The sequence below is a fragment of the Apostichopus japonicus genome, chromosome 12 (genome assembly GCF_037975245.1).
Source record: "Apostichopus japonicus isolate 1M-3 chromosome 12, ASM3797524v1, whole genome shotgun sequence".
In the NCBI taxonomy this organism is placed as follows: Eukaryota; Metazoa; Echinodermata; class Holothuroidea; order Aspidochirotida; family Stichopodidae; genus Apostichopus; species Apostichopus japonicus.
Genome location: NC_092572.1, coordinates 31,083,517 through 31,371,874, shown reverse-complemented (window position 1 = coordinate 31,371,874; position 288,358 = coordinate 31,083,517). Strand labels below are relative to the sequence as shown.

At 37.5% G+C, this 288,358-nt stretch overlaps 4 protein-coding genes and 2 long non-coding RNA genes across 36 annotated transcripts; 2 read left to right on the top strand and 4 right to left on the bottom strand.

Annotated features, from left to right (window-relative positions):
• Positions 1–23,921: 23,921 nt before the first annotated feature.
• LOC139977642 (uncharacterized) lies at positions 23,922–28,571 on the bottom strand. 5 transcript variants are annotated; one of them, XM_071987100.1, is made up of 4 exons: positions 28,140–28,571; positions 27,064–27,228; positions 25,694–25,812; positions 23,922–25,181 (listed from the first exon to the last, which is right to left on the bottom strand). In XM_071987100.1, exons 1-4 carry the CDS (start codon positions 28,173–28,175, stop codon positions 25,097–25,099), a joined length of 405 nt encoding a protein of 134 aa, XP_071843201.1. In that variant the 5' UTR covers positions 28,176–28,571; the 3' UTR covers positions 23,922–25,096. The 5 variants fall into 5 exon arrangements, with proteins under 5 accessions (XP_071843201.1, XP_071843202.1, XP_071843204.1 ...); XM_071987101.1 differs by having other exon boundaries at positions 28,173–28,568; XM_071987103.1 differs by having other exon boundaries at positions 28,308–28,565.
• Positions 28,572–58,289: 29,718 nt separating this feature from the next.
• LOC139977775 (uncharacterized) lies at positions 58,290–63,974 on the bottom strand. The gene is made up of 2 exons (XR_011796685.1): positions 60,239–63,974; positions 58,290–60,135 (listed from the first exon to the last, which is right to left on the bottom strand). It is a non-coding gene; the product is annotated as an uncharacterized lncRNA (long non-coding RNA).
• A 1,514-nt stretch (positions 63,975–65,488) lies between these two features.
• Positions 65,489–285,637, bottom strand: LOC139977740 (uncharacterized). Of its 6 annotated transcripts, none has more exons than XM_071987311.1 (12): positions 285,438–285,636; positions 278,220–278,286; positions 276,513–276,809; positions 274,163–274,459; positions 271,583–272,758; positions 268,054–268,370; positions 219,726–219,934; positions 213,850–213,944; positions 203,081–203,142; positions 187,901–187,936; positions 185,030–185,094; positions 65,489–65,713 (listed from the first exon to the last, which is right to left on the bottom strand). In XM_071987311.1, the coding sequence occupies exons 2-11, from the start codon at positions 278,278–278,280 to the stop codon at positions 185,032–185,034; spliced, it is 2,613 nt and encodes an 870-aa protein (XP_071843412.1). In that variant the 5' UTR covers positions 278,281–278,286; positions 285,438–285,636; the 3' UTR covers positions 65,489–65,713; positions 185,030–185,031. The 6 variants fall into 6 exon arrangements, with proteins under 6 accessions (XP_071843412.1, XP_071843413.1, XP_071843411.1 ...); XM_071987312.1 differs by lacking the exon at positions 185,030–185,094 and adding an exon at positions 66,212–66,276; XM_071987310.1 differs by lacking the exon at positions 65,489–65,713 and adding an exon at positions 180,849–184,532.
• Positions 77,756–82,029, top strand: LOC139977423 (uncharacterized). Its single transcript, XR_011796533.1, has 2 exons — positions 77,756–78,276; positions 79,655–82,029. It is a non-coding gene; the product is annotated as an uncharacterized lncRNA (long non-coding RNA).
• On the bottom strand, positions 92,979–168,776 carry LOC139977750 (NLR family CARD domain-containing protein 4-like). 3 transcript variants are annotated; one of them, XM_071987341.1, is made up of 5 exons: positions 168,411–168,776; positions 167,918–168,024; positions 140,987–141,108; positions 138,763–140,285; positions 92,979–93,208 (listed from the first exon to the last, which is right to left on the bottom strand). In XM_071987341.1, exons 3-5 carry the CDS (start codon positions 141,006–141,008, stop codon positions 92,996–92,998), a joined length of 1,758 nt encoding a protein of 585 aa, XP_071843442.1. In that variant the 5' UTR covers positions 141,009–141,108; positions 167,918–168,024; positions 168,411–168,776; the 3' UTR covers positions 92,979–92,995. The 3 variants fall into 3 exon arrangements, with proteins under 3 accessions (XP_071843442.1, XP_071843441.1, XP_071843443.1); XM_071987340.1 differs by lacking the exons at positions 167,918–168,024; positions 168,411–168,776 and adding an exon at positions 142,551–142,733; XM_071987342.1 differs by lacking the exons at positions 92,979–93,208; positions 167,918–168,024; positions 168,411–168,776 and adding exons at positions 101,691–101,726; positions 142,551–142,733.
• Positions 101,726–270,856, top strand: LOC139977767 (uncharacterized). 20 transcript variants are annotated; one of them, XR_011796666.1, is made up of 15 exons: positions 236,666–237,171; positions 237,764–237,828; positions 238,221–238,389; positions 239,743–239,848; positions 241,190–241,274; positions 242,345–242,455; positions 244,512–244,565; positions 247,611–257,862; positions 258,879–259,049; positions 260,591–260,744; positions 262,605–262,709; positions 263,976–264,067; positions 265,865–265,989; positions 266,663–266,748; positions 268,240–270,856. XR_011796666.1 is itself a non-coding variant. In XM_071987409.1 (15 exons), exons 9-12 carry the CDS (start codon positions 260,696–260,698, stop codon positions 265,363–265,365), a joined length of 261 nt encoding a protein of 86 aa, XP_071843510.1. In that variant the 5' UTR covers positions 236,984–237,219; positions 238,221–238,389; positions 239,743–239,848; positions 241,190–241,274; positions 242,345–242,455; positions 244,512–244,565; positions 247,611–257,862; positions 258,879–259,049; positions 260,591–260,695; the 3' UTR covers positions 265,366–265,416; positions 265,865–265,989; positions 266,663–266,748; positions 268,240–270,856. The 20 variants fall into 20 exon arrangements, 5 of the variants coding, with proteins under 5 accessions (XP_071843509.1, XP_071843508.1, XP_071843510.1 ...); XR_011796664.1 differs by having other exon boundaries at positions 236,666–237,197; XR_011796661.1 differs by having other exon boundaries at positions 236,666–237,219.
• Positions 285,638–288,358: the final 2,721 nt, after the last annotated feature.

Sequence of the window (288,358 nt, the reverse complement as noted above, 5' to 3'; positions counted from 1 at the left end):
ACAGATTAATCGAATGTGAGGTACCGATAAATTGAATGTGCGATACCAATAAATCGAATGTGCGTTACCGATAAATCGAATGTGCGGTACCGATAAATCGATAGTGCGTTACCGATAAATCGAATGTAAGGTACCGATAAATCGATCATGCGATACCGATAAATCGAATGTGCGATACCCATTAATAGAATGTGCGGTACCGATGAATCGAACGTGCGATACCAATCAATCGAATGTGCGATACCGATAAATCGAATTTACGAAACCGATTAATCGAATGTGCGGTACCGATAAATCGAATGTGCGATACCGATAAATCGAATGTGCGGTACCGATAAATCGAAATTGCAATACCTATATATCGAATGTTCGGTACCGATAAATCGAGTGTGCGTTACATTTAAATCGAATGTGCGATACAGATAAATCGAATTTACGAAGCCGATTAATCGAATGTGCGATACCGATAAATCAAATGTGCGATATCGATAAATCAAATGTGCTGTACCGATAAATCGAATGTGCGGTACCGATAAATCGATTGTGCGGTACCGATCAATCGATTGTGCGGTACCGATCAATCGAAAATGTGGTACCGATAAATCGAATCGAATACCAATAAATCGAATGTGCGGTACCGATAAATGGAATGTGCGATAACGATCATTCGAAAGTGCATACCGATAAATCGAATTTACGATACCGATAAATCGAATGTGCGGTACCGATAAATGGATTGTGCGGTACCGATCAATCGAATGTGCGGTACCGCATTTTCGATTGGTCGGTACCGATCAATCGAATCGAATACCAATAAATCGAATGTGCGGTACTAATAAATCGATAGTGCGGTACCGATGAATCGAATGTGCGGTACCGATAAATCGATTGTGCTGTACCAATAAAACAAATGTACGATACCGATAAATCGAATTTACGAAACCGATTAATCGAATGTGCGGTACCGATAAATCGATTATGCGGTACCGACCAATCGAAAATGCGGTACCGATAAATCGACCGTGCCGTACCGACTAATCGAATGTGCAGTACCGATAAATCGAAAAAGCGGTACTGATAAATTAAACGTCCTATACCGATTAATCGAATGTGCTGTACCGATAAATCGAATTTGCGATACCGATAAATCAAATGTGCGATACAAATTAATCGAATGTGCGGTACCAATAAATCGAATGTGCAATACCGATAAATCGAATGTGCGATACCGATAAATGGAATTTACGAAACTGATAAATCGATTGTGCGGTGCCAATAAATCGATTATGCGATACCGATCAATCGAAAATGCGGTACCGATAAATCGACCGTGCGATACCGATAAATCGAATGTGCAGTACCGATCAATCGAAAGAGCGGTACCGATAAATTAAACGTCCGATACCGATTAATCGAATGTGCTGTACCGATAAATCGAATTTGCCGTACCGATAAATCGAATGTAAGGTACCGAAAAATCGAATGTGCGATACCAATAAATCGAAAGTGCGTTACCGATAAATCGAATGTGCGGTACCGATAAATCGAACGTGCGATACCTATTAATCGAATGTGCGATACCGATAAATCGAATTTACGAAACCGATCAATCGAATGTGCGGTACCGATAAATCGAATGTGCGATACCGATCAATCGAATGTGCGGTACCGATGAATCGAAATTGCAATACCGATAAATCGAATGTGCGATACCGATAAATCGAATGTGTGATACCGATAAATCGAATTTACGAAACCGATAAATCGAATGTGCGGTACCGATAAATCGAATGTGCGCTACGGATTAGTCGAATGTGCGTGACCGATAAATCGAATGTGCTGTACCGATAAATCAAATGTGCGGTACCGATAAATCAAATGTGCGATACCGATAAATCGAATGTGCTGTACCGATAAATCGAATGTGCGCTACCGATAAATCGAAAGTGCGATGCCGATAAGTAGAATGTGCGATACCGATAAATCGAATTTACGAAACCGATCAATCGAATGTGCGGTACCAATAAATCGACCGTGCGATACCGACTAATCGAATGTGCGGTACCGATATATCGAAAGAGCGGTACCGATAAATTAAACGTCCGATACCGATTAATCGAATGTGCTGTACCGATAAATCTAATGTGCGGTACCGATCAATCGAATGTGAGGTACCGATAAATCGAATGTGCGATACCAATAAATCGAAAATGCGTTACCGATAAATCGAATGTGCGATACCGATCAATCGAATGTGCGGTACCGATGAATCGAAATTGCAATACCGATAAATCGATTGTGCGATACCGATAAATCGAATGTGTGATACCGATAAATCGAATTTACGAAACCGATAAATCGAATGTGCGGTACCGATAAATCGAATGTGCGCTACGGATTAGTCGAATGTGCGTGACCGATAAATCGAATGTGCTGTACCGATAAATCAAATGTGCGGTACCGATAAATCAAATGTGCGATACCGATAAATCGAATGTGCTGTACCGATAAATCGAATGTGCGCTACCGATAAATCGAAAGTGCGATGCCGATAAGTAGAATGTGCGATACCGATAAATCGAATTTACGAAACCGATCAATCGAATGTGCGGTACCAATAAATCGACCGTGCGATACCGACTAATCGAATGTGCGGTACCGATATATCGAAAGAGCGGTACCGATAAATTAAACGTCCGATACCGATTAATCGAATGTGCTGTACCGATAAATCTAATGTGCGGTACCGATCAATCGAATGTGAGGTACCGATAAATCGAATGTGCGATACCAATAAATCGAAAATGCGTTACCGATAAATCGAATGTGCGATACCGATAAATCGAATGTGCGAGATCTATTAATCGATATTGCGGTACCGATAAATCGATTGTGCTGTACCGATAAATCGAGTGTGCGATACCGATAAATCGAATGTGAGGTACCGATAATTCGAATGTGCGGTACCGATAAGTCGAATGTGCGATACCGATAAATCGAACGTGCGATACCGATAAATCGAATTTACGATACCGATTAATCGAATGTGCTGTACCGATAAATCTAATGTGCGGTACCGATCAATCGAATGTGCGGTACCGATGAATCGAAATTGCAATACCGATAAATCGAATGTGCGATACCGATAAATCGAATGTGTGATACCGATAAATCGAATTTACGAAACCGATAAATCGAATGTGCGGTACCGATAAATCGAATGTGCGCTACGGATTAGTCGAATGTGCGTGACCGATTAATCGAATGTGCTGTACCGATAAATCAAATGTGCGGTACCGATAAATCAAATGTGCGATACCGATAAATCGAATGTGCTGTACCGATAAATCGAATGTGCGCTACCGATAAATCGAAAGTGCGATGCCGATAAGTAGAATGTGCGATACCGATAAATCGAATTTACGAAACCGATCAATCGAATGTGCGGTACCAATAAATCGACCGTGCGATACCGACTAATCGAATGTGCGGTACCGATATATCGAAAGAGCGGTACCGATAAATTAAACGTCCGATAAATCTAATGTGCGGTACCGATCAATCGAATATGAGGTACCGATAAATCGAATGTGCGATACCAATAAATCGAAAATGCGTTACCGATAAATCGAATGTGCGATACCGATAAATCGAATGTGCGAGATCTATTAATCGATATTGCGGTACCGATAAATCGATTGTGCTGTACCGATAAATCGAGTGTGCGATACCGATAAATCGAATGTGAGGTACCGATAATTCGAATATGCGGTACCGATAAGTCGAATGTGCGATACCGATAAATCGAACGTGCGGGACCGATAAATCGAATGTGCGATAACGACAAATCGAAAGTGTGATAACGATAAATAGATAGTGCAGTACCGATAAATCAATTTACGATACCGATAAATCAAATGCGGTAACGATAAATCGATTGTGCGGTACCGATCAATCGAAAATGCGGTACCGATAAATAGAACGTGCGATACCGATTAATCGAATCTGCGGTACCGATAAATAGAATTTACGATACCGATAAATCGAACGTGCAATACCGATAAATCGATTGTGCGGTACCAATTAATCAAATGTTCGATACCGATAAATCGAATGTGCTGTACCGATTAATCGAATGTGCGGTAAAGATAAATCGAATGTGCGGTACCGATCAATCGATTGTGCGGTACCGATAAATCGAAAGTGCGGTACCGATAAATCGAACCTGCGAAACCGATTAATCGAATTGCAATACCGATTAATCGAATGTGCGATACCGATTAATCGAATCTGCGGTACCGATAAATCGAATGTGCGATAGCGATAAATCGATTGTGCGGTACCGATAAATCGAATGTGCGATACCGATTAGTCGAATGTGCGATACCGATAAATCGAATGTGCGATACCGATAAATCGAATGTGCGTTACCGATTAGTCGAATGTGCGGTACTGATAAATGGAACCTGCGATACCGATTAATCGAATTGCAATACCGATAAATCGAATGTGCGATACCGATTAATCGAATCTGCGGTACCGATAAATCGAATGTGCGATAGCGATAAATCGATTGTGCGGTACCGATAAATCGAATGTGCGATACCGAGTAGTCGAATGTGCGATACCGATAAATGAAATGTGCGATACCGATAAATCGAATGTGCGATACCGATAGTCGAATGCGCGTGACCGATAAATCGAATGTGCGATACCGATAAATCGATTATGCGATACCGATAAATCGAATGTGCGGTACCGAAATATCGATTGTGCGGTACCGATAATTCGAATGTGCGATACCGACAATTCGAATGTGCGGTACCGATAAATCGAAATTGCAATACCGATAAAGCGAATGTGCGGTACAGATGAATCGATTGTGCGGTACCGATAGATCGATATTGCGGTACCGATAAATCAATGTGCGGTACCGATAAATTCATTGTGCGGGAACGATAAATCGAATGTGCGTTAACGATATATCGAATGTGCGGTACCGATAAATCAAATGTTTGATACCGATTTTTCGAATTGCGATGAAGATCGAATGTGCTTTACCGATAAATCGAATGTGCGGTTCCGATAAATCGAACGTGCGATATCGATAAATCGTACGAGCGGTATAGATAAATCGAATGTGCGGTACCGATAAATCGAACTTACGATACCGATAAATCGAATGAGATTTACCGATAATTCGATTGTGCGGTACCGATTAATCAAATCTGCGGTACCGATAAATCAAACGTGCGATACCGATAAATTGAATGAGCGGTACCGAAAAATCGATTGTGCGGGACCGATAAATCGAATGAGCGGTACCGATAAATCGAACGTCCGATACAGATTAATCGAATGTGCGATACCGATAAAACTAATGTTCGGTACCGATAAATCGAAAGTGAGGTACCGATAAATCGAATGTGCGATACCGATAAATCGAATTTACGAAACCGATAAATCGAATGTGCGGTACCGATAATCGAATGTGCGGGACCGATAAATCGAATGAGTAAGACCGATAAGTCGAATTGCGATACCGATAAATCGAATGTGCGGTACCGATAAATCGAATTTACGATCCCAATGAATCGAATGTACGGTACCGATAAATCGATTGTGCGGTACCGATAAATCAAAAGTGCGATACCGATAAATCGAATTTACGATACAAATAAATCAAATGTGCGATACCGATAAATCGAATGTGCGGTACCGAAAAATAGATTGTGCGGTCCGATAAATCGGACGTGCGATAAAGATAAATCGAATGAGTTTAAGGTAATCGAATATACGATACCGAATAATTGAATGTGCGGTACCGTTAAATCGAAAGTGCGGTACCGATAAATCGAACGTGCGATACCGGTTAATCGAATGTGCGGTACTGATAAATCGATTGTGCGGTACCGATAAATCTAATGTGCGATGTCGATAAATCGAAAGTGCAATACCGATAAATCGAATTTACGATACCGATAAATCAAATGCGGTACCGATAAATCGATATGCGGTACCGATAAATCGAAAGTGCTATACCGAGAAATCGAATGTGCGGTACCGTAAAATCGAATGTGCGTTACCGATAAATCGAACGTCCGATACCGATTAATCGAATGTGCGTTACCGATAAATCGAACGTCCGATACCGATTAATAGAATGTGGCGTACCGATAAATCGATGGTGCGGTACCGATCAATCGAAAGTGCGGTACCGATCAATCTAACGTGTATTACCGATAAATCGATTGTGCGGTACCGATAAATCAAATGTGCGATACCAATAAATCGATTGTGCGGGACCGATAAATCAAACGTGCGATACCGATTAATCGAATGAGCGGTACCGATAGATCGATTGTGCGGGACCGATAAATCGATTGAGCGGTACCAATAAATCGAACGTCCCATAACGATTAATCGAATGTACGATACCGATAAATCGAATGTGCGATACCGATAAATCGAATGTGCGATACTGATAAATCGAATGTGCGGTACCAATTAGTCGAATGCGCGTGACCGATAAATCGAATGTGCGATACAGATAAATTGATTATGCGATACTGATAAATCGAATGTGCGATAACCATTAATCGAATGTGCGGTACCGATAAATCGAATGTGCGCTACCGATAAGTCGATTGTGCGATACCGATAAATCGAATGTGCGACACCGATAAATCGAATTTACGAAACTGATTAATCGAATGTGCGCTACCGATTAGTCGAATGTGCGCTACCGATAAGTCGAATGTGCGATACCGATAAACAGAATGTGCGATACCGATAAATGAAATGTGCGATACCGATAAATCGAATGTGCGATACCGATAGTCGAATGCGCGTGACCGATAAATCGAATGTGCGATACCGATAAATCGATTATGCGATACCGATAAATCGAATGTGCGGTACCGAAATATTGATTGTGCGGTACCGATAAATCGAATGTGCGATACCGACAATTCGAATGTGCGGTACCGATAAATCGAAATTGCAATACCGATAAAGCGAATGTGCGGTACAGATGAATCGATTGTGCGGTACCGATCAATCGAAAATGCGGTACCGATAAATAGAACGTGCGATACCGATTAATCGAATCTGCGGTACCGATAAATAGAATTTACGAAACTGATTAATCAAAACTGCGGTACCGATTAGTCGATTGTGCGGTACCAATTAATCAAATGTTCGATACCGATAAATCGATTGTGCGATACCGATTAGTCGAATGTGCGATACCGATAAATCGAATGTGCGATACCGATAAATCGAATGTACGAAACCGATCAATCGAATGTGCGGTACCAATAAATCGACCGTGCGATACCGACTAATCGAATGTGCGGTACCGATATATCGAAAGAGCGGTACCGATAAATTAAACGTCCGATACCGATTAATCGAATGTGCTGTACCGATAAATCTAATGTGCGGTACCGATCAATCGAATGTGAGGTACCGATAAATCGAATGTGCGATACCAATAAATCGAAAATGCGTTACCGATAAATCGAATGTGCGATACCGATAAATCGAATGTGCGGGATCTATTAATCGATATTGCGGTACCGATAAATCGATTGTGCTGTACCGATAAATCGATTGTGCGATACCGATAAATCGAATGTGAGGTACCGATAATTCGAATGTGCGGTACCGATAAGTCGAATGTGCGATACCGATAAATCGAACGTGCGATACCGATAAATCGAATTTACGATACCGATTAATCGAATGTACGGTACCGATGAATCGATTGTGCGGTACCGATAAATCGATTGTGCGGTACCGATAAATCGAACGAGCGAAACCGATTAATCGAATCTGCGGTACCGATAAATCGATTGTGCGGTACCGATAAATCGAACGAGCGATACCGATAAATCGAATTGCGATACCGATAAATCGAACGTGCGGTACCGAAAAATCGATTTTGCGGGACCGATAAATCGAACGTGCCATACCGATACGATTTATCGAATGTGCGATACCGAAATATCGAATTTACGATACCGATTAATCAAATGTGCGATACCGATCAATAGAAAGTGCGGTACCGATAAATCTAACGTGCGATACCGATTAATCAAATGTGCGGTACTAATAAATCGATAGTGTGGTACCGATAAATCGAATGTGCGAGACCGATTAATCGAACCTGCGATACCGATAAATCGATTGTGCGGGACCGATAAATCGAATGTGCGATAACGACAAATCGAAAGTGTGATAACGATAAATAGATAGTGCAGTACCGATAAATCAATTTACGATACCGATAAATCAAATGCGGTAACGATAAATCGATTGTGCGGTACCGATCAATCGAAAATGCGGTACCGATAAATAGAACGTGCGATACCGATTAATCGAATCTGCGGTACCGATAAATAGAATTTACGATACCGATAAATCGAACGTGCAATACCGATAAATCGATTGTGCGGTACCAATTAATCAAATGATCGATACCGATAAATCGAATGTGCTGTACCGATTAATCGAATGTGCGGTAAAGATAAATCGAATGTGCGGTACCGATCAATCGATTGTGCGGTACCGATAAATCGAAAGTGCCGTACCGATAAATCGAACCTGCGAAACCGATTAATCGAATTGCAATACCGATTAATCGAATGTGCGATACCGATTAATCGAATCTGCGGTACCGATAAATCGAATGTGCGATAGCGATAAATCGATTGTGCGGTACCGATAAATCGAATGTGCGATACCGATTAGTCGAATGTGCGATACCGATAAATCGAATGTGCGATACCGATAAATCGAATGTGCGTTACCGATTAGTCGAATGTGCGGTACTGATAAATCGAATGTGCGATACCGATAAATCGATTATGCGATACCGATAAATCGAATGTGCGGTACCGAAATATCGATTGTGCGGTACCGATAATTCGAATGTGCGATACCGACAATTCGAATGTGCGGTACCGATAAATCGAAATTGCAATACCGATAAAGCGAATGTGCGGTACAGATGAATCGATTGTGCGGTACCGATATATCGATATTGCGGTACCGATAAATCGAATGTGCGGTACCGATAAATTGATTGTGCGGGAACGATAAATCGAATGTGCGTTAACGATATATCGAATGTGCGGTACCGATAAATCAAATGTTTGATACCGATTTTTCGAATTGCGATGAAGATAAATCGAATGTGCTTTACCGATAAATCGAATGTGCGGTTCCGATAAATCGAACGTGCGATATCGATATATCGTACGAGCGGTATAGATAAATCGAATGTGCGGTACCGATAAATCGAACATACGATACCGATAAATCGAATGAGATTTACCGATAAATCGATTGTGCGGTACCGATTAATCAAATCTGCGGTACCGATAAATCAAACGTGCGATACCGATAAATTGAATGAGCGGTACCGAAAAATCGATTGTGCGGGACCGATAAATCGAATGAGCGGTACCGATAAATCAAACGTCCGATACAGATTAATCGAATGTGCGATACCGATAAAACTAATGTTCGGTACCGATAAATCGAAAGTGAGGTACCGATAAATCGGACGTGCGATAAAGATAAATCGAATGAGTTTAAGGTAATCGAATATACGATACCGAATAATTGAATGTGCGGTACCGTTAAATCGAAAGTGCGGTACCGATAAATCGAACGTGCGATACCGGTTAATCGAATGTGCGGTACTGATAAATCGATTGTGCGGTACCGATAAATCTAATGTGCGATGTCGATAAATCGAAAGTGCAATACCGATAAATCGAATTTACGATACCGATAAATCAAATGCGGTACCGATAAATCGATATGCGGTACCGATAAATCGAAAGTGCTATACCGATAAATCGAATGTGCGGTACCGTAAAATCGAATGTGCGTTACCGATAAATCGAACGTCCGATACCGATTAATCGAATGTGCGTTACCGATAAATCGAACGTCCGATACCGATTAATAGAATGTGGCCACCGATAAATCGATGGTGCGGTACCGATCAATCGAAAGTGCGGTACCGATCAATCTAACGTGCAATACCGATAAATCGATTGTGCGGTACCGATAAATCGAATGTGCGATACCAATAAATCGATTGTGCGGGACCGATAAATCAAACGTGCGATACCGATTAATCGAATGAGCGGTACCGATAGATCGATTGTGCGGGACCGATAAATCGATTGAGCGGTACCAATAAATCGAACGTCCCATAACGATTAATCGAATGTACGATACCAATAAATCGAATGTGCGGTACCGATAAATCGAATGTTCGCTACCGATAAATTGAATGTGCGATACCGATAAATCAAATGTGCGATACCGATAAATCGAATGTGCGATACCGAAAAATCGATTGTGCGGTCCGATAAATCGGACTTGCGATAACGATAAATCGAATGAGTTTAGATTAATCGAATATACGATACCGATTAATGGAATGTGCGGTACCGTTAAATCGAAAGTGCGGTACCGATAAATCGAACGTGCGATACCGATTAATCAAATGTGCGGTACTAATAAATCGATAGTGTGGTACCGATAAATCGAATGTGCGAGACCGATTAATCGAACCTGCGATACCGATAAATCGATTGTGCGGGACCGATAAATCGAATGTGCGATACCGATAAATCGAATGTGCGATAACGACAAATCAAAAGTGTGATAACGATAAATAGTTAGTGCAGTACCGATAAATCAATTTACGATACCGATAAATCAAATGCGGTAACGATAAATCGAATGTGCGGTACCGATAAATAGAATTTACGAAACTGATTAATCAAATCTGCGGTACCGATTAGTCGATTGTGCGGTACCAATTAATCAAATGTTCGATACCGATAAATCGATTGTGCGATACCGATTAGTCGAATGTGCGATACCGATAAATCGAATGTGCGATACCGATAAATCGAATGTGCGATACCAATTAGTCGAATGCGCGTGACCGATAAATCGAATGTGCGATACAGATAAATTGATTATGCGATACTGATAAATCGAATGTGCGATAACCATTAATCGAATGTGCGGTACCGATAAATCGAATGTGCGCTACCGATAAGTCGATTGTGCGATACCGATAAATCGAATGTGCGACACCGATAAATCGAATTTACGAAACTGATTAATCGAATGTGCGCTACCGATTAGTCGAATGTGCGCTACCGATAAGTCGAATGTGCGATACCGATAAACAGAATGTGCGATACCGATAAACTGAATTTACGAAACCGATTAATCGAATGTGCGGTACTGATCAATCGATTTTGCGGTACCGATAAATCGATTATTCGGTACCGATCAATCGAAAATGCTGTACCAATAAATCGACCGTGCGATACCGACTAATCGAATGTGCGGTACCGATATATCGAAAGAGCGGTACCGATAAATCGAACGTCCGATACCGATTAATCGAATGTGCTGTACCGATAAATCTAATGTGCGGTACAGATTAATCGAATGTGAGGTACCGATAAATCGAATGTGCGATACCAATAAATCGAATGTGCGTTACCGATAAATCGAATGTGCGGTACCGATAAATCGATAGTGCGTTACCGATAAATCGAATGTAAGGTACCGATAAATCGATCATGCGATACCGATAAATCGAATGTACGATACCCATTAATAGAATGTGCGGTACCGATGAATCGAACGTGCGATACCAATCAATCGAATGTGCGATACCGATAAATCGAATTTACGAAACCGATTAATCGAATGTGCGGTACCGATAAATCGAATGTGCGATACCGATAAATCGAATGTGCGGTACCGATAAATCGAAATTGCAATACCTATATATCGAATGTTCGGTACCGATAAATCGAATGTGCGTTACCTTTAAATCGAATGTGCGATACCGATAAATGGAATTTACGAAACTGATAAATCGATTGTGCGGTACCGATAAATCGATTATGCGATACCGATCAATCGAAAATGCGGTACCGATAAATTAAACGTCCGATACCGATTAATCGAATGTGCTTTACCGATAAATCGAATTTGCGGTACCGATAAATCGAATGTAAGGTACCGAAAAATCGAATGTGCGATACCAATAAATCGAAAGTGCGTTACCGATAAATCGAATGTGCGGTACCGATAAATCGAACGTGCGATACCTATTAATCGAATGTGCGATACCGATAAATCGAATTTACGAAACCGATCAATCGAATGTGCGGTACCGATAAATCGAATGTGCGATACTGATAAATCGAATGTGCGGTACCGATGAATCGAAATTGCAATACCGATAAATCGAATGTGCGATACCGATAAATCGAATGTGTGATACCGATAAATCGAATTTACGAAACCGATAAATCAAATGTGCGGTACTGATAAATCGAATGTGCGCTACGGATTAGTCGAATGTGCGTGACCGATAAATCGAATGTGCTGTACCGATAAATCAAATGTGCGGTACCGATAAATCAAATGTGCGATACCGATAAATCGAACGTGCTGTACCGATAAATCGAATGTGCGCTACCGATAAATCGAAAGTGCGATGCCGATAAGTAGAATGTGCGATACCGATAAATCGAATGTACGAAACCGATCAATCGAATGTGCGGTACCAATAAATCGACCGTGCGATACCGACTAATCGAATGTGCGATACCGATATATCGAAAGAGCGGTACCGATAAATTAAACGTCCGATACCGATTAATCGAATGTGCTGTACCGATAAATCTAATGTGCGGTACCGATCAATCGAATGTGAGGTACCGATAAATCGAATGTGCGATACCAATAAATCGAAAATGCGTTACCGATAAATCGAATGTGCGATACCGATAAATCGAATGTGCGAGATCTATTAATCGATATTGCGGTACCGATAAATCGATTGTGCTGTACCGATAAATCGAGTGTGCGATACCGATAAATGGAATGTGAGGTACCGATAATTCGAATGTGCGGTACCGATAAGTCGAATGTGCGATACCGATAAATCGAACGTGCGATACCGATAAATCGAATTTACGATACCGATTAATCGAATGTACGGTACCGATGAATCGATTGTGCGGTACCGATAAATCGATTGTGCGGTACCGATAAATCGAACGAGCGAAACCGATTAATCGAATCTGCGGTACCGATAAATCGATTGTGCGGTACCGATAAATCGAACGAGCGATACCGATAAATCGAATTGCGATACCGATAAATCGAACGTGCGGTACCGAAAAATCGATTTTGCGGGACCGATAAATCGAACGTGCCATACCGATACGATTTATCGAATGTGCGATACCGAAATATCGAATTTACGATACCGATTAATCAAATGTGCGATACCGATCAATAGAAAGTGCGGTACCGATAGATCGAACGTGCGATACCGATTAATCAAATGTGCGGTACTAATAAATCGATAGAGTGGTACCGATAAATCGAATGTGCGAGACCGATTAATCGAACCTGCGATACCGATAAATCGATTGTGCGGGACCGATAAATCGAATGTGCGATAACGACAAATCGAAAGTGTGATAACGATAAATAGATAGTGCAGTACCGATAAATCAATTTACGATACCGATAAATCAAATGCGGTAACGATAAATCGATTGTGCGGTACCTATCAATCGAAAATGCGGTACCGATAAATAGAACGTGCGATACCGATTAATCGAATCTGCGGTACCGATAAATAGAATTTACGATACCGATAAATCGAATGTGCGATACCAATAAATCGAAAGTGCGTTACCGATAAATCGAATGTGCGGTACCGATAAATCGAACGTGCGATACCTATTAATCGAATGTGCGATACCGATAAATCGAATTTACGAAACCGATAAATCGAATGTGCGGTACCGATAAATCGAATGTGCGATACTGATAAATCGAATGTGCGGTACCAATTAGTCGAATGCGCGTGACCGATAAATCGAATGTGCGATACAGATAAATTGATTATGCGATACTGATAAATCGAATGTGCGATAACCATTAATCGAATGTGCGGTACCGATAAATCGAATGTGCGCTACCGATAAGTCGATTGTGCGATACCGATAAATCGAATGTGCGACACCGATAAATCGAATTTACGAAACTGATTAATCGAATGTGCGCTACCGATTAGTCGAATGTGCGCTACCGATAAGTCGAATGTGCGATACCGATAAACAGAATGTGCGATACCGATAAACTGAATTTACGAAACCGATTAATCGAATGTGCGGTACTGATCAATCGATTGTGCGGTACCGATAAATCGATTATGCGGTACCGATCAATCGAAAATGCTGTACCAATAAATCGACCGTGCGATACCGACTAATCGAATGTGCGGTACCGATATATCGAAAGAGCGGTACCGATAAATCGAACGTCCGATACCGATTAATCGAATGTGCTGTACCGATAAATCTAATGTGCGGTACAGATTAATCGAATGTGAGGTACCGATAAATCGAATGTGCGATACCAATAAATCGAATGTGCGTTACCGATAAATCGAATGTGCGGTACCGATAAATCGATAGTGCGTTACCGATAATTCGAATGTAAGGTACCGATAAATCGATCATGCGATACCGATAAATCGAATGTACGATACCCATTAATAGAATGTGCGGTACCGATGAATCGAACGTGCGATACCAATCAATCGAATGTGCGATACCGATAAATCGAATTTACGAAACCGATTAATCGAATGTGCGGTACCGATAAATCGAATGTGCGATACCGATAAATCGAATGTGCGGTACCGATAAATCGAAATTGCAATACCTATATATCGAATGTTCGGTACCGATAAATCGAATGTGCGTTACCTTTAAATCGAATGTGCGATACCGATAAATGGAATTTAAGGAAACTGATAAATCGATTGTGCGGTACCGATAAATCGATTATGCGATACCGATCAATCGAAAATGCGGTACCGATAAATTAAACGTCCGATACCGATTAATCGAATGTGCGATACCGATAAATCGAATTTGCGGTACCGATAAATCGAATGTAAGGTACCGAAAAATCGAATGTGCGATACCAATAAATCGAAAGTGCGTTACCGATAAATCGAATGTGCGGTACCGATAAATCGAACGTGCGATACCTATTAATCGAATGTGCGATACCGATAAATCGAATTTACGAAACCGATCAATCGAATGTGCGGTACCGATAAATCGAATGTGCGATACTGATAAATCGAATGTGCGGTACCAATTAGTCGAATGCGCGTGACCGATAAATCGAATGTGCGATACAGATAAATTGATTATGCGATACTGATAAATCGAATGTGCGATAACCATTAATCGAATGTGCGGTACCGATAAATCGAATGTGCGCTACCGATTAGTCGATTGTGCGATACCGATAAATCGAATGTGCGACACCGATAAATCGAATTTACGAAACTGATTAATCGAATGTGCGCTACCGATTAGTCGAATGTGCGCTACCGATAAGTCGAATGTGCGATACCGATAAACAGAATGTGCGATACCGATAAACTGAATTTACGAAACCGATTAATCGAATGTGCGGTACTGATCAATCGATTGTGCGGTACCGATAAATCGAATGTGCGATACCGATAAATCGAATGTGCGGTACCGATAAATCGAAATTGCAATACCTATATATCGAATGTTCGGTACCGATAAATCGAATGTGCGTTACCTTTAAATCGAATGTGCGATACCGATAAATGGAATTTAAGGAAACTGATAAATCGATTGTGCGGTACCGATAAATCGATTATGCAATACCGATCAATCGAAAATGCGGTACCGATAAATTAAACGTCCGATACCGATTAATCGAATGTGCGATACCGATAAATCGAATTTGCGGTACCGATAAATCGAATGTAAGGTACCGAAAAATCGAATGTGCGATACCAATAAATCGAAAGTGCGTTACCGATAAATCGAATGTGCGGTACCGATAAATCGAACGTGCGATACCTATTAATCGAATGTGCGATACCGATAAATCGAATTTACGAAACCGATCAATCGAATGTGCGGTACCGATAAATCGAATGTGCGATACTGATAAATCGAATGTGCGGTACCAATTAGTCGAATGCGCGTGACCGATAAATCGAATGTGCGATACAGATAAATTGATTATGCGATACTGATAAATCGAATGTGCGATAACCATTAATCGAATGTGCGGTACCGATAAATCGAATGTGCGCTACCGATTAGTCGATTGTGCGATACCGATAAATCGAATGTGCGACACCGATAAATCGAATTTACGAAACTGATTAATCGAATGTGCGCTACCGATTAGTCGAATGTGCGCTACCGATAAGTCGAATGTGCGATACCGATAAACAGAATGTGCGATACCGATAAACTGAATTTACGAAACCGATTAATCGAATGTGCGGTACTGATCAATCGATTGTGCGGTACCGATAAATCGATTATGCGGTACCGATCAATCGAAAATGCTGTACCAATAAATCGACCGTGCGATACCGACTAATCGAATGTGCGGTACCGATATATCGAAAGAGCGGTACCGATAAATCGAACGTCCGATACCGATTAATCGAATGTGCTGTACCGATAAATCTAATGTGCGGTACAGATTAATCGAATGTGAGGTACCGATAAATCGAATGTGCGATACCAATAAATCGAATGTGCGTTACCGATAAATCGAATGTGCGGTACCGATAAATCGATAGTGCGTTACCGATAAATCGAATGTAAGGTACCGATAAATCGATCATGCGATACCGATAAATCGAATGTACGATACCCATTAATAGAATGTGCGGTACCGATGAATCGAACGTGCGATACCAATCAATCGAATGTGCGATACCGATAAATCGAATTTACGAAACCGATTAATCGAATGTGCGGTACCAATAAATCGAATGTGCGATACCGATAAATCGAATGTGCGGTACCGATAAATCGAATGTGTGATACCGATAAATCGAATTTACGAAACCGATAAATCGAATGTGCGGTACCGATAAATCGAATGTGCGATACCGATAAATGGAATTTACGAAACTGATAAATCGATTGTGCGGTACCGATAAATCGATTATGCGATACCGATCAATCGAAAATGCGGTACCGAAAAATTAAACGTCCGATACCGATTAATCGAATGTGCTTTACCGATAAATCGAATTTGCGGTACCGATAAATCGAATGTAAGGTACCGAAAAATCGAATGTGCGATACCAATAAATCGAAAGTGCGTTACCGATAAATCGAATGTGCGGTACCGATAAATCGAACGTGCGATACCTATTAATCGAATGTGCGATACCGATAAATCGAATTTACGAAACCGATCAATCGAATGTGCGGTACCGATAAATCGAATGTGCGATACTGATAAATCGAATGTGCGGTACCGATGAATCGAAATTGCAATACCGATAAATCGAATGTGCGATACCGATAAATCGAATGTGTGATACCGATAAATCGAATTTACGAAACCGATAAATCGAATGTGCGGTACCGATAAATCGAATGTGCGCTACGGATTAGTCGAATGTGCGTGACCGATAAATCGAATGTGCTGTACCGATAAATCAAATGTGCGGTACCGATAAATCAAATGTGCGATACCGATAAATCGAACGTGCTGTACCGATAAATCGAATGTGCGGTACCGATAAATCGAAAGTGCGATGCCGATAAGTAGAATGTGCGATACCGATAAATCGAATGTACGAAACCGATCAATCGAATGTGCGGTACCAATAAATCGACCGTGCGATACCGACTAATCGAATGTGCGGTACCGATATATCGAAAGAGCGGTACCGATAAATTAAACGTCCGCTACCGATTAATCGAATGTGCTGTACCGATAAATCGAATGTGCGGTACCGATCAATCGAATGTGAGGTACCGATAAATCGAATGTGCGATACCAATAAATCGAAAATGCGTTACCGATAAATCGAATGTGCGATACCGATAAATCGAATGTGCGAGATCTATTAATCGATATTGCGGTACCGATAAATCGATTGTGCTGTACCGATAAATCGAGTGTGCGATACCGATAAATCGAATGTGAGGTACCGATAATTCGAATGTGCGGTACCGATAAGTCGAATGTGCGATACCGATAAATCGAACGTGCGATACCGATAAATCGAATTTACGATACCGATTAATCGAATGTACGGTACCGATGAATCGATTGTGCGGTACCGATAAATCGATTGTGCGGTACCGATAAATCGAACGAGCGAAACCGATTAATCGAATGTGCGGTACCAATAAATCGACCGTGCGATACCGACTAATCGAATGTGCGGTACCGATATATCGAAAGAGCGGTACCGATAAATTAAACGTCCGATACCGATTAATCGAATGTGCTGTACCGATAAATCTAATGTGCGGTACCGATCAATCGAATGTGAGGTACCGATAAATCGAATGTGCGATACCAATAAATCGAAAATGCGTTACCGATAAATCGAATGTGCGATACCGATAAATCGAATGTGCGAGATCTATTAATCGATATTGCGGTACCGATAAATCGATTGTGCTGTACCGATAAATCGAGTGTGCGATACCGATAAATCGAATGTGAGGTACCGATAATTCGAATGTGCGGTACCGATAAGTCGAATGTGCGATACCAATAAATCGAACGTGCGATACCGATAAATCGAATTTACGATACCGATTAATCGAATGTACGGTACCGATGAATCGATTGTGCGGTACCGATAAATCGATTGTGCGGTACCGATAAATCGAACGAGCGAAACCGATTAATCGAATCTGCGGTACCGATAAATCGATTGTGCGGTACCGATAAATCGAACGAGCGATACCGATAAATCGAATTGCGATACCGATAAATCGAACGTGCGGTACCGAAAAATCGATTTTGCGGGACCGATAAATCGAACGTGCCATACCGATACGATTTATCGAATGTGCGATACCGAAATATCGAATTTACGATACCGATTAATCAAATGTGCGATACCGATCAATAGAAAGTGCGGTACCGATAAATCGAACGTGCGATACCGATTAATCAAATGTGCGGTACTAATAAATCGATAGTGTGGTACCGATAAATCGAATGTGCGAGACCGATTAATCGAACCTGCGATACCGATAAATCGATTGTGCGGGACCGATAAATCGAATGTGCGATAACGACAAATCGAAAGTGTGATACCGATAAATCGAACGTCCGATACCGATTAATAGAATGTGCGTTACCGATAAATTGAACGTCCGATACCGATTAATCGAATGTGCGATACCGATTAATCGAATGTGCCGTAACGATAAATCGAAAGTGGGAGACCGATTAATCGATATTGCGGTATCGATAAATCGAAAGTGCGATACCGATAAACCGAATGTGCGGTACCGATTAATCGAATGTGTAGTACTGATAAATCGAATGTGCGATACCAATAAATCGAATGTGCGTTTCCGATAAATCGAATGTGAGATACCGATAAATCGAATGTGAGATACCGATAAATCGAATGTTCGATACCGATAAATCGAACGTGCGGTACCGATGAATCGAATGTGCGATACCGATTAATCGAATGTGCTGTACCGATAAATCGAATGTGCGGTACCGATAAATCGAATGTGCGGTACCGATAAATCGAATGTGCGATACCGATAAATCGAATTGCGATACCGATAAATCGAATGTGCGGTACCGATAAATCGATTGTGCGGGACCGATAAATCGAACATGCGATACCGATTAATCGAATGTGCGATACCGATAAATCGAATGTGCGGTACCGATAAATTTAGCGTCCGATACCAATAAGTCCAATTGCGATACCGATAAATCGAATGTGCGATACCGATAATTTGAATTTACGAAACCGATTAATTGAATGTGCGGTACTGATAAATCGATTGTGCTGTACCGATAAATCGATTGTGCTGTACTGATAAATCGAATGTGTGATACCCATTAATTGATATGCGGTACCGATAAATCGAATGTGCGATACCGATAAATAATATGTGCGATACCGATAAAGCGAATGTGCGATACCGATAAATCGATTGTGCGGGACCGATAAATCGAATGTGTGTTAACGATATATCGAATGTGCGGTACCGATAAATCAAATGTGCGATATCGATTAATCGATATGCGTTACCGATAAATCGAAAGGGCGGTACCGATAAATCGAACGTGCAATACCGATTAATCAAATCTGCGGTACCGATAAATCGAATGTGCGGTACCTATAAATCGATTATGCGGTACCGATAAATCGAACGTGCGATACCGAGAAATCGAATGAGCGGAACCGATAAATCGATTGTGCGGGACCGATAAATCGAATGTGCGGTACCGATAATTCGAACGTCCGATACCCATTAATGGAATGTACGATACCGATAAATCAAATGTGCGATACCGATCAATCGAATGTTTGGTACCGATAAATCGAATGTGCGGTACCGATAAATCAAATGTGCGGTACCGATAAATCGAATGCGCGATACCGATAAATCGAATTGCGATACCGATAAATCGAATGTGCGGTACCGATAAATCGATTGTGCGGGACCGATAAATCGAACGTGCGATACCGATTAATCCAATGTGCGATACCGATAAATCGAATGTGCGATACCGATAATTCGAATTTACGAAACCGATTAATTGAATGTGCGGCACTAATAAATAGATTGTGCTGTACCGATAAATCGATTATGCGGTACCGATCAATCGATTGTGCGATACCGATTAATCGATATGCGGTACCGATAATTCGAATGTGCGATACCGACAAATCGAACGTGCGATACCGATAAATTGAATTTACGATACCGATTAATTGAATGTGCGGTACTGATAAATCGATTGTGCTGTACCGATAAATCGAGTATGCGGAAGCGATCAATCGAAAGTGCGATACCGATAAATCGAACGTGCGATACCGATCAATCAAAAGTGCGGTACCGATAAATCGAAAGTGCGGTACCGATAAATCGAACCTGCGATACCGATTAATCGAATTGCAATACCGATAAATGGAATGTGCGATACCGATTAAACGATTGTGCGGTACCGATAAATCGAATGAGTAAGACCGATAAGTCCAATGTGCGATACCGATAAATCGAATGTGCGATACCGATAATTCGATTTTACGAAACCGATTAATTGAATGTGCGGTACTGATAAATCGATTGTGCTGTACCGATAAATCGATTATGCGGAAGCGATCAATCGAAAGTGCGATACCGATAAATCGAATGTGCGATACCGATCAGTCAAAAGTGCGGTACCGATAAATCGAAAGTGCGATACCGATAAATCGAACTTGCGATACCGATTAATCGATTGTGCGGTACCGATAAATCGAATGAGCAAGACCGATAAATCGAATTGCGATACCGATAAATCGAATGTGCGGGACCGATAAATGGAATGTGCGATACCGATAAATCGAATGTGCCATACCGATAAATCGAATTTACGATCCCGATGAATCGAAGGTACGGTACCGATAAATCGATTGTGCGGTACCGATAAATCAAAAGTGCGATACCGATAAATCGAATTTACGATACAAATAAATCAAATGTGCGATACCGATAAATCGAATGTGCGGTACCGAAAAATAGATTGTGCGGTCCGATAAATCGGACGTGCGATAAAGATAAATCGAATGAGTTTAAGGTAATCGAATATACGATACCGAATAATTGAATGTGCGGTACCGTTAAATCGAAAGTGCGGTACCGATAAATCGAACGTGCGATACCGGTTAATCGAATGTGCGGTACTGATAAATCGATTGTGCGGTACCGATAAATCTAATGTGCGATGTCGATAAATCGAAAGTGCAATACCGATAAATCGAATTTACGATACCGATAAATCAAATGCGGTACCGATAAATCGATTGTGCGGGACCGATAAATCGATATGCGGTACCGATGAATCGAAAGTGCTATACCGATAAATCGAATGTGCGGTACCGTAAAATCGAATGTGCGTTACCGATAAATCGAACGTCCGATACCGATAAATCGAATGTGCGTTACCGATAAATCGAACGTCCGATACCGATTAATAGAATGTGGCGTACCGATAAATCGAAAGTGCGGTACCGATAAATCGAAAGTGCGGTACCGATCAATCTAACGAACAATACCGATAAATCGATTGTGCGGGACCGATAAATCGAATGTGCGATACCAATAAATCGATTGTGCGGGACCGATAAATCAAACGTGCGATACCGATTAATCGAATGAGCGGTACCGATAGATCGATTGTGCGGGACCGATAAATCGAATGAGCGGTACCGATAAATCGAACGTCCCATACCGATTAATCGAATGTACGATACCGATAAATCGAATGTGCGGTACCGATAAATCGAATGTTCGCTACCGATAAATTGAATGTGCGATACCGATAAATCGAATGTGCGTTACCGATAAATCGAATGTGCGGTACCGATAAATCGATTGTGCGGTACCGATAAATCGAATGTGCGAGACCGATAAATCGAATGTGCGATACCGATAAATCGAATGTGCGATACCGATAAATCGAATGTGCGATACCGAAAAATCGATTGTGCGGTCCGATAAATCGGACGTGCGATAACGATAAATAGAATGAGTTTAGATTAATCGAATATACGATACCGAATAATTGAATGTGCGGTACCGTTAAATCGAAAGTGCGGTACCGATAAATCGAACGTGCGACACCGATTTATCGAATGTGCGGTACTGATAAATCGATTGTGCGGTACCGATAAATCTAATGTGCGATGTCGATAAATCGAAAGTGCAATACCGATAAATCGAATTTACGATACCGATAAATCAAATGCGGTACCGATAAATCGATTGTGAGGGACCGATAAATCGAATGTGCGTTACCGATAAATCGAACGTCTGATACCAATTAATCGAATGTGCGTTAACGATAATTCGAACGTCCGATACCGATTAATCGAATGTGCGATACCGATTAATCGAATGTGTGGTACCGATAAATCGAATGTGCGATACCGATAAATCGAATGTGCGCTACCGATAAATCGAATGTGCGGTACCGATATATCGATTTTGCGGTACCGATGAATCGAATGTGCGATACCGATTAATCGAATATGAGGTACCGATAAATCGAATGTGCGGTACCGATAAGTCGAATGTGCGGTACCGATAATTCGAAATTGCAATACCGATAAAGGGAATGTGAGGTACCAATAAATCGAATGTGCGATACCGATAAATGGAATGTGCGGTACCGAAATATCGATTGTGCGGTACCAATAAATCGAATGTGTACACTCTAAAAACCAAAGTGCTGAAAACAGCACATAGAGTGCTATTTTACAGCACTTTCCAAGAGCCCTGCGAGGGACAGCACCCTAAGTGCTATAAATAACACTCTCAATGGTGCTAACTATACCAGCACCTGAAAAGTGCTGCAACAGTCCCGCACTTTAAGTGCTACCACCAGCACTGGAAAGAGCAAAGTAGGCACCTGTAAGTGCAAGTCCTTAGGTCAGTATTAGGGTGTACAGAGCACCACTAACTGTAGACTCAGAATCTGTATCACTTGCAAAATATGGAATGTAAAGGGTAGGTCAAAACACAGCATCTCCTGCTGAAATAAAAGGGAACACATTTCTTTTCTTTCTTTCTTTTATTGCTTCCTGTACTTGAGAAATAAAAAATCATGAGTTAGACTTAAACCATATAGTGTAGACAGATTAACTTAAGTATGTCAGCTAAGCCCTTTGTTTACTATAAAAATTTAAGGCTGTTGACCAGAAGTGCTAGAGTATATCCATGCATAGTGTTCTAGCCTAACTTTATGTTTACATTTAGCCATGGATGTTACTAAGTTAAAACATGATATTAATTTACTGTATTAGTACTGAGTGATATTGACAGTAGATGGGACTATGCACCCCTAAAATCCAGTAAAATCCAGATTCCAACTGGATAAGATCTCAGATTGTACAAAAATTAAATAAATAAACAAACCATTTTTTACCACCCAATGAGGTTGAGTTTCCATGGTCTCATATTTGAACAACATCTTCAAACTTATTCACTCCACTATTTTCATGAAGTCAAATGAAAATAACACCAACTTGATCCCCAAATGGGTCAAAAATAAACTGAAACACTGAATATCCTCTAACAGTCTGAATGAATGTTTTAAAACAAGATAAAAGTAACAGTGACAACACCCAATCAAGACTAAGTTAGATAAACCTACGCTCCCAAGGGCGAGCAAGTGCCTGACATATTGTGAGTCATTAATTATTAATGAGTAATTCATATGAGTGGCTGTGGCTGAGATCTGGTGCAAGCAGTATCCCTCCCATGTTTATAAGCAACTTAAATTATCAACTGTACAACCTGAATAACTGGTCAAAACTTGATTTATCCATCACAACCAGGTTCATCTGGAGATGATTTTAGAGATATATGTGGGTCTAAGTTGTGTAGTGGTCAGTTTTGTATTTGTTTACCCTGTGTTGTAGGCCTTATAATTCTGTTAATGTCAAAAATCCAACTACACTTTATATAATAGCTACATACTAAGCTCTAAAGGATTACAAGAATTGAAACACTGATCCCAAAGATAAAACATACGGCATGTTTTTCTACTACAAAATGGCCATTGCAACTTACTTAAGAAACGTTATGAGAAATCATGAAAGAGATTAATGCTTGTAATTAAAACGAATAAATTTTCAGACATGCTTTCAAAAAACTTTCCTTTATGCTTTTAAACTAAACTGTGAACAGTCTCTACTCCACATTTTGCAAAGCAATCCTTATCTCCTTAACACGATTACTTATCTTTTGACCTGATGGAGGTATGCCATACACCACAGTTTGGATAAAGGTGTAGAAATCTGTGAGCTGCACCGCATATGCTACAATAAAAACATAATGAACTTTCATTAGAATATCTGTAGCTGCTACAATTCCACATGCTTGCCTGGAAACAGGTAGGGCAACTCCATCCAGAACTACAAAAAACTGCTGCAAGTCAGTCACATTGCTTCCAATGGCCAAGAGGTGTGGCTGTTTTCTGCTGAGTTGGCTTTTCTTTGCATATTCTTCCACATTTGTTCCGATCTAAGAAGAAAGGAAATTAATTCATGCATTAATTTCCAAAATAGTGCCGATTTCTCTAGTAACCTCTGAAAACTTCAACTAGTCCAGCTGACAATTACTTCACATCCTGCTTGCATCACTAACCGTACTATTATGTATCTTGCCTGAACTGCTGCCTGGCTTGTGCCATATTTTAACCAAATATAAAATCCATATTAATAACTAACCAGCTACAAAAATATGCAAATATAACTTGATATATAATACAGGATTATCTGGCTCAGGTACAGAATAGTCTACAATAACCCACATCTGGATCAGATAGTTTTATGTGGTTGACTCTTATCTCCTGAAGGAAAGACACATTTAATAAGAGCACCTACCTGGACCGCCCAGCACAGATTGAGCCAAGGGGCTGAGGCCTAGAGGACAGAATGTCAGTACCAATATCCCCTAGGCTCAAATGGTTAAAGATTGATCACTCTGCATGAATTTTGGCAGATCTTTCCCACTCAACACACAAAACAACTTACTGGTTGCCAGGCGATGAAGTAACGGACATTGTCATCTCGACTGCATTTTCTACTTTTCCTTGTGTTGAAAGATGGCAATAGGTGAACCAATGCAAAGAGACCGTACCTGGATGCATGTTCTAAAGAAGAAAATGAAAAGTTTCTTAATAATGAAAAACATAAAAACAGATTACATATCTCAACAAAACAGATGTATATGTCAACAAAATAGTGTGACGTGTCAGTTAGTAATTGTTTGTTCCTACTACTTGCTCTAGAAATTGCAATATACAAATTACACATAGGCACTGCATGCCAAAAAAAAAAAAAAACATTCTGATATACTTTTATGTCCACTGAACCCAATTACATAGGCCTATGTCAATTTCACAGTTATAGGTCTTTTCAAAGTCACTAAAATAAATATGGTGGAAGACTGAAGGATTTCTGGGATTCTTCTATAATTGAAATTGGTTAGGCCAGGAAATTAATACTTTTGCTTATTGAATACACTGTTGGATGGAGGAAACTAAGGCATCAAGTGGTACAGTAACTTGTATCAATGAATGAACCAAGCAAGTGGCTATACAGGTACAACCCTACACCACCAGACTTACAACATTGGTTCTAGAATGTTTCTAGAATAATAACACACCCCTCCACCCACAGCGCTTTAACAGTACGTGGCTCAAGAAACAAATTTCCTTCAGTTTACCCTTACTCCACAGCTGGAATTAAAGCAAAAGTGAACAGGATTGCCAGCTTAATCAATTTTAGTGAATGGGCCTAAGAACTGGCTACAAATTTAGACCCAATAGTTATAACCTTTGATCTGAAATCTGGATACAAGTTTTAATCCACTGATTTCAACAATTTGCGAGCAATCTGATAATGATCTGGCTATTTTTGATTCACACGCTGCAGCCTGAATTGACACTTAAATGATCTTTGACCTCAATTTTTGGATACATTCGTGATGGGTCCCCTCCCATGGATCAGTTTAGCCAAGTTAGCTCCAGTACTTGAAAATTCACATAAGACTGCAGGAGATAATACCACTTAATGAACTATTGTTAGACAGGTAGATGCCCACCAATCACATAAGCACCCACCAGCTTCTATGGTGTCAGAACTTAAGTCTTCTCAAAATCTAGATTGGAATGTAATTCAGTTTTAGTTTAATCACTTTCATTCATTTCTTCCATGTATGTTTAAAGAAAGTTGGGTACCAGACAAACTGTTAACAGCATTGCCACTTTTCTGTACATGATTTCACCTATAGCAGTCTTTTAAAGAGCTAACACACCAAATATTCACTACAGAAAACTTGACTGAACTTGCACAATGAGAGTCACATGACTACAAAATGTTAGCACTTTTTTGAAACATACCCTCAGACTTTTCTGTTTCTTCAAATTCAAACCGAAGGTCCCGCAGAGCTGAGTTGGTGAGTACATGCTATGTACTTCCAAATGAAGCGGGAATGTACCCTCCCATTTCATCAAAAAGTTATTGGCGACCTGATCTCCATACATCTGCTCAAAGTCTTGCAAAATCTACAAGTAAAAGAATAGAACAAGAAAACATGCAATGAATCCCAAAACATGTCAGGTTTCTTTCATTTTTCTGCAAAAGCTTGAGTCTATAAACAGTATAAAAAAAAGCATGTTTAAAGTTTCACCTAAATTTGTTTCAAATTAATTGGAAAATTAAGCCTACCTATAGTCTTTCACTTTCCATGACAGAACATCTTAAGTGAAGCATATTTACATTGGGAGTCATCATTTCAAAAGAAAAGATACTTATAGTAGGCCTTCCTTGTTAGGTGCAAACAATTAGGGTACACAACATTAAGCGATGCATGAAATATGGGAAACACTATGAAGGTCAAATAAGAATAGGATGTATACAATTACTCTGATCATTATTTTATTTTTACATTTACTTTAATTTTTCTTTAAACCTGAATAATGTATGACTGTGAAGTATGGTTTGTACTTGTACTTTGTAGGCTACTTCATTTTGTAGTTGGCAATCACACACAGACCTTACACTGCAAAGTAACATTAACAACACAACGTTAGCCCTGTTACCACAATAATGTTAGACCTAGGCTAGGCTACCACAAATTCAAAGCGTAATATGGAGTGACAGGCCGTCCAAAACGTTCTCTTGTGGTCGTCTAGCGGCCATCGGCTCATATTCTTTAGGCATTGGCATATAAACCAATACCAATACTTATTGCATTGGGCCTGCCTCTCTTATACGTTAAGACTCTGTGATGGCCACTTGTGCAAACGCAGTAGACTGTAGGACCAGTAGTACACCTCAATCGAATCGCCATTTGCGGCCATAAAGTTAGGCCTTATAAATGTTACAATAAGGAGGTCGGCTAGGCCTATATACGCCCAATCATAAACTTGGCATAGCCTAATGTTATATCAGAGTGCATTTGGCATTTACATACGTGAATAGACCTATGAAATAAGTGGTAGGCTACCATCACTAAGACGTCGACAGAGGTATTATTTGAAGGAAATTCCCGACGTCATCAGCAAAGCTAGGTTATTGAAAACATGAATGATCACTCAAATTTCATGAAAGGTCGCCATATCAGCTTTCAAATATTCCTTACTCTGGAGAATATTCACAGATTTCAATTCAGAAACTTACGTCTGCCGGTGGAACGTTCGTCACTTGTCACGTCTAGCGATGCGATATGCAACTATTTGGTTATAACCAATAGCGTTGTTGCATGTTACTGACGTCACCGCCTTCAGCCAATCAAAAGTTAATACGAAACTTTCAGCACTTAACAAGTGCAGTGCGACACAACTGCGGCGATAGCACTTTGGTATGGTGCAAGTTATTTAACACTTGAAGGTTGAGATACTAGCTCTTAAAGTGCTAATTGATGACTAGCACCGTGTTGGAGCTACTAAATTAGCACTTCAGTTTTTAGAGTGTAGTACCGATAAATCGATTGTGCGGTACCGATAAATCAAAAGTGCGGTACCGATAAATCGATTGTGCGGTACCGATAAATCGAATATGCGATACCGATAAATCGAATGTGCGATACAGATTAGTCGAATGCGCGTGACCGATAAATCGAATGTGCGATACCGATACATCGATTATGCTATACCTTTAAATCGAATGTGCGATAACCATTAATCGAATGTGCGGTACCGAGAAATCGAATGTTCGCTACCGATAAGTCGAATGTGCGATACCGATAAATCGAATGTGCGATACCGATAAATCGAATTTACGAAACTGATTAATCGAATGTGCGGTACCGATAAATCGAATGTGCTGTACCGATAAATCAAATGTGCGGTACCGATAAATCAAATGTGCGATACCGATAAATCGAATGTGCTGTACCGATAAATCGAATGTGCGCTACCGATAAGTCGAATGTGCGATACCGATAAATAGAATGTGCGATACCGATAAATCGAATTTACGAAACCGATTAATCGAATGTGCGGTACTGATAAATCGATTGTGCGGTACCGATAAATCGATTACTCTCTTAAAATGAGAGACTGAAATTTCAGTCTAATCGACTGAAATTTCAGTCTAATGATGGATGGGATAAGGGATCAGACTACTTAGACTGAATTCCAGTCTGAAATGTAAAGACTGAAGGTCAGTCCTAATTAGACTAAATACTCTTCAGTCTAATAGACTGAAAATCAAACCACTTTAGACTGAACAGTCAGCAGTTTAGACTGATTTATTGCAGCACCTGTCTTAATTAGGTTGAATACTTTCAGTCTATTAAACTGATATCAGACTGAGCAGTCGGTCCTTTAGACTGAATTATTACACATCACAGCTATACTGTCAATTTTATAAACTGCAAATTCTGGATTGAACAAGCTTTTCTATTGATCCTCCGTGTTGGCTAAGTGCTGGAATTCTTCAATATAGATGCATTTAAGGTCATCAAAGACAACATTCAATGATCTGTTAATGCAGGGGAATTTACTGAAAGGTGCTTCTTCATGGAATGACTTCGCCTTCACATCCAATCATGTTAGGCTATAAAGACCAGAAAATCATTGTGACAGTCACACACAAAGTACATTAAAAATGGTATTCAATCAAGAAATATAATTGTCAATATCCACCGAACAGTAAGTTTATTTCCACTAACCCACTTATATATTCTTATATAATTTTCGTTATCATATTAAACAAACAAAAAAAACAGAAATCAAAACTACAATATTCTCAGGAATGTTCAACAAAACATGTTATCTTTCCAACAAACGTTCAAATTATAAAGATACTTTACATAACAGTGACATATTTTCAGTTCAATATTAATCTGTCAAATTTCTGCTTGAAATGGGCCATCTAAAATGTTCTTTAATTTTTTTTGAAAAGGATTAGGTGAGCTGAGAACAGATCAGTGGTGTCGCCAATGGGTGGCCTGGGGAACCCCCCCCCCCCAAGAGGGAATTCACAAATAGACATATCACCAACCAAAATTCAAATGTCTGGCAACACCACTGCAACAGAAAGCACTTTAAATTCTTTGTATGTCACCACCAGGTGGTAATACCCTGGAATTCATTGACAACACAGCTGTAAATTGAGTCGTTATATACCCAGCTGATCCCATCTCCCGATCTCACTGAACTTTAAATTTTCCACTGTAAAGGATATAGTAACCTTTACGATCCTGCCTTTACAAAAGGGATAGGATGGAAACACGACGATAGTACAATGGATCTGGTACATTGCCTTTTTTCCAGTTGTGAATCATTAATGTATAGTAGCAACAATTTCTTTGAATGATTTCAAAATGGGAAAACATATGACAAATTTTCAGCAGGTTATTTATAAAATATTAGGAATGGTCAAACTATATCAGTGCCGTCAACATTTAATACTTTGTGTTTCAATGATATAGATTGGCGATTGCTGAAAGTCATTATCCAGCACACACAAAACAAAATATTACAAGCAAGCAGTTGACAGAATGGTACAAACTTCATAATGGCTATTAGATAAACATGAATTATTATATACTGCATTCACGATTTCATGATATGGCTTTCATATAAAGCAAATTTGTATGCAAAAACAGTACATGTGACTATTATACCACCCTCAATTATTTCTTAACTTTCTGATAGTAATCATATATAGTGATTTTGATTGGGATTTCAATCAAATTTTGAAGTTTTATAAATTATCTGACGTGAATCATTTAATGTCGGCCTCTAGCTGAAAAAGAAATGTCACTTGAGAGTCGACTAAAAATTTGAAAACAGTTTTGACTCATTACATCACTAAAATTTTAAAGAAAATGGGGGGGGGGGGAATAATGAGGAAAGGATATTCTCAAATGGAATTTTCTACAGTTACTGACTTTATAATAATCAGGTTACTTGCTTTTCATGGAACAATTTATGGAATATTGTGCACAATAAATAATATTAGCCTAATTAATTGCTTAATTAAATAAACCTTCAACATAGTGAGTGCAGTGAAATGTGGGAACATTAAAGTAAACATTAAAATAACATGCTCGAAAAATCATACAACAAAGTTGTTTTGGCAACTAGGTGTTTGTTTAATTACATTCATAATTAGATCAGTATCATTAAAAAACATTTTTAAAAATCAAAAATCAATTAAATAATTTCTGGAGCCCTCCCTATTCATATAAACTGTTGGTAAACACCGGGTAATCAATTTACGTTTTAGGGTATGTGTTAGTTACTCCTTAAAGGCATTGAAGACTTGTCCCAAACAGCATGCAGCCAACTGAAAAAGTTAACTTTCTGTTGCTTGCAAGTGATGTTTGTTCGTGTCGCTAAAAAAGACAGACAGTAATGAAACGTGATACCTTAATATCTTTAGCTGGACCTGAGATGTTCATCGCTGTATCGTTTATACACTGTAATTTGGGTATTGATGGCAGCTGCATGTACTGACTGTACACTAGTGTCTAATTACCGACGGTAGCAAGCTGTGTTTGTATTTTCTGGGATCGATGGTGGTGTCTAACACTTCTGTTACACCTCATTCGAAACTAGGTCAGATTACCGGCATTAGACGTTCTTTTTGCGCGAGTCTTCACACCCTTTTAAAGCTACACACGTGGTTCCGGACTACAGAGCAATAAAAAGGTAACATTCACTCCTTGAAGTTACTCCATGCTGGCTGCCCTTACAGATGTGGCAAGGATTCGGACGAGAGACTTCACTTCTGTTGGTTGCAAAATTCCATACACCATGGAAGCATGGAACTCACAAAACTAGTGTTGTAGAGGGGGAGCATAGTCTATGTTAAATGTATGCTCTACGCCTCTGTCCCTGCTGGAATGGCCAGTTTATCTGCCACAATGAAGAATTGTTTGGGGTTCAATTCTGTTCCGAGAGATATGATGAAAGGCTGCCAATATTTTACTTGTCTGCCCTGTGCTGTGCCCTCAATATCTGTGCCCTCCTGTTTGGTGAAGATAAAATAAATGTGATAAAGGACAAGCAATATGGTATAAATCAAAACATTCTTAAAAAAAGAGATGTTGAGAGGTAGAGTTCGATGTGGACTAGACTAGAATAATATTTAGGAGAGAATGGAGAAACAAGAACATGACTGGCATTGTACGAAGGAGATATATCAATTCACGATAGGCAGTAATATGTCATCCATGGCGGGTGAGATGTGTTATGTGAAGGTGGATTCAAATTCAACCTAACATTTATGGGTTATCATGTTGATTTTGGTAGGTACATGGTTACCAAGCAAGGTTTGTTGTTAGTTGTTTTCAGAAATTTCTCTTTTTAAGGATAAATTGTTCATGACATCTCCTGATTCCATTACATGAGCATAGAAAACCAGTGAACAAGGAATATGATTTACATTTTAGCCTACTGATTTCACTAATATGTCTATCTGATTGTAAAAGAAACTGATTTCATAAGATTAGTGAATGGTAATATTACTGTAAAATCTTATAATAAAGACTGATGGCCCACTATATGTTTAATAAAATAACAAAAGCATACCAATTCTTTTCCAGTTTCCACATGATTTAAATAAAATGGTAATGGTTTAACAGAATCGTGTTAGCTTCATGCTGTAATGGCTGTAGCAGTAACTACATTTTTTTCAAATAATTAAGGATGCTTACAATCTATGCATAATAGTACTGTGTTTTGCAATTTCTTGAGCATTATTATGTTCAAGTATTTGTTATGAGGTTAACCTAGCCTAGATTCATTTGGTACGATCGAGTACATATTGCAGTCCTGACAAGCGTGCTTATTCGCCCGACGATTGGGTACATATGCAGGACAGACGGGCTAATTTGCCCGACGATCTGGTACCGTGATAGCTTGAACATGCTGTAATGGCTGTAGCAGTAACTACATTTTTCAAATAATTAAGGGTGCTTACAATCTATGCATAATAGTACTGTGTTTTGCAATTTCTTCAGCACTATTATGTTCAACTAAAGTATTTGTTATGAGGCTCACCTAGCCTAGGCCTAGGCTAGATTCATTTGGGACGATCGAGTACATATTGCAGGACAAGCGTGCTTATTCGCCCGACGATCGGGTACATATGCAGGACAGGCGGGCTGATTTGCCCGACGATCGGGTACATATGCAGGACCGGCGTGCTTATTCGCCCGACGATCGTGTTACCAATTTTAACAATAGCCTAGGCCCTATTTGCTATAGTACAGCCTAGCTAGGCCTACCTCGCGCACAAGCCTAGTAGAATAACTAACGTTACGAACTGCCAAGCTTTTATTCTGTATTCATTGGAAAACAACAAAAAACTTACACACATACCCTCGAACACTGTTATCACTTCTTCGTGGAAACCTTTATTTGTAAGAGTTCTTAAAGACTCAGCCATTGCTAATTTATAACCTCTACTCTAGCTTAGACATACGGTCGTCTGTCTCGTTCATGCCTAACTGTGTGTACGACGTGCGTACGTACAGTACAGCGAGTACCTGGCTAAGCGAAGAATATAGTAGTATATATGTACACAAATTGTAGCGCTCGTTGTCACTTATTTTTGTGCGGCGTATTTGCAAGTTTTCGGATGACGTAGGCGCATTTCTATTCTCTGATTGGATACATTTTTCAGTGGAATACAGAGACTGAAAATGGTAAGACGCCATGCTACATGTGATTAGCTGATTGGTTAATACGGTCAGTCCAAAACAGCGACTGAACGGTGTAACTGATAATATAGTCTAATAGAGTGTTTCTCAGTCTAAGCTCAGTGTATAACACTGAAAAAAAATTCAGTCTCAAAGAAGACTGAATTCTTTCAGTCTATCATTTTAAGAGAGTAGACAGTCGGATATAGTAATATCATGTACACGTTAACTGGTGAAGACGTGGTTGTGCTTGAACTCCCGTTATGATGGTATATCATTGTTGAACTAAACAAGATAATTCATATAACAATCTGATTGATGTTCTCCGCGAGGTTTAATAAGATATCAACATTGTTATTACAATTGTTAGTACATATCTAAAATGTTCCATGAATTTACAACATTACAACCAGCAAAGTCCCTTTCTGTTATATGATCTAATAAACAACTGAGTATGACTAGAGAAGTAACAATTCTGGTGAAACTTTCACTCAATTCCGACGGATGTACCGAACAGTTGTAATATTATTGCTGCACACTAACAACAAATTGTTTTGTTTTTTCTTTATATTCCAGTCAATTGTTTTCACCTTGACAATAGACAAGTGGCTAGTTTACCTAACGGGGTTGCAAGTGCACACAAGGTCAATGTCGCATTTAACATTGTAAATGAAACACATTTTAGAGCAGAAAAGTAAATGCAAATATTTAAGAAATATAAAACATCATCAGCAAGTGTGCAACAATGGCATCACACCTGTTTGCTTCAAGTTCACTTTAACTATGAAATGTGACAATTTTAATATTCAAATCCCTTTTTTTCTTCCCTTTCTTTCTTTGAGAGGGAGGGGGGGGGGGGGAGGTGCCAGAAGCAAATACCACCGCAAGAAATATTTAAGGTAGATTAAAATAGGGAGAGTGTACAATCTTTCCTTGTCGACGTAACAGCTCGCCTAGACTTTTCACTTATTTTGTCGTATTTTTCCTCACACATTCGGACCAACTCTCGACATCTCTAAGTACGCATAAAGAGATTGAAAAGTGCAGCTCGTGAAATGACGGGACATGAATATTCATATGCCACTCAAGTAACACATGTCGCTGGTAATTACAATAAATATAGTAACGTACGCAAACTAATGTTAATGATTTTTGACGGAACGTCTCAAAATAATGTGTATCACCTTTTTCTTTGGAAGCGGGGTTGAGTTGATGATTGATATCAAGGTACGTGTGCAATAGCTGGAAATAGTTGAAATGGGAAATTCCCTTCCAAGCTGTTTACTAGACATATTCACGTACCGTTGAGTCAATTCATTTGTACCTCGTCTAGATATCTTTGATATCAAGTGGACGTATTAAAGGTGCCAAAAACCCATTCCCGTCCAAGGTCACATGTACTTTTTTTTTTCATTTTCATTTTAATCATTTCCATTTGAACTATATAACATTTCTGTCAACAATGTTGATGGATGATAATAAATTAAATTTCCTGCCTTAACAAAGGCGACAAAAACGGTAGTATATATTACTTCATATTTAATTATAAATGCACCTGTGGTTCTTGTTTTAGTTTTCCCCTCTCTTCAAGACAACTATTGGTATATATGTCTGTTATATATTATTTTTGGTAATTATCCACACATGTTATTATTAGATTGTTATTACAATGGTACAATAACTCATTCATTTAAAATGTATGCAAATTTATTATAATATTTAACGTTGAAAGTGAGAATTCTGTTCAAAGAAAATACTCTACGGGTGAAGGCAACGCGAGAATAATAATACGTCATAACCACTGTAGTGCACTTTTTGCAAACATTGTTACCGAACACATTTTAAGATATCCGTACACATATATGAATTTAAACCGTACTCAGTATTTGCTACGATTGTGTGTAGACCAACAATCCTGAAGGAGTATTCTAATAACCGTGTGTGCTGTCGAAATGTAACCTCGTCAATGTCTGGGAACTTTAGATGCAGATTTCACAGAAACACAAAACAAAACATTATCTAAACGTATCCAACAATTCCACGTCACCTGTTTGTTTCAAGTTCATTTTGGTATGACAGGTGGCACCTTCCACTGTCCAGTTTTTAAAGACTGGAGAAGATATTTGTATGTAATTTACACCAGAAAATGTAATGTTCTCTATCAAATTGTATCTTTTAGCCTGGACTACCTATTTTGTTTTAAACATTCGGGAAACCCGTCAGGGGATTGCTTCACGAGACACACATTCTTGGCTGACCACGTCCTGAAATAACGAAATGACACGCAAACGGACATTCACAAAATTATGTGTTAGAAAAAATAAAATGTATTTTCCAACACATATCCCTCACCGCCACCAAACCCTGCTAGCCGATTACAATCCAAACAATGCCCAAATATGCTGTCGTCTGCAATGAAAATTTTGCAAACGTTATGTTGGGAATAATGTCAGTGCATAATGATAGCATTGATTGTTGTTAACAATTTTCCATGTGGAGTGCAAGTCCCCTGATCTTTCCTTGCCCCCTACAGGTGCTCATAAATAAGAGCAATATGTCAATAATCATATAAAAAAACAAGATTTGTTACAACGAACACCTCTAGTGTCGAAGGCGTTAAATAAATGATAACTTTATAGTCTAGTGTAACTCTATCGGTAGTAAACGTAAGAACTCAAGATAATTAACTTCAGCAAATAATATGTTGTTAGTTTGGTTACCTATACTGTGTACAAGAATCTTATCGACAGCAATATGCATGGTAAATGAGTGTAGTATGTGTTAAAGACTTACACAATTTTGGAGCAGATCAAAACTCATTTAAGGTTAGCAGAGTTGTTGTGTAGTTATTTCTATTTAGCTTATGCATCGTAAATTATTATTGTAACGGGAACATTTTGTAAAAACAATCCGTTAATAACAGCAAGAAAAAGTCATTCACATGAAAGCATTGATTATTAATGCCGTGATTCAAACTATAGTATTCTGAATTCTTGGGTAATGCTCTTGGCGTGATAAATTCTACCAAGAAACATAACGTTACTTCAGTAATCCGACCTTTGATGATACTTTTATTGTATCCTGATTAGAATTTAAATATGTCTCTCATCAACAATGTTAACACACATCTTTGTATGTTACTCCAAATACAAGGCTAATATTAGTCCACAACTTCTAAAAGAAAAAAAAAAACACTTCCTAAATTGACTGAGAAACTTGCCAACAAACCCTCCCCACCCCCCCCCCCCCCAAGTAAACCAATCCCAAGCGAGATTTCACTTGTCAATTTCCTCTCAAGGAGCAATGTATTGCCAAGAAATACCTCCTGCTGTCAGTGTAATACATATATGATATTATTTCAATACAAGTAACCGCATGAGAGTAATCCTTTTGTATTATAGTTTCATTATAAGTATCATATTTTCTTATTATCCAATCTACTTTGGAATATTAGCTTGCTAAATTTTGGGCCAATACAACAAATCTTTTACTGCCACACTAATATGCTTGAAGTTGATTTGTCAAATGTTTTGGAAGTTTATTCAGCAGCGATATATATATATATATATATATATATATATATATATTTATATATACATATATATACATATATATATATATATATATATATATATATATATATATATATATATATATATGTATATATATATATATATATATATATATATATATATATATATATATATATATATATATATATATATATATATATATATATATACTTGAAAGTCAATACACATAGATTGATCTAGTGTATTACCTTCTATGGGCTCAAGTAATACGCCATTGTGTGCATTACATCGTGTAACTTGAAACAACTACATAGGATGTTCACACCGTTTCCTGAGTATATTTAATTACCTTTATTCATCCGGTATCCCAATATTATCACTATTAGTTTCAAATATAGAAACCAGACAATCCCGACCATGTTGAGGTCAGTTCTGAACAAGCATACGAGTAGCTAACATTCTGTTTACCAAATTATATTACCTGTAAAATAGACAATCAAAGACGTGGAATTGAACAAACAGTATAGTGATAAGAATTTAGAAAGTTGTGTATGCAGTATGATGTACAATAGGTATGGTATGATATGGAAGGCTAGACTTAACGAGAATATCATTTGCGATAGTTACAGCCTTTGGTAATGACTGGAAAGTTCTATAATTCCAACGTCTTAATCTGAATATTTTCTTTGCAGATGATTTGAAGTCGACCAGTAATTATATATCAAGATGATTCACTTCCAAACTCTCTGTATTCGTAGTAACATTACACAAGGCTGAATAAACGATAACATGCTCTTGTACGAACTGAATTCGTAACATGTTTATGTTAGGTCCCTCTTTATAATGATCAAGTATATTTTGTTGCAAGTGTAAATCAGTAAAGCGACCGAAGAGATTTACTATTATGTAGCCTGGAGTCTGCAGTCATAACTGACCTCTGGTCTTACTAAAAACCACGTGATATGAATAGCTGTGGTAGCAACTTACAAGTCGACTTTTAACACAATCAAAGTAATATAGCAACCAAGAAAACTTAGTAAACGTACATCTACTAATAAGTCGAGCTCATTGGTACAGTCGTAGAATCCCCGGATCTAACAACAATTGTAGCAAATGTGTTGATTTTGTGGGTTCGTTGATTTCAAAATTTTCTGATTGTGGTACCATTTACGATATTTTGCAAACATTTTAAGGGGATAAATTTCATCTAAAGTTGGTCCCTTAAACCCAGTCTTGCAATTACGGGCTGACGAAGTTTTCAAACGTACTGAAAATTTGCTTTGCCTTACGACTAATACTCGCTGTGTGATAAACAATTTTTCAACGGTTCAGGATTTATGTTTGCCTGCAACTAAGGACGTCGCTGGGTTTATATTTCAACGCAGACGATCATTTTCTATAACAAAAATATCTAGCTTTCTGATATCAAAATATAAATGAGAATCATATTAGTTAAACAAACAACAATTTAACAGATTAAAAAAAAATAAACTTAAGGTAAATTATCCAAATGCAAAATCTGAAAGTAACATCTGTCGCTATTATAACGCCAGTGAGCATTTCTTTGTGAAACCCGTGATATTATTTGATAAACGTAATGGAACTGTATTTAATAGATACTTTCATTATGAGGTCAATCTGAACGCTTCCCTTCTTGCCTTATCACATTGTTTAGGTACTCTCGATAAGGAAGTAATTTAGCTACGTAAGTGCTGTCTGAACGCGATATCAAAGAAAAGGCGGAAATTTAAGGTCAATCGATATAAAGGTTACATTCGTAGTCATATACAGATCGTGCGCTTCTATCCAACCAATTCACTTATATTTTGCATCGACTAAATATTACGTTATTTTCTGCGTGTATAATAAGCCATGTGGATGATAGCATTATTACCATTCTCGGATGGAGTATGGCGTGGATACCGGAAGTGTTAAACACGGAAAGTGACATTCTTGTGGGGGTATGACGTGCTTACCGAGATTGACAACTAGTATTGTTCGATACAGGTGGCAGTTACCAACAGTGAAATTAAGACCTTTACCGGTTTCGAACTTCTTGCCTTAGAAGCGTAGCTTTACCTACCATCCAGGCGGTTTATTGAACCTGGTATCCAGTACTAATAAGTACTGGATACCGCCTGTATTGTAGGTAAAGCTACGCTTCTAAGGCAAGAGGTTCGAAACCGGTTAAGAAGGTCTTAATTCCACTTTTGGCAACTTCCACCTGTATCGAACAATACAAGTTGTCACTCTCGGTCCGAGAATGGTAATAATGCTATCATCCACTCGGCTTATTATATACGCAGAACATAACGTAATATTTAGTCGATGCAAAATATAAGTGAATTGGTTGGATAGAAGCGCACGATCTGTATATGACTACGAATGTAACCTTTATATCGATTGACCTTAAATTTCCGCCTTTTCTTTGATATCGCGTTCAGACAGCACTTACGTAGCTAAATTACTTCCTTATCGAGAGTACTTTGATTGCTTTGTTTTTCCTTATAGTCCAGTCTATTGTTTAGACCTTGAAAGAGACATATGGCTAGTATACCTCACGGGGTTGCAAGTGCATATAAGGTCAATGTCCGTGGTGCATTAAAAATTGTGAATGGAACACATCTTAGGGCAGAAAAGTAAATGCAAATATTTAAGAAATACACAACATCATCTGCACGTGTGCAACAATGACATCACACCTGTTTGCTTCAAGTTCACTTTAACTATGAAATGTGACAATTTTAATTTTTAAATCTCTTCTTTTTTTTTCTTCGGTATTTGTATTCAATAAAAATGTAGCCAACGTGATTTATTGTTTTTAAAACGATTCCCGGTTTATAACACACCAACTTCCAACCGTTTTGATCACCGGAAATGCAAACTGATTGGCTCCAATTTTGGCGAAGTTTCAAAGCATGTTATGACAACATGAGGAAATCATACGAATTACATTTAACATACTGCTTTAATCCAACGTTATTGTTTCTAACACTCACGTTTCTTTTAATCATTTCCCTTTGAACAATATGACATTTCTGTCAAAATGTTGATGGATGATAATAAATTTAATGTCCTGTCTTAACAGAGGCGACAAAACGGTAATATTATTTCATATTTAATTATAAATGCACCAGTGGTTCTTTTTTTCAGTTTTCCCCTCTCTTCAAGACAATTATTGATATAAATGTGTATTATATATTATTTTTGGTAATTATCCACTTATGTTATACTTAGATTGTTATTACAATGTTACAATCAGTCATTCATTAAAATGTCTGCAGTTTTATTATAATATTTAAATTAACGTTGAAAGTGAGTATTCTGTGAATTAAAAATACTCTACGGGTGAAGGCAACATGAGAATAATGATACGTCATAACCACTGTTTTTTTTTTAACAGAGGGGGAAAAGATCAGGGGATTGCTTCACGGGACACACATTCTTGGCTGAACACGTCATGAAATAACGAAATGACACGCCAACGGTCATTCACAAAATTATGTGTTAGAAAAAATCAAATGTATTTTCCAACACTGCCACCAACCCCCGCTAGCTACCCTGAAATATTATACATGTGGCAAAGAGTAGGGTTACTTAACGCTTTGGTAACTAACATTTGTCCGTCTTGGTAAGATGCATGATGATTTTGGTTCATGAATAAGGTTTCAGACAATTCCGACTGACAAGTTTACTTATTCATATATAAAAGTATGTTGAAGTAACATTTGATGAGCTAAAATTAGAATCCAAACAATGCCCAAATATGCTGTCGTCTGCAATGAAAATTTTGCAGATGTAAACGTTATGTTGGGAATAATGCCAGTGCATAATAATAGCAAACCGCAAACAACGCTACGCAGAAATGTACGGCTGGGGAAGCCCCAGCAATGTTTTAAGAATTAAATGACCACCCCTGCTATTCTGAGCCCTTATAGCGAGCTGGAATGTGGTTAATTTGTATGTATCATTAGTTTTGTCCCTGATTGTTATTAACACATTTGTTTTCCATGTGGAGTACAAGTCCCCTGATCTTTCCTTGCCCCCTACAGGTGCTCATAAATAAGAGCAATATGTCAATAATCATATAAAAAACAAGATTTGTTACAACGAACACCTCTAGTGTCGAAGGCGTTAAATAAATGATAACTTTATAGTCTAGTGTAACTCTATCGGTAGTAAACGTAAGAACTCAAGATAATTAACTTCAGCAAATCATATGTTGTTAATTTGGTTACCTATACTGTATACAAAAATCTTATCGATAGCTATATGCTTGGTAAATGAGTGTAGCATGTGTTAAGAACTTATATATATATATATATATATATATATATATATATATATATATATATATATATATATATATATATATATATAACAGGCAATACACAATAGACTCATAAGCAGTGTGATTACAATTATAGTAACTGACTGCATTTATAGTTTTTATAGATAACTGTTATGGCACCTGTAGAGTTTGTCAAATTGTATTTGCTTCAAATAAGGTTAGGTTGTACTGTTTACGCGACCTGCCACGCTAGGGCTACAACGCAACTGTCAAAAGGCGCTTAACTAAGAAACGATAACCTCAGCGCAAACTGCATACATACTACATAAATTGGAACAAACTTCAAAACAAATTTAGGATACGGAATGTTTTAAATCATGATATACTCATGTCAGTTTCCAACTTGTTAACGGTGTTATTTTATAAGCCGCTAGTATATGCCAGTTAGCCCGCCTCTGCTCTGCACTTTCTTGTCTGAGTCAATTTGTAAAAAAAATAAGTTTACTAGCATGATTGCTTGAGCTTGCTGTATAGCTTGTGAAGACTTGGTGTGTTGGTTGATAGGGAGCATGTCAGATCAGTGTGTCATTGAGCAGTACCTTTTTAGTGTTAGTGTGCTAAATTTGGGACCAATACAGCAGACCGTCACGCTCCAGCATTCATTACCTTCAAATCCCATCGCTGGCTTCATCCGTGTATGAGTGTACTCACAGACTCTAACGTTGATTTACGAAATCACGTCATTCACATCTTTCCTCGAATTCCTCGAAATATTTTTTTATCCGGATTTCAGAGGGTACAAGAGCGTTACGTGTCTTTTTTCATTTCAAAGTACGAGTGAATATTCCTAGCTTATGTGTGTGTTGGTGCATGGTTTGTGATAATTGGTGTCTATGAAACAGCTTCATAAGAGGAAACCTCTATACTTCAATCTGAGTATAATGAAACCTTCGGTTGCGAGTATACGTCTGTTTTGTATATCAATGTATATCACTTAAAATCTGATTTTATCATCCAAAGCGTTCAATTGTTGAATTACTTTTTATTAGCTGATGATATTTGATATTTGTGTCATACGCAAAACCTCTATCAAAGTGAGCTCTCTACAGTTACGCAGCTACGATTGAGACATTTCAGATCATGTAACTGAACCGGCTTGGTCGCAATATGGCTAAGGACTAGTCTGTACTGAGTGACACACACTCCTCAAATAACGTTTTGTGAATTAGAATTGCAGATATCTTGAATTCAATTTCAGATATCTCGAAATCAATTTCAGATATCCGAATTAGAATTTCAGATATCTAAAATAAGAAACAAATTAAGATATCTCAAATTCCCGATTAAATGTTAAAATGGCTTTCCATACGCGCGGTGCATTTCAAGCTTTTATGTGCTTTGGTGAAGTACTAACACATCACGTAATAACATGCACATTAGTGAATATTGCTTCTTAAATATGAGATTTCATTTCGCATATGCAACAATAATATTTTGGAACAAAGAATATCATATGGTATGGTAATTCGTTTTACCCGACTAAACAATACAGTAAATTAACTAAATTTAAGGATCTAATTTTATTATGAATATGTAAATTGGAGTTGAAAAAATTGAAAAAATATATATAAGAAATACGCTAAAATTTAAAATGGACAAATCACTATAAATGCACGTATGTACAACCCATACAGGTACTATACAGTACCTGTACAGTACCTGTACAGTCTACTATACAGTACCTGTACAGTCTTCTATACAGTACCTGTACAGTCTACTATACAGTACCTGTACAGTCTACTATACAGTACCTGTACAGTCTACTATACAGTACCTGTACAGTCTACTATACAGTACCTGTACAGTCTACTATACAGTACCTGTACAGTCTTCTATACAGTACCTGTACAGTCTACTATACAGTACCTGTACAGTCTACTATACAGTATCTCTACAGTCTACTATGCAGTACCTGTACAGTCTACTATACAGTATCTCTACAGTCTACTATACAGTACCTGTACAGTCTACTATACAGTACCTGTACAGTCTACTATACAGTACCTGTACAGTCTACTATACAGTACCTGTACAGTCTACTATACAGTACCTGTACAGTCTACTATACAGTACCTGTACAGTCTTCTATACAGTACCTGTACAGTCTACTATACAGTACCTGTACAGTCTACTATACAGTATCTCTACAGTCTACTATGCAGTACCTGTACAGTCTACTATACAGTATCTCTACAGTCTACTATACAGTACCTGTACAGTCTACTATACAGTACCTGTACAGTCTACTATACAGTACCTGTACAGTCTACTATACAGTACCTGTACAGTCTACTATACAGTACCTGTACAGTCTACTATACAGTACCTGTACAGTCTGCTATAAACAGAACCTGTACAGCCTACTATATACAGAACCTGTACAGTCTATTATATACAGTACCTGTACAGTCTATTATATTACCTGTACAGTCTACTATACAGTACCTGTACAGTCTACTTTATACAGTACCTGTACAGTCTACTATGCAGTACCTGTACAGTCTACTATATACAGTACCTGTACAGTCTACTATACAGTACCTGTACAGTCTACTATACAGTACCTGTACAGTCTGCTATAAACAGAACCTGTACAGCCTACTATATACAGAACCTGTACAGTCTACTACATACAGTACCTGTACAGTCTTCTATACAGTACCTGTACAGTCTACTATACAGTACCTGTACAGTCTACTATACAGTACCTCTACAGTCTACTATACAGTACCTGTACAGTCTACTATACAGTACCTGTACAGTCTACTATACAGTACCTGTACAGTCTACTATACAGTACCTGTACAGTCTACTATACAGTACCTGTACAGTCTACTATACAGTACCTGTACAGTCTACTATACAGTACCTGTACAGTCTGCTATAAACAGAACCTGTACAGCCTACTATATACAGAACCTGTACAGTCTATTATATACAGTACCTGTACAGTCTACTATATTACCTGTACAGTCTACTATACAGTACCTGTACAGTCTACTTTATACAGTACCTGTACAGTCTACTATGCAGTACCTGTACAGTCTACTATAAACAGTACCTGTACAGTCTACTATACAGTACCTGTACAGTCTACTATACAGTACCTGTACAGTCTGCTATAAACAGAACCTGTACAGCCTACTATATACAGAACCTGTACAGTCTACTATATACAGTACCTGTACAGTCTACTATATTACCTGTACAGTCTACTATACAGTACCTGTACAGTCTACTTTATACAGTACCTGTACAGTCTACTATGCAGTACCTGTACAGTCTACTATATACAGTACCTGTACAGTCTACTATGCAGTTCCTATACAGTCTACTATATACAGAACCCTGTACAGTCTACTATATACAGTACCTATACAGTCTCCTATATACAGAACCTGTACAGTCTACTATACAGTACCTGTACAGTCTTCTATACAGTACCTGTACAGTCTACTATACAGTACCTGCACAGTCTACTATACAGTACCTGTACAGTCTACTATACAGTATCTCTACAGTCTACTATACAGTACCTCTACAGTCTACTATACAGTACCTCTACAGTCTACTATACAGTACCTCTACAGTCTACTATATACAGTACCTGTACAGTCTACTATGCAGTACCTGTACAGTCTACTAAACAGTACCTGTACAGTCTACTATATACAGAACCTGTACAGTCTACTATACAGTACCTGTACAGTCTACTATACAGTACCTGTACAGTCTACTATACAGTGCCTTTACAGTCTACTACACAGTACCTGTACAGTCTACTATACAGTACCTGTACAGTCTACTATACAGTACCTGTACAGTCTACTATACAGTACCTGTACAGTCTGCTATAAACAGAACCTGTACAGCCTACTATATACAGAACCTGTACAGTCTATTATATACAGTACCTGTACAGTCTACTATATTACCTGTACAGTCTACTATACAGTACCTGTACAGTCTACTTTATACAGTACCTGTACAGTCTACTATACAGTACCTGTACAGTCTATTATATACAGTACCTGTACAGTCTACTATACAGTACCTGTACAGTCTACTATACAGTACCTGTACAGTCTGCTATAAACAGAACCTGTACAGCCTACTATATACAGAACCTGTACAGTCTACTATATACAGTACCTGTACAGTCTACTATATTACCTGTACAGTCTACTATACAGTACCTGTACAGTCTACTTTATACAGTACCTGTACAGTCTACTATGCAGTACCTGTACAGTCTACTATATACAGTACCTGTACAGTCTACTATACAGTACCTGTACAGTCTACTATACAGTACCTGTACAGTCTACTATACAGTACCTGTACAGTCTACTATACAGTACCTGTACAGTCTACTATACAGTACCTGTACAGTCTACTATATACAGAACCTGTACAGTCTACTATACTATACCTGTACAGTCTACTATACAGTACCTGTACAGTCTACTATATACAGAACCTGTACAGTCTTCTATACAGTACCTGTACAGTCTACTATACAGTACCTGTACAGTCTACTATATACAGAACCTGTACAGTCTACTATACAGTACCTGTACAGTCTACTATACAGTACCTCTACAGTCTACTATACAGTACCTGTACAGTCTTCTATACAGTACCTGTACAGTCTACTATACAGTACCTGTACAGTCTACTATACAGTATCTCTACAGTCTACTATGCAGTACCTGTACAGTCTACTATACAGTATCTCTACAGTCTACTATACAGTACCTGTACAGTCTACTATACAGTACCTGTACAGTCTACTATACAGTACCTGTACAGTCTACTATACAGTACCTGTACAGTCTACTATACAGTACCTGTACAGTCTACTATACAGTACCTGTACAGTCTGCTATAAACAGAACCTGTACAGCCTACTATATACAGAACCTGTACAGTCTATTATATACAGTACCTGTACAGTCTATTATATTACCTGTACAGTCTACTATACAGTACCTGTACAGTCTACTTTATACAGTACCTGTACAGTCTACTATGCAGTACCTGTACAGTCTACTATATACAGTACCTGTACAGTCTACTATACAGTACCTGTACAGTCTACTATACAGTACCTGTACAGTCTGCTATAAACAGAACCTGTACAGCCTACTATATACAGAACCTGTACAGTCTACTACATACAGTACCTGTACAGTCTTCTATACAGTACCTGTACAGTCTACTATACAGTACCTGTACAGTCTACTATACAGTACCTCTACAGTCTACTATACAGTACCTGTACAGTCTACTATACAGTACCTGTACAGTCTACTATACAGTACCTGTACAGTCTACTATACAGTACCTGTACAGTCTACTATACAGTACCTGTACAGTCTACTATACAGTACCTGTACAGTCTACTATACAGTACCTGTACAGTCTGCTATAAACAGAACCTGTACAGCCTACTATATACAGAACCTGTACAGTCTATTATATACAGTACCTGTACAGTCTACTATATTACCTGTACAGTCTACTATACAGTACCTGTACAGTCTACTTTATACAGTACCTGTACAGTCTACTATGCAGTACCTGTACAGTCTACTATAAACAGTACCTGTACAGTCTACTATACAGTACCTGTACAGTCTACTATACAGTACCTGTACAGTCTGCTATAAACAGAACCTGTACAGCCTACTATATACAGAACCTGTACAGTCTACTATATACAGTACCTGTACAGTCTACTATATTACCTGTACAGTCTACTATACAGTACCTGTACAGTCTACTTTATACAGTACCTGTACAGTCTACTATGCAGTACCTGTACAGTCTACTATATACAGTACCTGTACAGTCTACTATGCAGTTCCTATACAGTCTACTATATACAGAACCTGTACAGTCTACTATATACAGTACCTATACAGTCTCCTATATACAGAACCTGTACAGTCTACTATACAGTACCTGTACAGTCTTCTATACAGTACCTGTACAGTCTACTATACAGTACCTGCACAGTCTACTATACAGTACCTGTACAGTCTACTATACAGTATCTCTACAGTCTACTATACAGTACCTCTACAGTCTACTATACAGTACCTCTACAGTCTACTATACAGTACCTCTACAGTCTACTATATACAGTACCTGTACAGTCTACTATGCAGTACCTGTACAGTCTACTAAACAGTACCTGTACAGTCTACTATATACAGAACCTGTACAGTCTACTATACAGTACCTGTACAGTCTACTATACAGTACCTGTACAGTCTACTATACAGTGCCTTTACAGTCTACTACACAGTACCTGTACAGTCTACTATACAGTACCTGTACAGTCTACTATACAGTACCTGTACAGTCTACTATACAGTACCTGTACAGTCTGCTATAAACAGAACCTGTACAGCCTACTATATACAGAACCTGTACAGTCTATTATATACAGTACCTGTACAGTCTACTATATTACCTGTACAGTCTACTATACAGTACCTGTACAGTCTACTTTATACAGTACCTGTACAGTCTACTATACAGTACCTGTACAGTCTATTATATACAGTACCTGTACAGTCTACTATACAGTACCTGTACAGTCTACTATACAGTACCTGTACAGTCTGCTATAAACAGAACCTGTACAGCCTACTATATACAGAACCTGTACAGTCTACTATATACAGTACCTGTACAGTCTACTATATTACCTGTACAGTCTACTATACAGTACCTGTACAGTCTACTTTATACAGTACCTGTACAGTCTACTATGCAGTACCTGTACAGTCTACTATATACAGTACCTGTACAGTCTACTATACAGTACCTGTACAGTCTACTATACAGTACCTGTACAGTCTACTATACAGTACCTGTACAGTCTACTATACAGTACCTGTACAGTCTACTATACAGTACCTGTACAGTCTACTATATACAGAACCTGTACAGTCTACTATACTATACCTGTACAGTCTACTATACAGTACCTGTACAGTCTACTATATACAGAACCTGTACAGTCTTCTATACAGTACCTGTACAGTCTACTATACAGTACCTGTACAGTCTACTATATACAGAACCTGTACAGTCTACTATACAGTACCTGTACAGTCTACTATACAGTACCTCTACAGTCTACTATACAGTACCTGTACAGTCTACTATACAGTACCTGTACAGTCTACTATACAGTACCTCTACAGTCTACTATACAGTACCTGTACAGTCTACTATACAGTACCTGTACAGTCTACTATACAGTACCTGTACAGTCTACTATACAGTACCTGTACAGTCTGCTATAAACAGAACCTGTACAGCCTACTATATACAGAACCTGTACAGTCTATTATATACAGTACCTGTACAGTCTACTATATTACCTGTACAGTCTACTATACAGTACCTGTACAGTCTACTTTATACAGTACCTGTACAGTCTACTATACAGTACCTGTACAGTCTGCTATAAACAGAACCTGTACAGCCTACTATATACAGAACCTGTACAGTCTACTATATACAGTACCTGTACAGTCTACTATATTACCTGTACAGTCTACTATACAGTACCTGTACAGTCTACTTTATACAGTACCTGTACAGTCTACTATGCAGTACCTGTACAGTCTACTATATACAGTACCTGTACAGTCTACTATACAGTACCTGTACAGTCTACTATACAGTACCTGTACAGTCTACTATACAGTACCTGTACAGTCTACTATACAGTACCTGTACAGTCTACTATACAGTACCTGTACAGTCTACTATATACAGAACCTGTACAGTCTACTATACTATACCTGTACAGTCTACTATACAGTACCTGTACAGTCTACTATATACAGAACCTGTACAGTCTTCTATACAGTACCTGTACAGTCTACTATACAGTACCTGTACAGTCTTCTATACAGTACCTGTACAGTCTTCTATACAGTACCTGTACAGTCTACTATACAGTACCTGTACAGTCTACTATATACAGAACCTGTACAGTCTACTATACAGTACCTGTACAGTCTACTATACAGTACCTCTACAGTCTACTATACAGTACCTCTACAGTCTACTATACAGTACCTGTACAGTCTACTATACAGTACCTCTACAGTCTACTATACAGTACCTGTACAGTCTACTATACAGTACCTGTACAGTCTACTATACAGTACCTGTACAGTCTACTATACAGTACCTGTACAGTCTGCTATAAACAGAACCTGTACAGCCTACTATATACAGAACCTGTACAGTCTATTATATACAGTACCTGTACAGTCTACTATATTACCTGTACAGTCTACTATACAGTACCTGTACAGTCTACTTTATACAGTACCTGTACAGTCTACTATACAGTACCTGTACAGTCTGCTATAAACAGAACCTGTACAGCCTACTATATACAGAACCTGTACAGTCTACTATATACAGTACCTGTACAGTCTACTATATTACCTGTACAGTCTACTATACAGTACCTGTACAGTCTACTATGCAGTACCTGTACAGTCTACTATATACAGTACCTGTACAGTCTACTATACAGTACCTGTACAGTCTACTATACAGTACCTGTACAGTCTACTATACAGTACCTGTACAGTCTACTATAAACAGTACATGTACAGTCTACTATGCAGTTCCTATACAGTCTACTATATACAGAACCTGTACAGTCTACTATATACAGTACCTATACAGTCTCCTATATACAGAACCTGTACAGTCTACTGTACAGTACCTGTACAGTCTTCTATACAGTACCTGTACAGTCTACTATACAGTACCTGCACAGTCTACTATACAGTACCTGTACAGTCTACTATACAGTACCTCTACAGTCTACTATACAGTACCTCTACAGTCTACTATACAGTACCTCTACAGTCTACTATACAGTACCTCTACAGTCTACTATATACAGTACCTGTACAGTCTACTATATACAGTACCTGTACAGTCTACTATACAGTACCTGTACAGTCTACTATACAGTATCTGTACAGTCTACTATAAACAGTACATGTACAGTCTACTATGCAGTTCCTATACAGTCTACTATATACAGAACCTGTACAGTCTACTATACAGTACCTGTACAGTCTACTATACAGTACCTGTACAGTCTCCTATATACAGAACCTGTACAGTCTACTGTACAGTACCTGTACAGTCTACTATACAGCACCTGTACAGTCTACTATACAGTAACCACCTATTGTAGTAAGCCATGTCTTAAAAGGATTGTCTGGTGGCTCAAAGAAGTTACCTTAAAAAATAGTAAATAATTTTCCAAACATGTTGTCAAAGTATGAGAACGCTAATGTTGCGTTTGACAGAGAAACGATTTTTTAATCGTTATGGATAGACACTTCAAATATGATTTGAACAGTACAATACGTGACGTCAGCTCTGCCATAGCAGAGTGCGTCATAACCCACCCTCCGCACAGTACCTATACGGTAATCACAACAAAAACAGCGTGTGTATACAGATAAATTTCTTCCTTAATTTCCGGTGAAATTTCTTAAAAATTAGATATGTTTTCAAAAACTCCTTAAGCCACCATGTACTTGAGCGGTGGTTCCGTGGTCTTTGTGTAACACAAGGTAAATTTTAACAGCAGACTCTGAGTTGTTCAGGCTATGCATCGCGCTATCCAGCTCCAACGCGAAAAATGTTCGCATGTAGGCTGTACTCAAACGTTGACAATCGGACAGTTCTGCGAAGCCTAAGCTTTTCAGCGCTATATTCTGCTCTGACAACGATTCGATCAATTTCTTCGATAATTTCCGGTGAAATTTCTTATAAATTAGATATGATTTAAAAAACTCCTTAAGCCGCAATATATTTAGTAGATCGGTGGTTTCGTGGTCTTTGTGTAACACAAGATAAGTTTTAACAGCAGGCTCTTCGTTGTTTATACATCGCGGTATCCAGCTCCAGCGCGAAGAATGTTCGCGTGTATAGGCTACTGTAACGTTTACAATCGGACAGTTCTGCGATGACATCGATCCCGCCAAGTTTCATCTTTCGGTTTAACGAATACTTTATAAGTTTCCTTTTACTGTTAATTTGATCCGTGAATTTTATTTCAGCGAGTTCGAAGAACAGTTAATGAACTGTGGTTTGAGTGTGAGTGTACTATGTGTAACGCTATACAAGTACACCAACTGAGCATCGTAGTATATACGTTCGCGAGTATGTACGTTATATATATGAGGCAATTCAATGTGCTTACACGTGAGTTAATTTGCTGCGGAATTGGGAGTGCTAACTTCAAGTCGCCTGTTTTGCCTATCTGCAAGCACTACGTCAAACACCATATTGAAGCGTTCGAACAAACGGTACTTTTGGTGAGAAACTGGTGAATTTGAAAACCAGATTTCTACAAGAAGAAAATGTCGAATGGGGACAATTTTTACATGGTTAGAAAGAGAAAAATAATAACTACAAGGACAATGTATCAAAATCTTCCACCAGACAATTCCTTTAAGATTTAAACCAAACAAGGTTAGAAACCATTATTTTTAGTTGCTGATATTAGTCATGAAAATAATAAACAATGGCATACTAATGCAGTACTGAGAATTAAATCTAATTTTCCAAGACATTTCGAGAACAAAAGAAGGAAAGGTAGTATAGGTATTTCTAAGTTAGGCTACAGTGGTGCTTTCATCTCCATGAATGGAAAATTAACATCACATACACACACGCGCGAGCACCCTCAAATGCAGGCACACCATCGGAACTCTTATGAAAAACGTAAATTTGTTCTTGCCTACATGAACAAAATATTCTCATGACGGAAGTGTGTTATTACATTAGTAAAGGAATTATTTTTACCGACATTTTGACAGTAGGTATAGACCAGTTTTACTTTACGCCCACTGATGAATTTGGCGAACAATGATTGGAGATTGATAGATGAATTAACAGTACATAATTCGACTTGATATACTTACTTGATATTGTATTGATATTGTAATGATATTGTATTGATATTTATTTACATGAATTATGAAAAGGAATGACTAACAGGTGTCTGTGTGGGTGTTTAATTTGTTTATGCAATACAATTGATGGAACATGAGTGCGCTAAATAATACCGTCTCTATCAAGAAAGTGAAGGACTTCTGTCTTACATAATTCACCTGATCTAATTTTTCAGTTTGGGCTGGGTAGTGATTAATCATTGGAGGACGTTCAATACTTTGTTTTAAACATAAAACAATTTAGGCTGTTAGTTGGTAAGCCGCTATTTTACTTTTCGACCGGTATCAGCGGTAGCCTATAGATGTTTGTTTCCTATCCGATCGAAATTTCAGGAAAGACTATTGAAATTTACCCTCTATCCTTTAAGACTTAAACAATCTACCTCAGGCATAGTTTGCAAATATTTGAGTGTAACGTTATTGTTTACATTAGAGGATGCGTATATATTCTCGTATTTGATTTATTAAACTTAATTACAATAAAGGACATAAATAAGTTGCTTATTTTTTGAAGAAAATCATGGGTAGTTAATTAATTGTGGGTTGTGCTATACTGGTCTTTGAGGAGCAAATTGTTGTTCCGGTGTTTAACCTAGTACCATTTATTCCAGTTTATTAATATTCAAAAAGAATTTCATTGGAATGTGTACTCACATGAGATGACGAAAGGTCAATGGGACAATACTTTGAAATCCAATATCTGTTGATCTCCAAAAAGTTTCAACAAGTCGGGCAGGTAAAATTTCGTAGGAACTTTATTCTGTCGGAAAATTTGGATTATCCCTCGATACCGGTCTTGTTTTTACCGGTTTTAGATTTTCAACTGAAAGTGAACCTACCGGCAGTAAAATTGGATTATCGGTTATAAATCAGTCGAAAATCCGGTTAATAATCAAAGTTTTTCATTGTCAAGAGTTTCTTCGACCGATAATGCAGGTCTATCGTTCAATATGCTTGATTAAGGACCGATTAACCTAGATAATCGTTTGTATTCATATATGATAAATCTGGATCGTCGTCCTGTTTTCAAATTCTGTAAATAAACACACAAGTTTGTCCTTTAGCTCCTCCCATAACTATAACATTCAAACTAATATACAGTTAGTCTGTTAATATTAATCAAACCAAATCGGTTATAAAAACGAGCTTTTACGGTAGAAAGCTGTATATTACTCTGATTCCACCTTTGTTTCTCTTGATGTTTATATCTATATCATTATGTTCTTTGATAATTCATTTATTGTGAACTTCAACAATGAACGAACTTCAGTGCGGCCCTTCTATTCTCAAATAAACATGTATATTCTAAATAATCCTGCAACCTCACTCTGACTATCCTGACCGTAATCCACAGTCTTCATCTTACGATACCGTTGTTATAATCAGAAGATAGTTGTGTCCTTCTCCTGGGTGTTGCAAACTTTATTATCTTTAGAGGGCGCTCGTACGCTTTATTCACAGAGAAATGAGAACTACGCTGCCACATATGCTGATATTATTAAAGCCAGTGCAGAGAAATGGTTTCACTTTGAAAGCAATATTTTTTAGATTGAATGCTAGTCTGTAACGTTTGACTCTTTCGTTTTAGGCTAAGTAGATTATTATTTGTATATTTAAAACAAATAGTTCGATTGATTTGATAAATATGTTATTCGCTTCAGGACTACCGTAGCAAAGTTGTTCGTTAAAATTGTTATGCTTAATTCAAACAAACAGTAAATTAAAGTTTGGAGGTTTCCAATTCATATTTAGTTCTTCAAAGGTTTTAATCTAGAAAAAATAGCTGGGTGACGACGGGTTACAAGCTTTATGTACTTTATTATTTACTCTCATTAACGACTTAAAACAAGATACCATAATTTGATTAATTGCAATCTAATTTTGCATATTTTAAAGATTTTGGTAACATTCTTGGTTATTCGTAATACGGCTGTTTTATGGTTTACAAAAAGAGGAACACTTTCTTTTCATCACATATGTGTTAAGTAAGGCTTCTTAAGAATTAGTTCAGGTTAATTATGATATCATTACACGACGTAATATGCAGGCTGATTGAAGGATTGTATATCAGGCGCGTATCCAGGATTTTCTAACCCGGGGGGCGCGAATTACTATCTAAGCGGAGCGCCACCATCGGTTGGCGCGGAGCGTACAAGAAAATTTCTGGTTTTGATACCCCCCAGATCACCGGAAATGGCACTTCTCGGGCTTGAAAATGAGCAACCAGATGTACACTTTTGCCTGAGAACCAAGTATTTCCCAAAAGTTTTTTTTTTCCATCCATAACCTTTTTGAAGATTGTCACCAGTCACACATCATGTTCGACCTCATTGCATGTCCTATGGATCATTGCTTTTGTAGGTTATTCTACGTCACGGCCCACAATATCCGAAAGCCCCACTTTTCAAGGTTTTAAGCCCATTACTTGTTGAGAATTTGAAAATTCACTTTTCTCGTGAATAAAATCACTTGAAAACATACCCATAATGTTGCAGAAAATTCAATCTATAGACAACCAATATAGAAAAACCTCCTTGAACCCCTAACAGACAGGTCAAAATTGAACGAGTAGAGGAAAGTATGATGAAGAATGTTGGTGAGGAAATTTTGGAAAATTCCGACACAGTTAATTTATTGGTGTAGAAATATTGCAACCTCTTATAATGGCTTTCACAAAACTTGGTTGAAGGAACAGAAAAATAGCAGATATTTCCGATATCAGGTATATCGAAACCGAACACTTCACTCATAGGCGTATGTCCCGTAGGAGGCGGGGGCTGCAGCCCCCCCCCCCCAATTGTTTTCCCATTTTTTTTGGGCACCTACTGAAAGAAAAATAAGTAGCAATGAATAGCTTAAAATGATCTCCTTGGTAATTGAAATAAAGTTCTAAGTTTGCCCGACATTACTACTGTAAAAGAGAGTTTTGACATAAATGGATCTGTATGCTTTTTCTCCATCTACATAAGACATTTGGTTGTTTACATTAGCATCCGGCGGTATACTGTGCAACTTTGACGGACCGTGCGGTACACGATGCCATACAATGTAATGACCGTTCTTGCCTATATGATATTGGCATCGAGATGTTGAATGCGCGCTCCGCGCGCGAAAAATTTTGGCTTTTTTTTCGGGCAAGTCATTACAGCCCCCAAATCCAATCTGGCTCCTACGCCTTTGACTACACACATTGACAGTTTTTGAGGCTGTACATCGTGGAACATGCATTTCAATGCTCATTGATATGATGTTATATCTGCTCTTTGCTTTACAAATTCGAACAGGAGTGTAGCGAGTAATTGCCAAGGGAGCGCGAAGCCTGTAGGCAAACTATCTAAGCGAAGCGCCACCATGAGTTGGCGCGAAGCGTACAAGAAAAATTTTGGCCGAAAATGCCTCCCAGATCGCTGGAAATGACACTTCCCAGGCCTTGTAAGTTGCATCTAAGCATTGTCTATTTTGAAATTACTAGCGATGTCATAAAGAAAATTTGCTCGGGGGGGGGGGGCGGTCGCCCCCTTCCCGAAATGCGTTATGTTCCCCGACGACTCGGTCGAGTTCAAGTACATTAGTGAGAGAGGAAAAACGGAAACGTCAAAAATGGAGTTGTCGGGGTAAGGGGTAGGGTGAGGCGCACACCCCCTCCGTAATCCTTGATCTGTCACTGGCTACCCTGTGTATATAATAGGGATCTGCGCTGTAATATTGTCACTGTTCCTCTTTCTCTTCCCGAGGTCTTGGCTATCTTCTACTCCCTCCTTTTCTCCTTTTTCTCTTTTTTCTTTTCTTTTCCCTTCCTTCCTCTCCTCCTTTTCCCTTTTTTCTTCTCTTTTTTTTCTCTCCTCTTTTCCTTACCCGGGGGGCGCGCGCCCCCAACGCCCCCCCCCCCTGGATACGCACCTGTATATGAAGCAGTAAACACTAACAATAAATTTGTGTCAGATAACACAAATGTATTTTATCCTGTATTATTAGTTCAAACAGTTTATTTATTATCAGTAGGTGTACGGCCACAGCCACACGGTTACATAGGTTGATAATATTATCATAGGAGTTAACCTTACATGGCTTGGCTATGAAAACAAAAAACATGTTACAAATAAACACAAAAGTACAATTTAAAGCGTCGTTAAACGTTAAATTATTTTCACCCATAACCTAACCAAACATGATCAGGTTAAGCATCTTTCCGGTCACAGAAGCCTTTCACATCCATGCCGTTGCTGCCTCACCCTCGAAATGGATCAGCTAACTTTTTGCGTTACAATTTCTTCTTGTTAAACAATGTTTCCCGCCAACTCACAAAAGAGGGGTACAAATATACTTCACATAGGTCAACATTGTTTTATTTTTATTTATATAATAAGATATTGAACCGAACGGAGCCCACTACTACAGGTAAATAATGGAACTTAACCACACCAATACATTCATCCCTCCCCTTCCATTCCCCCTTCCTTCCACTTTACTCTTCCCGTGAATGATATGTGGTGCTACATATCTTAAATTACACACCAATAGCTGATCATGACGTCATATATGCTAATGATTCAAAATTCCCAACACCCACCCACTTCCCAGCCAATCAACTAAATTTCACTTGTGCTTAACTTGAACTTAATTTCGTGTTTTTCATTTACGTGTTTATTATCAGTAGGTGGTCTTATTAAACACTGACGTACAAATAAGATCAGCCAGTTTCCCAGTCAAATTCTTTCGTTTTACAACCAAATATTCCTTATCGTCGTGCAAATAGAAAAAGCCTTTCGTTTTGTCAATCTTGAACTTTGATGTGCGTTCGATTGTATTTGTTTATTAATTTAATGATTATTATCAGTACGTTGACTAATTAAACACATAAACTATTAACTATGGGAACAGTCATTACCCCATCACTGAACTTTGTATCAATCTGATACTATCGTTTGCTTATAGAATGAACCGCTGCAATATGTCAGCTTGCGGTATACTATAAACTGCGATACTAACGAGAAAGATATATACATATATCTCTTGCACTGCAGACCACAAAGTCGCACCATGAAGGATACAATAAGCCAATTACTCAGTCATAGAAATGAAACGATACATACATTAAGTTGTGAGACACTAAATATTCTGCCTTTGAATTACAAATAAAAAACATGTCTTTGGAGCAGCTAAACAGTTCTAAACAGATTCTAGTTTGGTTTGAATGACATCAAATGATATTCGAACTTACGAAACTGTAGGTTATAGATATAGTTTATACATACTATCTACCGGTTTCACTTAATTTTTGTCGAAGGTCATCTGAGGTCAGGCGGGACCACACATGTTTCTAGAAAAGATTGGGATTAACTTGAAGAGAAAGTTTAAATTTAAGGCTCGCAGAACGATAGCGACAGTTTTTTCCTAAACTCAACCGCAACTATACCAGCCTCACCTGTTTTACCGGAGAGTTACTGCAGTATAGCCATAACCTTCTGTGTGACCTTGACGCAGGACAGGAAAAGAGTAAGAGGTTGAAATAACAAGTTAGTACATAGACTACATGTTACACAGAGATAACACTATTGACAATATTTATCTGATTAGTTTTCTTTTATTGCTTCCATTGACATTACAATATCAATACATATCAATAATTTCATTATACGATTCTACGATATGAACTTATGATATATTAACATATAGATGGGATAAATTGATTGTAATTGTATCACAATGAGAGATCTGGATCGCCTCAAAGGGAACAAGTGTGTTTGGTTGCAAAACTTATATATTTGTACAAACATGCAGAATAAGGAAGATACCAAGTACAATTAAAAGGAAAGGAATAATTATTTTTTGGGGAATATCTAATATCATAAACAGACACTGCAACGCAATGATTTCTTCCATATTTATCTGTTAGTCGGTATTGGTATAGTAAATGTACCTATATTCAGTTATGCGGGACGGGGCTTGAGGAATATTGGTAAACTTTATGGTTTCATAACATCTAATTGCGTTAATGCAAATACGACAAAAAACTGAATTACAATGAATAGATCATGGATATTCATTAATCATCAACCAGTCCCATTAATAAGAAGAAGCAAAATAATGATACAAGAAGAATGAAAGATATGTATGGAGAGCCGATCATTGCATTTAAGGTTAATGTTAAATATACAGAACATTATCTTCGTTACTATTATGTTAAAGTCTTACTATAATACGTCAAAGTCACATGTTCCTATTGTCTTTAAAGCAACATCATTAGAGAACAAAATTATGGAACAAAAACTGGATTAAAAACAAAACATGTCACTGTTATCAATTAGTGTCATCTCTAAGACAATGTTTTAGTATGATTTTGAGTAACACAATCAGTGGTTTAACGGTAGACAGACAGTCATTGTTATTATGATAACATTTAACAATAAGGGGTTAATCAAAGGTCTAGCGTGCGTTACTCACAGGATTAAAGCACGATCGGGGGATAATGCAAGCGATGCACGAGGGCGGAGCCCGAGTGCATCCAGCGATAGCATTAACACCCGGATTTATTAAAGTGATGCCCCGTAATTTTACCGTGCGTTAATCACAGGATTAACCACGGTCTGCTGACCTGAATGGACCAATAGGATTTAGAAATCTTTACTAAGTATGAATGAATATTCTTTTAATATTCACTATATTACGCGTGAGTAATATCAAAGATTGATTCATAAAATAGAAAAAGGAGTAACGAAAGGAAGCAACTAAATCTTAAAAGAAAGTAAAATTAATAAATGGATGAAGTAGAATGCAATCTAATAATTAATTACTAAATATAACAATAATTAGAGTAAGTATTAGATGCAGTCTTACGTTATAAATCGAAGGAAAATATTGGCATATAAAGAAATAAAAAAAACATCTAAAATAAAATGAAGCCAGTAGAATCATTTATACAGTGCATTAAAATAACAATGAAAGAATAACATGAAGAGTATATACTATACACAGAGCCGATCTTTGTATTTAAGGATTACTTGATATATACATAATATTATCAGCTTTACTACGACGAAATTATGTAATGCTAAAAGAATAACTTGTTAATGTTCTGCTCATATACCTTATTAAAGTAGACTGTTAATGAAGCAATTAATGAAGACAAAATGTAAAATTTCAAAACTTATTCAAATCTACGAGTTTTGTATCTTTACAAATATGCAAGAAAACGGTATCTCCAAAATTAAAATAAAATTTTTGTCAAATGCGTACGTGACCTAATGTGACTTGCTCATCGATAGTTTACCTCTCACATAATATTACAATGATCAATAGCTTACCTATCACATAATATTACAATGATCGCTAGCTTACCTATCACATAATATTACAATGATCGATAGCTTACCTATCACATAATATCACAATGATCGATAGCTTACCTATCACATAATATCACAATGATCGATAGCTTACCTATCACATAATATCACAATGATCGATAGCTTACCTATCACATAATGTTAAGTATGATCGATAGCTTACCTATCACATAATATTACAATGATCGATAGCTTACCTATCACATAATATCACAATGATCGATAGCTTACCTATCACATAATATTAAATATGATCAATAGCTTACCTATCACATAATATTACAATGATCGATTGCTTACCGATCACATAATATTACAATGATCGATAGCTTACCTATCACATAATATTACAATGATCGATAGCTTACCTATCACATAATATCACAATGATCGATAGCTTACCTATCACATAATATTAAATATGATCAATAGCTTACCTATCACATAATATTACAATGATCGATAGCTTACCGATCACATAATATTACAATGATCGATAGCTTACCTATCACATAATATTACAATGATCGATAGCTTACCTATCACATAATATTAAATATGATCAATAGCTTACCTATCACATAATATTACAATGATCGATAGCTTACCGATCACATAATATTACAATGATCGATAGCTTACCTATCACATAATATTACAATGATCGATAGCTTACCTATCACATAATATTACAATGATCGATAGCTTACCTATCACATAATATTACAATGATCGATAGCTTACCTATCACATAATATTACAATGATCGATAGCTTACCTATCATATCATATTCAAATGATCGATAGTTTACCTATCACATAATATTAATATGATCAATAGCTTACCTTTCATATAATATCACAATGATCGATAGCTAACCTATCACATAATATCACAATGATTGATATCTTACCTATCACATAATATCACAATGATCGATATCTTACCTATGACATAATATCACAATGATCGATATCTTACCTATCACATAATATCACAATGATCGATATCTTACCTATCACATAATATCACAATGATCGATATCTTACCTATCATATAATATCACAATGATCGATATCTTACCTATCATATAATATCACAATAATCGTTGCTTTGATTCCCCTTTAGTCTCACAAACAAGTTGAAACTTTAAAAGATGCAGTAAACTAAAACACTTTAAGGAAAAATTGAAATGAAAAGTGAAACACAGAGAGCATACCATTGCATATAAGGCTTACTTAATGTACAGAACATTATCAGCATTAATTATCATAATCAATCTTGTTAAATTATGTAAGCTCACGTGATCATATTGTCTTAAAAAGCTAAGGCTTTACTTAGGACTATAATAACAACGTAGGGTAAATGAAACCGATAAAATATTAACAAGAGCCCAACGGTCATTATGGTTCCTTGGTAAGTGGAATATTAAAGTGTTTTATGCCATCATTCATTATCATCATATTTATGCCTACATGTACCAGTTACTAACAAACAACTGTATTCCAAGTTTGGATACAATCAGATATACTTAAAGGTTGTAGAGTTCTTGCAATAAAAAATGTTGGCCCTTCCCGAAAATTGGGCCCAATAAAATTTTCCCCTCAAATGGTCCCAAAAATATTGCGCCCACAAATTCGGGCCCAAAGAACTTGTCCCAAAATACATTTGAGTTGAAAATAATAGTTAAACCCTGCCGGCAAAAGAAAATGGGCCCGGAATTATTGGGGTCCAGATGGCCTACATGTACCAGCTATTAACCAGCGTTTACCAAGTTTAGCTTCAACCCGACTGACGGTTGCGGTGTTGTTGCAATGGAGAAAAAATGTGGGCTCAGATGGTCCCAAAATATAAGGGCCCAAAAATTCGGGCCCAGAGAAGCTGCCTCAAAATGCATTTTAGTTGGAAATAAAATTTGGTTCCACCAGCTCAAAAATGGGTCCGAATTTTTTGGGAGCCCAGACATTAACCAGCAACTGTATACCAAGTTTGGCTGCAATCCGACTTCGGGTTGCGGAGTTATTGCAATGTAAAACGTTTTACGTTTGACACCATAACCTTATTAATATTCATAAGGTCAGCGCTACAAAAATCGGGCACACCTTCTTACTATAATACATCTACGTAACAAGTATGACAAATATGCATCACTCCATTGTTGAGTTATCACGGACTCAAGCAAGTGTCACAGACGCACACATACACGCACACGCCATCACCATCGCATATATTCCTTTTGTCTTCGATAAGGAATCAAAGTTGGTATGCACTAAACTATGTGTATTTTGCAATTAATGGATATTGTCATCATCACATACCCTAAAGCAAAGTTGGGATCCTTTCTAATCCAAAGTCAAATTACGGAAGTAAAAACATAAGAAAAATGGAACATTTTGCCGTCAGTGTGCGACTAAGACATCACACTTGTTTGCTTCACGTTCACTTTTGGTACAATCTGTTACAATCTCAGCTATCGATATCTCCAAAACGTAATGTAGGAATTGGATACACATTTCACCAGTATGCTTAGTATATGATTCTCTTTAATAAGTCTAATGTAAATGTTCCTCTCTCCTCTTTAAGATAATCAACGTTACAGTCTCATTTGAGTCAAACATAACCAACACTTCAACTGACTGTTTTTCAAAATGTAGCAAAATTTAAGAGTAAACAAATGAAAAATAAGAATATGATATCCATTAAAAGCCCTAAAAATAATAGGAACCTCTATCTCATTCATTTCTTGTTATCATACCTGGAGAGATTAAACTAATTGCGCATGATCAAAGCATCCTTAACTTGACTGTTACTAATGAAATGTTAGTGTTAACAACTAATAGAAACTTTATTATGTTTCTTTGTCGGTGAACTATTTTGAGCGTTCATGTTATATTCTTCGTACGCTGATGGGACCAGTCAATACAACAAATAGGATATGACTTAAAGTTAATAACAATAAACTTAATTATTAAGATGATGATTTTAAAACGGACAGATTATAAATCAATAAAAAAAATTATAAAGAAAAAATTAAAATAATAATTAAAGAATACAATGAAAAGTATTGATCGATTAATTTAAGTCTCAGTTACTTCCATACAGAATATACATTTGTTATTTAAATCATATGATATGACGTCACAGTCATGTCATCTAATTGTCTTCAAGTTAAGAACGATCATACATTGGAACCGACAAACATGAAGAAATGCTGTCTTAGAAAAAAAAAACATATCACATATATTAATTAATATCACCTCTAACTTCTTGTAGTTCAATTTAATAACACAATGGTATTGTAGATAACCAGTGAATGTCATTTAGTCTTTGCATTGACACAATTAAGCTGACTCTACTCTTGTTAGACATTACGTAGCCGAAACGTCACAGTTTACATCAATAGTAAAGGATGAACAAAGATAAAGTGTAATCATTCACTCCTAGTTACCGAGTGTTTGTGGATACATTATGTACAGATTTAAACCAAAGCATTCCAAACATGTCTGCGTAAAAATAGTATAGAAATATTAACAGAATCAGGCTTGTAATTAATTTTCTGAGTAGTAAGGTGTTTGTCGGGGGGAGGGGGAGGGGGGGGTTGGAAGGTGGAGATAGGGGTCTGGAATTGGGATGAATCATAACATTACATAAAATTGGACCAATAAAGGATGTTACACCATGCACACGGGAAGTGCGTGGAACAACCTTTTCTCTTTACTTCCGCAATTAACGAAGACTTTGTAACATATTGGGGTGTAAAATACTGTACATAACCATTTAATTCCCATTCTAAAGATTAGCGTTTTGGTGTTGGTGCAAATGAATACAATTACATCTACTTGATCACCAATGTGGTGGGTCAGTCATCTAACACCTCCAACACCCCATGCCCCCCCCCACCCCCCACGCCCGCCCCTCCACATACACACAGAGAGTAAGATAGGGATTGTACTCTCTCTCTTCCCTCTCTCAATAGTTAACATCCACGAGATAAATAGTCTCCTATACTGATGACGTAGTAGGTGATGGATGACGTCATTAATAGTTTATTTGGTTCTTAGTAAATTGAATTTGGCTTGAAGAGCAAATGAATTATGAGTTAGAAAAGAAAGTATTTGTGAGCAGTAATGTGGGTAATAAAACGTAAGATCTACTTGTTTTACACTTTACAATAACATACTAAGTAGCCTGTGTGATCATGTAAGATATCGAATCTTTGTTTGGAGTTCTTTGTAGTATTTGGAGTTACTAACAGTTTACAACGTTAACTCAGTCTCTTGATAGGATGGAGACAATGTACTAGACACCCCATCCCTTTCTTCGAAAAAGAAAGAAAACGCTTGCAATAAATTCAAATTATGCATATTATCTGGGGTTAAACCCGCCTAATAGGTGGGTAATATATCTTAATTAATAGTGGACGAGTCTTTCATAATTACTCATTCTTTCTAACATGTAGGCTACTTTCCTGTCATCGTTTAGTTTTAAACTTCATAAAGCTGAATTCAAGAGAGAAAAATAGTAGTTATCGGTGTGCACCATACTATTTCAGTTGGTGGTGTAGATGAAGTCGCTGCCTCTCAATAGGAGATAGATAGTGGACAGTGTACTCATAAAAATCTTTAGCAGCATATTCATCAGATTTAGAAATGGTCACATGATAACATTTATCTCCCCATTACCCACCCATCTAGTCTCCCGAACGACAGCAATGTGACTAACAAAACCTAACAAATTACATTTTAGCACTTTAGCGCACAAAACTGAGTAGTTGAATATATAGCATATTAAAGTATGACTTTAAGCACAACATCAATGTTGTTATGTTGTAGACCAATCTAGGCTGCTTTTACTATAACATTTTGTTTAATTTTGAGACATGTTACTTTAAACAGCTGAGTTCATCAGTAAGTTAACTGGACAGTTAAATCAGTTCATCAAATACAACACAACACTCAATGGGATGAGAATACTTTTATGGCCTCAAATAACATGTTAACATTGAAGTACACATTCGACATGGACAAATGTAGTTGAAAATCATCTAACTATGCTATGGTTTAAGAACGAAGTTACAAAACTTGATTTTGTTGAGCTATTCAAATGTATAAATCCCATTTTTAACATGAATATTTAGGCCTGTAGTAAGGGGCTGACGTCATCAGCAATGTAACATGAAAGGAGTATTCCAGACATTTATCTTACCAAACCAGAAAAGTTGAAGAAATATTAACAACACGCCTTTTTAGATACTAACATTTAAAGACTGAAATTCCGCTTAAAGTAAGCCTTTAAAACAAAATGTAAATTGAACAGTTATCTTTCAAATTTCACTTCTTTATTGGATAAGTGTTTATTAATATTATTGTACAAACTTATCTCTCTACAAGATCCAGTTACAGTCTTCACCAAGTCACCATTTCATTGTCTTGAGAATATAGTCACAATAATACAAGACTAGTTGCATGTGTATTATACTGAAGCTCTATCTGGAACTGTTTGTAGTATTTGGGAGATATTAACAGTTTACAACCTAATCTCTTTATTAGATCCTTCCAACTGAAATTACTGCCATCAATTTGAGGATTGAGTTAATGACGTCACAGTCCTGCTGATGAACATGCATTTTGCATTGAGCTGTAATATAAAGATAATAAAATGATAAATATTAGGTTATATTGTATTATAATCAACGGGTCGAACAACGTGTACTACTTATTAGTAAAATAATGGGGAAGTGATACCTATAAGCAACCTCCTACTCCGGCAAAAGCGCCAGCAGTACCATGAGCCAACCAGTAATTAAACTAACCAGTTAAACAAAACACCCCGACACGGGAAACAAGCCAACGATGTTTCTGTTAATGGAAGGAACTTATCACTCCTTTCCATACATTAATCAGGAATTTGCTTTGTGAAGGAAAAACTATGATAAAAACCAATTATAGTTGAAGCAAATGATATTAGTGACCAGATAAAATTAGATAATCACAGATATAGGAATACAAATTCTGGTGTTCGATGGCGATAAATTTTAACATATTAAGATTTAACAACTAAATCTAGCAGACAATCACTGTTAACAAATACAATGTTAAATAATAAGGTAGAGAGTAGTCAGCTGTATTGACTTACAGTTACTTGAACATTGCCCACTAGAAATTCTTCAAGTTCGACTGATAACTCCTCTCATTGAATCCCTAAACAAAAGGAAAATTATAAGTAATGAATAAGATAATACAGAAACAAAGATAATGCAGTATAGTTAAATGTTGTAAATATTCATCATATGCACCCTTGTTAAAAGTGTTATTTCAGATAAATCGATTCATGTCACATTAAACTTTGCATGTTTTCAAATATCTTGAAAATTGTTGTCCTGTTTATTATTATTAATTCTGTTTTTATTTTAGGACATCTAACGAGTACGTCCTGCGAATATTTTAGTACTGAACATGATATACACATGAAGGCTAAATCCATGAAACCATGGTCACTAATGCTGTAGTCGCTTTGATTCCATGCTTGAAAGGACTGATTTGCGAAGGTTGGATTCTATAGAAAAGTTTTACTGTTTGCTTGAAATATTAAAACTAACAACACAATTGAATAGTTTACGTCAACTTCAACAATTATTGACTCATAACTCAAGGATCCAATCCTCTCCCAATCTATACAAGTGATTTCTGTGTAAAACAGGATTACTGTACAAGAATCAGTTCACTTATCTCCACACCTCATCCTCTTCCCTACCGGTAACCATCAAATGATCTATGCAGGGGATTTCCCTTGATATCACGATGACTCAATCAATGCAACCCAATGTACTATCACACATTGGTGCTATGCAGGGAAATGTTCCGTCCTGTTTATAAGCTGATCCTGTCAAGCTGAGTAACCATTTTCAATTGAGCTACAGAGTTTACCATTCTCATCATTATGAAAGTTCGACAATTCCTTCAAACATTAATGTAATGGTTACAGAAACATATCCAGGTCACTCATCTCTCATTATGTGCTTTTCCAAAGAATTCACAAATGTAGGAGACAAATCAAACTGGACATTGACTCACGTGATTATGCATTACAAAGATCAATAGTTGGTGAAGGGAGCAGCATTCTTAGGGTGTTAAAATGACCAGTATACTTCATTCTAAAGGTAACCTGAGTTCGATCCATAAATGTGGTTTATTTATTTCCAGCTGGACCCACCCCTCCCCCTTCTTCCTCTAGAACTTTGAAACCAATTTGATTAAACTTTGTTTAAAGGTTAAGTACAATGTTGGGTAGGCCGTGTCACTATCTGACGTTTATAATGTTGTTCCTTTAATAAGGAAATTTCATGACGTCACCATTCGTGACATATAACGGGATCGTTATTTTAGTTGGTTCTCTTGACCATTCTAGATCGTGTTCTGCTCTTATGTTTTGTTATGGCGGAACTTGTGTTATTTGTTAGCAACATTTGTTTTCAGTGGAGGAATATTTAGGCGTTAATTTTATATGCACATTGTAGTGCGCAAGACAGAGTCTTGTTTGCTAGTGTTACCTTGTTCACGAAAACTATATAATTTAATTAACGATAAATCATTCAGATTTTAGGTCTATGGTGATTTATGAACTAATCCCAATAACACAGGTTAGAAATGAACAGGGGGACGGGGTGGGGGGGGGGGGGGGCAGGCGGACTCAGACCAATGTTCAGTGGGTCTGAAGCCGTTGCCCTGTGAATGTTCCAACGGTCAAGTGCCCGCTAAATACCCATGGTCAGTGGTCTAGTTGGACCCGGAGGCAGAGTACCTACGAAGTCTAAACAACTCCTGATATCATGTTTTTTAAAGTATTTTGTATGGCGTCCCGGGACCCCAATGAGAAAATATACACAACTATGGTTGAAAATCACTGTTCCTCTCAAAATTATTCGCGATCATAATACACTGCCATCCCATTCCCACAGCATCCGGGCATCTGTGGTTACCATAGTACCAATGTCTGGGAACCTGTTACTTTGCAGCTACAAGACATATAGTAACATCCAAAATAAGAAATTGTGAGCCAGATTACTTTTCTACAAGTTTCTTTCTAGATTGTTAGTTTCTCTGTACAGTATCAGTATAGCGATTCTAAATTAAAAAACGAAGGCAATACGGACGTTCAAAGCGAAATATGGCAGCTGTATATGAAAATATTGTAACATTTGTTAGCGGTTTAAAGACGTTTAATATGCGTCCATGTTGGTGGTGGTGGGGGGGGGGGGGAGGGGATGATATACATCTTCATCAAAGTTTGGATAACAAATTTTAGATTTAAATACTTTAGTCGGATGAATCCTTCCTCCCTCGGCCCTCAAACAATTGAACTAAAAGCCGCTATTTTTCTGCCTTTCAACAGAAATACTTCATCACGTCAACTCATCCATCTTCTGCATGGTGACTATACAACCAAATATTCGTTATTACCACTACGCCCAAACAATCCTAGCTGTACGTGTAAGCTAACTAAACATTAATAGGGCCTCAGTCATTTAGATCATACATGTTATGAAAACAGCTCTTGTGTTAATTCTAGAAAAGGAAGACATAGTTCGATGCCAAAAAAAAAAAATAAGAACATTGTTTGTTAGCTGGACTAGTCAGGTGTCTTTACATATAATGAAACAAATTTAAATAAAAAGAAAGAAAAAAGAACCTTCTGATTTGGTGCTTGCGGAAGGAAGATTATTTAGGCCGCATCTAAACTTGACATTGAGAACAGTGTTATTATCATTACGAGATATAAACTTGTAACTGGCCTACCTAAATTCCCTGTTCCAGTTCGATACACGACAATTATAAATCTTTCCCCCTGATGAGACACAAAGTATAATACTCTTTTGTCTGTTTTTCTATGTTTCACATTACCGTAATTAATACCTCTTTGTCTGTTATTAACATTATCGTTACTAATTAACAGGAACATGAATCTATGTCTCTCTTACCTTTTCTCCTGGTAGATTGCCCCTATTGTCACAGGCCTGAAAGGAAGAAAAATATAATATTCATGAGATTTTGAAAATGAATTTCAGGAATATATAATATGGCGAAGCAAAAAATGTATAAGATAGAATGATATATCTTCACAGATATCGCAATAAACTATTCCTGGCAGTTAAATCATATCTGTATTGAACACACTAAAGTCAATGTAGGAGACAGACTCGTCACTGTAAGATGCACGGACTAAATAACAAGAATATAAACATTAGTTTTACAGGGAAGACATACTTAGTTTTAAACCCGTCATCAAACACTGAGTGACTTCATCAAACACTGAGTGACGTCATCAAACACTGAGTGACGTCATCAAACACTGAGTGACGTCATAATGATGAACTTCTCACTGAGATGATCAGATGGATACAATGGACGACAGAGAAGATGACGAGAGTAGGGAAAGAGGGCAGTATTCAAAGATAGAACTCAGAACATCGTGGTTGGATCGACGTAATGCCCAAAATAAAGCAAAATATTGTTAAGCCCACAAAGCAGCATATTGGTTACCTCCCCCCCCCTCCCCACACCCCGTCTTAGATGGAATATTTCTATTGTGTTGTTGATCGTGTAGAGATATCCATGAAAGTTTTGGAAATGCAGTTGTATGATGAACTCATAAAATAAGAGACACAAAGGGGAGAATTAAATATAGTCTGGTAGAGATCTGTTAACAATGAAAAAATAATGAAATGTAATAAACCCTGCACAGATGTTTTTCTTTCTAAGTTTACCATGTGTGTGTTTGTTTATTGAAAGTTTTTACATGTGCAAATAATCAGTTTCGCAATAGTTGACTCTCTCTGTCCAACTTAGGCTGGGAAAATTTAGACCATCAAACGACGGCTTGTAAGTTATGAATGACTATAGTCTGTGTATTTAACCGAAACGCCCTGTGTGTCTATTAGACTAGTATAGGCAGAAACCCGTATGAGCTCGTCATTGCTTAGTCTCTATATATTAGCTGGACTCAGACCTGGTTTGGGTTGCTCATATCTCTCTAGAACTCTGTTCAGACTCGAGACTACCATATACTCGAACCAAGTGGTTGTCGGACTCGGCTTGGAATCAGGAATAAATTGACTCAACTACATCAGAGCGTTTATTATACTATAACATACAAACGTATTGAATTGTTCTGGTGGAAAGAGTACTAAAAACAATAGGAACCATGTGAGGGTACAAGGCCAGGATGTTGCATTTTGCTACTGTCAGCGCTTGAATATAATTATTAATTTGCCGGGTGGTAATTGTTTATAACTCAACCACATTACCAGTTACTTTGAACACCCCACCTCTTCTCCCAATCTGGCCCAGGCTCCTTCAATAACCTATTTTATATACACATTATTAGTTATTCAAAAGACGAAAGAAATAATGCAAATATTTTAAACCATTTTTAGTTCAGATTCACCGTTGCCATTTTTGTATCATAATGCTTCTGCTTATTCATAGTACTGTACATACAGAGGGTGGTACAAAACGACGTTTCTTGAAAGTTAAATAAAAACCTTAAATTTAACACCTTTAAGTTGACCTATAATGTAGTCATCTCTACTTTAACTTTCAAAGTAAGTTAAAGTACATCTAATTGATGAAATCTACCTTAAAAATACACTTGTTTCTTTGTTTCAAGTTAAAAACAGATCTGCCGTTTCATATGCTGGACCCACACATTCATATCAGTCACTTATATATACATTAATCTAAAAAATAATGAAATATAATCAATATGGATCCCTCATTACAACTGAAACTATTAGAACCGATTAAATTTACTGACTGTTGTATTACTGCGTACAGTGACGTCACAACGTAAAGATTCTAGAGATGAAATGTATGCATCGATATTTTCACCAATAAAACTTTTTTGACTGAAACGGTGTGAAAGAGAGACATTGCAAGCCCGATAGATTCATTTTGTTTTATAAGGATTTATCTGTCTGAATATTCTCTACTTTAAAATAGAGAATTTGTCTTGATTCACAAGACAATTACTTCTACAATGAGAGCACATGTTAGGGGTCTTCATGCGGAGAAAGAAGGACAAGAATAATTAGGAAATAGGACGAAAGGGCTGGAGTACGAGCATGGCAGGGATATTTCATTTAGTTTCATTCATTTGTACCAAACCTCCTATTATGTGTACCATACCTCATGTTATTTGTACCATACCTCATGTTATTTGTACCATACCTCATGTTATTTGTACCATACCTCGTGTTATTTGTAACATACCTCATGTTATTTGTACCATACCTCGTGTTATTTGTAGCATACCTCATGTTATTTGTACCATACCATATGTTATTTGTACCATACCTCATGTTATTTGTATTATACCTCATGTTATGTGTAACATACCTCATGTTATTTGTACCATACCTCATATTATTTGTACCGTACCTCATGTTATTTGTACCATACCAAATGTTTTTTGTACTATACCTCATGATATTTGTAACATGCCTCATGTTATTTGTACCATACCTCATGTTATTTGTAACATACCTCATGTTATTTGTACCATACCTTATGTTATTTGTACCATACCTCATGTTATTTGTATTATACCTCATGTTATGTGTACCATACCTCATGTTATTTGTACCATACCTCATATTATTTGTACCGTACCCCATGTTATTTGTACCATACCAAATGTTTTTTGTACTATACCTCATGTTATTTGTAACATGCCTCATGTTATTTGTACCATACCTCATGTTATTTGTATTATACCTCATGTTATTTGTACCATGCCTTATGTTATTTGTACCATACCTCATGTTATTTGTACCATACCTCATGTTATGTGTAACATACCTCATGTTATTTGTACCATACCTCATATTATTTGTACCGTACCTCATGTTATTTGTACCATACCTAATGTTTTTGTACCATACCTCATGTTATTTGTAACATACCTCATGTTATTTGTAACATACCTCATGTTATTTGTACTATACCTCATGTTATTTGTACCGTACCTCATATTATTTGTACCGTACCTCGTGTTATTTGTACCGTACCTCATGCTATTTGTACCGTACCTCATGTTATTTGTACCATACCTTATGCTATTTGTACCATACCTCATAATAGTTGTACCATACCTTATGTTATTTGTACTATACCTCATGATATATGTAACATACCTCATGTTTTTTGTACCATACCTCATGTTATTTTTACCATACCTCATGTTATTTGTAACATACCTCATGTTATTTGCACTATACCTCATGTTATTTGTACTATACCTCATGTTATTTGTAACATACCTCATATTATTTGTAACATACCTCATATTATGTGTAACATACCTCGTTTTATTTGTACCATACCTCATGTTATTTGTACCATACCTCATATTATTTGTACCGTACCTCATGTTATCTGTACCTAACTCATGTTATTTGCACCGTACCTCATGTTATTTGTACCATAACTTATGTTTTTTTTGTACTATACCTCATGTTATTTGTAACATACCTCATGTTTTTTGTAACATACCTCATGTTATTTGCACTATACCTTATGTTATTTGTTCCATACCTCATGCTATTTGTAACATACCTCATGTTATTTGACCTATACCTAGTCACAAGGGTTTCTTGTATTGTACGATACAAATATCCTGGACAAATAACTCCTCGTCGTTGACAAATGAACGTTTTTTAAAATAATTATCGTTACTTCAGTATAGAAACCTAGCCTCTCCCCCCCCCCCCACCCCTCCATTAGAATATTTAAGGAAGTTGTTTGCATGTTTGTTATGTTCATTTATTAATAACAAATCAAACCAGAGAAAGATTACGATAATTAGGCAATACATGGCATTTTATGACAGATTGTGTTTAATTGGGTTCAAATTTACTATATTAGAATAATGTCCTACAGTGCGCCGTGTGATTGCATTAGTTACCACTTCATTAATGCGCACACATCTGTCTAAACATTTACGATTATATAAGAGAGATTGAAAAAAAAGCTTAGGATCATGATAAAATAGTGATGAAAACTTCGTAATATTCTCGAAGGGATTTTCTAACGAATATGATGAGATTGACAGGTAGTAGACATTTGACAACATGTAACACTGCGCCCATTTCAAGAGTGTCGGGGAAATGAAGATCATATCATAGATTAACGCTCTGTCTTCTGTGACTTATATTACATACTAATGTATCATAGCTCTCTAGTCTGTCAGTTTGAAACAAATGCATTAAAAAAAAATCAACTGAATATTTATGTCAATATCTTAAAGTTAGAATATCAACTAGTTGAGTCTCTACAGCTATTCATACTGTAGCACTTTCATACATGTAAACAAACATGTCTTAGTCCGTAGCGACTGCAATGGAATACCTATAACAATATACTATATGACTATGTGCTATGTCTGTTATACCACACCATCTGTAAATCAGCTTAGTCTGTATTTCAGACAAATCCCTCTTATGAAATCGTCAAAAGTGATATGTCAGTGATAGCATTACTTATACCATTTTGATCTCGAGGGAAAATTGGATCATCGTTAACGGTGTATCAGAAAGATAAAATCAGATCATAAAATTCTCAAAATTATTATCTGTAATATTTACAGATCTTCCGTTAACTAATTCTTCCTTTAAGCGTCTTGATTGGACAATTCCTATTGTATTGAGTATACATGATTTATTCATATGGAACACGCACTGCATCCATCACTTAAGGGTATTTTAGTTAAAGCCAATAGAAATTTATACAATCCTAATATCTTGCCAAAGAATGGAATAAAGCCACTCAGAATTGTTTGCTTTGCTTTTCTGTTAAGTTTATTCAAACAGAATCACTTTTTTTTCAGAAACACAAGTTTTCAAGTATTATTAACCTTTTACTTTCTTATCTTTACGTTTATACTTATGTACATATTTTTGTATTTCTTAGTCTTTGGTTCCCTTGTTTAAATATTTTATAATTATACTGGTAATAACGGAAATGAAATGAACAGTATATTCGGCTTTTCTAATAGATCCTGTGGTTAGATATTTTTTACGGAAGCTCTAAGTGTACATGTTATTTATACAACGATATAGCAATATTATACTAAGAATTAATAAACACTAGGCGATTAGGATTAAAGCAACTTCAGCCCAAAGTCTTACATGTATAAGAAGGTGAAGCTACTTATGAAATATGTAATAGGTCTGATTTAAGTTCCGATGCTGGTTTCCCATGAGTTCAATCATCTCTCCAATTTATAATTATTCATGAAACAGATGAAAGCTTTTGAGCGCTATTTAATGACGATTAAGTTGATACTGTAAACGAAACCAGATACATTAATGCTACATTCGTTAAGTTAGTCTTGTCATCCAATCATTGCTGTACACAGATCATCCAGCTTCTCCAAAGGAAAATCTACTGCACATTTAAGATCTTTTAACAAAAAGCAGAAGCAATATACGGCACGGGCTTAGTATATACATATCCGTGACACAGTATCTTGAAGAATAAAAAAAACAGATTGATGTGCATTATCTTCCGTTAAAAGAATGAGAAGGACTTGAAAACATAATGTTGCTTCGGTCCACCAGGGAAGATTAAAGTAAGTTTTGTAACAACAAATATCTACGGCACTAAATATTTGGGACACAAGATTATCTAAATCTGGTTAAAAGACAAATAATTCTCTGATTAGGAGCAGTCACGTGATTGTTCTAGATATCTTAGTTGCAGGGTATCCAATAATTCTGCAAGTATTGCACGGTTTGGTCAAAGTTACAACCAATGACGTACTAGGTAGCTTTATTTAATGGAAGATCAACTTCTCCTAACACCAGAGAAAACGAAAAATTGAACATAACCAGTGTAAACCGGGGAGCTATACAAATACAAATATGCAAGAGCAGCCACAGTAAGCTACAGGGTCGGCTAAATGGACTGTTTATACGACAACTGTATGTATGTGCTATGATCAGGGACGTAGCTAAGGTCTGGTGATTGGAGGGGTGTAGTGGCTGAAATTCAAACTGGATGCATGGGTTTTTAAGCCAGAAAATTCCGACTGCTGCCTTGCAAACCCACACCCACCCCCGGCTTATCGTTAACGGTACGGTCAGTGTCAGTCAGACACCCCATCTTTGGTGACTGCACTTTTGTTCCGAACTTTTTTCGACACTTTTAAGAAGCATTTGAAAACTTATCTTTTTAGGCTTGAGTATGGGCATAAATCTAATTCATTGTTTTATTCACATTACTGTGCCCAGTTTTTATATTCTTTATTGTGGTTTATAACCCTGTCTTATTTCATGTTTTACTTTCATTGCTGTTGTTATTACATTTAGGTTTTCATACATTTCGTAATTTTACATTCCAGGTATTGGTTCTTTGTACAGTGCTCTTGTGCATGTTTTATTTTATGATAACAGCACTTTAATATAAGGTATTTATATTATTTATTATGATTATACATTTGTACCACTGGCCCTCACTTCACAAACTTATTAATCACTCTGGTTTAGCAAGTAAGCAACTGAGCATAAGTTATCTGCTTGAAGGCTACATAGGATACTAACTACAAAAGCTATTTTAATGTAACAAAGGGGGAAAACTGTTTTTTTCCAACAAATTATATTCGACAAAATAGTGAATTACCAAAAAATCATGTGTTTTTTCCTAGCTCGCTTAATATATATTTTTTTGAGAGGGGGGGAGGGGGTGGGTCGGCCGGGCTGTTTATCACTAATATGAACAATCTGTCTACCATCTTCGTCAAGGACCAATAGAGCGCTTAGAAATAAGTATAAAAACATACTGTAAAAACATACAATTTTCAGTGGTTGTGGCTCTCACGTAGGCCTATTGATATAAATTCGATATGGACAAATTCGGAGGCGATATACGCCAACCTGTATTAACTAATAACCTGATAGTTAAATCTGCTCTAAGATGAATAGACAAAGTTCGCAGATAAAACAACTACAACCGTGACTAAAACTAGTACTATTTTCGTGGCATCCATACGCATATAGAACAGCTGTAAACGGCTCCAACATTCAATTTTCGTTAGTCTAACTCTGCCAATGGGAAACCGTAGCCGGGAAATATCCCTAGGGCGGGGAGGATGCAGTTAAGGAACATACTAAGTATCGCCCACATGTTAAATATACCAAATTATTTACCCAATAATTTTTAAAGATAGTGCAACCTTGAAAAATGCAGGAAATCATCAAGAAGTTAAATTTTAGGCCAATTCCCGAATACCTTTTTTCACTGCTCCTTGATGTAAATCTCATGCTTTTTAAAAAATAAAATAAAATAATGGTCATTACTTCTGAGGAAGATGATTGTCTACTCCTATAGGCCTACAATATTATGTGGCCCGATTCCGCGAACAAAAATAACCACTGAGCTATTTCTATAAAATATTTTCTAGTCTAAATTCGGCCAAAATAGTCTTACACCTATCGTCTACATTAATTGTATACCATGGAGACAATATATATACTGAACTTACTTGAAGCTATCGAACTTTTCATATTTAGCAGTGTAATAATTATTTATAGGAAGCGTGTATCACGTACGATTGCTAGCTTAGCTTCGTGACATGCTGTTCGTGACGAATCATAAAGGATGAGAACGCACGTTGTTGTTCTCGTCGTTGTGCATACGATTCGTGACTCTCCATCGAGTAAGGTTAGGTAGACTCAGAGCCGTATACGGCTCTGGGTAGACTATATGCATTTTATTACGCAGTGGCCAACTGTAGGCTGGTAATAGGCTATAGGCTACATTTACCTAACTGCATCTGCCAAACTAAGTAGCTGAATCAGTAGGCCCTACTGTTGCTACGATTACAATCGAGTTAACGGAGCTGACGAGTGTTCAAGATCAAAAGAGCACTGACAAAATACCATGCAAGAACTCAACAGTTTCTTAACATTTTTTTCGACACTGAAATGGGGGGTGGGGGGACAGTTACTTCCACTGCTCCCCACGGCTACGTCCCTGATATATACTGAATTTACTTGCAGCAAGCGAACAGGGTCAACCCACCCAATAGCAATATTAGTACATAAATAAACCGAATTGAAGCTGGCAAGGTTTTTTTTTTTAGAGTATTCAAAATCATACTAAGTTTTGTATTGTGGAGTATAAGGATCGCGAGATCCAATTTCTCAAAGTGGCAAAGAAATTGTAGTAAATATGACAGATTTAAGGTCAATTTTGACAGAAATTTTTCAATTATTAGGTCATTCACAATCACAGGAATAAATGAATATAGGCCTAGGTAAATTCAGAATGCGACAGTCGAAAATTCCGACTGTCGCACTCCAATTTTTCATCGTCAGTTTTACCAAGTTGGCGGGGGAGGTGAGACACTCCACACCCCCATCTAGCGACGTCCCTGGCTATGATGAGCATTAGCCCCGAAATTAAATGAACATAAACAAGAACGGTGCAACATGATTGACAACATTCTACGGTCTCATATTTAATGTACACCGAGACGGCGAAGTAAAAGCGGGATATTTTCAGTACATTCCTTAAAGCAGTTTAGGTGAACAAATTATTTGATTAAGATATTTGTTAATGTCATTCATTTCTACTACAGCTAAGTTTTGTTTCAGAAGAATAATACCAATGTTTCACGAGGATGTATACTCTCTTAAAATGTTAGACTGAAGAATTCAGTCTTCTTTGAGACTGAAATTTTTTTCAGTGTTATACACTGAGTTTAGACTGAGAAACACTCTACTTAGACTGTATTATCAGTTACACCGTTCAGTCGCTGTTTTGGACTGACTTTATTAACCAATCAGCTAATCACATGTGGCATGTCATCTTACCATTTTCAGTCTCTGTATTCCACTGAAAAATGTATCCAATCAGAGAACAGAAATGCGCCTACGTCATCCGAAAACTTGCAAATACGCCGCATAAAAATAAGTGTGACAACGAGCGCTACAACTTGTGTACATATATACTACTATATTCTTCGCTTAGCCAGGTACTCGCTGTACTGTACGTACGCACGCCGTACACACAGCTAGGCATGAACGAGACAGACGACCGTATGTCTAAGCTAGAGTAAAGGTTATAAATTAGCAATGGCTGAGTCTTTAAGAACTTTTCTTACAAATAAAGGTTTCCACGAAGAAGTGATAACAGTGTTCGAGGGTATGTATGTATGTTTTTTGTTGTTTTCCAATTAATACAGAATAAAAGCTTGGCAGTTCGTAACGTTAGTTATTCTAGGCTTGTGCGCGAGGTAGGCCTAGCTAGGCTGTACTATAGCAAATAGGGCCTAGGCTGTTGTTATAATTGGTGGGGCCTATTAACACGATCGTCGGGCGAATAAGCACGCCGGTCCTGCATATGTACCCGATCGTCGGGCAAATCAGCCCGCCTGTCCTGCGTATGTACCCGATCGTCGGGCAAATCAGCCCGCCTGTCCTGCATATGTACCCGATCGTCGGCCGAATAAGCACGCTTGTCCTGCAGTATGTACTCGATCGTCCCAAAATGAATCTAGGCTAGGTTAACCTCATAACAAATACTTGGACATAATAATGCTCAAGAAATTGCAAAACACAGTACTATTATGCATAGATTGTAAGCACCCTTAATTATTTGAAAAATGTAGTGACTGCTACAGCCATTACAGCATGAAGCTATCACGGTACCAGATCGTTGGGCAAATTAGCCCGCCTGTCCTGCATATGAACCCAATCGTCGGGCGAATAAGCACGCTTGTCAGGACTGCAATATGTACTTGATCGTCCCAAATGAATCTAGGCTAGGTTAACCTCATAACAAATACTTGAACATAATAATGCTCAAGAAATTGCAAAACACAGTACTATTATGCATAGATTGTAAGCACCCTTAATTATTTGAAAAAATGTAGTGACTTCTACAGCCATTACAGCATGAAGCTAACACGATTCTGTTAAACCATTACCATTGTATTTAAATCATGTGGAAACTGGAAAAGAATTGGTATGCTTTTGTTATTTTATTAAACATATAGTGGGCCATCAGTCTTTATTATAAGATTTTACAGTAATATTACCATTCACTAATGTTATGAAATCAGTTTCTTTTACAAGCAGATAGACATATTAGTGAAATCAGTAGGCTATAATGTAAATCATATTCCTTGTTCACTGGTTTTCTATGCTGATGTAATGGAATCAGGAGATGTCATGAACAATTTATCCTTAAAAAGAGAAATTTCTGAAAACAACTAACAACAAACCTTGCTTGGTAACCATGTACCTGCCAAAATCAACATGATAACCCATAAATGTTAGGTTGAATTTGAATCCACCTTCACATAACACATCTCACCCGCCATGGATGACATATTGCTGCCTATCGTGAATTGATATATCTCCTTTGTACAATGCCAGTCATGTTCTTGTTTCTCCATTCTCTCCTAAATATTATTCTAGTCTAGTCTCTCTACCTCTCAACATATCTTTTTTTAAGAATGTTTTGATTTATACCATATTGCTTGTCCTTTATCACATTTATTTTTATCTTCACCAAACAGGAGGGCACAGATATTGAGAGTGCAGCACAGGGCAGACAAGGACAATATTGACAGCCTTTCATCCTATCTCTCGGACCAGAATTGAACCCCAAACAATTCTTCATTGTGGCAGATAAACTGGCCATTCCAGCTGGGACAGAGGCGTAGAACATACATTTAACATAGACTATGCTCCCCCTCTACAACACTAGTTTTGTGAGTTCCATGCTTCCATGGTGTATGGAATTTTGCAACCAACAGAAGTGAAGTCTCTCGTCCGTATCCATGCCACATCTATAAGGGCAGCCAGCATGGAGTTACTTCAAGGAGTGAATGTTACTTTTTTATTGCTCTGTAGTCCGGAACCACGTGTGTCAGCATGGAGTAGCTTTAAAAGGGTGTGAAGACTCGCGCAAAAAGAACGTCTAATGCCGGTAATCTGACCTAGTTTCGAATGAGGTGTAACAGAAGTGTTAGACACTGCCATCGATCCCAGAAAATACAAACACAGCTTGCTACCATCGGTAATTAGACACTAGTGTACAGTCAGTACATACAGCTACGGTCAATACCCACATTACAGTGTATAAACGATACAGCGATGAACATCTCAGGTCCAGCTAAAGATATCAAGGTATCACGTTTCATTACTGTCTGTCTTTTTTAGCGACACGAACAAACATCACTTGCAAGCAACAGAAAGTTAACTTTTTCAGATGGCTGCATGCTGTTTGGGACAAATCTTCAATGCCTTTAAGGAGTAACTAACACATACCCTAAAACGTTAAATTGATTACCCGGAGTTTACAAACAGTTTTATATGAATAGGGAGGGCTCCAGAAATAAATATTTAATTGATTTTTGGTTTTTAAAAATGTTTTTTAATGATACTGATCTAATTATGAATGTAATTAAACAAACACCTAGTTGCCAAAAAAACTTTGTTGTATGATTTTTCGAGCATGTTATTTTAATGTTTACTTTAATGTTCCTACATTTCACTGCACTCACTATGTTGAAGGTTTATTTAATTAAGCAATTAATTAAGCTAATATTATTTATTGTGCACAATATTCCATAATTTGTTCCATGAAAAGCAAGTAACCTGATTATTATAAAGTCAGTAACTGTAGAAAATTCCATTTGAGAATATCCTTTCCTCATTATTCCCCCCCCCCCCCCATTTTTTTTAAATTTTAGTGATGTAATGAGTCAAAACTGTTTTCAATTTTTTAGTCCACTCTCGAGTGACATTTCTTTTTCAGCTAGAGGCCGACATTAAAGGATTCACGTGAGATAATTTATAAAACTTTAAAATTTGATTGAAATCCCAATCAAAATCACTATATATGATTACTATCAGAAAGTTAAGAAATAATTGAGGGTGGTATAATAGTCACATGTACTGTTTTTGCATACAAATTTGCTTTATATGAATGCCATATCATGAAATCGTGAATGCAGTATATAATAGTTCATGTTTATCTAATAGCCATTATGAAGTTTGTGCCATTCTGTCAACTGCTTGCTTGTAACATTTTGTTTTGTGTGTGCTGGATAATGACTTTCAGCAATCGCCAATCTATATCATTGAAACACAAAGTATTAAATGTTCACCGCACTGATATATAGTTTGACCATTCCTAATATTTTATAAATAACCTGCTGAAAATTTGTCATATGTTTTCCCCATTTTGAAATCATTCTAAGAAAATTGTTGCTACTATACATTAATGATTTACAACTGGAAAAAAGGCAATGTACCAGATCCATTGTACTATCGTCGTGTTTCCATCCTATCCCTTTTGTAAAGGCAGGATCGTATAGTTACTATATCCTTTACAGTGGAAAATTTAAAGTTCAGTGAGATCGGGAGATGGGATCAGCTGGGTATATAACCACTCAATTTACAGCTGTGTTGTCAATGAATTCCAGGGTATTACCACCTGGTGGTGACATACAAAGAATTTAAAGTGCTTTCTGTTACAGTGGTGTTGCCAGACATTTGAATCTTGGTTGGTGATATGTCTATTTGTGAATTCCTTCTCGGGGGAGGGGTTCCCCAGGCCACCCATTGGCGACACCACTGATCTGTTCTCAGCTCACCTAATCCTTTCCAAAAAAATTAAAGAACATTTTAGATCCAGGCCCAATTCAAGCAGAAATTTGACAGATTAATATTGAACTGAAAATATGTCACTGTTATGTAAAGTATCTTTATAATTTGAACGTTTGTTGCAAAGATAACATGTTTTGTTGAACATCCCTCAGAATATTGTAGTTTTGATTTCTGTTTTTTTTTTAATATATTAAAAATTATATAAGAATATATAAGTGGGTTAGTGGGAATAAAATTACTGTTCGGTGGATATTGACAATTATATTTCTTGATGGAATACCATTTTTAATGTACTTTGTGTGTGACTGTCACAATGATTTTCTGGTCTTTATAGCCTAACATGATTGGATGTGAAGGTGAAGTCACTCCATGAAGTAGCACCTTTCAGTAAATTCCCCTGCATTAACAGATCATTGAATGTTGTCTTGATGACCTTAACTGCATCTTTACTGAAGAATTCCAGCACTTAGCCAACACGGAGGATCTATAGAAAAGCTTGTTCAATCCAGAATTTGCAATTTATAAAATTGACAGTATAGCTGTGATGTGTAATAATTCAGTCTAAAGGACCGACTGTTCAGTCTGATATCAGTCTTATAGACTGAAAGTATTCAATCTTATTAAGACTGGTGCTGCAATAAATCAGTCTAAACTGCTGACTGTTCAGTCTAAAGTGGTTTGATTTTCAGTCTATTAGACTGAAGAGTATTTAGTCTAATTAAGACTGACCTTCAGTCTTTACATTTCAGACTGGAATTCAGTCTAAGTAGTCTGATCCCTTATCCCATCCATCATTAGACTGAAATTTCAGTCGATTAGACTGAAATTTCAGTCTCTCATTTTAAGAGAGTAGTGGTATGTTGGGAACGTTTAGCTACGACGGTTATGTCAATTATGTTGTTTCAAAATCATACAAGCTATTAGTGTTCTACTAAATATTGAAATGATATCCTCGGTTGTTAATTATCATACCGATGCTCGTAAATTACTTACAGAATTTTATCTCAAAAATTATATTTTAAAGATATGTATTTCTGTACACTTCCAGATTTTTAAAAGTTTGTTTCTACGTTTGGAATAAACGTGATGCAAAAGTTAATGTGAGTTGTTCCTCTATTATTTGGCGCCCTCAACTCTCCACCCCATCCTAGACACTAATGATCAGGAATGATTGAGGCTGGAATGTCCAAGTGTCGCAACAGCATATCTTTAACTCTTTTAAGATAATTATTAAAATACAATTACCGGATGACAAATTAGAAATATTTAAAACAGATTACCGGTTACCGACTATATCGTAGTTGGAGCAACTCCATGCACTCCACCCCCCCCCCCCTTCGGATCCTGACTGCTTCAAAATCGTCTAATGTATGTATTTTTGTGTCTATTCAATACACGCTGGAAATAATATGAATATTTGTCTTATATTCATATTTTATCAAATGATTGCATATGTTTTGGTTACCATGGTATCCGTACAACAAAACAACGAAGCGGATTGAAGTATATGCATACTACTACAGAGTTTCTTTCTATTTCCTTATTTTAATTTATTAGCAAGGTATAGTGCTATCATGGATATTTCTAGCTTCTGCACTTTGTGTTGTTTTTGCTACAATCTGCTGGTAGCAAACTTAACCGCAAAAGGGGAGATAAGGACCTTGAAAACATGATACTTTATTTTACCAAAATCACGCCAGGAAAGATGAGAGTTGGCTCTCTACACCCCCCCCCCCACCCCATGGAAGTAGGAGCGGGAAGATTTATGACAGTTCTTTCTTTACAGCAAAACTTCTAATATTACCGGCAACACGTAAACTGCACAGATAATGTACCACTATATTGATTTATTTACATTTATTGGGGACTGAAAACAGAGCTAGGGCAGCATAACGCAAACAAGCTGACCAGACTTGCATTATGAGAAATAGCTGTAAGAAAGGTGAACAATCTCTTACCTGCCATTGACCGGTTTGTAGATTCAGACGACGATACCTGTGACGGCCGAGATTATTCCAAACTGATGAAAAACATAAAAGAGAGATATGTAAATGATAAGTGCATACTTAATCTTTATTGGTCTCGAATGAAATCATTAATATATTCACCGAATTTATGTTGGTTCTCGATGATAACTTCATATCAGCGGAGTAATCAATTTGGTTGATTCCTTAATTTTGATCTTATCAGTTTACTACCATTATCATTTCAGTACAGTGTAGCTGATCAGTTTACATCATGATATCTCAGTAAGATTACCGATCAGTTTACTATCAATAATCCTTCATGAAACATGTGAAACAACTAAAATAGGAACGAATATTGGACTAAATTAAGAAATCAATTCATGATAGTCGAGTTTTCGATGCTCAGATCAAGAATAGTAGTCCATGAGATAATGAACTGATCAGAGAACATCCAACATCAGTGACGTCATCACAGATCAAGAGAGCCATAATTAAACACTGCTTAAAAACAATTGGAAAAAAAACGGGATTTTGTTTGAATAGCTAAGTTAAGTTAAATAATATATTTAAAAAGATAAACAAAACAATTTCATAACCACGTAGCCAGTCTCCATGTAAGAGGACTGCTGGATCTAACAGCATTCCAGTTCGGTAAAGGAAGGTTTATTGTTTTACAGACAGGGTTCCTTTGTTTCATGTTATTTTAACTCTACTAAGAATAAATCATAGTTGTAGGAACACGGTACAGGTGACAACTGATACCTCGCTTTGCTAAGTAGAGAGTGATGGGGTTGTGGGGAGGGGGCGGGGAGGAGGAATAAGTTATGAGAGTGCCCGAAAATGAAATTATAAATTCAAGTTTTATACACTTAGTTACTCGTCTAAATATCAACGTTTTCGAAAATAAATAATGCACGACTAATGTGACTTTGACTACATCTCTGAATCTCTCGCTAAGCTGTTCCTCACGAGATAATTTAGTAAACACACATCTGTCAACAGTAGTCAAATGTTTACTGGTTCGGGCAAATGTGTTGTTTACACTAACTACTTCTGTCTTTGAGATTGATCAATGATGACATCATCAGCAGTGACGTCACTCCACCATTAACAATGGGAATCTCGATGTGTCCTTTAAACACAGAACAATGAAAGAGCGTACAATGAGTACGAGTCTGAGAAATAATGTTGAGAGGTGGAGATAGAGAGGTTTGTATGTATGTACATTAATCTTAATTAATTTAAATAATGCATTTAGGTAGAATATTAGTATATAGATATGTTATTGTACAGGGAAATGAAACATTTGATTGCTCGTAATGTTTGTGAAACTATCCCGGTTATCTAGATATTCAGTTTTACAATATGCTAAATCTATGTTTTTTCGCGCACAAAGAAACGTCTCATGCCGGTAATCTGACCTAGTTTCGAATGAGGTGTAACAGAAGTGTTAGACACCACCATCGAACCCAGAAAATACACACACAGCTTGCTACCGTCGGTAATTAGACACTAGTGTACAGTTAATTACATACAGCTACGGTTAATACCCACAGCACAGTGTACATAGCAGCGTGGACATCTCAGGTCTAGATCAAAGATAACAGTGTATCACGTTTCATTACTGTCTGCATTGAGTAGCGAAAAGAAGAAAACGTCATTTGCAAGCAACGGAAACTTAACTTGTCAGAGCGCGGCACGCGGTTTCGGGCGAGTCTTCAATGCCTTTAAGGTAAATCAAATGATGACGTAGGCTTCTCAGCGCAGGCATAAATGTTAAATGTTATCCACAGTTTTAAAAATTATTATGACTCGACTTTAATATGAATATTTTTAATAGCTGACATACAACATCTAAATTTGTCAATGACAAATTTGTGAAAGTTTGATATGTCATTCGACGTCATAGGTATTGTTTTATTTATTATTGTATATTCTGTGGTGCATCTGTATGAGCTGACCTAATAACCTGTGTGTCAGACTAAGTAGTCCAGTAAGTTTACGAGCATCCAGTAATTAAATGAGAATTTATTGAATTTAACATTGTATAAAAATACAACCTGGACTTATAGCAGTGACTTTATCGATCTAATAAAATATATCAAAATTAAACTTCTACTTTTATTTACACAAACAATCGAGCTATTTGTGACATGCGTGAAAGTACTTGACAACCTATCTTATAGTAAATAATCAGAGATAAAATATTAAGATAAAAAATTAAGTGACGTACTTAGTGAAATATTTTAGGAATCTGATATCAGAAGATAACCCTCAACAAAGTTTTCACAGGTCTCTGTTTAAAGTACATTGATAATAAGGTAGCACTTATGATGACTCGAAATAATCATACAAAGATTGACATACATCCAAACTGTCCTGAGAATTTGTGTTTTACAATGTTTGCAGACTTTCACCTCTGCTGATCTCAAATGACAGTTAACCTTGAAATAATTTTTTAAAGAATATCTTCGGTGCTCAGTTTCCCTACTAATTTATTTCGAGTCAGATGTAAGATTTCCCCTAAAGTTCCATTAATTAATCTACAACAGCAGTATTACAAACCAATCTGAGAGTTGATGTGGATGTGTAGCCTATATATGCTACCTCAGTATGAATATATTTGCCTTGGTGGTACAGCTTGTTGTGCGCATGTCTGCTCGAGTACTTACTACGACGCTTATTATGTGTTTATTTGTTCAGGTATTGGTGACGCAAGACATGAACCAATAAAATGTCACTATATCGATTAATTTGAAATTAATGAAAACCTTCGATATATGTAGCTTAATTAGCATATCAGCACATACTTAATTTGTTGTTGAATAATCATGGTAAGACTTCCAACTAGTATTGTACCTTTGATGTAAACAGACGTACTTTATAGCATTCATATACAAATCACTGCACCAGTTACTTGATCCTATTTCGCTGGTAATAAATAAACCACAAACATGGATGCCTTAACTATCCCTAGCATGTTACGTTAATTAAATGCGATATATACAAATGGAATATGCTTAGAATATTTGAAGGTTTTCTTAAATAACTTGTTCAATTCTTCAACGCGTGTTATGTATACACTGTCATATACAGTATCTGGAATATTATTATGTTCATTAACTCTTACACACCACATACGGAGTAATTTCCAGTCCTGATTGCCTACATACTTTGTGATATTTTATGATAGCTGACTCCTTAATGCATTATTCGGAAATGTAGGACTATAATAATTTGAATAATTTAGAAGAGAGTATATTCCAGATATGCTCCACATAATGTACATTTATTTTATTGATAACAACCTACTCTCAAAGCGTCCGTGTATACATTAATATTATATGACCATACTTTTAATGTACTGACGTCATTTCTTTTACCTTTGACATTTCTTGATTTCAATGATGACGGGATCGATGTGACCGGAATAGTCTCTGGTAGAGTGTATCCTCCAAACAAAGGGTCACCAAACCTGTGAAGTAATGAAAGAATCACATCATGGGTAACGATTCTAAGGAGACTGGTGTGTTATTCATCTAATATAATGAAGAATTGAAAATGCCTCATATGTTCAAAATAAGATATGAATGATATCGTGGATCAGATTAAGACGGATTAACAAAATTGGAAGTCAAATTTTAGTAAACATAGACACATGAAAACAAACTAACAAATTTAATTTGAAGTGTAACAAAATTGCTGCTTACGAAGCACTGGAATGTATCAAATATAACAATTACATTTTCATCGGAACCGCAATCCTTGATTTCTAGGTCTGTAAAAATACAGTTTAGTTCAAACACAATTACCGTAGTTCATGTTATAAGTACATGAAAGGAAAATTTAATTATAATTTGGGAAGAGGGAGTCAAAAGCATTGGACTTTTTAATTAGCTTAACGACAATAGGTAAAGGTGATATAAAAAAAAGCGTTAATGCTTGAAGTCAGATTGATTAACAGTGAAGTGTTTACACTTGCTTAAATTTACAGACCAAACACTCTTCACCTTGGTTATATTTATAAAACTTTTCAATAAGTATCACCGAGTTTGTCGTCCTGTATAACGTGTATTACGTCATTTGGCTGGGGTTAAAACAATGAGTAGTGTGGATACAATTGTGCGTGTATATATATATATAAAATGGATCAACAAAGTTGAGAGGAGATAGTGACTCTCCTTAATTAAGTATGCAAAATTTGGGTCTATCACAGTGGCGGCGGAACCGTGGGGGGGGGGGGGCTTGGGGGGTCTCAGCCCCCAATGAAAAAGTTGAGGGGTCAAATGCACGATAAGCCCCCCCCCCCCAATATTTACCAAGGCTCCGAAACGTGCATCTGCCCATTTTTCAATGCATACTTGTCGATCTGTCCGATGCACACGTATACTATATAGGTGTATTATATATAATAATTTTAGTAAATGCTGGGGACCCTCGGCCCGTCCCCTGGCTATAGACCACATTGTCAACCCAACCGCGTCTTCACGCCCCGTGGAAAGTGGAAGCAGTGAGTGTGAGTAACGGTATGCGCAACACAACTTCGTCTTAGGCCAATGACTTGCCTCATTTCAGCCAGTTCTCCAACATACCCTTACTACACTCAAAAACGTCTTTGCGAGTACTCTACGGGTAATAGCTACTCTCTTAAAACACCATCGAATATACAAATTACAATGTTTTTACAAATTTTTACGTGCATTCTGAGAAATTGCAGGCTTGAGACCCATATTTTAGGGCTAGGTATTCGCAGCATAAGACACTCGGGAAGTTCCGGCCATCTGGGGGTTAATTTTCCCGTTCCGCCGCGCCTGGTCTATCATCAGTACTTCATCAGTTCAAACCTTAGATCATATCTCACGTAATCGTTGATTCATTGAGAGCAAACAACATAAAGCGTTAAAAACTTGACTGCGCGATATGTAAATGCTGATTTACCTATAGCCCACCCGTCACGAAGTGTACACAACTGAATCTTGCATTCTTATAATGCCTAGCGGTCAATGCGATGAACATTCGTCTTTCTCTTTATGGGTTCTGAAAGCGTAGATTCGCGATATTTAGGTACAATTACTTGACATGTTTTCACTCTATTCGCTGCGAATTGACGTAACGAAAACCCTGGATGTGCGACCGAGGGAATACAATAACCCACAGATCTCTACTAACTGTATTTCCAGGAACATAACACCTCTCCTTTGGTTTCTTTTCTGTTTTATTTACCTTTACTTTTCTTGTTACTTGACGAACATGTTACCATCACAGTATATATAGTTTTAATCAGCATACCACCATGATTCATGTAAAACATCGCAAATCATGACACAATGAGTTAATTTAAAGTAGTTAATAACTGTCTTGTTTTTATTTCAGCAACAAATAATATATGTACAGGGCAATCATGAACCGTATCATATTTACTTTTGAGGGGGCAGGGATGAGGGGGGGGGGAGGAGGATCGACTTCGGTATCAAGTAGCTTTGCTGAGACGGATATCAAGGTGTCTTTGGAAGCAGAGCATGCGGTAATTGTATTATAACTGTACATTCAAAGGCACATTGGTAGGTATTCATGGTTACTTTTATTTGATGGGTCATGCAGTCACCAAGAGCCCGCTTGTTTCCTTATTTATTTTCTTAGCATGGTTGTGAAGAGAAAGTGGGGAGGGGGGGGGGATTGACTGGTTTTTTATACCTTCTTGTTCTATAATTCTTACGTCAATAGGTGAACCAGGCTTATCTCGGTTCTGATTTGATACTGACTTGATATAGACTTCTGACCTTAACTTACACTGGCCATATGTACGACCTACAATCTTCGACAAAAATGATGGGACAGTATGAGCAACAACGAGCGATATTGGCTTAAGCGCACCCCCTTCCCCCCGTTCAATGTTGTAGCCAAAAGCGCTCAGAAACTGCAACATTGATACGGGGAGTGGGGTGTCCCATCTATTTTTGTCGAAGATTGTAGATATAACCCTGGCAGTTGTATTAGTGTTTATACCGATAGTTAAATTGTTTGGTTCATTCATTGTGTACCGGGGATAGAAATCTGTTCTTCATTTTGTTAGCATATGTTATTACAATAAGGTAAAACCAATTGGAAGAAAGTCAGAAGGTTATGATGAAAGCCTTCTAAGCCTTTCTATTTCCGCTAAAAACAGTTAAGTTGCAAATTTGAAATCGATTTCTATTTTTCGTTATCTATTATTCATTTTAATCTTCGAGGGAATAATTTCATCCACTTTCACCTGTTCTGTGCCGCTTAAAACAACTAGTGCAGTATAAAAATTGATATTGAAAGGGATATAAGATCTCATAAAACGAATCTTAAAGTATCTCCTATGCTTTGCTTTCTTGTTCGTGTTGTTGTTTGCTTGTTAATGGTTGGTTTATGGCTCAGAAATGTTTCGAAATATATTAACTTAGTAGAGTTCTTGGTTATTATGACTATATTTCAGATTTGGCAAGGCGGCATGAACCTTCGAATTACTTATTCCTTGTTAAACACGAACAATATCTCATCTCGCATATTCAGTACGATTTAACCAAACTATGATTGGTTGTAATGGCAAACACTATTAATGAATATTTGATTATAAAGATGCCACTATAAACACCTGCAGGGTGCTTACACTTTTCATCATAAGTGTCGAAGACGTTTAACAGTCACTTGATATTATTTGATAAGAACAAAACAGTAGACAGGGCTGGCTAACTTTAAAGAAATCGAAACGTTCGATTTTCATATTAATAAATGGTTTATCAATTAAAAGAGTAACCTCCCCCTTTTTTTACAGCTTAAATGAAAGACAAATTATATGGATTATAGTTAATTTATGTTTTTATGTAATTAATGTTAGCTTGATAAGTCGTAATGGGATTATGAACATATCAACTTTACAGAACAAAAATGTTCTCCATAAAACTCGGCGATTAAGAACCCGCAATGTTCGTAGTCACATATTAGATATATGTGAGTGACATTAAGGCTATTCAATTATGTGTTAAATAGGCAGACTTCCAGAATACCAACGAGAAGTACATACAGAACAAAAACGAAGAAAGGGAAATAAAACAATCCTTCTATCAAATTAGTGAGAGGAGCAAGTGAGGGATGTATTGAACAACCAAGGAAATCAAGTTTACTAATTTAAAATATATAAACAAAGAATAATAATGAGAACACGTTGTAATATCACGGCATATGACATACAGTATCACTGAATGGCTGTTAGATATATACCTAACCCGTATTGAAAAAAAAAAACGTATTCCCAGCCACTGCTAGACACGGACTGACCTACTTATCGTCGGTTTCCATAGTTACGTTGTATGACACGTATGCCAGAACTTACAACATTCCAGGTGTGCAATAGACACGTGGCTCGTTTATCTTTCTATTCATAGCTTAACCTGGCTCGTGTCATCTATTATTATGCTAATTAGGTATTTACGGGAGTTCCAGGTGTGTCAGCTTACTTTAGAAATAAATTGTTTGAATCAATCGTCTGTGCAGAAAACTATTGTATAAGCAGAGTAGGCCTACTGTGTGTATTAAAACATGGAATGGATTTGAAGGGCCCTAAAAATCGATTATGTACGACGGGGAGGAGGGGGGTGGCAAAGGGAGAGTGGTGGCGGGTCCAGGTAATGCGTGTGAAGGGGAGTGGGGCAGTCTAAACTTACTGAAGAGCACACTGGGATTGGGGTAAGGTACTTAGTCTAGATAGGGAATAAACATTCTGTGTTTTATATTTTTTTATAGCCAGACCAAATAGTAACAGTGTATTATTTCCAGTGATATTTTTCTCCGCGGTTACAGTTATTCCCGGAATGGCGGTATTTACATATAACATAATTAAGCAGCATTTTTTTCACATGTATATTATTTATGTAACTACTAAATAGATTTGCTATTTTCTTTCGAGATTTTGGGATGGCATGGTGGGGGAAGGGGGGCAGCGGGTGCCGCTTTCTTATTTTAGTAACACGTCAGCTATAAGTTGAAGATGTCACTGATTATTTTGTGAATAGTAAGGACGGAAAGGAACATTTTTTACGAGGTTTGATCTGTGGGACCAATGAAGGCTAGATGAGGCGAGAGGTTGGGTTGGGTGGGGGGGGGGGAGGTGGTCTTGGAAGATTAATTTACACTACATTGTAAAGGACCAAGAAGTGACGTCATGATCGAATCAAGTATGAAGTAACAATAACACGAGGAATATTAAAATAGTAAACAGCGTTTGTTTAAAGTTATGAATTATACAAAGCTGAAGCTCTCGGTTAAATTTTTAATTATTGTTAAAAATGATGTTAAAATATAAACATAAATATTAATTAAGCCTATTTTGTACAACATCGTATTTAAAACTATAAAGAAGAAATTGGTCTAGTTTTAAATGGATTAAATTTGAACCTCTGAAAATACAGATTTGCCTTGAATGATATTTACGGCAATAATCTTATTTTGTTTTAACTTGATAGGTAACTCAATTGCAATTATTTATATCCTTTTTGTTAACTTTTATATTGTTTTAATTCGTTAACCTATATTGAGTAGCTATTTTGGAAATTCCGACAACTAAAACTGTTTTATTGGTTGCTTGTTTGGTATTTGCTAGAGTATCATAATCTGATCACAATTTTGAGGAGTTTATAACAACAAAGTTATTAGTTTTTGCTATTTTTATTGCCATCATTTTACTACTTTAATATTAAAAACGATTTTCAATCTCTTCCGTTGAAAAATTCTAAAATTAATTGTTCATAATTGAAAATCAAATATTTTGGAGTTTTCAGTCAAAAATAACAGTTATTCCTTATAAATAGTACATTAGAATAATTATTGTACTCTCTAGAATTATTAACATCCAACTGCTTTGTGTATATATCTCTCATTTTATCATAATAAAGGTTCCTGTCATTCTAAAACCCAATTCTTAGTTAAATTTTACCATTAACTAAACAAAGAACATTTTTAACAACCCCCACCCACCCTTCCACCCCTCTCTTACCAACACTCTCTTAAAATATTCCCTATTTTAATCCATGATTATATTTTGTTTTATTTATCAAAACATCCTACAGAATTCTTTCGTCGATGACCTAATTATTAAAATAAATCCAACTAAACTTATTAAATCCAATCTTTGACATTAAAATACAGCAGACTTTACATTCTCTATTGTTAGTTTAATATAGATTACTTTTATTAATTAAATTAATTCCCTGTTTAACGGTTATGATGATTCTAACATCTACACCGGAATACTTACTTCAGCTCCTTCAAGCTTGTACACTGTGAGGAGTAAGACAAGATGGCCGCAAACTCTTCATTAGTTAGTCTCCTGTCGTAGTCATAGATCTCCAGCTTCTGGAGAGAACTCAGGATAGAGAGAGAGAGACCAGACTCAAGGATAAGGTTCAGACCAGACTCATCAACTCTAGGAGAGCAGTATCTTAGCCACACACAGGAGATAGGAATCTAGAATAAAAGAATAGAGTTACTGATAATAGAGTAGATAGAGATAAATAGATTGGATTTGGTTAGGATTAGAATAGTTATTATGATATTATAAATAAATAAAATAACGAAATAAAAATAAAGGAAAGTAAAGCGATAAACTAGGACATTTAGGTCGTGTTTATTTGTTAAAAGGAAAAAATTAATGGAAAGGAAATAAGGGATTGATTTTACGGGGAGACAAATATTAAGAGGAATAATTAGATTAGATAAGAGGAAAATAAAGTGGTAATGTAGTATTAAAGGGTTAGTTTCATTGTTTTACAATTAAATGATTAACTAACGGTTTTATAGCTAGTAAGGCTTAATAAAGCAGAATGTGAGGCTACATATTTTAATTGATTAGGTAATAGAAACAAATTTCAATGACGGGTTGAGAATTTGATAAAAACTTGGTAATCAAGAACTGAGATAATTCTATCTTTTGAAGAAAAATATTGATGAAATTTATTTGGGTTTTAATTTAGAACTTTCAGAAGGAAAATGCAATTTAAATGTAACTATTAGTCACTAGTGTAATAGGAATCATGAAAAGGAAACGTCTACTTCAACTAATACCATATTTTTATGAAGTTTAAGGAGATTTGGAAGAATTATGTTTAATAAATAGGTTGTTTCTTATAATTAATATGCAATTTAGAGAAGCAGATTTAGATCAAATTTAAGTTTCAAGAGAGAAAGGTTATGAGGCTTAAACACAAATTTTAATATTCAAATTATTTAATTATTGATCCAAATCCTACTATTCTGCTTAAATTATAATTATTTCAAATTAATACGATTTGTTTAAAAGATGATGTCTATCTGTGTTTAGTTATCAAATTAATTCCTAAGTTACGGTTGTGTGTGACATAACTTCTAGTGGAATTTTTTTCAAATGTAGCATTTTTATTTCTTTGTGTTTGTAGATATTCCTAAATTGGGTATTGCTTATGATCTTAACTTTCTAAACTTTATCGTAACTTCCAATTAAATAGTACCATGCGCTTGTTTTACAAATAATATTGTTATCTGGAAACACTTCATATCCTTAAGGGTTTAATTATACTAATTAAGTATTACTACTTTTCAGTTTAATCAGATCGATAGGGTCTTCGTTGTAATATTTTCTGTTATTATGGAGTTCAGAGGGTGTGAACAGTTAGCGGTCAAATGTAAATTAACAAACACGAGGGATTAATCAGTTAATTATAAGTTTAATGAGAGTATGGCGCCCTTTTAAAACTAACGTTAGAGCTAAATTGGAAAACTGTTTTATAGAGGCTCAAAGCAGTAGGCCCTATACAAACTATATTTCCCATCTTATCAAGTGTCAGGTATATCGGCAAGAGTTAGGTCATTCAACTAATAATCAGTTATATTAACATTGTTTCAGTTAGCCTGCTCGGTAAATAGCTGCAGGTTTATTACACAATTTGCTCAAATGTCTGAACTGATAGATTAATAGTAAGTTAGGTGATTACAATTATAATTGTGGGATGTTATAGAGTTGTATTAATGCCTAGTATAAGGTTTTGTTATGTACGATTAAAATCGAGTTAAACAATTGTCTGTGATTTAAGATTTTTGAAGGGATAACAAAGTTTCTACAGCTTGTCTATGGATAATTTTTCATAGCTAGAATGGAGTTATTGTTTTCGAAGTAAAGGATAGGCATCAGCTCACCTAGAATGTTAATCGCTGGTTTTATTCTTCGCTTAATTTAAGATCCCTAAAGAAAACTCAGTGTCTCGATTGCATTTCATTCAATTCCTTTATATTTAAGATATGCTTTAACTTGGAATTTTTTGATAATCAGTCAACAACTAGGCAAAGATTTTATTTTTTATGTGTTAGATTTGCTAAGCATGTCCTCTTGCTAAAAGTGGTAATTCTAACTTTTCGCGGGTGATGTTTGAGATTTCTAACATAACCTAACTGTATTACTAGTCTAGCCTATATAGCCTATACCTAAGTTTGGCCTGGCCTTTGTGCACATCCTAGCATGCCTTCATACCTTACCGTCAAATTATCTCTCTGATCAATAATTACTGTTTTAACTATATTACCAGCGATTCCTCTCCATTAAACAATCCATCTTAATAACCACTCAACAAGTCAATGGTAACAAACAACGTCCACGAATATACTACGTACTCTGCAACTCCAATAATATAACACTAAACCATTCAGTGATACATACTATAGATGTGAACAGGTATTCAATAGCATGAGTCACCGATATTCATATACAGGTGTTTCCCAGCTGTTCGCGGGTGATTTTTGAAATTTGTAACAGACATTTTGGCGCCAACAGAAGTAAATGTACGACGGACGTAACGTTATACATGCCCGGTGGAACAGACAGTTTGAAACCTGACGTCGATTGGGTATGTAGTAAGGAAGGGGTCTAGGAAGTAAATAATACAACACAACTTATATCAAGTAGATCAAGCAATCACTGACATTTCTCCCTAAGCGGTAGGGTGTTAGTCCCCCACCCCCTCCTCCCCCACCACCGGTTAAAATTTGGGCAAAAAGCATTTGATGTATACACTCCCCCACCCTATTATCTGCTAGTGGATGCATAAACAATCAATAAACACAAAACAAAAGTTTGAATACCGTCTCTTTCAAGTGGTTTAAGGAGAACATGTTTAATGAATATTAAAACCTACATGGAATAACATAAAATGAACATCTTTCGGTTTAGTCATGCACATCTTGCAGACACATCGTGCAGACAAAACGTGTCTGTGTCAAGTTACATTTTTTTTTTACAAATAATCACTTGATCATCATGAAATTATTGGAATAAATGTAACTACAACAACTTTTTTACATCCCCCCTCCCACCCGACCACCTTTGTAATTATTTCCACTCTATGTCAGTGCTGGATTATTCAGCTGAATCATTGCACCAGCAAAGAGAGTGTCAAGCAAGCAAACGGTGTTTTGTCTTTTTCACGTACCTCGTGATTGCTCAAATCAAAATACTATGTCGACATTTCCCCAATACTGTTAATAGTCAATTCATGTAGCCCCCCCCCCCCTTTTTTGTGTCGCTTTTTACTTAGTATCATCCTCAGCAAGAAAAGTTTACTATTTGGGATAAATAGTTGAAATTTAAATTAGAAAGAAATCTTGATTTCGAGAAATGCAATGGCAATTTCGAGAGAAACGTACAAGTTTGAGATAAAACGCCAATATTTTTAGATAATAAGTCCACATTTTAAAAGTTTAAGTTTTAAACAAAAAGAAATCGACATTTTACATGGAGGGAACTAAAGAGGTCGAAATAAATCGAAGAGGTTTAATATTTAGAAAAACTAGTTAAATGTTGAGAATTACGGTTAAATTACAGGTGGCAATTTTAGGACAATCTTGATTTTCAAGAAAAGGGTTTCAATATTGAAAGAGGGTTGAATTTCCCAGAAATATTCGAAACTGTCGGGATAAAATAATTAACATCTTGATATGAACATTTTGAATTTTTCAGTGTTCCATGTGAGTCACAGTAATGACAAAATGTGTATTGTTTGCTTAATTGGGATGCCTCCCGACTCCCTCCCCAACCCATTCAAATTTTGATCCCTTGCTACGCCAATCAAATTATTTGTCACATGTCTACATAGATATGTGAAAGGGTGTAAAACATAGAGGAGGAGGTACATCTTGTGGCTAAAATTTGTGTATATTTCTGATCAAGTATATGTGTATTCATGGAGGGGCTGTATCGGTAAGTTTGCTTCTCCAATCCTGAAAACGGATCGACTCTCCTGTATGGTTTAGTACCCAGTAACGTGGGTTCACATTCCAAAATTCTCCCGACAAATTTAGGAAGGGGAATGACCCTTTATAGTCAGACTATAGGTGGATTCGAAAGTTGTGATGGTTTTGCTGTGGAGTCGTTGTTCTAAAGAATACTAGTGTGAAGTTTGAAAACTGAACTGACCGATGTTAAAACCACTATTCAGGTGCGTATCCAGGGGGGGGCGTTGGGGGCGCGCGCCCCCCGGGTAAGAAAAAGAGGAGAGAAAAAAAAAGAGAAGAAAAAAGGAAAAAAGAGGGGAAAAAGAGGAGGAGAGGGAGGAAGGGAAAAGAAAAAGAAGAAAGAGAGAAGAAGGAGAAAAGGAGGGAGTAAAAGAAAAACGCGAAGACACCGGGAAGAGAAAGAGGAACAGTGACATCATTACAGCGCTGAAGGGTAGCCAGTGAAGGATCAATGATTTCGTAAAAGTGTGCCTCACCCTACCTCCTTACACCGACAACTCCATTTTTTTGACGTTTCCATTTTCCTCTCTCACTAATGATCTATATATATACTATATATGGTCTATCATAACGCGTGTGTAGAATTGTGCTATGAAACCAACTGTGGCTGGTCTCGAACTCGACCGTGTCGTCGGGGAACATGACGCATTTTGGGATGGGGGCGACGCCCGCCCCCCCCCCCCATTCAGCATTTTTTTAAAAGATATCGCTAAGTAATTTCAAAATAGAAAGTGCTTAGATGCAACTTACAAGGCCTGGGAAGTGTCATTTCCAGCGATCTGGGAGACATTTTCGGCCAAAATTTGCTTGTACGCTTCGCTCTAACAAATGGTCCTGGGTAGTGCCATTTCCAGCGATCTGGGAGGCATTTTCGGCCAACATTTTCTTGTACGCTTCGCGCCAACCTATATATGGTGGCGCTACGCTTAGATAATTTGCCTACAGGCTTCGGCCCTCCCTTGGCAAATTCCTCGCTACGCGCCTGTTCGAATTTGTAACGCAAACAGCAGATATCACATCATATCAGTGAGCATGAAATGGCGTTCCAGGATGAAAATCCTCAAAACTGTCCGACTTGCCTGAAAAAATAACCAAAAATTTTCGCGCCCTTCGCGCGCGTTCAACGTGTCAATGTCAATATCATATAAGCAAGCATCGGTTATTACATCGCATGCCATCATGTACCGTACGGTCCGTTAAAATTGCGCAGTTTACCGCGGGATGCTAATGTAAACAACGACATGTCTCATGTAGATGTATAAAAAGCATGGAGGTCCAATTATGTCAAAAGTTTCTTTTACATTAGTAATGGCGAATTAGGGGCTGCACCCCCGCCGCGCAGTGGCGGAGCGTCCATACGGTCAGGGGGGCGGATGCCCCCCCCCCCTGACGGACTCAAATGGACTGCTGGCGCCTTTTTCAGCTCTTTACCACTTTTTACTTATTCGCGATTATTGACTTTTTTATTGCGCTCTCATCTACTTATTGACATTTGTCACATTTTGTTGGTGTAATTTGGAGATGACACCCTATTCTTCGTTTATCTGCAAATTAGCCAGGCCCTGAAAGGGTCATTTCCGGCGATCTAGGGAGTATCTTTACTCAAAAATTGTCTGTGCGCTACGCGCCAACCAGTGGTGGCGCTCCGCTTAGATAGTGTCGAAAGCGCCCCTACAGACCATTCTCGCCCCTCCTGACCAATACCCCTAGCTCCGCCACTGCCGCCGCGCCTCCTACGCCTATGTGTGTAGTGTTCGGTTTCGGAAATATCTGCTATTTTTTCATTTCCTTCAACCAAATTTTATAATAGCCGTTATAAGAGGTTTTAATATTTGTACACCAATAAATTAACTGTGTCTGGATTTTAGAAAATTTCTGACCAACATTCTGCATCACACTTCCCTCTACTCGTGCAATCTTGACCGGTCTGTTAGGGGTTGAAGGAAGTTTTTCTATACTGGTTGTCCATAGATGAAATTTTGTACAACATTATGGGTATGTTTTGAAGTGAGTTTATTCAAGAGAAATGTGAATTTTCAAATTCTGAACAAATATGGGGCTTAAAACCGTGAAAAGTGGGGCTGACGGGTATTGTGGGCCGCGGCGTTCAATCACCTACAAAAGCAAAGACCCAAAGGAGATGCGATCAGGTCGAACATGTGTGCCGGGTTGACAATCTTCAAAAAGGTTATGGATGGAAAAAAAAACTATTAGGAAATACTTGGTTCTCAGGCAAAAAGGGTATATCTGGTTGGTCATTTCAAGCCCGAGAAGTGCCGTTTCCGGTGATCTGGGGGGTTTCAAAACAAGAAATTTTCTTGTACGCTGCGCGCCAACCGATGGTGGCGCTCCGCTTAGATAGTAATTCGCGCCCCCCGGGTTTGAAATCCTGGATACGCGCCTGCTATTGTATAATTGCATGGAAAATCAGAAAATACAGTCTTGCCCGTCCAGTTATGCTGTATACATAGCCGTTAGGTGGACATGTTGCCCAACCAGTTATCATTCTTATACACAATAATGTCTGACAAAGAGGTACACATTATAGCATGTTACCTTCATGCAGTCATGTACCACATTTTAATAGCAGATGATTTCAAGGGGGGGGGGGGGGATCCCAACTGACTTAGGTAGGGCCTACACTATTATGGAAAGGCCAGAGTGGAAGAAGAATTTAAAAGCGGAGGAGGTGTGGTCGTTGGCTTGTTGAAGGCAAATCACAGTAGCCCCGTCCCCTGAAATTGTTTTGAAAATTGATGTTACATGGTGCACTTCGAGGCATAATTACACTACCAATTAGGTCTAAAATTGGCTCCATACACCTTGCAGTTTTGCTTATGAATACTATTTTTGTAAAGTCGTTAGGGGGCGGGTAGGGTGTACACTCGTTGAAGTGGCCTTCTTCTAAGCTGAATGTAACATTGCCCACCCCTACCCCCGACTTCTTTCCAAGTGTATAATTTGGAAATTTTCTGATTAATGTTGAGAAACCAAAATACTTTCATCTCGTCATTTCAAAAGGTTTAAGAAATGATAAAATATTGACTTTTTTCCAAGCTTGTAGTCAAACAATATCCTGATAAAAGTCACTTGTAGTTGTAAGGGTTATTTTGATAGTTCCAGGTGACGGTAAGCCGGGCCTTACACTAATAACGTTGAACCGAGCGTGAACAGGAAAGTCTTCATAAGTAATCTCCAAAAGCGGATATTTGATAATAAGTTCCTTTTTATTAACTCTGAATATAACTATAACTTTGCTTTGTCACTCACACATACTCACGCACGCACGCACAATCGCACAAACACGCACACGCGCAGTAGCACTACAACTTTACCTGACTCACACTTCGTAACAATACACAAACAACACATCGTGTGAGTTCGTTTACTGATAACTTGGGATAATTAAAATGCACAGGCATAAATGCTGATCATAAAGATATACTACGGAACCCTCTGTTATACGTCTGTAGGCTTCGGGAGATAAACTTAAACTCCCCGATACGTCTTTAGGAGACACTTAAACCCCCGATTCTACAAAAACAAATTACGACGCGATGCATAGGGCACACGCTCTGCCCTTGAACCTGATTGGTCCAAACTTATAGCTAACCCCTCACCCAACTCTTGATTGGTTGAGTACCAAGCTGATATGCAGATGAGCACATGCAAATGGGCACTCAACCAATTTGTACCAGTTTGGGTGTCTTCTACCCCACAAACCGAATCATTTAAAACAAAACATCTGTATACGCTTCTAATAACGCGTGATTCATAGCCCCCCACACCACAGAGCAAACCACCAAAACGCGAGCCATGTGTGACGTCATAATAATAATAATAATAATAATAATAATAATAATAATAATAATAATAATAAGTAAACAATATGTTAACACAAACTATAGAATACGCTTCACATAGTGTTTACTCATAGTGACGCAATACTATCACGATAGATTTAATACGCGATAGTACGAGGTTAATCACTGAGCATGTCGGATAGACGAGACTCAACTTACTACTACTACTATTATCGTACGCGTTTTCATTGGAACTTACATGGCCTCTTATCTTTGCTTTACTCATTTGAAAGTCACGACCATCATATTTGTTTTCATTATTTGCATATTGCGTTTTTGTTATATATTTTGTGCCGGACCCTTTTTATGTTTGGACTTCGGAAGATCTGTTGCGAATAGTTGAAAGGCCGTCTTAATTGTAATTTGATGAATTGCAGTTTACTAACTAAGTATTTTTTTTATATATTCCACAAGACCTATGTGACCCATAACACGTAAACACTTTCAAGCTGCTGTACAGGATTCTATGAACGCATCATTACCGGAAAATTGTCGAGGTGTAAATGATGAATTTACTTTTTGCAGCATATTGTTGAAGTCCTCACTTTTAGATCTAATGAATTTGCCAATTTTTTTTTTGTTTTTTTTTTGTAAATTGCTATTATTTGAATTGGAAGATTGATCATTTATCTGAAAGAAGGGGAATTTCCCTAGTGGCCAATGGAAACGACTTGAACAAGTCTCATTTTCAAAATCCAAACAAACCATGAACGACACGGTGTAAAGCAGCGTTTGAAGAACAGTTGTATGGTTGTAGTACTTCCCGGTTTGTTTGGTGTGATTTCCCGAAGCCGGCGAAGCTTCTAGAACTGGCTTACTAAATATGAAGATATTGCAGCATATTACAGATGGTGAACATGATACTGAAAGAAAAAAAGTATATTGCAATTTTCAAAGACGTATGTCTTGTGTTCCTTTCATAATATTAGGCTATGTACCTACAACGACAGGGATATCACATGTAACGTTGAAGTTATGGCTTAGGTCTTTTCTAGTCATATAAGAAAAGTGCAGCCTAACTTAGGCCTAGTCCAATGGTTTTAGTTACAATATTCAATACTACCGCAAAATCCAGCATAACGCGTGACCTATAGGCTCAGCACAATGTAGGAATAGCTGAAATATGGTGATGCTAGCCTGTAGGGTTCCAGCCTACACAGCATGCATCTATTGCCTATTGTTACTTACCTTTACCTATTGTGCACCTGCTATTATAGTATTTACTTGCATGTGTCTCTATGCCCAGATGTTATTATGTAATCATCTGCTGACTCTGGTCTCATTGTATTATGTTATGGTAAACTGTTATTCTTCCTGTATGTTTGTGATTGGGCAACTAGGTTGCTTGGGTGTGGTTATAACCTTGTGAGTATTAGTTAACTGTTAGTGTAGCCTACTGTGGTATAGTACTATATTGTGATTGTGTGTCAATAAACAGAACTGCACCAGACCCTGGAGTGTACACATGTCATCTCTCTCGCTCTCTCTCTCACTCGGTCCCTACAATGGCGTAGTCGGCAGGATATTAGGCATGTGGAAGTCCATTGCCGCATATTTTACACAGTGAGTGCCTACCGTATATAACCTGGTGGTCCATTGCCAGTGTTTTGACTGTTAATTTTCAATCATTTATTGCAAGTTTTGCCCTTAGCCTGTGACAAGTCATGGAGCAGTATCCACATCTTAAGTATCTGATGTCAGATTATATTAAAGAACTTTGTGAGGACAATGGGCTTGACCTGGCCCTTCTAAGAACCAAAGAAGAAAGAATTAAAGCCTTGCAGACCGTCCCAAATTTGCAGGATATCACTGTTAGAGCACACAAAGCTAAATCAGTTTTTAAGTTGGATGGTTTTCACCCTCTTGGTGCAGCTGATGATGTGGAGTGTTACCTCTCTACGTTCGAGAGACTATGTGATAGTCAACAAATTCCGGCAACAAGATGGCCAATTCTTTTAGAGTCCTGCTTGACCGGTAAAGCCCAAAGAGCCTTTTATGTACTTACTGAAAGCCAGAAGCAATCTTATACAGTTGTAAAGGAAGCAGTTCTAGCTGCATATAAGCTAACACCAGATGCATACAGGGAGAAGTTCCGGTTGGCTAGTAAACTCTCAACTGAAACATTTCGACAATATGGCAGTCGACTTAACCTGTACTTGAGGCGTTGGTTAGGTCCCACAGATAGCTTATTATCAATGCCAGACTTTATCACCATTACAGATAAACTAGTGGTGGATCAGTTAATTAATTCACTGAGAGACGAATCATTTCGTATGAAGCTGTTAGAACAAAGATGGTCAAGCCTAGAAGACCTTACTAGTATCGCAGACAACCTTATTATTGTACGAGCGTCATGTAGAAGTAGACAACAAATGGAGAGTAGATCGGCTGCACCGAGTAACCTGTCACAGGGAACTTATCGCCCCCAAGGTGAGCCTCATACCTACTTGCCACCTGGATCTTCAAGACCGACAAATTTTTCGAGAGCACGTAGACCATCCAGTGATATGTCAGATGTTCGATGTTATGCTTGTAATGGATTTGGTCATCTAAGCTACGCATGTCCAAACCCTCCAAGTGTGAACCTTGTCAGGATGTCCAGTAAAACTCAACATGAAGAACTATGTCCGGTCAAACTACGTGAGCGATACCCCTCAGAGTTGTGTAAGTTAGATGGTGCTTATTTCGAAGCGACCTTAAATGCAGAGAAAATTTTTGCCTATGCAGACAGTGGGGCGGCGAGATCATTTATTCATCCCTCACTGGTGGATCCACAGGAAATTGTATATTTAGAACAACCACTTAGTTTTTCGCTTTTGGACAATACACCTCTAATTGTCACAGGTAAAGTGTCCTTTAATATGTCTGTTGCAGGTGAAACTGAGCAGGTAGAGCTTTTTGTAACAGAGATACCATGTCAAGTGCTTTTGGGTAGGGATCTTCTTAAAGTATTTGCCCTAGTTTTTGATATAAGTGGGAACTCATATTGGTCAGAAAGGCAGGACCCCAAGATTAAGTTTCCTTTGGTATTGGTAGAGTGCTATGGTGGTGGCCTGGTGAAGGGGTTGAAGGTGAGAAATAAGGAGCATGGGATGAGAGAGCCCAGTAGTACAGAGCATGTGCACACTCCAGGGGGTGTGGTCTCTGGGAAGATAGAAGGTTTTCAGGACCAGGTTAGGCAGTTGTTAGGTGACTATGGAGATGTTTTTGTGGATAGGCCAGGGTATTGTGGTTGGCTACAGCACAGAATTGAAACAGGGGATGCCAAACCTGTGAAACAACGCCCGTATAAATTATCCCCAAAGAAACGGGATAGCTTAAGACAGCAGATAAGGGAAATGTTAGAAATTGATATTATTATTCCATCTAATTCACAATGGTCTAGCCCTGTAGTAATGGTTGAGAAAAAAGATGGTACATATAGACTGGCCATCGATTATCGAGCTCTCAATGCAGTCACCACACCATGTAATTATCCTATACCAGTGATTGATAGTATATTGCATTCAATGCATAACTCGAAGGTATTCTCAACCATAGATTTGAAGGCTGGGTTTTGGCAGTCTGCAATACACCCTGATGATCAAGCAAAGACTGCCTTTGTGTGTGAGGAGGGTGTGTTTCAATTTAAAAGATTACCATTCGGGTTGCGTAATGCAAGTCAGCATTTCCAAAACCTTGTAGATGTAGTTCTTCAACCTCTTAATGATGTTTCAGAGCGTCGTTTCTACCCGTACATTGACGATATTGTTGTGCACTCTCCCACAGTTGGTGATCATTTTCAGGATCTTCAAGGGGTACTGCAGTGTCTAAGAGAGGCAGGTTTGACAGTTAATCCTGATAAGTGTCATATACTTTATCGACAGATTAAGTTTTTGGGGTTTATTGTTGATGGTAATGGTATCAAAGTGGATCCCTCAAAGTGTGATGCAGTTAGAGATTATCAGCCTCCAACAAGTAGAAAGGCTCTTGAAAGATTTTTAGGCTTAACAGGATGGTGTGCAAAGTTTGTGGAGAATTATGCTACTGTGGTGGAACCCCTTAACAGATTGAGGCGAAAAGGGGTGAAGTGGGAATGGTCTGAGGAGTGTCAAAAGGCTTTTACCAGGGTAAAGAAAGAGGTAACAAAGGCCATATCACTGACTATTCCAGACTTTGGTAGGCCATTTGAACTTCACACAGATGCCAGTGGGGTAGGTTTGGGTGCTGCTCTTCTCCAGCGCTCTAGTTCAGGGGAGCAGAAGGTTGTATCCTTTGCATCTCGAGCTTTGAGCTCTGCTGAGCGGAATTACTCTGTGACAGAATTGGAGTGCTTAGCAGTTGTATGGGCGTTTGAAAAATGGCGACCCTACCTGGAATGTTCGCACACTACAGTGTTTACAGATCACCAGGCATTAGTATGGTTGTTGCGAAACTCTGCACTGAAAGGGAAATTGGCTAGGTGGGCTTTAAAACTTCAAGAGTTCGTTTACACAGTTCATTATAGACCAGGTTCCCAGAATCTTGTTCCAGATGCTCTTTCTAGATCTACCATTTCTACAGTACAGTATGACCAGAATGTTTGTTTCCACTCTGAATGTAAAGGGGATCCATCGGAAAAGGTGTTTTGGATTCAATGTGAGATTTGTGAAAAATGGTACCACTGGTTATGCCTAGGGCTTAGTAAGAAAGATGTTGAAGGAATTGATCATTATAATTGCGAGGGTTGTGCAGGATTGGGTAATGTCGTGAGTACCGATCAGGGACAAGCAGAGGTAGCCCACATTCTTTCAGATGTTAATCAGTTTATTATAAGACAACAGAGTGATCCAGTGATTTCTGGCATCAAAAAGCAGTTATTAGATAATGATTTATCTCACCCAAAGTATGTGATGGCAGAGGGTTTGGTTAAGTATGTTGATAATAATTCGCATAGCAATAAGGTAGTGGTGCCTGGTGAGTTAGTTATGGAGGTTATTGCACATCATCACTGTACCCCCACCTCTCCCCATCTGGGTATGAGAAAGACCATTTCAAAAATCCGGGAAAAGTTTTGGTGGAAAAACTTGAAAAGTGATGTAGAAACTTTTGTGAAAAAGTGTAGACAGTGTCAACTGTCAAAGCCTATGTATTGTAAGCCTTCAGGTTACATGGAATCCACTACAAGTCAATATCCCTGGGATGTGATGGCCATGGACCTGCTAGGCCCTTTTCCTGAAAGTAATGCAGGGAATTTGTATATTTTGGTAATCACTGACCATTTCTCAAGATTTTCTTTCTTAATGACCTTAAAGAGATCCACGGGTAAAGTACTGAGAGCAGTTTTACGACAATTGTTTTGTACATGGGGTGCATGTAATAAGTTGGTTTCTGACAATGGACCCCAAATGGTGTCAAAAGATGTCGCAGAGCTTTGCATACTGTGGGGTGTCAAGAGGATTTTTACGACCCCTTATCATCCTCAGGCAAATTGGGTTGAAAGGGTGAACAGAAATATTGTCTCAATGTTGTGTTGTTTTGTGAATGCTGATGTTCACACCGATTGGGATGTGCACGTCCCCGAGTTCATGTTTGCTTTGAACTCTTTCGTACATGATGCGACTGGGTTTTCCCCTGCAGAGTTATTTTTACATAGGAAGATTGTGGGACCAGGAGAGTGGGTAGATGGAGACCGAATGGGACCCATAGGAAAGAGTTCATTCAGAGGCATGCTTAAATCTGCTAATGATAATATGCAACGTCAGGCAAGAAGAAATAAGCTTCAGTATAATAAGACAAGGTCTGAGGTAAAGGTTCATGTTGGTTGTAAGGTGCTATTGAAGTCACATGCACTGTCTAATTTGAGGAAGAAGTTCTCCGCCAAACTTGCCCCAAAGTGGCGAGGACCTTATCTTATTGTTAATCAGTCATCGTCTGTGACTTTTGTGCTAGAAGACATCAAGACAAAGGAGAAAAGAATCGCACATGTTGATCAACTTCGACTCGTGCAGTAGTAAATTCATATTTTGGAAAAAGCTTTTTCTAAAGGGGGGGAGATTGTAGGGTTCCAGCCTACACAGCATGCATCTATTGCCTATTGTTACTTACCTTTACCTATTGTGCACCTGCTATTATAGTATTTACTTGCATGTGTCTCTATGCCCAGATGTTATTATGTAATCATCTGCTGACTCTGGTCTCATTGTATTATGTTATGGTAAACTGTTATTCTTCCTGTATGTTTGTGATTGGGCAACTAGGTTGCTTGGGTGTGGTTATAACCTTGTGAGTATTAGTTAACTGTTAGTGTAGCCTACTGTGGTATAGTACTATATTGTGATTGTGTGTCAATAAACAGAACTGCACCAGACCCTGGAGTGTACACATGTCATCTCTCTCGCTCTCTCTCTCACTCGGTCCCTACAATAGTTGGTAACAAGTTGAAGGGGAGGTTTCCTCCTTCAAATACTTTGATAATATTATTAATTTGTTGAAGAAGTGTTCTACATTTGCGAGATCATCCAACTGTCTGAGGTTTTAGCCAAATATAGTCATAAAAAGCTACTCGTAAAGTACTCTGGATTTGTTTCCTTTCCTGGGATATTGTGGATTTAAGTGCTAACCTGCCAGTGAATAAAGGTCAAATGAAATGCAAGGTTTTCAAAAGATTGAGATTCAATATTCCATATCATATACAAGCATTATTTTAGTTTGTGTCACCCAAACTACTGCAGTGCTTTACACCACCCTTACTGGTCCAAGACAACCCATTGTTGGGAACATATCCAGAATTAACAAGGTTTGTGCTGGTTATGCTCATTTCCTAAGTATTGACGTTTCTACAGTTTCAATATCACAAATCAAATATGCACTTTTACATAATTTACTTACTAAAAGTGTTGGGGTCTTTTACAGCTAACATGTGAAGTTGATTGCCCACAAAAACAGCTGTGGTGGTCACTTTGCTATCTGAATCCAAAAGCTCCTAAGAACTTTCAGAAAGCTTCAGAATCCAAACACTGTATTCTGTAATACTGTATAATCACTAAATTGAAATGATCAATGATTGGATCAATGTGGAACTGCTACAATTGGGTCTTCTTTGTTGTGAGTATCCTTTTGTTTCTGAAGTCTTCTGAAATTTCTGAATAACTAATTTGATTTCATGATAGTGTTTCACTTTGATTTAGAAGTCACTGAGGCTCCAACGGCTCCATGATGTAATAATTCAACTGTAGGAAGAAACCCTCTAGTGAAGATGATGACAGAGACTGTACTGGATAGAGGAGATCAGGACCTATACTGTAAACCTATCAAGCCTCTTTCAGTATCCTACTGTACACTTCTTGACCCACAGAATGTATAGGAACGGTAAGAATGAAGTACTGTATACATCTTGTTTGTTGTGACTTGATTCACCAAACTGCTGGCTAGCAAGCATAGTTAAGGAAGTAAAAATCCTCTGCCACTCGTTATCAATATCATATCATGACAACATTTCTTGCATATATTTGAGAGCTAAATACTGTTTAAAATAAACACATTTAGAGGGCATTCAAAGATATACGTATACAAGCACTGGCATCCATTAGGGTGGTGAGCACTGCCACCTCCCCCCCCCCCCCATGGGCTCCACTAGGGCTGCAAAATCACTATCAGAGAACATTAAATATCATATTCTATATAAAAATATATAAATATATATTCTATATATTATATATATTCTATCATATTCTATATATATCCTTTTAAACGTGTTAACTTCTATTCTTCATATGGCATTCTTTCCTTATTATGGTCCTAGTTTTGTTCGTTGATGGTTCTGTCAACGTGTATGGTTATTACAAATGAATATTCCTTAATTCTTCCTATACGAGCGTCGGCCTTTTCCTTTTCTTAGTTTCACGTTCTCTTGCTTTTCCTCCTCGTTCAAGCTTTAATTTAGCTTCTTCCCTGCCTCTTTTGCCATGGTTTTGCTTTCGGTTCAAGACCGAGATTGAAAAGAGAGAGCACGTGGCTTTGCTGTTCTATTTATACCAGATGCCGACGGAATTCCGATACTCGTTAACAAAGAAATGATTACGTAATGCTTAAGGATACACAAAACCATGTCTAAATAATTAGCATCCAATTAACTAAACACGTAAAGCAATCAATATAATACTTGAGCGGTTATCCCAGAACGGGTTGTGACACAGAGAACACAATTGGAAATACTTCCTACTCATCTGAGTATATACAGCTGTTAATACAGAATTGTCACTTGTGCTTGTTTAATTTTAAACATTGCTCAGCCAGTCACTGCAATTGGTTTTGCAAAATATGTTCGTCTCAAAATTGATCTAACTTCAACGACTTGAGTAAGGTGGCTTAATAGGGACATAGGTAAAAAAAAATAACTTGTGTCACCAAATTTCAAAATTCTGACCTTTTTTTACCTCACAAGTCCAAATTTTACTTAATCATCTCAAAACTTGTTTAACTCAAAATTTTGAGGTTACAAGTGCTTCATTTGCCAAATATGTGGAAAGAAATGACCATATTGGATAGCTATTGACCAGCTGAACAGGGTACTCTATAAACATTTGGTGATCTAAAATCTGTAAAGAGATCCCCCAGAGAGTGGTGTAACTAGGTCAATGTAAGCAATGCAGTCTCCAGGGGCCTGGTGCCATTAAATGATAAAAATAATATTAAACACCCATCCACCAAAGCTGACACACTAAATTAGATACAATTATCTCCTCACAAGTTGCATTAGTTTCTAAACATTGTTTTTATAATTATAACGGAGCAAATTAGTTTTAAACTACAGCATACCATATGTTTATAATAGCTGTGTTCTGTGTTTGACAATGTTACATGATAGATTGCTGCTAACTTGCAGACGGGGTGATGACAATTTACATGAATAATAACATGATAACTGATGACCAAATGCATTTTTTTTTTCTCATCATCAGGTAAACTGGAGTTATTCAGTCCTGAGATCGCCCTTTTAAGGGGTTTACCACTTTCATATCCGGATTACAGCTCTTGGATGAAATGTGTACAGTATACATGAGCAGGGTCAGTGGCGTAGGAAGGTACTTTTGAGTGGGGGGGGGGGGGGCTGAAGACTGATGGCCGGCCTGGGGGAGGGGTCTAAGGGGAGGGGGTGTCCCCCGTTTTTTTGCATTTTCAGGTGGCCTCAGATGCAATTTGGTGCAATATAGCACACTTCAACACCCACTCCATTTTGTAAATAATTTTGCATTTTCACCTGGCCTTAGATGCAATTTGGTGCTCCACATGAGATTTTTTTTCTCATTTGGAAATGAAAAAGGGGTTTTCTGACTTGCGAAGCGGGGGGGGGGAATGATACTTCCGCCCCACCACATTTTTCACTGGGGGGCTGGCGCCCCCCCCCCCCAGCGCCCCGGTTCCTACGCCCTTGAGCAGGGTAATGATTTTATGGTCCACCACCTGATTCTTACCCCACCCACCCATCCCCCTCCTACATGAATATAAGTGTTTAATTGGATATTTTTACTCCATGACGTATCAGATGATCCTTCAAGGAAAATTTCCACACCAGAATGTCTTCCATCCAGCACCCCTCCCCCCAACCCCATCAATTCCAATCACTGCAAACCAAGACATAGCATATAAACAATCCAGTTAGAATACTGCTAAAGGTTGTGTCTTAAACTCAGGGGTTCTGTGAGACCTCTTTGTTCAGTGTTTCTCTAATTGTAGCATTATCTCTACAAATTGTACCATAATTGTAGGTTTCAAGAACATGAAATTCTGATGCCAAGTACATCTCTAATCTTTCAAATCTGACCAATTTTAATGGTCATTAGACATCCATTGTTTCATGATGAAACAGTTTCATTTCTGTGTGAGCATATAATGCTATCCATTTAATGCTTTCCATTGTCACTGTCTCCAGGTTGAGTGGATATTATGTAATTTAAGAAAAGGTCCACCCATCCCATCATATTAAATAGTTGTCGTGGATAATGCTAGGTTTTGAGTATTGCACTATGACAAGCAACAGTTTATGATTCTATCACAGAAGATCATTCAACACAATATGACAAGTTCTTGTAGGATTTAGCATGTTATGTCATCTGAAATCTTATTCTTTGAATGGTCTTAAAGTTATTGCATAATTCTGTTATAACTGTGTGTTTGGGGAGTGGGGGGGGGGGGGGTGTCAGGTTGATGTCTATTGGCAAAAGTGGAAATGAAGTTACTGGGACAGTTGTTAATGCAAAAACAACATTTATATACTAGAGCATCCTCTGCTTGACACTGGTATACCAATTGTTTGACAAAAGCAATCCAGACCAGTAATCAAGCCTAACTTTGCTCGACTTCAAAGTAAAAAACTTAGAACTTCATTGGCCTGCTGCACCAAATAATGTTAAAAGTACCAAATTAGAAAGTGTGCTGATCAATTTAGTCTAATCCAAAGGATTGTGAACATGTTACCATGTTTATCCTATTGTCTTGTTTATGGATAAATTTAAAAATATATTCAACTTTAAAATAAAAAGCACCTTACAATAAAATAAATGAATTTGAAACTATCGAGTTGTTCCAGGGGCATAAGTCATTTTAGCATTAGCTTGTATATCTGTGAGCAATATGATAAATGTTGAGTAAATAAAAGGTAAACTCAATAACAATGTTTTTTTAATGTTTACATTAAGCAATATCAGTTCAGATATTCTCAATATAGAATTAGTGAAAACTGATTCTTATTGTCTTTGTCTTTATCTCCTCATTAGGTAAATGTGCAGTCTTGAGATGATTTTTGGGGATCACATGATGCGGATCTTGTACAGCATGGTTTACAATATGCTGATGGTGATGGTAAGTGTATAATAAGTGTATAGCAGGACTGGTAAGCTGGTTTGTAGTGATAATTAGATTTGAGTTTTGGTAGAAAGTGATTTTGTTACTGCCTAATCCTGGTGGAGCAGAGACTTGCTTGATCAATAAACTCACTAAGGGCCTAAGGGAAGATTAAGGTCTCAATCTAACATACATACACCATATACTAGGCACGGTATGCCATACAGTGTATTGCTTACCAATTCCTTTCCTACCCTTCCCCTCTCAGTGCATCCAAAACCCAAGAAAATTGATGTCAAATTTAGATCAAAAGATAATCTTGTCTTTATGCCATTTGCCAATGAGCTATATACTAAGGGATTACAAGTGGAAGTCTTTGGTTGGTTTACTGTACTGTGTGCATATGTTGTCAGTAATTCAAGACATACATGTAGCATCTCGACCATATGCATATCCTCAGTGTAAAAAACCAAAGTAATTCAGAATTCCATTCTTAGCCATTGTCCAATAGTGTTGAAGGATTCTCTTAATGTGCTCTACTAAGATGTACATTATTTGCACTTCAGTTATAGTACTGGGCATTTATGAGATATATCCAGCAAACTCAAGCAAATGTGCTTTCTACATTTATTTCCTGTTGCAATACTATGGAAGATAGCTCACAAAGTTGGTAGAAAAACTCCAGCAATTGTCAAAAGATGTTTTTTATTGGGTGTGGATGGGGGGGGGGGTTCAAAATATTATTACCACTACAAGTGTTATAAATAACTAATTGTATTGATTGTCTCAGATGCAAAACATATTCCTAAAAAGCAGCTTTAAGATAGAGGCAAAGGTGCTTTAAATGATAATATTAGTGCTGTGCTGTTAGGGCAGTCCAACAAACCCAAAGATAAAAACAGAAACAGAATACAATATATATATGCTGCCATGAGAATACAGCTAAAATATTCATATATACTTATTAATAAGACACAAGGAAAGAAGTTGATCTCTGTTACAAAATGATCACAGATGTGATGAATTTTCACCTTGATAATTTGTAGTGAATGGAAAGTTGAGTTATATTTTATTTTCTCTTTAACCTCCAGATGGTACCGTTTTCAACATATCTTCTGTACATTTCCTTTAAGAAAGTGAAAGAGAAAGTCAAGCTGGAACACATCACTGCTGACATAACTTCCTTTGTTGATGTGAGTCTCATGAGCTTTCACATGATAATTTCTCAACAGTCAGTTGGTGAAATGGTAATGGGTTGTGTTGGATACTTTGATCAAATCTACAGGCCATATGTACGTGAAGACAGCTGGCCTAAGTAGTTCTATAAATAACATCAAATGCCCTTTTTAAGATTCCACTTGTTTAAATGTGTAGAGATAACAAACTTTACTAAACACAATTACTATATTGTAGTATGCAGTGTTGGATGGAAGATTTCTCTAAAGTGGAGACAGCTACTGATAGATACCTCAAATAACAGTTCATCAGAAAACTTCAACTTCTGTAGAAAATAATTATTGCCCACATGCCAGGCAAGCTAAGTTTTTCTAGTATGTACCTTGGTCTGATCATGGATGTGTTTGAAAGTATCAAGTCTTTGAAGTTGTGCATTGCTACCTGTAATCTTGGTATTGTTTTGACCCATTAATACAATAAATCAGATGAGATTGAATGAATTAGGGATTCTCCCGGTATCTCCTACCAGTAATTGCTATCTTTAGCCCTTACATCCCCATATAACTAATATTGCCAGTAGTGATAGCTTTAAATAACTTTGAATATGCATGACGCCATGGGGTGCCACCACCCAGTTGGGATATTTTTTGTATACTGTAGTCCTGCTTCAGAGCACTTGTATTGTCAGTACGAGCAGTATGAATATCATGTTTCTATCAGATCAAGTTTGTACTGTCAATACCAGTGCTTTGAATGCAGGATATTGGAGTAGAGTTTAGAGAGGAAGTAGCATTAGGAAATTGCCCTACTGGCTGGGTACCATGTTCAATGCTATCCTAGTTGACATTTTACTCATTTTACTCTTTGCATTGCCTGCAGGAAATTGCTCTAAATTACACTCATGTAATGTTGTATACATTGGCATCTAAACAGAGGGTACAGCAGGGTTGCAACCATGTGTTATGCGTTATTTGTGGGGAATTTAATCCCCAGAATAAATTCAAGGAGGAGGGGGGGGGGCAGGACGGTGATCCATAGCATGCAGGGAGACTACTTTTACAGAAATTTCTGAAGTACAGTGTATAAAGATATAACATGTTTATGCAGTACAACATACACAGCTGATAATATCTTCAAGATTGTTTCAAGAGTGACAAAACATAGCACCTGTTTTGCATCTAAGTACCCTTCATTTCTTACAAATATCTGAAAGAGTGGGGGGACAGCACTCCCCTGTACCCCTTTATCGCTCGTGTGGACAACATAATATTTTACCCCCTCCCACTACAAAAAGCTTGTCAAGCTCCTGGGTTAGAGCCCATTTCATGACATGAAACAATAAGGCATCAATTAGACCTTACATCTCTAACTCCTGAAATGGGGACAAAAACTTGCACACCACGAAGGCTGGCTACTCTCATGTATCCTTGCAATTACACTAAGCTATTGTGGGCTAATCCCAAGGTTTTCTGACATGCTGTTACATATCAACCTTAACGTATGGTGAGCATGTTGAGTTACCTTGCAGATACAAAGACAGTCAAAGTTTGTTGGGTACCAAGGTCTGAATTTACAATTTCTTTACACAAAGGAAAAGAAGATTTGTCATATTTTAAAAAAGGTTTGTGATATCACAGCTAAAATGGTTGACAGCAGGTTTACATATAAAGGAGCTAAGTAACATTAAAACATGCTGATTATTATCAATCGTATAAATTTCTCTTTATACTATTATCATTAAACCTTGAATATATGATTCATGATAGAAACAGCTGATTTAGGTAAAGGAGACTGGGAGACAACACTACCCTTCTTAAGGAGTATTGTGCACTGACCCACAGCCCCCCCCCCCCCACCCCCAACTTCCCTCTTATATGAAAGTAACCTAAAGATGAATATGAAAGTAATAACTGTTGTCACAAAGTCTAACAATAGGTAAATCAATATGAATAATACCATTAATAGCGAGACTGCCTCCATTCAATCTGGTCACCTGTTGACCTCTGAACTATTATAGATCTATAACTGCTGAAATAATTTATACATATTTCATCATTATTTTGCCTTGCATGTGACCAATATTTTCAACACTACATTACAGGATGTACCAGCCTCTACACAACTTAGTGATCATGGAAAGTGAAGGTACAAGCCAATTAGACAAGTATCAATGATGTCATGAGTTTCATTAAAATACTAGAACTCCATCATCCATGGTTATGTTGTTAAATGGTAGTGAGTCCAGCTGTGTACATCTAAAACACTTTGTAACTTTAAACTTCACATGTTAAAGTAATGAATAAAGAATTCCATATTTCTGGCACTAAATTTAATACTCTTGTTGAGATCAATATGAGAATAATTGTATAGGGTAGCCAGCAAGTATGGGTGGATAGCTTCATCCTTCTTGCTGTGTTACCAACCCTCTTTATTTTTTTTTATGATAGTCTAGTAAGAGACTAGGACTTTGAGTCCAGTTTCCGTTGGCTTAATCTGTGGTAGGTGGAAGGGGGGAGGAGGGTAGGTTGTACTCTTGATAAGCTATTTCTACCATGTTTACTCTTCTTAATATGACCTGGCACCATTTTGCAAGTCATGGTACCATCATGGCTTAAATTTAACATCCTTCACACATTTACAGTAGTTGGAAACACATGAATGTCACATAAATATTTACATCTACCCCCCCCCCCACCCCCTTACTCCTGGCAAGAGCTGTGCACATCTCTAAGTAGTCTGGCATCACCTGGCAACTCTCCTCCTACACCACCCAGTGAAGAATGTTGGATTTTATTTGTAAAAGAACAGCAATCGGTTTGAATTTAATTATTCTGTCCATTCTTTGTTTAAATATTTAAAGTTTCTTTGGATGTACAGTGTTTCTACTATTTCATACCATTGGTAGCATTATCTTCTTGTATTATTTAATATCTTTCACTCAGAAATTATTCTTTTGCCATTTTGTGAGCCTTTTGGAATATTTATTGAATATAAACTCGTTTAGATTCATTTTCTTTTTCTACTGATAGATTTCAACTGAGTGGAACACAGAGGTGTTAACAGATGGAAATTACCGTGTAAAGATCAGGAAACGGTTCTGAGAAGTAAATGAACATCTTCAGTTTCCATGTTGTAAAAGTGTGGCTCGTTTCTAACGAGGTCATGCTTTGCTAGAACTGTATATTAAACATCAGATTTTTAAAACAACTGAAATTGTCAGCTGTCAGGATTAAGAAATAAAAAAAAAACAATCGTTAAATTAAAATATAATTATGTTAGAGTTTCTTTTTGAAAGGGAGGGTATTGTTTTGCTCTATAACTGGAGGTTGGTGTGTGTGTGTGTGTGTGGGGGGGGGGGGGGGTAATTCTAATTTTAAGAGGGAAATACATACACAGAATTAGAGGGTTGATGAGAGGAAGGTTTTTTACAATTGCTTCTGTATCATTATTTGATGACATTGTTGCAGATCATTTGTTATTGTTTAAAATTTGTCTCATTTATTTCTCATAATGTCTTCAATTTCTTTCTTCAAATTGACAAAGCATGTTTTACATTCATGGAAGGCAAAATGGCGCAATGGGGTGGGTGATGAAATAAGAAATTGAATGTTGTGTTTTCTTGCCCAATGTGGTCTGTTTTCATAACTTACAGTAGTAGTCAGTATATTAGTGGTCAGTACAGTAGTAATCAGTGCTTTAAAACTTTATATTTCTGTGTGTATTATGTGCATTATGCATACCATGTATGTCATAATGCCAATCGACATTATACATACCATGTATACCAATCAACCCATTATACATACCATGTATGCCAATCAACCCATTATGCATACCATGTATGTCATAATGCCAATCGACATTATACATACCATGTATGCCAATCAACCCATTATGCATACCATGTATGTCATAATGCCAATCGACATTATACATACCATGTATACCAATCAACCCATTATACATACCATGTATGCCAATCAACCCATTATGCATACCATGTATGTCATAATGCCAATCGACATTATACATACCATGTATACCAATCAACCCAGTATACATACCATGTATACCTATCAACCCATCATACATACCATGTATGTCAATCAACTCATGATGCATACCATGTATGTCATAATGCCAATCGACATTATACATACCATGTTTGCCAATCAACCCATTATGCATACCATGTTTTTCATAATGCCAATCGACATTATATATACCATGTATGCCAATCAACCCATTATGCATACCATGTATGTCATAATGCCAATCGAAATTATACATACCATGTATGCCAATCAACCCATTATACATACCATGTATGCCAATCACCCAATTTTGCATACCATGTATGTCATAACGCAAATCGACATTATACATATCATGTATGCCAATCAACCAATTATGCATACCATGTATGTCATAATGCAAATCGACATTATACATACCATGTATGCCAATCAGCCCATTATGCATACCATGTATACCAATCAACCCATTATGCATACCATGTATGCCAATCAACCCATTATGCATACCATGTATGTCATAATGCCAATCGACATTATACATACCATGTATGCCAATCAACCCATTATGCATACCATGTATGTCATAATGCCAATCGACATTATACATACCATGTATACCAATCAACCCATTATACATACCATGTATGCCAATCAACCCATAATGCATACCATGTATGTCATAATGCCAATCGACATTATACATACCATGTATACCAATCAACCCATTATACATACCATGTATACCTATCAACCCATCATACATACCATGTATGTCAATCAACTCATGATGCATACCATGTATGTCATAATGCCAATCGACATTATACATACCATGTTTGCCAATCAACCCATTATGCATACCATGTTTTTCATAATGCCAATCGACATTATATATACCATGTATGCCAATCAACCCATTATGCATACCATGTATGTCATAATGCCAATCGACATTATACATACCATGTATGCCAATCAACCCATTATACATACCATGTATGCCAATCAACCAATTTTGCATACCATGTATGTCATAACGCAAATCGACATTGTACATATCATGTATGCCAATCAACCCATTATGCATACCATGTATGTCATAATGCAAATCGACATTATACATACCATGTATGCCAATAAGCCCATTATGCATACCATGTATACCAATCAACCCATTATGCATACCATGTATGCCAATCAACCCATTATGCATACCATGTATGTCATAATGCCAATCGACATTATACATACCATGTATGCCAATCAACCCATTATGCATACCATGTATGTCATAATGCCAATCGACATTATACATACCATGTATACCAATCAACCCATTATACATACCATGTATACCAATCAACCCATCATATAATGTCGATTGGCATTATGACATACATGGTATGCATAATGGGTTGATTGGCATACATGGTATGTATAATGTCGATTGGCATTATGACATACATGGTATGCATAATGGGTTGATTGGCATACATGGTATGTATAATGGGTTGATTGGTATACATGTTATGTATAATGTCGATTGGCATTATGACATACATGGAATGCATAATGGGTTGATTGGCATACATGGTATGTATAATGGGTTGATTGGTATACATGGTATGTATCATGTCAATTGGCATTATGACATACATGGTGTGCATAATGGGTTGATTGGCATACATGGTATGTATAATGTCGATTGGCATTATGACATACATGGTATGTATAATGGGTTGACTGGCATACATGGTATGTATATTGTCAATTGGCATTATGACATACATGGTATGCATAATGGGTTGATTGACATACATGGTATGTATGATGGGTTGATAGGTATACATGGTATGTGTAATGGGTTGATTGGTATACATGGTATGTATAATGTCGATTGGCATTATGACATACATGGTATGCATAATGGGTTGATTGGCATACATGGTATGTATAATGGGTTGATTGGTATACATGGTATGCATAATGTCGATTGGCATTATAACATACATGGTATGCATAATGGGTTGATTGGCATACATGGTATGTATAATGTCGATTGGCATTATGACATACATGGTATGCATAATGAGTTGATTGACATACATGGTATGTATGATGGGTTGATAGGTATACATGGTATGTATAATGGGTTGATTGGTATACATGGTATGTATAATGTCGATATGCATTATGACATACATGGTATGCATAATGGGTTGATTGGCATACATGGTATGTATAATGTCGATTGGCATTATGACATACATGGTATGTTTGATGGGTTGATTGGTATACATGGTATGTATAATGGGTTGATTGGTATACATGGTATGTATAATGTCGATTGGGATTATGACATACATGGTATGCATAATGGGTTGATTGGCATACATGGTATGTATAATGGGTTGATTGGTATACATGGTATGTATAATGCCGATTGGCATTATGACATACATGGTATGCATAATGGGTTGATTGGCATACATGGTATGTATAATGGGTTGATTGGCATTATGACATACATGGTATGAATAATGGGTTGATTGGCATACATGGTATGTATAATGTCGATTGGCATTATGACATACATGGTATGTATAATTGGTGGATTGGTATACATGGTATGTATAATGTCGATTGGCATTATGACATACATGGTATGCATAATGGGTTGATTGGCATACATGGTATGTATAATGTGTTGATTGGCATATATGGTATGTATAATGGGTTGATTGGCATACATGGTATGTATAATGAGTTGATTGGCATACATGGTATTTATAATGGGTTAATTGGCATACATGGTATGTATAATGTCGATTGGCATTATGACATACATGGTATGCATAATGGGTTGATTGGCATACATGGTATGTATGATGGGTTGATTGGTATACATGGTATGTATATTGGGTTGATTGGTATACATGGTATGTATAATGTCGATTGGCATTATGATATACATGGTATGCATAATGGGTTGATTGGAATACATGGTATGTATAATGGGTTGATTGGTATACATGGTATGTATAATGTCGATTGGCATTATGACATACATGGTATGCATAATGGGTTGATTGGCATACATTGTATGTATAATGGGTCGATTGGCATTATGACATACATGGTATGCATAATGGGTTGATTGGCATACAAGGTATGTATAATGTCGATTCGCATTATGACATACATGGTATGCATAATGGGTTGATTGGCATACATGGTATGCATAATGGGTTGATTGGTATACATGGTATGCATAATGGGCTGATTGGCATACATGGTATGTATAATGTCGATTTGCATTATGACATACATGGTATGCATAATAGGTTAATTGGCATACATGGTATGTATAATATCGATTGACATTATGAAAACCATGGTATGCATAATGGGTTGATTGGCAAACATGGTATGTATAATGTCGATTGGCATTATGACATACATGGTATGCATCATGAGTTGATTGACATACATGGTATGTATGATGGGTTGATTGGTATACATGGTATGTATAATGTCGATTGGCATTATGACATACATAGTATTCATAATGGGTTGATTGGCATACATGGTATGTATAATGGGTTGATTGGTATACATGGTATGTATAATATCGATTGGCATTATGACATACATGGTATGCATAATGGGTTGATTGGCATACATGGTATGTATAATGGGTTGATTGGCATTATGACATACATGGTATGCATAATGGGTTGATTGGCATACATGGTATGTATAATGTCGATTGGCATTATGACATACATGGTATGTATGATGGGTTGATTGGTATACATGGTATGTATAATGGGTTGATTGGTATACATGGTATGTATAATGTCGATTGGCATTATGACATTCATGGTATGCATAATGGGTTGATTGGCATACATGGTATGTATAATGGGTTGATTGGTATACATGGTATGTATAATGTCGATTGGCATTATGACATACATGGTATGCATAATGGGTTGATTGGCATACATGGTATGTATAATGGGTTGATTGGCATTATGACATACATGGTATGCATAATGGGTTGATTGGCGTACATGGTGTGTATAATGTCGATTGGCATTATGACATACATGGTATGCGTAATGGGTTGATTGGCATACATGGTATGTATAATTGGTTGATTGGTATACATGGTATGTATAATGTCGATTGGCATTATGACATACATGGTATGCATAATGGGTTGATTGGCATACATGGTATGTATAATGTGTTGATTGGCATACATGGTATGTATAATGGGTTGATTGGCATACATGGTATGTATAATGAGTTGATTGGCATACATGGTATTTATAATGGGTTAATTGGCATACATGTATGTATAATGTCGATTGGCATTATGACATACATGGTATGCATAATGGGTTGATTGGCATACATGGTATGTATGATGGGTTGATTGGTATACATGGTATGTATAATGGGTTGATTGGTATACATGGTATGTATAATGACGATTGGCATTATGACATACATGGTATGCATAATGGGTTGATTGGAATACATGGTATGTATAATGGGTTGATTGGTATACATGGTATGTATAATGTCGATTGGCATTATGACATACATGGTATGCATAATGGGTTGATTGGCATACATGGTATGTATAATGGGTCGATTGGCATTATGACATACATGGTATGCATAATGGGTTGATTGGCATACATGGTATGTATAATGTCGATTCGCATTATGACATACATGGTATGAATAATGGGTTGATTGGCATACATGGTATGCATAATGGGTTGATTGGTATACATGGTATGCATAATGGGCTGATTGGCATACATGGTATGTATAATGTCGATTTGCCTTATGACATACATGGTATGCATAATGGGTTGATTGGCATACATGATATGTATAATGTCGATTGGCGTTATGACATACATGGTATGCAAAATTGGTTGATTGGCATACATGGTATGTATAATGGGTTGATTGGTATACATGGTATGGATAATGTCGATTGGCATTATGACATACATTGTATGCATAATGGGTTGATTGGCATACATGGTATGTATAATGGGTTGATTGGTATACATGGTATGGATAATGTCGATTGGCATTATGACATACATTGTATGCATAATGGGTTGATTGGCATACATGGTATGTATAATGGGTCGATTGGCATTATGACATACATGGTATGCATAATGGGTTGATTGGCATACATGGTATGTATAATGTCGATTGGCATTATGACATACATGGTATGAATAATGGGTTGATTGGCATACATGGTATGCATAATGGGTTGATTGGTATACATGGTATGCATAATGGGCTGATTGGCATACATGGTATGTATAATGTCGATTTGCCTTATGACATACATGGTATGCATAATGGGTTGATTGGCATACATGATATGTATAATGTCGATTGGCGTTATGACATACATGGTATGCAAAATTGGTTGATTGGCATACATGGTATGTATAATGGGTTGATTGGTATACATGGTATGGATAATGTCGATTGGCATTATGACATACATGGTATGCATAATGGGTTGATTGGCATACATGGTATGTATAATGTCGATTGGCATTATGAAAAACATGGTATGCATAATGGGTTGATTGGCATACATGGTATGTATAATGTCGATTGGCATTATGACATACATGGAATGCATAATGAGTTGATTGACATACATGGTATGTATGATGGGTTGATAGGTATACATGGTATGTATAATGGGTTGATTGGTATACATGGTATGTATAATGTCGATTGGCATTATGACATACATGGTATGCATAATGGGTTGATTGGCATACATGGTATGTATAATGGGTTGATTGGTATACATGGTATGTATAATGTCGATTGGCATTATGACATACATGGTATGCATAATGGGTTGATTGGCATACATGGTATGTATAATGGGTTGATTGGCATTATGACATACATGGTATGCATAATGGGTTGATTGGCATACATGGTGTGTATAATATCGATTGGCATTATGACATACATGGTATGCATAATGGGTTGATTGGCATACATGGTATGTATAATTGGTTGATTGGTATACATGGTATGTATAATGTCGATTGGCATTATGACATACATGGTATGCATAATGGGTTGATTGGCATACATGGTATGTATAATGTGTTGATTGGCATACATGGTATGTATAATGGGTTGATTGGCATACATGGTATGTATAATGAGTTGATTGGCATACATGGTATTTATAATGGGTTAATTGGCATACATGTATGTATAATGTCGATTGGCATTATGACATACATGGTATGCATAATGGGTTGATTGGCATACATGGTATGTATGATGGGTTGATTGGTATACATGGTATGTATAATGGGTTGATTGGTATACATGGTATGTATAATGTCGATTGGCATTATGACATACATGGTATGCATAATGGGTTGATTGGAATACATGGTATGTATAATGGGTTGATTGGTATACATGGTATGTATAATGTCGATTGGCATTATGACATACATGGTATGCATAATGGGTTGATTGGCATACATGGTATGTATAATGGGTCGATTGGCATTATGACATACATGGTATGCATAATGGGTTGATTGGCATACATGGTATGTATAATGTCGATTGGCATTATGACATACATGGTATGAATAATGGGTTGATTGGCATACATGGTATGCATAATGGGTTAATTGGTATACATGGTATGCATAATGGGCTGATTGGCATACATGGTATGTATAATGTCGATTTGCCTTATGACATACATGGTATGCATAATGGGTTGATTGGCATACATGATATGTATAATGTCGATTGGCGTTATGACATACATGGTATGCAAAATTGGTTGATTGGCATACATGGTATGCATAATGGGTTGATTGGCATACATGGTATGTATAATGGGTTGATTGGTATACATGGTATGGATAATGTCGATTGGCATTATGACATACATTGTATGCATAATGGGTTGATTGGCATACATGGTATGTATAATGGGTCGATTGGCATTATGACATACATGGTATGCATAATGGGTTGATTGGCATACATGGTATGTATAATGTCGATTGGCATTATGACATACATGGTATGAATAATGGGTTGATTGGCATACATGGTATGCATAATGGGTTGATTGGTATACATGGTATGCATAATGGGCTGATTGGCATACATGGTATGTATAAAGTCGATTTGCCTTATGACATACATGGTATGCATAATGGGTTGATTGGCATACATGATATGTATAATGTCGATTGGCGTTATGACATACATGGTATGCAAAATTGGTTGATTGGCATACATGGTATGTATAATGGGTTGATTGGTATACATGGTATGGATAATGTCGATTGGCATTATGACATACATGGTATGCATAATGGGTTGATTGGCATACATGGTATGTATAATGTCGATTGGCATTATGAAAAACATGGTATGCATAATGGGTTGATTGGCATAAATGGTATGTATAATGTCGATTGGCATTATGACATACATGGAATGCATAATGAGTTGATTGACATACATGGTATGTATGATGGGTTGATAGGTATACATGGTATGTATAATGGGTTGATTGGTATACATGGTATGTATAATGTCGATTGGCATTATGACATACATGGTATGCATAATGGGTTGATTGGCATACATGGTATGTATAATGGGTTGATTGGTATACATGGTATGTATAATGTCGATTGGCATTATGACATACATGGTATGCATAATGGGTTGATTGGCATACATGGTATGTATAATGGGTTGATTGGCATTATGACATACATGGTATGCATAATGGGTTGATTGGCATACATGGTATGTATAATGTCGATTGGCATTATGACATACATGGTATGCATAATGGGTTAATTGGCATACATGGTATGCATAATGGGTTGATTGGTATACATGGTATGTATAATGGGCTGATTGGCATACATGGTATGTATAATGTCGATTGGCATTATGACATACATGGTATGCATAATGGGTTGATTGGCATACATGGTATGTATAATGTCGATTGGCATTATGAAATACATGGAATTCATAATGGGTTGATTTGCACACATGGTATGTATAATGGGTTGATTGGTATACATGGTATGTATAATGGGCTGATTGGCATACATGATATGTAAAATGTCGATTGGCATTATGACATACATGGTATGCATCATGTGTTGATTGGCATACATTGTGTGCATAATGGGTTGATTGGCATACATGGTATTGTTTGTCATACATGGTATGTATAATGAATTGATTGGCATACATGGTATGTATAATGGGTTGATTGGCAGACATGGTATGTATAATGGGTTGATTGGCATACATGGTATTTATAATGGGTTGATTGGCATACATGGTATGTATAATGTCGATTGGCATAATGACATACATGGTATGCATAATGGGTTGATTGGCATACATGGTATGCATAATGGATTGATTGGTATACATGGTATGTACAATGGGCTGATTGGCATACATGGTATGTATAATGGTTAGATTGGCATACATGGTATGCATAATGGGTTGATTGGCATACATGGTATGTATAATGTCGATTGGCATTATGACATACATGGTATGAATAATGGGTTGATTGACATACATGGTATGCATAATGGGTTAATTGGTATACATGGTATGCATAATGGGCTGATTGGCATACATGATATGTATAATGTCGATTGGCGTTATGACATACATGGTATGCAAAATTGGTTGATTGGCATACATGGTATGTATAATGGGTTGATTGGTATACATGGTATGGATAATGTCGATTGGCATTATGACATACATGGTATGCATAATGGGTTGATTGGCATACATGGTATGTATAATGTCGATTGGCATTATGAAAAACATGGTATGCATAATGGGTTGATTGGCATAAATGGTATGTATAATGTCGATTGGCATTATGACATACATGGAATGCATAATGAGTTGATTGACATACATGGTATGTATGATGGGTTGATAGGTATACATGGTATGTATAATGGGTTGATTGGTATACATGGTATGTATAATGTCGATTGGCATTATGACATACATGGTATGCATAATGGGTTGATTGGCATACATGGTATGTATAATGGGTTGATTGGTATACATGGTATGTATAATGTCGATTGGCATTATGACATACATGGTATGCATAATGGGTTGATTGGCATACATGGTATGTATAATGGGTTGATTGGCATTATGACATACATGGTATGCATAATGGGTTGATTGGCATACATGGTATGTATAATGTCGATTGGCATTATGACATACATGGTATGCATAATGGGTTAATTGGCATACATGGTATGCATAATGGGTTGATTGGTATACATGGTATGTATAATGGGCTGATTGGCATACATGGTATGTATAATGTCGATTGGCATTATGACATACATGGTATGCATAATGGGTTGATTGGCATACATGGTATGTATAATGTCGATTGGCATTATGAAATACATGGAATTCATAATGGGTTGATTTGCACACATGGTATGTATAATGGGTTGATTGGTATACATGGTATGTATAATGGGCTGATTGGCATACATGATATGTAAAATGTCGATTGGCATTATGACATACATGGTATGCATCATGTGTTGATTGGCATACATTGTGTGCATAATGGGTTGATTGGCATACATGGTATTGTTTGTCATACATGGTATGTATAATGAATTGATTGGCATACATGGTATGTATAATGGGTTGATTGGCAGACATGGTATGTATAATGGGTTGATTGGCATACATGGTATTTATAATGGGTTGATTGGCATACATGGTATGTATAATGTCGATTGGCATAATGACATACATGGTATGCATAATGGGTTGATTGGCATACATGGTATGCATAATGGATTGATTGGTATACATGGTATGTACAATGGGCTGATTGGCATACATGGTATGTATAATGGTTAGATTGGCATACATGGTATGCATAATGGGTTGATTGGCATACATGGTATGTATAATGTCGATTGGCATTATGACATACATGGTATGAATAATGGGTTGATTGGCATACATGGTATGCATAATGGGTTGATTGGCATACATGGTATGTATAATGTCGATTGGCATTATGACATACATGGTATGAATAATGGGTTGATTGGCATACATGGTATGCATAATGGGTTGATTGGTATACATGGTATGTATAATGGGTTGATTTGCATACGTGATATGTATAATGGGTTGATTGGCATACATGGTATGCATAATGGGTTGATTGGTATACATGGTATGTATAATGGGTTGATTGGCATACATGGTATTGTTTGTCATACATGGTATGTATAATGAGTTGATTGTCATACATGATATGTATAATGAGTTGATTGGCATACATGGTATGTATAAGTTTAGGTCAGGTGACCATACATCTGATTTCACATGATTAGTTATATCAACTTGACTGTTTAAAGTAAGCTGTGGTCAGTCAACAATTTTGTTTTGTCATTTTACTTTAAATGATGTCATGTTTTCAGTACCGACAGAAGGAGGTACCAGAACCTGTTCAGCATAGGCGTACGAGGCGGGGGGGGGGGCAGGGGGCAGACTGCCCCCAAATTTCCGGAGGACAAAAAATTCGGGCAAAAGTCCTGAAAAATCGGGCAGCCTAAGAGGAGAAAAAAAAAAAAAAAAAAATATATATATATATATATATATATATATATATATATATATATATATATATATATATATATATATATATATATATATATATACATATATATATATATATATATATATTAGTGTTTGGACGGGTTATCCGGGTACCCGCCCGACGCGATACTACCCGGTTCCTAATTTATTACCCGAATCCTACGTAGTGTGATTTAAATAAAAAAAAATGGCAAATCGACGGTTAGGCAGATTTCCCATTGACTTAGTGTGTTGTTAGGCTACCATGTGGTCGAAGATAACAGCAATAACGAAGGTACCCGCCCGACGCCATACTACCCGGTTCTTAAATTATTACCCGAATCCTACGCAAAGTGTGAATTTTTTTTGCACACCGATGGTTAGGCAGATTTCCCATTGACTTAGTGTGGTGTTAGGCTACCATGTGTCGAAGATAACAGCAATAACGAAATTATTCCATAGATATCTTATAACTGCGTCACAATTTCAGCGGTATAGGCTAGATTTCCCTCATTGACTTAGTGTGGTGTTAGGCAACCATGTGGTCGAACGTAACAACAATTATGAAAATATCCATGGATATCTTATAACTGCGTCACAATTTCAGCGAATAAACATGGTTAGGCCTAGCTAGATTTCTCATTGACTTAGTGTGGTGTTAGGCTACCATGTGGAAGAAATTATTATTTATTCATTCGTTTGTTTCATGGTAGGAAAGGCTAACAAGAAATTTTACGAGATGTTTACGGATTATAGACAGGATAACTAAAAAATAATAATCGCAAGTGGCTGTTTACTAATCGTTTATTACAAATGCGATGAAATTGCGCGAATCGCGAAATCTCGCGGCTTATGCGAACCCTGGGCCTGCATAATCGATAGTAGTAGTAACAACTGTTTACGAGCCTAAAATTGGATATTCATATGGTGTGATCAATAGACGTGGAGAGCAAGCATAATCAGCGACGGCAGTGCGATGTTAGTAGTAATGTTAATTATATGAAGTTATAAACAAGTTAGTGAAAGAAACAATAGCAAATAGAAATTATTGAGGAAGGTTTTATACCTTATCTAATTACACCTACATTTTTTAATATGAAACATTGTCAGTAGAGAATATGATTCATTTATAATAGCATCCAATTTGTCATTTCTTGAAAATCGTGATACTCGAGGGTAAACAATTTTTTCCGGGTACCCGGATACCCGACGGGTAACGGCTCTCGGGTACCCGGTTCCCGATTTTTGGACCCGTGTAAACACTAATATATATATATATTTTTTTTTTTCTCGTAGGCTGCCCGCATTTTTCAGTTTATATATATATATATATATATATATATATATATATATATATATATATATATATATATATATATATATATATATATATATAAATATGCAGTAGCTTGTCCGAATCTTTCTCAAATTTTTAACCGACAATTCCATGATTTTCTTTATTTAGCATCATGATGCCTGAATATTTCCTTGTAACACAACCGTAAGCGCAGTTCATCTGAGCTACCACGCCTTTTTGCACGATCATTTTTTTCTAACTTGTCAATTGTATACCTGGACCAAGGATGGTGGAACCGGGGGTGGGGGGTGGGGGCATGTGCCTTTTTTCTACATAAAAATTGAGGTACCTCAAGTTAGCAAGAGGCCAGGGGACCAGAATGAACGCTCGGGATGAGATCTGCCCCCCCCCCCCAAACCGAAATGGCCCAAATTGTTTGTGTGCTCCGCGAGCGTTCAACACCTTAATGTCCATATAGGCATGCATCGGTTATTACACCGCATGCCAATAACATTGTTGCCGTGTTATCATAGGCGTACAGGACCATTTCAGTTTTGGGCAGAATTTTTTGTGCCCGAAAGTTCCCGTGACACTATCTAAGCGGAGCGCCACCATCGGTTGGCGCGTAGTGTACAAGAAATTTTGGGCAAAAAATGACTCTCAGATTGCCGGAAATGGCACTTTTGAGGCCTTGCAAGTTGCATCTAAACATTCTTTATTTTATAGTCTCATGTGTTAGAAATTTATACTTCCCCAAAAATTTGGTAAATTAGAAGAAGAAAAAATGGTAACATCACTTTGAAGGGGAAAAAATAGGACAGTATAATTTTTAAGCTCCTATTTAGTTACCTTATTTATTATTTAACACAGTACTCAGCTACCTCCAGAAAAAACAATCATTGTTCAACGACACGTAGGCGGGATAATGTCGCTGTGTCGGGTGAGACTGCAATTTGTCTCACAAAAAAGTATGAAAAATAACAAAGAATAACATAAACCTGTACTTCTAGGCTTGTAGGCACTCCCCCCCCCCTCCCCCACCATCCATGAAAAAGAAAATGTTTCTTATATACACTCATGTCGGGGATGTCCAGGTATACAATTGACTAGTTAGAAAAAGAAAAAAATTATTACTGCGATTTTTTCTGTGGCCAAAGATGTCGATAATCGGTGGTGTTACACGGAAAATATTCGGGCCTCATGATGGTAAATAAGAAAATTTTAGGCCTATATTAATATCACAAAACAAATAACACAAAACGCTCTCCCCTGCCCCCCCCCCCACCGCCTTGTACGCCTATGCGTGTTATCACCCTTCCATATTGGTTACAATTATTGGGGAAGTTGTTACAATAATAATGATCATAATAACATCAGTTTAACCATTGAAAAACACATTGCAAATTATTTTTCTTTCAGTAGGTGCCCGAAAAATTCTCAGCATATTGCCCGAATTTTCACAAAAATTTTTGGTTGGGGGGTCTGCAGCCCCCCCCCCCCCTCGCCTCCTACGCCTATGTGTATATCTCTATCACTCCAGTTTAGATTCTTTCAAGGGTGGCAGACAAATATTTGGGGGCCTATTCCCCTCCCGTAGCCACCCTTCTGCTCCTCCCCTGTTAGTCTCTGTACAGAATAAGTAAATCTTATGATTTTGTATTAACGTCATATTTGCGTATTGAGAGAGAGAGTAAAAGTACACCTGTTTTACACTGAAGTTCAGTTGCTGCCCAGTGTATATGACTGGGTGTAGCATACAAATATTCAAGGTCCTATCCCCTCCCCTAGCTACCCCTCTGCTCCTACCCTGCCCTCCATTAGGGGACAAGATTAATCATCTAACCTACCTTTCTAATCAGGAACTTGCTTGCCTATTTTTATCGCTATATACTTAGCCTGCACAGCAAACTAAATTAATAACGGACTTTACTACCATTGTATGACAGTCACTGTTAACACAACAAACAAATTTAAAGATCATAATGAGTTTACCCCGTGGTATCGTATAATTGTTTCGTAGTTATTTGATATTATCATTTTTACGTTTTATGAAAAGATATCTTTATAGATTGAAGATAAAATGTTTCAGTTCCATTACGTTTTTAATCATCTGGTTTTAAAAAGATGGATAACGAAGATGTAATTTTTTTCTCACTGGGAAAAAAAAGAGCCACACACAAACAGATGCGTCCCGATGAAATTTTTAGGGCAGCTTTAAAGGGCCATCAAGATAAAAAAATAACCTTTTCCTAACAAATTGGCCTTTTCTAAAACAGTATAACAATATAAATTATATTCCGGAGCTAACAGCATCGATTAGTTTCATTCTGGTCATATGAACGGCATATGATACAGAATTGATTCATCCAAGCAGCAAAAGCCACACACACGGATGTCGTGTAAGGAAGGTATATGATGACAGTAAAACTGATGATCAACTGAACACCACTTTTATGGCCCCGTTCAAACCTCGCAACCCCTTATACAAAATACATAATTCCTTGTATCGCGGCCAGTTTTACAGTGATGCAGTTTAACAAGTATTTATTTTATGTAAAATTAAATAAATTTGTTTGTAAATCAAAAGCAAACGTCGAACAAATTAAGTAATAAGACTATTGTAAATCAAGAGGCTAAATTAAAGAATAACTTTAGGCACTTGAAATGTAATATCGAAATGTTGTTGAACATTAAAACACACTGCTGACAGTGCAGGTTGGATGTTTATAACACTTTTACTTTTTGAGAATGAGTAAAGTAAACAAGTGAATTCCATGAATTAAAGTGACTGTACAATGTACCTTAATGATGTAGACTGTTAGTTCCTCAGATGCAACTTAAAACTCATTGAAGAACAACACTTTATAATGGCGATAAGGGAAATATCTACCCTATATTACAAGAAGAGATATGTCATCCTTATATTACAATAAGAGATATGTCCAGCCTAGATAACACTAAGGGAAATGTTTCCACTAGATTTCAAAAGGGGATATGTTTACACTAGATTACGATAAGGGATACGCATACCTTAGATAACAATAGGGGATATGGTGTTTACACCAGAATACAATAAGAGATATGATATTACACCAGTCTTAAATAAGGGATAGGTCTACACCAGATTACAATAAGGGATATGATGCTTACACCAGGTTGCAATAAAGGATAGGTCTACACCAGATGACAAAAAGGGGATATGATGTTTACACCAGATGACACAAAGGGATATGTTTAAACCAGATTACAATAAGGGTATGTCTACCTTAGATAAAATAAGGGTATGTATATGCTACATTACAATAAGGGGTATGTTTAACCTAGATAACAATGAGGCGATTTCTCTCACCTAAATTAAAATGAGGGATATGTCTATTTATAAAATGAGGGATATGTCCATCCTGGATTAAAACGAGGGATATGTCTATTTATAAAATGAGGGATATGTCCACCCTGGATTAAAACGAGGGATATGTCTACTCTGGATTACAATGAGGGATTTGTCTACCCTAGATAACATTAAGGGATATGATGTTTACACTATGTTACCAGGCGCGGCGGAACGGAAAAATTATTGGGGGGGCTAATGTGTGGAGACTATCTAAGCGGAGCGCCACCATCGGTTGGCGCGGAGCGTACAAGAAAATTTTGGTTTTTTTTCAAACCCCCAGATGGCCGGAAACGGCACTTCCCGAGTGTTTTATGCTGCGAATACCTAGCCCTAAAATATGGGTCTCAAGCCTGCAATTTCTCAGATCGCACGTTAAAGTCTGTAAAAACATTGTAATTTGTATATTCGATGGTGTTTTAAAAGAGTTGCTATTACTCGTAGTGTACTCGCAAAGGCGTTTTTGAGTGTAGTAAGGGCAGTGGCGGAGCTAGGGGTATTGGTCAGGTGGGGGGGGGGCAAGAATGGTCTATAGGGGCGCTTTCGACACTATCTAAGCGGAGCGCCACCACAGGTTGGCGCGGAGCTTACAGAAAATTTTTGAGTAAAAATGCTCCCTAGATTGCAGGAAATGACCCTTTCCGGGCCTTGCTAATTTGCAGATAAACGGAGAATAAATAGGTGTCGTCGCCATTTTGTCGGAAAATTACACCAACAGAATATGACAAATGTCAATAGGTATATGAGAGCGCAATAAAATAGTCAATAATCGCGAATAAGTAAAAAGTAGTGAAAAGCTAAAAAGGGCGCCAGCAGTCCATTTGAGTCCGTCAGGGGAGGGGGGGGGCATCCGCCCCCTGACTGTATATATGGACGCTCCGCCACTAAGTAAGGGGATGTTGGAGAACTGGCTGAAATGAGGCAAGTCATTGGCCTAAGACGAAGTTGTGTTACGCTTACCGGTACTCACACTCACTGCTTCCACTTTTCACGGGGCGTGAAGACGCGGTTGGGGTGACAATGTGGTCTATAGCTAGGGGACGGGCCGAGGGTCCCCCAGCAATTACTAAAATTATTACACCTATAAAGTATACGTGTGCATCGGACAGATCGACAAGTATGCATTGAAAAATGGGCAGATGCACGTTTCGGAGCCTTGGTAAATACTGGGGGGGCTTATCATGCATTTGCCCCCTCAACTTTTTCATTGGGGGGGCTGAGCCCCCCCCCCCCAAGCCCCCCCCCCCGGTTCCGCCGCCACTGTATGTTACAATAAGATACATAATGTGTACACTATAGATAACGATATGGGATATGATGTTTACACTAGATAGCAATATGGGATATGATGTTTACACACTATATTATAAGGAGGGATATGAAGTTAACACTTGCTTACAATAAGGGATATGAAGTTTACCCTAGCTTACAATAAGGGATATGATGTTTACACTAGATTACAATAAGGGATATGTCTACCCTTGATAACAATGTGGGATATGTCTACACTATATTAGTTATATATAACATTAGTTATATAATATATAAATCAATGAATTAATTTTAACATGTATTCCTGTAACAGAGGGGTGAGTCGTCATCTCTGAAGACTTTAAGGAGCATTCCAGCGTATTAATATAGTTTTTATGGTGAATATCTTAAATTTCTCAATAGCAATAAGTAGGTATATTTCTAGCACCCATATATATATAAAATCCCACCATTTTGTATTTATGTAATCCTTAACTCACTCCAATAACATTGCTATCATCAACTTAACCAATTTCCGACGTTAAATACGTGAACAATGGGAAGAAACGTCAGCTTTTTAGGAAACCTATTTCAGACATTCCTGAAACATTCCTAAGACACCAGGTGACCATGTGACGTCACTGTTGGTATAACGCACTCACAACAATACTTTTAGTGTGTAAAGTTGTATACCTGAGCTGCCAAAAAAACATCAACGATATTACTCCTTTTTCCCCCGAAATGCCACAATTCTGTGTTGTTGGAGGTTGTAGTTATACCTCGGCCAAAAAAAGCATCAGCTTTTTTAGCTTTCTGAGTAGAAGAACCGACGTAAAACGCCGTAGACTTTGGATCAATTTTGTGAGACTCACGAAGAAAAATTTTTCAGCACCAGGAGTATCTCATGCCCATGAGTCCACATGCATAACCCTGCCTCTGTGTATGCTGCAAATGTCTCATTCTGAGAAACTTATATACTTTCGACAGCTGTGGCGGAGTACATAGCTAATGTGAAATTGACCCTTTCAAGTCTCCTCGTAAACACGCCCTGGCCGTTCTTACATGTAACATTATATCACGCATATGCAGACGGTGTATATAGACCGTGCCTATAGGGTAGCATTGTTAGTACATGTAGTGAGTTACAACTCCCACAGGGTATGTAAATAGTCATGTTAGGATTTCATCGCATTTATCTAATTCATTTGTTGTATTCCAGTATCGTGAGTTCGTGATACATTGTGTTATATTGTCTGTTATGTTTGTTCCGGCATCTGCATGGTCCAAGGAGTGGAATAAAACGGTACTATATAGCGATCGGACGTTTTATTTCGTTAGTGACTGTCTTGTGATTGTGGGATGTTACTGGTCAAGGCCTGTTTCAACTAGACCTAACTCTATGGAACTACACAAAGTCACGGTAGTATTTCGCCCAGGATTGAACGAGAAACGTGGATTTGGATATTCAGGTGCGTATCCAGGGGGGGCGTTGGGGGCGCGCGCCCCCCGGTAAGAAAAAGAGGAGAGAAAAAAAGAGAAGAAAAAAGAGGGGAAAAAGAGGAGGAGGAGAGGAAGGAAGGGAAAAGAAAAAGAAGAAAGAGAGAAGAAGGAGAAAAGGAGGGAGTAAAAGAAAAACGCGAAGACACCGGGAAGAGAAAGCGGAACAGTGACATCATTACAGCGCTGAAGGGTAGCCAGTGACGGATCAATGATTTCGTAAAAGTGTGCCTCACCCTACCCCTTACACCGGCAACTCCATTTTTTGACATTTTCCCCTCTCACTAATGAACTATATATATACTATATATGGTCTATCATAACGCGTGTGTAGAATTGTGCTATGAAACCAACTGTGGCTGTTCTCGAACTCGACCGTGTCGTCGGGGAACATGACGCATTTTGGGATGGGGGTGACCCCCCCCCCATTCAGCATTTTTTTAAATGATATCGCTAAGTAATTTCAAAATAGAAAGTGCTTAGATGCAACTTACAATGCCTGGGAAGTGTCATTTCCAGCGATCTGGGAGACATTTTTAGCCAAAATTTGCTTGTACGCTTCGCGCTAACAAATGGTCCTGGGTAGTGCCATTTCCAGCGATCTGGGAGGCATTTTCGGCCAAAATTTTCTTGTACGCTTCGCGCCAACCTATGGTGGCGCTACGCTTAGATAATTTGCCTACAGGCTTCGCCCCTTCCTTGGCAAATTCCTCGCTACGCGCCTGTTCGAATTTGTAACGCAAACAGCAGATATCACATCATATCAGTGAGCATGAAAATGGCGTTCCAGGATGAAAAGCCTCAAAACTGTCCGACTTGCCTGAAAAAATAACCAAAAATTTTCGCGCCCTTCGCGCGCGTTCAACGTGTCAATGTCAATATCATATAAGCAAGCATCGGTTATTACATCGCATGCCATCATGTACCGTACGGTCCGTTCAAATTGCGCAGTATACCGCGGGATGCTAATGTAAACAACGACATGTCTCATGTAGATGTAAAAAAAGCATGGAGGTCCAATTATGTCAAAAGTTTCTTTTACATTAGTAATGGCGAATTAGGGGCTGCACCCCCGCCGCGCAGTGGCGGAGCGTCCTTACGGTCAGGGGGCGGATGCGCCCCCTGAAGGACTCAAATGGACTGCTGGCGCCTTTTTCAGCTCTTTACCACTTTTTACTTATTCTAGATTATTGACTTTTTTATTGCGCTCTCATCTATTTATTGACATTTCTCACATTTTGTTGGTGTAATTTGGCGATGACACCCTATTCTTCGTTTATCTGCAAATTAGCAAGGCCCTGAAAGGGTCATTTCCGGCGATCTAGGGAGTATCTTTACTCAAAATTTGTCTGTGCGCTACGCGCCAACCAGTAGTGGCGCTCCGCTTAGATAGTGTCGAAAGCGCCCCTACAGACCATTCTCGCCCCTCCTGACCAATACCCCTAGCTTCGCCACTGCCGCCGCGCCTCCTACGCCTATGTGTGTAGTGTTCGGTTTCGGAAATATCTGCTACTTCCTTCAACCAAGTTTTATAATAGCCGTTATATGTGCCTGCTCAGTACGTGCTAGGCACTGTGATCGACCAGGTAACGTTCGCGTTAACCGGCCCGTCGCGACCGAAGGAGAAAAAAAGCTCCGCCCACCAATGCATGCCTGCAATACCTAATTAACATAACCAGGCGAATTCAATCGAGGCAACGAAATCGAACGAGGCAACGATGTAGAACGAGGCAACGAAATAGGTGGAGGCAGCAAAATAGAAGGAGGCAACGAAATCAATGGAGGCAACGAAATAGAAGAAGGCAACGAAATAGAAGAAGGCAACGAAATAGAAGGAGGCAGCAAAATAGAACGAAGCAACGAAATAGAAGGAGGCAACGAAATAAAAGGAGGCAACGAAATAGAAGGAGGCGAAATCGATCGAGGCAACGAAATGCGTTGCGCTTTTGGCGTTCCATAGTTATAAGAGGTTTAATATTTGTACACCAATAAATTAACTGTGTCTGAATTTTCGAAAATTTCTGACCAACATTCTGCATCACATTTCCCTCTACTCGTGCAATTTTGACCGGTCTGTTAGGGGTTGAAGGTAGTTTTTTCTATATTGGTTGTCCATAGATGAAATTTTGTACAACATTATGGGTATGTTTTGAAGTGAGTTTATTCACGAGAAATGTGAATTTTCAAATTCTGAACAAATTTGGGGCTTAAAACCTTGAAAAGTGGGGCTGACGGGTATTGTGGGCCGCGACGTATCACCTACAAAAGCAAAGACCCACAGGACATGCGATCAGGTCGAACATGACGTGTGCCGGGTTGACAATCTTCAAAAAGGTTATGGATGGAAAAAAACAATTAGGAAATACTTGGTTCTCAGGCCAAAAGTGTACATCTGGTTGGTCATTTTCAAGCCCGAGAAGTGGCGTTTCCGGTGATCTGGGGGGTTATCAAAACCAGAAATTTTCTTGTACGCTGCGCGCCAACTGATGTTGGCGCTCCGCTTAGATAGTAATTCGCGCCCCCCGGGTTAGAAAATCCTGGATACGCGCCTGATATTCACTGCTAAATTTTGTTTATTGAAAGGATACTTTTTCTGTGTTTGTGCTTTTGGATATTAAAACGAGTAAGTACTATCTTCAGCTGAAGCTTAGTCATGTATATGCTACCCTGGTCGATTCGGGTCAGCGTCTTCTCGTAGTTGTTCGACTATGTTAAGTGTTTTGGGGGTAATTTGGTGACAGTAACGTAAACTATTTCCCCGTCACATATCAGGCATGAGGCATCTTTTAGGTCTATTCTTCTGTTCAGTTTACGGTATCTTGCGATCAAATTGTATTACGGAATCGGCAAGCTGCTTGCATGTTCTACAGTATATTGTACCGTACGTACCTATTGACGCTCCGCTATGTTAACGATGCCTCCATATGAGTGGAAATTTTGCTAATAAAATAAAACATTTTACTAGATTTTCTGCCTAAAATTTAACTAGTTGTTTACTTTCATATGTTCTTGTTTTAAGCTAACAGCTTTTCAAACGCTCGAAATTGGAAGTCAAATACAATACAATTTTTCGCTATCTGGGTATAAACAGTGCCTAGTTTAGCGTTTGATTTTTGCGATACACATTATGACGTCACACGATGACCAGAGGCTCCTTTGGATCAATCTCTGTTTTCAGACATTCCAGAGGTTCATGTCACGTGACTACCCAAAATGTCCATTTTCGTGGTCGTTTTTTGATGGGTTATAGTAGGTTTTCGAAGATTATTTTTTACACGTTGATTATGTGTATGTAATCTCCCAAATTAATGGAAAATTCCCCTCCCCCCTCCCCCCCCCCCAAAAAAAAATGTCTCCATAGTTGGTCTTTAAAATCCTTTCCACGATTTGGAGAAGGTCATGTTGAGAAAAGAATAAAGCAAATTGTTGTACGGGCCTGTGTAGATTCGATCAGTAATCTCTCAGTTGTGGCGTGTAATTGATAATTTGTGACTTCCTCTTGGTGGGCTGTGTAGTTTAATGAATATATACTTATTTAGATTTGTCTGTCACTGAACCTAACGTAAACATTCATGAAGTGGAGTTTGTTTTAAATTATGTTGTTATTGATATTGATTTTTGTGTATGTTTAGTTAATCGATCAGCATCACGTTGTTTTGGTATAGTTGACAGGAACTAATATATATGATGAACATACTTACATCCAATCTAGATGCAATCTCCAAGAGCTGGATGGTGGATCTCTGAAGAAGCTTGCTGTTGTCGTCATCGATTTCAACTCGCTTTGAACACAGATCCCTGACGGTGTCCTTGATTCCATCTACCTCACCAGTTTGTTCCAGGATGCAGAGGATGGCAAACTTATCACCGTCTCTCCTGCTCTTCAAGTATTCTATTATCCTCTTCCCAACGGCTGGGCTAATCCCACAGGTGAATCGATAGAGGTACTGAAGATTAAATGGATCCACTTTATCAAGAACATTCTTCAGCTCAGATGCATTTCTTGTAGCAACTACAATTTCTACCAGTCTAAAAGACGCAAACCATTCACAGAATAGTTGATGATAGAACCTTACGTCAGTCCTTGTCTGTATGTCTGCAGTAGAAGTCTGTTCGTTTGTCACATTATACACTTCTTCCTCTACAAAGATACCGACTGCATTATAATGTTTATAAAACCCTTGACCCAGCCGTGTACAGAGTCCATCCTTACGCCATGATAACTGTTGGTTTTCACCGCAGAGACCTTCAAATGCTACTTTACTAAGTTCAGTGAATTTCAGCTCATATGTAACATTGTGTGGTCTCGTGTTCCTATCCATTGATTTATTGCTCTTGTGACTATGGAAACACTTCATCATGTAGCGGAAAAACTCTGTGACTGAATTAAATCTCATAAAAAGTACTTTCTCGTGAGTCATGTGAGAAAACATAACAAAGAAAAGAGGCACCTGACATAGGGCATCAAGGATCGGGTTGGACTTTAAAGCGCGCTTAATTTTAGCAACGCTTTCTTCGTCTTCCCCAGTAACAGCCTTGCGAATGTACTGGTCACGTGCCTTTTCGTCAAAGCCAACTAACCTCACTAGCTTTGTGTTTTCTTTGTCATAATCCTTCGGAAGATATCTGGTTGTCAGGGTAACATCAATATTCCCAAACAGATTGCTGGTAATGATACGTCCTACGTCACTTCCGGTATCTCCGTCCCTATCTGGAAACTCATCATACCCGTCCAGGAGTACCTCAACAGAAGAACAACTTTCAATGATATCTTTAATATCAGTAGATTTGATACGAGGATCTTTTGGTCCTACTAAGAACAGCTTAATTGCTTGATAGATAGATATCTTGCTGTTTAGCTGCCTCAACCGGAGAAGAATTAGAATCTCTACGTCTTTAAAAGGTGAATCCTTGACACCATTGCACCAATCATAGGCGAGCTGTAGGGCCACTGTTGACTTACCATACCCGGCTTCTGCTTCTATGATGCGCCGTTTGGCGTTCATTCGTGGGTCTGTGAAGATATCTTTGTACGAGTCCACACGTACCCATGGTCCTTCTTTCTCCTTCGTCGCTCCTTTAACAACATTTATCTCTGTACCGCCCTCAACAAATACCTTGTCGACACAATATAGTCTGTCCTTGATATACGGTATGGGCTGGATTGCGTCATATTGTAGTTTATACCTACTCTTCAGAGAATTGATGAGTATGGACTTTTTGTCTAAAAAGAGAACAAAATGTTGATTTGTAAACATTATTTTTGGGACAAAAGACTGCCCTGGAAACAATTATAGTGGGCAAACTGTTTCATGTCAATGTGAGCAACAAAAGTAATTCGGAGTAATGTGCAAATTTATATCTCCTTATATGCGTTCATATCTACATATCATACTTCCAATCAGTTAGGTCAAATTTATAAGGTAGATGTCGATTTCAACTGGTAAAATTCACTTCGAATTCAGTAGATGTTGACTTAATTGGCCCTTTGTGAATTAAGTTATAATAACATAAATATTTATTACTTTGCTCTCGATCTGATACAAGTAGATTACCGTTTCATTCCCCTTCTTTGGAACAAACGTGAACATTTTATATCTGAACTCAGTCCTGCCTAGCAGTTTAGGAGTCAAAAGTACGACATGTTTTTGGTGCATTTGATTACATCTACATCAGGTAATTTTAGTACAGTGTGTTATAATATCTCACCATGTCACATAAGTCACTCAATCAGTTTGATAACACCTTTCAATTTTTTTATTTAAAAAAAATATATATATATACTTTTAAAAATCATGTTGAACACTCAATCATACACTGTAAGAGTAATAACAATGTTGAGGCTTAAATCCCTATCAATGTTTATTTTAACATCAGCCTTCCCATGCTAAGTTACTAATACAAACATATGTAATTACAACAAACCTTGTACTGTAAGGCGCTCCATCGATTATGACATCACAACAACTTTCGTGGGATAAACTTGGGTCTTCACTTTTCTTTTCCTTTGAGTGATATTATCCATGATTATCTTTCAAAACGATGATCTGTTGAATATATAGATACAGTTTGCATGGATAAAACTAACTTAACAAAATTTTCATAAATCAATGTGTTATTATAAGTCAACAGAACTATCTACTTTACCAGTTCAGGTCTCTGGCTCGACAAAGATTACACCAAAGTAAATCTCTCCTTATCTCTTATTTACTGTTTATTGTTTACACAAAACATCGACCTTTGAAGTAATCTAATATTAACCCGCCCTGATAAAATCAACTTTCTGTTTTGTTATCAATATTCATGATATCATTTTACGATGTCACCTACAGCTCATCATTTTAGACGGCGGGTTTCACAATTAGTGCGAGTTTCTCTTAATTGTAGATACAACGGTTATTTATTTCCTTGTTAAAGAAGCTGTTTGAGTTGATTTTTATTATTCTATCGATGCTAATTGATAGTGACATCAGATAAAAATGTATGTCACTAGTTTGACTATAGTCTAGGTTCATTGCAAAAAGTGAGGTAAAAATCTGTATTTCTTTCTAAACATTTTCCAAATTGGTCATTAATGTTTATAATACAGCAATACAAAGCGTGCACGTGCCGAAATGTTAACGTTGAAGATCTAATCAATTCAATTATCATCTCAATTATTCCCCCAGTAATCTTTAGTTTATGAAATTAAAGAGAAAGATGACCCACTGTTATCAATACACACTCGTTAGTATAGCATTAGCCTACCAGGTTAAAAGTGTTAGCCTTAGTTAAACTGCTGATTTAAGCGGCACGACTGAGACTCGGGCAGAGGAAAATAATAGTAACGGTTCCTTCATAAGCTATATAAGTTTGAATCTCACATGATTTATATTTTTCTGATAATTTCAGTAAAATAACATTTACCATGCATCGTTCTGGTCACCCTGATAAAGCAAAAATATCAGTCACGTGATAGCTTTCATACAAAACAAAACTCATAAAAATCAGTTAAATTCTTAAACTTAATCTGTTTATTCTATTGTTTTAATATTCTTCCTAATTATTATTTGTTTGTAGAGTTTAAGAGTACTGTAATGTTTTGACGTGGTTTTACTGACAAGAACCACATTCCCACCAGGTAAGCCTATTCTAACTTATTTAATGTTCTCTTTACTTCCCACATATAGACCTAACTTATGCCATGTTCCATGAACTTCCCACTAGATTTATCTTAGAAAAACTGATCCAATGGTCCATATTCTTCCCACATGATTTACTCCACGTTCTATACGGATAGAAAGTAAGACAAATGCATCTCTCTCATGCATATAATTGCAAGCTGAAAATAATCGTATACCTTGAGGAATATATAAAATGACTTCCGTCCAGATTCATTCATTTAAGTTGGACCTAAGCCTAAAGTTGTAAGGCCTGCTATTTATGACGTGTTTAGTATATCAGTACATATATAGCTTTACACCATTACTGTCTCCTGTGTGTTACTTACCAGTACGATCATCGCTTTGTAGATTTATCATCCAGAGTAGAATTTAAGTCTAGAATCCTTTAATCCTTAAATAACTGATGAAAATCACGAAGGAAGAACAATCGGCAACAGGAATGAAGAACATCCAATTGGCAAGATGGCGTCGTGTAGGTCATGTGACGTTCTAACATACGATCCTGGACGCTAAATAGATATCGGTAGGAATCAGTGTATAGTTGCCACTGGTTTCAAAGTTCATGTTTTAAAGTTTACACAATCAAAGACTTTATTTGATAACACAATTTATATCTGATAGTTATGCCTTGCTTTGTTTATTCTGTCATATCAGCCGTTCAAAGGTACCTACTGTACGTTGATGCATTGCTACGTCTATTAATACGCAAACATTGTAAGTTTCCGATGTATTTTGCCTGTAAAGTACACAAACTGTGTAGATGAAACTACAAGCGGCGATGGCCAACTCCGAATATGTCTTGACAAGAAATCTACATATTGGTTTACGAAAATGAAAACAACGTAAGACCACTGTTTATTAAAAAATATGAAAACAAGTAAAGAAATTATACACAATTTGACAAAATTGAGTGTAGATATGATGAGCTATAGAGCGGGATTCAAACAAGTATATAAGGATTGTAAGGGTGCGTGTTTCGAGTCCAGTTCTAGAATCAAATCATATTTTTCTCTACCTAAATTGATCGTCCCGGTCAGTTCTCCGTTGTTGATTAATTCAGTAAGACAGGATTTCAATGAACGGAAGAACAAGTTATAGTCATCAACAATGCCTCTTATATATGAACGGGTTAGATGTTTTCAAATTATTGAATCATGTTAGAAAACTGAGGATATCATATCTTTTTTTTTTCATTTAAAGAACTTTATATGCTTCAGTTAGGCGACAATATGGTGCAGTAGCGCAATGGCATGCACATAATATCAAAGGTTTGTGTGGGGGGAGGGGGGGGGGGCTGGGTATAGATGACTCCCTAATATTGGAGCCTGAAATTCTGTGATAGGTCCAGAGGCGGATGAAGGACTTTATAGATTAGGGAGCCTGAGCTGGATTATTGAAACCGGCTGCTATATGAGATGGGAGTCTGGAGATCCTGCCCCGGAAAGATAAATATAAATTTAGACATAAAATTGTGCACTGTGCATATTTAGACTATAAAGCAGGTCCATATAAGTAACACTCAACGCAATGTTAATTAATAAATGATAACATAATAGTAAGAGTGATTATACAATCGTATCAAGGGTCCAATTCTCATCAGGATAATTGCTACAATCCACCGACTAAAACATTTCCCAACGACTGACGATCCGAGATGTGACCATGACCCATATGCACTCCCCAACCCCCTAGCGCCTAGACTGACGAATCGAGGTGGGCCATGGCCCACATCCCCTGACTGACGATCCGAGATGGGGCCATGGCCTACGTGCCCTACTCCACCCCCTTGCGCACTCCACTGTAGGAGCGTCGAGTGCCAGATCCGGTCCCGAGGACAAAACCGGGCCCCCTCTTTTCACTGGTCACATACCCCATATTTTTGTATAGCCCATCTATACTTCTTCCAGGCGCGCAATTTGATTACGAGGCCACCGGACTGCAAAATTATGCTATCATTACATCACGTCAACTCCTGTGTATACGACCATGCTTGCGTGTGTTATAAAACTCAGCAACTTTCAACATCATTTAGAGGAGGTGAAGGGAGAAAAGGGGAAGGAGAAGAGGGGAGTGGCAGGGGAGGGGAGTAGCAAGGGAGGGTAGGGGAAGGAAGGAGGCACGTGTTCCCAATCTCCCAGTGGCTACGGTACTATATATATTTACTGTACACAATAGTACGTATATAGACAGGCATACGCAGGTATCTATATATCAGTGACTCAAATAGAGATGTTGTTTATAATAGAGACGACAAGCCGGTACCACGTGACGCAGGTAACTTTGCCTAGAAGAGTCAATTACTGAATCAAAGTTAACTTGTTTGATGAAATCTCGCTCTATGCTAAGCATGACTAATGATGAAAAACTTGAGGTAGATCACGCTGTATACTATAAAACACAATCAGCCTATCCAGTATCATACATATCACGGATATTTATTTTCGTTGCCGATTTTCATTTTGCAAATCCCGGTTGCGTTTCCTAAAATGTTTGCGTGAGGGGAGGGGGGGGGAGTTCCTGTCTTAATTCAGCCCTCTGGATACGCCGAAGCTTATATCGAGTTTAAAGCAAAAACAAAAAACAGGTCAGAGAGAGGAATCAAATTTCTCCCGAATGTATTCTAAGCCCTAGTGAGTCTCATTGGGACTTTACTAAGCTGCACCAGTTTCACTTTTCATATATCTATTGTTACCCGATATTCATTATACAGCTAAAAAATACATTTAAGAGAGAAATTCCATTTACTGAAATGTATTTGAAATCCCCAGTAGGGTGCAGGGGTGAAGCCCCGCAAGCTTTAGCATTTTGAGATATTCCTTACTTTGCTACTTCTTTGTTTCCCCCTTACCCTTATTTCAAACGTCCAATATGCAAATGTCTATACTATGGTGAATCGATTGACTGAGATATTGTTATCGTATTATAATCTTGGACATAATCTTAGCGATGTCACACTGCATTCGATGTCTGCCACCCCCCCCCCCTCCACCTCCTGGATTGAACCCTCTTCCGAAGCCCCTCTATAAGGACACAATGAAGAGGAATCGGTCACGTGGTTCACCAATAAACATTCCACAACAGGCAGGTTTTGATCGTTCGGTTTTATTAGAAAAGTTTAAAACAGACATAAATTCCGTTATCATATCATTTATCCACGTGTTCTCATAGGCTCATTCAGATTTTCTCTTAACTATCGATCCTTAATGATACTCATTTCTCATCAAAAAATATAGTTTATTAGCATTATATTTTTGGGGTTTATCACCCTTTCTTGCTAACCCGGTTCGCCCGCGAAAATGCTTTTGGGGGACATCACCCTGCCTCCACCCCTCTTCCCCACCCTCTGGCTACTCCACTACTTATAGTGAGTTAAAAGCACGAACGCACATGTCAGAGGAAGGAATTAAAATACTCCGGAATGTATTCTAAGCCCTGCTGGGAAGCCTGAGACCTGAGCTGATACATTTTCACGTTTCAGATATTAAATGTTCTCTGATATTCATTTTTTATCGGAAAAAGATTCTTTTTCCGAAAGGAATTCAGTCTCATTGGCGGTGTAGGGGCTTATCATGTTGAGTTATTTCTTACTGTTTTGTATAATGCTCTGATTTTCTAGGGGTACAAGGGGGACCCGTATGTACGCCCATGTCTGATTGGGTGTATCAAGTCACAGATACACTCAAAAAAATGAAGTGTTAAATTTGAATCGTAAAGTGTTGAATTTAACACCCCACCCTGTTTGGATTAGGGACAACACCCACCGGGTCAAATTAACACTTCAGAAGTGTAACATAATATAACACTTTGCGAGTGTTGCCTTAACAACACCCATACAAGTGTCAAAATAACACTTCCTGGTGTTGAAGGTACACTACAGGGAGTAAAATTAACACAATAAAGTGTTCATTTGTTAAAACTTCTGGGTGTCAAAATTGCACTTCAGGGAGTATAATTAACACTCTAGTGCACATTTTTTGGCCTTCTGGGTGTCAAAGTTCTGCTTCAGTGAGTAGAATTACCACCATATGGTGTTCATTTGTCATCTGTGTCAAGATGATACTTAATGGACTCTCAACACACAATAGTGCTCTCTCGTTTATACTTCTGGATGTATATTTAACTGCTGGTTTGTAAAGTTTTACATGTTTATTATGTAACGCAAATACAATACTGTTATGTAAAATTTTGCCAGAAAAGTTTACATCGCACCCGTTTAGAAAATATTTTATACAGGTTTTAGGTTAATTATTACCTAGTAATTAGGTAAACAATATGGATGCATGTTTGAATCGCTCACAGCAGAAAGTTACATTTAAGAGAGAGCAAAAAGCAATGACAACACAAACAATTCAGAATGTGGGATTTTCTACTCTACTACCTTCCTATTCCAGAGGTCCATTTATTATATCCCATTAAATGTAAAACGAACAATTTAGGCTATAAAAGTATTGTCTTGTGGAATTAAGTCAACTTAAAAGTGCCAACATTTTCAAATGCTACAGTGCAGTTACTTGGTCTTTATTTTTTTGCACATGCCTTTTGTTTCTAGATTAAAGACAAAGAAACAACTCTTCCCAAAGTCAATTTCAAATAAGCAACAACTTTAGAAAAATTCTGATCCATGGGATGAGAAAACATGGAGTGCTGTGTATGATGACTGCTACACTACAGTGACTATGTCTTTGTTGTTGGCAAATGCCTTTTGGTATTCCAGATTAAATGCAAGAAACAACTCTTCCCAAAGTCAATTTCAAATAAGCAACAACTTTAGATATATGCTGATCCGTGGGATGAGAAAACGTGGAGTACTGTCTATGATGACTGCTACACTGCAGGTACTTTGTCTTTGTTGTTGGCTCGTGCCTTTGGTATTCCAAATTAAACACAAAGAAAAAACTCTTCCCAAAGAAAATTCCAAATAAGCAACAACTTTACATACATTCTGATCCGTAAGATGAGGAAACATGGAGTTCTGTCTATGACAACTGCTAAACTGCAGTAACTTTGTCTTTTTTGTCGGCACGGTGAGCATAAAAATCTCGAATCTGGTTGCGTTTCACACCACCAGGCAACTTGTAGACAACTTTTTGGAAAAATTCCCAGGCACCGAGACTTGCAATTTGGTATATTTCAGATTTAACAGGTAGAATAATTTGAAGCAAACATCAATGGCTTCATAAATGTCCTCTGGGGTAGGGCATGTCTCTGGATGATCACAAATGACTGCTTGGGGTGTATTTTGCTTCCTCCAAGAAGTTACACATATTGCTGAGGTCTTTCTGAAATCTTTTGCAAATAGAATTCCAAGTTGATGCTTCCTAAGTAACAACAAAGAAAAGAAAAGAAAATTCCCATCATAATGAAGTTGTGTTAAAACCTTCTTGGAGCGTAAGCAGTTTTTTACATGTACCCCTCACAAAACATGAACATTCCTAAAAAAAATGCCCACAATTTAATCAGTTGTGATTCTAACTTCTTCAAGTACGTTTGAATCTAGAAAGCCAGATGGCCTATAGTGATTACTTGTCAAAACAGGAACTTGCATTAAACTTTCATCAGACAAGGAAGGCAACTTTTATAACCAATGCATCATGTTAACAATGCTTAAAGCAATGCTCACTCCCACTGCAATTGTGTAGATTGATATGAATTATAACAGCTAGATCACTTCCATAAGATAGCTAAATTATAGTTGGGCCTAGGCCTAGGTCTAAAAGTATCACCAATCCACATCAGCTTTGGCCTACTTGCTACAACTTACAAGCTAAAATGGCAATTAGTGGTAATTATATATTGCATTACATGAATATATGTTTATCCCTTATTGAACATAGTACCAGCGTGTTCTATAGGCCCATGCCCGATGCTATTTAAAATGCATTGTCTTGAAATAGCCTAAGTATACCCTACTACTACTAGTACTAGGCCTAGTAGTAATACTTAAAAAAAGTGACTCGCAGGGTATACGAAGTTACGGTTAACGCACAAAAAGGAATAGAATGCACTAGATTACAATAAAGGCCTAGACCAAAGTCCTCCGTCCGTCCGAAAGGCAATTCCGTTTAATGTTTACTTGTATGTAGGCTACACTGATTCGTTGACAATTATGAGTTGACTATGACAAACAGCAGCTAGCCTATTATATTAACTTATAGTATGACTTTAACGTTAGGTCTACGTAACGCAAGCGATTCAAATGCATTCGTCTACCCAGCTTAGTCGTGGGTCTCTAAGCATATCTCGTTCTTGTCACGTACACTTACATAATATCAAAACATACCTTCGAATTTTTCAATCAATTCTTCCAGGCCCCAGTCTCCTATAACGTCATTTTCATGCCATTGTAGCTCGTTATCGCACACTGAGTACGTAACGTTTTGTGGCTTGAACGTATATATGGCTGTGGTTACTATAGTACATTTAGTAACGATAAATGTCGACAAACTGGTACAAGTATTGCTAGGTACGGTAAATGTGTGTTCACGGTACGGTGGTACTTACACTAAGAATCCAGCTGACGGGAGGTTTGACCAATCAGAATACTCGAACTGAAAGTACACTTCTGCAGGTGTTAAAAAATTCACGCTACATAAATTATGTAACCCTACTCAGGGTCAGAGTAACCCTTCAGGTGTAGGGTGAACGGCTACACCTGGAAAGTGTTAAAATTCAACACTCCATTTTTTTGCGTGTAATCCGATACAGTTGACAATCACGGGTATCAGGACTTAGTGGCTTAGATTAGGCTCAGATACAAAATGAGTCAAGAGGAAAATGTTTAGAATGGAATAGTTGAATGTAATTATAAATAATGTACATAAATGACCATTATATGAGTTTAATAGCAAATTCATAGACAATAACACCTTAATGATAATTACCAACGACTGATATGTGTAAGATACAGCTTTGAATTGTTCAGTTCTTAATGTCTTAATGTTAGGTTAACACTAACCCTAACTTACTTTAAGTGGTTTATATATATGTGGATATAAACATACTCTATTCTAATACTCTTTCTTTTGAATTAAGGTGTTCAGTTATTCATGTCTTGGTTATAGGTTAACCCTAACCTTTACTTGCTTAAAGTTGTTTATATATGTGGATCAAAACATACTCTGTTATAGTACTCTTTCTATTGAGTTAAGGTGATTGTTTGATATTTTATTATATACATGTATATATTACCAGATACGTTATATACTCTGCTTGTCTCTGATTGGCTATCCGTTCCTGTTAATTAGTTAGATTACTCAGCATATCTCTGTTGCACATTGACCTTACTGAATATTCTGTACACTGTATAGTGACAGCAACAAGTATCATTGTGAACTTTGTTTTGCCATTTACTTCGCCTGCAGCCCTTCTGTACAACCATATTGTAACATTGAACAAATTCAGAGCGCTTACAGGAAGCTTGTAGTGATGTGTCTGTGTCTGGTGGGGAATGATGGGGGGGGGGGAAAGATTTATAAAACTTAAAGTACCCCGCAAAAGTGCCCCTGTTTGTAATACGAAATGATCTTTACTAACACAAATGACCTCTTATAAATTTGTAACTTTGTAAAAATGCCCTTTTTTTATTTTGATGTACTATATTGTTGAATACATTAATGTAATTACAATTAGAATATTCTCTTTTGTCAAAACAGTACATTCAACATTGCTGTATTTTGTGGTACGGCATGCACAGAAAACAGTTTTGCCGGAAATTTTATATATAACTTGGTGGTCTTTAGCCCCACTGCCCATTGGAGTGTGTCCCCCCACCCCACCCCCACACTCCTCAGGATTTAAAACTCTTCCGCCGTCCCTGGTAGAACGAGATATGGACAGACGAAAACCATTCCCAACTAGACAGAGATTGTTAAGTTTTATTAAAGAAGAACGAAAAAGAATTGAATCCAGTTATATCATTCAAATAAATTCGAAAAGCACCATATTTATCAGATTAGTCAATATTCATCAGATTAGTCAATATTTATCAGATTATTCAATACTCTCACAACCAAGTTTGCTGTTTGATCTGATTAGTTTCAATGTTCACTCTTTCTTCTGAATGAGATGGTCGAGCTCCCTCGAAAGCAAGTCATTTGTCCGCGCTCTGGTGGTCACTTACACCGAAGATGTCATACGCCCTCAATTAAGCACACGATTATATTGGTTATGGTAAAGTGATGGTTATTGTTAGAATAAATATAGCATTCCAAATATCAAGTTGATAAAACATTGTTAGATTAGATAGACATGTTGATTATTATTGTCTCGCAAGGAATGATGAACTGAAGTTCTACACGCCATGTAGTGAACGCACAGAATAAAGTCGTTCGATATTTGATTGAGTCATTTTGATTTCAATGGGGCTCTCCAGTGTCCTATCTGAGGGTGCTGTCATATAGGTCCTAACAGAGTTCAGACTGTAGGTCCTAACGTGCTTTATATGTACAGTTTACAAAACTATGCTCTAAAATAACACGATGTCGTAAATGCACAACACTCACAAGCATACGAACACGCAGGGGGAATTTGTATGCAGAGGCGTAATAACAAATGAATGATTTTGAACTTTTTTTTGCTCCTGTAAAAACCTTGCAAATATAACATCATTTTACAACTAAGCACCCGTAATGATGTAGTTTTAAATGCGAGGGGAGTACCTACTCCCTGTACGGCCCCTCTTCAAAGCCGACACATTCACCAAAATAATTCAAGTGAAAACGTGTCACCGAGCAAAATAATTGGAAAGGAAAGGAAAACCAGTGCCATAAGACGTGTTTACTGTTGCTCTGTATGCGTGAGTTGACTATCAGAACTCTTGAATAAAATAATGATAACTGTTATTGATGTTCAGCAATTGTGTATTTTCTTATATCTTTAAATAAATTCTTTACACAATGGCTTTGCCTTTTTACCATTTAATCCCGTTTTTCCTTTTACATCTGTCATTAACATTTAACATAAATTAAGGTGGTTTCATTATCACACAGGGACGGATCCAGGATTTTCGAAAAGCGGAGGGGAGAGGAAGGGGGCGGTGAGGTTTTTCCGAGGTACAGGAATTGTCATGATTAATACCTAAGCGGAGCGCCACCATCAGTTGGCGTGTAGCAGAACAAACACATTCTTGACAAAATTGCCTCCCGAGGATTGCCGAAAATAGCTCTTCCCGGGCCTTGTTAGTTGCATTTAAAAAAAAAAATGAGCTCTTACGTGTTGGAAATTTAAACTTCCCAAAATAAGTAGATTCGAAAACAAAATTGGTAAAGTCACTTTGTAGGAGAAGAAAATGACTTTACTCTATATTCGATGTTCTACACAGGTAATTCTCATTCGGTCTATTCTCATACCAAGGCTGTTCTCCCGTCCAATCCCCAGTAACTGCATCATTTAAATTCCAGGCTGATAGGTATACGTGTAGGTCTGGTAGTACTGTTACATACTGGTAAAATAAGGAAACTAGCAACCGTGTTTGCTCCTATACTGACCATTCCTCTCTACGATCCCGTCAGCTACCATGTGGCTTTATGAAGGGGAGCAAGGCAAACAGGGGAAGGGGAAGGGGAGGGGGGTACCTAACACTGGAAACTGCGACTGAATAAACAGGGTTATGATGTTCTAGTGTAAAAGAATCTTTAACTTTTCTTATGCAAATTAAATACAAGTTATCTGTGGCATGCGTTGCTGGTTATTATGATGACTTAACTTTGTGTTTCTTTTTTACGCTAGACAATCTGTTTTGCTTCATATAAAAGCAAGAAGCCATTATGTTCGTAGAGTTATTATTCTTTCTTTATATATCTTAAATCTCGTTGATATTTCGCTGATGACTCGTTACCTGTTTTCAGTATTTCGTATAATATATTTCAATATGTCAGTGTTCAACCTTTGCGTTTTCGTGATCCCTTTGATACTACTTATTTAAATACTTTATCTTCAGCTTACTGAGTTGGCTTCATTAATTCCAATCTATCTGGAGTAAGAGATCAATAGATATTCTAAAAATAATTATAATCATCGTCATCGTCGTCGTCGTCGTCGTCGTCGTCGTCGTCGTCGTCATCGTCTTCGATATCCCAGCAAACACAAAAACGTTTTTTAAACGTAATTAAAACGTTTCGTCTTTTGTTTTAATAACGTTATTTGTGGTGTAATAAATATGTAACGAAAACGTTTTCAGGCTATTATTTCAAAACAGTTTTTTCGTTAAAACATTAATATAACATTAATATTTCATAAAAACGTTCTATGGAGCACGCCCTCTATTAATCAATAATTATCGTTGCTGGTCAGAGTTAGAGCGTCCTGCTACATCCATGTGTATAGTTTAGAGACAACAATTGCAGGATATTTAAATATATGCAAATAAAACTTGACTCTTTAATACAAATAATAAACTACATTTTTATAGGATTTCAGTATTGGACAGAATAGAAAAACAACTCAATAAGATGTTTTGAATGTACAGAGTTTATAACATTAATATATATACCAAGACAAACGGGTTACCTACGGATACATTTATTTGTACTTGAATCAGCTTTTCTAGTTGATTTTGATAATTGTTGGTTGATACTAAACGTCCATTGCAATGTATAAGACATAAGCTTGAATAGACAAATTACCATTTAGACAGTAAGTTACAGATGCCGAAAATTAAAACAAAATCCCATTATTGTTTAACAAAAGGTTAGTGTGACACGGCTCCGCGCGACGAAATTTTAAGACTTGAGCATTAAGAATCACAAACCTTCACTTAGTGAAGTCACTCTAGGGTTATATTTTCATAAGAACATGACAATGATATATTACTTTGACTTTGCAGCAAACTATGAAGGTTTGTGAAAATGTCGAGGGAACGCTAGCCTAAATATCATAATAATATTAACGGTGACAAGAATCATTAGCCGTTAATTGATCGATTAAAAACATGTAACCCCGGGAATTTTGATAGCTCATTTGTTAAAAAAGTAAATAAAACAATTCCCCTAAATTTAAAGTCAAATCAAGAAATTGAAAACATAGGAATTAACAAAACATTTGCTATCGGTGTGTTGGGTTATATTTTACAATTATATGTTATTTTATTTGCAGCAATTCTTGGAAGGTTTGTGAAAATGTCAACTGAACGCAAAGCCTGAATAAATGTCACAACACTATCAATGTTGCCAAGAAGTATGGTCGGTTTATTGATCAATTAGCAACAAATTCATATTGTCTTACTCCCCCAAATAAAATAAAAATATTCCAGTGACTTACATTTGACAATCATGAATTGCTAGATAGGTTTTTAGAGTCAACTGCAAAGTATGTTCCAAGATTAACTATAGCCAATAAATGGAGCCAATAAAGGGAGGGTAAAGCTCAGTGACATACTACCCCCTCCCCACCTCCAATAGTCAGTATAGGGGTTTGTATTCTGCCGTGGAAGAATGAGACACACTGTACGGGTGCACTCCCATCTCCCCCCCCCCCCCCCCTTCCATGTCATTTCATTGTCTCAACCTCACAGAAAGTATTTATTAGCAAAACCTTGCGTTAGTCTAAATTTTAAAAACAATTCTAGGGTGACGGCCTCAATAACCCGGAAATAAAATATGTTCGTTCATTCAAATTGCTCGTAATTTCCAAATTAGTTTTCCGTTGATTTATTTTACCAAGCCATGATTTCTATGAACGGAGGAACGCCGGTATAGTAAAGACATCAGTGATGCCCTCCAATTTATTAATGGGTTTAGATGTTTTCAAATTAGATTTTAAATGATTTGAAATCGCTGAGAATAATATTAAATAGACGATAGGTGCATGAGTGTCCAGAGACAACACGGTTAGGACCCGGATTCAATTAAATTACCCGGCACCATCTGTGCACAGTTCATTATTCGATATTTTCCCAGCCCCTCCGTATTTTCCCCGAACCAGCAAAGTGAGTGCGTTACCCGAGACTGTGGAGGGGGGGGGGGTCTTAACTATAATTTGCTATCTGTTAGTAAACACTCAATATTGCCCCTCTATACGTAAAAGAACTGCTCATTTTTAATGACATGTACCCTTCTCAAATTTCATAAGTTGATTAAAAAGCCCTTTTAGTTTTATTAACCATTATTAATAACGACGATAATTTTTAATTACCATGGGCCATTTTGTTGAAAAGTTTCATACAAGTGAAATTAACAAGTTCTCTTTTGTTAGACAAATTTCAAAACTGGAATTTGTGCTATACGGAATGGACGGAGAATATTTTGTCTCGGAAGTTTGGAGGTAACTTCGTGGTTTTTCACTCAAATAAATGTCGCAAACCCCACTTTCCCTCGATGTATGCGCCCTCTTCTCCTCCACAGGATTGAATCCACTTCCCAGGGGCGTATCCAGGGGGCGCAACAGGCGCGCGCCCCCCCATTGGCCGTCACCAAAAAAAAAAGATTAGCAGCAAAAAAAAAAGTTGATGACGACCTTTATGTGAGATGTCGGTGATCGCTCACCCCCCCCCCCTCCCGTATGCTTTATTTTTTGTTTGCCAAAAAAGGTTCTGGCAAAGTTCGGCGGCATAATAGTTTTAGAAACATAGATGGTAATTGTGTTTGTATTATCACTATAAACACTAAGTGACATGCCAGCCATACTAAATTGTGCATTTTGTGTCCATATTTACTGGAAATGTTGCTTATTATTAAGGTCGAAAAATGGATCACATATGGCCATGGGCGGCGATCCTGGGGAAGGGGGATATATCCCCCTATGAAAATGGGTGGAGGGGATGTAATACACCATATCCCCACACCAAATGCCAGGGATAAGAATATTTTCATGCCTACATTTATGCATCATCGTCTTTTTTAGCTTCATTTCTCGCCTACCATAAACGGAGTGCGATCTTTTCAAATAAAGCGTCTTTATAAAGCAAGAATAGTTGACTGTAGGCTTCATTGGCCCTATAACACCAAAATGTATTATTGCGCCCACGGTATTGATATAGTACATATATGCACCCTCATAGTATTCATATAGGCCCTATAGTAGGCCTACAGACGTACATGTTCCCTCGAACAGCTGAGAATCTCATGTTACCAGCAAAGGCGTACGGGACCATTTCAGTTTGGGGGGGGGGCAGAACTTTTTGTGCCCGAAAGTTCCCGTGACTATCTAAGCGGAGCGCCACCATCGGTTGGCGCGTAGCGTACAAGAAAATTTTTGGCACACAATGCCTCTCAGATTGCCGGAAACGGCACTTCTGAGTCCTTGCAAGTTGCATCTAAACATTCTTTATTTTATAATCTCACGTTTTAGAAATTTACACTTCCCCAAAAATTTGGTAAATTAGAAGAAGAAAAAATGGTAAAATCACTTTGAAGGGGAAAAATGGGACAGTACATTTTTTAAGCTCCTATTTAGTTACCTTATTTATTATTTTAACACAGTACTCAGCTACCTCCAGAAAAACATACATTGTTCAACGACACGTAGGCGGGATAATGTCGCTGTGTCGGGTGAGACTGCAATTTGTCTCACAAAAAAAGTATAAAATATAAAAAAGAATACGATAAACCTGTACTTCTAGGCGTGTAGGCACTCCCCCCCCCCTCCTCACCATCCATGAAAAAGAAAATGTTTCTTATATACACTCATATTGGGGATGTCCAGGTCAAGGGCGGCGGAAGCACTTTTAATCTGGGGGGGGGGCACCGACATCAAAGGGCACTTTGCAGAAATTCGATTGCAATGATGCAGCGTTATACCCTTTATAACTCTTATTGTATTATCTTATTTGTGTATACACATCACTCCATCAACGCCCCCCCCCCCCCTCCTCAAGGAAAATATGCATACTAGCACTGCAATATCCAATGCGCAAATTGGGAAACAAGGAACAAGTTTTCTTTTGACACAAAATGTGGTGAAATCATGCTAGTTGCTAATGTAGGAATCTTCCGAATTAGAGTTTTTTTCTTGTTCATATCTTAACAAATTTTTTCCAATCGAAATAGCTTTGAGTTTGACCCACAGAAATTCATTAAAAGTCACGGGCTTAGCCAGGATTTGCAAAGTTGTATGCACGACTATCTGAGCGGAGCGCAACCATCGGTTGGCGCGGAGCGTACTAGAAAATTTTTGGTTTTACAAACCCCTCAGATGGCAGGAAACGGCCCTTCCCGAGTGTTCATTCTGGTTCCCTGGCCTCTTGCTAACTTGAGGCACCTCAATTTTTATGTAGAAAAAAGGCACAGTTTTAACCTGCCCCCCCACCCCCCGGTTCCGCCGCCCTTGGTCCAAGTATACAATTGACTAGTTAGAAAAAAAATTGATCGTGCAAAAAGCGTGGTAGCCCAGATGAACTGCGCTTACGGTGGTGTTACACGGAAATATTCGGGCATCATGATGCTAAATAAAGAAAATCATGGAATTGTCGGGCAAAAAAGATTCGGGCAATCTACTGCATATTTATATATATATATATATATATATATATATATATATATATATATATATATATATATATTTCCAGAGGACAAGAAATTCGGGCAGCCTAAGGGGAGAAAAAAAAAATATATATATATATATATATATATATATATATATATTTTTTTTTTTTTTTTCTCCTCTTAGGCTGCCCGAATTTTTCAAGCTTTTTGCCCCAATTTCTTGTCCTCTGGATATTTGGGGGGGGCAGTCTGCCCCCCTGCCCCCCGCCTCGTACGCCTATGGTTACCTGGGTAATGCTTAATACACGTTTCACCTGGATGCCCTAGCAATCGGTACCTAGGAATGTAACTATGTGTAATTGTGTATTGCATGTGTATAGGCCTATAATAGCCTGCATGAGGCCATTTTCTTCATCGAATAATATAAAAGAGCTCTCGAACATTCTAACGTTGCGCCTGAAACAAGATTGACAGGGGCAATTTTCCCAAAATAACACCCGAAATTAAAAAAAAAAGGATTTTGGATCCTGATTATGAGATATTTCGGACATGACATCCCTATTTTAAAGTTGGGTATATGCCGCTTGGAAACCTCGGGAAGTGCCGTTTCCGGTCATCTAGAGGGTTTGTTAATCCCAAAATTTTCTTATACGCTTCGCGCCAACCATGGTGGCGCTACGCTTAGATAGTCAACAAGGTCATATCCCCCCCCCCACTCGGAAGTTCGGATCGCCGCCCATGCATATGGCACCATTTTGCATTTCAGCCCTTCTTCGAAAGCAAAAATTGTCCACCCCTCCCCTTAGACCCATCCCCCAGGACGGCGATCATTCATGCCTGACGCCCCCCCCAGTGGAAAATCCTGGATACGCCCCTGACTTCCGCCGCCCCTAGGAGAACGAACAAAGGTCACGTGGTTCCACAATATATATTCCACATAGTAAGATTATCGTTCATCATTCATCCTAGTGTTCTCAATTGCTTCAATGAGATTGGGAGAGACTGCCAGAAGCCGATCTAAATCACTCTTGTAGATTTCAGGACTTATGGCACGCTGGTCGCCCCGTGTTCGTGTAATAGCATACATTGTATTACTGCATAATATGTATGAGATAATGCAATAGACTAATACCTTTTTTTTGTTCTTGATCTGACTAGTTTCAAGTTTTATTCTCCTTTTTCGAGAAAATAAGTTAAAGTTGTTATTCCGTGAGACAGCGGCCACTTAGACCGAAGAAGTCGTACGTCTTCAATTTAGGTCGACAGACGCACACGATTAAGCAAGTTATGGTATATAATAAACTTTCACGATGGCGTAAAAGCACAACACTAACAAGCATCAAACACGCAGGGTGAATTTGTATGCCGACGCATAGGCGTAGCAATAGGAGGATCAGGCAGTCCACTGAACAGGGACAGCAATATCCAGGGACCCCCAATATCGAGGAACCTCCAATATCCAGGGTCACCAAGTGTTCGTTCCAACATTTTGAGCCAATGGATAACAACAGTCAGTCATGTTTATGCAAGAAATATCGATATTTGCAACCGTGGTATGCCTCAGTCTGTTTTATCTCAAAGAGTTGACAACAAATGAATTGTACACTGCCCTCACTCAGGTACGGAACATCCGACCTGCTTTATCACAGTTATGTACTACATTGAACCGTATTGAACTGGTAGTTCTTGAATTTAAAGCAAGCTTTGTCTGGAATGCAAAGCAATTAACAAACTAAAATGTCTATACACAGCTTTTCGTTTACTTTCATGCTCCGTGAAGAAATATTATTGCAGACTGTAAAACAATACAGACCTTCAGTTCATGTTTACACTATGATTGTTAGATATATCACATCCTGTAACTTAGAATATATGTGATATCACACGTCATTTCCCCTAATAACCGGGTATTGAAACTTGACACTTTTTATGGTTGTAAATGCTTGGTAGGTTCACCCAAAATTGAGAGAAAAAGAAATATTGGCGATTAATGTAGTGAAAAATGAATGATCTTGAACATGAACTTTTACTGTAAAAACTAAGCACCCGTAATGACGTTAACGTATTAAATGATAGGGGGATACTCCTACCCGTACGTCTCCTTTCCAATGCCGCAATATTCACCAAGATAATTAGACTAAACATTGGTACCACCAAGCAAAACAATTAAAATTAAATGGAAAACCAGGGCCATACGACGTGATTACTGATAACTATGAGCCTCTTTACCGTGCATGCGTGAGCTGACTATCTGGACTCTGGAATCAAATAATGATGATATTTTTCTCTCCTTAAAGCTAGTTCGTGTATATATGACACTATCAGATTATATTTACCAACAACAGCAGTTTAAAAGCTAGTTCGTGTATATATGACATTATCAGATTATATTTACCAATAACAGCAGTTTAAAGCTAGTTCGTGTATATATGACACTACCAGATTATATTTACCAACAACAGCAGTTTAAAAGCTAGTTTGTGTATATATGACACTATCAGATTATATTTACCAACAACAGCAGGTTTAAAGCTAGTTCGTGTATATATGACACTATCAGATTATATTTACCAATAACAGCAGGTTTAAAGCTAGTTCGTGTATATATGACATTATCAGATTATATTTACCAACAACAGCAGGTTTAAAGCTAGTTCGTATATATATGACACTATCAGATTATATTTACCAACAACAGCAGTTTTAAAGCTAGTGTGCATACAGTATGCGGCTTACCGTATCAGAATTTCAGAATTTCATCGTCAGAATCTTCTTCTCCAAAGGCTTGATGGTCAAATTGCCCATAAAAAGAAGGTCTAACGCCTCTTAGCAGTATTTAGCCATGATAATATGTGCTAAATAGTTACCGTTTCATTTACGTGAGTGATTGCATTGACCCTAACGACGCAAGCATATCAACTGTGGTTGACCGAAATTCTATACCGTAGAAATGCTCGAGTTGAATTGCTAGGGATTACTCACAAAGTGAAGGCGCTATTGCTTAATTGTTTCTATGTAGAGTTGAATTTCAGTGTGGCGCTTCTGGAGAGCTAAAAATCTTTTCTGTAGGGTGAGGCATTCGGGAGAAATATTTTCAGAAAGTTGACCGTTTTTTGGCCTTAACATAGACCGAAAAACGTTATTTTTTGACATATTTTCCCCAAATATAGAGCCATCTCTCTACATATGCCTCTGAGGCTCCTGATTTGATTCCTTGTATGTATTAGATAGTTGTATAAGATAGGGTCAGTTGACTGACATTTTTCACTGTTCTCACGATTTTTTTGAAAAAAAGGTCAAAACGACCGGTGTTTTGAATGTAAACAAATCTTTGAAGAAAAAAAAAAAAAAAAAGTCCCTGTGACCCCCTCGGAAAAAGGTTGTTTATTGATGCAGGCTGTCTTATGTGCAAAATAAAGCTATGGGAAGCTCTCTAGTGTATTCCTATCTCGAGTAATGTTTTTCTAAAAGCATGTGTTCATTAAAGGGCAATCGGTTGAATAGGATTATATTTACCAATAACAGCAGGTTTAAAGCTAGTTCGTGTATATATGACACTATCAGATTATATCTACTAATCACAGCAGGTTTAAAGCTAGCTCGTGTATATATGACATTATCAGATTATATTTACCAACAACAGCAGGTTTAAAGCTAGTTCGTATATATATGACACTATCAGATTATATTTACCAACAACAGCAGTTTTAAAGCTAGTTCGTGTATATATGACAATATCTGATTATATTTAACAACTACAGCAGGTTTAAATGCTCGTAACCGCACTTGTTAGTTTTAATCTCGGCGGAAGAAAAAAAAAGGGCAAACATGAAAAAGAAATGCTAATGTTAAGATACTACGGAAGTATTTCCAAAATAACTTCCGCGCAGAGACTGACCTAGGGAAAATGTCGAGCGCCCTCTAAAATAAAGATTTACAACAGATCTAGAAACTTGAAACCATTCGGATTAGTCACAACGTACTTCCAATATTAAATTATTACTTCATGTATCATATTCTTCTTTTTATTCCACTTCTATTCATCCAGAACTTGCTTTCATGCTGTGATAAACTATTTACTGTGTCGTTGGAACCAGTGGCGTTACCAGACTTTTCAGTCTGGTGGGGGGGCACAGGGGGCACCAGCATTTGATGGATACGGATCGCCGTCCTGGGGGAGGGGTCTAAGGGGAGGGGGTACCCCTCCAGGCGCGGCGGAACGGGAAAATTATTGGGGGGGGGGGGCTAATGTGTTGAGACTATCTAAGCGGAGTGCCACCATCGGTTGGCGCGGAGGGTACAAGAAAATTTTGGGTTTTTCAAACCCCCAGATGGCCGGAAACGGCACTTCCGAGTGTTTTATGCTGCTAATACCTAGCCCTAAAATATGGGTCTCAAGCCTGCAATTTCTCACATTGCACGTAAAAGTCTGTAAAAACATTGTAATTTGTATATTCGATGGTGTTTTAAGAGAGTACTCTATTACTCGTAGTGTATTCGCAAAGACGTTTTTTGAGTGTAGTAAGGGGATGTTGGAGAACTGGCTGAAATGAAGCAAGTCATTGGCCTAAGACGAAGTTGTGTTGCGCTCACCGGCACTCACTCACTGCTTCCACTTTTCACGGGGCGTGAAGACGCGGTTGGGGTGACAATGTGGTCTATAGCCAGGGGACGGGCCGAGGGTCCCCCCTGCATTTACTAAAATTATTACACCTGTATAGTATACGTGTGCATCGGACAGATCGACAAGTATGCATTGAAAAATGGGCAGATGCACGTTTCGGAGCCTTGGTAAATATTGGGGGGGGGGGCTTATCATGCATTTGCCCCCTCAACTTTTTCATTGGGGGGCTGAGCCCCCCAGCCCCCCGGTTCCGCCGCCACTGCCCCCTCCCCTTTGGAAAATTTTCGCATACGGAGGATGGGCTAGATTCAAAATGCTGCCACATTTGATGCTAAATTCGATCTGAAGATATCTGAAGAAATTGCTATTTTTGAGGTAATGATTTTAACAAGCCGCAGAGTTTTGCAGAGGATATGAACCACATGCTGTCGATATTATGCCTAACCCTATATCAATAGAACCTACATTTGTTGAATTAATGTGTGCATGACCCCGACTCCTTTCTTGTCCTTCTCGTTTTCGCCCATTATGTAACAGGTTCCAGCATCGTTATTGGCTCCTATCAGGGATCTCACCATGCAATCCAACGTTTGATCACACACCGAGTATGGCTCAGTATGCAGGTGTGAACATTCGCCATTTGTTCCTGCAAGCATCTGACCTCAAATGACCTCTGCACCCCCTACACAACAGGGTTAATATATGGGTCCACAAATATAGGCAAGTATGGTGCCTGCGGACCCTCACATTCTCATATTTCGTAAGCTCCTAACCTGTCAACCTCAGACCAAGGCAACACATTGCAGTACCCTCCCTTCTCACAGTCATGTAGCTCGCGAAGCGGACGTGTATATCCGCTGGTATGGCGTGAGCACTGACACATTCAATGTAAATATCGACACATGTTGTGATGGCGCGGGTTACGACTTCGATACCCGACGTTCAAGAATAAACTTTTTCATTTTTTCGCAGCTCATTTGAAGAAAATACGAATTGCTGTGCTTCTTTGTCCTTATGAAAAACCAACTCAGATGATGGAAGTTGAATATAACAAAATATATATATATTTTTTTACCAACCCAAATCTCAGATGGGGGGGCACTCGGGGGGCACTAGGTTTTCCAGGGGGGCACGTGCCCCCACCCCCCCCCCCCCCCCGGCCCCCCTTGGCGACGCCACTGGTTGGAACACAGTTTCGTGTAAATTCGTTTAAGTTTCATTTAAACGTAGTTTACAAATCATCTTTAACTAAATCGTTTAGTATTTAACGTAAAGGGAATTATGATATTTAACAAGAGAATGGGTGTAATGAATACGGATATCGATATTAGGCCAATATATTTGTAGTTAAAACACACATTATATTTGTTTTGGCAAGTATAAGTTATTTCTAGATCACAAATAGCAAATGTCATCATGTGGTTTTCTATCTACAGATTAAGTATATAGGAACTTCGTTGTTGCACAGCGTTGGCTGCAATAAACACCCGAGGAAATAGCTTTTTTTATCTTTAGTTGTAAAGAATGAAAAGTTCAAAAAGTAACAACTTCTTTCAAGTATGAAGCCTGTAATTTATGACTTACTGTTTTTAAAGTAATTTAGTAAACGAGTGTACTTATATGGAGGAGGTCAACGGGACAGTGGTTTGACGACCCTTTGCAAATTTATGAAAAAGTTTCCTAAAAAAAAACATACGTACGAACTTCATCCAAGAAAGAAGCATTCGCAAGCAAAGACTATAAAATATGCTGATAATAAAGTAAAGTAAAGTAAAATTTATTGATATCAATCATAAAATGAAGACATAATAAAATGGAATCCGCAGCTTAAAAATATGCAAAATATATATACAAAACTATGATAAAAATTTCATCTAGTAATGTGACAATTCAAAAGCTTTATACTCCTCGGTAAAAAAAGAATGTCTAAAGCGTTCAGTACGCATACGAGGTAGGGTACACAACCTACGTGGAGTGGTATTATACTTATGGAGAGGTTGGTCAGGATCACTCAAAATCCCTCTTACATACTGAAGTACAATATCTTCAATGTAATGATCATCTACAGAATAAAACTTTCTGAAATGTCTGTTAATCAAATTGAGTTGTGTCTTGAAACAGGAAGAGAGCCACACAGGAGCACAATAGACCATGAGTGAAAGCACCATGGAACGGAAGAGCCAAAGCTGTTGCTCATATTCTAGACCAAATCCTCCCAACCTATAAATAAAATATAGCCGCTGCTTTATTTTCGCAAGTGTTGAGCCTATATGAGAGTCCCAAGTGAGAGTATGATTAAAAATGAGTCCTAAATATTTAAAATCTGACACAATCTCAACCTCACTATCATTAATTATAACTGGATCATGCATCTGAACTGAACGGAAATCAACAATTAATTCCTTGGTCTTGGAGCTGTTAATAAATAGGTAATTGGTTTTTACACCACGCTACAGTCTCCGCAATAGCTGTGTGGTAATTGACAATGCTCTGTGGATATTTATCATTACACAAACCAACAATATCCGTATCATCTGCATATTTTGTAATGTAAACATTTTCATAAAGTGTGGACAAGGAATCAGTATAAACGGCAAACAGCAAAGGTGATAAACAACACCCTTGTGGGACACCAGTATTAGTGACAATATATTCACTGCTGACCCCATGATCCCCATCACAGTATACATATTGAGTTCTGTTGAATAAATAGTGATACAGCAATGAAATGATGTTCTTGTTTACATGAGCATCTAACGTACGAAGTAAGTTCGAATTGCTAAGAGTGTTAAATGCGGAGCTAAAGCCCATAAAACAATCCCTGGCAAAATTACCGACAGTGTCCACATGTTGGCGTAGAACTGTATCCAACAGCAAACACGCATCCACAGTTGATATTCCACTGCGGTATGCGAACTGATACATATCCAATAATGGAATACATTCTATGGTATCAGTGCGAATAAGCTTCTCGAAACATTTCATAATGACACTAGTCAAAACAATGGGCCGGTAGTCCTTCTTTTCCACTGGGTGAGGCATTTTCATCAATGGGATAATCTTACTTCGTTATAGTCATTAGGAATGATTCCACTTTTATAACATTGAGTGTTATAAAAGTGGATACATTCCTAATGACTGGAAACGAAGTAAGATTATCCCATTGATGAAAGTAATAATATGACGTAAAACTGATATCATTGATAGCTATACAATCCTCTTCCACCAGCAGTCACGTTCTCAACCCTATAGCGCTGCACCTCATTTTAGTCTTAGTGATGAACTCGCAATTGCAGTCATTATATTGAGTTACGTAAGAGAAATAGAACCGAAGGTACCAGCGAGAAGACTTTAAACGAACGCCGTGAAAATACGGCCGACATATCTTTGCACCACGAGCATAATTTTTAACAATAATAATGTCATGATTAAAAAGGAAAATTAAATAAATTAAACTGAACAGGAATTAATCATCATAACTGCTGTCATCATCAAAATTGAAATAACGTTCGATAATTACCACTGTCAACTAAATCCAGTGATTACAAGCCTATGTAAGTCTATATTGGGATACGCTTAGAGATATGTATGTTCTGTTTTTATAGATAACGCTGATGGAACACTGTTGCTATAGGATCTCTCTGATATTGATTTGCAAATAAGTTTGATACTTCAACAACGTCATATTATCGATGGTTCAATCATATAACATCAATAATATATCAAATTCTTTAGAAGCAGTATATGAGCAAAGAAGGGGAAATGTCCTTAAATTCGCGCATGCGTTAATGGTTGCTGCTTAATCCCTGTAAAAGGATTAAAAATATCATCAATTATTTTATAACGGTACTATTAAATATAAACCAAGGGATTTATATTTTGACCATGACAGCAATTTATATTCAATAGTGGTATAATCAATTCTGATAATTAAAGGAATTATGAAAATTGGTCAAGAAATTTTGAAGAGAAAAAGGAAAAAATAGAGGTAGGTATAAACTACAGTGGTGCTTTAAACATATCAATGGAAATCAAATCTACAATAATTGTACTAGCCTGGACATTATATCTTCATGCAAAAAGTTTGCTATTTAGTGAAGAGATTATTTAGACCAAACTATTGGCGGTATATGTACTTAACACCCTTGAATTACGTAAAACAATGAACGATGATTAATTTCATTAGCGTGACATAGTTCGTTTGATACAAAGTTTAAATCGTTTGTAATATGAAGTTAGGTTTGGCTCTGATTTAGAAAACAAGAAACGATTTTTTTTATCGGAAATAATGACTAATTTACTTTAATTACGCACAGGTGAGGGTGTATTTGGTCTGGTTCTGGGTATTCAAAGCAAATGATAGACAATGACCATGGACGTCGCTAGAGGGGGGGGGGGTGGGGGTGTCTCAGACCCTAATCTTGGTAAAACTGACGATAGTTGGAAAATTTGAGTGCCACAGTCGGAAATTCTGACTGTTACACTCTAATTTTTCCGACTGTCGCACTCTTATTTTCATGTATTCTTGTAATTTGTGAGTGACCTAAAACTTTCGGTCAAAATTGACCTTTAATCAGTCATATTTACCACGTTTCCTTGTCAAATTGAGAAATTGTATCTCGCGATTCTTATACTCCACCATACAAAACTTCGTATGGTTTTGAAATACTCTAAAACATATGCCTAATAGGTCTACTGTACAACATTCGCCAGCTTCAATTCGGATAATTTATGTATTAATTTTGCTATTTGGTGGGTTGACCCTGTTCGCTAGCTTCAAGTAAGTTCAGGATACACATTGTCTCTATGGTATACAATTAAAACCATCAGGAAGATATGAATATTTAGTGCGCTGAGGATGGAGCTAGCGCTTTAACCCCTGACAACCTGATTAAAACACCCAATGCTAATCTACGGATATATATGAAAACCTTTTCCCCATGAGGTGACATTTTTCAATAAATTGTGTAGATAACAAGATAAAATCTTATCAAAAATCAGAAAAATATTGGATTGCTCAGTTGCTAAAACTGAGCAATTAAAAAATTTTCTACAAAATGTTTAATTGACAACTTATCTTATCTCGTCCATTGGACAGTTTTTGGCAAAATTTTCAATTGCTCACTTCACTCCAACTGAGCATTTGAAATTTTTCTGCACAATGTTTAATTGACAACTTATCGTATCTCGCCAACTCAACATTTTTCTGCAAAATGTTTAATTATTCACTTCATTCCAAATGCTCAGTTGGAATGAAGTGAACAATTTAATTTTTTTCATGATGAGTGATAAATAGCCCCACAAGCCCAAAGAAAATAATATTAAGCGCGCCGGGAAAAAGCACTGTATATTTTGGTATTTCACTATGTCGTCGAATATAGTTTGTTGAAAACAGTTTTCCCCTTTGTTACATTAACATAGCTTTTGTAGTCAGTAGTCTATGTAGCCTTCAAGCAGATAACTATACTCATAGGCGTAGGAGCCCAATTGATCTGGGAGGGCTGTAACGAGTTGCCCGAAAATACAACCAAAATTTTTCGCGCGCTCCGTGAGCGCTCAACATGTTAATGTTTTTTACATCGGTTTTTACATCGCATGCCAATAACATACAATCATTTGCCGTGTTATTACCCTTCCATATTGGTTACAATTATTGGGGAAGTCGTTACAATAATAATGGTAATAATAATATCAGTTTAACCATTGAAAAACACATTACAAATTATATTTCTTTCAGTAGGTGCCCGAAAAATTCTCATCATATTGCCCGAATTTTAACAACAAAATTTGGTCGGGGGGGGGGGGCTGCAGCCCCCCCCCCAGCGCCCCGCCTCCTACACCTATGACTATACTCAGTTGCTTAAACAGAGTGATTAATCAGTTTGTGAAGTGAGAAACAGGGGTACAAATATCCGAAAAAAGTTCGGAACAAAAGTGCAGTCACGAAAGATGGGGTGTCTGACTGACACTGACCGTATCGTTGACGAGTTGTGCAAGGGGGGGGGGGGGGGGGGTACAAGGCAGCAGTCGGCATTTTCTGGCTCCAAAACCCATCCAGTTGGAATTTCAGCCACTACACCCCCCAATCATCAGCCCTTAGCTACGCCCCTGACAATGACTGCGCTAAATAATTCCCCCTCTATCAAAAAAGTGAAGGAATATTGTCTTACAATGCACCTTTTTTTCGGGCGGGGTAGACTGGGGGTGGTGATTGACCATCGGAGGATGTTCAAAACGTTATTTTAACCACAGAACAATTTAGGCTGTTAATTGTTAAGCCGCTTTTTTTAATTTTTGACCGGTATCAGCGGTGTGTTTGTTTCCTCTCCGATCGATATATCAGGAAAGGCGATTGAAATTGAAATTAACAGCTACTGTCATGTTATTGTTTTCATCCGGGGATACGTTTTCGGGTATTTGATTTATTATACTTACTTATAACAAATGTCATTATAAGTTGCTTCTTTTTAAAAAAAATCAAGCTGGCCTAGTTCAAGTTTTTTTAATTCTGGGTTGTGTTTCTGGTTGTTGATGTGACAAATAACCTAGGTCTTTGACTTTGAGAAGTAAATTGTTGTACGTGTTTAACCTAGTACCGTTTATTCCAGTTTATTAATATTAACAAATATTTTCAATTGGAATGTGTACTCACGTGAGTTGACGAGGGGTCAACGGGACAATACTTTTATCTTCCAATATCTGTTATCTCCAAAGCTTTCGGGAAGTCAGTTAGGTAAAATTACCTACAAATTTAACCACCTGATACAGTGGCGTAGGAAGTTACTTTTGAGTGGGGGGGCTGAAGACTGATGGCCGGCCTGGGGGAGGGGTCTAAGGGGAGGGGGTGTCCCCCTCCCCTTTGGATTTTTTTGCATTTCCAGGTGGCCTCAGATGCAATTTGGTGCAATATAGCACACTTCAACACCCACTCCATTTTGTTAACTTAATTTTGTATTTTCACCTGGCCTTAGATGCAATTTGGTGCTCCAAATGAGATTTTTTTCTCATTTGGAAATGAAAAAGGGGTTTTTTGACTTGCAAAGTGGGGGGGCGGAATGATACTTCCGCCCCTCCACATTTTTCACTGGGGGGCTGGCGCCCCCCCCCCCCCCCAGCCCCCCCCCCCCGGTTCCTACGCCCTTGACCTGATAAGAACTATCGTTATGCTATAGTTTAAAGTACATCCCGGTATACAACCTAAGTGATCCTCTCGAAAAATTAAATAATCCTTCACAAGGAATCATTTTCTCAGCTCACGAAAAGATGAAGGTCTCTGAAAACTATTGATCCTGAATTCATGGTACATCACTTTGGATTACGAAATCATTGCAAAATATTCACAAACATTTCCATGGATGTAGAGCACGACGAGAATGTTGCAGTGTCTTATTGATGCCTTTGAAGTAAATATTATTTAACTGAATAGTTACACTATCACCAGCAGTCCCCGTACGTCCAATTGCTAGTGTTGGATTTTATGCACGCACGAGCAACACGAGCCTATTCAAGCTATCTTAATACAATACTGTATGACTAACAGAACATCTCTCCCTGGATTGTTCACAGAGCTAAGGCCACGTGCGGTTCCTTCTCATTCAGAATGGGATTTACTCGTATTGTTATGCTAATCTTACCGGATGTTTACTCGCATGTCGAAATTATTCCTGAATCACGTGTATGGCAAAGCAAAATACCCACTAATGATATATTCCAGTTTGATTCTGCCGAAAAAATTGGATCAATGCTCAATGCCGGTCTTGTTTTGAACCGGTACTCCAGGTTTTACAACTGAAAATGAAAGCTTATAGTCAATAAAATTGGATTATCGGTTAAAATTTGACCGATTGTCTGGTTAATAATCGGAGTTTTTCATTGTTAATCAAGGTTTTTGTTTGCCGACTTGTATCCATACATGCCAAATGTCCACAAGGAGCAATATTTTTAAAGTCATCATGTTTAAATTATGTACATAAAAACAAGTTTGGCCTCTAACTCCCATCATAAACATATCGTTCAAACGAATGGTTGAGCTATAACTAAATTCAGCCTGTAAATGTTTAGTTATATTCACAACGTTAACGAAATGAAATCAGTTATAATCTCTCAAAATTTCCACGCCCCCAACCTCCAAGGAGTGGAAATAGCTTTTACGGTAGTAAGCTGTATATTACTCTGATTCCACCTTTGTTTCTCTTGATGTTTATATCTATGTCATTATGTTCTTTGAATATTTATTATTCTGAACATCAACAACTAATGAACGTCTGGGCGGCCCTTCTAATCTCAGATAAACATGGATGATCTAAATAATCCTACAACATCACCCTGACTATCCTGACCGTAATCCACAATCTTCATCTTACGAAACCTTTGTTATAAGCAGAAGATAGTTGTGTCCTTCTCCTGGGTGATGCAAACTTTATTGTCTTTAGAGGGCGCTCGAACGCTTTATTCACAGAGAAATGAGAACTGTGCGGCGATAACTGCTGGTATTGTTAAGACCAGTGCAGAGAAATGATTAACTTTGAATGCAACATGTTTTTAAGTGTATTGTTAGATTGATTGCTAGTCTGTAACGTTGGACTTCTTCGTTTTAGGCAAAGTAGACTATTATTTGTGTATTTGAAACAAATATTTCGGTTGATTTTGATAAATCTGTTATTCGCTTCAGAACTACTGTAGCAAAGTTGTTCATTAAAATTGTTAAGCTTAATTCAAACAGACAGTAAATTAAAGTTTCGAGGTTTCCAGTTCATCTTACTTCTTCAAAGGATTTAATCTAGAAAAAAACAGCTGGGTGAGGACAGGTTACAAGCTTTGTGTACTTTATTAATTACTCTCATTAACCGACTTCAATCAGGATACCTTAATTTGATTAACTGCAATCTAATTTTGAAATTCTCTGAAGATTTTGGTTAACAATGTTTCCAGCCAACCCCCAAAAGAGGGGTAAAATATACTTTACATATACTCCAACAATGTTTTATTTTTGTTTATAGTAAGATATTGAACCGAACGTAGCCCAGCACTACAGGTAAATAATGGAACTTAACCACACCAATACATCCATCCCTCCCCCCTTCCATTCCCCCTTCTCTCCATTTTAATCTCCCCTTGAAATATATATGGTGATGCATATCTTACACACTAACAGTTGATCATGACGTCATATATGCTAATGATTCAAAATTCCCAACACCAATTCACTTCTCAGCAAAGCAACTAAATTTCACTTGTGCTAAACTTGAGCTTAAGTTCGTCTTATTCATTATCGTGTTTATTATCAGTGGGTGGTCTTATTAAACACTGACGTAAAAATAAGATCAGCCAGTTTTCCAGTCATATGTTCTCGTTATACAACCAAATACTCCTAATCGTCGTGCAAATAGACAGAGCCTTTCGTTTTGTCAATCTTGAACTTTGATGTGCGTTCGATTGTATTTGTTTATTAATTTAATGATTATTATCAGTACTTTGACTAATTAAACAAATACAAACTAAACTAGGAACAATCATTACCCTGTATCACTGAACTTTCTATCAATCTGATACTATTGCGTGTTTAGGATGAATTCCCACAATATGTCAGCTTGCGGTATATCATAAACCGCGGTGTTAACGAGACGATACATCTCTTTAACTGCGACAACCATGGGCGTCAATCCAGGGGGGGGGGAGGGAGGACACGTCCCCCCACATTTCGATGGATGGGGGAATCGATATCAAATGTCCCCCACACATTAGGAAAAAGAGTAGTGTCGTGGCTCTATTTGGTTACGGCTTACACAGCTTAGGATTCATATCCTCGAATATCACTCAATGTTGCTGAATGGAGAATTCCACCCAGATCTCGTGAGTTGGTACCCTGAGCTCTCCAACAATCTTAAGCTTAGTCTGCCTTTCTTTCGAGGCCAGTTCCATTCGTCGTCGGTTGAAGGGTATAGACAAATATTCAAGTCGATGAATCCAGTGGTACGGGCTATGTTTGGTGAAGTCGAAGCTCTCTTTGCGGTTGCTCCTCGTCTCCTTCGCCAGTTCGACGGAAGCCGAGAGATCTTTTAGTGCTCTGAGGCGTTTGAAGACAAGGCTACGGAGCACCATGACTCTACAGAGGCTGAACCATGTGATCGTGTTCCATATTCACCGCGCAGGGACGTCGTTAGAGGGGGTGTGGGGGTGTCTCACCCCCAAACTTGGTAAAACTGACGCTAGTTGGAAAATTGGAGTGCGACAGTCGGAATTTCCGACTGTCGCACTCTAGTTTATCTAGGCCTATTCATTTATCCCTGTGATTGTGCATGACCTAAAAAATTTTTTAAAATTTCGGTCAAAATTGACCTTTAACCTGTCATATTTACCACGTTTTCCTTGCATCTTTGGGAAATTGTATCTCGCGATTCTTATACTCCACCGTACAAAACTTCGTATGATTTTGAATACTACAAAAAAATGCCTAATAGAACTACCGTCATAGGCGTAGGAGCCCAATTTGATTTGTGGGGGGGGGGGGGGGGGGTTGTAACGACTTGCCCGAAAAATATAACCAAAATTTTTCGCGCAAGTCGCGCGCATTCCACATGATAACGTTCATATCATACAGGCATGCATCGGTCTTTACATCGCATGCAAATAGCATACAATCATTTTCCGTCTTATTACCCTTCAGTATTGGTGACAATTGTTGGGTAATAATAATATCAGTTTAACCACTGTAGAACACATTGCAAATTATCTTTCTTTCAGTAGGTGCCCAAAAGCTATCAGCATATTACCCGAATTTCACACAAAAATATTTGGTTGGGGTGGGGTAGGGACCAATAAGTTTGTGAAATGAGTGCCAGTGGGAACAAATGTATCGCAACAAGTTCGTAACAGAAGTGCAGTCGCGAAAGATTGGCTTTTCTGACTGACACTGACCGTATCGTTGACGAGTAGCGCGAGGGTGGGGGGGTACAAAGCAGCAGTCGCAATTTTCTGGCTTCAAAACCGATTTTCAGCCACTACACCCCCCCCCCCCCAATCATCAGGCCTTAGCTACGTCCCTGGGTACATGGTGGTTACATAGTACGCTCCGACCAGAATTCACCCGATAACCAGATGCAGATCCACCTAGTAACCGAGGTAACTTGCTTGAGGACTCCAACGAATAACCACTGATTTATTTTCATGCCTTCATCACTTTAGCCACCACTCACATTGGCCTATTCTAAGTCTGACGATACATGCGCATGCGTGAGGTCCTGAAAACATAAGAAAAGTGGTTTGTCTTGCTATCCTTGTTTTCAAATTTCATAGAAATGTATTCTCGTAGACCTAGCAACCTGGTTTAACATGCTGGCGTTTCACGACATTTGGCCAAATTTGCGCTAAGCTCGCTATACGAACTCGGATCTGGGCTGTGCCTAATTAGTTAGTTATTTAAATTATTAATAATGGCGTATGAGGAAATGCACCATTTTGTGGTATGACTCCCAGGACGGAACGTCGAGAAACTCACATGCAGTCGCGGCGGATAGCTTCCTTCGCCTATATGTCCGGGGAAATTTTGGGACATCGTTCCTATAGACCAGGGCTGGGCAACCTGCGGGCCACATGCGGCCCGCCAGTGATTTTTTGCGGCCCGTGAGTTGTCTCAAGAAAAAGAAAAAAATCAATCTAGTTTGCATCATCACCAAAAACGAGCTAGCTGCTTAGAATTTATCTGCACTAATGATGCTGTCAGGTTGGTATATTATCACCATTAATTATCAACTGGACTGTATTGACATTATGGTTTTGTGGATACAGATTAAGTACACACACCTATTGCTTGAACGCCCTCGGAATCAAAGGTTTGAAATCAACAGCAGGTCGTTGGTTAGGTGCGGCCCTGTCAATCTTTCACTCCTAAAATCTGGCCCATTCATTCAAAAGGTTGCCCACCCCTGCAATAGGCCTATATCTGAGGCCCTGGGGTCAGTGGCGTCGTGCCCATTGGGGCCCGGGGGCACAGGCCCCCCCCAAAAAATTGTCAAAGGTATCATAAAATTTTGTCATAATTTAAAAAGAAAGTGTTTTCGAAATCGAAAAGTAGACTAAATATTCAATTGCTCTTTGATGGTCGTTGCGGATTTTCCACACACCTCAAAGACAACATATCGGGATTAGTAATGCGATTACCTTCGAATATGTTTGTCCTAAGCTCGCGTTTGATACAGTCTCAATTAACCTGGAAAATAATCACTTCGTTATCGCGCGTTTTACCTTTGGTTTCGCTACTTTCGCTTTTTCTGCCCATGTTTTCAAACGGCATAGCTTTTTACACACAAAAATGTTTCGATTTCTTTAATTTTGGGCGCTTCTGGGAGACGAGGAATTGGTAAACTGAGGAATAAATGGCGATAACTTCCTTCGAGAATATTTCCCAAAATAAAAAATTACAGGAAATTTTCATCAATTTTAGGGGTGTTGCTCACTGCCATAATGCACGGGAAGTGCCGCTTCCTGCAATCTGAGGGGTCTGCCAGAAGAAAAATTTTCTTGTACGCTGCGCGCCAACTGATGGTGGCGCTCCGCTTAGATAGTACTTACGGCCGGAATACTCGAATCGATCACGTCCCCCCCCCCCCCCCACGTTTCAAATCGGATTGACGTCCCTGGCGACAACACAAAATCACACCATGAAGGATGAAATAAGCCATTACTATTACTGCCAGACATCAATATAGGTCAATGTTATGACCTTTAGAAACTGAGTCAAAGAGAGTGAAAACAAGAAAGGATTGAAATCTATTTTAAAAACAAGTCTATGAAGCAAACCTTCAAATTCACGACATAAAATTATAAGTAAAATAGAATCGGATATCGTCATCGATGTATTAATAAACATTCTCAGCAAATTTACACTTCCGTTTGCGTTTTAGGTAACAGTTTAAGGAAACCATGCAAACGGGCGTGACAAAGTGGTACCTAACAAAGGCCTCAAAGAAATGTTATCGTATATATATATATATATATATATATATATATATATATATATATATATATATATATATATATATATAAGCATTATGACGTTGTTAATACATAGAAACAAACATACGTGGTATCCAGTGCAGTTGAGGACGAACGGGGAAGGGAAAGGACATTGTACGGGAGAAATGATTTCAGTAAGAATATATAGTGGCCAGGGGTATCGGTATCATTGATATACCAGTTTATTAACTCATCTTTAATTCACGAAATGAAATTCAATGAGGAAGTTAATCTCGAGTTAAGGTTAATATAATGAATGGAATCCACAATGAACACCCCTCCCCATCCCCCTCCCTCACGCGTGCAGAGACGTTAATGATTAACACAATGAACGTTGACTAGGAGAGATCCTCGAGGAGTAAGAAAAATACAGGAAAATTTAAAAAGTTTAAAATCCTGCCTGCATGGAGATGATTCAGATATAGCCCAAAAAAAAGCTATAAAATCAGATAATGGTCACCGTGTGCTACATTGCGCAATATATTTCACGATCATTTTATTATACGCTCTTGAATATTTGGTAAATAGGTTGAATCTTTCAAAAAGCACTTGTTTCTAGAAAATTGAGATGAACTTGAAGAGAAAGTTTTAATTAAAGACTCATAGAGCGTTATCAACATGTTTATTAGGACAAGAATTTTTTTTATCCCAACCTCAACTATACCAGCCTTACCTGTTTTGAGAGTTACTGTATAGCCATAACCTTCTGTGTGACCTTGACGCAGGACAGGAAAAGAGTAAGTGGTTGAAATAACAAGTTCAGGCGCGTATCCAGGGGGGGGCGTTGGGGGCGCGCGCCCCCCGGGTAAGGAAAAGAGGAGAGAAAAAAAGAGAGAAGAAAAAGGGGAAAAGAGGGGGGAAAAGAGGAGAAAGGAGAGGAAGGAAGGGAAAAGAAAAAGAAGAAAGAGAAAAAGGAGAAAAAGGAGGGAACAGAAGAAAAACGCTAATACACCGGGAAGAGAAAGAGGAACAGTGACATAATTACAGTGCTGATCCCTATTATATACACAGGGTAGCCAGTGACGGATAGAGGATTTCGGAAGGGGCGTGCGCCTCAGCCTACCCCTTACACCGACAACTCCATTTTTGACGTTTCCATTTTTCTCCTCTCACTAATGTATATATATATATATATATATATATATATATATATATATATATATATATATATATATATATATATATATATACATATATATGAAAATCGTAATGAGTTGGAAAATCAAGAACAGTGAAAAAACTTCCAGCCTCCACCGGGATTCGAACTACGGGCCTTCCGCTCTGTACGCAGACACCCTAACCACTAGGCTATGCGCGCTGATTGTATGTCCAGAGGTTCGAAACCGGTAAGGAAGGTCGTAATTCCACTATATATATATATATATATATATATATATATATTGTTATGATGTAGCATGTTACTTTAAAGGTTAACTACGCTAATTGATGTTATGTAATTCTTTAATGGTGTATTATTATGCTAATTTGTAAACGTAGAGCACAGTCAGTGCAGTTCTAAGCTACGGTCGAGTAACCTCACCGAATGCCATATATATTAGTTTTCAAGGAGTGGCTCGGTCTCTTCTCCCAGTGGCACCAACCTGTATATATATATATATATATATATATATATATATATATATATATATATATATATATATATATATATATATATATATATATATATATATATATATATATATATATATATATATATATATATATATATATATATATACTATATATAGTATATCATGACGCGTGTGTGTGTATGGACGCCTTAAGCCATTGTAAATTGTACTATGAAACCAATTGTGTCTGGTCTTGTACTCGACCGAGTCGTCGGGGAACATGACGCATTTCGCTATTAGCCTATATGCCATTAACCTATATGCGAACTGCACTAGACATATGTCATTCGATTCAACACTGTCATGCAGAAATAAAATGTTATACAACGCGAACTGAATGCTGATTTTTACCCCACCCCTAGTACCGTAACTCATACAATGAATCTAAAAATAAATTCCGCATGCGATTTGAGAATTGAGCACATTTCCTGTGAATATCATGTAGTGGATCCAAAGGCTTATCATTGCCGACGGGGGGGGGGGGGCCGACGCGCCCATCACTTCTTGAGATTGTTCCCATCTGCATGAAAACGCGCGCCTCATAACCCTACGCCCACCCCTCTAATCACTTCCAGATGAGTTACGAAACCAGACCCATCATATACAAAAGTCTACTTGGATTATTTGTTCCCTTATTTTTTTTTCTGCAGATGCCCATGCATTTCCCCAAACTAAATTTCTACTAGCCATAAGATCTAAAACTTAAGGAGGTTTGGGAGCACCATTGGGTCTGGGAAGAGTTATTTCCGGTGATCTGGGACGTATATTTGCCAAAAATTTCTTGTGCGCTACGCGCGAACCCATGGTCGTGCTCCGTTTAGATAGTATCATGAAGACACGCGTCCCCACCATTATCCAAGACTGATGTGCGTCCATGCACCAATAAATTAACTGTGTCTGCATTTTCGAAATTTCCCTGACAAACAATCCTAAACGTGGAGGTTTTTCTGTATTGGCTGTCCATAGAAGCAATTTTGTGCAACATTATGGGTATGTTTTGAGGTGAATTTATTTCACAAGAAATGTGAATTTTCAAATTCTGAACGAATAATGGGCTTAAAATCTTGAAAAGTGGGGCTGACGGGTATTGTGGGCCGCGACGTTGAATCACCTACAAAAGCAATGATCCACATAAGATGCGATGAGGTCGAACATGATGGGTGACTGGTGACAATCTTCAAAAAGGTTATGGATGGGGAAACAAATATTGGGTAAATACTTGGTTACTCAGACAAAATAGAACAACTACTTAGTCATTTTCAAGCCCGAAATGTGCCATTTCCGGTGATCTGGGGGGTGTCAAAACCAGAAATGTTCTTGTACGCTGCGCGCCAACCGATGGTGGCGCTCCGCTTAGATAGTAATTCGCCTCCCCCCCGGGTTACAAAATTCTGGATACGCCCCTGAAGTTAGTATATAGACTACAATTGTTACACAGAGATAACACTGTTGACAATATTTATCTGATTAGTTTTCTTTTATTGCTTCCATTGGCATTACAATATCAATAATTTCATTATACGATTATACGATATGAACTTATGATATATTAACATATAGATGGGATAAATTGTTTGTAATTGTATCACAATGAGAGACCAGGATCGCCTCAAAGGGAACAAGTGTGGTTGGTTGCAAAATTTATATATTTGTACAAACATGCAGAATAAGGAAGATACCAAGTACAATAAAAAGGAAAGGAATAATTATTTCTTTGGGAATATCTAATATCATAAACAGATACTGCAACGCAATGATTTCTTCCATATTTATCTGTTAGTCGGTGTTGGTATAGTATAATGTACTTATATTCAGTTATGCGGGACGGGGGTTGAGTAATATTGGTAAACTTTATGGTTTCATAACATCTAATTGCGTTAATGCAAATACGACAAAAAAACTGAATTACAATGAATAGATCATGGATATTCATTAATCATCAACCAGTCCCATTAATAAGAAGAAGCAAAATAATGATACAAGAAGAATGAAAGATATGTATGGAGAGCCGATCATTGCATTTAAGGTTAATGTTAAATATACAGAACATTATCTTCGTTACTATTGTTAAAGTCCTACTATAATACGTCAAAATCACATGTTCCTATTGTCTTTAAAGCAACATCATTAGAGAACAAAATAATGGAACAAAAACTGGATTAAAAACAAAACATGTCACTGTTATCAATTAGTGTCATCTCTAAGACAATGCTTTAGTATGATTTTGAGTAACACAATCAGTGGTATAACGGTAGACAGCCAGTCATTGTTATTATGATAACATTTAACAATATTCTTTTAATATTCACTGTATTACTCGTGAGTAATATCAAAGATTGATTCATAAAATAGAAATAGGAGTAATGAAAGGAAGCAACTAAATCTTAAAAGAAAATAAAATTAATAAATGGATGAAGTAGAATGCAATCTAATAATTAATTACTAAATATAACAATAATTAGAGTAAGTATTAGATGCAGTCTTAGAAATGTTATAAATCGAAGGAAAATATTGGCATATAAAGAAATAAAAAGAACATCTGAAATAAAATGAAGCGAGTAGAATCATTTATAAAGTGCATTAAAATAACAATGAAAGAATAACATGAAGAGTATATACTATACAGAGCCGATCTTTGTATTTAAGGATTACTTGATATACACATAATATTATCAGCTTTACTACGACGAAATTATGTAATGCTAAAAGAATAACTTGTTAAAGTTCTGCTCATATACCTTATTAAAGTAGACTGTTAATGAAGCAATTAATGAAGACAAATGTAAAATTTCAAAACTTATTCAAATCTACGAGTTTTGTATCTTTACAAATATGAGAGAAAATCTCCAAACTTAAAATAATTTTTTGTCAAATGCGTACGTGACCTAATGTGACTTGCTCATCGATAGTTTACCTCTCACATAATATTACAATGATCGATAGCTTACCTATCACATAATATTACAATGATCGATAGCTTACCTATCATATAATATTACAATGATCGATATCTTACCTATCACATAATATTACAATGATTGATAGCTTACCTATCACATAATATTACAATGAGCGATAGTTTACCTATCACATAATATTACAATGATCAATAGCTTACCTATCACACCATATTAAAATGATCAATAGCTTACCTATCACATAATATTGAAATGATCGATAGTTTACCTATCACATCATATTAAAATGATCAATAGCTTACCTATCATATAACATTAAATATGATCAATAGCTTACCTATCATATAACATTAAATATGATTGTTAGCTTACCTATCATATAACATTAAATATGATCAATAGCTTACCTATTACATAATATCACAATGATCGATATCTTACCTATCACATAATATCACAATGATCGATATCTTACCTATCACATAATATCACATTGATCGATATCTTACCTATCACATAATATCACAATGATCGATATCTTACCTATCACATAATATCACATTGATCGATATCTTACCTATCACATAATATCACAATGATCGATATCTTACCTTTCACATAACATTAAAATAATCGTTGCTTTGATTCCCCTTTAGTCTCACAAACAAGTTGAAACTTTAAAAGATGCAGTAAACTAAAACACTTTAAGGAAAACTTGAAATGAAAAGTGAAACACAGAGAGCATACCATTGCATATAAGGCTTACTTAATGTACAGAACATTATCAGCATTAATTATCATAATCAATCTTGTTAAATTATGTAAGCTCACGTGATCATATTGTCTTAAAAAGCTGAGGCTTTACTTAGGACTATAATAACAACGTAGGGTAAATGAAGCCGATAAAATATTAACAAGAGCCCAACGGTCATTATGGTTCCTTGGTATGTGAATATTAAAGTGTTTTATGCCATGACTCATATCATAATATTTATGCCTACATGTACCAGTTACTAACCAACAACTGTATTCCAAGTTTGGATACAATCAGATATACTTAAAGGTTGTAGAGTTCTTGCAATAAAAAATGTTGGCCCTTCCCGAAAATTGGGCCCAATAAAATTTTGCCCTCAAATGGTCCCAAAAATATTGCGCCCACAAATTCGGGCCCAAAGAACTTGTCCCAAAATGCATTTGAGTTGAAAATAAAAGTTAAACCATGCCGGCAAAAAAAATGGGCCCGGAATTATTGGGATCCAGATGGCCTACATGTAGCAGATATTAACCAACGTTTACCAAGTTTAGCTTCAACCCGACTGACGGTTGCGGTGTTGTTGCAATGGAGAAAAAAATGTGGGCTCAGATGGTCCCAAAATATTGGGCCCCAAAAATTCGGGCCCAGAGAAGTTGCCTCAAAATGCATTTTAGTTGGAAATCAAATTTGGTTCCACCAGCTCAAAAATGGGTCCGGAATTTTTGGGGGCACAGACATTAACCAGCAACTGTATACCAACTTTGGCTGCAATCCGACTTCGGGTTGCGGAGTTATTGCAATGTAAAACTTTGTACGTTTGACCCCATAACCTTATTAATATTCATAAGGTCAGCGCTACAAAAATTGGGCACACCTTCTTACTATAATACATCTACATAACAAGTATGACAAATATGCATCACTCCGTTGTTGAGTTATCACGGACTCAAGCAAGTGTCACAGACGCACACTTACACTTACACGCCATCACCATCGTATATTCCTTTGTCTTCGATAAGGAATCAAACTTGGTATGCACTAAACTATGTGTATTTACAATTAATGGATATTGTCATCATCACATACCAAAAGGAAAGTTGGGATCCTTTCTAATCCAAAGTCAAATTACAGAAGTAAAAACATAAGAAAAATGGAACATTTTGCCGTCAGTGTGCAACTAAGACATCACACTTGTTTGCTTCAAGTTCACTTTTGGTACAATCTGTTACAATCTTAGCTATCGATATCTCCAAAACGTAATGTAGGAATTGGATAGACATTTCACCAGTATGCTTAGTATATGATTCTCTTTAATAAGTCTAATGTCAATGCTCCTCTTTCCTCTTTAAGATAATCAACGTTACAGTCTCATTTGAGTCAAACATAACCAACACTTCAACAGACTGTTTTTCAAAATGTAGCAAAATTTAAGAGTAAGCAAATGAAAAATAAGAATATGATATCCATTAAAAGCCCTAAAAATAATAGGAACCTCTATCTAATTAATTTCTTGTTATCATACCTGGAGAGATTAAACTAATTGCGCATGATCAAAGCATCCTTAACTTGACTCTTACTAATGAAATGTTAGTGTTAACACTAAATAGTAACTTCGGTATGTTTGTTTATCGGTGAACTATTTTGAGCGTTCATGTTATATTCTTCGTACGCTGATGGAATCAGTCAATATAACAAATAGGATATGACGTAAAGTTAATAACAATAAACTTAATTATTAAGATGATGATTTGAAACGGACAGATTATAAATCAATGGAAAAATTATAAAGCAAAAATTAAAATAATAATTAAAGAATACAATGAAAAGTATTGATCGATTAAGTTAAGTCTCAGTTACTTACAATACAGAATATACATTTGTTATTTCAATCATATGATATGACGTCACAGTCATGTCATCTAACTGTCTTCAAGTTAAGAACAATAATACATTGGAACCAACAAACATGAAGAAATGCTGTCTTAGAAAAATAACATATCACAGATATTAATTAATATCACCTCTAAGTTCTTGTAGTTCAGTTAAATAACACAATGGTATTGTAGATAACCAGTGAATGTCATTTAGTCTTAGCATTGACACAATTAAGGTGACTCTACTCTTGTTAGACATTACGTAACCGAAACGTCACAGTTTAAATCAAAATGTAGCAAAAGGATGAACAAAGATAAAGTGTAATCATTCACTCTTAGTTACCGAGTGTATGTGGATACATTATGTACAGATTTAAACCAAAGCATTCCAAACATGCCTGCGTAAAAATAGTATAGAAATACTAACAGAATCAGGCTTGTAATTAACTTTCTGAGTAGTAAGGTGTTTGTCGGGGGGGGGGGGGTTGGAAGGTGGAGATAGGGGTCTGGAATTGGGATGAATCATAACATTACATAAAATTGGACCAATAAAGGATGTTATACCCTGCACACGAGAAGTGCGTGGAACAACCTTTTCTCTTTACTTCCGCAATTAACGAAGACTTTGTAACATATTGGGGTGTAAAATACTGTAAATAACCATTTAATTCCCATTCTACAGATTAGCGTTTTGGTGGTGGTGCAAATGAATACAATAACATCTACTTGATCACCAATGTGGTGGATCAGTCATCTAACACCACCAACACCCCCCCCCCGCCCGCCCCTCCACATACACACAGAGAGTAAGATAGGGATTGTGCTCTCTCTCTTCCCTCTCTCAATAGTTAACATCCAAGAGATAAATAGTCTCCTATACTGATGACGTAGTGGGTGATGGATGACGTCATTAATAGTTTATTTGGCTCTTAGTAATTTGAATTTGGCTTGAAGAGCAAATAAATTAAAAGTTAGAAAAGAAAGTATTTGTGAGCAGTAATGTGGGTAATAAACATAGGCGTAGGAGGCGGGGGGCGGGGGGGGGGGGGGCTGCAGCCTCCCCCCAACCAAAATTTTTGGTGAAAATTCGGGCAATATGCTGAGAATTCTTCGGGCACCTACTGAAAGAAGAAAATTTGCAATGTGTTTTTCAATTTTCTTTGTGTGCAAATTCGGGCAATATGCTGAGAATTTTTCGGGCACCTACTGAAAGAAGAATAATTTGCAATGTGTTTTTCAATGGTTAAACAATATGGCAGGGTAATAACACGGAAAATATAACCCGAATTTTCCGCGCGTTCAACATCTTAGTGTGCATATCATATAGGCATTCATCGGTTAAGGCATGTGATGTAATAACCGATGAATGCCCATATGATATGCACATTAAGGTGTTGAACGCGCGCGGAGCGCGCGAAAAATTTTGGTTATATTTTTCGGGCAAGTCGTTACAGCCCCCCCAAATCAAATTAGGCTCCTACGCCTATGGTAATAAAACGTAAGATCTTCTTGTTGTACACTTTACAATAACATACTTAGTAGCCTGTATGATCATGTACTGTATCGAATCTTTGTTTGGAGTTCTTTGTAGTATTTGGAGTTATTAACAGTATACAACGTTAACTCAGTCTCTTGATGGGATGGAGAAAATGTACTATAGACACCCCATCCCCTTCTTCGAAAAAAGAAAGAAAACGCTTGCAATAAATTCAAATTATGCATATTATCTGAGGTTAAACCCGCCTAATAGGTGGGTAATATATCTTAATTAATAGTGGACGAGTCTTTCATAATTACTCATTCTTTCTAACATGTAGGCTACTTCCCTGTCATCGTTTAGTTTTAAACTTCATAAAGCTGAATTCAAGAGAGAAAACAAGTACCTTTGTTAATTGTATCTTAAACTTAGTTATCGGTGTGCACCATACTATATCAGTTGGTGGCGAAGATGAGGTTGCTGCCTCTCAATATGAGATAGATAGTGGACAGTGTACTCATAACAATCTTTAGCAACATATACATCAGATTTAGAAATGGTCACAGGGTAACATTTATCTCCCCATTACCCACCCATCTAGTCTCCCGAACGACAGCAATGTGACTAACAAAACCTAACAAATTACATTTTAACACTTTAGCGCACAAAACTGAGTAGTTGAATATATAGCATATTAAAGTATGACTTTAAGCACAACATTAATGTTGTTATGTTGTAGACCACTGGCTTTCAGTCTAGACTGCTTTTACTATAACATTGTGTTTAATTTTGAGACATGTTACTTTAAACAGCTGAGTTCATCAGTAAAGTTAACTGGACTATATAACATAATACGGAGACAGTTATATCAGTTCATCAAATACAACACAACACTCAATGGGATGAGAAGACTTTTATGGCCTCAAATAACATGTTAACATTGAAGTACACATTCGACATGGACAAATGTAGTTGAAAATCATCTAACTATGCTATGGTTTAAGAACGAAGTTACAAAACTTGATTTTGTTGAGGTATTCAAATGTTTAAATCACATTTTTAACATGAATATTTAGGCCTGTAGTAAGGGGCTGACGTCATCAGCAATGTAACATGAAAGGAGTATTCCAGACATTTATCTTACCAAACCAGAAAAGTTGAAGAAATATTAACAACACGCCTTTGTAGATAATAACATTTAAAGACTGAAATTCCGCTTAAAGTAAGCCTTTAAAACAAAATGTAAATTGAACAGTTATCTTTCAAACTTCACTTCTTTATTGGATAAGTGTTTATTAATATTATTGTACAACCTTATCTCTCTACAAGGTCCATTTACAATGAATGTAAAAGTTACAGTCTTCACCAAGTCACCAGTCCATTGTCTTGAGAATATAGGCATTTGATGACGTCACAATAATACAAGACTAGTTGCATGTGTATTATACTGGAGCTCTATCTGGAACTGTTTGTACTATTTGGGAGATGTTAACAGTTTACAACCTAATCTCTTTATTAGATCCTTTCTCACTGAGATTACTGCCATCAATTTGAGGATTGAGTGAATGACGTCACAGTCCTGCTTCATTTTGCATTGAGCTGTAATATAAAGATAATATAATGATAAATATTAGGTTATATTGTATCATAATTAACGGGTCGAACAACGTGTACTACTTATTAGTAAAATAATGGGGAAGTGATACCTATAAGCAACCTCCTACTCCGGCAAAAGCACCAGCAGTACCATGAGCCAACCAGTAATTAAACCAACCAGATAAACAAAACACCTCGACACGGGACACAAGCCAACTATGTTTCTGTTAATGGAAGGAACTTATCAATCATTTCCATACATTAATCAGGGATTTGCTATGTGAAGGAAAAATATAATAAAAACCAATTATAGTTGAAGCAAATTATATTAGTGACCGGATAACAATAGATAATCACAGATATAGGAATACTAATTCTGGTTATTGATTGAGATTAATTTTAATATATTAAGATTTTACAACTAAAACTAGCAGACAATCACTGTTAACAAATACAATGTTAAATAATAAGGTAGAGAGTATTCAGCTGTATTGACTTACAGTTACTTGCGCCTTGCCCGGTTGAAGTCCTCCAAGCTCAACTGATAACTCATCTCATTGAATCCCTAAACAAGAGGAAAAATATAAGTAATGAATATAAATAAGGTAATACAGAAACAAAGATGATGCAGTATTGTAAAATGTTGTAAATATTCATCATAAGCATCCATGTTAAAAGTGTTATTTCAGATAAATCGATTCATGTTACATTAAACTTTGCATGTTTTCAAATTTCTTGAAAATTGTTGTCCTGTTTATTATTATTAATTCTGTTTTTATTTTAGGACATCTAACGAGTTCGTCCTGCGAATATTTTAGTACCGAACATGATATACACATGAAGCCTAAATCCATGAAACCAAGGTCACTAATGCTGTGGTCGCTTTGACTCCATGCTTGAAAGGACTGATTTGCGAAGGTTGGATTCTATAGAAAAGTTCTACTGTTTGCTTGAAATATTAAAAATAAGTATATAAGTAACAAAATTGAATAGTTTACGTCAACAATTATTGACTCAAAGCACAAGGATCTAATCCTCTCCCAATCTATACAATTGATTTCTGTATAAAACAGTATTACATTACAAGAATCAGTTTACTTATCTCCACACCCCATCATCTTCCCTGCCGGTAACCATCAAATGACATATTCAGGGGATTTCCCCTTGATATCACGATGACTCAATCAATACAACCCAATGTACTATCACACATTGGTGCGATGCAGGGAAATGTTCCGTCCTGTTTATAAGTTGATCCTGTCAAGCTGAGTAACCATTTTCAATTGACCTACAGAGTTTATCATTCTCATCATTATGAAAGTTCGACAATTCCTCCAAACATTAATGTAATCGTTACAGAAACCAATCCAGGTCACTCATTTCTCATTATGTGCTTTTCCAAAGAATTCAAAAATGTAGGAGACAAATCAAACTGGACATTGACTCACGTGATTATGCATTACAAAGATCAATAGTTGGTGAAGGGTGCAGCATTCTTAGGGTGTTAAAATGACCAGTATACTTCATTCTAAAGGTAACCTGAGTTTGATCCATAAATGTGGTTTATATATTCCCAGCTGGACCCACCCCTCACCCTTCTTCCTCTAGAACTTTGAAACCAATTTGATTAAACTTTGTTTAAAGGTTAAGTACAATGTTGGGTAGGCTGTGTCACTATCTGACGTTTATACTGCTGTTCCTTTAATTAGGAAATTTCATGACGTCACCATTCTTGACATCTAACGGGATCGTTATTTTAGTTGGTTCTCTTGACCATTCTAGATCGGGTTCTGCTCTTATGTTTTGTTATGGCAGAACTTGTGTTATTATAGTTAGCAGCATTTGTTTTCAGTAAAGGAATATTAACAGTTTAGGCGTTAATTTTATATGCACATTATAGTGCGCAAGACAGAGTCTTGCTTGCTAGTGTTACCTTGTTCACGAAAACTATATAATTTCATTAACGATAAATCATTCAGATTTTAGGTCTATGGTGATTTACAAACTAGTCCCAATAACACAGGTTAGAAATGAACAGGGGGACGGGTGGGGGTGGGGGACGGGTGGGGTGGGGGGACGGGTGGGGGTGGGAGTGGGGGGGGGCAGGCGGTCTCAGACCAATGTTCAATGGGTCTGAAGCGTTGCCCTGTGAATGTTCCAACGGTCAAGTGCCCGCTTAATATCCATGGTCAGTGGTCTAGTTGGACCCGGAGGCATAGTGCCTACGAAGTCTAAACAAATCCTGATATCATGTTTTTTTTAAAGTATTTTGTATGGCGTCCCAGGACCCCAATGCGAAAATATACACAAATATGGTTGAAAATCACTGTTCCTCTCAAAATTATTCGCGATCATAATACACTGCCATCCCATTCCCACAGCATCCGGGCATCTGTGGTTACCATAGTACCAATGTCTGGGAACCTGTAAGTTTGCAGCTACAAGGCATATAGTAACATCCAAAACAAGAAATTGTGAGCCAGATTACTTTTCTAAAAGTTTCTTTCTAGATTGTTAGTTTCTCTGTACAGTATCAGTATAGCGATTCTAAATTAAAAAACGAAGGCAGTACGGACGCTCAAAGGGAAATATGGCAGCTGTATATGAAAATATTGTTACATTTGTTAGCGGTTTAAAGACGTTTAATATGCGTCCATGTTGCTGGTGGTTGGGGAGGGGGGGGGGTGATATACATCTTCATCAAAGTTTGGATAACAAATAACGGATGAATCCTTCCTCCATCGGCCTTCAAACAATTGAACTACAAGCCGCTATTTTTCTGCCTTTCAACAGAAATACTTCATCACGTCAACCCATCCGTCTTCTGCATGGTGACTATATAAACCCAGTATTCGTTATTACCACTACGCCCAAACAATCATAGCTGTACGTGTAAGCTAACTGAACATTAATAGGGCCTCAGTCATTTAGATATAACATGCCATGAAAACAGCTCCATGTTAATTCTAGAAAAGGAAGACATAGTTCGATGCAAAAAAAAATAAGAAGATTGTTTGTTAGCTGGACTAGTCAGGTGTCTTTACATATAATGAAACAAATTTGAATAAAAAGAAAGAAACAATAACCTTCTGATTTGGTGCTTGCGGAAGGAAGATTATTTAGGCCGCATCTAAACTTGTCAGTTAGAACAGTGCTATCATCATTGCCAGATATAAACTTGTAACTGGCCTACCTAAATTCCCTGTTCCAGTTCGATACACGACAATTATAAATGATTCCCCCTGATGAGGGACAAAGTATCATACTCTTTTGTCTTATTTATTTGTTCAACATTAATTAATACCTCTTTCTGTCTGTTATTAACATTATCGTTACTAATTAACAGGAACATGAAGCTATGTCTCTCTTACCTCTTCTCCTGGTAGATTGCCCCTATCGTCACAGGCCTGAAAGGAAGAAAAATATAATATTCATGAGATTTTGAAAATGAATTTCAGGAAAATATAAGATGGCGAAGCAAAAAATGTATAAGATAGAATGATATATCTTCACTGATATCGCAATAAACTATTCCTGGCTGGTAAACCATATCTGTATTGAACACACTAAAGTCAATATAGGAGACAGACTCGTCACTGTAAGATGCACGGACTAAATAACAAGAATATAAACATTAGTTTTACAGGGAAGACATACTTAGTTTTAAACCCGTTATCAAACATGAGTGACGTCATCAAACACTGAGTGACGTCATCAAACACTGAGTGACGTCATAATGATGAACCTCTCACTGAGATGATCAGATCGATACCATGGACGAGAGGATGACGAGGAGGGAAAAGAGGGCAGTATTCAAAGATAGAACTCAGAACATCGTGGTTGGATCGACGTAATGGCCAAAATAAAGCAAAATATTGTTAAGCCCACAAAGCAGCATATTGGTTACCCCCCCTCCCCCACCCCGTCTAAGATGGAATATTTCTATCGTGTTGTTGATCGTGTAGAGATACATGAAAGTTTTGGAAATGCAGTTGTATGATGAACACATAAAATAAGAGACACAAGGGAGAATTAAATATAGTCTGGTAGAGATCTGTTAACAATGAAAAAATAATGAAATGTAATAAACCCTGCACAGATGTTTTTCTTTCTAAGTTTACCCTCTGTGTTTGTTTATTGAAAGTTTTTACATATGCAAATAATCAGTTTCGCAATAGTTGACTCTCTCTGTCCAACTAAGGCTGGGAAAATTTAGACCCGGAGGCGACGGCCTGTAAGTTATGAATGACTATAGTCTGTGTATTTAACCGATACGCCCTGTGTGTCTATTAGACTAGTATAGGCAGAAACCCGCATGAGCTCGTCATTGCTTAGTCTCTATGTATTAGCTGGACTCAGACCTGGTTTGCGTTGCTCATATCTCTCTAGAACTCTGTTCAGACTCGAGACTACCATATACTCGAACCAAGTGGTTGTCGGACTCGGCTTGGAATCAGGAATAATTTGACTCAACTACATCAGAGCGTATATTATACTATAACATACAAACGTATTGAATTGTTCTGGTGGAAAGAGTACTAAAAACAATAGGAACCATGTGAGGGTACAAGGCCAGGATGTTGCATTTTGCTACTGTCAGCGCTTGAATATAATTATTAATTTGCCGGCTGGTAATTGTTTAGAACTCAACCACATTACCAGTTACTTTGAACACCCCACCTCTTCTCCCAATCTGGCCCAGGCTCCTTCAATAACCTATTTAAATACACATTATTAGTTATTCAAAAGACGAAAGAAATAATGCAAATATTTTAAACCATTATTAGTTCAGATTCACCCGCGTTGCCATTTTTGTATCATAATGCTGCTGCTTATTCATAGTACTGTACATACAGAGGGTGGTACAAAAAGACGTTTCTTGAAAATGAAATAAAAACCTTAAATTTAACACCTTTAAGTTGACCTATAATGTAGTCATCTCTACTTTAATTTTCAAAGTAAGTTAAAGTACATCTAATTGACGAAATCTACCTTAAAAATACACTTGTTTCTTTGTTTCAAGTTAAAAACAGATCTGCCGTTTCATATGCTGGACCCACACATTCATATCAGTCACTTATATATACATTAAACTAAAAAATAATGAAATATAATCAATATGAAAATACAACTGAAACTATTAGAACCGATTAAATTTACTGACTGTTGTATTACTGCGTACAGTGACGTCACAACGTAAAGATTCTAGAGATGAAAAGTATGCATCGATATTTTCACCAATAAAACATTTTTGACTGAGACGGTGTGAAAGAGAGACATTGCAAGCCCGATAGATTCATTTTGTTTGATAAGGATTCATCCGTCTGAATATTCTCTACTTTAAAATTGAGAATTTTTATTGATTCACAAGGCAATTACTTCTATAAGGAAAGCACATGTTAGGGGTCTAAATGCAGAGAAAGAAGGACAAGAATAATTAGGAAATAGGACGAAAGAGCTGGAGTACGAGCATGGCAGGGATATTTCATTTAGTTTCATTCATTTGTACCAAACCTCCTGTTATGTGTATCATTCCTCATGTTATTTGTACCATACCTCATGTTTTTATTTGTAACACACCTCATGTTATTTGTAACATACCTCATGGTTTTATTTGTAACATACCTCATGTTATTTGTACCATACCTCATGTTATTTGTACCATACCTCATGTTATTTGTACCATACCTCATGTTATTTGTAACATACCTCATGTTATTTGTTACATACCTCATGTTATTTGTAACATACCTCATGTTATTTGTACCATACCTCATGTTATTTGTACCATACTTCATGTTATTTGTACCATACCTCATGTTATTTGTACCATACCTCATGTTATTTGTAACATACCTCATGTTATTTGTAACATACCTCATGTTATTTGTACCATACCTCATATTATTTGTACCGTACCTCATGTTATTTGTACCTTACCTCACGTTATTTGCACCGTACCTCATGTTATTTGTACCATACCTAATGTTTTTTGTACTATACCTCATGTTATTTGTAACATACCTCATGTTTTTTGTACTATACCTCATGTTATTTGTACCATACCTAATGTTATTTGTACTATACCTTATGTTATTTGTACCATACCTCATGTTATTTGTACCATACCTCATATTATTTGTACCGTACCTCATGTTATTTGTACCATACCTCATGTTATTTGTAACATACCTCATGTTTTTTGTACTATACCTCATGTTATTTGTACCATACCTCATGTTATTTGTAACATACCTCGTGTTATTTGCACTATACCTAGTCACAAGCAGTGTTCTCCACTACCGGTTTTGTCCGGGCGCGCCGCCCGGACAAAATTTGAAAAGGCTGACTAGCGCCCGGACATAATACTACCACCCGGACGAAAAACTCGGCCGCCCGGACAAAAAAAAAAAAAATACACTGGCACCTCGTCAAACATTTTCTAAAAGTCACTCATATTCTTTAAGAGTGACGAATTTGATCGAAACTACATGTTTTGATTCTGCCGCGGCCGCGACGATTTACAAAACTGTCGATATTATGAAACAAACTACGTTCGGCAAAGCCTCGTTTCTAGAATGCCTAACAATGAACAGCGTGCACGATACGTACATCAGTTTACAACTGCAGTGTTTAACCCTACTTAAATATCACGGTAGGCTGGCTTCATGTGTTTCGAATTTTCCCAAGTGTCTTGCCAAACAACCCCCTGTCTAACACCTGTTTTTTAACTTTTTTGGCACGTTTCCAAAAAAACGTTTCATGGAGTAAACTATTTTGGCTCCACTCTAGAATTAATTAGGTCAGTCAGTAAAGGATCGGTAAAGTTATGCGAAATATTATCTTATACGTTCAAGAAAAGTAGGTAAATATCCCCGTAACATTAGGGTAAGTAAAACACACCTCAAGCCAACTGACCCCTTCTCATGAACAAAACAATCTATTCCCCATGATACACCAGGCACAGTCTATACCATACAGACATAGCACGATATCAAGGCCTCAATAGCTACAGTATGGCCATCTTTATGAAAGTAAAACGTGCAATCCCATGTTTTAGGCCACTTGGCATGATTAACTAAATGCTAAATATTGTTTCCATGTCCTTGTAGAGAACGTCAACTTCGCAAAATACAATTTAAGTTGTGTTTTTGTTGTTACGTGAGATCCGTAACCGACGAAGTGGTTAGGCTATTTACTATACACTTAACTATGGTAGGATATTAATTTTTTCCTTTTTTTGTGAAAATTCTAGAAAATACTTTCTTTTTCTGCCGCTCAACACCAGATGTGGTCTTATGGTTAATTCATAAATGGGTGTACTAGAGCCTTGTTTACATGAAATTAGTTGCATTTAGCACGAGATGCCAGTTTCGCGTGAATTTTTCGAAAGTATTTTGCTCGAGCTTTCGTAAAATTTGAAAGGTGTACCAACTTACTTTTCGTACACAATTGGTAATTTCTCTACTGATTTTCAGAGTTTTGTTCTCTATACAGTGAATGTTGTAAAGGACGGGTTTTTACGAACTTCAAAAGGCATGAAGTTGATAAACCTTATTTCTTTTCAACTTTCTCACTGCAATTGTTATCCTGTTGGTGTTGAACTAAATAAAGACTAATTTGTTATTTGATCATCTATTTATCATTCTTTCATTCATTGTGTGCATCTGTGTAATAAGGACTGATAATTGGTTGATATGCCTGAACTTGACAGTTATCCCAGTCAAGCACAGGCTGTGTTGGGTTAGCCTTGCACAGTGTAGAATAATTTTTTATTGGACTTAGGGCAGGCGCGTAGCCGGGGGGGGCGAACGGGGCAGCCCCCCCCCCCTTGAGCATATTTTCAACAAAAATGTTTAATGTTTTAATGATATCGCTAGTGTTTTCAAAAGAGAAAATGCTAAGATGCAACTTACAAGGCCTGGGAAGTGCCATTTCCAGCGATCTGGGAGGCATTTCAGCCAAAATTTTCTTGTACGCTTCGCGCCAATCATGGTGGCGCTACGCTTAGATAGTTTGCAATGGCGAATCTACAGTTTCGCCCCTCCCTTGGCAAATTCTTGGCTTCGCGCCTGACTTAGGGCCTATTCATTACTACTCATATTTCAGCAACAATTTTGAAGTGTTTTTTTTTTTCATTTGGCAAACGTAAGAGAAAATTTAAAACACTGCCTAAAAAATAGCAATTCCTGGAGATACATGCAAGGCAAATATAGCACCAAATATTGCACCATTTGGCGTCTAGCCCACCTTCGGAGGGCAAAAATTTTCCAAAGGGGAGGGGGACACCCCTTCCCCAGGACGGCGATTACCCCCAGGACGGCGATTACCACCCGGACAAAAAAAAATGACCTGCGGAGAACACTGCACAAGGGTTTCTTGTATTAGTCAGGTGGCTTAGCAACAATTTTTAGGCTTAACGTTACAGGCCGGACAAAAGTACCAAATTTGGCATGGAGTTTCTTTTCGACCTATCTATCGATTTTATCCGTGGAACCCACTTTATCGGTTCCGATTTTTCAAGATGGCGGCCAAAATCCAAGATGGCCGCCAGAAAAAAAGGAAATGTCATATATCTGGCTGTATAAATCAGAGATGAACAAATGAGGGGTCAATTCAGGTGTTTCCGGGGTCACTGAAACAGATGATGATCATGGCATGTTGCTTGAGCAACCCACTTCCAAGATGGCGGCCAAAATCCAAGATGGCCGCCAGAAAAAAACGAAATGTCATATATCTGGCTGTAAAAATCGGAGATGAACAAATGAGGGGTCAATTAAGGTGTTTCCGAGCTCACTGAAACAGATGATGGTCATGGTATGTTGCTTGGGCCACCCACTTCCAAGATGGCGGCCAGAATCCAAGATGGCCCCCTGGAAAAAAAAGGAAATTTCATATATATTCAATCCCTAGACCCCCTGTGCCCTTTTCTGATCGGGACCATTAAACCTTCCGTCCTCAAACGTGTAAATGAAACCGGGCTTGCACCCTGACTATATGTTATGGCTGGTATTCTAATTGTGTCACTTTGGCTCAGGAAGCCACTTAGGACTTATTGGGGAACTTTGAGGTGTGATCGACCGTGGACAGACACTGTCGCAAACCCGTTATTATATGGGAGTTACGAGTGTCATGTAAGACTGATTACATTGAGTCAACTATATAATAGGGTAACTTGAGGGAAAACAGACCAGATGTGAATACCGACTCATTGAGAGATTTTGTAGGATTGTGCACCCTTCATAAACACAACGTCAATTGTTCGAACAAAACACGCTAAGTCAGGTCACTAGGCATCTGAGGTATTTAGGTCGTTCTTTTCGGACATTTACTACAGGTCTGCTATTAGGGAGGATCTCCAGGAAGACTTGTTGTCTGGTATAGACAAGCCCCCCCCCCCCCCCTTCATAAACACATATCAATTCTGCGAACAACACACGCTAAGTCGGGTCACTAGTCATCTGAGGTCAACCAATGACACTAATAACCAAAACAACAACAATAACAACTAATAACACCAATAATGAAGGCGTGAAACCATTATTCCGACACCAACCGGACAAAGGGACACTCCAGCAAAAGGTGTTGCATAGTCCTAATGGCTTTACAGCCCACACAGGGACAAATCCCATAACCTAATCGCCACCTGACTAGGCGAAAATGGTTAGTGATGAGGACCCCATGTGCAATCCTCCTCTCGAAGTCCCGGAGACGGCTATCTAGTGACTTACAACACAGAACACCACACATCTGGAGGGATGGCGGTTTGGCAAGCCGAGTGGGCCACGTTAAGCAGAACATCTGGACCACCCTCCTCTTTGATTCTACAAAGTGAGTCACCAATCTGAGTATACACCCCGAAGAGCGTGTCGCCTTTGGCCGGTTATTGGAAAAGGATCCGGGCCAGTAGTGGCGAAAAAGAAAACCACCCCAGAACCAAAAAAGGCAAACGAGGGATTCTCAAACGCAACGAAAAATCCTTTCAAAAGGAGAAAGCGCAGTTAAGATGGTAGGTGGACCAAACCATGCCCACCCGCTCAAGGGGGTCTTTTACAGAACGGTCCTTTTGAGAAAGTTTGGTTTGCACGTTCCCCAAATGAAATAAAAAATGATCCTCTCCAATCGTACCAAGGAATAACCTGGTGCAGCGATCACCGTACCAGGATACCGAAGGAGAGGAAAAAATAAAACGATTGACAACTGTAACCTTCCCATGGAGGGAGAGTCACCTCCGATTGAATGTGTCGAGCCTTGCCTCCACCTGATCAGCCTTCTCTGCCTAAGTGGTGGCCTCTGGGGCACCATAACCTAGCCAGATGCCGATTACCCTGATCATGACATCTGACCAAGTAGCATCGAACGGGAGGGATTGGCCACGCCAACCTCCTGAATGCAGCCCTTTGGCCTTGGACTTGTTAAGTCTGGCACCATAGCCTCTTAGAAGGTGGCCAAAACCTTCGATAAAGGCTTGAAGGAGACGAGGTCCGACACAATACAAGTGACGTCATCGGCATATTGCACGCATTTAACTCTAGCCCCACCCGGTACATTGAAAGGTCGAAACCCCAAGCATTTGTCCAGCGAGGTACTGAGCGTTTCACTGAAGAGAATATACAACAACGGGGAGAGGGGACAACCCTGACGGACTCCCCTTCGAACCGGGGAGGGACCAGAAGTAAATCCGTTAACAGTGACCATGCTCGTGACGTCCTTATATAGTAACGAGAACCAACGAATAAACACTGAGTTCAATCCGAAGGACTCGCACAGCGTAAGTCTGGAGAGGACCTACAATATCCGGCATCACATTCGCTAAGCGATTTCCTAATGCTTTGGCCAGGATTTTGTAGTCCAGATTTAACAGCGTTATTGTACGCCTATTAGGGTCCAAAGGGTCTCCCGACTTTGGGAGGAGAACAATATTTCCAGCCCTCTGTGTTTGGCTCATGTAATTCAACTGGAAAGCGGTAGAGAACACGTCTCTAAAGTCCCCACCGAGAACCTCCCAGAAGTCCTATATAACTCAGCAGGGAGGCCATCAGGACCGGGGACTTTCCCTTCTTCATCGCTGCTACCGCAGTCCAGAGCTCACCAACGGAGAGATTCGAACCCAAGCTATCGTTTTACTATGGGGGGGGGGGGGGGGTGGGCTTGTCTATACCAGACAACAAGTCTTCCTGGAGATCCTCACTAACAGTAGCCCTGGGGTACAGGTTCGAAAAGAACGAGTTAAATGCCCCAGATGCCTAGTGACCTGCTTAGCGTGTGTTGTTCGCACAATTGACGTTGTGTTTATGAAGGGTGCACAATCCTACAAAATCTCTCAATGAGTCAGTATTCACATCTGGTCTGTTTTCCCTCAAGTTACTCTATTATATAGTTGACTCAATGTAATCAGTCCTACATGACATTCGTAACTCCCATATAATAACGGGTTTGCGATAGTGTCTATCCACACCTCAAAGTTCCCCAATAAGTCCTAAGTGGCTTCCTCAACCAAAGTGACACAATTAGAATACTAGCCATAACATATAGTCAGGGTGCTAGCCCGGTTTCATTTACACGTTTGAGGACGGAAGGTTTGATGGTCCCGATCAGAAAAGGGCACAGGGGGTCTGGAGATTAAATATATATGAAATTTCCTTTTTTTCCAGGGGGCCATCTTGGATTCTGGCCGCCATCTTGGAAGTGGGTCGCCCAAGCAACATACCTTGACCATCATCTGTTTCAGTGAGCTCGGAAACACCTTAATTGACCCCTCATTTGTTCATCTCCGATTTTTACAGCCAGATATATGACATTTCGTTTTTTTCTGGCGGCCATCTTGGATTTTGGCCGCCATCTTGGAAGTGGGTTACTCAAGCAACATGCCATGATCATCATCTGTTTCAGTGACCCCGGAAACACCTGAATTGACCCCTCATTTGTTCATCTCTGATTTATACAGCCAGATATATGACATTTCCCTTTTTTCTGGCGGCCATCTTGGATTTTGGCCGCCATCTTGAAAAATCGGAACCGATAAAGTGGGTTCCACGGATAAAATCGATAGATTGGTCGAAAAGAAACTCCATGCCAAATTTGGTACTTTTGTCCGGCCGGTAACGTTAAAGTTGCTAAGCCACCTGACTACTTATACCATTTTGATATCGAGGGATAATTGGATCATCGTTAACAGTGTATCAGAAAGATAAAATCAGATTATAAAATTCTCAAAATTATAATCTGTAATATTTACAGATCTTCCGTCAACTAATTATTCCTTTAAGCTTCTTGATTGGACAATTCCTATTGTATTGAGTATACATGAACTATTTATATGGAACACGCACTGCATCCAGCACTTAGGGGTATTTTAGTAAAAGCCAATAGAAATTTATACAATCCTGATATCTTGCCAAAGAATGGAATAAAGCGATTCAGAATTATTTGCTTTGCTTTTCTGTTAAGTTTATGCGAACAGAATCACTTTTTTCAGAAACACAAGTTTTCAAGTATTATTAACCTTTTACTTTCTTATCTTTACGTTCATATTAATGTACATATTTTTGTATTTCTTAGTCTTTGGTTCCCTTGTTTAAACATTTTATATTTATTCTGGTGATAACGGAAATGAAATGAACAATATATTCGGCTTTTCTAATAGATTCTGTGGTTAGATATTTCTTATTTACGGAAGCTCTAAGTGTACATGTTATTTATACAACGATATAGCAATACTATACTAAGAATTAATAAACACTAGGCGATTAGGATTAAAGCAACTTCAGCCCAAAGTCTTACATGTATAAGAAGGGGAAGCTACTTATGAAATATGTAACAGGTTTGATTTAAGTTCCGATGCTGGTTTCCCATGAGTTCAATCATCTCTCCAATTTATAATTATTCATGAAACAGATGAAAGCTTTTGAGCGATATTTAATGACGATTAAGTTGATACTGTAAACGAAACCAGCTACATTAATGCTACATTCGTTAAGTTAGTCTTGTCATCCAACCATTGCTGTACACAGATCATAACATAATCAAACATAATGTTACTTCGGTCCACCAGGGGAGATTAAAGTAAGTTTTGTAACAACAAATATCTATGGCACTAAATATTTGGGACACAAAATTATCTAAATCTGGTTAAAAGACAAATAATTCTCTGATTAGGAGCAGTCACGTGATTGTTCTAGATATCTTAGTTAGTTGCAGGGTATCCAATAATTCTGCAAGTATTGCACGGTTTGGTCAACGTTACAACCAATGACGTAATAGGCAGCTTTATTTAATGGATGATCAACTTCTCCTAACACCATGCAGAGAAAACGAAAAATTGAACATAACCAGTGTAAACCGGGGAGCTATACAAATACAAATATGCAAGAGCAGCCACAGTAAGCTACAGGGTCGGCTAAATGGACTGTTTATACGACAACTGTATGTATGTGCTATGATCAGGGCAGGCGCGGCGGAACGGAAAAATTATTGGGGGGCTAATGTGTGAAGACTATCTAAGCGGAGCGCCACCATCGGTTGGCGCGGAGCGTACAAGAAAATTTTGGGTTTTTTCAAACCCCCAGATGGCCGGAAACGGCACTTCCCGAGTGTTTTATGCTTCGAATACCTAGCCCTAAAATATGGGTCTCAAGCTTGCAATTTCTCAGATTGCACGTAAAAGTCTGTAAAAGCATTGTTATTTGTATATCCCATGGTGTTTTAAGAGAGTAGCTATTACTCGTAGTGTTCTCGCAAATACGTTTTTTGAGTGTAGTAAGGGCAGTGGCGGAGCTAGGGGTATTGGTCGGGGGGGGGCAAGAATGGTCTGTAGGGGCACTTTCGACACTATCTAAGCGGAGCGCCACCATAGGTTGGCGCGGAGCGTACAGAAATTTTTTGAGTAAAGATACTCCCTAGATTGCAGGAAATGACCCTCTCCGGGCCTTGCTAATTTGCAGATAAACGGAGAATAAATAGGTGTCGTCGCCATTTTGTCGGAAAATTACACCAACAGAATATGACAAATGTCACTAGATAGATGAGAGCGCAATAAAATAGTCAATAATCGCGAATAAGTAAAAAGTAGTGAAAGCTGAAAAGGGCACCAGCAGTCTATTTGAGTCCGTCAGGGGGGGGGGGGGGCATCCGCCCCTGACTGTATGGACGCTTCGCCACTGTGTAAGGGGATGTTGGAGAACTGGCTGAAATGAGGCAAGTCATTGGCCTAAGACGAAGTTGTGTTGAGCTTACCGGTACTCACACTCACTGCTTCCACTTTTCACGGGGCGTGAAGAAGCGGTTGGGGTGACAATGTGGTCTATAGCCAGGGGACGGGCCGAGGGTCCCCAGCATTTAATAAAATTATTACACCTGTATAGTATACGTGTGCATCGGACAGATCGACAAGTATGCATTGCAAAATGGGCAGATGCACGTTTCGGAGCCTTGGTAAATATTGGGGGGGGCTTATCATGCATTTGCCCCCTCAACTTTTTTATTGGGGGGCTGAGCCCCCCCCCCCAAGACCCCCGGTTCCACCGCCACTGGATCAGGGACGTAGCTAAGGTCTGGTGATTGGAGGGGTGTAGTGGCTGAAATTTAAACTGGATGCATGGGTTTTTAAGCCAGAAAATTCCGACTGCTGCCTTGCAAACCCACACCCACCCCCGGCTTATCGTTAACGATACGGTCAGTGTCAGTCAGACACCCCATCTTTGGCGACTGCACTTTTGTTCCGAACTTTTTTCGACACTATTAAGAAGCATTTGAAAACTTATCTTTTTAGGCTTGAGTATGGGCATAAATCTAATTCATTGTTTTATTCACATTACTGTGCCCAGTTTTTATGTTCTTTATTGTGGTTTATAACCCTGTCTTATTTCATTTTTTACTTTCATTGCTGTTGTTATTACTTTTAGGTTTTCATACATTTGGTAATTTTACATTCCAGGTATTGGTTCTTTTGTACAGTGCTCTTGTGCATGTTTTATTTCATGATAACAGCACTTTAATATAAGGTATTTATATTATTTATTATTATGATTATACATTTGTACCACTGCCCCTCACTTCACAAACTTATTAATCACTCTGGTTAAGCAAGTAAGCAACTGAGCATAAGTTATCTGCTTAAAGGCTACATAGGATACTAACTACAAAAGCTATTTTAATGTAACAAAGGGGGAAAACTGTTTTTTTTCTCAACAAATTATTTTCGACAAAATAGTGAATTACCAAAAAATAATGTGCTTTTTCCTAGCTCGCTTAATATATATTTTTTTTGAGAGGGGGGGGGGGGTGGGTCGGCCGGGCTGTTTATCACTAATATGAACAATCTGTCTACCATCTTCGTCAAGGACCAATAGAGCGCTTAGAAATAAGTATAAAAACATACTGTAAAAAACATACAGTTCTCATTGGTTGTGGTTCTCACGTAGGCCTACAGATATACATTGTATACATATACATTACATATACATTAGTCATATACGTGACTAAAACTAGTACTATTTTCGTGGCATCCATACGCATATAGAATAGCTGTAAACGGCGCCAATATTCAATTTTCGTTAGTCTGACTCTGCCAATGGGAAACCGTAGCCGGGAAATATCCCTAGGGCGGGGAGGATGCAGTTAAGGAACATACTATAAGTATCGCCCACATGTTAAATATACCAAATTATTTACCCAATAATTTTTAAAGATAGTGCAACCTTGAAAAATGAAGGAAATCATCAAGAAGTTAAATTTTAGGCCTATTCCCGAATACCTTTTTTCACTGCTCATTGATGTAAATCTCATGCTTTTTAAAAAAAAAATAATAATGGTCATTACTTCTGAGGAAGATGATTGTCAACTCTTATACAATGTTGTGTGGTCCGATTCCGCGAACAAAAATAACCACTGAGCTATTTCTATCAAATATTTTCTAGTCTAAATTCGGCCAAAATAGTCTTACACCTATCGTCTACATTAATTGTATACCATGGAGACAATATATATATACTGAACTTACTTGAAGCTATCGAACTTTTCATATTTAGCAGTGTAATAATTATTTATTGGAAGCGCGTATCACATACGATTGCTAGCTTAGCTTCATAACATGCTGTTCGTGACGAATCATAAAGGATGAGAACGCACGTTGTTGTTCTCGTCGTTGTGCATACGATTCGTGACTCTCCATCGAATGAGGTTAGGTAGACTATATGCATTTTATTACGCAGTGGCCAACTGTAGGCTGGTAATAGGCTATAGGCTACATTTAGCTAATTGCATCTGCCAAACTAAGTAGCTGAATCAGTAGGCCCTATTGTTGCTACGATTATAATCGAGTTAACGGAGCTGACGAGTATTCAAGATCAAAAGAGCACTGACAAAATACCATGCAAAAACTCAACAGTGCCTTAACATTTTTTTCGACACTGAAATGGGGGGGGGGGCAGTTGCTTCCACTGCTCCCCACGGATACGTCCCTGATATATACTGAATTTACTTGCAGCAAGCGAACAGGGTCAACCCACCCAATAGCAAAATTAGTACATAAATAAACCGAATTGAAGCTGGCGAAGGTTTTTTTTTAGAGTATCCAAAATCATACGAAGTTTTGTATTGTGGAGTATAAGGATCGCGAGATCCAATTTCTCAAAGTGGCAAAGAAATTGTAGTAAATATGACAGATTTAAGGTCAATTTTGACAGAAATTTTTCAAATTTTAGGTCAATTCACAATCACAGGAATAAATGAATATAGGCCTAGGTAAATTCAGAGTGCGACAGTCGAATATTCCGACTGTCGCACTCCAATTTTTCATCGTCAGTTTTACCAAGTTGGCGGGGGAGGTGAGACACTCCACACCCCCATCTAGCGAAGTCCCTGGCTATGATGAGCACTTGCCCCGAAATTAAATGAACATAAACAAGAACGGTGCAACATGATTGACAACATTCTACGGTTTCATATTTAATGTACATCGAGACGGCGAAATAAAAGCGGGATATGTTCTGTGCATTCCTTAAAGCAGTTTAGGTGAACAAATTATTTGATTAAGATATTTGTTAATGTCATTCATTTCTACTACAGCTAAGTTTTGTTTCAGAAGAATAATACCAATGTTTCACGAGGATGCATAGTGGTATGTTGGGAACGTTTAGCAACGACGGTTATGTCAATTATGTTGTTTCAAAATCGTACAACCTATTAGTGTTCTACTTAATATTGAAATGATATCCTCGGTTGTTAATTATCATACCGATGCTCGTAAATTACTTACAGAATTTTATCTCAAAAGTTATATTTTAAAGATATGTATTTCTGTTCACTCCCAGATTTTCAAAATTTTGTTTCTACGTTTCGAATAAACGTGATACAAAAGTTAATGTGAGTTGTTCCTCTATTATTTGGCGCCCTCAACTCTCCACCCCATCCTAGACACTAATGCTCAGGAATGAATGAGGCTGGAATGTCCAAGTGTCGCAACAGCATATCTTTAACACTTTAAAGATAATTATTAAAATACAATTACCGGATGACAAATTAGGAATATTTAAAACAGATTACCAGTTACTGACTATATCGTATAGTTGGAGCAACTCCATGCACTCCACCCCCCCCCCCCTTCGGATCCTGACTGCTTCAAAATCGTCTAATGTATGTATTTTTATGTCTATTCAATACACGCTGGAAATAATACGAATATTTGTCTTATATTCATAATTTATCAAATGATTGCATATGTTTTGGTTACCATGGTATCCGCACAACAAAACAACGAAGCGGATTGAAGTATATGCATACTACTACAGAGTTTCTTTCTATTTCCTAATTTATTCTCATTTTACACGAATGCAATAATCACCAACACCCCCCAATCCCCTCTAAAAGAAAAAAATGAAAAGAAAGAGTATTAGATCGGAGTCCTTGAAATGTCAGTAATTAAAATAGCTCCTCTTCCCTTCATATATACAAATAACCATCAGAAGAATATACCACAGTTTATTGGTTTCCACCAAAAAAACCCACACCCGTCCTTTCCTTATATCTAAGCCTGCTTAGACCCACACACTTATGTCAGTCACATATACACTAATATTGATAAGTAATAATTTAAGCAAGTGATCTTTCAAATCCCTTAAAGCTTTCTAAGCAACACGTTTAATTTATAAGCAAGGTATAGGGCTATCATGGATATTTCTAGCTTCTGCACTTTGTGTTGTTTTTGCTACAATCTGCTGGTAGCAAACTTAACCGCAAAAGGGGAGATAAGGACCTTGAAAACATGATACTTTATTTTACCAAAATCACGCCAGGAAAGATGAGAGTTGGTTCTCTACACCCCCCCCCCCACCCCATGGAAATAGGAGCGGGAAGATGTCTGAAAGTTCTTTCTTTACATCAAAACTTCTAATATAACCGGCAACACGTAAACTGCACAGATAATGTACCACTATATTGATTTATTTACATTTATTGGGGACTGAAAACAGAGCTAGGGCAGCATAACGCAAACAAGCTGACCAGACTTGCATTATGAGCAAAAGCTGAATGAAAGGTGAACAATCTCTTACCTGCCATTGACCGGTTTGTAGATTCAGACGACGATACGTTCCATTTTTGAGAAAATTCCAAACTGATGAAAAACATAAAAGATATGTAAATGATAAGTGCATACTTAATCTTTATTGGTCTCGAATGAAATCATTAATATATTCACCGAATTTATGTTGGTTCTCGATGATAACTTCATATCAGCGGAGTAATCACTTCGGTTGATTCCTTAATTTTGATCTTATCAGTTTACTGCCATTATCATTTCAGTACAGTGTAGCTGATCAGTTTATAATCATGATATCTCAATAAGCTTACCGATCAGTTTACTATCATTATCATCTCGGTAGTGTAGCTGATCAGTTTACATCATGATATCTCAGTAAGATTAGCAACCAGTTTACTATCATTATCATCTCGGTAGTGTACCTGATCAGTTTACATCATGATATCTCAGTAAGCTTACCGATCAGTTTACTATCAATAATCCTTCATGAAACATGTGAAACAACTAAAATAGGAACGAATATTGGACTAAATTAAGAAATCAATTCATGATAGTTGAGTATTCGATGCTCAGATCAAGAATAGTAGTCCATGAGATGATGAACTTATCAGAGAACACCCAACATCAGTGACGTCATCACACATCACGAGAGACATAATTAAACACTGCTTTAGAAACAATTGGACAAAGAAAGAAGGAAAAGGGATTTTTGTTTGAAAAGCTAAGTTAAGTTAAATTATATATTTGAAAAAATAAATAAAATATTTTCATAACCACGTAGCCAGTCTCCGTGTAAGAGGACTGCTGGATCTGAGAGCATTCCAGTTCGGTAAAGGAAGGTTTATTGTTTTACACACAGGGTTCCTTTGTTTAATGTTATTTTAACTCTACTAAGAATAAATCATAGTTGTAGGAACACGGTACAGGTGACAACTGATACCTCGCTTTGCTAAGTAGAGAGTGATGGGGTTGTGGGGAGGGGGTGGGGAGGAGGAATAAGTTATGAGAGTGCCCGAAAATGAAATTATAAATTTAAGTTTTATACACTTAGTTACTCGTCCAAATATCAACGTTTTCGAAAATAAATAATGCACGACTTATGTGACTTTGACTACATCTTTTCTGAATCTCTCGCTAAGCTGTTCCTCGCGAGATAATTTAGTAAACACACCTTGGCAACAGTAGTCAAATATTTACTGGTTCGGGCAAATGTGTTGTTAACACTAACTACTTCTGTCTTTGAGGTTAAGCAATGATGACATCAGCAGCAGTGACGTCACTCCACCATTAACAATGGGAATCTCGATGTGTCCTTTAAGCACATAACAATGAACGAGGGTACAATGTGTACGAGTCCGAGAAATAATGTTGAGAGGTGGAGGTAGAGAGGTTTGTATGTATGTACATTACACTCTTAAAACGTTGGTTAAAAAAAGAATGGTATAGGACCCCCGTTCACTTAATTGGTTAGTTTGTACCCTTAAGTTGGTTAACTGGCAGTATTTGGGCTATTCCAATAAGTATGTACATTTCACAGCCCGACGTTTAACCAACTTGTTTATAACTTTACCGCTCTCTGAGTAAAAAATTCGCGCGTACACATATATGTACACTGTACGTACATCAGTGCAGCATCTATAACACACACTACATAACACGTCATGCATAGTACGATCCCTGACAGGGTGGTTTAGTAATCAAGATTACAGCTAACGCCATGGCAGATATCGAAGACAGTGCTGTCTTGATTTTCTTGAAAAAATACCAGGTCGAGTCTCTACATGAAACTTTTTTCGGTAGGTGTAGCTTAACATCGGTAAAAAGTATGAACTTATGTGGGCACTGAGACCCCAGTGACAGTATAACGTTAGGCTCATAGGCCAACGTTAGGCTTATACTAGGCTAACGTTAATACTAGTACTATACTAGTATGCTTAATACTAACACTAGTTATATTAGTAACAGTATACTACTAAACTGCCACTGAGTTTAACACAGTGCTTTAATCGATGTTAAATGTTATGAATCTTTTTCGTGTTTTTCACCATATAGTGTTGTTCGTGTAAACGACATAGGCCTAGGCCTAATTATTAATGAAAATGTTGTATCCTATTAAAGTCCAAATACAAAAACTTTGACCTACTGTCTATAGCCTAGCCTAGTAGTGTATACACCCTATTTTCAAGTGCCCTGGAGACCAAGAGATATTTTTAATAGAATTTATAATAAAAATTATTCAATATGGTTATGTTTCTGAATGGATTGTTTCAATTGTCAATAGATAGGCCTAGGATACAATTTGCTGTATTGTTATCAACATTTTATCTATTTCCTTTTAATCTACAGGCCAAACTCCTTTATAAAGGCAGCATTAGCAGCTCAGCAGTTGTTGATTTGTTTCCCTTTCTGAAGGATCCAGAATCTCCCTTGGGTTATGTAAGCATGTTTATGTTCTAATATCCCTCAGCTTAGTTGTCATTAGCCATTGTATAGACCACTTTCGTCGTTGTGTTGAGGTGACTAGTTTCCTTTTCCTGCCCTTTCAAAATGTCTCTAAAATGTGGACCACAACACACTGCCCACAATATCACTACTTTTTGTCATCTGTAGTCAAGTAATATAATCTTCTGTGGGTTCTACCAAGTAATTTGTTCATCTCATAGAGGACTGTGATACTGAAATCTATTTTCAATACTACCAGGATTATATAGGCATCATTTAACTGAATAATTTCTAATTGAAGTCAGCACTAGGGTGACAAGGCCTTTTAATATGTTAAAAATATCAAAACGGTTGTTCAATTGTCACATTGGGAAATCCAAAAACTGTAACATAGGCACTGGTTTTCAGTGGGCTTCATCTCTCAATCTAACCAAGGTATTAATGAAGTTTGTTGTTCAGTAGGTACCCTCATTATTCCATAAAATATCAGAATTCTGCAACTTATTGATTATATGTGCAATTAGGGTCAAACCCATTACTTTTAGGCTTATCACTTAAAATCAATTGTCATAGTGTCCCCACAATACTGTTCCATCAGTAAGCATACAATATTATGTGAGGACAGTATGGAGTGCCACAGTGTCCTTAATCATAGCGTCCATATTGTTACCGTGCAGTTGTGGACATGTACAAGACATGTTTGTGGTTTGCTGGCTAAAAGCCTATGTTTCAACCAGCTAGGAAGTTTTAAATGTTGGTGTACAACAGCTTTACATGTAGATCAATAAGTCTTTTTCTGAGTTGACTTGAATTTTGCTACCATACTTCAGTTTGATAAAAGAGTATGCTGATTTCATGTGCAGGAACCATGGTATTGCAAAGGTGCTGCAGGACGACCGGCGACAGGGTATCTAGAAGAGCACCTACGCTACGTACGTAAAAAGAAGATTGCCATGGTGAAAGATTCCCCCGGTGCATCAAGTCCACCTACTCCTTTGACTAAAGTGTCACTCCACCAAAATTGAGAGGTGTGTAATAGGTTTTACCAACTATTCTCAGGATTTGACTTATCTCTCATGCCATGACAATGATCAAAGACTGGCATAGGACACGTTATACCTACCACAACCATTGGTAACTTCAAAATTTGATGTTAAGGCATCTCTGTTTAGTAGGAAATATATGTTTTTATTGTCCTTGCCAGAAGCTGATCTGGAGAACAAAGAGGAAGTGGTGATGATGACTGAGTGGCTGAAATGTAACATGGAACCAAGAGAGAAAGTATTGGAATTCATGAGGCAAACTGCAGTTCACAGACAACAGCAGATCAAAGACCACTAAACTAACATTTCAGATATTCTGAAAGAGTATCAAAGGTTGTTAGACCGTGGAATGGTAACTATCAAATTTGATTTTTTGCTGCTTAATTAAAGAGAAATACGTAGGTGATTTTGCATCAAAAATACTAAAGAAGTGAGCTCTGAATACACATATTACGAAGATACTATTCAAGACCATATCCTTTAACTCTTGAAAAAGGAAGTGGAAAAATTACTAGCAAGGTTTTGATTTAGCAGAAACACTGAAATTAATTAAGTCACTAACCTCACTGATGAGTTAATACTATATTTCACTTTGAAGCCTATTTGGCCAACTTAAAAACAGTACTTTGATTGTCTACATATCTAGTTTGATTGGAAAGAACAAGTTTCACACTGCTTTTTTTAAATGATGGCATTATATTTTAAATCTCTTTCAGTTTATGTCTGGAAGTTTATGACAGTTATCAGCCACACAGTGAAGAAATGTGACTGACTTTTAATTTAACCTTAGGCATCTGGCAGATCAGTATGCTTTATAAAGACCAGATTGGGAATAAATTTTATTTTTGGATGAAAATCTTGCTTTATTCAAGGATATAGCTAGGATTTTAAGAAAGGTTGCTGATGTTGAGTGTAAAAAAAGGTACAGATTCAAGCGGTATAATATGGTTTACAATTTGTACAAAGTTTTTTTGTTTTAATATGGTGTCTTTGCCATTCAGTGCTATGCTTTTATGTGCAATGTTTGCTCTGCATTTCTTGCAATTGTGTACAAATCTAACAACTTGTCTATCATCTTGTTACAGGGAGACAAGATAAATTATTCCCATGAATATGCTTATGTTCAGTAATAATATCACAAATGTTAAATATTGTATTTTTGCAACTCAAATTTCAGCCCCACCACATTAAAAAAAAAATTTGAAAAAAATATATTTTTGAGCTGTATTCTGAGATATTTTCAAAGCATGTGTCAATAAATGTTAAATACTTACTTTTCTTTCCCAGATGTTTTCTAAATGTTATTAAACTAGCCAAAGGTATCAAGCAGTTGGATTTACCACATCCAGCTTCAACAATACTTAGTGTTTGTATAGATGCATGGAACCAGACTTTAACAAATTCAGTGAGAGGGATTTTTTAATGGATCCTAGCTGAGGATCAAAAAAAGAATACGCTTACACACATTAAAGTATCATATTTCCCTTTGCTCTTTCAGGTAGAACAAGATTTTTCAGTGCTTTGGCCTGAGCATGAGGATCACCTGTATGAGAAATGGGACTTGTACTACAATGGGATTATAGAATATGGCAAACAGGTTGAAAATTGGCAAGGTCTCTTGGATTGGAGTACATTGACCTAGAGAGTTTGTCTATTGGTAAGAGCGCTTCTTATTTCAGTGCACATAGTTGAGCTAATTTAATTTTTGTATTTTGATCATTCCTTGCAACCTTTTACCACCATCACACTAGGAACTTCTGAAAGATCAGGTTTGACCAATTATCTGTAATATATCTGATCTTGTTCTCAAAATAGCCTTAGTTTACTTTTTGTAAAGACAACAACACTTCCTTTTCTTTTTTTATAAAAATAATAAACTGAAATTGAACAAAAAGCATCAATGGAATCTGGTTCAGACAGAAACCAAGTTGGGTTGGTGCAGATATATTCCCTTGCTTAGACTCCATCTGACCCATCTTTGGGATTTCATTTAAGCCAAAAGCTAGTGACTACTATAGAACAATAGAACACAAAATATGTCAAAGGTTCATCAGTGTTTTGAGATCTGAATATATAATAAAATATAAAGAGTAGATAACTTTGCAAACAGGTTGTGATAGCAGCACAACATTATGAATGTGGGCTTTTAAAGGAGACATATATGATTGAAAATAAACATACACAAAATACCAAACAGATGCTAACTTATCTCATTACATTCTCATGATATGCCATTTTCTCATTGCATTCTCATGATATGCTATTTTCTGATAAAAATGACTTGAAGGACTTCTAGTGTTAGAGACAAATAAAGGCAAGGGAAAATACAAATAATTTGTGCGGGTACTGTACGTGATAATGACAATTTATATGTTAAGTGGTCATTAATTGTGTTGTAGTTTTAATGCACAAGGACTTTGTGAACCTTGGAGGGAAGATTATCTTTAGTTATGTTTTGTCACTTTTACAGATAAGAAGGAAACATTGGCATTTTTCTTCTTCCAGTCATCTTAAGAGAGAAAGGAAAGGGAAAAAAAGGATTGTGTTCAGTAAAAGAGGCAATCACCTCCTTCGTGGACATTCAACCAGTAGGTGTTTAAGCATTCATTTGTCCACTTGTTGAAGTTCATTGACAACATGCTTATGACATATGTTTTGTAGTTTGTGATGGATTGCTTGTAAAAGTGGAATCTCAACAATTTGCTGGATATGTGTCAATGTACATAGATGCTCCCAAGCACATGAACCATATTCCGTTTGGTTCAAAATGGATAATTAATATTCATGAGTGGGCAGGGCCTACGTAATATTACTTAAATATTGATTTCACAACAACAATAGGCTTGTCAAATTTTGCTCAATTTGGTAAATGACAGTAGTAGGATATGGGTCACACATGTAGCTGATTTTAAGGAATAAATTATGAGTTGGTGATATAAAGTTAATGATAGTAAAAGTATCTTCTAAACATGATAACTAAACAGTAAATTTCAAATGTATCAAACGTTCATAGTACTTATTTTTAAACTAGCATGTCATTGTAAGCATAGATATGGGTGGTTATGAAGTGTGGCTGTGCCAAGTATAATTTCATATAAAGTTTTTTTCTAAATACAAATCTGCTAGAATGGAGGGCTTTTTGCTGTCACAACTTCATATTGATTGACAAAGAGCAGCTTGTGATAATTTTCATTTTTTTCAATTTTTCTCACAGGAAGTGGCTGATATTCTACAAATTTCAAAGGCTATTGATGCCACAAAAAAGCCGCAGCCATTTGTTGTATGCAAAGGAACTCTCTTGGCACCAACCCAAACATTTGTTATTCTAGAACGGAGGCCAGTCCGTCAAGAATCACTACTGAAAGCTATCGATTTCTGTTTCAAAGCAATGTACATTTTGGACATGGCTTACCAACCTTCATGCTGTCTTGTGTGGCAGTTCATTCAAAATGTGATTTATGAAATCAAAGAAGCACATGTGCCAAGTTGCGTAAGAGATCTTAGATCATTCTTGGCCTTTAAAAGTAATTAGTGGCTTAAAAGGAAAGAATTGTAAGCAAGATATTCATGGCTGATATTCTACAAAGTTCAAAGGATATTGATGCCACAAAAATACTGCAGCTACTTTTGTATGCAAGGAGCCCTCTTGGTACCAACCCAGATATTTGCTATTTTAGAACAGAGGTCAGTTTCTCACAAATCTCTTCTATAAAAGCTGTCTATTTCTGTTTCATGGCAAATGTGCATTTTGGACATGGCTTATCGACCTTCATGCAGTCTTGTTTGGCAGTTCATTCAAAATGTGATTAATGAAATCAAAGAAGCACATATGCCAAGTTGTATTATAGCATTCTTGGCCCTGAAAAGTAAGAACTGCCTTAAAAGGAAATTGTAAGCAAGAAGCTCATATAGTAATTGTAAGCAAGAAGTTTGTATAATATTACTATTTTAAAATTCACACACCAGCATCAGGTGCAGATAGCATCATCTTGAAGGGACATTTAATAAAAACTCATGATATGACATATTTTTACATACCTTGCTGGTACAAATCAAAACTTTCATTACTAATTTTTATTGGAATCCCGATCTGATCAATTGATCTTTCATGAGTGAGTAAGGTTTAATGTAGCTAAATTTCACCTACACATGTATCTCTATATGTGGTGAAGATATATACTATACATCCAAATACTGGAAACGAACAATGCACTGGCTGCAATGTACTGCAAATATCATAAATATGTCTCTAAATGTAATCATGTACACCACATATGTATGTGATACTCATTGTTATTCTTAATTAACTGTATGTATAGGTAAACCTTGATTAATCAGATCATAATTGATGTTTAGTTTCATAGATTGTGTATACATCAATTGATCTATAGTTACATATGTGAGATATTTAGTGTTACAAGTTTTCTATGAATACGGTTCCTCTTGAAGAGTAGAGGATTTTGTGTCACCTTAAAGGTCTGATAGAGCACAGCTAAGAAGTTTTTACATCCAAGCATATTTGTGTGTTGTTTTGTTTTGTTTGTATTTTATTCACATGCATGGTTCAGCTGGTTATTGTTTTCAATAAAAACAAGTTCTCAAAATGTTATCCATCTGGCTTCTGTAATGTAACTGTTTGTTAATTTCTCAATATTTTTCAAGGAATTGTTTACTCTTTGCATTGCCATATTCAGCTGATTGTTGCAAACTAGGTCTGCATGAACAAAACTTGTGAGGAGTCTTTCAACTACATTAAGTAAAATTCACTGAGGATCTTATCCATCACTGTCCAATATATTGCATTCGCCAACATATATTGGGCAATAAAGGCTCATTTAACTGCCCAACCCTTTTGTAATGGTAAAAGCCACTGCCCAATTTAAATATAGTAATTGCCCAATACAATGATTTTTAATTCCCCAATTTAATGATCCCTACATTTGTAAGTTCACCAATGATAATTTACACAATTAATTTAACCAACAACTGTTGGGTACAAACTTATAGTTATTTTATTGGTTAAAAATGTTACCCAACGGCTGGTTAAAGCCGTTAACCAACAGGTGCTGGTTAAAATATCACCAATAAGTCGAATTTGACATACGTGCCCAGTGTTGGTTAAGGTATTGGTTAATTTTTTAACCAACTGTTTTTAGAGTGTACTCTTAATTAATTTAAATAATGCATTTAGGTAGAATATTAGTATATAGATATGTTCTTGTACAGGGAAATGAAACATTTGATTGCTCGTGATGTTTGTGAAACTATCCCGGTTATCTAGATATTCAGTTTAACAATATGCTAAATCTATGCTTTTTTCGCGTACAAAGAAACGTCTCATGCCGGTAATCTGACCTAGTTTCGAATGAGGTGTAACAGAAGTGTTAGACACCACCATCGAACCCAGAAAATAAACACACATCTTGCTACCGTCGGTAATTAGACACTAGTGTACAGTCAATTACATACAGCTACGGTTAATACCCACAACACAGTGTACATAGCAGCGTGGACATCTCAGGTCCAGCTAAAGATAACAGTGTATCACGTTTCATTACTGTCTGCATTGAGAAGCGAAAAGAAGAAAACGTCATTTGCAAGCAACGGAAACTTAACATTTCAGAGCGCGGCACGCGGTTTAGGGCGAGTCTTCAATGCCTTTAAGGTAAATTAAATGATGACGTAGGCTTCTCAGTGCAGCCCTAAATGTTAAATGTTATCCACAGTTTTAAAAATTATTATGACTCAACTTTAATATGAATATTTTTAATAGCTGACATACAATATCTAAATTTGTCAATGACAAATTTGTAATAGTTTGATATGTCATTCGACGTCATAGGTATTGTTTTACTTATTATTGTATATTCTGTGGTGCATCTGTAGGAGCTGACCTAATAACCTGTGTGTCAGACTAAGTATTCCAGTTAGTTTACGAGCCTCCAGTAATTAAATGAGAATTTATTGAATTTAACATTGTATAAAAATACAACCTGGACTTATAGCAGTGACTTTATCGATCTAATAAAATATATCAAAATTAAACTTCTACTTTTATTTACACAAACAATCGAGCTATTTGTGACATGCGTGAAACTACTTGACAACCTCTTAAAGTCAATAATTAGAGATAAAATATGCATGAAAAATTAAGTGACGTACCTGGTGAAATATTTTAGGAATCTGATATCAGAAGATAACCCTCAACAAATTTTTTACAGATCTCTGTTTAAAGTACATTGATAATAAGGTAGCACTTATGATGACTCGAAATAATCATACAAAGATTGACATACATCCAAATTGTCCTGAGAATTTGTGTTTTATAATGTTTTCAGACTTTCACCTCTGCTGATCTTAAATGACTGTTAACCTTGAAATAATTTTTAAACAATATCTTCGGTGCTCAGTTTCCCTACTAATTTATTTCGAGTCAGATGTAGTGCCATGAATTAATCTACAACAGCATGTATTACAAACCAATCTGAGAGTTGATGTGGATGTGTAGCCTATACAGGCTACCCCAGTATGAATATATTTGTCTTGGTGGTTCAGCTTGTTGTGCGCATGTCTGCTCGAGTACTTACTGCGACGCTTATTTTGCGTTTATTTGTTCAGGTATTGGTGACGCAAGACATGAACCAATCAAATGTCACTATATCGATTAATTTTAAATTAATGAAAACCTGCGATATATGTAGCTTAATTAGCATATCAGAATATACTTAATTTGTTGTTGAATAATCATGGTAAGACTTCCAACTAGTATTGTACCTTTGATGTAAGCAGACGTACTTTATAGCATTCATATACAAATCACTGCACCAGTTACTTGATCCTATTTCGCTGGTAATAAATATACCACAAACATGGATGCCTTAACTATCCCTAGCATGTTACGTTAATTAAGTGCGATATATACAAATGGAATATACCTAAAATATTTGAAGGTTTTCTTAAATAACTTGTTTAATTCTTCAACACGTGTTATGTATACACTGTCATATACAGTATCTGGAATATTATTATGTTCATTACCTCTTACACACCACATACGGAGTAATTTCCAGTTCTGATTTCTGATTGCCTACATACTTTGTGATATTTTATGATAGCTTGCTCTTAATGCATTATTCGGAAATGTAGGACTATAATAATTTGAATAATTTAGAAGAGAGTATATTCCAGATATGCTCCACATAGTGTAAATTTATTTAATTTATAACAACCTACTTTCAAAGCGTCCATGTATTAATATTCTAACCATACTTTTAATGTGCTGACGTCATTTCTTTACCTTTGACATTTCTTGTTTTCAATGATGACGGGATCGATGTGACCGGAATAGTCTCTAGTAGAACATATTCTCCGAAATAGTACCGGTCACCAAACCTGTGAAGTAATGATAAGAATGGTAACGATTTTAAGGAGACTGATGTGTCATCTATCTAATATAATGAAGAATTGAAAATGCCTCATATGTTCAAAATAAGATATGAATGATATTGTGGATCATATTAAGATAGATAAACGAAATTGGAAGTCAAATTTTAGTAAACATAGACACATGGAAACAAACTAACAAATTTAATTTGAAGTGTAACAAAATTGCTGCTTACGAAGCACTGGAATGTATCAAATATAACAATTACATTTTCATCGGAACCTCAATCCTTGATCTCCAGGTCTGTAAAAATACAGTTTAGTTCAAACACAGTAACGGCCGTAGTTCATGTTATTAAGTACATGAAAGGAAAATTTAATTATAATTTGGGAAGAGGGAGTCAAAAGCATTGGACTTTTTAATTAGCTTAACGACAATAGGTAAAGGTGAAATAAAAAAAAAAGCGTTAATGCTTGAAGTCAGATTGATTAACAGTGAAGTGTTTACACTTGCTTAAATTTACAGTCCAAACACTCTTCACCTTGGTTATATTTATTAAACTTTTCAACAAGTGTCACCGAGTTTGTCGTCCTGTATAACGTGTATTACGTCATTTGGCTGGGGTTAAAACAATGAGTAGTGTGGATACAATTGTGCGTGTATATATATATATATATATATATATATATATATATATATATATATAAAATGGATCAACAAAGTTGAGAGAAGATTATGACTTTCCTTAATTTAGTATGCAAAATTTGGGTCTATCACAGTGGCGGCGGAACCGTGGGGGGGGGGGGGGGCTTGGGGTCTCAGCCCCCAATGAAAAAGTTGGGGGGTCAAATGCACGATAAGCCCCCCCCCCCAATATTTACCAAGGCTCCGAAACGTGCATCTGCCCATTTTTCAATGCATACTTGTCGATCTGTCCGATGCACACGTATACTATATAGGTGTAATAATTTCAGTAAATGCTGGGGTCCCTCGGACCGTCCCCTGGCTATAGACCACATTGTCACCCCAACCGCGTCTTCACGCCCCGTGGAAAGTGGAAGCAGTGAGTGTGAGTAACGGTATGCGCAACACAACTTCGTCTTACCCCAATGACTTGCCTCATTTCAGCCAGTTCTCCAACATCCCCTTACTACACTCAAAACGTCTTTGCGAGTACACTACGGGTAATAGCTACTCTCTTAAAACACCATCGAATATACAAGTTACAATGTTTTTACAAATTTTTACGTGCAATCTGAGAAATTGCAGGCTTGAGACCCATATTTTAGGGCTAGGTATTCGCAGCATAAGACACTCGGGAAGTTCCGGCCATCTGGGGGTTTGAAAAACCCAAACTTTTCTTGTACGCTCCGCACCAACCGATGGTGGCGCTCCGCTTAGATAGTCTTCACACATTAGCCCCCTCCCCCCCCCCCCCCAATAATTTTCCCGTTCCGCCGCGCCTGGTCTATCATCAGTACTTCATCAGTTCAAACCTTAGATCATATCTCACGTAATCGTTGATTCACTGAGAGCAAACAACATAAAGCGTTAAAAACTTGACTGCGCGATATGTAAATGCTGATTTACCTATAGCCCACCCGTCACTAAGTGTACACAACTGAATCTTGCATTCTTATAATGCCTAGCGGTCAATGCGAAGATCATTCATCTTTCTCTTTATGAGTTCTGAAAGCGTAGATTCGCGATATTTAGGCACAATTACTTGACATGTTTTCACTCTATTCGCTGCGAAATGACGTAACGAAAACCCCGGATATGCGACCGATGGAATACAATAACCTACAGATCTCTACTAACTGTATTTCCAGGAACATAACACCTCTCATTTGGTTTCTTTTCTGTTTTATTTACCTTTACTTTTCTTGTTACTTGACGAACATGTTACCATCACAGTATATATAGTTTTAATCAGTTTACCACCATGATTCATGTAAAACATCGCAAATCATGACACAATGAGTTAATTTAAACAAGTTAATAACTGTCTTGTTTTTATTTCAGCAACAAATAATATATGTACAGGGCGATCATGAACCGTATCATATTTACTTTTGAGGGGGCAGGGATGAGGGGGGGGGGAGGAGGATCGACTTCGATATCAAGTAGCTTTGCTGAGACGGATATCAAGGTGTCTTTGGAAGCAGAGCATGCGGTAATTGTATTATAACTGTACATTCAAAGGCACATTGGTAGGTATTCCTGGATACTTTTATTTGATGGGTTATGCAGTCACCAAGAGCCCGCTTGTTTCCTTATTTATTTTCTTAGTATGGTTGTGAAGAGAAAGTGGCGAGGGGGGATTGACTGGTTTTTTATACCTTCTTGTTCTATCATTCTTACGTCAATAGGTGAACCAGGCTTATCTCGGTTCTGATTTGATACTGACTTGATATAGACTTCTGACCTTAACTTACACTGGCCATATGTACGACCTAGATCTAACCCTGGCAGTTGTATTAGTGTTTATACCGATAGTTAACTTGTTTGGTTCATTCATTGTGTACCGGGGATAGAAATCAGTACTTCATTTTGTTAGCATATGTTATTACAATAAGGAAAACCAATTGGAAGAAAGTCAGAAGGTTATGATGAAAGCCTTCTAAGCCTTTCTATTTCCGCTAAAAACAGTTAAGTTGCAAACTTGAAATCGATTTCTATTTGTCGTTATCTATTATTCATTTTAATCTTCGAGGGAAAAATTTCATCCACTTTCACCTGTTCTGTGCAGCTTTAAACTACTAGTGCAGTTAAAAATTGATATTTAAAGGGATATAAGATCTCATAAAACGAATCTTAAAGTATCTCCTATGCTTTGCTTTCTTGTTCGTGTTGTTGTTTGCTTGTTAATGATTTATGGCTCAGAAATGTTTGGAAATATATCAACTTAGTAGATTTCTTGGTTATTATGACTATATTTCAGATTTGGCAAGGCGGCATGAACCTTCGAATTACTCATTCCTTGCTAAACACGAACAATATCTCATCTCGCATATTCAGTACGATTTAACCAAACTATTATTGGTTGTAATGGCAAGCACTATCAATGAATATTTGATTATAAAGATGCCACTATAAACACCTGCAGGGTGCCTACATTTTTCATCATAAGTGTCGAAGACGTTTAACAGTCACTTGATATTATTTGATAAGAACAAAACAGTAGACAGGGCTGGCTAACTTTAAAGAAATCGAAACGTTCGATTTTCATATTAATAAATGGTTTATCAATTAAAAGAGTAACCTCCCCCTTTTTTACAGCTTAAATGAAAGACAAATTATATGGATTGTAGTTAATTTATGTTTTTATGTAATTAATGTTAGCTTGATAAGTCGTAATGGGATTATGAACATATCAACTTTACAGAAAAAAAATGTTCTCCATAAAACTCGGCGATTAAGAACCCGCAATGTTCGTAGTCACATATTAGATATATGTGAGTGACATTAAGGCTATTCAATCATGTGTTAAATAGGCAGACTTCCAGAATACCAACGAGAAGTACATAAAGGGAAAAAACGAAGAAAGGGAAATAAAACAATCCTTCTCTCAAATTAGGGAGAGGAGCAAGTGAGGGATGTATTAAACAACCAAGGAAATCAAGTTTACTCATTTAAAATATATAAACGGAGAATAATAATGAGAACACGTTGTAATATCATGGCATATGACATACAGTATCACTGAATGGCTGTTTGCTATATACCTAACCCGTATTGAATAAAATGATGTATTATTCCCAGCCACGGCTAGACACGGACTGACCTACTTATCGTCGGTTTCCATGGTTACGTTGTATGACAGAACTTACAACATTCCAGGTGTGCAATAGACACGTGGCTCGTTTATCTTTCTATTCATAGCTTTACCTGGCTCGTGTCATCTATTATTATGCTAATTAGGTATTTACGGGAGTTCAAGGTGTGTCATCTTACTTTAGAAATAAATTGTTTGAATCAATCGTCTGCGCAGAAAACTATTGTATAAGCAGAGTAGGCCTACTGTGTGTACTAAAAGGTTGATGATGTTATCGGGTACAAACATGGAATGGATTTAAAGGGCCCTAAAAATCGATTATGTACGACGGGGAGGAGGGGGTGGCAAAGGGAGAGTGGTGGCGGGTACAGGTAAGGCGTGTGAAGGGGAGTGGGGCAGTCTAAACTTACTGAAGAGCACACTGGGATTGGGGTAAGGTATTTGGGATTGGGGTAAGGTATTTATTCTAGATAGGGAATAAACATTCTGTGTCATATATTTTTTTTATAGCCAGACCAAATAGTAGCAGTGTATTATTTCCAGTGATATTTTTCTCCGCGGTTACAGTTATTCCCGGAATGGCGGTATTTTACATATAACATAATTAATTAGCATTTTTTCACATGTATATTATTTATGTAACTACTAAATAGATTTGCTATTTTCGAGATTTGGGGGAGGCGTGGTGGGGGAAGGGGGGGAGCGAGTGCCGCTTTCTTATTTTAGTAACACGTCAGCTGTAAGTTGAAGATGTCACTGATTATTTTGTGAATAGTAAGGACGGAAAGGAACATTTTTTACGAAGTTTGATCTGTGGGACCAATGAAGGCTAGATGCGAGAGGTTGGGTTGGGTGGGGGGGGGGTGGTCTTGGAAGATTAATTTACACTAAATTGTAAAGGACGAAGCAGTGACGTCATGATCGAATCAACTATGAAGTAAAAATAATACGAGGAATATTAATATAGTAAACAGTGTTTGTTTAAAGTTATGAATTATACAAAGCTGAAGCTCTCGGTTAAATTTTTAATTATTGTTAAAAATTATGTTAAATTATAAGCATAAATATTAATTTAGCCTATTTTGTATAACATAGTATTTGAAACTATAAAGAAGAAATTGATCTAGTTTTAAATGGATTAAATTTGAACCTCTGAAAATACAGATTTGCCTTGAATGATATTTACGGCAATACTCTTATTTTATTTTAACTTGATAGGTAACTCAATTGCAATTATTTATATCCTTTTTGTTAACTTTTATATTCTTTTAATTTGTTAACCTATATTGAGTAGCTATTTTTGAAATTTCGACAACTAAAACTGTTTTATTGGTAGCTTGTTTGGTATCATGCTAGAGTATCATAATCTGATCACAATTTTGGAGAGTTTATAACAACAAAGTTATTAGTTTTTGCTATTTTTATTGCCATCATTTTACTACTTTAATATTAATAACGATTTTCAATCTCTTTCGTTGAGAAATTCTAAAATTAATTGTTCATAATTTAAAAATCAAATATTGTGGAGGTTTCAGTCAAAAATAACAGTTATTCCTTATAAAACAGTACATTAGAATAATTATTGTACTCGCTAGAATTATTAACATCCAACTGCTTTGTGTATATATCTCTTATTTTATCATAATAAAGGTTCCTGTCATTCTAAAACCCAATTCTTAGTTAAATTTTACCATTAAACTAAACAAAGAACATTTTTAACAACCCGCACCCACCCTTCCACCCCTCTCTTACCAACACTCTCTTAAAATATTCCCTATTAATCCATGATTATATTTTGTTTTATTTATCAAAACATCCTTCAGAATTCTTTCGTCGATGACCTAATTATTAAAATAAATGCAACTAAACTTATTAAATCCAATCCTTGACATTAAAATACAGCAGACTTTACATTCTCTATTGTAAGTTTAATATACATTACTTTTATTAATTAAATTAATTCCCTGTTTAACGGTTATGATGATTCTAACATCTACACCGGAATACTTACTCCAGCTCATTCAAGCTTGTACACTGTGAGGAGTAAGACAAGATGGCCGCCAACTCTTCATTAGTTAGTCTCCTCTCCACGTCCCAGATCTGCAGCTTCTGGAGAGAACTCAGGATAGAGAGAGAGAGACCAGACTTAAGGATAAGGTTCAGACCAGACTCATCAACTCTAGGAGAGCAGCCATCTAGATACACACAGGAGATAGGAATCTAGAATGAAGGAATAGAGTTACTGATAATAGAGTAGATAGAGATAAATAGATTGGATTTGGTTAGGATTACAATAAAAATTATGATATTATAAATAATAAAAATAACGAAATAAAAATAAAGATAAGTTAAAGCGATAAACTAGGACATTTAGGTCGTGTTTATTTGTTAAAAGGAATAAATTAATGGAAAGGAAATAAGGGATTGATTTTACGGGGAGACAAATATTAAGAGGAATAATTAGATTAGATAAGAGGAAAATAAAGTGGTAATGTACGATTAGAGGGTTAGTTTTATTGTTTTACAATTAAATTATTAACTAATGGTTTTATAGCTAGTAAGGCTTAATGAAGCAGAATGTGAGGCTACATATTTTAATTGATTAGGTAATAGAAAACAAATTTCAATGACGGGTTGAGAATTTGATAAATACTTGGTAATCAAGAACTGAGATTATTCTATCTTTTGAAGAAAAATATTGATGAAATTTATTTGGGTTTTAATTTAGAACTTTCAGAAGTAAAATGCAATTTAAATGTAACTGTTAGTCACTAGTGTAATAATTCATTTATTTGTTTTATCGCCAATTGTGTACAAAGGGAAAGGAGGTCTCCTAAATTAGGAAAATAGGAAAATAGGAATCATGAAAAGGAAACTTCTACTTCAACTAATACAATATTTGTATAAAGTTTAAGGAGATTTGGAAGAATTATGTTTAATAAATAGGTTGTTTCTTATAATTAATATGCAATTTAGAGAAGCAGATTTAGATCAAATTTAAGTTTCAAGAGAGAAAGGTTATGAGGCTTAATCACAAATTTTAATATTCAAAATATTTAATTATTGATCCAAATCCTACTATTCTGCTTTATAATTATTTCAAATTAATACGATTTGTTTAAAAGATGATGTCTATCTGTGTTTAGTTATCAAATTAATTCCTAAGTTACGGTTGTGTGTGACATAACTTCTAGTGGATTTTTTTTTCAAATGTAGCATTTTTATTTCTTTGTGTTTGTAGATATTCCTAAATTGGGTATTGCTTATGATCTTAACTTTCTAAACTTTATCGTATCTTCCAATAAATAGTACCATGCGCTTGTTTTACAAATAATATTGTTATCTGGAAACACTTCATATCCTTAAGGGTTTAATTATACTCATTAAGTATTACTACTTTTCAGTTTAATCAGATCGATAGGGTCTTCGTTGTAATATTTTCTGTTATTATGGAGTTCAGAGGGTGTGAACAGTTAGCGGTCAAATGTAAATTAACAAACACGAGAGATTAATCAGTTAATTATAAGTTTAATGAGAGTATGGCGCCCTTTTAAAACTAACGTTAGAGCTACGGCTCTGCCTAACGTCTGCTGTGGAGTGTTGCAGCGTAAAAGAAATGGCGCACATTCAATTTCAAAACCATTTTTATTTTTAATATCATGCGCCATAAGTCTGTTGGCCGCTTGAAAATGACGTACGTTTTTTTTCTAATTAAGTGGGCAAAATTAATACAAAAACAGCTGTGAGTGGAACACCACGATCTAGTTGCTACTGGAAAGACATGGACGAAAGAGTTTTTTTTAATAACTATTTATTGCATTTTATTATTATTATACTTAAATTGGAAAACTGTTTTATAGAGGCTCAAAGCAGTAGGCCCTATACAAACTATATTTCCCATAAGTGTCAGGTATATCGGCAGGAGTTAGGTCATTCAACTAATAATCAGTTATAATAACATTATTTCAGTTAGCCTGCTCGGTAAAAAGCTGCAGGTTTATTACACAATTTGCTCAAATGTCTGAACTGGTAGATTAATAGTAAGTTAGGTGATTACAATTATAATTGTGGGATGTTATAGAGTTGTATTAATGCCTAGTATAAGGTTTTGTTATGTACGATTAAAATCGAGTTAAACAATTTTCTGTGATTTAAGATTTTTGAAGGGAAAACAAAGTTTCTACAGCTTGTCTATGGATAATTTTTCATAGCTAGAATGGAGTTATTGTTTTCGAAGTAAAGGATAGGCATCAGCTCACCTAGAATGTTAATCGCTGGTTTTATTCTTCGCTTAATTTAAGATCCCTAAAGAAAACTCAGTGTCTCGATTGCATTTTATTCAATTCCTTTATATTTAAGATATGCTTTAACTTGGAATTTTTGATAATCAGTCAACAACTAGGCAAAGATTTTATTTTTTATGTGTTAGATTTGCTAAGCATGTCCTCTTGCTAAAAGTGGTAATTCTAACGTTTCGCGGGTGATGTTTGAGATTTCTAACATAACCTAACTGTATTACTAGTCTAGCCTATATAGCCTACCTAAGTTTGGCCTGGCCTTTGTACACATCCTAGCATGCCTTCATACCTTACCGTCAAATTATCTCTCTGATCAATAATTACTGTTTTAACTATTCACAGCGGTTCCTCTCCATTAAACAATCCATCTTAATAACCACTCAACAAGTCAATGGTAACAAACAACGTCCACGATTATACTACGTATACTCTGCAACTCCAATAATATAACACTAAACCATTCAGTGATACATACTATAGATGTGAACAGGTATTCAATAGCATGAGTCACCGATATTCATATACAGGTGTTTCCCAGCTGTTCGCGGGTGATTTTTGAAATTTGTAACAGACATTTTGGCGCCAATAGAAGTAAATGTACGACGGACGTAACGTTATACATGCCCGGAGAAAACAGACAGTTTGAAACCTGACGTCGATTGGGTATGTAGTAAGGAAGGGGTCGAGGAAGTAAATAATACAACACAACTTATATCAAGTAGATCAAGCAACTACTGACATTTCTCCCTAAGCGGTAGGGTGTTAGTCCCCACCCCCTCCTCCCCCACCACCGGTTAAAATTTGGGCAAAAAGCATTTGATGTACACATTCCCCCACCCTACTATCTGCTAGTGGATGCATAAACAATCAATAAACACAAAACAAAAGTTTGAATACCGTCTCTTCCAAGTGGTTTAAGGAGTACACGTTTAATCACATCCTTGTTCAGTCATACACATCGTGCAGACACATCGTGCAGACAAAACGTGTCTGTGTCAAGTTACATTTTTTTTTACAATTAATCACTTCATCATCATGAAATTATTGGAATCAATGTAACTACACAACCTTTTTTTTTTCATCCCCCCTCCCACCCGACCACCTTTGTAATTAATTCCACTCTATGCCAGTGCTGGATTATTCAACTGAATCATTGCACCAGCAAAGAGAGTGTCAAGCAAGCAAACGATGTTTTGTCTTTTCACGTACCTCGTAATTGCTCAAATCAAAATACTATGTCGACATATGTCGACATTCCCCCCCCCCCCCCCCACCCAACCACCTTTGTAATTAATTCCACTCCATGTCAGTGCTGGATTATTCAGCTGAATCATTGCACCAGCAAAGAGAGTGTCAAGCAAGCAAACGATGTTTTGTCTTTTCACGTACCTCGTAATTGCTCAAAGCAAAATACTATGTCGACATTTCACCAATAATGTTAATAGTCAATTCATGTAGCCCCCCCCCCCCCCTTTTTTTGTGTCCCTTTTTACTTAGTACCATCCTCAGCAAGAAAGTTTACTATTTGGCATGGGCGGCGATCCTGGGGGGAAAGGGGGGATATATCCCCCATGAAAATGGGTGGAAGGGGATGTAACACACCATATCGCCCCTCCCCCCCACCAAATGCCAGGGATAAGAATTTTTTCATGCCTATACATTTATGCATCATCGTGAATGTACGGCTCTTTTTTAGCTTCATATCTCGCCTACCATAAACGCAGTGCGATCTTTTCAAATAAACCGTCTTTATAAAGCAAGAATAGTTGACTGTAGGCTTCATTGGCCCTATAACAACAAAATGTATTATTGCGCCCACGGTATTGATATAGTACATATATGCACCCTCATAGTATTCATATTGGCCCTATAGTAGGCCTACACACGTGCATGTTCCCTCGAACAGCTGAAAATCTCATGTTTTCAGGGTAATGCTTAATACACGTTTCACCTGGATGCCCTAGCAATCGGTACATAGGCCTATAATAGCCTGCATGAGGCCATTTTCTTCATCGAATAAAATAAAAGAGCTCTCGAACATTCTCACGTAGCGCCTGAAACAAGATTGACAGGGGCAATTTTCCCAAAATACCACCCGAAATTTAAGAAAACGTATTTTTGATCCTGATTATGAGCAGTGGCGTAGCTAGGATTTTTTGAGTGGGGGCCATGGGGGGCTGTTCTTTCTTGTGGGGGGGGCGGAGGCTACTATCTGAGCGGAGCGCCACCTTGGTTGGCGCGGAGCGTACAGAGAAAATTTGAGATTTCAGCACCCCCCAGATCGCAGGAGATGGCACCTGTGAGGCAAAATAGCATCCAAAAAGATGTGCAACTTTGGTGACAGAAATGCAAAAAAAAAAAAATTTCTCTTTCATGCTGACTGGCCTTGCCAACTCAGCCAGACTTTTAACTTGAGTGAAGTTGACATCAAAGGCGTACGGGACCATTTCAGTTTGGGGGGGCAGAACTTTTTGTGCCCGAAAGTTCCCGTGACACTATCTAAGCGGAGCGCCACCATCGGTTGGCGCGTAGCGAACAAGAACATTTTTGGCACACAATGCCTCTCAGATTGCCGGAAACGGCACTTCTGAGGCCTTGCAAGTTGCATCTAAACATTCTTAATTTTATAATCTCACGTTTTAGAAATTTACAGTTCCCCAAAACTTTGGTAAATTAGAAGAAGAAAAAATTGTAACATCACTTTGAAGGGGAAAAACGGGACAGTATATTTTTCAAGCTGCTATATTTAGTTACCTTATTTATTATTTTAACACAGTACTCAGCTACCTCCAGAAAAACATTGTTCAACGACACGTAGGCGGGATAATGTCGCTGTGTCGGGTGAGACTGCAATTTGTCTCACAAAAAGTATAAAATATAACAAAGAATATGATAAACCTGTACTTCTAGGCTTGTAGACACTCCCCCCCCCCCCCACCATCCATGAAAAAGAAAATGTTTCTTTTATACACTCATGTCGGGGATATCCAGGTCAAGGGCGGCGGGAGCACTTTTAATCTGGGGGGGGGCACCGACATCAAAGGGCACTTTGCAGAAATTCGATTGGAATGATGCAGCGTTATACCCTTTATAACTCTTATTGTATTATCTTATTTGTGTATACACATCACTCCATCAACGCCCCCCCCCCCCCTCCTCAAGGAAAATATGCATACTAGCACTGCAATATCCAATGCGCAAATTGGGAAACAAGGAACAAGTTTTCTTTTGAGACAAAATGAGGTGAAATCATGCTAGTTGCTAATGTAGGAATCTTCCGAATTAGAGTTTTTTTCTTGTTAATATCTTAACAAATTTTTTCCGTTCGAAAATGCTTTGAGTTTGACTCACAGAAATTCGTTAAAAGTCACGGGCTTAGCCAGGATTTGCAAAGTTGTATGCACGGCTATCTGAGCGGAGCGCCACCATCGGTTGGAGCGGAGCGTACTTTTAGAAAATTTTTGGTTTTAAAGACCTCTCAGATGGCCGGAAACGGCCCTTCCCGAGTGTTCATTCTGGTTCCCTGGCCTCTTGCTAACTTGAGGCACCTCAATTTTTATGTAGAAAAAAGGCACATTTCTAACCTGAGGAAAAGTGGGGGAGGGGCACGTGCCTTGGTCCAGGTATATTGACTAGTTAGAAGAAAAAAATTGATCGTGCAAAAAGCGTGGTAGCCCAGATGAACTGCGCTTACGGTGGTGTTACACGGAAATATTCGGGCATCATGATGCTAAATAAAGAAAATCATGGAATTGTATGGGCAAAAATTTGAAAAAGATTCGGGCAAGCTACTGCATATTTATATATATATATATATATATATATATATATATATATATATATATATATATATTTTTTTTTTTTTTTTTTTTTTTCTCCTCTTAGGCTGCCCGAATTTTTCAGGACTTTTGCCCGAATTTCTTGTCCTCTGGAAATTTAGGGGGCAATCTGCCCCTGCACCCCCGCCTCGTACGCCTATGGTTGGCATCATTTGTTGTTTCAAGGTGTCAAGGCCTTTCTCCCAACTCAAACCCCTGTGGGCTACCGGTAGGTTTGCAGGAAATGCCCACATGTGGACTTAAATAGCATTAGAGGAAGGGGATGGAAGACTAACACGCATCGATGTTTTGGTAATGGTCCACATTGGTGGCTCGGTGCTAATTAGGCCATTTATTGGGTTTCTTGAGGCAGCTGTCATCAGAATCTGGGTTTTTGTGCCAATCGATGACCGATAACATGTATTGGTAGATATCGATATCGCGCAGCACATGCACAAGGTTCGTGGTGTATGGTCGCAATCGTCGCATCGACCATTGCCATGCCATGCTGTGTGACGATTCTCATGATTACTACAGATATTGTATTATTCTTATTCTGCCAGATGCAGACGAGAAAATTGTGTAACTCTATTGAACAAATTATTGAACAAAAAATATTAGTGAATCCCACTAATGAGTTTTTTTTTTTTTAACAATTTTTTTTTACCCCATTCCCAGTGGGGGGCCAGTGGGGGGGCCAGCCGATTTCATGGGGGGCCCCGGCCCCCCCCCCCAGGCCCCCCCCCCGTAGCTACGCCACTGATTATGAGATATTTCGGACATGATATCCCTATTTTAAAGTTGGGTATATGCCGCTTGGAAACATCGGGAAGTGCCGTTTCCGGCCATCTAGAGGGTTTGTAAATCCCAAAATTTTCTTGTACGCTTCGCGCCAACCCATAGTGGCGCTACGCTTAGATAGTCAACAAGGTCATATCCCCCCCCCCCCCCACTCGGAAGTACGGATCGCCGCCCATGCTATTTGGGATAAATAGTTGAAACTTAAATTAGAAAGAAATCTTGATTTCGAGAAATGCAATGGCAATTTCGAGAGAAACGTACAAGTTTGAGATAAAACGCCAATATTTTTAGATGATAAGTCCACATTTTAAAAGTTTCAGTTTTAAACAAAAAGAAATCGACACTTTACATGGAGGGAACTAAAGAGGTCGAAATAAATCGAAGAGGTTTAATATTTAGAAAAACTAGTTTAATGTTGAGAATTACGGTTAAATTACAGGTGGCAATTTTAGGACAATCTTGATTGTCAAGAAAAGGGTTTCAATATTGAAAAAGGGTTGAATTTCCCAGAAATATTCGAAACTGTCGGGATAAAATAATTAACATCTTGATATGAACATTTTGAATTTTTCAGTCTTCCATGTGAGTCACAGTAAAGACAAAATGTGTATTGTTTGCTTAATTGGGATGCCTACCGACTCCCTCCCCAACCCATTCAATTTTTGATCCCTTGCTACGCCAATCAAATGATTTGTCACATGTCTACATATATGGGAAAGGGTGTAGAACATATAGGAGGTTCATCTTGTGGCTAAAATTTGTGTATATTTCTGATCAAGTATATGTGTATTCATGGAGGGGCTGTATCGGTAAGTTTGCTTCTCCAATCCTGAAAACGGATCGACTCTCCTGTATGGTTTAGTACCCAATAACGTGGGTTCACATTCCAAAATTCTCCCGACAAATTTAGGAAGGGGAATGACCCTTTATGGTCAGACTATAGGTGGATTCGAAAGTTGTGATGGTTTTGCTGTGGAGTTGTTGTTCTAAAGAATACTAGTGTGAAGTTTGAAAACTGAACTGACCGATGTTAAAACCACTATTGTATAATTGCATGGAAAATCAGAAAATACAGTCTTGCCCGTCCAGTTATGCTGTATACATAGCCGTTAGGTGGACATGTTGCCCAACCAGTTATTATTCTTATACACAATAATCTCTGACAAAGAGGTACACATTATAGCATGTTACCTTCATGTAGTCATGTACCACATTTTAATAGCAGATGATTTCAGGTGAGGGGGGGGGGGATCCCAACTGACTTAGGTTGGGCCTACACTATTATGGAAAGGCAATAGTGGAAAGAAGAATTTAAAAGCGGAGGAGGTGTGGTCATTGGCTTGTTGAAGGTAAATCACAGTAGCCCCGTCCCCTGAAATTGTTTTGAAAATTGATGTTACATGGTGCACTCCAAGGCATAATTACACTACCAATTAGGTCTAAAATTGGCTCCATACACCATGCAGTTTTGCCTATGAGTACTGTTTTTGTAAAGTAGTGAGGGGGGAGGGGTGTGCACCCGTAGAAGTGGCCTTCTTCTAAGCTGAATGTAAAATTGCCCACCCCTACCCCCGACTTATTTCCAAGTGTATAATTTGGAAATTTTCTGATTAATGTTGAAAAACCAAAATACTTTCATCTCGTCATTTCAAAAGGCTTAAGAAATGATAAAATATTGACTTCTTTCCAAGCTTGTAGTAAAACAATATCCTGATAAAAGTCTTTTGTAGTTGTAAGGGTTATTTTGATAGTTCCAGGTAACGGTAAGCCGGGCCTTACACTAATAACGTTGAATAACGTTAATCTCCAAATCGGATATTTGATAATAAGTTCCTTTTTATTAACTCTGAATATAACTATAACTTTGGTTTGTTACTCACACATACTCACTCAAGCACGCACAATCGCACAAACACGCACACGCGCAGTGGCACTGCAACTTTACATGACGCACACTTCGTAACAATACACAAACAGCACATCGTGTGAGTTCGTTTACTGATAACTCGGGATAATTAAAATGCACATGCATAAATGCTGATCATATAAAGATATACTACGGAGCCCTCTGTTATACGTCTGTAGGCTTTGGGAGAAAAACTCCCCGATACGTCTTTAGGAGACACCAGTGGCGTAGCTACGGGGGGCCTGGGGGGGCCGGGGCCCCCATGAAATCGGCTGCCCCCCCACTGGCCCACCCTGGGAATGGGGTAAAAAATTGTAAAAAAAAAAATTGTAAAAAAAAAAAAAAACAACTCATCAGTGGGATTCACTAATATTTTTTGTTCAATAATTTGGGAAATAGAGTTACACAATTTTCTCGTCTGCATCTGGCAGAATAAGAATAATACAATATCTGTAGTAATCATGAGAATGGTCATACAGCATGGCATGACAATGGTCGATGCGACGGTTGCGACCATACACCACGAACCTTGTGCATGTGCTGCGCGATATCGATATCTACCAATACATGTTATCGGTCATCGATTGGCACAAAAACCCAGATTCTGATGACAGCTGCCTCAAGAAACCCAATAAATGGCCTAATTAGCACCGAGCCACCAATGTGGACCATTACCGAAACATCGATGCGTGTTAGTCTTCCATCCCCTTCCTCTAATGCTATTTAAGTCCACATGTGGGCATTTCCTGCAAACCTACCGGTAGCCCACAGGGGTTTGAGTTGGGAGAAAGGCCTTGACACCTTGAAACAACAAATGATGCCAACCATAGGCGTACGAGGCGGGGGTGCAGGGGGGCAGACTGCCCCAGGCTAAATTTCCAGAGGACAAGAAATTCGGGCAAAAGTCCTGAAAAATTCGGATATATATATATATATATATATATATATATATATAAATGAAAATCGTAATGAGTTGGAAAATCAAGAACAGTGAAAAAACTTTCAGCCTCCACCGGGATTCGAACCACGGGCCTCCCGCTCTGTACGCGGACACCCTAACCACTAGGCTATGGACGCTGATTGTATGTCCAGAGGTTCGAAACCGGTAAGGAAGATCGTAATTCCACTGTAGGCGTTTGTCACCTATATCGAACAATACTAGTTCTGTTTTTGGTGACATATTTTGCCCTACTCTAGAGATCAAACATGATGCTATCCAACTCGAAAATCATTTGTGATTCCTAAAGCCGGATCTCGAAAGAGATACTTTGAACAGATTTATATATATATATATATATATATATATATATATATATATATATATATATATATATATATATATATATATATATATATATATATGCAGTCGCTTGCCCGAATCTTTTTCAAATTTTTGCCCGACAATTCCATGATTTTCTTTATTTAGCATCATGATGCCCGAATATTTCCGTGTAACACCACCGTAAGCGCATTTCATCTGGGCTACCACGCTTTTTGCACGATCATTTTTTTTCTTCTAACTAGTCAATTGTATACCTGGACCAAGGGCGGCGGAACCGGGGGGCACAGGGGGCACGTGCCCCTCCCCCACTTTTCCTCAGGTTAGAAATGTGCCTTTTTTCTACATAAAAATTGAGGTGCCTCAAGTTAGCAAGAGGCCAGGGAACCAGAATGAACACTCGGGAAGGGCCGTTTCCGGCCATCTGAGGGGTTTGTAAAACTAAAAATTTTCTAAAAGTACGCTCCGCGCCAACCGATGGTGGCGCTCCGCTCAGATAGCCGTGCATACAACTTTGCAAATCCTGGCTAAGCCCGTGACTTTTAACGAATTTCTGTGAGTCAAACACAAAGCATTTTCGAATGGAAAAAATTTGTTAAGATATTAACAAGAAAAAAACTCTAATTCGGAAGATTCCTACATTAGCAACTAGTATGATTTCACCTCATTTTGTCTCAAAAGAAAACTTGTTCCTTGTTTCCCAATTTGCGCATTGGATATTGCAGTGCTAGTATGCATATTTTCTTTGAGGGGGGGGGGGGGGGGAGCGTTGATGGAGTGATGTGTATACACAAATAAGATAATACAATAAGAGTTATAAAGGGTACTGAATATAACGCTGCATCATTCCAATCGAATTTCTGCAAAGTGCCCTTTGATGTCGGTGCCCCCCCCAGATTAAAAGTGCTCCTGCCGCCCTTGACCTGGATATCCCCGACATGAGTGTATAAAAGGAACATTTTCTTTTTCATGGATGGTGGGGGGGGGGGGGGTGTCTACAAGCCTAGAAGTACAGGTTTATCATATTCTTTGTTATATTTTATACTTTTTTGTGAGACAAATTGCAGTCTCACCCGACACAGCGACATTATCCCGCCTACGTGTCGTTGAACAATGTTTTTCTGGAGGTAGCTGAGTACTGTGTTAAAATAATAAATAAGGTAACTAAATATAGCAGCTTGAAAAATATACTGTCCCATTTTTCCCCTTCAAAGTGATGTTACAATTTTTTCTTCTTCTAATTTACCAAATTTTTGGGGAACTGTAAATTTCTAAAACGTGAGATTATAAAACTAAGAATGTTTAGATGCAACTTGCAAGGCCTCAGAAGTGCCGTTTCCGGCAATCTGAGAGGCATTGTGTGCCAACAATTTTCTTGTTCGCTACGCGCCAACCGATGGTGGCGCTCCGCTTAGATAGTGTCACGGGAACTTTCGGGCACAAAAAGTTCTGCCCCCCCCCCAATCTGAAATGGTCCCGTACGCCTTTGATGTCAACTTCACTCAAGTTAAAAGTCTGGCTGAGTTGGCAAGACCAGTCAGCATGAAAGAGAAAATTTTTTTTTTGCATTTCTGTCACCAAAGTTGCACATCTTTTGGGATGCTATTTTGCCTCACAGGTGCCATCTCCTGCGATCTGGGGGGTGCTGAAATCTCAAATTTTCTCTGTACGCTCCGCGCCAACCAAGGTGGCGCTCCGCTCAGATAGTAACCTCCGGCCCCCCACAAGAAAGAACAGCCCCCATGCCCCCCCACTAAAAAAATCCTAGCTACGCCACTGGGAGACACTTAAAACCCCGATTCTACAATAACAAATTAGACGCGATGCACAGGGCACACGCTCTGCCCTTGAACCTGATTGGTCCAAACTTATAGCTAACCCCTCACACAACTCTTGATTGGTTGAGTACCAAGCTGATATGCAGGTGAGCACATGCAAATGGGCACTCAACCAATTTGTACCAGTTTGGGTGTCTTCTACCCCACAAACCGAATCATTTAAAACAAAACATCTGTATACGCTTCTAATAACGCGTGATTCATAGCTCCCCACACCACAGAGCAAACCACCAAAACGCGAGCCATGTGTGACGTCATAATAACAATAAGTAAACAATATGTTAACACAAACTATAGAATACGCTTCACATAGTGACGCAATACTATCACGATAGATTTCGCTAGTCGATAGTACGCGATAGTACGAGGTTAATCACTGAGCATGTCGGATAGACGAGACTCAACTTACTACTACTACTATAGTACGCGATAGTACGAGGTTAATCACTGAGCATGTCGGATAGACGAGACTCAACTTAATACTACTACTACTATAGTACGCGATAGTACGAGGTTAATCACTGAGCAATGTCGGATAGACGAGACTCAACTTACTACTACTACTACTACTATAGTACGCGTTAGTACGAGGTTAATCACTGAGCATGTCGGATAGACGAGACTCAACTTACTACTACTACTACTATAGTACGCGATAGTACGAGGTTAATCACTGAGCATGTCGGATAGACGAGACTCAACTTACTACTACTACTATAGTACGCGATAGTACGAGGTTAATCACTGAGCATGTCGGATAGACGAGACTCAACTTACTACTACTACTATAGTACGCGATAGTACGAGGTTAATCACTGAGCATGTCTGATAGACGAGACTCAACTTACTACTACTACTATAGTACGCGATAGTACGAGGTTAATCACTGAGCATGTCGGATAGACGAGACTCAACTTACTACTACTACTACTACTACTATAGTACGCGTTAGTACGAGGTTAATCACTGAGCATGTCGGATAGACGAGACTCAACTTACTACTACTACTATAGTACGCGATAGTACGAGGTTAATCACTGAGCAATGTCGGATAGACGAGACTCAACTTACTACTACTACTATAGTACGCGATAGTACGAGGTTAATCACTGAGCATGTCGGATAGACGAGACTCAACTTACTACTACTACTACTATAGTACGCGTTAGTACGAGGTTAATCACTGAGCATGTCGGATAGACGAGACTCAACTTACTACTACTACTATAGTACGCGATAGTACGAGGTTAATCACTGAGCATGTCGGATAGACGAGACTCAACTTACTACTACTACTACTACTACTATAGTACGCGTTAGTACGAGGTTAATCACTGAGCATGTCGGATAGACGAGACTCAACTTACTACTACTACTACTACTACTATAGTACGCGTTAGTACGAGGTTAATCACTGAGCATGTCGGATAGACGAGACTCAACTTACTACTACTACTATAGTACGCGATAGTACGAGGTTAATCACTGAGCATGTCGGATAGACGAGACTCAACTTACTACTACTACTACTACTACTATAGTACGCGTTAGTACGAGGTTAATCACTGAGCATGTCGGATAGACGAGACTCAACTTACTACTACTACTACTACTATAGTACGCGTTAGTACGAGGTTAATCACTGAGCATGTCGGATAGACGAGACTCAACTTACTACTACTACTATAGTACGCGATAGTACGAGGTTAATCACTGAGCATGTCGGATAGACGAGACTCAACTTACTACTACTACTACTATAGTACGCGTTAGTACGAGGTTAATCACTGAGCATGTCGGATAGACGAGACTCAACTTACTACTACTACTATAGTACGCGATAGTACGAGGTTAATCACTGAGCATGTCGGATAGACGAGACTCAACTTACTACTACTACTACTACTACTATAGTACGCGTTAGTACGAGGTTAATCACTGAGCATGTCGGATAGACGAGACTCAACTTACTACTACTACTATAGTACGCGATAGTACGAGGTTAATCACTGAGCAATGTCGGATAGACGAGACTCAACTTACTACTACTACTATAGTACGCGATAGTACGAGGTTAATCACTGAGCATGTCGGATAGACGAGACTCAACTTACTACTACTACTACTATAGTACGCGTTAGTACGAGGTTAATCACTGAGCAATGTCGGATAGACGAGACTCAACTTACTACTACTACTATAGTACGCGATAGTACGAGGTTAATCACTGAGCATGTCGGATAGACGAGACTCAACTTACTACTACTACTATAGTACGCGATAGTACGAGGTTAATCACTGAGCAATGTCGGATAGACGAGACTCAACTTACTACTACTACTATAGTACGCGATAGTACGAGGTTAATCACTGAGCAATGTCGGATAGACGAGACTCAACTTACTACTACTACTATAGTACGCGTTAGTACGAGGTTAATCACTGAGCATGTCGGATAGACGAGACTCAACTTACTACTACTACTATAGTACGCGATAGTACGAGGTTAATCACTGAGCAATGTCGGATAGACGAGACTCAACTTACTACTACTACTATAGTACGCGATAGTACGAGGTTAATCACTGAGCATGTCGGATAGACGAGACTCAACTTACTACTACTACTACTACTATAGTACGCGTTAGTACGAGGTTAATCACTGAGCATGTCGGATAGACGAGACTCAACTTACTACTACTACTACTATAGTACGCGTTAGTACGAGGTTAATCACTGAGCATGTCGGATAGACGAGACTCAACTTACTACTACTACTATAGTACGCGATAGTACGAGGTTAATCACTGAGCAATGTCGGATAGACGAGACTCAACTTACTACTACTACTATAGTACGCGATAGTACGAGGTTAATCACTGAGCATGTCGGATAGACGAGACTCAACTTACTACTACTACTACTATAGTACGCGATAGTACGAGGTTAATCACTGAGCATGTCGGATAGACGAGACTCAACTTACTACTACTACTATAGTACGCGATAGTACGAGGTTAATCACTGAGCATGTCGGATAGACGAGACTCAACTTACTACTACTACTACTACTACTATAGTACGCGTTAGTACGAGGTTAATCACTGAGCATGTCGGATAGACGAGACTCAACTTACTACTACTACTACTATAGTACGCGTTAGTACGAGATTAATCACTGAGCATGTCGGATAGACGAGACTCAACTTACTACTACTACTATAGTACGCGATAGTACGAGGTTAATCACTGAGCATGTCGGATAGACGAGACTCAACTTACTACTACTACTACTACTACTACTATAGTACGCGTTAGTACGAGGTTAATCACTGAGCATGTCGGATAGACGAGACTCAACTTACTACTACTACTATAGTACGCGATAGTACGAGGTTAATCACTGAGCAATGTCGGATAGACGAGACTCAACTTACTACTACTACTATAGTACGCGATAGTACGAGGTTAATCACTGAGCATGTCGGATAGACGAGACTCAACTTACTACTACTACTATAGTACGCGATAGTACGAGGTTAATCACTGAGCAATGTCGGATAGACGAGACTCAACTTACTACTACTACTACTATAGTACGCGATAGTACGAGGTTAATCACTGAGCAATGTCGGATAGACGAGACTCAACTTACTACTACTACTACTATAGTACGCGATAGTACGAGGTTAATCACTGAGCATGTCGGATAGACGAGACTCAACTTACTACTACTACTACTATAGTACGCGTTAGTACGAGGTTAATCACTGAGCATGTCGGATAGACGAGACTCAACTTACTACTACTACTATAGTACGCGATAGTACGAGGTTAATCACTGAGCAATGTCGGATAGACGAGACTCAACTTACTACTACTACTACTATAGTACGCGATAGTACGAGGTTAATCACTGAGCAATGTCGGATAGACGAGACTCAACTTACTACTACTACTACTACTATAGTACGCGTTAGTACGAGGTTAATCACTGAGCATGTCGGATAGACGAGACTCAACTTACTACTACTACTACTATAGTACGCGATAGTACGAGGTTAATCACTGAGCATGTCGGATAGACGAGACTCAACTTACTACTACTACTATAGTACGCGATAGTACGAGGTTAATCACTGAGCATGTCGGATAGACGAGACTCAACTTACTACTACTACTACTACTATAGTACGCGTTAGTACGAGGTTAATCACTGAGCATGTCGGATAGACGAGACTCAACTTACTACTACTACTATAGTACGCGATAGTACGAGGTTAATCACTGAGCATGTCGGATAGACGAGACTCAACTTACTACTACTACTACTACTACTATAGTACGCGTTAGTACGAGGTTAATCACGGAGCATGTCGGATAGACGAGACTCAACTTACTACTACTACTATAGTACGCGATAGTACGAGGTTAATCACTGAGCAATGTCGGATAGACGAGACTCAACTTACTACTACTACTATAGTACGCGATAGTACGAGGTTAATCACTGAGCATGTCGGATAGACGAGACTCAACTTACTACTACTACTATAGTACGCGATAGTACGAGGTTAATCACTGAGCATGTCGGATAGACGAGACTCAACTTACTACTACTACTACTATAGTACGCGTTAGTACGAGGTTAATCACTGAGCATGTCGGATAGACGAGACTCAACTTACTACTACTACTATAGTACGCGATAGTACGAGGTTAATCACTGAGCATGTCGGATAGACGAGACTCAACTTACTACTACTACTACTACTACTATAGTACGCGTTAGTACGAGGTTAATCACGGAGCATGTCGGATAGACGAGACTCAACTTACTACTACTACTATAGTACGCGATAGTACGAGGTTAATCACTGAGCAATGTCGGATAGACGAGACTCAACTTACTACTACTACTATAGTACGCGATAGTACGAGGTTAATCACTGAGCATGTCGGATAGACGAGACTCAACTTACTACTACTACTACTATAGAACGCGTTTTCATTGGAACTTACATCGCCTCTTAATTGTAATTTGATGAGTTGCAGTTTAATAACTAAGTATTTTTTTTATATTTTCCACAAGACCTATGTGACCCATAACACGTAAACACTTTCAAGCTGCTGTACAGGATTCTATGAACGCATCATTACCGGAAAATTGTCGAGGTGTAAATGATGAATTTACTTTTTGCAGCATATTGTTGAAGTCCTAATTTTTAGATCTAACGAATTTGCCATTTTTGTTGTTGTAAATTGCTATTATTTGAATTGGAAGATTGATCATTTATCTGAAAAGAGGGGAATTTCCCTAGTGGCCAATGAAACGACTTGAACAAGTCTCATTTTCAAAATCCAAACAAACCATGCACGACACAGTGTAAAGCAGCGTTTGAAGAACAGTTGTATGGTTGTAGTACTTCCCGGTTTGTTTGGTGTGATTTCCCGAAGCCGGCGAAGCTTCTAGAACTGGCTTACTAAATATGAAGATATTGCAGCATATTACAGATGGTGAACATGATACTGAAAGAAACAGAGTATATTGCAATTTTCAAAGACGTATGTCTTGTGTTCCTTTCATAATATTAGGCTATGTACCTACAAAGACAGGGATATCATATGTAACGTTGAAGTTATGGCTTAGGTCGTTTCTAGTCATATAAGAAAAGTGCAGCCTAACTTAGGCCTAGTCCAATGGTTTTAGTTACAATATTCAATACTACCGCAAAATCCAGCATAACGCGTGACCTATAGGCTCAGCACAATGTAGGAATAGCTGAACTATGGTGATGATAGCCTGTTATAGTTGGTAACAAGTTGAAGGGGAGGTTTCCTCCTTCAAATACTTTGATTAATTTGTTGAAGAAGTGTTCTACATTTGCGAGATCATCCAACTGTGTGAGGTTTTAGCCGAATATAGTCATAAAAAGCTACTCGTAAAGTACTCTGGATTTGTTTCCTTTCCTGGGATATTGTGGATTTCAGTGCTAACCTGCCAGTGAATAAAGGTCAAATGAAATGCAAGGTTTTCAGAAGATTGAGATTCAATATTCCATATCATATACAAGCATTATTTTAGTTTGTGTCACCCAAACTACTGCAGTGCTTTACACCACCCTTGCTGGTCCAAGACAACCCATTATTGGGAACATATCCAGAATTAACAAGGTTTGTGCTGGTTATGCTCATTTCCTAAGTATTGACGTATCTACAGTTTCAATATCACAAATCAAATATGCACTTTTACATAATTTACTTACTAAAAGTGTCGGGGTCTTTTATAGCTAACATGTGAAGTTGATTGCCCACAAAAACAGCTGTGGTGGTCACTTTGCTATCTGAATGCAAAAGTTCTTAAGAACTTTCAGAAAGCTTCAGAAACCAAACACTGTATTCTGTAATACTGTATAATCACTAAATTGAAATGATCAATGATTGGATCAATGTGGAACTGCTACAATTGGCTTTTCTTTGTTGTGAGTATCCTTTTGTTTCTGAAATCTTCTGAAATTTCTGAATAACTAAGTTCATTTCATGTTAATGTTTCACTTTTGATTTAGAAGTCACTGAGGCTCCAATGGCTCCATGATGTAATAATTCAACCGTAGTAAGAAACCCTCTAGTGAAGATGATGACAGAGACTGTACTGGATAGAGGAGATCAGGACCTATGAACCTATCAAGCTTCTCAGTATCCTACACTTCTTGATGCACAGGATGTATAGAAACGGTAAAAATGAAGTAAATCTATTTTGTCTTTACTTGAATCACCAAACTTCTGGCTAGCAAGCATGGTTCAGGAAGTTAAATTCCCCTGCCACTCTTTATCAATATCATGTCATAATAAACATTTCTTCATTGCATATTTGAGAGCTAAATACTGTTTAAAATAACACATTTAGAGTGCATTCAAATACCAGTGTGAAGCAGTGGATGCTCTAATACATAAATGTTGTTTTCTTTGCTTTCACAACTGTCCCAGTAACCTCATTTCCACTTATGCCAATAGACCGTCAACCTGCCCCGCCCCCCCCCCCCCCGACTCCCACCAGGGCTTAGATTTATACTTCATAAAAAATTACATTTTTCTCTCGGATAACATGTATTTACATGCCTTAAACTTAGTAAAAGAGGACAAGAAGTCTCAGATATGTTACAGAGCTCTTCTGAAGCACCCGGCTAGGGCTCAGATATATATTCCACAGAGTAAAATTAGATTTAGTATTTCTATTACTGACATGTCCTCATGTGCTCAAAATTGATAGATTAAAAAAACTATTTGAAAATACTAAAGATTTGGAGAGCTTTGCAGTACCCTTGTAAGTCCAGCCACTATAAAGAGAGAACACAGTTGGAAATACTTCATACTCATCTGAGTATATACAGCAGTGAATACAGAATTGTCACTTGCGCTTGTTTAATTTTTAAACATTGCTGAGCCAGTCACTGCAGTTGGTTTTAAAAATCTAATTGGTCTCAAAATTGAACTAACTTTAGCCACTTAAAATAAGTGGCCCAATATTCAAATATTGACTTTATTATCTCAAGATTTTGACCTGATAAGTCAAACTTTTACTTTTTCATCTCAAAATGTTTTAATTCAAAATTTGGAGGTTACAAGTGTCTGCATCTGCCAAATTTGTGGAATGAACTGACCATATTGGATAGCTATTGGCCAGCTGAAGAGGGTACTCTATAAATCTTTTGTGATCTAAAATCTGGAAAGAGACCCCCAGAGAGTGGTGTAACTAGGTCAATGTAAGCAATGCAGTCTCCAGGGGCCTGGTGCCACTAAATGAAGAAAATTAATATAAAAACACCTATCCACCCAAGCTGACACACTAAATTAGATACAATTATCTCCTCACGAGTTGCATTAGTTTCTAAACATTGTTATTATAATTATAACGGAGCAAATTAGTTTGAAACTACAGCATACCATATGTTTATAATAGCTGTGTTCTGTGTTTGACAATGTTACATGATAGAATGCTGCTAACTTGCAGAACGGGTGATGACAATTTTCATGAATAATAACATTATAACTGATAACCAAATGCATTTTGTTTTTTCTCATCATCAGGTAAACTGGAGTTATTCAGTCCTGAGATCGCCCTTTTGAGGGGTTTACCACTTTCATATCCGGATTACAGCTCTTGGATGAAATGTGTACAGTACACATGAGCAGGGTAATGATTTTATGGTCCACCACCTGATTATTACCCCATCCACCCACCCATCCCCCTCCTACATGAGAATATAAGTGTTTAATTGGATATTTTTACTCCATGACGTATCAGATAATCCTTCAAGGAAAATTTCCACACCAGAATGTCTTCCATCCAGCACCCCTCCCCCCAACCCCATCAATTCCAATCACTGCAAACCAAGACATAGCATATAAACAATCTAGTTAGAATACTGCTAAAGGTTGTGTCTTAAACTCAGGGGTTCTGTGAGACCTCTTTGTACCAGTGTTTCTCTAATTGTAGCATTATCTCTACAAATTGTACCATAATTGTAGGTTTCAAGAAGATGAAATTCTGACTCCAAGTACATCTCTAATCTTTCAAATCTGACCAATTTTAATGGTCATTAGACACACATTGTTTCATTATGAAACAGTTTCATTTCTGTGTGAGCATGTAATGCTAATGAAGGCTTTCTATTGTCACTGTCTCCAGGTTGAGTGAATATTATGTAATTTAAGAAAAGGTCCACCCATCCCATCATATTAAATAGTTGTCGTGGATAATGCTAGGTTTTGAGTATTGCACTATGACAAGCAACAGTTTATGATTCTATCACAGAAGATCATTCAACACAATATGACAAGTTCTTGTAGGATTTAGCATGTTATGTCATCTGAAATCTTATTCTTTGAATGGTCTTAAAGTTATTGCATAATTATGTTATAACTGTGTGTTTGGGGAGTGGGGGGGGGGGGGTGTCAGGTTGATGTCTATTGGCAAAAGTGGAAATGAAGTTACTGGGACAGTTGTTAATGCAAAAACAACAACATTTATATATTAGAGCATCCTCTGCTTGACACTGGTATTCCAATTATTTGACAAAAGCAATCCAGACCAGTAATCAAGCCTAACTTTGCTCGACTTCAAAGTAAAAAAATTAGAACTTCATTGGCCTGCTGCACCAAATAATGTTAAAAGTACCAAATTAGAAAGTGTGCTGATCAATTTAGTCTAATCCAAAGGATTGTGAACATGTTACCATGTTTAGCCTATTGTCTTGTTTATGGATAAATTTAAAAATATATTCAACTTGAAAATAAAAAGCACCTTACAATAAAATAAATGAATTTGAAACTATTGAGTTGTTCCAGGGACATAAGTCATTTTAGCATTAGCTTGTATATCTGTGAGCAATATAATAAATGTTGAGTAAATAAAAGGTAAACTCAATAACAATGTTTTTTTAATGTTTACATTAAGCAATATCAGTTCAGATATTCTCAATATAGAATTAGTGAAAACTGATTCTTATTGTCCTTGTCTTTATCTCCTCATTAGGTAAATGTGCAGTCTTGAGATGATTTTTGGGGATCACATGATGCGGATCTTGCACAGCATGGTTTACAATATGCTGATGGTGATGGTAAGTGTATAATAAGTGTATAGCAGGACTGGTAAGCTGGTTTGTAGTGATAATTAGATTTGAGTTTTGGTAGAAAGTGATTTTGTTACTGCCTAATCCTGGTGGAGCAGAGACTTGCTTGATCAATAAACTCCCTAAGGGCCTAAGGGAAGATTAAGGTCTCAATCTAACATACATACACCATATATTAGGCACGGTATGCCATACATTGTATTGTATTGCTTATCAATTCCTTTCCTACCCTTCCCCTCTCCGTGCATCCAAAACCCAAGAAAATTGATGTCAAATTTAGATCGAAAGATAATCTAGTCTTTATGCCATTTGCCAATGAGCTATATACTAAGGGATTACAAGTGGAAGTCTTTGGTTGGTTTACTGTACTGTGTGCATATGTTGTCAGTAATTCAAGACATACATGTAGCATCTCGACCATATGCATATCCTCAGAGTAAAAACCAAAATAATTCAGAATTCCATTCTTAGCCATTGTCCAATAGTGTTGAAGGATTCTCTTAATGTGCTCTGTCTAAGATGTACATTATTTGCACTTCAGTTATAGTACTGGGCATTTATGAGATATATCCAGCAAACTCAAGCACATGTGCTTTCTACATTTATTTCATGTTGCAATACTATGGAAGATAGCTCACAAAGTTGGTAGAAAAACTCCAGCAATTGTCAAAAGTTGTTTTTTATTGGGTGGGGGGGGGGTAAATATTATTACCACTACAAGTGTTATAAATAACTAATTGTATTGATTGTCTCAGATGCAAAACATATTCCTAAAAAGCAGCTTTAAGATAGAGGCAAAGGTGCTTTAAATGATAATATTAGTGCTGTGCTGTTAGCTAGGGCAGTCCAACAAACTCAAAGATAAAAACAGATATAGAATACAATATATATGCTGCCCTGAGGATACAGCTAAAATATTCATATATACTTATTAATAAGACACAAGGAAAGAAGTTGATCTCTGTTACAAAATGATCACAGATGTGATGAATTTTCACCTTGATAATTTCTGGTGAATGGAAAGTTGATTTATTTTGTATTTTCTCTTTAACCTCCAGGTGTTACAGTTTTCAACATATCTTCTGTACATTTCCTTTAAGAAAGTGAAAGAGAAAGTCGAGCTGGAACACATCACTGCTGACATAACTTCCATTGTGGATGTGAGTCTGGTGAGTCTTCACATGATAATTTCTCAACAGTCAGTTTGTGAAATGGTAATGGGTTGTGTTGGATACTTTGATCAAATCTACAGGCCATATGTACGTGAAGACAGCTGGCCTAAGTAGTTCTATAAATAACATCAGATGCCCTTTTTAAGATTCCACTTGTTTAATTGTGTACAGCTAACAAACTTTACTAAACACAATTACTATATTGTAGTATGCAGTGTTGGATGGAAGATTTCTGTAAAGTGGAGACAGCTACTGATAGATACCTCAAATAACAGTTCCTCAGAAAACTTCAACATCTGTAGAAAATAATGATTGCCCACATGCCAGGCAAGCTCAGTTTTTCTAGTATGTACCTTGGTCTGATCATGGATGTGTTTGAAAGTATCAAGTCTTTGAAGTTGTGCATTGCCACCTGTAATCTTGGTATTGTTTTAACCCATTAATACAATAAATCAGATGAGATTGAATGAATTAGGGATTCTCCCGGCATCTCCTACCAGTAATTACTATCTTTAGCCCTTACATCCCCATATAACTAATATTGCCAGTAGTGACAGCTTTAAATAACTTTGAATATGCATGACGCCATGGGGTGCCACCACCCAGTTGGGATAGTTTTTTCTATACTGTAGTCCTGCTTCAGAGCACTCGTATTGTCAGTACGAGCAGTATGAATATCATGTTTCTATCAGATCAAGTTTGTACTGTCAATACCAGTGCTTTGAGAGCAGGATATCAGAGTACAGTGTAGAGAGGAAGTAGCATTAGGAAATTGCTCCTACTGGCTGGGTGCCATGTTCAGTGCTATCCTAGTTGACATTTTACTCATTTAACTCTTTGCATTGCTTGCAGGAAATTGCTCTAAATTACACTCATGTAATGTTGTATACATTGGCATCTAGACAGAGGGTACAGCAGGGTTGCAACCATGTGTTATGCGTTATTTGTGGGGACTTTAATCCCCAGAATAAATTCAAGGAGGAAGGGGGCGGGACGGTGATCCATAGCATACAGGGAGACTACATTTACAGAAATTTCTGAAGTACAGTGTATAAAGATATAACATGTTATGCAGTACAACATACACAGCTGATAAAATCTTCAAGATTGTTTCAAGAGTGACAAAACATAGCACCTGTTTTGCATCTAAGTACCCTTCATTTCTTACAAATATCTTAAAGAGTGGGGCACAGCACTCCCCTGTACCCCTTTATCGCTCCTCTGGACAACATAACATTTTATCCCCTCCCACTACAAAAAGGTTGTCAAGCTCCTGGGGTAGAGCCCATTTCATATCATGAAACATTAAGGCATCAATTAGACCTTCAACCTCTAACCCCTGAAATGGGGACAAAACCTTGCACACCAAGAAGGGTGGCTACACTCATGTACCCTTGCAATTACACTAAGCATTGTGGGTTACTCCCAAGGAATTCTGACATGCTGTTACATATCAACCCTAACTTATTATCAGCATGTTGGGTTACCTTGCTGGTACTTAGACAGACAGTCTGAATTTACTGAATTTTCTCTTACACAAAGAAAAAGAAGATTCCTGCATGGCATATTTCAACAAATGTTTGTGATAACACTGTTCAAATGGTTGACAGCAGGTTTACATAGAAATGAGCTAAGTAACATTAAAACATACTGATAAGTATGAATCTTTGATATTTCTCTTTGCACTTCTGTCATTAAACCTTGAATATTTAATTCATGATAGAACCAGCTGATGTAGGTAAAGGAGACTAGGAGACAACAATAAACTCCTTAAGGATAATTGTGCACTGACTCACAGCCTTCCCACCCTCCCCTTTCCAGCCCTACTATATGAAAGTGACCTACAGATGAATATGAAAGTAATAACAGTTGTCACAAAGTCTAAACATAAGTGCAGTACATCAATTTGAATATTACCATTAATAGCCAGACTGCCTCCATGCAATCTGGTCACCTGTTGACCTCTATGAACCATTATAGATCTATAAGTTCAGCTAATATAATTTATACATTTTTCATTATTTGTTTGCCTTGCATATTCACAACACTACAGTACAGGATGTACTGTACCGGCCTCTACACAACTCAGTGATCATGGAAAGTGAAGGTAAAAGCCAGTTTGACAAGCATCAATTTTGTCATGAGTTTCATTACAATACTAGAACTCCATGGTTATGTTGTTAAATGGTAATGGGTTCTGCTGTGTACATCTAAACACACTTTGTAACTTTAAACTTCACATGCTAAAGTAATGAATAGTGAATTCCATATTTCTGGCACTATATTAAATACTCTTGTTGAGATCAATCAGTTATATAGAACTGTGTTATACATATAGTGAGTTCATATGTGAGAGACATTGTGTAGGGTAGCCAGCAAGTTAACAGTTATTGGATGTAAATTTGAGAACATTTTAAATACAGAAATTAAGACAAGTGCTGTAAGTCTATCAATGGACTCTAATTTGCTGTCCACAAACTGACATTACTGATCTACTTGATGGAAAAACCTTGTCCATCAGAGTCTTTGGTGGATAGCTTCATCCTTCTTGCTGTGTTACCAACCCTCTTTAATTCTTTTTGATTCCTTGGCGGTAGCCGAAGGAATCTATGCGGTCATGACTGCGTGTGTTTGCGTGTGTCTGTGTGTGTGTGACGTCAAGCTTGAAATTAGGTTTTCTCAGCAATCCCAAGGTGGATTGATCTCATTCTTGGTACATAGGTTACCCATCATGAGTAGACCATCCCTTTTTATTTTGGTGCTAATACATGAATATTAATGAGTGGGCAGGGCTTAGAGTGATTTTCAACAAATGTCAATATCTTCACAACCGTAAGTTCAATTTTCATGGAACTTGGTTTGGTGGTACAAGAGGAAAGTCCTCTATATGAATATGGTGACAGTTTGTCCAATCTCATTATTATTCATGAGGGGCGGGGCTAAGTGTTGTTTTTCGCAAAAAAGCTTGAAATTAGGTTTTCTCAGCAATCCCAAGGTGGATTGATCTCATTTTTGGTACATAGGTTACCCATCATGAGTAGACAATCCCTATTTTTTTGGTGCTAATATCATGAATATTAATGAGTGGGCGGGGCTTAGAGTGATTTTCAACAAATCTTCAGTATGACCCGGCCAGGAGTCGAACCCCTAACCTTCCAGCTGCAAGTCGGAATTCTACCCCAATACTATGAATGAGGGGGGCATGAATATTAATGAGTGGTAGAGCTTAAAGCAGATTCTTTAAAATATCAATTTGTTCATCAAACTTGAGCTGATAGCAAGGAACAACATTTGTGTTGATGCTACATTAATATTCATAAAAGGTCGGAACCAAGTGTACACAATGAACCTACAGTAATATTTAGATGCCAAGGAATCTCAAAACCTCTTGGTTTTCTTGTTATTATAGTCTAGTAAGAGAAAAGGACTTTGAGTCCAGTTCCGTTGGTTTGATCTGTGGAAGGGGGAGGGAGGTGAGAAGCGTACTGTAGGCGGTACTCTTGATAAGCTATTTTTACCATGTTTACTCTTCTTAATATGACCTTGCAAGTCATGGTACCACCATGGCTTAAATTTAACACCCTTCACACATTTACAGTAGTTGGAAACACATGAATATAAACATCTACCCCCCCCCCCTTCCTTACTCTTGGCAAGAGCTGTGCATATCTACACCACTCAGTGAAGAATGTTGGATTTTTAGCTCTTACCAGCATGCTGGTGTGAGCTATTGTTACAGTGCGGCGTCTATCATTCTATCACTCTATCCGTCACCAATTGGTAAAACCGCTCCCACTTGCACAGTGTTTGTTGGAATTCCCTGAAACTTAGACACAAGGACCATTGGGTATAGGGCCATCAGAGATGGTCCGAAATTTGGGGTCAAAGGTCACCTGTGGGCCGTAATGGGCCATTTTGTGGAAATACGCAAAATGCTTCTTCTCCTACAGATTTCATGGTACAATGTTGAGGGTTTGTCACGATAGTACTATGGAAGTTTTACCTTCAGGGTGTTCATGAATTTGAGATCAAAGATCAACTAGGGGTCTTTTGTGGCCCGGGCCCTGGCCCTATATTTTCAAATTGCTACTGTTCGTACAGTGTATGGCCAGTTATAATGAAACTTGGTCACAACGTTCCTCGGGATGAGAGTTACGAGGGGTGTTCGGAAAATTGAGGTCAAATGTCATTTAGGGGGTCATCGGGGGTCATTCTTTGTAATATTTTCAAATATCTCAATCTCCTCAAGATTTTGATGGATCATATTCAAAGTTGAACTGATGATTGTTGGATTGTGTACGAATAAGGTGATGCCTTATAATTTTTGGTCAAAAGTTAATTAATTACAATTAATCCCCATTGTTAAAAAAATCTGAGCCTTCACCTTTTGCCAAAGCTCCTTTAATTTGTCTCCCAGTCTCTGCAGTGTTTGTTTACATTTGTGGTTAAGCTCTGCAGAGGCTGTTAGTGGAATTAAAACAGGACTGGGAGTTGTTATTAACTGTTGAACTGTAAGCATGAGAGCCCTATAGCCAATCAGCACTTACAGATTCTTAGAAGTCTTTGAGCCTGAGGTATGTAGGCAGCCAGCCAAAATTTTGGGAAGTAGTGCTTATGAAGTTATGTCTGCTCAGGTAGAGGGGAGAAAGTTTAATAGGGTAGGTCAGTGGTATTGTTTGAGAGAGTGGGTAAAATAGGATTTAAAGGGGGAAAATAGGAATTATAGCCAGTGGTGTGGCCAGGATTCTGCTAACAGAGGGGGGGGGGGGGGGGGGTTTATCCCTCATGGGCCAAAAATTGGTTCAATCTGAAAAATGGCCTGAAATTTGGTGGGCCATAAAGTTTTGTGGGCCCTACATTTTGAAGCTCGAAAAGGTATGAGCTTCTGCACCATTGGTGCTCTAGTGTAAGTAAAAGAATAGTATAAATTGGTTTGAATTTAATTATTCTGTCAATTCTATGTTAAATTATTTAAAGTTCCTTTGGATTTACAGTGTTCCTGCTATTTCATACCATTGGTAGCATTATCTTCTTGTATTATTTTAATATATTTCACTCAGAAATTATTCTTTTGCTATTTTGTGAGCCTTTTGGAATATTTATTGAATATAAACTCGTTTAGATTCATTTTCTTTCCATTTTTTACTGATAGATTTCAACTGAGTGGAACACACAGAGGTGTCTACGGATGGAAATTACCGTGGAAAGATCAGGAAACTGTTCTGAGAAGTAAATGATCATCTTTAGTTTCCATGTTGTAAAAGTGTGGCAAGTGTGGCTCGCTTCTAATGAGGTCACACTTTGCTGGAACTGTATATAAAACATCAGGATTGCTAAAACAACTGAAATTGTCAGCTATCAGGACTAAGAAATAAAAAATATCTTTAAATTAAAATTGTATTCCGTTAGAGTTGCTTTCTGAAAGAAAGGGTATTGTTTTGCTCTATAAAGGGAGGTTGGTGTGTGTGGGGGGGGGGGGTTTCTAATTTTAAGAGGGAAATACATACACAGAATTAGGGGGTTGATGTGAGGAAGGTTTTTTTACAATTGCTTCTGTACTATTATTTGATGACGTTGTTGCAGATCATGTGTTATTGTTTGTAATTTGTCTCATTTATTTCTCATAATGTCTTCAATTTCTTTCTTCAAATTGACAAAGCATGTTTTACATTCATGGAAGGCAAAATGGCACAATGGGGTGGGTGATGAAATAAGAAATTGAATGTTGTGTTTTCTTGCCCAATGTGGTCTGTTTTCATAACTTAGAGTAGTAGTCAGTATATTAGTGGTCAGTAAAGTATTAATCAGTGCTTTACAACTGTATACTTCTGTGTGTATAAAACTTGCCCCCAAAAATTAAATGAACAATAAATCAGTTAATAAGGTTTACGTGGGAAGTATGTATGGATTTATAGTCCTCCAAATGAAAGCAAAAACTGTTCTCTATACGACTTCACTTAGTGACGTATTTACAGTACCAAAGTAGATGTTTTCAGCACCTAAGATGTAGATTTACCTCTTTGGTTAACAAGAAATGACAGATAAAGGTCACTATAATATTTTTCATGCTGTTTGAAATGCACGACATGTTTGTTTTCAATTCTTGGTACATTGGTATGGTGCTCTGTTTCAAGCTACAATCTTTCTGTTCACATTTTGTTGACATGCTGCTGTATTGATGTGTATGATTTGTGCATTGAATAACCAAAGCCTCTTCAGCTCCTTAGCCCTAAACACAGATTTCATATTGATTCCATCAGAAAATCTGTCCGTGGAAACAAATATACCTTGATTTTATCCATTACATTATTAATTGAATTAAATATATTACACTAAGCCATTCTTTTGTTTTACAACTTTGAGAACCCAATCTCCAACACTTGTATTGTTATGATTGTATAGTAGTTACGTAATATTGAATATGCTAGAAAAGGTTAGATAATAGTCATGGTAATAGACTTTCTATGTTTTGTAGAGTTTGTTTTGCTTTGAATAGTAATGACTGTTTTGTTTGTAAATTCAGATTTTATATCTAATCAAGACTTCAGTCTACAATTGATGTAATATCTAACACTGACATTCCAGTAGAGAGGGCTTTTCTTGTTTGTGTGAGATGTGTATTTTTAACATGATTTATGTTTCACCCTTCACATGATGACCATTTCTTATAAGGGTTTTTATTTATTGTTGATTTATAAAGGTAACAGTATTCCATATTTCATTGTCAGAATATGTTATGATGGTTAGTTGACTGGTTACTTATGTGCTATTTTATTTACTTTTACTGTCTAAGCTTTGTGCTAATCTGAGCATGTGAGTTATGTAGTTATGCTGTGTAATGGGTTGATTGGCATACATGGTATGCATAATGGGTTGGTTGGTATACATGGTACAGTATGTATAATGAGTTGATTGGCATACATGGTATGTATAATGAGTTGATTGTCATACATGGTATGTATAATGGGTTGATTGGCATACATGGTATGTATAATGAATTGATTGGCATACATGGTATGTATAATAATTTGATTGGCATACATGGTATGTATAATGAGTTGATTGGCATACATGGTATGTATAATGAGTTGATTGTTATACATGATATGTATAATGAGTTGATTGTCATACATGTGATGTATAATGAATTGATTGGCATACATGGTATGTATAATAATTTGATTGGCATACATGGTATGTATAATGAATTGATTGGCATACATGGTATGTATAATCATTTGATTGGCATACATGGTATGTATAATGAGTTGATTGGCATACATGGTATGTATAATAATTTGATTGGCATACATGGTATGTATAATGAGTTGATTGAAATACATGATATGTATAATGGGTTGATTGGCATACATGGTATGTATAATGAGTTGATTGTCATACATGGTGTGCATAATGCATTGATTGGCATACATGGTAGGTATAATGGGTTGATTGCCGTACATGGTATTTATAATGGGTTGATTGATATTAATGAACTTTGAAGGCGTATAGGGCCAGAGACTGTATACTTCGTTTCTGTCCGTGATGTAGGCCCAACCATTCATAATACATGTTCACCATTACATACAGAACATCAATGTAACACCTAAAGTAATGAATTTTAAGGATGGTTAGTTAAGGCTAATGATGTATTAATACTCTCTCATGTTTATGTATATGGTTGATGATTATTCATGAGATGCTGATAGTTTGTTCACTGTTTAAACTTAAATTCTCTGTTTCTTTGTCTATCATTCCCAGCCAGTTTTCCGTTGTTCATTTATTCTTGTTTAATTATACGTTTTGTATAATATAACAAATTGTTAGACTCCAGCTGAAGTTCAACGTGTGAGTTATTGTTGTTTTGTACATTGTATTTATAGTTAAACTATTAAACTAAGTAAGGACGTTGTACTACTGCTCCGTATGTAAGGTACTGGTTAGAATTGAAATCTAAAACACGCTACAAATTAAAGGTGATATTCGTTGCACCGACATGCTGAATACCTGGAGTGTCAAAGGAAGGTCGGTGTGAGTCGGAAGGAATGGCTATAGGGGAAGGGGGGAGGGGTTAAGTGCATCATAACATCTCTTAGTTCACTTGTTAGATCAAGATATTCAGTTTGTGACATTGTTCAGTGTTGATGACATCAGCTCCACTCATCTACGATTGTACTTTATGACATTATTGGGTCATTCGGCTGGATCCTTTGTTAGCGAAACAATGCGATTTAAACAAATGATCGATTTTTACTTAAATTCATATTCTCAGTTTACGTTTGGTGTCGACATTTCTAGATGAACGTCAAAACTTCAGGAAAACGTTACAATTTCGATAAATCGTCGAAAGTTTGTGCCATCAGTCTAAATTGTTCTATAAGAAAAATCAAATACCAGAAATAAAACCACAAAATTTCAACATGTAAAGTCATGTTTCTTTTCGGCCAAGAATGTGTTAACATAATTTTCTGTGATCAATGTTCCTTCTGAGCAACCCTCAGATATTATATTGCGTACTTTGTATAACAGTCGGAGCGGATGTTGCCACCTGGTACAACTAACACCAACAGACACTATGAAACCCAGACAATAATGTTTCATACTATAATGTATACCTCTGTCACTCCAGTTTTGATTCTTACAAGGGGTGGCAGACAAATATTTGAGGGCCTATTGCCCTCCCGTTAGCTACCCTTCTGCTCCTCCCCTTGCCCTCCGTTATGGTACAAGGTTAGTCTCTGTACAGAATCAGTTAATCTTGTGATTTTGTATTAACGTCATGTTTGCGTATTGAAGAGAGAGTAAAAGTACACCTGTTTTACACTGAAGTTCAGTTGCTGCCCAGTGTATATGACTGGGTGTAACAGACAAATATTCAAGGGCCTCTCCCCTCCCCTAGCTACTCCTCTGCTCCTCCCCTGCCCTCCATTAGGGGACAAGATTAGTTCAGTTTCTGCCTAGTGTATATGACTACTCTTGTAGAAAAGAGTTGCCTCCAATATAGCATTGTAACAAGAACTCACTAAAACACGTCATTTACAGGACCCGCAACACTTGACAAAGATGCTTCGTTGAGCATTGGTCGTTGATTATCAGTAGGCTTACATCTATAATGACTTTATAAGCTTCAGTTATGCGCTTGACTTGAGCGAAAGACTTGTGACTTGACTTGACAAACATTGGCTTGGTGAAAACAATGTGATAAACTCAGCTCAAAGTTTATCTAACAGTAAAATTTAACTTAAGTCAATAACGTGTCATCCATTGTAACTTGATAATAAATTATTTAAAGCAGCATTTTGGGTCTTTATGGTTTTTCTCAACCTCACTGATTCCACGATACCACAACGACATACATAACTAGCTTATCTATTCAAATCTTACTTGAAATGGTGGCATAAAAGTCGAAAAATTTACACATTTCAACTTTGTTTTCTCTAAGATATTTTCCGTTGGGATCCAAATAAACCTCGCCCATAATATGAATATTTAAAAGCTACGAAACTTCATTGGCCAATACGTAATACAACACCATGCTTGATTGTGTAGATTGTCTATGGCAGTTGTACCAGGGAGTTGTTATGGAAACTGCCCAGTTGTACCAGGGAGCTGTTAGAGTCCAGCTCGCTGGTTGTACCAAGTTACCAACTCGACATTTTGAATCTATTTTTAGCAACGGCTCGTAATTTAACCTGCATCTCTGATTGGTTGAATTCAAACTAGTGGGTTGGGCATGGAGGTCTGTTTTACCTCCATGGTTGGGGTAACTGTATGCGATTATTATTAAATGTGTAATATGTCGGTGGACACTTTTCTCATTATCTGCATGATTGGTTGAATTCAAACTAGTGGGTTGGGGCATGGAGGTCTGTTCTACCTCCATGGTTGGCGAACTGTATGCGATTATTATTAAATGTTTAATTTGTCGATGGACACTTTTCTCATTATCTGCAAATGTCCTAAATTACTCTCCAATCAACGCTTTTGGCAGAGAAAATACTTGGCTAATATCTTAGTTTGCTGTTTTGGTATATGTAAAAAAATCGATGGACTTGTCAAAAAAAGTGGAAAACGGCGACAAAACGCAAAATGCTGCTTTAAGCAACATGTTTTTCAGTAGTATAAACCAGTGATTTCCAGAAAGAAAGCCAAACCTGTTTTCACTTGACATGTTACATATCGGAACATGGAAAAACGTTCTTTAAAATGTATTTTGTTTTCCTTCTTAATATGAATATACTTATATTCGTATCTATCTTTCGTTATCATAAACTTGCTATATTAATATTAACATATTTGTTCACGTCTATCTTGCCTTTCCTAATCAGGAACTTGCTTGCATATTGTTATCTCTATTTACTTTGCCTGTACCACAAACTAAATTTATAACGTAGCCCTACCTAACTACCGTTGTATGACAGTCACTGTTTATACAACAAACAAATTTAAAGATCAAAAGAAGTTTGCCCCGTGGTATCGTATAATTGTTTCATAGTTAGTTGATATTATCATTATTACGATATATGACTAGATATCTTTTTTAGATTGAAGATAAGATGCTTCAATTCCATTACGTATTAAGTTATCAGGTTTTAGAAAGATGGATAACGAAGATGCAATTTATTTTCTCACTGGGAAAAGAGGAACATATTCTAGATGCGTCTCGATGAAATTTTTAAGGTAGCCTTGAAGGGCCATCAAGATAAAAAAAATTTCCCCCTAATGAATTGGCCTTTTCTAAACCAGAAAACAAAATAATATTCCAGAGCTAACAGCACTGATTAGTTCATTCTGGTCATCTTAACGGAATAAGATACAGACTTGATACACCCAAGCAGCATAAGCCAAATACACGGATGTCGTGTATTGAAGTAAATGATACATCTAGTCTGCATATGTGATAAAATCTACAAATAACTAGAACAACTGTATGTGTACACAAATACTTGCATTGTAGTGCGCGGTGAAGTTGAGAGTTAGTTGTTGATATTCAATGGAGGGGTCTTTGGTTACTGCAACCCTTTTGAAGTTATTTTGGTCACGAATAGGCCAGTTCGGCGTGTGGTCCTTTAACGCAGACTTAAGGCAGGCTTAATTTATAAACAGTACTTTAGCTAGCAAGCGCCTGCAATATCAGCGAAGAAATTATGACTAAAGCCATTACAGATTAACCGGACAACCAAGCACATTAACGGTTGCCAATCACGATTCACGCATGTTCCGGACGTAACAGAGAATACACAGAGTCCTGGACACTCATTTGTCAAATTGTACTACATGTTAACGTTACTGTATCCTCGCCTAGTTAGCGATATTGTACGGACAAACAGTGATTTATACTGAAGGCCAAATGCACGACTTATCTAACGAATACAATGTAGGTCTAGTATATATCATTGTACATATGTGACACTCTCCTGTCGATTTCTGGCCCTGGTTCATCGTGACACAAAACACGTAACATACGTAGCATATGACTTTGTAGTATATAATGCCATGCCATTACGGGCTAGTTGTAAGTGCCCGAGATCACCAAATAACACCGAGTCGTTGCGGAATACGATTAGTATTTGTTGCTTGCAACTCATTGCAGGATGTTTTTAACTATAATGCTTTCAAATGTTACCTGTATTCATTAATTCTAGAATAACGAGCCAAAGTAAACAATTTTTGAAGAAGGATGCCACTCAAGGAGGTCTATTGTCTTTCCGTGTGTAGAATTAACTGTTCGCCGCCGCGGTTCTTTGCAAATCTGGATCTGGATTTTTTTTCTGCGTAGCCAACCTGTGAACTTGAGATTGCTGTGAAGAATATATATTGAGCTGGCATTCACCAGCCAGCCTTGTATATGGTGAAGAGGGCTAGTATTTCCAATATTGTAGCGCGCATGCGTACTACAATAAATATGACTACCCCTGTGTTACCACCCAGGGGTCCTCTTCTGTGGCCCAGTTAATTCAAACCTCGCAGCCCCTTATGCAAAATTCGCTGTTTCGCGGCAAGTTTGACATGTTTGTACTGGTAGAAATCAAAAGCAAACGTCGAACAAATTAAGTAATAAGACTACTGTAAAACCAGAGGCTAAATTAAAGGATGATTTTAAGCACTAGAAATGTAATATCGAAATGTTGTTGAACATTAAAACACGCTACTGACAGTGCAGGTTGGATGTCTATAACACTTTTACTTTTTGAGAATGAATACATATAAACAAGTGAATTCCATGAATTAAAGTGACTGTACAATAGATCTTAATACTGTAGACTGTTAGTTACTCAGATGCAACTCAAAACTCATTGGAAAAACGACGCTTTATGGCGATAAGGGACATGTCTACCCTAAAGGGATATATCTTCACTAGATTACAATCAATTATATGACCACCCAGATTACAATAATGGATATGTCTAACCCAGATTACAATAGGGGATATATCTTCACTAGATTACAATAAATAATATGACCACCCCAGATGACAATAGGGTATATGTCTACCCCAGATTACAATAGGGAATATGACTACCCCAGATTTCAATAGAGGATATGCCTACCTCAGATTAAAACAATGGATATGTCTATCTCAGATGAAAATAATGAAGATATGTCTACGCTAGATTACAATAGCGGATATGATATCTACCCTAGCTTTCAATATGGAATATAATGTTTACCCTAGATTACAATAAGGGATATGTCTATCCCAGATTATAATAGGGGATATGTTTACAACATATTAACACAATGGATGTCAATGGATATTATGTTCACCCAAGATGACATTAGGGGATATATCTACCCTAGATTACAATAGGGGATATGATGCATACCCTAGATAACAATAGGGGATAAAATGTTTACCATAGCTCACAATAAGGGATATGTCTAACCCAGATTACAATAATGGATATGTTAACCCCATATTAAAACAATGGATATGTCAATCCCAGATTAAAATAATGGATAAAATGTCCACCCTAGATTACAATAGGGGATATGTCTACCCCAGGTTACAATAGGGGATATGTTTACCCCAGATAAACACAATGGATATGTCAATCACAGATTTAAATAATGGATATAATGTTCACCCTATAATACAGTAGGGGATATGTCTACCCTAAATTAAAAAAAGAGGATATGATGCATACCCTAGATAACAATAGGGGATATAATGTTTACCCTAGATTACTATAAGGGATATGTTTGCCCCATATTAAAACAACGGATATGTCAATACCAGATTAAAATTATGGATATAATGTCCACCATATATTACAATAGGGGATACGATTACCCCAGATTACAATAAGGTATATGTATACCCTAGATTAAAACAATGGATATGTCAATCCCAGATTAAAATAATGGATATAATGTCCACCCTAGATAACAATAGGGGATATGTTTACCCCATATGAAAACAATGGGTATGTCAATCCCAGATTAACATAATGGATAAAAAATGTCCACTCTAGATGACAATAGGGGATATGATTACACCAGATTACAATAATGGATATATTTACCCCAGATTAAAACAATGGATATGTCAATCCCAGATTAAAATAATGGATAAAATGTCCACCCTAGATTAAAATAGGGGATATGTCTACCCTAGATTACAATAGGGGATATGATGCATACCCTAGATAACAATAGGGGATATATTGTTAACCCTAGATTACAATTAGGGATATGATGTTTACCCCAGATAAAAACAATGGATATGTCAATCCCAGATTAAAATAATGGATATAATGTCCACCATAGATTACAATAGGGGATATGTATACCTTAGATTACAATAAGGTATTTGTTTACCCTTGATTACAATATGGGAAATGATGTTTACCATAGATAACAATAGGGGATATGTATACCTTAGATTACAATAAGGTATATGATGTTTACCCTAGATTACAATAAGGGATATGATGTTAACACTAGCTTACAATAAGTGATATGTTAACACCATATTAAAATTAGGGATATGATGTTTACACTAGCTTACAATAAGGGATTTGTCTAACCTAGATAACAATAAGGGATATTTTTACACTAAATTTCAAATATGTCAAAGGGTCATGTAATTTATAAATCAATGAATTAATGTTAACATGTAGGCCTGTTTCAGGGGGGTGACTCGTCATCTCTGAAGACTTAAAGGAACATTCCAGCGTTAAAACATAGTTTATAAGGTGAATCTCATTAAAAACAATCAATAGCTATTGATATATTTCTGGCACCTAAATTATATTTTTGGACTGAAACATATCCATACGAAAAATTCTGCCTAGAGTTACCCTTTAAGACAATATTTTACTGATAAGGTATACATTAGCCTGCAGTTCCGTCATACAGTGTCCAAGACGTTGATAGGCACCGTCATATGTCAAGAAAACACTAATTTCGAAATGTATTAAACTATATACACTATCAACCTTCCTGCACCGTCAACTACAACATATCCATTTCAAAACTCTAATATATCGTGGAATCAACCTACACTGTTACTGACTTTGTTCTTTATGATTAAGTTTTGTAATAACATTTAAGTTAAATCTTACTTTGCACCTCTACTACAGGTTTCAAATAACTACCGGTGAGTGGTACGGTATTGAATCTTAAGTTCCTTGCCACGTTTAGTTAGAGGGCCATGTGGAGAAGTCAATAAAGCAAATTGCTGTACGGGCCTGTGTAGATTTGATCAGTTATCTCTCAGCTGTGGCTTTTAATGATTTAACTCTCGTGGTGACCCTTTGGAGTTTACAGATTGGTTTTCTTTACATATTTTAGAGATCTGAATCACGTATTTACTCTTTTCTCCTTTTCTCCTTTTCTTCTTTTTCTTTTCCCTTACTTCCTCCTCTTTCCCCCCTCTTTTTTCCCTTTCTTCTTCTTCTTCTCTTTTTTTTTTCTCTCCTCTTTTTCTTACCTGGGGGGTGCGCGCCCCCAACGCCCCCCCCCCCCTGGATACGCGCCTGCTATGAACGCATCATTACCAGAAAATTGTCGAGGTGTCAATAATGAATTTACATTTTGCAGCATATCGTTGCAGTCCTCACTTTTAGATTTAACGAATTTCCCATTTTGTTGTAAATTGCTATTATTTGAATTGGAAGATTGATCATTATCTGAAAAAGAGGGGAATTTCCCTCGTGGCCAATGGAAATGACTTGAACAAGTCTCATTTTCAAAATCTAAACAAACCAACGACACAGTGTAAAGCAGCGTTTGAAGAACGGCTGTATGGTTGTATACTTCCCTGTTTGTTCGGTGTGATTCCCCGAAGCTACAGTACTGGCTTACTAAATTTGAAGATATTGCAATATATTCCAGATGGTGAACATATTACTGAAAGAAACAGACTGAGTATATTGCAATTGTCAAAGAAGAAATCCCACGTATGTCTTGTGTTCCTTTCAAGTTTCATATTGTTAGGCTATGTACCTACAAGGGCAGGGACATCATAACGTTGAAGTTATGGCTTAGGCCTTCTCTAGTCATATAAGAAAAGTGAGCCTAACTTAGTACTAGTCCAATGGTTTTAGTTACAATATCCAATACTACCGCAATGCCAGCATAAAGCTTGACCTAGGCTCAGCACAATGTAGGAGTAGCTGAAATATGGTGATGCCAGCCTGTTACAGTGTTAGTTGGTTACAAGTTGAACTTGAAGGGGAGGTTTTCCCCCCTCAGAATACTTGGATCATATTAGTTTTAATGAAGAAGTGTTCTACACTTCCAAGATCATCCAACTGCCTGAAAGGTTTTAGTCAAATTTAGTCATAAAAACCTACTCTTAAAGTACTCTGGAGTTGTTTCCTCTCCTGAAATATTGTGGATTTAAGTGCTAACCTGCCAGTGAGTAACTTAGGTCAAATGAAATGCAAGGTTTTCCAGAGATTGAGATTCTATATTCCAATCATATACAAGCATTATTGTAGTTTGTGTCACCAAAGTACTGCAGTGCTTTACACCACCCTAACCGGTCCAAGACAAACCCATTATTGGAACATATCCAGAATTTCCAGGGTTTGTGCTGGTAAATGCTAATTTCCTATTGACGTGTCTTCAGCTTCAATATCACAAATCAAATATGCACTTTTACATAATTTACTTACTAAAAGTGTAGGGGTCTTTAACAGCTAACATGTGAAGTTGATTGCCCACAAAGATTGTTTTAGTGTCACATGCTAACTGAATGCAAAAGTTCATAAGAACTTTAAGAAAGCTTCAAAAACCAAACACTGTAATAAAGTATAATCACTAAAATTAAAAAGATCAATGATTGGATCATAGTGGAACTGCTACCATGGGTTTTTCTTTGTTGTGAGTATCCTTTTGTTTCTGAAGTCTTCTGAAATTTCTGAATAACTTACTAATTTGCTTTCATGTTAGTGTTTCAATTTTGATTTAGAAGTCACTGAGGCTCGAACGGCTCCATGACGTAATAATTCAACCGAGGAAGAAACCCTCTAGTGAATATGAAGACAGAGACTGTACTGGATTGAGGAGATCAGGACCTATGAACCTATCAAGCTTCTTTCAGTATCCTACACTTCTTGATGCACAGAGTTCCATAGGAATGGTAAGAATGAAGTAAATGTGGTTTGTTGTGACTTGATTCACCAAACTGCTGGCTAGCAAGCATGGTTAAGGAAGTAATATTGCCCTGCCACTCTTTATCAATTCATCATGTCATGATAACATGTCTTCCTTGCATATTTGAGAGCTAAATACTGTTTAAAATAAAAACTCTTAGAGGGCATTCAAAGATGCAAGCACTGTCGTCCATTAGGATGGTGAGCACTTGCCAACCCCCCCCCCTCCCCATGGGCTCCACTAGGGCTGCAAAATCATGTTCAGAGAACATTAACTATCTGAAAGGGGAAATGCCTCAGCTTAAGTCCCCAGGGACTCCCACCAGGGCTTAGATTTATACTTCATAGAAGTTACATTTTTCTCTTTAACATGTATTTACATGTTTTAAACTTAGTAGAAGAGGACAAGAAGTCTCAGAGATGTTACAGAGCTCTTCTGAAGCACCCGGCTAGGGCTCAGATATATATTCCACAGAGTAAAATTTGTTTTACTGACATGTCCTCATGTGCTCAAAATTGCAAGCAGGTTCCAGGAAATAGTTGTATATACTGAAGATTTGGAGAGCTTTGCAGTAACCTTGTAAGTCCAGCCACTATAAACAGAGAACACAATTGGAAATACAGTACTTCCTACTCATCTGAGTATATACAGCTGTGAATACAGAATTATCACTTTTGCTTGTTTTGTTTGTATACATTGCTGAGCTAGTCACTGCAGTTGGTTTTAAAAATTCTAATTGGTCTAAAAATTGATCTAACTTCACCGACTTGAGTACGGTGGCTTAATAGGGACATAGGAAAAAAAAAGTGTCCCTAAATTGCAAAATTTTGACTTTTTTATCTCAAAACTTTTTCAACTCAATATTTTGAGGTTACAAGTGTCTTCATTAAATTTGTGGAAAGAACTGACCATATTGGATAGCAATTGACCAGCTGAACAGGGTACTCTATAAACATTTGGTGATTTAAATCTGGAAAGAGTACCCCCAGAGAGTGGTGTAACTAGGTCAATGTAGGCAATTCAGTCTCCAGGGGCCTGGTGCCATTAAATGAAGAAAAATAATATAAAAACACACATCCACCAAAGCTGACACACTAAATTAGATACAATTATCTCCTGATGAGTGGAAATTCAAAAGACATTCTGTCCTCAATAGGAAAGAGAGGTGCGAAATCTCACAAATTTCTCAGTCAAGCCAAACCATGCATGGTTGGGTTTGTGTGAGGTTGGACTCTCCTTTGGGAGCTCATTATATCACTGCACCACACCTTTGCAGTATATGCCACTTCCACTAAACAACGGACAATCCGGTTGAAGTTTGATGGTTTACTGATTAATTGTTTTACACTTACCTGGTTATTGGAAACTGAAGTGTACTTTCCTTCCTCTGTATTTTTCTCTGTGAATGTCCATGTATACACGGTAGTTAGCCAGAGACAAACACATCTATTTCTGACTGACATTCTCAATATATCCTATCATTCAGACTTAATTCTCATTCACATCACTTTCTTTTCTCTTCATTAGGTTAACTTGAATTATCCTGAAGTGAGCTATTAGTGGATCACCTATTCCACCTGTAGTTACTAGTTTTTGATGGAAGTGTTCATACTGTGCTGACAAGGACAATGAATGGTTCATCATCTGATATTTCCTCCATGTGATGGTAATGACATCAATGGTAAGTGTACAACAGTAATGATAATGTTTCAAAGATGTGTGGTAGATTTTTTGGATAGCATCGCAGATCAAGCAATACTTTTTTATCTCCATTCCCTCTCACTAAAATAATGTTATATCAAGTTTTAACTCATCCACTCAATATACAACTGACATAATTAATCCCTTGTAAGGACATAAAAATGATCAGATTCTTGCTGGATTAATCCAGTAATTTGTTTGCTTGTAATGAGCTGGTCATGACACAATAGCTGGCTAAAAACCCTCTGGTACATTTTACCATTTGCCAAACTGAAATAAAAATTGCCTCCTGAGACTCAAATGAATAAAGTCTTCTAGATCTCCTGACAATCCCAGAATGGTAAGACTAGAAGACAACTTGTTAGTTTGTTGAAAATAGTCTGGGTTACCTACAAATATGTCTTCTGTTTAGGTATTTATTTCCTTCAGATTAAAACCAAGAACTTGAAATACCATTTTAGATATTCTATAATGATGTAAAAACATTAAAAAAGTCAACTCAGTCTGTATTGCTGAGCTATGTATTAGAGGTATTGGTAATGAACACTCCATCAAACAAAAACAAAAAACATCCTGATTAAGTTAGGTAGGTCACACAAAGGTCACACAACTATGGATATAATCTTGAACTTAAATGTACTTTGTTTGCTATGATGTTTATTTACTGTAGTACAGTAGAGATGACTGTTTTAAGCATTTGCTTAAATATTGGAAATATGATTTGAAATATAATTTGACAGTGAAATACAAATCAACTCTGCCTTTGGTATTCATCTCAAAGATGTCTATCATATCAGCCAAAGATTATGGCTGGGTTTGTATCTCCTTTATTTTGTTTTATATTTTTCTTCAAACTCCTAATAAACTGTCGCACACCAGTTCTAAGATTCACAATGACATCTTGTGAGGCTAAAGAAGCATTATTCAAGTAAGGTGAACACAAAACCAGTGTCATTGAGAACCAGGCACAGTTCCATGCACAATTGTGTCACCATACCCACTTTTTAAGTCTTTGTTAATCCAAAGTAAGAGTAATTTTTGCTCACATATTTCACTGACAACTGTGGCCCTCACCTAATCCCCACCCCTCCCCCTCACACAAGGACTGCACAGAAAAAAATGTTATGAAATAACAGTATACATACTGTATCAATGTCTGCAGATAGAAAATTATGTACTCTAACTCAATCAATGATAGAACAATGTCAACATTTAAGAAATCCTACAAACTCATCAACATATAGACAGTATAGTGAACCATTGGTTCCTAAATTATGTGACCAGAATCCTTCATCATGTTTTCTTCAGGCTCCATTCTCTTTCAGGGTTACATCATTATAAATCTTGTTTCTCGATTAAATATAAACCAGACTGTGGATTGGTAGTGGTATTACTTCAAGTTTGACTGAGGATTCAATGTGTGTCTTAATTTCAGATTAATGGTTGTTTATATTTCAATTAGTTTGGTATTAGTTGAGATGTACAGTATATTCACTGTGGGAGGCATTATGAGACCTTGAACTCATCTTGTACAGTCTTTAGATTTGTATTCTAGTTGCATTAGTTTCTTTACAATGTTATTATAACTAAGTTGTAAATATCATAGCAAGATAGTATATAATATCAGAAGACATCCCTCATCTTTTACTAATTTTACTTTGTAATTTATTTTGAAACTACAGTACCATACCATTATATTTATAAAAGAGCTCTGTGTTATTTCTATGTGTTTGACAATGTTACATGATAGAATTCTGCTACTTGCAGACTTAGTGATGACAATTTAAATAAATAATAACATAACTGATGACCAAATGCATTTTGTTTTTCTCATCATCAGGTAAACTTGAATTGTTCAGTCCTGAGATCAGCCTTCTTAGGGAATTGCCAGTTTCATGTCCGAATTACAGCACTTGGAAGAAATGTGTACAGTTTACAGAGCAGGGTAATGATTACATGGTCCACCACCTGATTCTTACCCCATCCACCTGAACCTCCCCTTCCTCCATTTGAATGCAAGTGTTTAAGTGGATGTTTTTACTACATAATTTATTAGATGATCCCTCAAAGGAATTTCCCCACCGGAAAGTCCCTAATCCAGCAGACCAGCACCCCCCCCCCCATTAATTCCAATTACTGCAAAACAAGACGTAACATATGAACAATGAACAATCTAAGTTGGAATACTTCTAAACGTTGTGTCTTTAGTAGACTGAGGGATTCTGTGAGACCTCTTTTGTTCAGTGTTTCTCTAATTGTAGCATCATCTCTACAAATTGTACCATAATTGTAAGTTTCAATATGAGGAAATTCTGATGCCAAGTACAGTACATCTCTGATCTTTCAAATCTGACCAATTGAATGTTCATCTGGCATCTATTGTTTCATTATGAAACAGTTTCATTCTAATGTGGGCATCTAATACTAACATAGACTTCTATTGTCATCGTCTCCATGTTGAGTGGATATTATGTAATTTAAGACAAGGTCCACCCATCCCATCATATTAAATAGTTTTCATGAATAATGATATGTATTGTGTATTGCACTATTACAAGCAACAGTTTATGATTCTATCACAGAAGATCATTCAACACAATATGACAAGTTCTTGAAGGATTCAGCATGTTGTAACATCTGAAATCCTTAATGCATTACGTATTCTTTTTGGTCATAAAGTTGTTATGTACTTCTGTTATAAGTTTGGGGAGTTGGGGGGGGGGGGGGGGCATCACGTTGATGTCTATTGGCAAAAGTGGAAATGAAGTTACTGGGACAGTTGTGAAAGCAAAAACAACAACATTTATGTTTTAGAGCATCCTCTGCTTCACACTGATATACCAATTGTTAGACAAAAGCAATCCAGGCCACTAATTAGGCCTCACTTTGCTTGACTTCAAAGTAAAGGTGAACAAAGATGAACAACTTTGTTGGCTTGCTGCACGATTCGTGTTAAAAGTACCAAACTAGAAGGGTGTACTGATTAATTTAGACTAATCCATTGGATTGCAAACATGTTACCAAGGCACAGAGTCATTTTAGCATTAGCTTAGATCTGTGAGCAATAGAAATACTGTTGAGTGAATATTAAAAAGGCAAACTCAATAAAAAAGGCTTCTGTTGTTTGCATTAAAACATCTAGTTCTGATATTCTGAATATAGAACTAGTGACAACTGAGTCTTATTGCTTTTGTCTTTATCTCCTCATTAGGTAAATGTGGATTAATCAGTCTTGAGATGATCTTTGGGGGTCACATGATGCGGATCTTGCACAGAATGGTTTATAATATGCTGATGGTAATGGTAAGTGTATAATTAGTGTATAGCAGGACTGGTAAGCTGTGTAGTAGTTAGAATTAGATTCGAGTCTGGGTAGAAAGTGATTTTGTTTCTGCCTAATCCTGGTGGAGCAGAGACTTGCTTGATCAACAAACTCCCTAAGAGCCTAAGGGAAGATTAAGGTCTCAATCTAGCATACATAGGCCTATTAGGCACAGTATGCCATACATTATATTGCTTACCAATTTTAAAATGTACACAAAGAGGTGTATATGTTTAATAAACTGGGTCCATTTTTCGTTCGTGTATGAATCAAAAATTAAAGAACACATATTCTGATAGCTTGATACTTTCCAATTTGTCAGGGTGTCATTGTGTTGGGTGGCAGGGAAAGGTAGTAATCTGTCTTTACAGTGCGGGCATACTTCTCTGTATTGTCAGCCTCACTTCCACAAATAATAGGCAGTAAAATGTATGACAGGCTCTTAATCAATTTAGTTCATAAGTGCATGTCCCCTTACAATTAAATAGAGTCCCTGCGCAAAATGAGACCCATACCCAACTAAGTTAGTACCATACCCACACTAAGTGTGAAAACTTCTAACTTCTGGTTTATGTTATAAGGAGGACTATCCTTACGGGTATACAGTATCTCAGTTACAAACTAAGGAATGAATTGGCACAAGTAGTTAAACTTGACCAAACCTATAATACATAGTAGGGCTTCTATTGGCCCAGTAGTTACCTTAGATATACCTTCAAACTTGAGTTATCATCAACTTTAATATCCCAACAATGAAGTAAGCTATTTGAATAGGGTTAGTTTTCTTGAAGCGAGCTTGTAAACTCCTCCCAGTAGTAGGAGTACCTACTTGAGATTATTTCCTTTTGATAAAAACCCAAGATTTGCCAAGGCTAAGACATTTATAAAAAATAATAATATGGGACATACTTCTCCATCATTCTGTTTCGATGGAGACATGTATTAAGTGAATGTGTTACTATATATAATGTAAGAGTTAATAACACCCTGCACAAATGCATGCCTCAGCAAGTTAATCAGTGATTTTGTTACTATGATCACACTGTCTGAAGCCTGTGTGCTTCCACTTGCTATATATTACATACCTGTATGTCACCACTAAGTGTTTTCTTTGATAATATAAACTGTAAAAACTGGCAACAACCATTTCTCCATTTCCGTCCTAACATTCCCTGCCCTCCCATTTCAGTGCATCCAAAAAGTGATGTCAAATTTTAATGTGAAGATAGCCTGATATTTTATGTCATTTGATCTATTTACACAGGAATCACAAGTATAATGAACTGTTGATTTTCTCAGAAACTCTTTGAATGCAACATGAAGTTCATAAGTTAGTACTACTAGAGGTAGTGTTGTAATAACTAATTGTGTTGAATACCTCAGAATCAAAACATACCTCTATGCTTAAAGCACAATTACTTTGAATAATGTTTATACTGTAGTCCTTGCTGTTAGCTATGTCAGTCCAACAAACCCAAAGATGAAAACAGCAATAGTAAACAATAAATTGTGATGCCCTGAGAATATAACTGTATAAATATTCATAGATCCTCATTGCCATAAAGGAAGACATTGATAGCTTGCTGTCAGGAACTATTCCAATGGTCCTAACGGAACACTATAGCCTCAAGTACATGCCACAATACAGTAGATACTTTGAGTAAAGCACTCTTCTTTACAGTGATACAAAACTTATCACAGGCCTCTAGAATTTTCACCTTGATAAATCTAGTGAAAGGTAAAGTTGAATTATTTTGTAGTCTCTCTTTGACCTCCAGTTGGTACAGTTTTCCACATTGCATTGCAACGGCTTTTCTGTTCAGGTCCTTCAAGGAATTGAAAAGAAAATTCAAACGGGCCAACATCACTGATGACATAACTTCTTTTGTGGATGAGATTCTGGGTAAGTTTCTCTACAAACTAAATTATCAACATTCAGTTTCTGAAATTGAATGGGTTTTGCTGAATACCTTTGATCAAGGCAATAGAGCTCTTTTAAGTAATTATCTTTTAGTGTATTTATCTTGCACAAATTCATGCATATTAGACCACCAGACCCAAACAAGAATACAATGGAATGCATAGTTACTGCCCTATTCGGAAAGTGATATGCATGTGCATGTATGTTTCTATTTGAACACCCAGGTGCCGGGGACAATTTTTTTCTATACTGTAGTGTTATGTCCCGCTTCAGTGCACTCACATTGTCAGTATGAGCAGTATGAATAACATGTTTCTAACAAATCAAGGTAAGGAACTGTTTGTACTGTCATGCCAGTGCTTTGAGAGCATGAAATTGGAGTACAGTTTTGAGAGGTCTTAGCATTAGGAAATTGTCCCAACTGGCTGATTTGAAAGGAAAATAATACATTATAAACTACACGGTGTCAACTTCCCAAATATTGACCCCAACATTGTGTCAAGATCTTTATTTTATTGGTAAATGATCTTGCTTTTTCACAATTTTGTTAGATGGATGAGGCCTGAGCACTCACATATTCCGTTACGGCCCCAATGCAATGCAACAAATGTGCTACACATGTGTACTTATTGTGTTAATTCCTTTTCAATTAAAGCTGAGGAGTAAACCCACAACAGCATACAATAACGAGCACAATATTACAGAGGATAATTTAAAGAACCTGCTTTCGTGTTTTCCGAGGTAAGCTGTGAACCATTTACCTTTTTTGTATGATGATTTATATCACTTTTTGGTTCCTTGCTTTTTGCAAAACAAGGAACCTATGCATTCAACTTGGTGTGTATGTGTGTGTGTGTATAAGAGGCTTCTTGGCTTGTGTACACGATATCTCAAAAAGGAAATAATGTATCATGATATAACTTGGTGGGTGGATAGCCCATAGTAAGAAAAAGATCCCTATTGTTTTTGGTGCCCGCAAAGGTCACCAAAGGTCAGTTAGATACCAAAACCAATATATTAAAAACAGCAATAACTCCCATTGACAGAGTTGATATTTTGGGAGTAGTTGTGAATGGGGTAAGGGATCGTTTCCAAAAATAACGTTCTGTGATCCAAGGTCAATAAAGGTCAATTAGGGGTCAAAAACTAGTATTTTTGCAATAACTTGAGAACAAAATGTCCGTCAAGGTTGGGAGTTACGCTATTGCAATCCAACAGTCGACCTGCATTTGGGTGACCTTTGACCTCAGGTTGACCTCTAGTGACCTCTACAGTTTCTTTCAAGTCGATTCTTTGAATTTTCGTGGACATATTCCGATCTAAATTGTCCATAAGTTAACTCCTCTGCACCTTTGTGTGCTAAGTTATTAGAGATCAAGTTTTTGTTTGGTTTTGCTAAAATTCTTAATAAGTACAGTTTGGATGATTCTGTGAGTTCCGTAAAAAGAGCCAACTCGTTCTCATATCAGACACCTGGTCCTCAACAGGTTCTCAAAAGGACCAACGGTGGATTTGTGATATTTTTGGCAATAATATTGTCTGTGTACATCGGACCACATAACAATTTTAGGACAGCGCTGCTCCCCTTGTAAATATTCCTTACAAGCAAGGTACCATAGTGCCCTTGGGCTCCTGTTTTTATCAAATCATTGCTGCTACATTTAGACAATGAGGCAATGGTCCACACTAAATAATAGGTGTTATGCGCATGCATGCTGTTGGGTAAAGTTGATTTACGTGGTGCCATATTTCTTACATTTCCGACAAAGATAGTGACATGAGATGCAAGAAAACTATTCAGAATTTCACTGGCATATAGGAAGGAAAATTAATTAGTAAGTTTGTTGTCTATCCACAATGAGAATGAACATCACAACCCAAATGAATAAATACAAAAAAGTTGGCCTGATAATTGCAATGAGCTATTGTAATAAAAATCTAAACAATGTGGGTAGCAAAGTTGAGTCACAAATATTGAATAAATTAAACCAAAATAAGAACTCCTTCTAGTGTGTTGAGAGTATCAATATACAAGTTGAAAATTACCTGCCTAGCTGATGCAACTTCAAGGACTTGTATGGTAGACCTCTGTAACAATTTGGCATCAAATGAGCGTATGAAAATGTTACTTGACACCAAGTCCTTCACTGACTGCTGAAATTGGTCAGACTTTTCTTCTTGTTCAAGCATGCAAAGTATAGCAAACTGACGTCCCTCTTTTGTTTCCTGCAGGTGTTTGATGATGATGTCTGCTGCTGAATTGTTGAGTCCACATGCAAAGCGATAGACATACTGGAGGTCAAGCGGGTTGATGCTGTTCAAGTTTTCCTTCACATTGATTGATGACGCTGCTGAAGATGCTCCTGTAATCCAAGCAGATATATTATATGGGTTTTAATGTGTACAGTTTACTGCAGGCATGGGATCAAGGTGTTGACACATTGTAATAGTGTCACTGTACCATTGTCTTATTTGTAGCATCGAGTCTTCCTATAATTTACTTAGTAACCATTGTATATAGTGTTATTTGTAAAACTATCATTCACATTGTGTATGTCAATGATGTTTTGTGTTATGTTGTTGTGACATCATTGATATCACTGTAATTGAAAACATGAATCATGGATTGATTCAAGTTCAATATTTGTGCTAAGCAGCAGACACAATGGAGACAGAATGACAGGTAGTATTAATGGTCCATCTGAGGTTCACTGTAGGATACACTGTGCCTGACAGAAACTCAGACAAATATGTCAACAATTAATGTTTTATTTTTTGAGGCCAAAATATTCAGAATTTAGGTTTACAACCCTATACCTAACTTCATTACATGCTTCAGTGTTTCATTTTAGGTATTAGCACAGAACAGGATGGCTTACCAAAAGAAGCCATATGCAATGTAGTGAGTGATATCATCATCATTACTCAATATAATGTAGGTCAGTCTGACTGGTTTACCACAGTGGTCCCATTGCTTATACTACTTGGCCAAGTTGTTGCCCTGTGAGGACTTCATTAATCAAAGGTAGGGTCAATTGGGGTCAAAGGTTATATTAAGTTATTTGCAGCCAAAAGGAAGAATGAGTCAAATATGCATCTCTGCTAGATGCTTGCTCAAATTGTCAGTAATCATGATCTTAACAATTCAGTTTGTGAAGGGGCACATTAAACAACACAGAAATAAAAGTCATAGCTCATTTCGTAGATATTACAATGAAAACGTAAAACTGGATGTATTTCTCTCAACTAGTCAGTTTTGTAACATCCTCTAACAGACCTCCTTACATTGTTTTGGTCAAGTGTTGATAATATTGTCATCAATAAGGAAATGTCTGAGTGGATGTATTACTGATATACATCACTATGTTCTAGTTTGTTATCTTCGATGGTCCTTTCATGTCAGTGAAACAGAGAGCAAACTGTGGAAACTTGTAAGATATATATATCTATATATATATATATCTATATATATATATATATATAAATATATATATATATATATATCTGTTAAAGAATGGAATCATATATATTTGAAGAAGCAGCCTGTTGCATGTAATCTAAACATCAATGCTTTTTGCATTCCTGGTTAAGATTTAAATTATCATTTATTACAACAGTACACTGAGTATTTAAGCGGTGCCATTGGCATTCAGACTGATAGCCTAGTGTAAGTCATTCATGCTGATACAAAATACTTATTTTCGATATATCATTCGATTCAAAGTGTCGGTGTGCTCTTTATAGGAACTTTCTGGCCTTTAGATTCTGATTTTCATTTCACTGAAGTAATTGAATCAAATTTAACACTGTCTTTTCCTTGATTCCACAGTCCAACAAACTTACAAACTCCATTAAAAGGTGCTTGGAGAGCAAAGCACTCCTATTCCTACAATGTCCCGGCTGATATTGTGGTTGGTGGTACAGCTACTATCAACACTACTACTGTAGCATAACGTGCGGTATTTAGCATAAATAGTTAGCTTCTTGAGATAACGGCATATGCATAGTTATTTGAAAGGAACATTCCAATTTGGAGTGGTATGGCTTGAACGTGGTATTACAATGTAAAAGGGACATCCTGATTCAGGCTCTTAACAGAGTTGTTTTAAGACTAGAATTGTTTACAGTTAGTGTTTGTTTATAAATATGAAGTACGACCTTAAATTCCTTTTTCAGTAACGGATTACTATGCAAATTATTATGGAAATAATTGTGCATACGTATTATACTAGTGACATCACGTGAGTTAGGGTCATCAGTGTTGCTGATCTAAAGTTCTTCTCTGCTAGAATTGGTAAAAGTTTTGACAAATACTTCTCAGCATATTACCCTCGAAATGTTAAATTTACTTCGAAAAACAATTACAGGGAAAAGAGAGAATTTGCAGAGGATGATTTAATTTTATGGGGTCATGAAAATAATTTTTCCTGAGATTAGGTTTTGACTGATGTATCACATGATTCACTCTTACAATGCCACCACATTACAGATTCCTTTAAATGTTATTTATTAGTTTGTGTTCTTGTCTCTATCCTTGCAAACTAAAGTTGCATAGGATAAAGAAAGTCACGGTGTTTGTTTACGTTCTAACATTTGGTGTATTGTTATTGTGGTAGTCGACCAGGTCATCTATGAAATCTTTGTGAGATGAGATATTATCAAACGCTTCACTTTTAATAATTTTGGATTAGGATGACTTAACAAATAATCGAACACTAAAAGGAACACGGAATCATGACTGTCAATGCTACTACTCATATTAAGGTAAAAATACGATTTAAAGGCTAATACTACATGGCTTTTTTGATAAATGATTGAAACATTATAAATAAAAAGAAAGATATTTTCAGCAGCGTTGCCTTGATGATATTTATAATTGTACTGTTGCCAGATGCAAAATATTAACAACTCTAATGTATCATATCTTTGTGATATAAAATGTGATGAGGATCTGGTTTATATATTTACTTGCTTAGTTTTGATCTTTACCTTAGCAAGTTTGTGAAGCAATCAACTTTAACCACAGGAAAGGCATTTAACAATATGTGGGGATGAGTTTATATTACTGACGCGCAAAAATCAAGTTAAAAAGGCTGAATAACGTGGTTTTTAATAAATAGAAAAGTCAAAGTATTTGATATGGTTATACATTCACAGCAATATAAGAACTCATGTCCATCCTAGATTACCCAGATGTGTACAATTTGTTTGCAAATCCAGTGTAGTCTGCTTTATCTGACATTGCCTTGGTGTTCCTGGAGGTACCTCTACCTTAAGTCTTTCTTGTCTTCAAATACAACAAACAAAAATATAAAAAGATCAAAACCCAATTCTTTCTTAGGTTGAACCGGGTGAGTGGTAAAGTATCACTCTCTTTTTGCTTACATTGTCGCGCGTGTTGTATGAATGTTAATTTACAGCAGACACTGTGGGGTGGGGTACGAGGAGCATAAGCTGTTTGTTTGTGCACATGTGAGGACATACGAACAATACTTCCATCTCTCAAGTTTACTAATTATCTTACACATCAGAGATGACAAATATGGCATCAATAGTATCGGTACTGAGGACTTACCTTCACTAAGAATCCAAACCAGATGACGAGAGGCATAAAACTCACAGATGATTTTGTGCCATATTCGTGCAACCGTCTTATATCGACCCTTGGGAATGTCAAAAACCACTTCCTGTGCCAACATCCCGAGATTAATATAGTTATCATAGAACTCTTGTCCAAGTTCTGAAACTAAATATGTCTTCTCCCATGACAGCTGCTGGTTCGTCTGTGTGAGGCCATCGAAAGCAATACGGTACAGTTTAGCTAGTTCCGTTTCAAAAGCAGGCACCCCAGTGTTAGCATCTTTCTTGATTTTCATATGATTATGAACGCATTCGATCACATAAGTGAAAAATCTTGTAACTGTGCTAAATATCTCGATTTCTGGCCTCTCGTGTACTATGTGAGCGACCATAGTGGAGAAGAGAGGGACCTGGCAAAGATCGCTTAAGAAGGGGTTTCTCTGAAGCTCCCTTTCGATCCGATCTGCCAACTGGACATCATCAGCCACCGCCTTCAGGACATAGTTTCGACGTTCAGCCTTCCCAAACCCTGTTAATCTGATTCGTTTAGTATCAGGGTGTAAGTTAGGCGGGAGGTTCAATGTCCTGGTAAGTATGATGACAAGAATATCTAGAAACATTTTCATCTCAATGATGGAGGAGATATGTGTCTTGGTTTTCTGGTCAGGATACTCGTCATAACTGTCAAATAACATGACAACAGACTTTTTGTATGCTTTGAGGATTTCCTGAATGCAAGATTCGTCCATGTCCTCATCTTCGGGCACTATGGCATGCTTTATAGCAGTGTATACAGACTTTACACCTTCCAGTTGCCTCAACTGGAGAAAAATAAGTATTTCTACATCTTTGAGAGGAGATTCAGGGTCCTCAGTACACCAGTCATAGACTAACTGTGATACAAGTGTTGATTTCCCGAACCCAGGGTCAGCCTCAATAATCTTTCTCATTGATTTAGTTTTAGGGCTGCTCAGAATATCGTTGTAAGATTCTAACGGTTCTAGAACATCGGGCTTCTGCATAGAATCACCCTCCTGAGCCAAGTAGTAAATACCTCCCTCAACAAATATACTGTTAACACTACACTTGCTCATGGAAGGAAATGGCTTTGCTGTTTCGTAGTGCTTTCGATAGGCTGTTTTTGAATACTCGATGAGATCTCTTTTCTTTTCTGAGAAAAAAAAACACAAAGCTTTTTGAACACTTTAAAATTTACATTTGAACACTGTCCTCTATTTAGAGGCACATGAAAATTACTTTTATTTAAATCTGTATATAAAAGTAAAGTTTGTCACTAAATCCGTGTCAATTCTCTATTGTCTAAAATGGTGTGTAGGTCAGTGTTCCTCGAACACACGGGATGGATTTTAACTAGTACCTCTATGCAGATATTAAATATACACAACACGTATTGATGCTTTGATTGGAACAGAGGATTAGGCCTATATTATCGCTTCGTGCTTTGCGAATTAGTAGAAGGATGAACAAAGAAAGATATGCATCTTTCTGCTAACTACATAATATTGCAGTAGGCGGAATAAGCCTACCATAAAAACTTTGTCCAAGTTAAGAACGAAACATTTCAACAAATTATTCGACGTTCTTTTGTTGACACAGGAGAACATTGCAGCGACGTAGCCAGGCATTTGCAAGGGGAGCACTTTTTGCGACTGATATGGGGGAGTGGTGTAAGGGGAGGGGATGATAAATTTTTGAAAGGTTGAAGGTCCTTAGATGCGATCTGGTGCAATGTTATCCCAGTTTCATCATTATCATATGATATCATATTATCAGCAGATTTTGTTTCGGGTTCGAATTATTCTTTTACGTGTTCGATCTTTTACATATTATATCAGATAGACAAACATAGTGCTCTTGTACAATTTTTCCATTAGGAAGATTCTTGTTTATTGTCCAATGTCTGGACTTTAATACATTTGACGAACTTAACTTATGGACAAAATAAACTTTTATATTTAGCAGTGTAATAATTGTGTATATAGGAAGCGCGTATCACGTACGATTGCTAACTTAACATGCCGTTCGTGCAACAACTTAGGACGAATCATAAAAAGGATGAGAACGAACGTTGTCGACGTCGTTGTGCATACGGTTCGTAACACTTCATCGAGTGCGGTTAGGTAGGCTATAATTGTTATTACCCAGTGGCCAACTGTATGCCTGTAATAGGCTATAGGCTAAAGTTAGCTAATTGCATCTGCCAAACTAAGTAGCTGAATCAGTAGGCCTGAATGTTACAACGATTATAATCCAGTTAACGGAGCTGACGAGTATTCAAGATCAAAAGAGCACTGACAAAATACCATGCCAAAAAAACAACAGTTTTAACGTTTTTTCGACACTAAAGGGGGGGGGGGGGGGGTTAGCAGTCGCTCCCATGCTCCCCCTGGCTACGTCCCTGGAACATTGGCTGCTATCAGAAAATGCAGTTTTGAACGTTTTCATTCTGACTTGTCGACTCTAACCATAATATATAAATTCGTGACATTCAGGATTTTTCTCTCTTGCTTTAGTGACTTTAAATATGAAAATAGTATTTAAAACAGATGATTACCTTCGAGATAAAGATCCTGGTCTTTCTTTGCTTGGGAAGTCTTTGCTTGGAAAGAACTTTGTATTTTCGCAGCGAGACCAGCCAGCTTCAATTCTTTTAACAAGTCTAAAAGATCTATTATACCAGTTGGATTTATAACTCTTCGATTCTCTAAAAGAATCACCATTTCTAATCCAGGTGTCTTGGATCTCTTGATGCTATCAATCTCTCCAGGTTCTAATCCAAGCAAAATTGATAATCGTTGAATCGTGCGAACATCCAGATGATCAGCTAGGTCGACTTTAAAACGACCGAAACCTGCGACATAGAAACAAATGAAGGCGATGCAAAGAGTTCCTAAATACATCTGTCTGGTGTGCATGTTAAACGTGCATACTAAGCCTCCACAGTTTATCGATAGGTGTACGTCGTTCCTTTCCTTTTTACTATTTTGATGTTCCTCACTACAATGCTGTCAGTCAAAGAGGGCAATTGGATTTGTGTACCGTCTTAATGTATATACCTATATTACTACCACGACATAAATCAAAGACATTTGCATCCATGCGTCACTTAACCCATGTAGTTAGTTACCTATATCGCTAGCAATAATAGTATCAGTCTGTGATAATTGGCTGGTTTATGTATCTGTAAAATCTTGATAAGTTTTCACCAGGAGGCACAAATTATTAACTAATGCTCACAGACATTTTGAATCAAATTGAAGTTACACAGGTGTCCCGAATCTATCGTTTCTATCAATCTCTCCAAATTTTAATGCAAGCAAATTTGATAATTGTTGAATCACGAGAAGAGACTTATGGTCAGGTAGGTTGACTTTGAAATGATCGAAACCTGCGACTTAGAAAAAAAAGTAAGTTTTAATACAAAATGTTAGAATTTCCTAATCCTAAATCGTTACATCTGCAATATGCCGCTAAGTTTGTTTTGCAGATGATATGGTGAGTGCAAGAGACATAATCGTCACTAATTTTATCACACAGAGAACCTCCTTAACCCTAGTCAAATATTTATTTCTCTGCTTCTACTCACCAAACATATCCTTGCAAGTCGAATGTTAATTACAGGCATTGAAGACTCGCGCACAAATAAACGTCTCATGCCGGTAATCTGACCTAGTTTCGAATGAGGTGTAACAGAAGTGTAAGATACCACCATCGATCCAAGAAAATACACACACAGCTTGCTACCATCGGTAGACACAAGTGTACAGTACATTCACTACATGCAGCTACGGCCAATACCCACAACACAGTGTACATAGCAGAGATGGACATCTCAGGTCCAGATAAAATATAAACAGGTATCACGTTTCATTACTGTATGCACATTGTAGCGACAAGAACAAATCTTCACTTGCATGCAACGGATGGCGGCACGCGGTTTGGGGCGAGTCTTCAATGCCTTTAAGGCCGCTTTAAGTTTCTTACTCAGAGTATCTAGTTTTCTTAAATATATGTATAATGTCACTAGTTGTTGGCAAAATTACTTCAAACATTCACGGGGCTAATATGTGCCCTCTTGTTCAGAATAAGACGCTCGCATTTATGGCAAAGTTTAGCCGTGCTTTTGGCGGCTATGGTGTAACAAAATGTCAGGTCTAAACGGTTTTAGGTAGGCTATGTGTCCACTTGATTCATGGAGTAACATTAAAAACAAATTCACGAGTACAGATTGTACCCGACAATTGAGTACAAGTACTTAATCGCGTATCGCGTCTCATATGACTACTGTATTTTAAACTACTATATTACTTGTACGTTGCGAAAGAAATATTTACAATGTATATACATGCAATTCGCTGAACATACACGCTTATTAACTGCGTATACCTAAACAAAGGAATATATATATATGCAGTCACTGCCTTCCTTGCTGCACACTCAGTAGTTAAAGGTCATAAACTTATGTCTGCCCAAGCCCGCCCCCCCCTTCCCCCAATTTGTTTGTTGTATTTACAAAAGCAGAATTTCTCTTATATAAATCCCAGTCACCGATCTTTTCTCAGAGAACATAGGGTGACTACATATATAGGGACTTGTTATTTTTTAGTTAGTTCGGTTTTATATACAAGAAGGGTTTTTACATTAACTCTATTGTGATACTCCGATACATCCGACATGTTCTCCTTTATTCGGCTGTTCTTGTTTCCAAACTCAAACCCTTTATCATGAATAGTCAAGTTAGTCAACAAATATCGGTATCTATGAAATGAGAATAAATGTTATGAAAGCCAAGTGTTATAGCCAAATTTTTTTATGTTATAGTCCAATCTTAAATACTTTTGTGACTTTTCTCTCTTGCTTGAGTGACTTTAAACATGAAAATAATGTTTAGAACAGATGATTACCTTCGAGATAAAGATTCCGGGCCTTCTTTGCTTGGGAAGTCTTAGCTTGGAAAGACTCTTGTATTCTCGCAGCGAGACTAGCCAGCTTCAATTCTTGTAACAAGTCTAAAAGATCTGTTATATCAGTAGGAGTTATAATTCTTCGATTATCCAAAAGAATCACCATTTCTAATCCAGGTGTCTCGGATCTCTTGATGCTATCAATCTCTCCAGGTTCTAATCCAAGCAAAATTGATAATTGTTGAATCGTGGGAACATCCAGATGATTAGCTAGGTCGACTTTAAAACGACCGAAACCTGCGACATAGAAACAAATGAAGGCGATGCAAAGAGTTCTTAAATACATCTGTCTGCATGTTAACGTGCATGATAAGCCTCCATAGTTTACCGATAGGCGTACATTGTTCCTTTCCTTTTTACTAGTTTTTCCCACAGATGTTCCTCACTACAAGGCTGTCAGTCAAAGATGGCAATTGGGTTTGTGTACCGTCTTAATGTATATACCTATATTGCTACCACGACATAAATCAAAGACATTTGCATCCATGCGTCACTTAATTAACCCATGTAGTTTGTTACCTATGTTGTTAGCAGTTATAGTATCAGTCTGTGATAATTGGCTGGTTTATGTATCTGTAAAACTCGATATGCTTTCATCAGGTGCGAGGCACACATTATTAACCAATGCTCACAAACATTTTGAATCAAATTGAAGTTATCCAGGTGTCCCAAATATATCGTTTCTATCAATCTCTCCAGATGTCAATGCAAGCAAATTTGATAATTGTTGAATCACGAGAAGAGGCTGATGGTCAGGTAGGTTGACTTTAAAATGATCGAAACCTGCGACTTAGAAAAAATTTAAGTTTTAATACAAAATGTTAGAATTTCCTAATCCTAAATCGTTACATCTCCCATAGACCGCTAAGTGTGTTTTGCAGGGCATATGGTTAGTACAAGAGACATAATCGTCACTAATTTCATCACACAGAGAACCTACTCAACCCTAGTCAAATATTTATACTCTGATTCTACTCACTAAACATATCCTTGTAAGTCGTATGTCAATTAAGGCCGCATTTAGTTTTCTTACTCGGAGTATCAAGTTTTCTTAAATATATGTATAATGTCACCAGTTGTTGGCGAAATTACTTCAAACATTCACGGGGCTAATATGTGCCCTCTCGTTTAGAATAAGACGTTTGCACTTTTGGCAAATTTTAGCCTGGCTTTTGGCGGCTATGGTGTAACAAAATGTCAGGTCTAAACGGTTGTGAAGGTTATGTGTCACTTGATTCATGGAGTAACTTTTAAAACAAATTCTCGAGTACACATGTACAGATTGTACCCGAGAATGAGTACAAGTACTGAATATTGTGTATTTCAAGTCTGATATGGCTACTGTATTGTAAAGTACATTAATTGTAAGTTGCGAAAGAAATATTTACAATGCAGTCCGTTGAACATACACGCTTTTCAACTGTGTATACCTGAACAAAGGAATGTATACGCAGTCACTGCCTTTCTTGCTGCACACTCAGTTAAAAGTCTTAAAACGTTTCTCTGCCAAGCCCCCTACCCCATCTCTCACCAAAAAATGTAACTCTGGTCTTGTACAGAGGTTTTCTGACACAAGGATAGATAAAGCAATACATTTGTAGTCCGATTATTATTATTATTATTATTTGTTCACTGAAAGTATCTTACCTTCTGCAGGGTTTGTCCCTGTGTCACTCCCGGTGCTTTGAGAGGGGCCCGCCTGTGCCATATTGACCTGTAGAACAAAACTGAAACTTTTAGTTTCTGACGTCACGGTATCATTTACAACTAAACATTTTAGAAACGTCAGCTTGTTATATTTACTTTATCAAAAACACCAGATTGTCTTTAAAAACCACACTCGACTCAGCAATTCATCGTTAGAATTTTCCTTAGATTATTGTGTGTTTTTGTGTTGTGTTTTTGTGTAAAAGTACTGCAAACTTATCGTTTGACTTGCTATAACCTGTTAACGTAATAACAATTTACAGATGTACTAACAAGAACAAGGCTTAAACTTGCAGTCGTCGTAGTTGGTATCGTTATAGTGTAGTAACAAGAACAAGGCTCAAGCTTGCAGACATTGTAGTTATCGTTATAGTGTACTAACAACAACAAGGCTCAAACTTGCAGTCTTTGTAGTTATTATTGTTATAGTGTAGTAACAAGAACAGGGCTCAAGCTTGCAGACATCGTAGTTATCGTTTAGGTGTACTAACAATAACAAGGCCGAGATCTGAAGGTCCGACGCCGAGATCTCCTGAATGGTTTACTTACACAAAAGGTCAAGCAAAAATTTCACTGTATAAATTTGTGTACACACTTTCATTGTTATGCAAACGGCATCCTCTGGTGCCTCTTATGTGATATGGGTAACTTTAAATGTCGTGCTTCCCTTCATTAGATGCACATAATTCCTTATCAAATGTACATATGTGGTCAAATGTGATATACCATAAGACATGAATCTCCCCCCACCCCCCCTCCGACCAGTTTAAAATTTGATGTTGTTCTTTATATAAAAGAATTATTTTCAATGAGAACAGTGGGATTATTGAGCAGGATCAATTTTTATTGAGACCTGTGAACTGAAGTATAGGCAGGGAGCTGTCACTGATTTTGGGTGACTCCATCTGTCATGAAAGTTCCAGATGTAGGACAATAGAGTGGTTGCAATAGACCATGGAGACTTCAGTGTGGAAGTTAATTTTCTTTCGCGGTTAGTACCTGAAGGCAACGTTAAACCGAAGCATTATCCATTATGAATATAGAAGGAGGTGAACAAATGTTGCTTCTGTATCGGAACTGACAGGTTATGTTACGAGAGATGTTTATTGAATGTGCTACCATTTTGTCCAATGTGACATGCCATTTCGTCACCAAGGTTCAGTGAAACTAAACATATATGCTATAAAAAAAAACGTCTACAGAAAATGTAATGCTCTCATGAAAATAGTTCAAAGAATGACTTGATCGATTCTTCACCATGTGACCAGATAAAAAAAATATATCGTCAATATATATATAATATTATTGTGGCTTCAGTGGAGAAGTGGCGTTGAATAGCCCCTTCAGAGTATTTATATATAGGGCCGACAAATTGAACCCTGAGGACTTATTGAATTACAGTCCAAAACACACGCTTTCCGTTTGTGACTAATTACACACAGGATTTTGCTTCATTCAAAGACGATCAGTCTGTAGGGAAAATCTGTTATGCCCCCCCCCCCCCCTCCCTATGCAAGCTCTTCGTCAATCCCCAACTTAGATTTCTTCTCACTTTCTCCAGACTTCCTTATCCAGTTTCCATCTCCGCAGGTAATAAAACCTCGGTACCAAATATGTTACGGCAATGTGGTTAACTCATTTGACATGTTATCAAACCTATAACATGTATTTTAATTGTTTCTGACTTCAAGTCTGGGTGATTTGAGGTGCAATAGGTGACAAAGATGGAAAATATCATACTTCCAAAGTCTTATCAGGTGATGTTATTCCCATAATACGTAATTCAACAATACCATTTGGTAAGTCAGGTGAGGAACAAACAAAAGAAAGCAAACACAGAGCTAATTTCAAACAATTCCACCTTCCTTAATTCCTTCATTAATTAGTACAATATATTAACTTAATATAATTTCGAGGTACTTGTGCAAGTAAAGGTTTTCAAATTGTAAATAGAGGTCTAATTCGACGTGTGACACCATTTATTGTACGGAGGGGCGTGTACGTTAACTCTTGTCGGGGTCCTAGGACAAGTTATTGTCCCTACATATATATATATATATATATATATATATATATATATATATATATATATATATATATATATATATATATATATATATATACACAGGTTTTTTGTTAAGAAATGTGGGTCAAGTTGAAAAGTAGGCGGGACTGTCTGTATGCAGACATGGGGGAGGGGTCTAAGGGGAGGGGGCCCCCTCCCCTTTGCCGGAAAATTGCAATTTAAAAAGTCTTTAGATGCAAAATGGTGCAATATACAGCTGTTTGGTCACTGATATTGCCCCCTCCCAATCACCCCTTTCTTCTGTCCTATTTTTCTTTTTTTCTCCTGAATTTTTTTTATTAACACTCAGGTCATGGAGCCTAGGGAGGTAGCTATGCCACTGAACCGAACTTAGCAAGGGTGTGACGCACTTGCTGCATTAAATGAAGTGCGATCATAACAAAATGATAATAGGTCTACGGTACCTACAAAGTGAGTAGGATTTTACTGCCAAAAAATACCCAACTAGGTCTGTGATAGAACCTTCTGTTTTTAATTCAGCTTTTATCTCTGTTGAGCAACAATTTGTATGTCAAGAGAAGCCCTTCGCCTACCTCTACTCTCACCCACCCCTCGGCCTTATCTCCTCGACCATACTACTAATGTTCAACTTCTTGTAGTTTTTACCAACAGTTAACTGCTGTGACAGTTTCAATCACACCTGACCTGGTTGTGGGTATTTATTTCTCTCGATTTTTTTCGTCATTTTTTTTTTTTAATTTTTTTTTTTTAAATTTAATTTGTTTTTTTTTTACTGATCGTCGCAAAGTAGCCGGGTCATGAACGTGCAGTAAGCGGGTCATTTGACCCGGGTCCCGGCTACTAACGAAAACCCTGATATAAATATATATATATATATATATATATATATATATATATACACACTCAGAAAACTGTCCCAATATGGAACAAAGGGGGATAACTATTTATATTAAGCGGAGTTTAGCGGGTTTTATTTTGTTCGTGCGAGGGGGTTGAGAAGCTTCATTGCCTGTATGTGATCAGGTCCTGCATTATCCCCACATTTCCTAATTCCTTCATTGATTAGTACAATATATTAACTTTATATACTTTCAAGGTACTTGCACAAAACTAGGTTTATCCAGTTGTTGATAGTTGTCTCACCAAAAAAAAATGCACGTGACCTATATACTGTACGCAGAGGCGTAGCCAAGGGGGCCCCCACTTGTCGCCCCAGTCATCCTCCCACTGGGATTTTGGGTGTCTAAAAAAAATTACATGTGCGCAAAATATATCATTGGTCTGAATGGTCTCGAATCTCCACGATGACCACTCATGAACGACCCTTCGACCGCGCACCGGCAGTAGGCTATAGTTGCTGAAAAATTGGACGTGACATAGCGCATAGGCCGGGTTTTCACTTCTGGGACGTACCCTAATGCTCTTAAAACCGCTAAAAAAACAAACTTTCAAGAAAGGAGGCAATACTATCGCTGAGAATCCGTCACCCCTAATAATGTTTCAGACGCAATTTTTGATGTCAGTTTGACATATAGTTCAGTCATTCAGTATGTTACTTGGCTGAAAGCCCAGTCAATCTTACCTTATTTTCCACGCGTAATTTGCAGATTTTTCGAAAAATGTCAATGCCGGTGTCAAACTCACAAAAGATATGTCATGATATTTCAAAGTAACTTACCAGACTGTTTTTTCTTTATATTTCACTCAACTATTTGTTTGACCATATCAAGACATGGGATCTCAACATAAAGGATTGTGAGAAAACTTTAGAGCAGCTTACAAGCATGGGCGTCAATCCTAGGGGGGGGAGGCAAGGGGACACGTCCCCCACATTTCGATGGGTGGGGGACACACTATCAAATCCCCCCCCCCCCCACACACACACACATTTTAGTGTCGTGGCTCTATTTGGTTAGGGCTTACACATCTCAGGATTCATATCATCGAATACTAGAAGTTCAGTTCTATGAAAAGTGACCGAGATTTTTCACATCACTTTGTCTGTTTGTCGCGACGAGACTGAAACCACAAGCTGTGTGTGGATAACGGTGCGACCGGAGCCTACAACTAGTTCAGGAAGTCATGGCACTTATAATAGCTAGAGCCAAAGCCTGTACATATTTGTTGTTAAGTTGTAGATGGTGTTTCAAAGACGGTGCCCGTTCCCTAATATTGGGGAAATGAAATAGGGAGCATATTCCGTGGCAGCGCATCCCATGTTACCTACTGTAGTTGTTGAGTGATACCGGCGTTTACCCCACAGTGAGAACACTGGGTACACGCTGGTTACAGTGTACATAGTACGCTCCGACCAGAATTCACCGGATTACCAGATGCAGTTCCACCTAGCATTATCTTGATGCCTTCATCACTTTAGCCACCACTCACATGGGACCTATTCTAAGTCTGACAATACATGCGCATGTGTGAGGTCCTGAAAATATAATTAAAGTGGTTTGTCTTGCCATCCTTGTTCCAAATTTCATAGAAATGTATTCTTGTAGACCTAGCAAAACATTTAAACTGACACATTATAATATGTTAACATTATTTATTAACCTAATGAAGGTTTAATTGGATGTTCCTTGTTTGACTCAACGACCTTACCTTAGTTTCAATAATATGGATATCCTTTAATGTTTATTCAAACCTTGGTTGTTGGTTCTGGTATCGAATGGTCCTGGAAGTGGGAGGTTGTGTCCAGCTGTTTGTTTTTGGAAGTGTTGATGAATATACAATACCTTAGCAATAGATCAAGCCTTTCTAAATCTAAGGTAACTGTGACAGTATCGGAATTCTGTTACAAAACCAGCCAATATATTGACATTGTACATAAATCAATCCGATATACAAAGCTATTTGGAGAAATACATCCACTACTTCGTGTATTACCGTCTTCGCCGTGTTAAAACGTTATAAGTGATCTGTCATACGTTCTGATTCGCGTATTTGGGTAACATTTATATACTGTTTACTTTTATTTGAAAAACTTTAGTAACATGTATAACAACAAATCTATTCATAATTATCCAACCCGAGGCACAGGTCATATGACTACATAAACAAAAGCAGGGAAACATCACACAATAAATCTATACACTGATGACGTGAAAGCCTTGGTAACACCTTTTCGAATTCGCCCGTTTTAAGTAATGCTTGTTGGTTATGACACGCACTTTGAATATGGGTACTGTTCAAATGAGGTTCTCGCTAAATTGAACCTAAACTATAACGGTTCTATTTAGACGAACATCACATAATATCACCACACTATGATGTCTTTGCCTAGATAAGTTTATAACCTCGGATCAAGTAGTAGTTTCTAATTTGTAACCCGTACATAATCTTACAGCTTGTCGACGGGGCTCATGACATTTTAACCATCGGCATAAATATTAAGACTGGCACATCGAGACCTTGCAACGCTAGCGTAACATTTTCACATGCTATCCTCGAAACCAGCATTAATATGACATCTTGTTCTTCCCCTACTGGATGTGTTCCGTCTATACCAGAGCCGCCGGAAAATGAGTGAAACTGGATAGTCTGACAGTGTGCGGGTGCTTACGACTACGACTGGTCACGAATTAGCCAGTGTTAAGACGCAGGAGCAGCACAAAACATCACCAAATATTGACAATGTGTATCTCCACTTATCAAAATGCTATCAGTTTGTGGTTTGAAGCCATACATGCAAACAATTCACAGCAGTTGTGTTTGACAATGATAAACTGTATCCTCTGGATATAGAGGAATAGTCTTACGTAATTTGTGCAATGAGGCAGATCTTTCCATATGGAAACATCACGGCACGGGAATTTGTGGCAACATCAATACCCTTCCATCATTGTATTTGATATAAGTATATTATTCGAGCAAGAATGGCTGCCATAAATATCAAGCTCAGCCGGGAAGCTGTATCTGCAACTTCATTTATCATATAACTCTCGCTCAATATTGTTCTCCACCAAACGTGAAACTTCTCAATTTGTTGTGCATATTTATATGTGATATCAGGTATTTTCAGCAGAACCATTTTACTATCATCCCTAATTTAAAATTTCCTTTAACGTTTTTACGGTTATAACACAATGAAAAACACAATTTTATTTGCCCCTAGTTTCTCCTTACTATAGTTGTAAATAACGTTACATTGTATGTATACAGCCTTAGCCTGTATGTTACTATGGTAGGCTACATTCGAGATACACTTAGTATTCAGCAACGATTTCTCTAGTGCGCAATCACGGAACTCGGGTGAAACTGACGGACGTATAAGTACGGGTATGTAGCTACAGTGTTAGATCACGTACGTATTTCATATGCATACGCTATATGCTTAAGGAGACTGTACACAGCTTATGTACTAGGGATTTCAGGCACGCAAATGCATAGTGATATTGACAAGAACCAGTACTAAGTGGAATTTAATAGTATTTTACTTTCATATTATAATGGGCTTTACTTCCTCAGATTATGTTCTACTTAAGTATGTGAATAATTTATTGATTTTCAAGACAGCATTGAAGTGTCCATAACCATTATAAATAAGACGTCGTATCTTCATTATTTGCTCCCTCTCAGCAGTAAAATTACAAGATAGTCCCCTCCCTGCCGTTCTCCTTGAAAGAGGTCAAACTTAGAGTGACACAAGGGAACCTACTTGACATATAGTTTCAAACACCAACAAAAGGTAACTTGAAATAAATATCTTTAAACAATATTACACCCAATCAAAATTTGGATCGCAAATAGCTACTCTTTGCTCCAAAAATTCCTAATAATTGATATGGACCTACAAGTTACGGCAGTGTTTAAGTGTGAACAATAAAATCAATGTGTTTGAGTTGAAGGATAAGCGTTAATGTTAACAACTCTATCGCTATATTATTACTCTGCAATAAAATCAAACGAGTTGTAGCCTACTAGACTGGTCTGTAAGGTGACAGTGGTAAATAAAGTACTACTATAACTAGCTTAATTCTATGACCTATACATGTAGGCAAATCATATAGTATACACAACTTTGCGCTAATCGGATCGAGCTGATATTTAATTATAACTGGACCTATTCATGAAGTCAAAAGTAAGTTTAGTCATTTTGTACGTACACTTCAATTCGCCTGGTCCAATCTTCCCATAAAATAACGTAAAAGACGGCTCCGTGGTGTATAATAATCACTATGGATTTCTGCACACAGCTTCATTGCTGAAGTTGTTTTTGAGAGTGTGTGTCATAATGCAGCACATAAATAGTTTAGTGAAGAGCGCAAACCCGGAAAACATATTGTCCTAAAACACGCGATATATATGGATATATATATAACTTACACAATATCATTATAGCACGGGCATTTCCTTTGCCGGAAAAATCCAAACAATATCTAGCCTGATTGAATTCGGTTTCATTTTCTATTTTACCCGCTGTAAGTTTAACAATGTGTTGGAACGATGGAAAAAGTATCAAAACAGAAAGTGGAGTAGAGCTCAAGAGGCATGCATGCAAATCCACTTCACTGAAATGGTAGCAAAGATAAAGAAAAGCAATATAAAGAGAGGGATGGAAAACATAGGAGTTTATCAAAAAAAAATAAGTAAAACAAACGAAAGAATACTTGACAAAGGGAAAGGATAAAAGTGTTGAAATACTGTAACCAAATATAGCAATCATCCTAATATTCTCTATTGGTAGTTGCTATAGTTCTGTTCCCCTGTATCAAGTGTAGCAACGATAAAATGTTACGTTACTAGTTGTTATAGCTTTGTTCCCCTGTTCGAAGTATAGCAATCCTAATATGCTACATTAGGAGATGTTATAATTTTGTTCCCCTGTACCAAGGTAGCAATCCTAACATTCTACATTAGCAGTTGCTCTAGTTTTGGTTCCCTATTTCAATTGTAGCAATCGTAATATTCTACATAAGTAGTTGCTATAGTTTTGTTCCCATGTACCAAGTCGTCCCCGTTTTGGCGTAGTGACGAATATGCACTTTTGGCGAAATTGAGTTAAATATTGTTGTTACCTATTTCGAGGGTGAAGAATCGATTGAGCCGGGTTAGAAGTTCAAAAAATGTCTAGTTTCTTCGTTATTTCTGACTGGTTTTTGACGAATGTCCATCTAAGGCGCATTCTCGTTTTCACATACTGACGAATACTACATTCGTCATTATGACCACTCAGTAATACAATTTGTCAAAGTTTCTGCGTTTTTGCATAACGACGAATATTACCCTTTGGGACAAGTCGAACATAAAACCATGTCATACTGATTTTAGAACCAACATACGTCCATTTGAAAGCACCCCTGACTATGTGAAGGTAATATCTTTATTATTTCCACCTCATCTATTAATTAATTAATGCAGTATCTCCTACACGATAGCCTCAATCGTGAAAACGGATTGACCAGTGGGTCAACAATAGTAAACCTAAATAGCAGCCTAGTGTTATGATTGCAGTACATCGGATGCTTATACCTGTTGCGCGAGTAGCTATAGACTACAGTAACGCTATTTCTGTACTGAATCAGTGTAACAACAGTGTCGGTACATTTAATTAGAGTTATGTAAATGAGGAAACCCATGGTGTAAGTCAGGACCATGATGCCCATGGATGTAACTTGTATAAAAATTATGAAAAACCACTCAAATTGTAATTGTGACCGCCAAGACTACAATACTTAGACCAAGGTTAATTAATTTAAGCCATTCTTAGTGTCAGCCTAACAATACCTTAGGATTAAATAGAAGGAATCCAAACCATCGTATACGAACTTATATAACGGGGATCCTTGTGATGAACTTATCCCGAACATATCTAAGACCTTTATCTTGCACGGTACGGGAGTAAATTGGCATGGAGCTACCTTTTTGGCCAATGTTTGATGTCATAGTGAGACTTGGGATGGAGTGGGAGGGGGGGGGGGTTGTGTTATTCATTAATTCTCTTGGTTTTCTGTCACAGTCTCAATGTAAATGTTAACAGTCCAATACACAAATAGCAGTATTATGACAAGTTAAAACATCAAAACACCAGCTCATTTCCACTTTAGACTTCCTCCAGTCTTCAGTTTCATATAGCTATTGGCGGCTTTGCTCTTCATAAACATTAGTCTAGCTTAATTTATAACTACCTCTATCTGGCTAAGTAATACCTAGTGACATAGATATAGGTCACACACTTTTACATGAAACTTTGGAAGGTAGTAGCATAGTTTTTCTACTAAGTATAGAAACTATGCTACAAAGGACGGGGAGGTCGGGTTGTGGGTTGTGGGTGGCGGCGTTAGACAGAATTAGTAGAAAATCTGTATAGCACCATTTAGAAATGAGAGAATCTTGGATGTTTTCTTCCACAGGCTGAGAAGTCCAGGGTCATAAGGGAAAGTTATACCAGACTTTTTGGAGAAAAAAAAACAAGTCAAAACATGGACACAGAAACCAAATGAACTTCGCCAAACTGATACACCCCCAGCCCTGGTTTCCATACATTTGGATTGTTAACTAAGGTTCTCTACATAAGAAAGGCGAAGGCACTTGCTGTTCCAGAACGGATGTTATAAGCCAATCGAAGAACCCAATGTCCTGCAGACATCAGACATTTTATTAATCCATGATTCTGTGTCTCAGTTAGATTGTAAGGAAATAACTATAAAAAGGGTCTTTTCTTGACTATTCAAGTGCATTTTATATGTTTTACCAAATCAATTGATTGATCTTTCACGATTAATGAAAGAAACATGGCTTATTCATTGGCTGGCACAATTTCTTCAAGATGTAGGATAAAGGGTTATCGGAAATGTCGGAAATAAGGGTTGATGTGCCTGGGGGGGGGGGGCATTATCTGCTATATTATTTACTATGTACTGATGAAATTAGGTCAAACTCACACATTTCTGGTACAAAATATGCCCATGATACTGCTTTATCATGCAAAATTTCCAAAAGCTCCGTTGAAACTGATCAATCAAATTATCAGTGTTCTGTAAATGACATAGTTCCAACATGTGACAGCAACAATTTATTGCTTAAC

Bases quoted from the DNA above. Each gene is read 5' to 3' on its own strand.
- LOC139977642 (XM_071987100.1), bottom strand. From the start codon at position 28,175: ATGGTAGCCTACCACTTATTTCATAGGTCTATTCAC. The intron at 25,813-27,063 runs GTATGTTTCAAA...TTTCTTCTTTAG, and splicing joins AGAAACAGAAAAGTCTGAGG to AACATGCATCCAGGTACGGT. The intron at 25,182-25,693 runs GTAAGTTGTTTT...CTTTCTTCTTAG, and splicing joins ACTTCATCGCCTGGCAACCA to ATCGGAACAAATGTGGAAGA.
- LOC139977750 (XM_071987341.1), bottom strand. From the start codon at position 141,008: ATGGAGCGCCTTACAGTACAAG. The intron at 140,286-140,986 runs GTTTGTTGTAAT...TTCTCTTTTTAG, and splicing joins GGAGCGCCTTACAGTACAAG to ACAAAAAGTCCATACTCATC. The intron at 93,209-138,762 runs GTAAGTATGTTC...CTTTTATTCTAG, and splicing joins AGATTGCATCTAGATTGGAT to ATTCCTATCTCCTGTGTGTG.
- LOC139977767 (XM_071987404.1), top strand. From the start codon at position 260,696: ATGGTTCATCATCTGATATTTCCTCCATGTGATGGTAATGACATCAAT. The intron at 262,710-263,975 runs GTAATGATTACA...TCTCCTCATTAG, and splicing joins TGTACAGTTTACAGAGCAGG to GTAAATGTGGATTAATCAGT. The intron at 264,068-265,846 runs GTAAGTGTATAA...ATTATTTTGTAG, and splicing joins ATAATATGCTGATGGTAATG to TCTCTCTTTGACCTCCAGTT.
- LOC139977740 (XM_071987311.1), bottom strand. From the start codon at position 278,280: ATGGCACAGGCGGGCCCCTCTCAAAGCACCGGGAGTGACACAGGGACA. The intron at 274,460-276,512 runs GTAATCATCTGT...TCTATGTCGCAG, and splicing joins CCGGAATCTTTATCTCGAAG to GTTTCGGTCGTTTTAAAGTC. The intron at 272,759-274,162 runs GTAATCATCTGT...TTTTTTTCTCAG, and splicing joins CCAGGATCTTTATCTCGAAG to AAAAGAAAAGAGATCTCATC.